At 44.3% G+C, this 223,583-nt stretch overlaps 9 protein-coding genes and 1 pseudogene across 21 annotated transcripts; 6 read left to right on the top strand and 4 right to left on the bottom strand.

Annotated features, from left to right (window-relative positions):
• The first annotated feature begins 12,721 nt into the window (after positions 1–12,721).
• Positions 12,722–31,357, top strand: CNOT9 (CCR4-NOT transcription complex subunit 9). The gene is made up of 8 exons (XM_036758025.1): positions 12,722–13,122; positions 17,549–17,728; positions 19,091–19,206; positions 21,737–21,846; positions 24,099–24,208; positions 27,612–27,710; positions 27,880–27,971; positions 29,114–31,357. The coding sequence occupies exons 1-8, from the start codon at positions 13,099–13,101 to the stop codon at positions 29,280–29,282; spliced, it is 900 nt and encodes a 299-aa protein (XP_036613920.1). The 5' UTR covers positions 12,722–13,098; the 3' UTR covers positions 29,283–31,357.
• Positions 31,358–34,769: 3,412 nt separating this feature from the next.
• Positions 34,770–63,387, top strand: PLCD4 (phospholipase C delta 4). 3 transcript variants are annotated; one of them, XM_036755315.1, is made up of 17 exons: positions 34,770–34,934; positions 45,077–45,135; positions 45,291–45,449; positions 47,290–47,518; positions 49,286–49,415; positions 50,835–51,066; positions 54,283–54,484; positions 55,231–55,375; positions 56,087–56,239; positions 56,806–57,006; positions 58,381–58,537; positions 58,898–59,014; positions 59,203–59,369; positions 59,663–59,798; positions 59,913–60,062; positions 60,216–60,344; positions 63,000–63,387. In XM_036755315.1, exons 2-16 carry the CDS (start codon positions 45,111–45,113, stop codon positions 60,320–60,322), a joined length of 2,310 nt encoding a protein of 769 aa, XP_036611210.1. In that variant the 5' UTR covers positions 34,770–34,934; positions 45,077–45,110; the 3' UTR covers positions 60,323–60,344; positions 63,000–63,387. The 3 variants fall into 3 exon arrangements, with proteins under 3 accessions (XP_036611210.1, XP_036611208.1, XP_036611209.1); XM_036755313.1 differs by having other exon boundaries at positions 34,855–34,934; positions 59,913–60,344; positions 63,000–63,330; XM_036755314.1 differs by lacking the exon at positions 63,000–63,387 and adding an exon at positions 60,470–60,539 and having other exon boundaries at positions 34,855–34,934; positions 59,913–60,344.
• On the bottom strand, positions 60,737–77,983 carry ZNF142 (zinc finger protein 142). 4 transcript variants are annotated; one of them, XR_005010204.1, is made up of 9 exons: positions 77,847–77,983; positions 74,487–74,804; positions 71,561–71,770; positions 68,563–69,375; positions 67,493–67,670; positions 64,149–67,089; positions 63,624–63,729; positions 61,813–62,405; positions 60,737–61,262 (listed from the first exon to the last, which is right to left on the bottom strand). XR_005010204.1 is itself a non-coding variant. In XM_036755312.1 (9 exons), the coding sequence occupies exons 2-9, from the start codon at positions 74,755–74,757 to the stop codon at positions 61,948–61,950; spliced, it is 5,580 nt and encodes a 1,859-aa protein (XP_036611207.1). In that variant the 5' UTR covers positions 74,758–74,804; positions 77,847–77,983; the 3' UTR covers positions 60,737–61,947. The 4 variants fall into 4 exon arrangements, 2 of the variants coding, with proteins under 2 accessions (XP_036611207.1, XP_036611206.1); XR_005010205.1 differs by having other exon boundaries at positions 61,888–62,405; XM_036755312.1 differs by adding an exon at positions 72,650–73,252 and having other exon boundaries at positions 60,737–62,405.
• Positions 77,984–78,045: 62 nt separating this feature from the next.
• Positions 78,046–81,232, top strand: LOC118846599 (mitochondrial chaperone BCS1). 3 transcript variants are annotated; one of them, XM_036755318.1, is made up of 8 exons: positions 78,051–78,181; positions 78,727–79,087; positions 79,181–79,320; positions 79,501–79,695; positions 79,944–80,007; positions 80,232–80,401; positions 80,588–80,705; positions 80,915–81,232. In XM_036755318.1, the coding sequence occupies exons 2-8, from the start codon at positions 78,768–78,770 to the stop codon at positions 81,192–81,194; spliced, it is 1,287 nt and encodes a 428-aa protein (XP_036611213.1). In that variant the 5' UTR covers positions 78,051–78,181; positions 78,727–78,767; the 3' UTR covers positions 81,195–81,232. The 3 variants fall into 3 exon arrangements, with proteins under 3 accessions (XP_036611214.1, XP_036611213.1, XP_036611212.1); XM_036755317.1 differs by having other exon boundaries at positions 78,052–78,414; XM_036755319.1 differs by lacking the exon at positions 79,944–80,007 and having other exon boundaries at positions 78,046–78,414; positions 80,237–80,401.
• A 121-nt stretch (positions 81,233–81,353) lies between these two features.
• RNF25 (ring finger protein 25) lies at positions 81,354–92,155 on the bottom strand. Its single transcript, XM_036755715.1, has 12 exons — positions 92,049–92,155; positions 91,671–91,761; positions 91,303–91,589; positions 89,647–89,721; positions 89,309–89,411; positions 89,150–89,217; positions 88,934–89,003; positions 86,687–86,758; positions 86,450–86,590; positions 86,005–86,094; positions 85,668–85,802; positions 81,354–82,171 (listed from the first exon to the last, which is right to left on the bottom strand). The coding sequence occupies exons 1-12, from the start codon at positions 92,153–92,155 to the stop codon at positions 81,617–81,619; spliced, it is 1,794 nt and encodes a 597-aa protein (XP_036611610.1). The 3' UTR covers positions 81,354–81,616.
• On the bottom strand, positions 84,222–85,446 carry LOC118846600 (annotated as a pseudogene).
• An 89-nt stretch (positions 92,156–92,244) lies between the features above and the next one.
• On the top strand, positions 92,245–109,910 carry STK36 (serine/threonine kinase 36). Of its 3 annotated transcripts, none has more exons than XM_036755310.1 (26): positions 92,245–92,365; positions 92,923–93,063; positions 93,200–93,277; positions 93,791–93,921; positions 94,277–94,526; positions 95,680–95,773; positions 95,979–96,148; positions 96,353–96,540; positions 97,141–97,234; positions 97,335–97,478; positions 97,755–97,934; positions 98,355–98,452; positions 99,220–99,325; positions 100,131–100,278; positions 100,393–100,520; positions 101,051–101,155; positions 101,483–101,581; positions 101,686–101,774; positions 103,128–103,191; positions 103,679–103,789; positions 104,842–104,916; positions 105,177–105,348; positions 106,050–106,197; positions 106,436–106,583; positions 107,524–108,267; positions 109,113–109,910. In XM_036755310.1, exons 1-26 carry the CDS (start codon positions 92,279–92,281, stop codon positions 109,260–109,262), a joined length of 3,942 nt encoding a protein of 1,313 aa, XP_036611205.1. In that variant the 5' UTR covers positions 92,245–92,278; the 3' UTR covers positions 109,263–109,910. The 3 variants fall into 3 exon arrangements, with proteins under 3 accessions (XP_036611205.1, XP_036611204.1, XP_036611203.1); XM_036755309.1 differs by having other exon boundaries at positions 92,264–92,365; positions 97,126–97,234; positions 98,358–98,452; XM_036755308.1 differs by having other exon boundaries at positions 92,264–92,365; positions 97,126–97,234.
• Positions 109,911–112,559: 2,649 nt separating this feature from the next.
• Positions 112,560–146,145, top strand: TTLL4 (tubulin tyrosine ligase like 4). 3 transcript variants are annotated; one of them, XM_036755905.1, is made up of 19 exons: positions 112,560–112,769; positions 132,561–134,139; positions 134,878–134,981; positions 135,427–135,490; positions 137,890–138,014; positions 138,537–138,647; positions 139,087–139,163; positions 139,842–140,033; positions 140,135–140,217; positions 140,484–140,612; positions 141,071–141,193; positions 141,696–141,794; positions 142,111–142,245; positions 142,965–143,102; positions 143,420–143,522; positions 144,313–144,523; positions 144,610–144,680; positions 144,996–145,078; positions 145,675–146,145. In XM_036755905.1, the coding sequence occupies exons 2-19, from the start codon at positions 132,650–132,652 to the stop codon at positions 145,838–145,840; spliced, it is 3,504 nt and encodes a 1,167-aa protein (XP_036611800.1). In that variant the 5' UTR covers positions 112,560–112,769; positions 132,561–132,649; the 3' UTR covers positions 145,841–146,145. The 3 variants fall into 3 exon arrangements, with proteins under 3 accessions (XP_036611800.1, XP_036611802.1, XP_036611801.1); XM_036755907.1 differs by lacking the exon at positions 112,560–112,769 and adding an exon at positions 115,077–115,234; XM_036755906.1 differs by lacking the exon at positions 112,560–112,769 and adding an exon at positions 123,352–123,477.
• An 18,285-nt stretch (positions 146,146–164,430) lies between these two features.
• LOC118847963 (sterol 26-hydroxylase, mitochondrial) lies at positions 164,431–201,308 on the top strand. The gene is made up of 9 exons (XM_036756666.1): positions 164,431–164,767; positions 187,514–187,704; positions 190,920–191,119; positions 191,256–191,453; positions 191,709–191,881; positions 198,779–198,945; positions 199,216–199,297; positions 199,925–200,137; positions 200,901–201,308. Exons 1-9 carry the CDS (start codon positions 164,486–164,488, stop codon positions 201,018–201,020), a joined length of 1,626 nt encoding a protein of 541 aa, XP_036612561.1. The 5' UTR covers positions 164,431–164,485; the 3' UTR covers positions 201,021–201,308.
• Positions 201,309–205,114: 3,806 nt separating this feature from the next.
• PRKAG3 (protein kinase AMP-activated non-catalytic subunit gamma 3) lies at positions 205,115–214,376 on the bottom strand. Of its 2 annotated transcripts, none has more exons than XM_036756063.1 (13): positions 214,220–214,376; positions 213,778–213,942; positions 213,002–213,390; positions 211,873–211,954; positions 211,069–211,127; positions 210,909–210,954; positions 210,692–210,746; positions 210,076–210,202; positions 209,563–209,728; positions 208,532–208,569; positions 208,166–208,312; positions 207,547–207,795; positions 205,115–206,247 (listed from the first exon to the last, which is right to left on the bottom strand). In XM_036756063.1, the coding sequence occupies exons 1-12, from the start codon at positions 214,242–214,244 to the stop codon at positions 207,679–207,681; spliced, it is 1,416 nt and encodes a 471-aa protein (XP_036611958.1). In that variant the 5' UTR covers positions 214,245–214,376; the 3' UTR covers positions 205,115–206,247; positions 207,547–207,678. The 2 variants fall into 2 exon arrangements, with proteins under 2 accessions (XP_036611958.1, XP_036611959.1); XM_036756064.1 differs by having other exon boundaries at positions 205,116–206,247; positions 213,002–213,387; positions 214,220–214,292.
• Between the last annotated feature and the right edge of the window lie 9,207 nt (positions 214,377–223,583).

The following is a 223,583-nucleotide window of genomic DNA, read 5'->3' as shown; positions in this document are numbered from 1 at the left end:
AAGTGATATTCTATTACAATTTGGATCAGTCTCTACTTTAACCATTAAAGAGCTGATTTCATTCTTTCTTTATGAACAGCAATAGATCTTAACTTTCAAACACCTACCAAAAAGAAATAGTGTTTCCACCAATCTGATTCCATTATTTGACTATTCAGCTGTTTATAACTCCTCTCAAAATAACAATGCATGTCCTCCAAGTGTCATTACTTCCAATAGTCTGCAGTATAAGCAAATATATATATATAATATATATGGAGATAATAAGAATAAATTTCTAATAATAAAGTTAGTCTAACATCTAGGATTATAGCAAATGGGGAAATGAACTCATTAGCAACACTGAACCTCCCCTCCCTCAAAAACAACCAAAATTTATTGAACATCTATCCCTGTGTTATCTCAGGGATATAGCATATATTATGTATATAGCATATATCTCTGCTATAGCTATAGAAAACAAATTATGTGACCTATTCTAGCTAGTAATAACACTTTGGGAACAGGGGACTAAATTTCTAATGAAGTAGTACATTTTCTAGTCAACTATTTTTAATTTTATTATTCAGAGATGGCCTTTTCACTTTTAAAATCCTTAACAAATATTCAGATTTCTATTAATGTACTTCTGTTTACTGTAATTATTGGAAATACATAATACTTTTCAAAGTAAATTTTCAAATGTCACAAGTAAACACAGTCAAGCTAATACCAGAAATCAAAATACAAAATGTTACCCAAAATGTCTAAACAAAAAAAGCAATGGTGGGGGGTGAAGACAAAATGGCAGATGGAAAGCAGGGACTTGCCTAAGCTCTCCCCCAGGTCCCTTCAAACAGCTATAAAAAATGGCACTGAACAAATTCTAGAACTGCAGAACCCACGAAATAACAGAGGGAAGCAGGGCTCCAGGCCAGGAAAGCCTCAATGGTCACTGGGTGAGGTCTATTGCAAAGAGCTGGGAGCAGAGCACAGCCCAGCCTGGGCTGCACCAGGACCAACCAGACCAGGAGCTGGGCAGAACAGGGCCTAGCACCCTGAATCGGTGAGCTGTGGCAGTCACCAGACTTCTCAACCCACAAACACCAAAGACAACAGAGAAGGTTAGTGGATAGAACTGCTAGAAGGGAGTGAAAGGAGTGCGTGGTCGGCCTGGCCCCAGCCCTAGGGGCCCAGAAGTGGTGCAGCTCTGCGGCTGCTTCCAGCTGCAGTTGCTTTTGGCCCCAGGCCCACCTAGTGGGAGGAATTAAGCGGTGGATCAGAGCAGCAGTGCAGAGCCTGCTCGGATCTGAGTCACAGTCCAGCCTGGCGGTTCTTGGGGAAGGAGGAGCTGCTTGCCGTGTAGAAGTAGCTCTGAAAACAGCAGCACAAGGCCCCTAAAGCTTGGGACAAAGTACTCTCTACTCTACAAGCAGTCACACCTTTACAAAAAGCTCAAGGGTCAAGTAGTTGGCTGGAAACATGAACAGGCAGCGAAAATTGTCTCAGATTCAGACTCAGACTTTGGAATCTTTCTTTGGTGACCAAAAAGACCAAAACATACAGCCAGAAGAAGTCAACAAAGTCAAAGAGCCTACATCGAAAGCCTCCGAGAAAAATGTGAATTGGTTTCAGGTCATGGAAGAGCTCAAAAAGGATTTGGAAAAGCAAGAGAAGTAGAGGAAAAATTGGGAAGAGAAATGAGAGTGATGTAAAAAAAACCATGAAAAACAAGTCAATGACTTGCTAAAGGAGACCCAAAAAAATACTGAATAACACCTTAAAAAATAGACTAACTCAAATGGCAAAAGAGCTCCAAAAAGCCAATGAGGAGAAGAATGCCTTGAAAGGCAGAATTAGCCAAATGGAAAAGGAGGTCCAAAAGACCACGGAAGAAAAATTAGATTGGAGCAAGTAGAAGCTAGTGACTTTATGAAAAATCAAGATATTATAAAACAGAACCAAAGGAGTGAAAAAATGGAAGACAATGTGAATGGGAAAAACCACTGACCTGGAAAATAGATCCAGGAGAGGTAATTTAAAAATTATTGGACTACCTGAAAGCCATGATCAAAAAAAGGGCCTAGAAACCATCTTTCAAGAAATTATCAAGGAAATTGCCCTGATATTCTAGAGCCAGAGGGTAAAATAGAAATTGAAAGAATCCACCAATTGCCTCTTGAAAAAGATCCCAAAAAGAAAACCCTAGGAATATTGTCGCCAAATTCCAGAGTTCCCAGGTCAAGGAGAAAATACTATAAGCAGCCAGAAAGAAACAATTTGAGTATTGTGGAAACACAACCAGGATAACACAAGATCTAGCAGCTTCCACATTAAGGGATCAAAGGGCTTGGAATATGATATTCTGGAGGTCAAAGGAGTTGGGAGTGAAACCAAGAATTACCTACCCAGCAAAACTGAGTATAATGCTCCAAGGCAATATATGGACTTTCAATAAAATAGAGGACTTTCAAGCTTTCTCAGTGAAAAGACCAGAGCTGAATAGAAAATTTGACTTTCAAACACAAGAATCAAGAGAAGCATGAAAAGGTAAACAAGAAAGAGAAATCATAAGGGACTTACTAAAGTTGAACCGTTTTGCTTACATTCTTACGCGGAAAGAGGATGCATGTAATTCATGAGACCTTTCTCAGTATTAGGGTAGTTGAAGGGAATATACATATACATAGACAGAGAGCACAGGATGAGTTGAATATGAAGGGATGATATCTAAAAAAAAATAACAAAATTAAGGAATATATTGAGAGAGGGAGAAAGAGTGAGACAGAATGGGGAAAATCATCTCACATAAAAGTGGCAAGAAAAAGCAGTTTTGGAAGGGAAGAGGGGGCAGGTGAAGGGGAATGAGTGAATCTTGCTCTCATTGGATTTGACTTGAAGAGGGAACAACATACACACTCAATTGGGTATCTTACCCCACATGAAAGTAGGGGGAGGGGGATAAAAAAGAGGGACAATAGACGGGAGGGCAGATAGGGGAAAGAAGTAATCAAAAGCAAACACTTTTGAAAACAGAGTCAAGGGAGAAAATTGAATAAAAGGGACAGGATAGGATGGAGGGAAATACAGTTTTTCACAACATGACTATTTATTGGAGTGTTTTGCATAATGATACATGTGTGGCCTATGTTGAATTGCTTGCCTTCTTAGGGAGAGTAGGTGGGGAGGGAAGAGGGCAGAGAATTTGGAACTCAAAGTTTTAAAAGCAGATACTCAAAAAAAAAAAAAGGATGTTTTTGCATTCAACGGGGAAATAAGATATACAGGCAATGGGGCACAGAAATCTATCTTGCCCTACAAGAAAGGAAGGGGAAAAGGGATGGGGGGGGGGTTGATAGAAGGGAGGGCTGACTGGGGAATGAGGCAATCAGAATATATGCCATCTTGGAGTTGGGGGCAGGGGCAGAAATGGGGAGAAAATTTGTAACTCAAAATCTTGTGGAAATCAATGCCGAAAACTGAAAATATCAAATAAAAAATTTAAAAAAAGGAATGGTGATTCAGTTTTTTTATTTTCATGTATCACTATAATACTAGCTTGAAAATGGTTTCAGTTTTCAATCAAAACCAAAAAAAAAAAAATTGGTAAACGTTCACCAAAGTAGCCCAAATAGTTTCATGTGTTGCTAAGCCACTGAATAGTTCATCTTTTTTTCTGATTAATGTGAATCACCTGGGTAGCAATGCAGTGCAGAAAAAAGGGGCACAGGACTGGTAGTTCAGGAAAACTGTGCTAGTCCTGCCTCTGCTATCGATTAGCTGTGTTCCTTTAAGCAAGCCACAAAGTAAAGTCTCTTTTCCTCAATTTCTTCCTTTGTAAAATGGAACTAATACTGCAACAGCCTACTTATTGGGAGTGGACATCAACTATCTAGAGCAGGGGCAACACTCCCAAGTTTGTAAGGCACAACCAGATTAAAGTAACTGTCAAATATTTAACAACGTTAATAAATATAACAAAACTGATATCATTACATTTAAAAACTAAGTCAATCTGTGGCTTTTATGTATGGTTAGAGGCCCCCATTCCTACTGTAGTTTGACCCCAGTGCTCTAGGGCACAACCACTACATAAAAACAGGAAATATCTTGAGTAGGAAATAGCTGCCAACAAGCCCATTTATTCTCACCCCATGAAATAGGTAGAAGTATTTGGGTCCCTGTGTATAAATAAGATCAAACACGTAGTAGGGAATAAACCTTAAAAAGTTATTGACATGTGAGTCATTAGTGTACTGATGACAATCAGACAGGAGGCCATAGGAGTGCAAGTCAGAGCCAACAGCTGAGAAAAGAAACAAAAGAACTATCAACAGCATGCTCGCCCCTTTTACTTTTTTCTTGTTTTCAAGCACAGCATTCTAGGGCTATTTTGTGTAGGGCCAGACAGTTCTCTATATCTCATTAATCCCTGAAGGCATTAATATGTTAGAGCATAGTTGAATAACTGAAGTCTATGATGACCCTAAGTCATCAAGAAAAGATTAAATTACGTTATGGATATTCTCTTTAAGAAAGCAGGGAAGCATGTAATACATTATAGAAAAACTATCCTTAAGATAAATTTGCAACTTCAAAAGGAATAAACTTCAGTTATCTAGGATTTTCATTGGAACACTTCCTTCCAATGACCAGAGAAATGAGGCATCACTGTTCCCTGCCTTACCTACCACATACAATTACGAGAAGAAAATAAAACAACGAAAAAGAAGTTGAACAGCATTACACAAAATTATAACTTTTCTCTATATTATAAGATCTAAGTAGCAATGCAATTTTCTGGGCACAGGAAGCTACCACTGAACACCAGTCTATCAAAATCATCATCTTCTTAGGTAAGATGACACTTTTGCTCAAACTAGTAACTGTCCAAATTTCATGTCAGCAATAGGTTTGCTACTGTTATTTTCTAAACACTGACACTGTTACATTGCTTCATTGTGTCCTTGAAGCATTTTTCCCCTAATAACTGTCACATATAACTGACTTCCTTTAGTATACTGACTAAGTATAAAAGTACACAAAGGCACATACCGAAATGATAAACCCTCATTATATGGCCAATTCAGTGTTATGTTCACCAAATATCTAAAAAAAGGCCCCACTATTCACTACAATGTGTATACCTCATCTTTCAGTACAAACCTGGACTCTCTCAAGGTACATGCTGAAATTTCCCACACAGCAAAGATTTGACTTCATTCCTTACTGATGAAAACTCACTAGAACATAGATCATTTATGAAGTGACTATATCAGGAAGAACACAAGAGATTTATTGTGTAGTAATTGGGTGAGCTCTTAAAACAAAGATGTTTAGTAAATATCCCCAAAACAATGGTCTATGTAATTTATAGCTACACAGAATTAAAAGTTAGACCACTTGTTATACTTCTCCTACACCTTTCCTTAAGCATTTTTAAGACTCAGGCTCCCAAATTCAAAAGAAGAAAAAAAAATCATGTTTCCTCCATGTTTTTCCTGAGGTACCAAGTGACATCAGTAGACACTAGAACCTTCTCAACAGAAGAAATCACATTTTTTAAAAAAAGGCTACTTAATGAAGTATAAAGCTATATGGATCCAGGTTTACTAAAGTACATGAACAATGACAGGTGAATCATTGGTTACGTTATCTTTCTGCCCTCTGCATTCTTTGTGAAGCACTACATGACTCTTTTATGTCCCTCCCTTGAATAGCATCGCAGAATTCAGTGAGTTGGGCAGGGGCAGTAGAGACTGCCTACTCTGAACCCCTCTCTTTCCAACTAAGACCCAGAGTAGTGAAATCACCTGTACAAGGGGGCAAGAATTAAGGGCAGGACCAGGATTTGAATGCTAGTCTTTGGATTACAAAGACAGGGCTCATTCTACAGGGTAACACCTTTTTAATTAGTTAACATTTTGCTTCTTTTGAATACTTGATAAATTATTTCTACTGATTAACACCTCTTTCCCTCAAGGAGGAAAAAAAAGTGCAGTTCAATAAATTGGAAGATGTGATTAAATGATACTCAAATGAAGATGACCATCTCTGTGGACAGTGCCCATTTGGGCTTTGAAGGAATTACACATTTTTACCCATCCATACTCATTCCCTTCAGTTGGGGCCTGATCCTTTTTAGCATGTAACCATGGAGTGGGAGCAGTTACACCTAATGTGACCTTATAGGACAAGATTATTTGGATTGCATAATGCTAATTTTCTTATCATGGCAATACTAGTATTGATTAAGCTTAGAAATTATAAATTAGGCAGCTCACTAAGATAGGAAGTTGTAGAGGTGTTAACTTACAAAGGTAGTGAATTTTCTCATCAAGGAATTCCCTACACCAATTAAATCCCAGGTCCTGTTAATATCCTTAACTACTTATTACTTTTTTCAGATGTGCAGAGTCCTTTTTGCCCTAAATGTCATCCCATTTTAAAAATTGTGATTTGATTTTGGGCATTCTAAAATGTAGCCAAATATGTTGGCAATAATGTTCCTGTTCCTTTATTTCCTGTATTTGAGGGTTCATATTTTAGGCTAGGCATAGAAGAGATCACCTTGAAGAGGACCCTCTTTTGTGTAAAATAGCATGTGTAAATCTAAAAGGTCAAAATATATTAGTTTCTAATACAGCACTGAAAATGCTGTCAGTTCTTGCCAATTTCCAAATATGTACGAATATAAACACAGTAATGAAAATTTTACTTACATTTCAGTGATTTCTATTTTTTAATGAAAGCTAATTAATATCAATTCACCTTTATTTTGATGCTTGTGCCATAGGTAAAGAACTCTTCTTGAGGAACTACCCATATTGTGCAGCTATTCCAGTCCTCCCGAAGACATCAACTCAAGCTAAAGAAAATACAGGTGTGCTTGCTTTAAGAAAATCCAATATATGAAAATTCAAACAAAAAAAAGTCTGATCATTGGCATAACAAAAGATTATTTTTTATTATTTTTAGTAGCATGACTCCTCCCCCCAAGTTCTTAAATATGATTCCACAAAAAAACTGGTTGGCAGAAATTTTCAGGAACATTGTGCAAAATGAGGTACATCAGGGCTCTGCTAAGTCAAGATGTACTTTGATAATAAGACTGTGGGTTTATTCGTCCCTGCTACATTTTGAAATTAAGACTGCAGTAAAGAGAGTACATTCTTTGTTGATGTCTTTAAAAACATTGCTACATAATATTGCCTTTAGTTTAAAAAAAAAAAAAAGACAACAAAAGCCAAAAATGTCCATGCACATACCTCCACCCCTCCAAAACATTTCACTGTAGTATTGATACAACCTGACAAAAGATAGGCAAATTCCAAGCTCTGGCAAATTTATGTTTCAGTCCTGAACTCTCACCAAAACTTTAATATTATAGCTCCAACTGTATAATACCCTTCCACTTAGATATTCTATCATCATTTCTCCCTTTCTCCTCTTGCATTACACTACTTTTACCAATTGATGGTGCCTTTTCGAGTCAGCAGTATCCTTCAATTTCTATAAGCAGTTTAGTCTTCCTTTGAAAGGCCACTGAAATCCTCCCCTTGTCACTTTTATCATACCTTTAATCTCCTCGCTGCAAAAACTTATTAACTGGTCTCCTTGCTTCTTGTATCTTGCTTTGCCTCCAATACATTTTGCACACTGTCATAACATCAACTTTCAAAGACCCCTATTTTTATGATGGTTCTAGAAGCCCAAGAATATGCTGCTTAGTATCTACAGTAAACTCCTGAAAAAAGGATGCTGGATTTGACCTCAGAAAACCCAGGGTTCAATCCTGGCTCTGCCACCTGTGATCTTCAACAAGTCACTTAAGTTTTGTCTTCAGTTGCCTCATCCATATAAATAAGACAATGGAGACAGATAACCTCTAAAGCTATGATCCTATGATAAGAAAGCATTTCTCATACTTCTTTTATACCCTGCAAACCAGTAGACTCAAAGAAGATAGCTAATATTTGTAAACTGAGAGAAGCCACTTTCCTGCTCAAAAGCCTTCAAAAACTTCCCATTTCATAGAGTCAAATCCATATTCCTCTACCTGACACACAAGGGCTCCCCACAATCTAAATCTACTCTACTCACACATTCTTATCCATTATTTGAACACATACCATGTCCGCAAAAACAAAACAACCCCCCCCAAACCTAACAAAACTTTCTCCCCCTCTATGTCCACAAATAAAATGTATCTAAAAGTAGATGTTACTGGGGCAGCTAGGTGGTACAGTAAGTAGAGCACTGGCCAACCCCCCCCCCCCGCAAAAGTAGATATTACTTTAAAAGAAAAAAACTCAATACAATCTCATCCTCACTAGTCTCACTGTTGATATTCACTCAAAAACCGACTGCTCTTACAAGGAAACCATTTCCCAAGAAAGAGATAAGGACTAGTACTATGATTTCATTTAGTATAGTATGAGAAACTCTCATGTGAATGAAACTCCCTCTACCAGTGCAGGTTCGCACCTTTATCTACAACTTACGGTCTTACAGTTTTTTAGAGCGATGGTGTCAAACTCAAATAGAAAAGGGGGAGGGGGGAGAGGAAGAGAAGAGCCACCGAGCTGTACATAAGGATCCCTGCAGGCCACATACTGAGTTTCAAAATATAGCATTATCTATTTTATTGTATTTTTATTTGTGTTATTAAATAGTTCCCCATTACATTTTAATCTGGTTCTGGCCACATTGAGTGTTGTGGTGTTTGACACCTCTGGTCTAGAGCACCAAGAGGTCAACTAACTTTTCTAGGGTCCCACACAGTATATGTGTGAGGCAGAATTTGAAGCCATATCTTCCTGGGTTCCAAAAAAACTCAAGAGGGCTGCAGCTCCCATTTATATGAAAGCACTTCTTTTCTCTCAATAACCCTGTGGAGTAGATAGTGCAAGTCTTATTTTGCTCATTTTACAGATGTTGACACCAAGAGCTCAGAGAATGTGTCCCAGTCACAAATAAGTGCTGGAGTTGTAACTGGAATGTCAGCCTCCTGACTCCAAGGTCAGCATTCTTCCCATTCCCCCTGCAATCCTAAACAAACACACAATAATCAAATCAACACCCCTGATGCACACTGGCTGGGGGATCCTGAGAAAGGGAATCGAAGTACTCTAAGCAACTAAGACAACATAAGTAGCATGGAATGCCTCAACCTGCATTGGTAAAAGGAATGTCCTCACCAGAGAGTTCCCTGTACCAGAGGCATAGTAGATGGAATGCCAGGCCTGTGCTCAGGAAGACCACAGTTCAAATTCAGCCTCAGACACCAGTGTTGTGTCCATGGACAAGTTCCCTCAAATGTAAAATGGGGATAATGATAGCACCTACTTCAGAGAGTTGTTGTGGAGACAAAATGAGATATTTGTAAAGTGCTTAACATATAGGAAACACTATATAAATGCTTATCACTTCCCCGTGCCCTTTTCCTGAAATCAATGATCCAGTTTCTAGTCCTATAAATAATCTTTCCCAAGTTTTCTCTTCACTGTACAGAAGGGAAAGGATAAAAAAAATAACAATCCACATTTATATAGCACTTTAAGTTTTGGAAACTGCCTTTCTCAGAACCCTGTGAGGTAGGTAGGGAATCAAAGGCAATAAACATTTATACAACACCTACTATGTGCCAGGCACTTTACAATCATTATTTCATTTGCTCCTCACAACAACACTGCAAGGCAAGTGCTATTATTATCCCTACTTTATAGTTGAGGATATTGAGACAAACACAGGTTAAGTGACTTGCTCAAGGTCATACAGCTAGTAAGTGTCTGAGGTTGGATTTAAACTCAGGTTTTCCTGATTCCAGGCTCAGTGCTCTATCCACTGAGCCACCAGCTGAAAATATCGAATTATGGGGAAACTGAGGCACTAACAGGGGAGGGATACAGACTAGGTACAACCTCTTAGATACCTTCCAACTCTAATGTTAACACCTTATATTTGCACAACACTCTAAAATTTTCCTAAGCGTAGCAAGTAATCTTATAGGAAGAGTGGGTGAAGTGAGTTTTGGAATCCAAAACCCACAGCCCATAGGGTTGCCACGAAGAAGGGAAAAGTACTTGCCATTATATAGCAAATTACTAGTGAGCTGATGCTTCTAAGATATTTAATCGTACCTAGAACACTGTCCAGTCTAAATTATCACACAGTTTCTACTGCTTGAGGTGGATGGATAACAGGGGAAAAGTAGCTCTTTTCCTAATGAGATCCTATTTGGTATCCCTTCAACACTAAACTTATTCTTGCATCAGAGGCAGGATACCATTTCCCCACAAACAAAGCCAACCCAGAAATGTAAAAAACATTACCAACTGAAGTGGGCAGGCCTGGGAATCCTAGCTGGAAGGAAATACAAAGTCAGAATCATCTACAAAGTTTTTCCTGAGATAATGAAAATAAAAGAGTTCAGAGGACATAAATTTTACCTCAGAACAGCAAGCAATTCAAATACCAAAGAAAGAAAAACCATAAAAAGTAAAAACCAAGAAAAATAGCCAAACAATGATTTCTGAAGCCTCTTGGAATCCTTAGTTTTCCTCCAAAGCTAAAATGCCACTGCCTACATGAGGTCTCTCCTGATCTCCTCCCACCTACTGCCTACCCTCTTCCCTCAAATTATTATTTTGTACTTACTTATATGTATGTGTATATACCCTGGCTACATTGTAAGCCTCTTGAAGGGAGGCACAGCTTCATTTCTGTCTTTGGATGTTCAGTGCCTATCATTTCCTGGTACTTAGTAAATGCTTGCTGATTAACTCTTTTTAAAGAGATCACGCCAAGGTCTGAGGCAGAATTCTGGGCTGTATGAACCATGGGTCTAGCCCAGTGTGGTAATTCTCTTGTAACCTCTTAGATTAAAAGTAGTTTCTTCTTGTTCCCTCTCTTCAAAGAATTGAACAATTAGGCATTCAATTTAAAAAACAAACAAAACGCCTTATATTAAGGGGGTTCTATAAATGTAAACCAACTTATTACCAAAAATGAATACTATTCAAATATAAGAACAGCTTGTAAACTTAACTCTCCTTTAACACACACCCCCTTCTCTCTAAAAAACTTCCTAAGAGCAGGAGCCAAACTTGGATGCATAAACATACAGCGAATAATTTTGAAAAACAGAGCACTCTACATTGGGCATCTTTTTTCTGATTACCCTATACTTCAATGCTGGTTTTTCATTCAACATCCTCAAACTAAATGCTACAAAGTAGGAAGAGAGTTTCAGTATCTCCACCATTTAATATAGTATACAATGAATCTTCCTGGGGCTTTTATTTCCTGCTGTTAAGAAAATAAGAAATCTGCCTCAACATCAACAAAGGGGTCTGTTTTTCTCACACTCAGATACTTGTCAGTCACTGTATGAAGTTACCAAACAAAAATAGTGGATAGCCCCTTTACACCGAATCATTCTCCTGGCAATTCTCGCATCTCAGAAACTAGGGAAGCAGCTACAAAGCTATTCCGGTAGAGACTTTATCACTTCTGACCGTCTCCCAGGTCCGTGCGGTTGGCTATGCACCCAGGGGTCAGGAACGGGAACCCACCCTATTCGCTCGTCCCTTTTTGGGTCGGTACAGTTCTTGCCCCCCCCCCCCACCTGAAACATGCTTTACAGCTCCTCGCTGCCCGCAACAGGTGTGCGCAGCGCTGACTAGGTCCCGTCCCTTTAATACGCTGGAAGGTCCAAGAAGGCAAAGGACTGGGACTCTGCGTCTAGGGCTGGAGAACAGTTGAGTGCGGAATGAATGAATGGGGTGTGTGTGTGGGGCGGGGGGGCTAGATGGGAAAGCTGCACAGAGGACCAGACCCTTCCTCCAAACTCTGGGAGGGGGAGGGTCAGTAGGCCGGGCTCGGAGGCGGGGGAGGGGGGCGATAGACGGAGAGAAAAAAGAAAACGCCAGAGTCACAGGGTTCCAGATGAAGTGGAAGTTAAAGTTGGGTCCAGAAAGAAGTCTGGCGGGCGAGGAGCCTCCAAAGGGGGCGGGGACGCGGTTCTCACCCGAGCTCCCAGGAGCGGGGGACCTGCTTTCTTTCCCGTGGGGAGGGGGCTCGAAGCCCACCTCCGGGGGAGGGGGCCGACAGGGGTGCCCGGGGTGGGGGGGCGCCGGGGCTCACAGGGGCAGAAGGCCTGAGCCGGGGCTCGAGGGTCTCTCGAGGAAGAGCGGCCAAGGAGAGGGCCCAGGTGGGCGGGGAGCTGGGGCCCGGAACGCCGCAAGCGTCCCGGACCGGGCGGCTGGAGGGGGGCGGGCCGGGGGCGGGAAGCGAGCGGCTTCGAGAGGAGGCGGGGCAGCCGGGCCAACCCTTACCTGCAGCGGCAGCTCCGGGAGCCCCCCACGGAGCGGGGCCGGGGCGCGGGAGGGGGGAGGGGGAAAGGGGGACGTCGGGTGCAGAGAAGCTGGCGCGCTCTGCCCCCCGTCAGGGCCGGCGGCTGATGGCGGGAACCGGGACCGCACGCACACGCACGCACTCGGCGCGCAAAGCCGAGCCAGGCCGGACGGACGCAGTGCGTGCGTGCGTACGCACAACCTCCCGCCCCGCCCCTCCTCGCCCCGCCCCCTGCCACCGCCCCTCTCCTTGGCTCCTCCCGAGAGACGCTAAGCAGCTGCAGCCCGCCTCCCGCCACGCCTGCGCAGCCCAACCCTAGCCCCCTCCGCCTTCCTCCCGTGACTCATTTTCTACCCAGCAGCTCCCCGGTGCTCCTTACGCATGCGCTCTCCTCGCCCATTGGGCGCGGGGGTGAGGGCAAGGTATCTAGCTCCTATTTTTTTCCCGCCCTTCTCCTGCCTCTCTAGGCGGGGCAGGGCCTATACCCGGCTCTAGACTGTGAAGGGCCGTTAGGAGTTAAAAGGGGAGGGGACTCGGACCTAGCTCCGGACTGCTGACCCTCGCCGAGCACTAGAGCCGGACGTGGGCGGGGGCCGAGGCCGCCCGAGTGTGGGGGCGGGGTTAAAGGTCAGAGGGCGGTGAAAGGGGCGGAGCCAGCGGCGGGCTGATGGAGGTGGCCGCGGCTTCTCGTCCCGGGTGCTGAAGTGGGAACGCGGGACCTGGGCCCTCGGCGGCGGCAAGCGAGTAGGGGCCGCTCCCAAGATGCACAGCCTGGCGACGGCCGCGGTAAGTGGCGACGGGGATGGCCTCCGTCGCTCCCCGGGGTCCCCGGGCCCAGGCTCGGCCTCCGCCCCGGCGCCTCTCCCCTCCTCGTGCCCGCCGCGCTGTCCATGCCGGGGATCCTGCTCTCCTGCGCCCCCGGCACCATCTCGCGGCCCTCCGCAAAACTTATTTCCTTCCTCCGCCCCCCTCGCCCCCCACCCAATTTGTCTCCGCCTCTTGGCCTCCCATTGGGTGCATCCGGGCCCGACTCCCCCCCGAAGACTCCCTCCCATTAGCTCTTTCCGAGGATCGGTAGACCTGTCGTCTCTCCCGTTAGAATGTGCGCTCCTTGAGGGCAGGGACCGCCTGGTGCCGGGCACGGCCCCGGTAAGCGCTTCGTAAACGCGGGCTGATGGGCCGAGAGCCTCCCTGCCTGTGTCAGAGCCTTTTGTTTTCCGCACCTTCTTTATAGCTTGGTCCAACCTTCTGGCGTGGGGTACGGAAGAGACCGGAATGATCGGGGTTAATTTTATTAAGTACTTCATCTGTCGAACCCCATCTCCTCCCTTGGTTTTCATGACTCCGATCCCCCAGTCTCGGCCTGCGCGTCCCTTCCGAGTCATCAGCCTCATTTCGACCCTGGCTGGACCTCAGGGCTGTGTCCTAGATCCCGCTGGTCTTCCACTTGCCCAGGTGGGCCACCTCCCAGTCATCTTCGGCTCTTCACTCCTCCTCCTCCCCTCCCCACCCACACCTGTCTGGCCACTCCCACGCCCACCCTTCGCACCCACGTGCCGCCACCTGAGTGCGGGGCTTCTTACCAGGAGAATTGCCATAGCCTTTTAAAGGTCACGCACTCTACATCCAGTCTCTTTCCTTTCATCCGTTTTCCACACATGGAATAGGTATTATTAATAAGAGAGATGGGAACCTGTCATCCGACCCCGCCCCTCTTTCCTCTTTATCCTGATCTCTTCTGGGAGGGAGACCAGTGAGCAGACTTCGGATTTTAAGGCCTGTGTCCCAGCCTAGCTCCAGCCTGTCTTTCCAGACTTATTTTAAAGTACTCCCCTCACCTTCATTCCACTGGGAACTAAACGGGTTTGCTTGCTGTATATGACATTCCATGTACTGCTTCTGCACCTTTGCAACCGCTTTTTTCCCTTTCCTAGAACATATGCTCATCTTAAAACTCCTAGTTCCCATGAAGGCTCAGCTCAGATCTTTTCCCCCTCCTCTCCACCCAGGAACCTTTTGCTGATCCTTTCCCTCATATTACTTTGTATTCATTTGGAATTCTCTCTTAGGGGGAGCCTAAAACCCCCTGATGACAGGGACTGTTTGCTTGTTGTTTCAGGCCTGTCAACTATCCCTTGACCTCATTTGGGGTTTTCTTGGCAAAAATCTTGGAATGGCTTACCATTTCCTTCTCCAGCTCATTTTACAGATAGGAAAACTGAGGAAAATGGGGTTAAGTGACTTGCCCAGGCACACAGCTAGTAAGTGTCTGAGGACAGATTTGAACTCTGGAAAATGAGTCTTCCTGACTCAGTCCTGCTGCTCTAGCTGCCCTTCCTTGCACATAGTTGTTGCTTAATAAATACCTGGTGAATTACTACCATTTTACAGATTAGGCTCAGAAAGATTAAGTGGTGTGTCTGAGATCGTAAAGCAAGTTAAAGGCAGAACTCCCATTTTTCTAGACGTGGGATTTCAGTAGAATGGTTATGATACTGTGCAAATAAAGACCCCTCCAAACCTTAGTAGGCAGTCTGAATGCATTACTGTAGGGAGAAAAGAGTTCATCACTAGGTAGACAGTTGTGGTAAATTCCTGGCCCCTTCTCTCCCAGGAAAATTACAGTAATGGAAAACATTAGTTTGTTTAAAAGTATGCTGTACTTTTTCCCTGAGATATGGCTTGTATGATGCTCAAGTGTAGCCTATAATTGGTGTTATTTTCCCAAGGGAAAGCCCTCCCCCCTTTTGGGAAACAATACTTCTGTAGAAATATACCATGTTCAAATTTAGCTCTTTTGTTGATTTCCCTTAAGAGCTTAGGCAAGTTGCTTAACCTCTTTGATTGTTCCTCTAAATAACTTTTTAGAATAGGAGTAATAATCCATGTTTGTTACTACCTAAGGTAGTACGGTGATAAATGGTCAAACTCTTTTTCCACACTGGTATTTCTTAGAAGAATTGTGTTCTATAAATCCGAGGTATCATTGTTTGGTTGCTACCCAAGTCCATATTTTATAGGCTGGGAAAGAGTACCAGAATATTCTCACTTGGTTCCATGCTTTCTTTAACTACAAATTTGTATTTATTGGAAAACAAAACCACCGACTTTATGTATCCAGCTGTATACATACAGTTTTATGGTGATAGTTGATTACTTTGTGATTACAGAATCAAGAAACACTTATTCTGAAACTTTATTTAAGAATGTTGATAAGCTGCTTTTGCTCATGATCCATTTCTGGGTAAATGAGTTTTCTTTCATTTACAAAATGAATCTGTTGCTCCTTAGCAGTGTTTTTGTAATAGCAAAGAAGAGCAAAGATAATTTGATTAGAAGCAGCCAGGAGGACCAATGCGTCTTAGTACAGGTAGCAATGGGACCTACCTGGGGCTTCTTGAATTCTACTCAGTATGTGGGAGATTCCTTAGAGTTACACTTCCTTGCCACACAAAGGTCCAGTGTGCTACTTATTGCTGTCTTTGAGTCTTCTGCTGAGGATTCATTGAGTCCTTTTTATAGATACACACTGATTCTTGGGCTTTTTCCAAGATTTGGAGCCAGTAATCTACCAAGATTACCGAATTTTCCTCTTTTTATTTTTCTTTCCGTGAAAGCTGAAAACTTTATTTGGCTCATAGATCCAAAGCAAACTTGTCATCTTTGGTCTGGAAGACAGTAGCTCTCCTATTTCCTTGTCCCTAACTAAAAACTATACCGTAACATACAAGGTACATTGTTTCTGTCATATTCTTTAACCATTCATCAATTGAATCTAGGTTGAGTGATTGATGTAATTGAAATCCTAGATTAAGTTTTCTGTTATAGGGCAAAATGGTCTAATTAGATCAAGCAACCAACCATATTCACCAGTCTATCACAGGCTAGACTATTATGGAAAAAAGAAAGTGGTGCAATATTTGAATTGTAAATCCTTAAGGTAATCTTTTTTAAAATAGAAAAATACTCCTTTCTACTCAATACCACAAAACCCTTCTCTTCTTCCCCTCTCCCCTATAGTACTGAAAGTGATTTGGGGCACCCAAGCTTTGTTAAGTTTGAAAAATACTACCAAGTAATGGACCTATATTTCTTTATGTGCAGAAAAATGAATCATCTAAATCTGTGTTTGTGAAAGGTATAATAATTAAAAATCACCTTCATGTAATTTTTTACAGCTTAGAAAAATAGGGATGCAAAAGCACAGTAAAGCAGGTTTTAAATTTCTATTCCTTCGAAGCATGAGGTGTTTTCTTGGGTTGTGCTTTGAGATTCTGTATTAATATGGCAAGGACCTAGATTAATGATTTCATTTTTCTTCTATTTTTAACATAAAGCTAAAGATTGAAGTGAAAGTTTTTACTTGAAATCCTAACTCATTTCTCTTCTGAGCTTTTAAGCTGATGGAATACTCTAAATCAGTTTCCACATTATCCCCATAATGGGGAGCAATTCTCTAAAAATAACTTTTTAAATCGTCTTTTGCTCTTGAGTTCAGGGCCTGTCTATGGTGGTGTAAAAAGGACAAGTACTTTTATTAGCTGTTGGAAAAAGAACAGGCCTACTTCCCCAGGGTTGTTTGCTTTAGGAGTTGGTAATTCCATGAGGATCATCACTGGTCACAGTGTATCAGTTATAAGATGTAGTCCATGTCAAAGCACTTAAAGAAGCAAGAGTTGGAGCTCCCTGATGTTTCAGTCCATTTAGCAGAGCACTTTATGGTTCCTTTGGCAAAAGCCTATGAAATGATATTGAGCTTCCTATTTCTATCCAGGGTATCTATTTATAAAAGTTGCTCATGTTGGGGGAAGGAGTCGATGGGAGTCTAAAAGTTTATCTTTTCAAAGTCTGTTGCTGACTTAATTTTGCTTCAGGATAAATCAGTTTCATTCTTCAGTTCTATGATTGCACATCAATAAAATGGTGTCAGTAGCCTACCTCTGGTGGATATAGGTATCAGAAGTAGCTTAGAATGGTATAGCTAGATGGCACCTTAGAAATCATTTTTTCCAATCTCACATTCCCCCATTTCGCAGATGAGGACTCTGAGAAGTGACTTTGCCAAGGTCACACTGCTGCTCTAACAATTATGATTCAGGCTAGCCAGTTGATACCTTCAACTCAAGTATTAAATCACATGCATCTAAGTTTGTTTCCTACGAACAGTTGGGCATTAATGAAACTTCATTTCTGTTTGCTCTTGCCCTTTAAGCCTGTGCCTACAGCGTTGGCCCAAGTGGATAGAGAGAAGATCTATCAGTGGATCAATGAGCTGTCCAGTCCAGAAACCAGGGAAAATGCTCTCCTGGAGCTGAGTAAAAAGCGTGAATCCGTTCCTGACCTTGCCCCCATGTTGTGGCACTCTTTTGGTACTATTGCAGCTCTCTTACAGGTAGGTGTATATGGGACGGTAGCAATTTAATCTTATTCACACCTGTGTCTCAGCATTTCCTAAATGAATAGGGAGAGTGTCTGCCGTGACTCACCAGCTGATCTTTCATGGCAACTGGAAGAGGGTTGGTAGTAAGAAAGAGATAGATGCATTCTTACAGCTAAGAACAAGAGTGCATTTATATGCTAGTAGAAGCAAGAGTTGAGACCTGAGGAAGTTATTAATGCAGAATGAAAGGAAAGCAAACTCGTGTATTTTAAAATGGTGATCTAATGCCAGAGGGATCCTTGTTGAGAAATATCATATGGGGAAAGCTTTTAAAATAGGATAGGACACAAGTAGTAAGGGAGAATGTGGAGTTTTCTCTATGCTTAATTTTTTCCAAATTAGCTTTCCTTCCCTTAAAATGTTGCATGATGTTCCTGATCATTTATCTTCAGATTTTCAAATCCATCAGGTAGATTATTTTCCTACACCAAATAATCCTCAAAGCATTCTTTGTTATTGTTCCCCCTATTCTGGACTTTCAGTTATTGGGGTAATTAAATCATCAGCGTAGTAGTGAGTATTTCCAGATGTACACGTGCGCATCTGTATTTCATCTTAGCCCTTTTTGTTTGTAGCCTAGAGTAGATTTTTTTATGCCTAAATTTAAAATAATGGCAAGAAGTACTGTGGTTGACTATGCTACCAGTTCCTGCATGTAGATTAGTGATGAAAACATTTAAAAATTTTACATTTAAAAAGTAGTCTATTCATTAATCTCAAACTCATTTAGCATTTTAAAGTTAGCACTAAATGATCTAAATCTTGGGGGGGGGGGGGTCCAAAACCTGTTAATTATGTATTCCTCTAAATAAAGAGACAAAGGGCATGGTAATTTAAGTTGAGGATTAAAGATCTGGGGATTGTAAGGATTCTAGAAGCCATCTGGTCCAGTCTACTTCTTTGATGGATTAGGCTGTTTCAGTGACTTGCCTGAGGTCTTACAGGTAGTATATATTAGATACCATTTGTAAGGGAGTTTGGAACCCCTGTCATCTGACTTCTCCCACTCTTTCCACTTTACCATGCTTCCTTCTATAGGGGAAAGGCACGGACTCCAGGTGTTAAGGGCTGTGGCCTAGCTGAGAGCTGTGGGGTGAAAGTAAAGTGGAGAGGAATGGAGAGGGGAGGGCAAGGCTTTGACAGAATTTGCTGTCTGGCTCTGTAAATCTGAGCAGCTCAAGGTGCTGGGATTTCTGCCGGTGAGTAGACTGTAATAGGGCAAAGGTAACCAGGACTTTTCTTCAGAGCTTCTGAACCATACACTTAAGGTGTAACCAAGCATTTCCTGTTGACCTAGCGCTATTTCGTTTTTAGGAAATTGTAAATATTTACCCATCTATCAATCCACCTACCTTGACTGCACATCAGTCTAACAGAGTTTGCAATGCTTTGGCACTGTTGCAGTGTGTGGCATCACACCCAGAAACCAGGTAAGTGCTTTGGATGGAATGGGATTCAAATTATGCTTAATTTGGGAGTGAGGATTGATTTGCATGGGCAGGTTTTTTAAATTGATGTCCCAGAAGAAGTAATAATAATAACAACTAGTTATTAGGTTGGTTAGTACTATTATCCCCATTTTACATTTGAGGGAACTGAGGCAGACAAAGGTTAAGTGACTTGCCTGGATCATGTAGCCAGTAAGTGTCTGAAGACAGATTTGAACTCTTCTTTCCAACTCTAGGCCCAGCACCCTATCTACTGTACCACTTAACTGCCTGATGATGAGAAAATAAACCTCCCTTTGCAAAGGTTAAGGTCATATACCGTCAGACTCTCTTGATGTGTTGGTTTAACTTGCCAGATTGCTTTTATTTCTTTTTGTGTTGGGTTGGTTTTTTGGGGGGAGGGGGGTACAGTTTACAAGAGGTGAGCAAAGGAAAGAAGAAAGGGATATATTCAGAAATGAAGATAATATTTTTAAAATCCATAAAACATTTTAAATTAAAAATTTTTTTAAAGTTGACATTGCTTACAGTTCCACATTTGGGAAAAAGCAGGGCAGGGGGTGGGAGAGGATGACTATGTGATTTAGGTACATTCTGCCATATTGATTCTAAGGATGCTATGGGCATTCAGCATTAACTTTATTCAGGATTCCTTCCTTTCTCCCTTTGCAATTTCTATATCTACAAAATCAGAAAATTGTATTGATAATAACCTTTGTGTGTTATATAAAAAAACTAAATTATTTCAGAGCTCTTGTATGTTTGCCAATCTTAGGAACTGGCTCTAGTATTTCCATTCATGGAAAATTCCATTTTAGCCACCTTGTTTATACCTAAGCATTTGTTGCATTACTCAATTGCAAATTAAAATAAATTCAGCAAACCTTTATTAAGTGCCTTCTACCTTTGCTAATCCTAGACATACAAAGAATTTTTTTTAAATAGTACCTTCAAGGACCTTAAATTAGAGGAGTAGGATGAACAGTAATCTCTATGCTATAATGTAGAACATAAAGACAAAATAGACAATATTTTTACTTGGGGAGAGCAAGGAAGGCTTCATGGAGAAAATGGCACCATAGTATAAGCCCTAAAGGAATGGGCAGTGATGAGGAATACCTTTCAGGCATGGACAGTAAGCCTGCACAAATTCTGGGAGGGGACAAGGAACTGTTCAGAATGCTATTTCACTGATTAGAGAGTAGAAAGAAGAGTGTGAAATGTGGAAAACTGTACATTGAAGCCAGATTGTTGGAGAGTCTTATATAGCAGACTAAGAACTATGTATTTTATCCTGTGGTCGTTAGGGAGTCACTTGGAATATTATTGTGGCAGCTATCTGAAGGAAGTATTGGAAAGGAAAGAGATTAGTTGAGAGACTATTAAAATAGTATAAGCAAGAGGTGATAAGACCTACAGTGGTGGCGGCAGAAAGTTAAGAAATCAGGTACATTTTTAATATATGTGTATATGTGCTCATATAGCATTACCATGGATGACTCAGAAAAATGTTAATGTAAATAATTAATAAAACATTTTAAATTAAACTTTACCACCTTTATGACTTCGGGCAAATGTGTGTTTATATGTATACATATATCTATATATATGAATGAAGGTAAAAAAGAAGAAAAGAATAAAGAATTATTCAAGTTTCATGATTGGGAGGATAATGTCAGCATAAATAGGGAAAATAAGAGGAGAACCATGCCAGGTATGGAAGGAAGGTGGCTTCAGTTTTAGACATGTTGAATTTGATATGGCGGTGGAATGTCTAGGTAGAAGTCCTCCTACAGGCTATTAGAAATACAGGACTAGAGCTCAAGTGAGAGATCAGGGCTGTGTGTATGTATCTTCATAGAGGCAATGTCTAAAGCAATTAGAGTGGATGATAGCTCTAAGAAAATGTAGGGCGAAGAGAGATGAAGACATAGCCTTGGGGAATACTCACAGTTCACAGAGGGCACCAAGAACTGATTCTCTCTATCCAAGATAAAGAACCAAAAGAGAGCACAAAAGGCAAGGATATTAAAGAATGTTAAGAATATCTGAACAGTTCTTAGAAGGAATCAAGAAGGAATTTGCACAGAAGTGTGTAGCAAATAAACCTGGAAAGAACAGGCTTATTGCTTTACTCTGGTTTGAAAGACTTTACCTGACTATACTTAAAAGTATTTATCATAATCTGAGGAGGGGAGAACATCAGTGAGAATCTTCTGACTGTTTAATAGTCTTTTATGACCTAAAAAAGGTTAAAACTAACAGCCTTGAAATATTACTTAAAATTGATCATTTTCTAAAGTTTGGTTACATGTGCTGTTAACAGCATGAAGTTTGCATTCACTAAGCCATTGGGTCAACCTAATAAAAGGTGAAACTGAGATTTGTCACCTAAAAAAACTGTTCATACAACAATCATAGGCTAATGCTTAGTAGAAAGAATTACTTGGTCATCTACAAAAAATTAGAAATCAACAACATGAACTCTGAATATCATTGTTTTCTTTCCAAGGTCAGCATTTCTTGCAGCCCATATCCCCCTCTTCTTGTATCCCTTTTTGCACACGGTCAGCAAGACTCGTCCCTTTGAATATCTTCGTCTCACCAGCCTTGGAGTTATTGGTAAGTTATTAGGCTTCTTTTGCAAGACTAAGACCATCATTCTCAATAGGTGGTATGAGTTCTTTTCTGCCTCTTATTGCTTATTCACTCAGTATTTATTTCAGTCTTATAGATTATGTCTATTTCTGGCAATAAACAAAGGGGAAAATCATATGGGCCATTTATCATGCACCATTCTGAGAAACTAGAACTTGCTATTATATATGCTTAGGAAAGACTAAAAATGATTAAATTTAAGATGTAGCCACAAGGCTATACCTTTCCAAGTATTAGCAAGAGAGATTGTCGTGTAGGAGTGCAATCAGCACATGGGTGAAGAAGAAAACTCTCAACTTTGGGGACTAGGGAGAAGGGTTGTGCAAAAGGATTCAACATAGTGATCAAAGATAATCTTTGGGAATATAGTTTCTTTTGTTCTCCCTTCTACACACACACACATACACCCTTTCTCTCTAAATTTGGGGCTGATTTCTCCTATTTATCTAGCCAAATGCTCACAATACTCAAGTTAATGTATCTGGACTTCTCCTTACTGTTTTATAGGAGGGAAATTACTAGAGAATTCATTGAATGCTTTTGTCTCCACCAGAAAATAAGATAAGCCATTTCTGTTCCAAACTCTAGGTAGTAAAAGGATTTCTGTGATTTCTGTGGCTCTCTCCAACATGATTTCTTTTTCCTTTCTTGGTGTCATTTGTGACATCTGTAACGTTCTTAGCTGATGTTAGACAAGAAAATTGACTGTAGAAGCCTTCTTTTGTTGGGGATATTTTCATTCAGATATCTCTATTATGGGACTATGAGGCCAGCTTAACTACTGACTGGGGAGAATTTGTTAGAAGAGAGGAATAAACCAATATTAAAATGAGTGATGAAAGAGCCTATAACTTTAGAAATATGAATACCTTACTTTCTAGAACTCAAGTTTCAAAAACATGGCAGCCCTTTTTACCCTTCTAAGCCATGACTATTCGTTGATTCATACACTATTAGTAAATGTTGGTTTGTATGAGATTTCCGTACTCCGATGTTATACGAGTTGAAAATACTTTCCAAATCAAGCACTTCTGCTTCCAAGCTATAAAAACTACTTAATTTAGCCTTTTAAATGACCACATGTCTCCTGGACAAAAATTCACTAATCATCTGTACTTTGCTTCTTTCTCAACCTGTTCCAGTGTAATGATGCTTTCATGAAAGGTTAGAAGGAGAAGAGCATTCAAAGCAGCACTATTAGACTGATTCCTTCCCCTGTCATAAATGTTTTCAAAGAAACTGAGCTTGCTAGATCACTCAAAGAAGTAATGTCTGAAGGGTCCATCTTTCATGGCTTAGGAGTCATAGAGGTGGAGTGTTGAATTCAATTATGATTATAATCTGTTGTGGAATTTAATGTGAAAATGTAGTCATTGGTAGTGGTGGTCTTTGCCAACTTCTGGTTTTGGTTCCAATAAATGATAACTCCCTATGAATTTTTGTTTTAGGGAGAAAAAATGTATGGCCTTAGACATACGGTCCACCATTTTGTTGTTGTTGTATTGCCTGAGGCAAGGTGCTTGCCTTCCAGGGTTCAGATTCCTTATGTAGAATATTAGGACAATATCACTGACCTCTTGTGCTTTTCAGGCCAGAAGTCCAAAGAACCTTTAGGGATTGTCTTATGCATAATGGTCACAGTTATTAATAACAAACTTCAGGTAGTACTTTTTCTGCTATCTCACATTGCCTTAAAAAGGTGATTTCCTTAGTAGAGTTCAGCTAAATAAATAGTTGTTGTATCCAAAGAAACTCATGCCTGCTGAAGGACTAATTTCAGAATGGCCTCTCTGGTTTTTCAACCAGATACATCCTAGGGCTATAGAGCAGCATTTCCCTTTCTTAACTGCAACTCATAAGAAATTCCAGGGAAAGTTAGGTCACTGCTCTCTTTTTAAGGTCTGATTTAGTTGACAACCAAGTGATGGGCCAGTGCCATGGAGACACTGGCAATATAAAGTGTTCCCAGGAGCCTCACCTTTGATTTGTCAGGCGACTAACAGCCTACTCTTTTTTCCCCCCTATTTAATAATCATTAGGAGGGTAGGAATCTAATTTCCACTTAGATACAAACCACAGCCACTGAAATTTTGACCCTGATTCTGTTTGATGGCTTCTCTACTCCCCCAACCAACTGGGAAAACAATTCAGGGTGGTTTTTAAGTGGAAACACTCTCCGAAAATAAAGTGCATTTGTCCATAATTCTTTTCTTTAGGGGCCCTGGTCAAAACAGATGAACAAGAAGTAATCAACTTCTTATTGACGACAGAAATTATCCCTTTATGTTTGCGCATTATGGAATCTGGAAGTGAACTTTCCAAAACGGTATGTGCTTTTAGTTTAATTAGATTCTCATTATTTTGGTTCTTGGGCATTAAGACCCTTGTTCATTATGTCTGTGTCTTTTTATTCTAAGTGGTTCAGAGTTTTGGGACCTTTTATGAAATATCTATAAACTTAGCCTTTTGCAACTTTGAAAGAAAACCTTTTTTTTTCTTCTTTGGTATATTATTAATTTAAGTAAAATACATGCTTTGATTCATGATAGATAACTCCAAAGAATAACACCCTTTTATCCTTGCCTAATTATTACTGTTATTAAGTTCCCTTCCTTATTGAATTTGAATGAGGAATTATTGTAAGCGCCTTTTCCCTTACTCTGAATAGCTGGAGTTGGTACCTCATACCTTCCCGGGATCCATTTGGAAAAGGCCATGCTGAAGTTCAGATCTTTGTCTAAATGTTAGTATGAAATAACTTAGAGTTAAAAAGCAGTAACACTTCATTGTGGAATTTTTCCAGGTATATGTCCCACTTGGGTTTGAGAAAGGATATACAATTCTAACCGTCTTATAGTAGGTGGTTGTTTTTCAAGAATTTTTTAATTTATATTGCAGTTTATCATAGTATGGCCCTTTAAATCTCTTGTACTTTACCACCTTTATGACTTTGGGCAAATGACTGCCTCCTTGAGCCACCATTTCCTCATTTTTTTAATGGGAAGGCTGAACTAGATTCTCTCTAGGGTTTCTTCCAATTCTAAATCCCTGTGAATTGGAACAGGTTAAAAGGGGAATGGTGAGAATAATTCATGCTAGAAAATAGACCTTTAAAGGATGCTTAAAGGCATTAAAGTATTTAAATTGAATGAAAAGACTAAAAGGGAGAATGGATCAGTGACATACTTTCTGTGAAGTTGTGTATAATCATTAGTTTTTTATAATAATTATGATACCAGTTCAGTTACATGATACTTCAAAGATTATAAAGCATTTTCTTCACAACACTGTGAGATATAGTGCTAGTATTATCCCCATTTTGCAGATGAAGTAATTAAAGCTCAAAGAGATTGTAACTTGCCAAGTAAATGCCAGAATTCAATTTTTTTTTTATTCCCGGGAATAGTAGTGCCTTTTCCATTATATCACACTGCCTTCTCTTTTACTACTGAACACCTTGGAGGTGTTCGCTCTAATTCACCAAGTATTTCGGTGCTGACTGCTTATGTGACAGTAGTTCCTAGCTTCTTCCTAGCTTGTCCTCCCCTTTCATCAAGCTTTCTGGAACCCTCCTTGTACCATTGACTTGCTCTCACACGCTTCTGCACCTGGCTGCCATCTCCAATACCAATTCATCTCCACCTGTCTCCTTTGGGAGCTTACCCCTTCATCATTTGTCTTCAGTCATGCCTCATCTGTCATCTCCTTCCTTGCTGCCTAGAAACATATTTCATTCTCTCCTTTCCTAAAACTCAACTTTGACCTTTCCACTTCCTCAAGCTTTTGCCCCATATCTCTCCTTTATTTTACAGTCAAAATCTAAAGGGAGAAAAATTATGTATACTTATTGGCTTCACTTCCTGATCTCAGCTCACTGCAGTCTGGCTTTACCAACCCGCTTGGCTAAAATCACTCTTTCTGAGATTTACCTGCAGTCTGTTAATTGTTAAGTCTGGTCTTTATCAGGACACATTCTTGACTTCTGCAGTTTTTGACATCGATGACTATCCTTTTCTCTTGGATCTTTCTTCATCCAACTTTTGTACCACTGCTTTCTTGGTAGTTTTTCTACTGGTGCTACACACTCCACTTCAGTGTCTCTGGCCCAATCATTATCCATGTCTTCCCAATTAAGGGTTTATCATAGGTCTTCTCTCTATAGACCCTCTTTCTTGGTGGAGTTGTTGGCTCCCTTGAGTTCAGTTATCATTCTAGCTCTTTATATGCACTTTCATCTCTCCTGAGAGAAGCCACATTAGAAGGAGAAAGGTCTTGAGTTCCATCCTGTCTTTGATATATACTGCCTATGTAACCATTGTCAAGCTTAACCTCCCAGTCCCCTAACCAACTTCCTCTGGCTAGAGTTGAAGATAAGTTGTTGTTCTGCATTGGTAGAAAAGAGTTTCCATGCCCGTAGTTCCCCTTACTGATGAAATCACAGTTCTGGATTGTCCCTCATCTATCTCGAGCTCCAGTTCCATATCATCGGTTGCCTACAGTACATATCTACCTGGATGACCTCAGGCATGTCACACTCATCATGTCAAAGTTGACACATCATCTTCAGTCCTAAATACCTCTTTCCTAAAACTCCCGATTTCTATCAAAGGAACTACCTTCTTCCTACTTACCCAGATCTGAAACCTTGGAGTTGATTACCCTTGACTCTTTCTCCTTCATGCCTGCCCCAGTCAGTCACCAGTTCTTATTAATTATATGATGTCACTCACCTCCACATCCCTCTCTCCTATGGCTTCTAGCCTAGATCAGGCTTTGGTGAACTCTTCCAGTCTTTTTCCTCTCCAGTTCAACCTCCACATCGGTCACTCTACCAAATTCTCTTCAGTGGCTCCCTGTTATCTCAAGGATAAAGTACAAACTTCCCCACTTGGCATTTAAAGCCTTCCTTTCTACAACTCCCTTTTGTGCACTTTGGGCTGCTGGCTGCATCCTGTGCATGACATTACATATCTCCTCTCTCTGCCTTTGCACAAGTTACGCTGAATAACTGGAAGACAGTCTGTTCCCATCTCTGTTGCTAAGTTTGTTTGACTTCCTTCAGAACCAATTCAGGTGCCACTTCCTACAGGAAGTCTCTCGTGATATTCCTGGTTGCCGCTGTTCTCTCTTCCCTCTAGTCATGTTGTGTTATCTCTTTGAATGTCCTATCACTCTCCCCACCCAAAAAATAAAAGTGCATTGGGGTGGAGACGATATTCTTGTATTTTCTTTGTATCCCCACCATGTAATAGACTCTTAATAAATGCTTATTGAATTGAGTTGCATAACTGTTGATGAGCTTATTAATCTGAGACAGGAAGAATTTGGACTTGATTTAACTTGACAGGAATTTGATTTCCTGAAGATCTTTAAGAATGTAAAAATATTCATGTTCTCCCAAATGCTCATCTAGACATGATCACTGGGACCAAATTTCTTCAAACCAGAGTAATTACTTCTAGAAAACAAACCTAGTAGGTTCCATGATGATTGTATAAAACTACTTCTTCAGGTCAGCTCTCTGTTTGGTATCCTTGAATAGCCTCTGTTAACTTGCCATGTATTTAGCATCAGCTCTCTCAATTGGATATGTATCTTCTTTGCTCCCACTTGAAATACGGAGCCCTAAGTTCTCCATCTGATCACTTTGGACTCTCAGAGGGAGTGGAAGTGTTAGAAGACATTTGACATCCCGAAAAGCTAGACTTGTTCAATTTGTTTTACACCAGGTTGCCACATTCATTCTGCAGAAGATTCTCCTGGATGACACTGGATTGGCCTATATATGCCAGACGTATGAGCGGTTCTCCCATGTCGCCATGATCTTGGTGAGGTCCTTTGCCTATCATCCCTTTTACTTAAATTCTGTTGAGTACAGTTTAGTCCTCTTCTTATTGGGTCTAAACAATATAAGGCCTCCATTTGGAAGTAGCAGTTTGGAAACTTTGAGTTGTAGAATGCATTTACTATATTTTGTTTTTAATTTGGGGGAAATAGGGTAAGATGGTCCTGCAGCTGTCCAAGGAACCTTCTGCCCGTCTGCTGAAGCATGTGGTCAGATGTTACCTTCGCCTTTCAGATAATCCCAGGTAAACATTTATAACATATGTGAGGAATTAAGGGAAGAACCAGCAAAATTCTTGCCCCACACTAGTAAATAGTGGCTTCCCTGTGTCTCAGAGTGAAACCAGAATGGATGTAGTTGTACTTTAGTCTTCTAAGTTCAGAGCTTTCAGAGTAATTTTTAAAATATGAGATACTGATTTTAAAGCCCATGACATCTGTGCCTAAATGCTTCCTTCAGTCCACATCTGAAATGGTAGATGATCAGCATCCAGCCTTTCCTTGACTTAATTGGGTTTGGAGTTCTCGTTGCCTCCCAGAAGGTTGAGAAAGACATTGATTTAGAAGGACCAACTTGGCTGGTGTCTTCGTGAGCCATTTCTTAGTTGTGTCCCACATCTCTTCAGGGATCCTAGAAGCAGTACTTCACCTCACTGTGCTTCAGAGTCTTTCTTGGATCCAAATAAACCACTTTGCAGATAATGTTTATATTAGAAATGTTGACCAGCAAGTTCTGATACTTTTGTTAAGTCCATCAGTCATGATGAAGACCTTGCCTAAATGGTCAGACATTCTCAGGCCAGTTGACAGGGTCATTTGCGTGTCTCTGGAAGTTGGGACTCCAGTTCAATTCTTAATTCAACCCCTAGTCAGTGGTGTAGGAACATAGTGAGCCTGGCCATTTCTCCAAAGGTTTGTTTCTTTGGAAGATCATCAACTGAGTCTTCCCTATTTAAGCCAGAGTTTGAAAAGCTAGTAACTTTTAGTTCCACATTTACATAGCCAAACCAAGTACCGAAAGGCCATAGGTGATTCAATCTAAATCAGAATAATACATGATGTCTTCCGTAATTTAATAGCTTTCTGTTGAAATACCTCAATTCAGAAGTCAGCAGAATTAGAGCAAACTCAGATCTTTTGTTTATTTTTTTCTCCTTTGAACTCGATGGGGGTGTTTTGAATTCTAAGCTAGAAGGATGGGGGGAGCAGGCAGGTGGCACAGGTGAGCTCCAGGATCAGCGGGTATGGTGCAGGGGCAGTTGGTTTTGTTGCCAATTGGAGCTAACTGTAGATAGTCTAGACCCTGTGTGTGCTGGGCAAGGCCACATCTCTGCCCTATAAGTGTGGCCTCATTTGGGGTTCTCTTGGTTGTTGTTCTCCAATGTAGGGCTCGTGAAGCACTCAGGCAGTGCTTGCCTGACCAGCTGAAAGATACCACCTTTGCTCAGGTGCTCAAAGATGACACCACCACCAAGCGCTGGCTCGCACAGCTGGTGAAAAACCTGCAGGAAGGCCAGGTTACCGACCCCCGCGGCATCCCCCTGCCCCCTCAGTGACCTTCCCTATTCCCTCCCGCTGTCCCCCAGCCTGGGGAAAAGGGAGGGAGAACCATCGAGGAAAGCAGCTCAGGTTTTACCGCTGACCTCAACGCCAAACCGCACTGGAGAAAAGGGACAAACCCCACTGAGGCATATGGGTGCCATCCTGGACCACCCTGAAGATCTGGCCTCATTCTGCTGCTCCAAGGAATGGGTTCCCCTCCCAGCACCCCTCACAGCCCAGGGGGGTTGTGACACCAGCAAATGCAGTATACAGCATGCCCAAGACCACCCTCCTCCCCTACATTCTCCTGTTCTCTGACAGGGAGGGGACACAGTAACAGCAGCTGCAGCATAGGGCATGGTGGATGCCTGGGACCAAGCCATGTGGCATTTCCCATTTTTGCCTTTCTGTAAGACTTGAGACATGTCTCTTCATTCTCTCTCAGTGGTGTTTTTTGTTCTTTTTTCCCTCAAGGAGAGAGGTGTACATAGTGGGCACAGACTGAGGTGTTCAGCACAACATTGTCACTTGGTACTGTTTACAAGTCTTTTAGCGGCACAAGCTAAATTAAAAAGTTGGTCCTGACACTAATTACATCCCCTTTGGCAAGCCAGTTATAAGCTGCTTTGAGCCGTTTAGAGGTAGGAGAAGAGTGGGAGAGGGTGAAAAGGGAAAAGCCAGAGGACAGTAGAAGCCCACCACCATTATTACTCCCTAACCCTAAACTTGAGTGCTGCTGCCTGCCCGCCCCACCCTCTCCTCCCACTGCCTCCTCCTGTTACAAGGAACTTCCCCTCCAGTGATAGGCTTTGTTTCTGGCTTCAGCTGCTGTGTCTTGTCACATCCCTCTCACTTTCTGTTCCCCTCCTGTAAGAGACTCCTGGAACTGAAGGGTGTGGAGAAGGTACCCTGGCCCACATTCTCAAGGTTTTCTTGGATTTTTCCCCTGTAAGAGGGTGAGGATTGAGTTGGAGGCACCCAGCCCCAGGACCCCATCCTTGGCTCTAGGGTACATTTCTGTAGCTCCCGTTGCCTCATTGGTCTACTTGAATCAGTATTAGCTAGCTGAGTCTGCTTTATACATATATCAAGGGCAGGGCCCCATATGCTTGATCCTTTGTCCCCCTTGGCACATTCCCCTTTTGTCTGAGAATTACAGGGTTGCCATTAAAAGATTATTTTCCTATTCATACAGTGAAAAAAAACAAACCCCTTTCCCTCTCTGCCTCTTGTGCCCACGTGGCTGTGCTTCCACTTTGGTGGTAAGTTTGAAGCCTCAACCTAATCCCCAGACAGGTGAAGGGCCCCTCCATGTTCCTGTCTAATTTAGGGTTGATAATATCCCCTAACCCTATAGAGGGAGGGACTGCTTCTTTTTCCCATTTGAGATAGCTTGAAGTATCTGTGCAAGTTTGTGGGGTGGAAGAATCACAAGGGCCAGGCTCACAAAGTGTTTCAGAGGCAATTTTGCCAACATAAGGGCTCTTTAAGGCCGACTTTCACAAAGGGAGCCGGCCTCATTGGTTGGCCTCTGCCTCTTCAGAACCAACATAGCCACCACTGTCAGATTGTAGGCTGGTTAGACATTATACCAGATCCAGAGCCGGATTCTGTCCACTCAGTAACTCAGCTACCTTCCAGCTTTGTATAATCCAAACCCAAGGAAGGGTTTGAGAAAGCCAAAGGCATCATGTGCTCCATGAGCTGTCTGACTCCATTTGGCCTGTCATCTACAAGGAGAGGAGGCCCATGAGGGGAACCCTGATCCCTGCCAACTTTACTCTTGCTGAGCCAAAGGTTTTCCACTCCCCCTCTGCTGGGGAAGCAATTGAAGCCCAGGGCTTCCTTCCTGGGAAATTGTCTTCTCTCCTGTCTTTTGGTGCATTGGCCATGTTACTGTGCCAATAGTGTCTTAACTCTTGCCCCATTTTCCCTCCCCAACCAGCCTTGGAATCCCATATAGGAGGCAGGGAAAAGATGGGTATTATTCCTTGCAAGTTGGTTGATTTCATGTATGTAAAAAATACCCCATTTTGTGTTTTTTCATCCCAACAGGATTGAAATAAAACATGCTTCTGTTTTGTAATAATTTTTTATTTGGAGATTTTATCCGTGTATTTGTGGGATGCCTAGGAGCTCTGGTCGGATGACCTGACCTCCAGAGGGAATTAGTATTTCACTTCATGCTGCATGTGGGCTGCCCTGGGAAGAGGTAGGATGTCTACCTGAAGAATAAGGGCCATGTAGAGCCAGAGAAGGTGCCTGTATCTGCCTGACCCCTATCTATACTCTAGGGACAGACAGCCCCTTGGTGTGACTACATTCAGGGACACCACCCAGCCTGCTTCATCCCTGATTTTGATCATCCCATATCTGTACCAGTGAAACACTGGACTTTGCAGCTGATGTGAACATTGAATCATTCTGTGCTGTGCTTCTGCTTTCATCTCTCTTGGGAGACTTGAGTCTTGGTGCCCTCCTTCAGCGTTGTTTGCATGCCTTGTACGTACTTTTCTAGCCCTTGGAGGGCTGCCTGGTTCTTTGTGGGGCAGTCAGCTTTGCTGCCAGTGGGTTTGTTGCTCTCTGCAGTGGCCTAAAATGACTTTCAACTAAGGAATCGATGGTGTTGGGAGGAGGGGGTTGCCACAGCCTCACAATTTCCAGAATAATTCATTCTATTTGTCCTTTTTGGAACACGTCAGCCCCACCCTCAGAATGAAATAGGGCTGGTTGAAAAGATTCAAAATTGTTATTTAATGCTGAGTGGAGCCGAAATGAAGTCTAGATATTTACCATGGTTTTTAATAGGATTTTGAAAACATTTTAAAGAAATTATCTGGGGAGTGGAATGCTAAGAACAGAAAAAGGGGGAGAGATGCTAATAGGCCTTCTGAGTTGTTAAAGCAGTGACCCTGGGAAATGAGGACATGGATGGGTGGGCACTCCATCAGGAAGTTTCAAGGACTTAACTCCAGGTGACAAGGTGAGACTGCATTAAAATGACAAGACCCTAGAAAGTCTTAGGGTTACTTGAGAACCAAAATACATTCTGACCTCATGCCCCATGACTCCCAGTTAAAGAGACATACATACTTGAGTCAGGTTATAGCAAGGTGGAAAATGGGACCTTAAGAATCCATTTTCTCATCAGGCCCGATAAAGATTCAAAAATTGGGCTGATACCAAGGAAGCTGGGGGTACAGGGTGGTGGTAGTGGAGCTTTCTGCCAACTAATGCTAGGCCTAGGGCCTTTCACAAGACCTCTCCTGGGCACAATTCCCAGAAGATCCCTGCGCTACTGCTGTCCTGCTCAAGTTTCTGGCCCTTTTAATAATAGACAACAATGGGGGAAGGGAAAAGAACAAGACCCTGGGCCCTGTTAGGACCTTTAATCGGATGAATATAGTTGCTGAGTCCTCAGGGTCCTGTTTATCTTCCCGTTTTCTGCAGCTGACATGGTTTCCCTAACATTCCCTCTAAGATTACACTAAAGAAGGCCATGGAATGTAGCTGAAAGATCACTGGTTCTCATCATTCCCCTGTTACTAGCTGGGTGACCTTGGCTAAATCAATTACTTATTCCCTCTAAACTTCCATTTCCTCATACATAAAATGGACATTGGACAGGATGACATCTGAGATTCCATTTCTAAAATAATTTTATTTGAGGGTGCCTCAGAATCTTTTCTAATTATCCAGAAGGGAAGGATTCCAGTGCAACACAAGGAGAATGGAGGCTCAGAGAGAGGTGAATTTAGCCAGACTGGGATTATATATGGATCTGGGGCAGATTCCCGGAGGAGCGACAAGGACAGTAAATTAAGCATGGAGACATAGGAAGGGAGATGCTGGTCAGGACCGGAGCTCAGGGAATAAGACTATCCTGAGAGAGGGTTGTGAAGTAGGTGGCCTCCAGCGTCCCTCTGGGCCCCTTTTCACCATTGATAGCACCTCCTTCATTTCCCTTAGTTCCTCTGGGCTTTTTCTCTACTACCCATGTCCAAGCAGGATCTTAGGAATCTAATAAATTTAAGTGACAAATACAACTTGGGGGTGGGGGTCCACACCTGTGATTTTATTGATTTGGGGAACTCTCAGTAAAGAAACACCAGATTGACTATTGTCCTAAAACTTATATAGTCTTAAGTATATATCATATAAACTCTCCCCATGGCACTTGTGTGTTTTAATAGGGTTTGTGTCTTTAGCTGGAGGAATGAGGTTCTAACAGCGAAAGTTCAAGAATATTGAAGATAATTGTGGGGAACATATTTGAGGGTTAGGAGATGTTTTTTATCACCTCTAAAATCATGCCATATAGATGATGACCTGTTAAGTCTACGGTGAAGGCCAGCTTTTCTGGGAAGTTTTCTTGAAGCCTTTTGCAGGTTTCTTATAGACAAGAAGGAATGTGGGTGGGTGGGTGCTCATTGTGCCCTTAGCTACTAGGTCCCGAGGCAACCTCTAGCTTGAACATCAGGACCTTCTCATATGTTCGTCAAATGATCTGATCTTCATCAGGCATGGGGGCTGTCTGGCCTAGTGGGTTTAGGAGTGGGGACGTTGAGAGAGATTTGCAGAGTTCTAGACCTAGACAGAATCACAGAAGCTGGGTAGATCCCAATTCAGGTCACTGGTGAGATTTCAAGGAACAGAGCCAAGTTTGACTCAGCTATTGACATCAGGATAGTTTGCTCCTCTCTAAGGCTCAGAGTCAGTTTCATCCTTTGGAAAATGTCACAGCAAAACACTTCTCACAATCCCTCTGGTGGGGGCTGAGAAGGGGTGCAGATGGAGCTCCTTTCCTCTGTACCTCCTTAGGGTTTCTTTCCACCTGCTCCCACCCCACCCCCAAATTGGACTTCCTCTCTGGATTTATCCCTACTCTCCCCTCATTATCAGAACATTATACTATTTCCCTTTCCACATTCCCAATCCTTTTCCCAACCTCTCAAATTCCTCCTATAGAGACCTTGCCATTCACCCATCCATTTATCCATCAGTCCGACAAGTAATTACTAGGCACCTACTATATTAAAGGCACTACAAAGTCCCTGGATAATCTGGAATTATCACCATCCTTCCGCCTCTTCCTCCTGCCACGATGCTGGGCTGGATGCTGTAGAAAGCAGGTCAGACGGACCGGGTACCTGACCAGTTGAAACAGAAACTTGAAGAGACAGCCGAGGCACAAAAGATAGGAGAGATCGGAGAAATACACACAGGAAAACTACCAGAGTAAAAAGCAGTGATTCACCAAATGGTACAGGCTCCAGATACTCCTTAGATTTCACTCTGAGAGCTACCGAACACTTAGGGTCAGGGCTAGAATCAAGACGGGGGCAGCCAATGCCCTTTTTCAGAAGAGAGGTGGTAACCCTTCACTCACACCCCTCCTCCTTTGTCAGATTCGCTGCCCAGCCCAGTGTCCTGGACCTTTAAGAGTCTGATAGGCAGTCCTGAGCAAAACGCTCACCTCCGCCCGCAACCCCCTTCTCTTTGCTGTAACTCAGCCAGTCGCAGTGGCTGGAGGAGCTGCAGCCGAAGAAGGAGGGGAGCGGAGGGGAAGGGAGGGAAGCGAAGGAGGGGAGACAATAAAGCAAGGAGAGAAGAAACTGCTGCACAAAGGAATTCCAGCACCGGGACCCGGGATTATCCTGGCCACGGTAAGAGGACTTGGCGGATTTGCTCAGTTTTACCCAACCTGTGCCTCCCTCGATTCTCCCGAACCTCTGACTCCTACCTACTCTTCTATCCCTTCCCACCCGTAACCCAGATCTGTCCCGTGTGTGACCCATCGCTCTGGCTCATCCCCAGAACTCTCTCCCCCAGGGACAGCACTGCACAGCCAGCCCCCAGTCTATCTCTAGCTTATGCGCTATGCTTTCCATTTTTTTGCCTGTTCTATACTAGTACTCAACAATCTCTTAGCTTCTCTCCTTCTCTGTCTCTCTGTCTCTGTCTCTGTCTCTCTCTGTCTCTGTGTCTCTGTCTCTCTCTCTCTGTCTCTCTCTCTCTCTCACTCTCTCTCTCTCTCATTCTCTCTCCTTGAAAGATGGATGTGTCCTGTCATTAACAACAATAAATTCAAACTTCTTTACCGGCCAAGGGCTGTGGTCATTTACCCTAAGGTTAAACTGAGAAGAAAATTCCTAAACTTCTGAAAGAGCAAGGCTTTGAGTTCGGAACCCTTGGTTCTTAGTCTGAAAACAGGGTCAACGGAGAGTTCTCAGAACATGGAATATGGTATGGTATAGAGGACAGGGAAATCAAACATTTGTGAGGATCTACTATGTACAAGATACTGTGTTAGGCACTGTGAAATTATACAAAAATGCTATGTCCATAACTAAGCTTCCTCAAAGGGAGTCCAAGACTAACCTACCTTTTCCCAAATTCTACCATTCGTCACTTAATTCCAATTTGAACACCGCTGGTATAATTAATTCTCCTGACTCACAATTCTTTTCTTATTTTGAAGCTAAAAGCATCTACAGTGAGCACAAAATCACATCTTTTAAAACTTAAAATTGACTTTATGCAAAGGTCTCCTAAGCCTGTAAGTAGTAAGGAGTAGCAGTGCATTTAACCAAGATATTCAAGCCTCAGACTACTGTGTGGTGTTCAATTCCTGGCCACCAGTATACTACAGAGGTATCTTTCTCTAAAAGAAAACAGCCCAGAACAGGAAGTGTGGAAATATTCTGAGGAAGTGAAGCTTTGCAATGGAATATTTTTGTAGATGCTGGCTAACTTGTGAAGCCAAAATGATTTATTTTTACTAGTAGATATTTTGAGAGCAGTTGATCAAGGTGAGGCGAGCTGAGGAAATGCTGTTCGCAGATTCGCCATCCTAATGAGGCCATAATCCTTTTCCTAATTACCCTTTATCCAGATTAGCCAGAAATCTCTGAAGTCCCTTGGTACTTTATTTGTACTTCTCTTTTGTCTTTTTACCCCCTACTTGGTGTGTGAGAGTAGCATGAAGTCCATCTCTCCAAAGATCAACCTCTTTATGTGTATTCATCCCTTTGGGTGCTTCTCCCCTAGCATCTAGAAGCTCTTGGAGCATGGATTCTTGAGGTTCAAGGCCCTTCTGAAGAGATTTCAGGGTGGGGGGTGGTATAAAGAACTCAGGCAGGAAAAAGTTGTATCTTTATTTCCACTAACTTTTAACTGAAATTTAACATTTCCTTCAATTATTGAAAAACATTCTGAGAAGGGGTCCTTGGGCTTCACCAGACTTCCAAGAAGGTCTGAGACCCAAAAAAGGTTAGGAATCTTGATGATTGTTCTGGAGCCAACTGTCAAGCAGATAATGAAATTATCAATATGAGCTTTTACATCTAGGAAATCAGAGCAGCAAAGGCTTGATTTGTTGTTTTGTTGAATTGTCTATAGTCGACTTAAGAAAGTAAGTTAAAATGTCAATAATGCATATTAAATTTAAAAGTATGTCATGAATACTTTTTTTGGAGAACCAGTTGTTAAACATTTAATATCATAGGCTATCCCTTATGCCTGAACTACACTCTCCCATCTTCTTTGCTTTCTGTTTTTCTCTTCCTTAAAACCCACCTACTTGGGCAGAAGACACAGGTTCACATCTTGACTCTGCATCTTACTATTTGTTTAACCATCATCTCTCTGGGCATTAATTTTCTAATCTGTAAAATGAGGGCATTGGACTACTCTAAACCCATGACTTCATCCTGTCCTAAATAACCCAAATCTTACGTGTGTTTGTATCTTGAAGTGCCCAACACTGAATCTTGTATATAGTAGGCAGTCAATAGCCAATATGGCAGAGGGGAGAGAACATTAGACCCAGATTCAAGTCCTGCCATGACATGTGACCCTGGGCATGTCATTTTACCTCTGAGCACCCTCAGACAATTCCCTATGGCTAGAAGTTGCAGAGAAGGTGTGGGACTGCTGTTGATGGAGGGAGCTGCCTCACCAGCAAACGCCCTGTATGTGCTAATGAAATCACAAGTCTCTAAAGAATGGAAAATGTTACTATGGGAAGCAAAATGAGACTCTAAAATGGAACTTCTTCATTTTCATTTTTTTCTTTTAAAAAAAGGATTATAAACGATATTATGCACAACACATCTAATTAACCTTGCTTCACAACTATTTACATTTAAATCCATTTCAATGCATAAAATGTTATAACCACCTTCCAGTCACATTCCCCAAGTCTCTCTCAAGAATCTTTGTCCCTGAATTCTCATTCTCTTTTCCTCTTTTGTGATGGTTAATGGTTGAGGTTAGTGCATACCCTCTTCTAGTTAATTCTGCTTTTTTTGAATGTGTGCTATTTCATAAAGGTCTTCCCAGACTTTAGGTTTCCTCATTGTCTCCATTCCCTTATATGTAAAAGTGGAAAGTTGAACTCAATAAACCATCTCTGACCTCCTTTCCTGATCTAACATTCCATGGTTCTATGATCTTGACCCATGTCCACTTCATTCTCCCTTTTCTTCTGAACCAGGTCAGCTGTAGCCCTTCCTGGAAGGGAACATGACTTAAATATTTCTCCTTCGACTCTCTTGGAGACACTGTCCTTCCACCCTGCCCCCAGGACCCCTGGGATCCCTGCCAGAATCACTACTATCTAAAGGTTGCTGTCAGTCACTCTAGGGCAGTCATTTTCCAAGAATTAGATCAAAGCTATGTGGTCTGTGCATGTCAGAGCTTGAATCGTGACCCTGCAACTCTGGACCAAGAGTCTTCCCTATCTATGCCTCATGTTTCCCAGTTCTAGCATGAAAGATCATTGGCTCTGCTCCCCAGGGTCTAGTGAGGAGGGAGGTAGAGCAGAATAAGGCATGAAGATGGGATGCATTATTGATACTATAGTGCTTCTTTGTCTCTATCCACTGCCTTCATCTTGGCATGCTGGCTTTTCTGGGAATCCAAACTCCCTCACCCCATTATCCAAATATGTTCCTACTTCACTTTAGTCCCAAGAGTTTTTTGACCCCCACCTCTCACCCCACCAATCTCCCTAAACCTGTCACTAAACCCTCAGTCCTTCACTAGCTACTGCTTTTACCCATCTGTTCCAATCCTACCTTGGGCACTAGAAAACTGGCTGGCAGGTAGCATATTTGGGTTCCAACTCCAGTTCTCTTATGAAGAATGTTTTTAAATCCTCTCTCTTGGTAGGAAATGGGGAGATATTGAAGCCACGATGGGAAGTCCTACCCTGGGGACAGAGCCTAAACATTTTGTCTTCTAGCTTGGAAATGCCTGGAATTGAGACAGTCTCAGAGGGTATAGGAATAGGTCTGAAAATAAAAGGGAAGAAGTAGAGGAGGTGATAAGAAGAAGGGACAAGGGACAAAGGTGTGAAAGGAACTGAGTTTTGAGAATAGAGAAAAGGAAGAGGGAGTAGGCACTGAAGTGACAAAATGATGAGGAGAAAGAATGATAGAAGAGGGAAAAGAGGATGAGAGGAAGAGATTAGGGACAGGAAGAGAAAAAGAGAAAAAGAAAAAATATGCAAAGATATGAGGAGACAGGATATATACATATATATATATATATGTACATATACACACATATATTTAGGGTTCCCCCCAAAAGTTTTAGTTCAGCTCTAAACTATTAAGCTTTAATATGTATGTATATATACATATATGTATACATACATATGTGTATGTATACATATATAATGTGTGTATTATATCTATATATTCTCACAACAATGCTGAGAGATAGATGCTATTATTATCCCCATTTAACAGACGAGGAAACTAAAGTCGAGGTTAAGTGACTTGCCCAGGGTCATATAGCTAGTCAAAATCTAAGCAGGACTTGAATTCAGGTCTTCCTGACTCCAAGTCTAATACCTTAACCACTGAGCCATCCAGCTACCCCAAAATGAATCATTTGTTAAACTAGGAGGGTCACCACCTACTGACTCCTTCTTCCTGGCTTCCTCTACCCTGCATTTAGGATGAGCTCACACACACACACACACACACACACACACACACACACACACACGCGCGCGCGCGCGCGCACTCGCGTGCGTGCGTGCGCATGCACGCGCACACACACAAATGCACATGCACACATGCTTTACTATGGTCTGGAGTCTGCCCAGAGGGTAATTTATACTAAAATGTTTACTTAAAAGTCCTTTTTTTGTGCCGTTTGCCCAAGGTCTGCTTCCCCTGAACCCAAAACAATGCCTAGTTATGGCTCTAGGTAATAGATAGAGTTAGAAGAATATAGGAGGATGGAGGCAGGGAGCAGATAGTTGGGAGATGTTAAGGGAAGATGGGCGGCATGAGAACCACGTGTGGGGTGACTTAGCTCTTCAAGACAGAGACAAGAGTAGAGTTGCAGAGAGAGTGAAATGACCATCACCATACGAGGAATGACAAGACAGGAAATGAGACAGTGGGCCAGGAATGTAGGGTCAGGGAGCAGGCCTGTGTGTTCACCCCATAGTAATAATAACACCACCACACCACCTAACATTTATATAGTGCTTACTACGTTCCAGGCAGCGTGCCCAGGGTTTTACAAGTATCGTCTCTCTTAAGACTCACAATAACCCTTAGAGGTAGGTGCCTTTATTACTGAGTAAACTGAGGCAAACAGCAGTTAAGTACCATAGCTGTGACTGCTTTTGATGCACTGGAAAGGATTATGTGTGAATTGGATGGGGCTAAGAAAGGGAGGAAAGGGAGGTTGGAATTGGAGAGGGCGGGTGTCCATTTGGTGAGGGGAGATAGTGGTGATGGCCTAGATCTGCTCCCTCATCTTCAGCAGCTTGCCAGTTCTGAGAGCCACAGAGAAAACCCAGAGAAATGCAGCTCTCAGGGGATGTGGTGGCTCCCCAGGGGTGAAGGCAATGAAGGCCCCTCACTCCTGGAAAGAACAGTCCTGGGTCTGTCTCATGGGCCCTCCAGTGAGGGAAGGCCCATTCTGGGCTTGAGACACAGACTTTGCTGAGAAGAGGACCAACCTATTTCTTAAGACCAACCTATTTCTTAAGACCAACCCCTTCCTCTGTCTTGACCTTCTACTCATCAAAGCCCTCTTCTCGATGAAATCAATGCCACAGATGATCATATCTTATTTGAACACAGGTAAAACCCTGATGTGGAGATAGAGGGAGGAGTGGATAGGGAAGTTTTGACAAGGGAGATCAAAGCTATTTCCTCCAACTGTCAAACAGTAGAGATACGGTGACCTGTTCTTACTGTCTCCATTTCATGGTCCTTTGTGAGGCGCCAGTGTCTGTGAACAATCCAAGGTTGAATAAAGTGGGTCCCACCTTTCAGACACAAACAACAGCTCTATCTCTTGTGCCTCAGAAAGTGAAATCAAAGGACTGAGAAGTGATGTGGTCAATGCCCAGCCCTCAGGATAAGATGTCTGGCAGGGGTGATAAGGGAAGGAGCGGTCACACTCCAGCTTTGGAGAGAGGGCTCTGGCCAGTTCAGGAATCTTTAAAAAAAAAAAGAGAGAAATCTGTTTTTCTGAGGGCTGGGCCAGTTGCATTACCCTTCAATTTCTAGACTATTTACAGAGGAAATCAAAGGGGACTATCCTTTCTACAGAATGCTCTGAGTCCCAGCCCTAGGTACTATGTGCAAGACCCTGGGAATTCAAATAAAAAAAAAATGGAATAAATCCTACTCAAAGGATCTACATTCCCATAAGTATATAGAATAAATACCTAAGTATTTTAGTACATAATATTTAATAAATATTAAATACATAGAATAAGTATATAGAATAAATACAAAATAAAGTCAAGCCAGTTAAATTTAAGGTAGTTAGGGAGGGAGGGAACTAGCAATTTGGGGAAAGGAGGGGAGAAATCAGAAAAACAACTTTCTGTAGGTGCTGGTTCCTGAGATGTGTGTCTGAAGGAAGAGAGAGATTCTAAGAGGTAGAAGTCAGGAGGGAGTACATTTCAGGTGAGGGCTAGTTTGACTGGTTCTCAGAGGACAGGAGGGGGAATATATGTGCAGTGAGGTTTGAAAGGTAGGCAGGGGTCAGGATGTGAAGGCTGACTAATGTTTTTTCACCCCATCACACTAGCTCAAATTATTTCTGGGTCCCAGATTCCTCATCTGCTCAATGAGGTGGTTGTATTAGATCACCTGAGGAATGAGGTTCCAGCTCCAACATTCTGTGATTCTCTATGACCAGAAAGCTGAGAAGAAACAGACAAGCCTGAAAAATGAGTCTCACGAGGGAGCTAAGCGAGAAAATGCTAGAGGGGAAGATTTCAAGATTCTGAAAGGTGTTTACAGTGATGGGGTTACCTTGCTGTTCTCCATCCCCACTAAGGCAGGGCAAGAGGAGCAAAGTCTGGCTGGAGGATGTATGGCTATCATAGGATGTTTGGGTGTAAGGAGGCATAGAACACAGAATGGATCTACTCTGACGACTGGTTCCTAGACCTAATTTGGTTCCTTTTCTTTTAAAACAGTAAAATTTAGGCAAATGTAAAATCTTTCTTAAGAATAGTTCTTCTTACCCAAAGTTTTAAAAAATGAATGTTAAAAATTGTTTTTACATGTAACTGAGGAAAAATAAAATACTAAATAAAAATTTTAAAAAGAATAGTTCTTTTAAAATGGTATTTTAAAAGGTGATATAGCTTCCTTCTCTCTCCACCCTGGATTACTCCAGCCTTCATCCTGGACAATATAGAAGAACATAGGTTAAAGAGGTGTTTGATGAGCAGGCTTGGGTCAAAGATAAGAAAATGTCTGTCTGTCTGTCTGTCTCTCCTAGGTGGCTTAGTGGATAAAGTGCCAGGCCTGGAGTCAGGAACACTCATCTTCCTGAGTTCAAATCCAGCCCCAGACATTTACTAGGTGACTCTGGGCAAATCACTCCACTCTGTTTGCCTCAGTTTCCTCATCTGTAAAAAATGATCTGGAGAAGGAAATGGCAAATCACTCCAGTATTTTTGCCAAGGAAACCTCAAATGGGGTCATGACTGAACAAAAACAACAACCCAACAACCTTTCTTTCCTTTGCAGAGCTGGGATATTATAGGTGTGGAACTACCTATCCTGTCCAATTCAGCTGACCACAGGGTCATAGAGTTAGAGCTGAAAAGGACTTTAGAGAGGGCTGCACCCTCTCATTTTATAGATGAGGAAAATTGGGGACTTAAAAAGTGACTTGACCAATATCACACAGGTAGTAAGTCAAACCAGGTCCTCTGATTCCAAACCTGGTGCTTTTCCTACTACACCCATGTACTAGTTACTTTTACTAAACTTCTTTTCCTTTTTCTTTATTATTCTTTCTTGTAAGGCATGGGCAGCGGGCTGAGTAGAGGAAGGGGAAGGATATATTCAGAAATAAACATGATATAAAAACAAGCTGTAGCAATAGAATTTTTTTTAACAAACAACAACAGATATTTGAAGCCTAAAATAAAGGAACACCTAGATTCTCAATGATTCACGTCTCTAGGTGTGGATGAATTAGATTCCAGATGACCGAAGAAACTTTAGGCAGGGGAGATGTTCTGGTGGTCTCTGAGACATAGTAGACAGATATCAAAACACCAGAGATAGGAGAAAGCCCTGATTTTTAGAAAGTGGAGCCTGCAAAGGATCTCTCAGTGAGCTTGACATTAATCCCCAGGCTGTTTTAGAACGGCTTATTACACAGATGAATTGTGAACACATAGAAATGGTAGTATGGATTACTAGGAATTAGTATGGCTTACTAAAAATAAAAATGAATTATACCAGATTAACTTTATTTCCTTTTTAAAATAGCATCAGTAAACTGGTCTGTCAAGAGATCTGCGTCTATTTCAGAAAGCAGGACAAGGTAGAGATTGGACCAGGACTCAGGAGAACTGGGTTCTGTTTCCTGTTCTCTCACTGCTTTGCTATGTGACGTTGGGCAAGTACTGTTAACCACCCTGGGTCTCTGTTTTCTTAGCAGTAAAATGAGGGCGTTGGACTTACGGAAGAAAACCTTAGCCAAGAGTTCTCAGAGACGATTTATGATTAGGCATGCATTCCTGCTATGAGAGAGGTCCAAATTGGCAAAGTTCCTAGGGCCGATCAAAATTCTCTACCACCCGGGTAATTTCCACTTACATTCTATAGATTCAGTTCAATCATTTTTCAGTTGTGTCTGACTCTCCGTGACCCCATTTAGGGTTTTCTTGGCAAAGATACTGGAGGGGTTTGCCATTTCCTTCTCCAGCCCATTTTATAGATGAGGAAACCGAGGCAAACAGGATTAAGTGACTTGCCCAGGATCACCCAGCTAGTAAGTTTCTGAAGTCAGATTTGAACTCATGAAGATGAGTCATGACTCCAGGTCTGACACTCTATCCATTGTGCTACCTAGTTGCCCCACATTCCTACAGACATACAAAAGACACTTCCACATCAAAATAAACCAAAGGTAAGGGGGTTAAATGTAAGGTTTTTTGATTTACTGAAACAAGAGTAAAGTAATATTATTGCTGGTTCACTCAGAAAAAAATAACTTCTAAAATCAATCATTCCTTCAGCTACTCCCCTTTTAATTTAGTCAAAGGTGAACAAAGAGATATTTCTCCTAATATAATTAAAGACATTTCTACTCTTCTTTGATAGAGATAAACAAGACCAAGTCTCCTAATTTCGGGAAATAAAGATTCCTTCCTGAAACTGATAAAATCTTCTCTTCAAAGAATACAAATTAGTTTTTGATTAAGTCCAAGGACTTTGGATTAAGCCATTCATGATATTTTTTCTTTTTAAAATTAAATTAAAATAGTTTTTTAATAATTTAAATTTAAATTTAATTACATTTCAAATTCCAAACTCTCTCTCCCTCCCTCTCTATCTCTCTCTAGAGAAAGCCACCATTTGACACACACACACATATATACACACATATAGTATAGCTATGTATATATGTATAGATATATCTTATATATAGATATAGCTATGTATATATATTTATATATGTATCTCTCTTTCTGTGTGTGTGTGTGTGTGTGTGTGTGTGTGTATAAAACCATACTATGCACACTTCTACTTACCAGTTCTTTCTCTGCAGGTAGGTAGCATCTTCCTTTATAGGTCCTTTGTATTTGACTTGAGTATTTACGACACTCAGAATAACTTATTCACTCAAAGTCATCCTTAAAACAATATTGCTGTTACTGTATACAATGTTCTCTTGATTCTGCTCATTTCACTCTTCATTATTTCATGCAAGTCTTTCCTTGTTTTTTCCAAAATCAACTTGTTCATTATTTCTTACAGTATTTCTTGCAGTACTTACGGTAGTACTCCACATCTTTCTTTATAATGATAGCTAGCATTTATATATTGTGTTTTTTTTAAGGTTTGCAAAGTGCTTTACAACAATTATCTCATTTTGCCTTTACAGCTCTCCTGTGAGGTAGGTGCTATTATTATCTGTATTTTACAGATGAGGAAACTGAGGCATCAGTGAACTTGCCAAGGGCCACATAGCTAGCTAGCAAGTGTCTGAGGCCAGATTTGAATTCTGGTCTTCCTGAAGTCTTAGTGTTATATATGCTTCTATAGATTTAATAATTCCTAAGGATCATTCCAGCCCTAACAGTCTACAAATGCATGTAGATTTGCAGTTTGATTATTTCACAGAGTCTGTCATCATATCTTCACATGTCTTCATGATATCCACTTGTTGGGAGTGTTATGGAGTAAATTCTTAATCCAGAACAGATTAGACTCAGTGTCCTTTGGGGTCCTTTCCGTAAGATTATCTGCTTCAATGTAACCCCAATATCTGACATTCCCTCTTGCCCCAGCAGGTGCCTTCTGTGAAGTCTGGGAGCTGTGAGGGTCATGGCGTCACCCTTGCATAGCATTCGTGAGTATCAATCGGAAGAAAGGAGGATGGGGGGAGGCAGGAGGCAGTGTTGGAGGTGGTGACCAAGATGACTTGGATGAAGTTCTAGAACTGTCTACATGGTCTCTTCCGATCCTCTAATCAGCTTTCTGTCACATTGCCTTCCCTACCTGCAGGGCTGCCTCTGGATGACGATCTGCTGTTGATGCAGAATGGTTCTATGCTTCGCAAGGTCAAATCCCGAAGTTGGAAGAAACAGAGATACTATAGGCTACAGGATGATGGAATGACCGTTTGGTATGCCCGGCAGGCTGGTGGAAGAACCAAACCCAGCTGTGAGTGACTGTGGAGAAAGGGATGATGGGGAAAGGGAGAAAAGACACCGAGAGGCAGTACCAGCCTGGGGATTACATGCTGGGGACAGATAACAGGAACTACAAAAGTATCCAGGAGCAAGATGACTATATTTGTGCCTGTGTGTCCCCTGTGGGACTCAGACACAATAGTTGTATTTCTAGCAGGAGCTGGGTTTGGGGAAGGTATTATGATTTCTTATTTGCTTCTAAAAATTCTACCTGAAATCAATGCCAACATTTCATAAACACCATTAGCCAAGTCCATTTTAACAGTTCTAAAACCTCATGATCTGATCACTCTAAGAGTGCCATCTTTTGACCCATAGCCTAGAATGCTTTATAACAATAGATCTATTATATCATTAATATGGATATTCCCTCTAGCAGTACAGACAGCAACCCAGCATGCCTTCTTATCCTACATCATTCTTATTTACATTCTTTCATAAATTCTCCATGGTCAATTTGCTCATCAAGCTGAAGGCCTTCTAGGTCTCTTAAAATGCAAAGGCCAAAATAAGATCTAATCTCAGGTGTCTTCAGAAGAGTTAAATAATTTGGTTCCCTGGTGGACAGGAAAAGCTAATGATTAATTTTCTCCCTCGCAGAGCTGGAATCAGAAATTAGGTTCAATAAGAATTTCTAAACTGTAGCATATTTACTTTTCATGAGTTTTCACACATTGAGCAGCTAGGTCGCACAGTGGATGGAATACTGGGCCTAGAATCAGGAAGACTCATCTTCCTAAGTTCAAATCTGGCCTCAGACACTTACTAGTTGTGTGACCCTAGGTAGGTCACTTAACCCTGTTTGCCTCAGTTTCCTCATCGGGAAAAGGAAATGGCAAACCACTCCAGTATCTTTGCCAAGAAAACCCCAAATAGGGTCACAAAGAGTTTCCAGGCCCAACTCTCTATTCATTGTACCACCTAGCTGCCCTCCTTTATAATAATACTAAGACATTATTTGCTTATTAAAATACTCTTCCTTTTACTAACTAAACCGTGTGAGGCCACATTTTCTTCATCTATTTCAACCAAAACAACATCTCACAACAGAGTGAATGCAGAAGCAGACATGAGAATCTAGCTGTCTTTTATTGTCACACTTGACAATAAAATAAATATGATAAATAAAATAAAGAGATATGCAAAAATATATAAAACAATGCCACTCTAATCATTTAAAAGAAAACATAGTCATTTTTCATAAAAAATGTTATTTATTTTAACATGTAATGGTTTATCATTTTTAATGAATTAATACATATTTTAAAATGTTATCCATTTGAATGTCTATTTTATAGTGATAGTTCTAAAAATGGTGTGCTGGAGCTGGCTCATATCAGCTCAAGAGAGCCAATTGTTAAATTTTCAGTGTGAATATTTATACCTCTGAAATTGGCAAATTACAACTTAGGACTTGATTTGTTGTTTTATTGATTATCTAGACTTAAAAGTGTTGGAGAAAATGTTGATTATTCATGTAAAACTTAAAAGTGTGACATGGGTATATTTTTCTCCCTGGAGAGGCAATTGTTAAACATTTACCAGCACACTTCTGGATATAACCCACATAAACCAAAGCTCTTTGGGGCACTCAATAATTTTAGCATGAAGGGGTCTTAAGACAATAAGTTTAAAGACCACTGGGCTAGATGGTCTTTGAGGTCCCTTCCATTTTTGAGATTCTCCGAGACCTCACAACAAAGTCATTGACTTTAAAAGCCTAAGAACTAAAAAACAAAACAAAACAAAACAAAATCCTGACTCTTCTTCCTTCTCTTTCCTTTGTCTTGCTCTTTCCTCTCCATTTTTAGTCTCCATTTCAGATGTGGAGACAGTGCGAGAGGGCCATGAATCAGAACTGCTGCGAAGCCTAGCAGATGAAATCCCCCTAGAGCATGGCTTCACAGTTGTTTTCCATGGGCGCCGCCCCAACCTGGACCTAGTGGCAGGCAGCATTGAGGAGGCACAGAGCTGGGTGCAAGGGCTTCGGCGCCTGCTGGAGATCATCACCAGCATGGACCAGCAAGAGAAGATGGACCAGTATCCTTCCAGTGAGGAAACTGGTTGTATACATGGGAGGAGTCCTGAGATATCAGTGATAGGAACAGAGGAATGATGGGACATCAAGGACCAGGATTATGATGTGATTGGGCTGAGGTGGGGGTGAGGACAGGGGCTTAGAAGGTAATCACAAAGCGTATGTAGTGTAGCTCAGTGCTCAGCACATTACCTGTCACATAGTAATTCATGTTATATCTTATCCACGCATCTATCCAACTATCTATCCACCATCTATCTATTTCTTTCATCTGTCTATCCATCCATCCATCCATCCATTTATCTATCTATCTATCTCTTCTATCCATCCATCCATCTATCTATCCATCTATCATCTGTCTGTCTCTTCTATCTGTCTACCCATCCATCTCTCTCTCTCCCTCTCTCTCTCTCTCTCTCTCTCTCTCTCTCTCTCTCTCTCTCCACTCATCCATTCCCCTCTCCCCTGCAAGGGCTTTTAACCTGGGGTAGGTGAATTTAAAAAAATACTTTGATAACTATATTTAATATATTTGATTTCCTTTGTAATCTTATGCATTTAAAAACATTATTCTGAAAAAAGCAGTTCACAGGCTTCACCAGCCTACCAAAGGAGTCCATGTGTAATAACAGTCTGCTAGCAGCTACTGTGGCTGTGTAAAACCAACAACAACCAGCACACAGAAGGCCACTAACACAGGTTCCTTTGATCTGCTTTACTAAGGAAAGTGACTTTAAGGGTTACAATCTCACTTTAATCCAACATAAATATCATTCACTTAGTTCAGGAGGAAAAGCCAGCACCCTGAACTTCAGAGCAAATACAAACAAATTACAAATATACGTTATAAGCAGATTAAATACAAACCAACATCTGGGTTAGCAAAGCTGGGGTGGGGGGGCAGTTACAATGGCTTGCCCGGAGTCCCTCACCACTCTTCGAGTGAGTAAGAGCCCCAAGGAAAAACGCCAACCTCTTGAGTTTATATATTCTGTTCAGGGTCAAAGGGTGTCTCAACATGCAACTCACCCACGTGACCTAAAAGCATCACAAACATGCGACTTAAATCCACATGGCCTGACTTAAACCCAGGTGGCTTAAAAGCTTCTGGTGTCACAAATATGTGAGTCAAACCCATGTAAACTAGACTTTCTCTTGAGGCAAGGAGGTCATCAAAGACTCCTGATTTAATCAAAGAAACAAAGACCAGACTCTTCAAGGGCACTTGATTAAATAAGTGCTAAAAGAGAAAACAGTAAAAGAAAGTACCACATTAATTACTGATACACCGTGTCACAAAGAAATGGTTAAGACCTCTGAACTAAAGGAAGCCACAGAGATGGAGCAAGGGAATGGACTTTGGGCAGCAAAAGGGAGAATGACTTTGGCCCAGTATGGCGATGCCCTGTGATATATAAATAACAGAGATGGGCCCAAGAGCATAGCATGATAGGACCCCAGGGGTGAATGACAAGAGAAAGGGGCAACAGGAGATGTCTTACGCTCAGGACAGGAAGACGAAAAGGGAGGAAGCAGAGACAGGGACAAAGAAGCCAAATAAGGACCTGATGTGCTAAGGATCCTGGGTAGAATTAGGGTATTTGTGATGAGAAATTATTGTACTTTGATGGGTCAAAAGGTATGGAATCATTTCAGGTTTCTCGGATCATCTATCCTTCATACTAACACACAACCCCCTCAAAAAAACAAAACAAAACAAAACAAAAACCCCAAACCCAGCCTAGGGGTTTTCCTTCACCCTGATGCAGATGGCTGAGTGATTGGTTTCAGCAGGGGGACAAAGACCAGGATGGGAGAATGAGTTTCCGGGAGGTGCAGCGATTACTACGGCTGATGAACGTAGACATGGACCCTGAGCATGCTCTCCAGCTCTTCCAGGTATGCATCCCAGTGGGGAGGGATGAAAAGGTCCAGTTAACCTCATTGCTCAAGCCACCCCTTGATATCAATTAGTTGTTCAATCAATTAATACTTTATTAAATCTCTATCTGCTTAGCTAGGCACTGTGGGGGAAGGGCATCCAAAGTACCACCTAGACTTGGTCTAGATCAATGGTTCCCAAACTTTTTGGGTATGAGGATTCATTTTTGGGGGGGGATGGCAGGGTAATTGGGGTTAAGTGACTTGCCCAAGGTCACACAGCTAGTAAGTGTATCAAGTGTCTGAGGTCATATTTGAACTCAGGTCCTCCTGACTCCTGGGCTGGTGCGCTACTCACTGCACCACCTAGCTTCCCCTGAGGATTCATTTTTGATGATAAAATATTTCACAGACTACCTCCCCATATGATAGTACTGGTTGTAGTGAATATTCATTAGTTGGGAAAATACAGAATAACTAAAAATTACTATTAATCTTGTGATGCTTTAAAATTAGTTTATAAATTATTAACCAAAAAAGCATCTGCATACATTTGAAAAAAAAGCCATACACATATGTTCCATATGGGTGTGAGGCATCTAGGGGGCATGGTAGAGCTCTATCTTTGAGTCAGGAAGACCTAAATTCAAGTCCTGTCTCAGAAACTTACTAAATCTGTGCAAATCGCTTAAACTTTCTCAGTCTTAGTTTACTCACCTGTAAAATGGGGATAATGAAGTGCCTGCTTCCCAGAGTTGTTATGAGGATTGAAATTTTGTGTATATATATAAAATACATATATATACATACACACACATATACAAATATATACATACACACATATATGTATGTATGTACATATGTTTTGTAAACTGTAAAATGCTTTATGAATGCTAGCTATTATCTTTTATTATCATCATCATAATTTTTATTCAATCTACTGAAGTTATGTTTGCTTATTTATGTATTTGCACATGGATTCCCAGAATCCTTTCAATAACCCCACAGCTGCCATGGTGGGCTGCAAAGGTGAATCTTTTGGCCAGATGGTCTGTAAGTTTCTTTTTAGCTCTAAATTTTATGATCTATTTTAAGTCTAAGATATAATTCCTGCCCTTAAAGAGTTTGTAATATCATATTGGATTATCATTAAATTGTGAGCATCTCGAGGGCAGGGACTGTCTTTTGTCTGTTTTTCTGTGCATCCCCAATGCCTGGAGCATAGTAAATGCTTAATAAATGACTAATTGGCCGATTGACATTGGAGACAAGATGTATATTTATCTTGTCTCATGAGAGATGAGACACATGAGAAGTTAAATGACAAAGAGTTTGTTTCCTCACAACTTCTTTGCATGGATGGTGTCTGGTGTTGAGGGGTTGAGTGCATGGAGAATGGGGTCCCTGAAAACCCTGTCCCCACAACTTCCCTCGCAGGCTGCGGACAAGTCAGAGTCGGGGATGTTGGAAGGAGAGGAATTTGTGGAGTTCTATCGGGCCCTGACCCAGCGCTCGGAGATCCTGGAGCTGTTTGAAATCCTCTCAGGGGATGGCCAGAAGTTGACGCTGCTGGAGTTTTCAGATTTCCTTCGTGAAGAGCAGAAAGAGGGAGACCATGCTTCCGATCTTGCCTTGGAACTGATTGCTCGCTATGAACCATCAGACAGTGGTACATGTGTTTGGGAGTGGGGGTGGGGAAGAGAGAAAGAAAGGGAACAGGATGATGGTGTGGGATGCTAAAGAGTGAAGTACAGATTCACGAGGAGCCCTTTATCTAACCCAGGACTGGCTAGAAATCCCTCTTCTTGCCCCTGATCGTGGCATCTTATCTCTGGGAACCAAGGTTCATGACACTGACTAAATCTTCAGGGAAGAAGTGATTGCCGCAGTAACTATTAGTGGAAACACAGATTTAGGTCTAGAAAAGAGCTCCTCATTGTCAGTCATTTTCAGCTGTGTCTGACTCTTCCTGACCCTATTTGGGGTTTTCTTGGCAGATGAGTGGTTTGCCATTTCCTTCTCCAGCTCATTTTACACATGAGGAAACTGAGGAAAACAGGGTAACATTTCTTGCCTAGGGTCACAGGCTAGTCTGAGGCCGTATTTGAACTCAGGTCTTCCTGACTCCAGGTCCAGCATTCTATCCACTGTGGAAAAAAATCACCTAGACCAATCCCCACATTTTGCAGATGAGGAAATTAAGGCCCCCTAGAGATGCAGAGACTTGTCCAACGTCACACAAGGTAGTAAGTGGAGAGCAGCGTTTCCAACCCAAGTCCTCTGACGAATGCCAAGCACCTGTTCTCATCCTTCACTGTGAAGAGATTCTGGCGTCTAACTTTGATCTAGCTGCAGGTTCAGTCTGTGCCCCGCAGAGAGGGAGGATAGCTTGCTTATCGACCTCCTGACCTCCCATCTTCTCTCTCAGTATATTTTTTTTTAATTTAAATTTTGGACCAAACCTGTCATTTCATCAGCATAGGGAACTGCCCAATGAGGAGACATTCCACCAAAGCAGATCAGCAACTCTTCTACAATTTATAGTCTTAGAGAGCCGCCTGGGGCTCACATAGTCAGAATAAATAATAATGATAATACCAACACTGATAACAATAATGATGAGGATGAGGATGATATTTAGTGTCTATGTAGTATAAAGCACTCCACAATTATCTCATTTGATCCTCACTGCGGCTCTGGTGGGGTAGGCACTATTATTATCCCATTTTACAGATGGGGAAACTGAGGTAGAGGTTAAGTGACTTGGCCTAAGTCACATAGAGAGCAACTGCCTTGGACTGAATTTGAACTCAGGTCTTCTTCACTCCAGTCCCCGCACTACATGGTTGTACTCAGACGAGTTGCTTCTGCTCTTCTGGCATACTTTTGAGAACCTAGGGTCATCTCTAAGTAGAGGAATACAAAATAGAAAGAATGAAATGAGGTGAATGGCGCCATACTTTCTACTGTTAAAATCTAGGACTTCCAACTCTGCACTTTGTCCACTGTGCACCCTAGCGGCCAGGTTGATGATCTCTAAATTCCCTCTAGTTCTAAATCTATGATCTGACTTGGGAGAAGTGTAGACAACAGAGTGAGTCAGAAACGAGGCGGGTGAGGGCTGGACACTAGACCTAGGTGGCCTGGCTCCCAATCTTCTCCCTCCCTTCTAGCAGAGGAGAATTATACATCTCTATTACAAGTTTAGGGTATGAAAGAAATAATGGTGGAACAGTAAGTAACAGAAATGTGTCAGATTGCGAGCTCCTTGAGGGAAGGGACTGTCTTTCCCCTCTTTTTGTATCCCCAGCACATAGCACATGGTAGGTGCTTAATAAATATGTATTGATGGAAAGACTGAGAGTAAATACCAGTGCCCCTCAGGATGCAAAATATATCAGTTCCATTCATGCTGTCCTATGTGTGTCACATGCCCACAGTAGGACACTGAATACATATTTGTTGAATGAATGTCACTGACATAAATGGGAGATAGGCAGACATGCCATCATTTCAATCCACTGGGCACAGGCTCCTCGCTTCATGTAGCTATTTGAGGAGGAAGAGAAATATAGAATGACATGTGGTCCCTGTTTGCTATGGGGAGAGACAAAACAGATATTCATAAAAAAACCCAAAGTAATACGAGTGATCAGAAGACATATTATTTCATATGGATAATGGGGCTAGGAATCAGGAGACCTAGGTCCCGCTAACTTCGTTCTACCGCTATGCTGTATGACCCTGAAACTCAGCCTTAGTTTATTTACCTGTAAAATGACAGGGTCAGTACCTCTAAGGTACCTATTATGTAGGGTTCATAGGATTGACAGCTGGAAAAGACTTTAGAAATTATCTAGCCCCGCACCCCTATTTTATTGCAAATAAAGACCCTGAGGGCCAGAAAGAAGAAATAATTTGTCAAAGATCATAGTTGTAGAAAGGAACCAGAATTTGAACCCAGGTCCCCACTGACTTCAAATCTAGTTCTCCTGCTGTCATTGCTGATCCCTATGCTACATAACCTTACCATGCTATATGAACATGAATTAATGTTAGGATCATCATCATCCTATTCGTAAGTTCTAGAGGTCAGAGTTTTGACATGAAAATGACTGAAGGACGGGTAGTACTAGACAGGAAAGGCCTCGTAGAGAGGGGGCATTTCTTGATCAGGATTTGGGAGCTGGAATGGAACATGGTTTGTAAAATAGATGGGGTAGGGGTTTCCAAGTGAGGGGGGAGGATAAATATGATGGGACATATACTTGGAGATACTAATTCCATGGTCCCATTTTCATCCCTCCCTCAGATCTTAGAATTGGAAGGAACTGAATTCATCTAGTCCCATCCAAGGGTTCTTAACCTGGGGTCCATGAGCCTGTTTCTAAAATATTTTGATAATTGTATTTCAATATAATTGGTTTCTTTTCCCTTGTAAAAAAATATGTATTTTGTTTTTATATATTTAAAAACATGATTTTGAGAAGGGGTCCCGAGGCTCTAGCAGACTACCCAAGGGGGCTATGACACAAAAAGGTAAATTAATCCCTAAACCAGAGGCTCCTTTGGCTCTGCCTTAATCTATATTACTTATATGGTTGTCTTATGACAACCACCTGGACTTTCAGGGGATGCAGGCAGCAGTCACCTGCCCAAGGGTAGTCTCTCACTGCCATGGTTACTTCCCAGACATTGAGCTTCTCGTCCTCACATATTTCCTTCTTTGCTTATGGCTGAACTTAAAGCCTTAGCTAGGGTGTCTAGGATTGATTGGATGGGGTGGGTTGGGGTGGTGAATACTGTGGCAGGGGGCATAGCTGTATTTTCAGGTCAGACATTGACAGGATATTCCTGTCTACCACCCCTGCCTTTTTTCCTACAGCCAAATTGCGGCATGTACTGACCATAGATGGTTTCCTTGCTTACCTCTGTTCCCCGGATGGAGATATCTTCTCTCCAGCTTGCCGACCCGTTTACCAGGACATGAGCTATCCGCTGAATCACTACTTCATTCACTCCTCACATAACACTTACCTGCTGGGGGACCAGCTTCGAGGACAGAGCAGCGTGGAAGGCTACATACGGTGTGAAGCAGGGGATCTAGTGGAGCAGGGGAGGGAGGTGTCATTTAGGACCGCAGAGGGAGATGGAATGAGGGTTAACATATCCAGAGACGTGGAGAGATTGAGGGAACTGGGGAGACCAGAGAGTTTATGGGATATTGGTAGAGTTCCTATGGGTGGTTGAGTTCCTTTCCTCACCATCATGGACTTAATTGAACTTCATGACATGGTCATGGAATTTGGAAGGTCTTAGTAAGGGGGGGAGGTCTGTTTGGAGTCACAGAAGATTTGGGTTTGAATCCCAGCTCTTCCACTTACTAGCAGTGTGACTTTGGATAAATCACTTAACGTCTTGGAACACCAGTCTTTAAAATTAGAGGATTGGACTAGATATCTCCAAGTATTTCTAAAACACTATGATCCTGTGATTCATTCATTCATTTGTTTAACAATGTTTAAGCAAATGTTTAACAAACATTTTTAGCCCAGAACATGACTAAGAAACTGAAGACCTGGGTTTGAATCTTAGCTCTGCTACTTATAGATTTTGGGAGTCACTTAAATGTCATGTAACCTCTAAAACATAACTAAAAAAAAAAAATCCCTGCTCTGCCGACCTCACATCATAGTTGTTAGGATCAAGAGAGATAATGGGAAGGAAAGCTTTTTGCATGCTACAAAGCCCTAATACAAATGTGAGAGATAAGTATTATGAGGAAGGCTGTGTCTGACCCTTCATGCCCTTTGGGGTTGGAGGGGTCCTGCAGGGCTCTGAAGCGGGGATGTCGCTGTGTGGAAGTGGATGTATGGGATGGACCCAGTGGGGAACCAATTGTTTACCATGGACACACTCTGACTTCTCGGATCCCCTTCCAAGATGTCGTGGCTACAATTGCCCAGTATGCCTTCCAGGTGTGGACCCTGGGACTGGGGAACAAGTGAGGCAGGAGGGTCTTAGCAAAGAGTGGCTGGGGTTGCGGAGATAAAGAGATGGGACTGTGGAGTCTAAGCGGCCAGGAGGGAGGGAGCAGATTAGAGGGAAGAAGAATTGAGTACTGGGGAGAGGGAGGGCTAGAGGCCTGAAGGACTAGGGAGATGGAGACTTTGGAGTTTAAGAGATTGCCCTGGCCAATGAATTAATCACCTAGCAGCCAACCTACCCTGGCGGGCCCCTTCTCTGTACTTAGCAAGCAGACCCAATCTGTGGCTGAGATTGTACACAGACCAGTTGCTTCTGCTCTTCTGTCATACTTTTGAGAACCTAGGGTCATCTCTAGGTAGAGGAATATAAAATAGAAAGAATGAAATGAGGCGAATGGCACCATACTTTCTACCGTTAAAATCTAGGACTTCCAGCCCAGCCCCAAAGGCCCCAAAGAGTCTTTATCAATCATGGCCCAAGAATATTATCTCCTAGAGAGTGGTCTTTGGGATTTAGACTGAGACCTAGCTTGGTATTCTAAGGGGTGTCAAGACCAACTACATTCAAGGGCTAAGGATACCTGGAGGAACCCCTGCTTGAACTAGAGACCTCAGGGTTAGCAAATGTTAGGGGAGGGTGGGAGATGTCATTTCAAAGGTCTGGAACCAGTATCTGAAACCAATACTGCCTCCCGGATCCAGACATCAGACTTCCCGGTGATTGTGTCCCTGGAGAATCACTGCAGCTGGGAGCAGCAAGAGGTCATTGCCCAGCACCTGACAGAGATCCTGGGAGAGCGACTGCTCAATACCACCTTGGATGGGCTCCTGCCCACCCAACTGCCATCCCCAGAGGTATGGATATCCTTATTCCCCCACCCTCTGCCAGGCACCATCTTTTCTTTGACCTAGCTCCCACAGATTTTTAGATTTTTGGGTCACAGACCAAGGGTTCTTCAACTCTGTGTGTGTATGTGTGTGTGTGACAGAAGCTTTTGGTAGTCTGGAAAAGTCTATCAGCCCCTTTTCAGAATAATGTTTTTGAGTGCATAAAGTATATAGAATGAATGAAACAGGAAACCCAGAGTTAGGGAAAATAAAGATGTAACTTTCCTCCTAAGCTCACAGATCCCCCTGAAATCTATGCACAGGTTAAGAATCCCTAAATTAGATTAAAGTCTTCTGACTCCAAATCAGCGCCTTTTTCCCCCTGCTTAGACATCGTCATCCTAAGGTGGCCCAGGCCCTTGCTCCCTGCTCGGCTTCAGTAGCCAGTCTCCCTCTGTGGGGTGATCTGAAGATTCATGCACCCTTGACTTCTTGGGCTTGGAGGAGCTTCAGTGGGAGCAATTCAGGTCGGTTCCATAGTAGAAAGCTCTGGAACCTCTCCTGCCTCATTTCCCTTCCTCTTATACTGTCAGGAGCTTCGAGGCAAGATTCTCCTGAAGGGGAAGAAGATGGGGACGCTTGAGGAAGAGCTCGGGGAGGCTCCAGGGGATCCCGAGGAGCTTGAAGAGCCTGAAGAAGAGGAGGAGCCAGAGCCAGAAATGGAGCCTGACGTGCTAGACTTCGATGAGACAGCCCGAAATGAGGACAAGAGGAAAAAGAAGACGGGGCTTGAGGTAGTTTTAACCTGGCTGCAGGGTCCCTTGGATTTGTGTAAGACACCATCACTGAACAACTGTGCAACAATTGATGGTGGAGATTCAGAGAAGTAATGGGCAAAATCTGTGCCCTTGAAGGGGCTTACAATCTCTCTTTTTTTGGGCGGGGTTAGAAGGGAAGGCAATGGGGGTTAAGTGACTTGCCCAAGGTCACGCAGCTAGTAAATGTGCCAAGTGTCTGAGGCCAAATTTGAATTCAGGTCCTCCTGACTCCAAGGCTGGTGCTCTACTCACTGAGCCACCTAGCTGCCCCAGGGGCTTACAATCTAATTGTGTGTGTGTATGTTCGTATTGTGGGGAAGATAGTATACTTAGGAAATCAACAGGTGTGGAGTGCCATTTATATGTACATATGTGCATGAGAGAGAACACTGAGATACTTCTGCTGTGAGTGGGTAATTGGAATTATGTTGTCCAAGGAAGTGTTTTCTGGAGGCAAGTTCTGAGCAAAATGTAGAGGAAGAGAAGAAAAACAGTTGGGCAGAAAAGAAGAGGGCAAGCCTCCCAGTATGGGAAGGTGGTGGCTGGGTGTGTAAACTAGAGAGACAGGTTGCTCAGGTGGGGAAGGGAAGTCAAAAAAGACATGCAAGATGGGCAATTGCTGGAAACCTCTAAGGTTCATGATTAGAAGTTTAGATCTGGGTCTGTCTGTGGTATCTATATATCGCCTTTGTTCCTCATTGTTTGTGTTTGACATAAATGGGAATTCTAGAAAGCATACCAAAGGCATCATTCTGGAATCCCCAGGGCTAGAAAGCAAAGCGTTAACTTTACTCATGCACTTAGAAAAGGGCTTTTTAAAATCAACAAACATTTATTAAGTACCTACTAGATGCAGAACATTGCTAGGCACTGGCTGGGTGGGGAGATACAAAGTTTAGATTTGTTCATAGATTTTAAAAGAAATACTCCCCATTGCTTTTCAGTCCCTGCCCTCTCCCCCACCTCCCAATTCTAACTCTTAATTGTAAGAGAGCTGATGCATAATAAGTGCGCACAGGCAGACCATCTATACTCAGAGCACATGGTGGGTTCCAATGACATCATTAGGGTATCCAGGCTGCGTTTATTCCCGTTCCCACCCCCAGGTTGTGTCCTGTCGGCTGTTGTGTCCGTCTGTGTGTTGTCAGACTGGGCCCCAGGCCCTTGGTCCCATGTCTGGGTCCCCTCTCCTGCCCAAGCAGGTGAGGTGGGGAGGGAAGGGTTGGGAGGAGAATCCTGGTGGTGGTGGTGGGGAGGGCCTTAGCATGAGGGGCATGGTTCAATCTCAGGTCAGGGTTTTCTCTCTTCTTTCTGGCCCATTTCCACTACCACCAGCTTTCTTCTCTCTAGAAATCCAAGCCCACCCTGTGCCCAGCGCTATCGGCCCTGGTTGTTTATATGAAGAGTGTTCCATTTCGAAGTTTTGCACACTCGAAGGCTCACTACCGCCTCTATGAGACGTCGTCCTTCTCTGAGGCAAAGGCCCGGCGCCTGGTCAAGGAAGCCGGTTAGGATGAGGAGAGAGTGAAAGTGAGAGGAGGAGGGATATAGGCTGGGTGTGGTGCCCCGGGGCACCAATGTACAGGGAAGCTGCCAAAGACAGAGAGGGAGTGAGTGATGGGGGTGGGAGTATAGGGACAGGAGGGAAAAGCAGAGTTATGGGGAGCAGGTGGCCAAACAGAAGAGAGCTGAAGGATACAAAGTAAAGGAGGCGGGGGTCAAGTTTGAGCAGTTGGGGAGACTGAGTAACTCAGAGAGGTCCTATGCAGACAAGTCCTGGGGGAGGAGCAGAGTGGATATGGTGGGGCTCTGGCACCACTGGAGATCGGAGAGCTCAACTGCTCCTCCCTCCCAACTCCTTTTGCAGGGAATGAATTTGTGCAACACAATGCATGGCAGCTGAGTCGAGTGTATCCCAGTGGCCTGAGGACAGACTCCTCCAATTATAGCCCTCAAGAGCTCTGGAATGCAGGCTGCCAGATGGGTGAGAAGCTCCGGGGCACAGACTGAAAAGGGGAAAAGCCTGCGGACACCCAAGTGCAGAGACACTCTGGGGGTGGGAGATGGGGCAGTCTAAGCCTGGGGGAGAGGCCAGAGTGGGGTGGGGTGGGGTCACTGGGCCATAGGCCACAATCTGAATTGTTCCCACCCCCTTTCCTCTGGCCTGCCAAGTGGCCCTCAACATTCAGACTGCAGGGCTGGAGATGGACCTTTGTGATGGGCTTTTTGGTCAGAATGGTGGTTGTGGCTACGTGCTGAAGCCGGCTTTTCTGTGTGACCCCCAAAGCTCTTTTCACCCTGAGAGACCATCCAGTCCCAGTCTGACTCTTCTCATTCAGGTGTGGCACTGGGAGTAAATAGGGTGTGAGTGTGTGTGAAGGAGGTGGGGCAGGATGGTGAGGATTAAGGACTGAACATGTAGAAGCCACATTAAATATGTGTCTAAATCTTATTGTTCTGTTTGGGAGTGTTTGAAACTGCAAAGTACCTAGGTGGAAAGAAACTTGAAGTCTAACAAACTCCATCTTAGATATCCTAGGGCTAGACTGAACTGGAACTAAGGTGGTATTCAGAGTGGCTGGGCTGGCCGAGGGAGCTCTGTGGGCAGCTCTGGGTCACTGTCTACTTGCAGGTCATCAGTGGGCAGCAGCTACCTAAAGTGGCCAATAGCAAAGAGGGCTCTATTGTGGATCCCCTGGTGCGGGTAGAAATCTATGGAGTGCCAGGAGACACAGCCCGGCAGGAGACCAGCTATGTGGAGAACAATGGTGAGGAAGACTGGCCCCAGGAAGCACCCTACTGGGTGGGGGAAGGTGTCGCCACATCCCCCTTCCCTCTTTATAGCCCTTTACTGTAGTCAATGCTATCTCCTGGCCCACCAGGTTTTAACCCCTACTGGGGGCAGACACTGCAGTTCCGGGTACGAGTGCCAGAGCTTGCCCTCCTACGATTTGTGGTGGAAGATTATGACAGGGCATCGAGAAATGACTTTGTTGGTCAGTACACACTGCCTTGGACCTGTGTCCAACAAGGTGAGCCTGTTTGTCTAAGCTTTCAGTCCTATCCTATCCAAGCCTGTGTCTCTCAGCAGGCTGACCCTGACCCAAGCCTAGCTAAGGGACAGGGTGCTTCATGTACCATTCTCTACCGCACCTTGCCTACATGGGGCTTTATTCCTCACTCAGGTTACCGTCACATACATCTTCTCTCAAAGGATGGTACGAGTCTCCATCCTGCTTCCATTTTTGTGTACATCCAGATCCGGGAAGAGCTAGATGAGGATGGAGACTGAGTGAGAAGCATCAGCAATTTAGGTGGGTGGATCTTTCCTTTCTTAGCAGGTGTCAAGGAAGGCTACCAGATTAGATGGAATTTCTCCTTGCATCCCTGGGCCTTGCCCAGCTCTGGGAAAGGAGGCCTCACCCCCTCCCTCCCTTAGGTCTCAGCTTCCTCGGGCCTCCTGCATCTTTCCCGTCTTCTGCCAGGCCAGCAGAATCCCCATCCTCTCGCTGTCCCTGGAAGCTGCTCCTTTTGTTGTAGTCCACCCTAGTCCAGTTCTAGGATTTTCACCCCCACACTGAGGCAAAGGCTGTTGCAGCACAGAGATGAAGAGGGAGCCTGGGTGAGGAACCCAGAAGTGGTACCCGGAATTTCAAGGCAGGGCCCCACATCCTCTGCCATAAATGGTAAGGAAAAGAAGAAGCCAGGGTCCCTGGGGCAGAGGCTGTGGGACAATCAGGTCACTGCACCCTGGACAGCACCGTATCTGACCTCTGAAGAGTAACACTCAATGCCTCTCTCAGATCTCTAGCTGGCCTTCTTCCTAGGCCTGCCTGCACAAAATACAGCTCTTTCCCCTAATTCAGTCTAGAGTGTGGCTTGTTCTTCTTTTAGAGTAGGGAGAGTAGGAAAAGGTAGAAAAAGGCCCCGACAGTGAAGAAGGGCAGGGGTCAGCTTTGTTGAGAGGTGGGGAGAGAAGGAAAAGCAAAGGGAACAAGGTGCTGAGCAAGAAATGGGAAAGCACCCTGGTGGGGTGGATAACACAGAAGGGAAGTCAGGAAAGAAAGATGCAAAAGGCCTGAAGCCGGATCTCACCTAAGGCTCCTGGATCATGGAGGAAGGCCCTGGGCGGGCCATCACCTCCAGAGCTCTCTTTCCCCAACAGGGTCTTTGCCCTTCAGCTCCTGAAAGCTGCTGGTCAGCTTCTGGGTGTGTCTCAGGGCTGGGGATTCCTATGGAAAAAGAGGAAATACAATGTGTTTATCTGCTCCAGGCCTCCCCTCTTGCTAAAACCTCTTTTCCCCAAGCCTTTCTCAGAGCTGGGGTGAGGGGCATGAGTAAAGTTGGGGACAGGGATCAGGAGCAAGAACAAGAGGGAAAGCTTGCATCAGTCTTGTCTCTGACATTAAACTCCTACATTTCAATGGGGATGGAAAAGATTCAGAGAACAGTCTGAGAGGGAAGGGCAGAATAAAGTGCCAGCTTAGTGAAGATGTGTTACAAAAAAGACAGACATGAATCTGAAGCTAGAGATCACATCCTGTTTAAGTTACTTTGTACAAAGTATATGCCATTAGATGCTTAATAAAGATGTTTGGGTGATGATGAACTAGTGAAAGACACGACAAGTAAGAAAAGGCCTTTAAAGAATTGCTAAAATCCAAGCCCCTGAATTTAGGATTTCTAGAGGACAATCTTAGGGATCCGGAGGACTAACACCCTATGTGTGCTAAGTCAAGCTCTGATCCAGTCACTTTTACACAGCGGTGCATTTTATAGTACCCTATGCACAGTCCTAGGAGGGCTCCAGCCTCCCAGATGTGACAAAGCTGGAGATTCCTCGCCCCTCTTCAGTACCAGTATCTGGTTCTGGTCCGAGCCCTTGTCCCTTGAAGCATGACTTCTTAGAAGTCTGGCTCAGCCTTCAGGTGCAGCAGGAGCTAGGGAAATAGGATCCTCAAGTTGCACGTCATGAAGATGCACTGTTGGGGTGGTGGGGTCTTTGCCCACACTCTGGCTGGGGTCAGTCTGATCAGGATGGTGCCTCCTGACATGCTTAACCACCTGAAACTTCTGCTTAGCCTTGTAGCTGCAGAGGCGGCAGAAGAAAGGGTGGCGGTCAGTGTGGGTGAGGGCGTGATGGCGTAGGCCAGCAGCCCAGCGGAAAGCTCGGTGGCACACGTTGCACACGTATGGTTTATCCTCACTGTGCTTCCGAAGGTGGGTGCGTAGCAGAAACCTTGTCTTGAAGGCCTTGCCGCATTGCTCACACATGAAGGCCCGGGCCTCCTGATGCCGAGTCTCCTGGTGCACCCGGAGTGCATCTGCTCGGTTTGTACAATACTCACACTCAGGACACTGGTATGGCTTCAGTCCTGCCAGGGGAGAGAGAAAAGGGAAGAGAGGCTCAGTGCCTGGTCCCAAGTGACTGCAAGCAGCACGACAAGCAAATGGCTTGTAAGGGACCCAGCTATATTACTGCCATGAGACGAGCATTTTAGCCACAAGGTGTGTCCTCTAAAAGTGTCAACTCCTGGCCTGGGAGTTAGCCACAGTATAGGCATGAGACCAAGGCCCCTGACCTTTGGCTCACAGCTTAACCTGCACTTGTGGCTTCTCACTAGAATAGTCAGGGAGGTAAAGCCAGGAGCTGGTGTGCAAAGAGAAGAGAAGATCTCAAACAAGGGGGAAAGGGCTTTGTTCAGAGCCTGCATGCTTGTTGTGTTTCCTTTTTTTAGCCCTCCTCAAGGAAGCTTTCAAAACCTGACACACTAGCTGTCACCACTCATACCACTCCAACCCTTAGAACCCTATTCTGGAGATTTCTTGTTTTTTCTGCTGCCTTCGCCATTGGACTGTAAATCCTTCAAAGGCAGGGACCACATCTGCTCTTTTCTTTTCTACTCCACGCCTTTCACAAGGGCATTGAATATACATCACTGACTGACCCCTAAAATGTCACCTTTCAGGACAGGAAGAAGCAACAGCTGTGTAGAAAGAGTCCAAAAAGGGCGAGGAAAGAAGTGGCCAAGGGACTCACCATTTGTCAAGAGGTTCCAGAGTCTCTCTTTTTTTTAAAGAAACAAATAATAAACACTAATCCAAGTCAAGGGAAAGACAGGTAAAAGAGGATGGCTGGGAAGACTGGACTGGGGAGACATAAACAATTTTGACAAAATCCTAGAAGTCTTGAAAATTCATCTTATTTGTCTAAGAGTGCTATGCTGGGCAAATGGCCATCTACTGTATGAAACCAACTGATCAATACACGTTTATTAAGTGCTTACTATGAGCTAGAAAGTGGAGATACAAAGATTAAAAAATAAAACAATCTCTGTTCTCAAAGTGCTCATATTCTATCTGGGGCGAGAAAGACTCACCTATTTGCCTTTTCATTTCTCCTGACTCAGAATAACTCACACCACCTCCATGCAGGAGCCAAGCAGCCCTGTCCTGAGCCACTCCAGTCATGGCAGGACTTACAAACTCTTGAGGGTCAGAGAGAGATCATCTCTACACCTGCTGCCTCAGTGAGGCTGAGTGAACCGTGGGGGACCCTGAACACACCTCCATCCCACAAAACCCAGACTCACCTGTGTGCTTAGTCATGTGATATTTGAGCTGGTTTACCCACTTGCATTTGTAGCCACACTCAGGACACAAATATTTACGCTCCTCTTTGTGGATTCGCATGTGGTACTGGAGATGGGGAGAGAAGCAGCAAACAGAATGGATGAGGTGCACTCTTATGCCCCACCCCTCTACCCCGTTCTCAATCATGGACCCTGGGAGCTGGGAAGGATAGCTAAAATGCTGCTTCTCCATTTAGCCCTTTGTCTCTGACACCATATCTTAGCATGCAGACTCTGGGGTCCAGAATTAGCCCCACCCTCACTACTTTTCAGATGAGGACACCTTGGGTCTGGGGAGGATCCAGGATAAGGAGTTTCCCCTTTCAGCCTTGGTCTTTAGATTTCCAGGTTCAGCTGAGCTCATCAATGGGCCATCGAGGGCTGAGCAGAGAACACTATCATCCTGCCCTTCAGCCAGGCAATACTCATGATGCATCCATCAGCGGTGTCCCCTTAACCTCTCAGGACCCTGCCCCAGCCCCTCACCTTGAGGCGGGAGGGGTCGGCACAAGCATACGGACAGAGATGACAGTGGTACGGCTTCTCCCCAGTGTGGATACGGCTGTGCCAAGTGATCTTCTGCCTGTTTTTGGTGCTGTACGCGCAGTCGGTGCACTTGTACAACCGCGTTCCCCCGTGCCCCTTCACGTGGTGATCTAGCACCAGCTGGTGTTGGCAGCTAAAGTCACAGAAGGGGCAGTGCAGGAGGGGCCCCCCAGCTCCGCTGTCCCCTGCGGCCGCCTTCTCATGCTGCTCCAGATAGTGCCTCACAAGCCCTGCCCGCTCCCGAGCTGCGAAACTGCACAGGTGGCACCGATGGCTGAAGTGCTGCTGCCTCCGGTGCTCCTCCAAGGCCCCACGATTGGAGAAGGCCTCTTGGCACGCACTGCACTCCAGTCTGGGGTGCTGTTTGCGAGTGTGGCATCGCAGGCTGGCAGGGCTGGGGCAAGAGAGGCCACAGTGAGGACAGTGGAGAGGGCCTTCAGAGGCCTCAGCAGGCGAGCCTGGGGCTGGAGGGGCAGGGTCTGGGTGTCGCCTCAGCGTGTGCTGCTTCAGTGCTGTCTCCGAACTGAAGTGGGCTTCACACTGGGGACAGGCAAAGGCCGGCGTGCCCTGGTGGCAGCTGTTAACGTGTCGGGTGATATCATGCTGCAAGTAGCCGCTATAGTCGCAGAGTGGGCAAAAATGGGTGGGTGTCTTGTCGTGGACCCTCAGCCTGTGCAAGCGCAGCTTGGAGTTGGTACCAAAAGTCTGGGGGCAGGACCCACATGGGATGCGGCCCACTCCTGTGTGCCGAGACTGGTGCGCTTCCAGGCGGTAGCGCCTTGTGGTGGAGAACTCACAGAAGGGGCACTGGTGGGGCTTCACCCCTTCGTGCTTCAGCCGCCGATGCTGTTGCAGGCAGCGGCTCTGCTTGCAGGTGAAGCTGCAATCCTGGCACTGCAACAGGGGGCGGGGTCCACGGGTGACCGGCAGTGTGGGAGAAGGTGCAGGGGCTGCCCGGTGTCGCCGCTTCTGGTGGAGCCGCAGAGCGGCTGGAGCTCGAGCGGTGAAGGGGCAGAGGCCGCAGCGCAGTTCTCGGAGCTCGACGCCGGGGCAGCCCCGGGCCTGGTGTGTCCTTAGAGCCCGCTCCTGCCTGCAGCTAAAAGGGCAGGTGGGGCAGGAGAATCGAGGCCCCTTCTGGGGCCCCGGGGCATGATCTTCCCCAACCGGGCCTGGCTCGTCCTGGTCATTTCTTGGCACACTCTTCTCCCTGTTGCCTGGGCCTGGCTCAGTCTGACAGGTACCACGTTTGCTGCCCCAGCTCTGGCCCCGGCAGCCCTCAGTTACATGGGAAGTAATGGATGAGAGACGGGAACACAGGAATGGGCAGGCGTGACAATGGAACTTCCCCTGCTCAAAGTGGAATTTCTCAGGGGATGCCATGGGTGTGGAAAGTTCTTCTGCTGGGGATAGTGAGTCAGAGGGGACACCGCTGGTCCCGCTGCCTCCCTTGGGTGACAGGGGAGGCTCAGCAGGGGGATCTTCAGCAGGCACCAGCTTAATTTCCCAGGTCTCAGGGTGGGGCATTTCCTCACTTAAATTCGCCAAGGCAACAGAAACAACAGGCTGAGGGTCCAGAAGGGCAGGAGAACTGGGTTTGAGCGAAGGCTTATTCTTTTTGAGCAGGACAGGGCACTTCTTGAGGAGGTGGGTGTTAAGCCCACGCTGTTGCTTGAAGCTGGCTCCACATTCCGAACAAAGGAGGGGCTCCCGGCGGCCCTGGCACCCAGTCTTGGTGTGGAGTCCCAGAGCCTTCTCACGGCGGGTGACAAAAGGGCAGTGCGGACAGCGGAAGGCCCGTCCCTCCCCCTGCACCACCAGCATCTGCACCCGCCCCTCCAGCACCAGGGTCTCTGCCTGTTCTTTGTCCCGTCTCCTTAGTGCTTTGAGCGCTGATTCTGACTGCGGGAGCGGGGACAGGGCTGTTGTCCCAGGTGATGGAGGTGGCTTAAAGGGTCCCTTTAAGTTATCAGGGGGGTCATCTGAGGATAAGGGGCTTCTTGGGGAATCAGGGGCTGGCTTCTCTAGCACAGGTTCTCCCACAGCCCCCAAGTCAGACTGCCCACCATTCCGGAGCCCTGGCTCTTCCTCAAAGTCAGGCAGAGCCTCCAATGTGCCCTCTGGCTCCTCCGGCCCCAAGGCTTCTGAGGTGCCCAGATGCCCGTATTCCATAGGGGATGTCTCTGTAATTTCACCGCAGGGAGGCCCAGCAGCAGGCTCCAACTCAACACTCAGTGCCTCCAGGTGCAGGGTACAGCCGTCCTCATCTACCTCTGCAGGACTGGGAGCCGGCCCCACAAAGTTAGCCCCAGGGGGGACACTATTTTCTCTTTCTTTTCCCTCTACCTTCTCCATGCAAATCTCTGACAATGCTTGGTTAAAATTGGACTCGACTGACTCCACAGGCGGTGGGCACTGTCCCTCTTCCTGGGTAGAAGACTGGCTTGAGACCTGTGGAGCTGGCAGGGGAGCTGGGCATCGTTCAGTACCCTCTTGCTCTCGGCTGGTGGGTTGGTGCGGCCAGGCCCGGTCCCCTGGCACGTAGCCATGGGCCTTCCGTTTGTGGAAGAAGAGAGTGGTGTTACTAAAAGTCCGGTAGTCACAGAGGGCACAGCGGAATTCTCTCAAGCGCGTGTGCTTACAGTTCTCATGGCTCAGCAGGGCCTGCTTGTGGCGGCTCTGGTAGCTGCAGTAGCGACAAGGGTACAGCGGGGCCGGGGCTCCCGGGCGGTGCTGGGAGGCCATGTGCTTCTGCAGCTCGTACTTGCGCTTGCAGGCAAATGCACACACTTCACACATCAGGGACTTGCCCTGGTGGCGCAACTTGTGACTGCTCAGCTGGTCAGCGCGGTGGCAGCGATAGGAGCACTGACTGCACTGGTACCTGGGAAGGAAGAAGAGAGGAGGGACAGTTTGGACCTGGCCTGGCTGCCGCTGTCGGACTCTGCTGTGCCCATGGAAGGCGTCCATGTGGGGTCTCTGCTGAGTCTGAGAGGAAGAAGGATGGGCTCTGGATGGGAGAGAGGGTGCGTGTGTGTGTGCAGGGGGCCTGGGCACACAAGGAGCATTTCCTGACCTAGGTCCAGGAAGGGTGAGGGGATCACATAATGCTACCTTGCTCTAATACGTGGAAGTCGTCAAGAGCAAATGGAGGGAAGGACGAGAGGAGCCACGGCTAGGGGACGGCAGGGAGGAGGCGGGGTGTGAAGCAGGGTGGCTGGGGGATGGCAAGGAGGAGGCGGTGTGCGAAGCAGGGCTGACGCTGCAGAAGGGCGCCCGGTACGCACCTGAGGTCGCCAGCATGCTTGCGCATGTGCACGCTGAGGTAGTGTTTCCATTTGGTGACGTAGCCACACTCAGTGCACATGTAATCCTTGGTGTTTGAGTGGGTCAGCATGTGTTTGGACAGGTAGCTCACATCTCGGCAGGTGAAGTCACACAGTTCACACTTGTGGGGCTTCTCTCCTGGGGCAAAAATGGAAAAGGGGAAGAAAGCAAGGGTGAGAAGGGGCTCTGTGCTGCCTCCCTCACTGCCCATGTGCAGGGTTCCTCTAAAAGGCAGCTTCGCCTGGTAACCACTGGGATGCTGGACGGGGTCCGGGTGCCTCCTGGTGTCTGACAGAGAGACCTAGGCCTCAGACACAGTCACATTTCCCAAGGCTGCCTTTTGTTTTTAGCCACCCTCTTTTCCGATTTCTATGGGCCAACGTCAGGGACCCATAGAACCCCACAATCTATCAGAGACAAGCACAACAAAGACAAAAGAGCCGTACACAAAAGGGAAGAAAGTAAACGTGGGATAATTTGGATTGGCGTTAGGGCCTTCTGTTCAGTTTCTGTTACTATCAGTCAGCATGGAGGCTCTGCAAACTTTGGTCAGAATCTCAAACTCATCAATTCTTAGGTCTGAATGGAGGATGCAGGAGCCCAGGAGATCAATTCTAGCACCTTCCGGATGCCTGGGCCCAGGATGAAAAGTCTTAGGCCTAGGAGATTATGTAAAGGAAGGGTTTTTAGATAGTTAATAAACTCAGGTTGCCCAAATATTATACTCCTAAACCAAGTTCGGCACATTGATGTATTTGCAAATAGATCACAAATCGGGGTTTGTATTTTCCACTGAGCTGGCTAAGAAACTGGGCATTCCCAGAAGCTGAGCCCTGCGTGACGCGGTGTGGAAGGCAGTGAGACAGAACCGCAGCTTCCAGGTCATTGGCACCTTATTTGCAGCCTCTTTCAGAAGGAACCTCTAGTGACCCAAAAGGAGATGGTCTTCTACCCCCTTTCCTCCCCCAACCATGCTTAGGAGACTACCCTAAAATTGAGTGGGAAAAACAGGGAGGAGGAGGAGCCTCACCCGTGTGAAGCAGTGTGTGGCGGATGAGCACCCTCTTGTGGGCAGTAGCAAAACTGCACTCGGGACACTGGTGGATCTTTTCGTGGGCATGCATCTTGCCCACGTGGTCTTGGTAGGCCACAGGGTTGAAGGTGGCGAAGGGACAGAATGCACAGCGTAGTTCTTCATTGCCGGGGTGCCCCTGCTTCTTATGCTTGCGGAATAGGTGCTTGTTGGAGCAGGCAAAGTCACAGTGTGGGCAATGGAACGCGTAGTGGCTCTTACGGTGGGCCTCCATTGCTTCGGCCGTGGCAAAGAGCATGGGGCAGGCATGGTGCCGGCACTCCACGGCTCGCATCCCGTGGGCTTCCCGGAGGTGCCGGACGAAGGCCTTCCGGTCAGGGGCAGCGTGGCTGCAGCCCTCCTGAAAGCAGTGGAGACGTGTGGGCTCGGCGGCGTGGCTCTTCAGGTGCTCCTTGAGAGCCTGGCTGAGGCGGAACTCCTCGCGGCACACAGGGCACGTGTAAACATCCGAGTAGAAATTGGAGATGTTCTCATGCATGCTTGCCATGTGCCGGTTCAGAGCGTTCTTCTCCACGGCCCGGTAGTGACACAGGGGGCAGCGGTGGGCCTTCTCACCCAGCTCCCGAAGCAAGTGAATTTTGAGCTTGCTCTTACTGGTGAAGAATTTCTGGCAGTTGGGACACTGGAGGCTGGGATCTGGGAAGTGCAGGTGGAGATGCTCCACCAGGTGGGTCCGCTTCTTGAAGCAACGCTTGCATTCTGGGCACATGTGGGTCTTGAACAAGGATTCAGAGCCAGCAGCCACATCTCCTGGGAGGGGAGGGAGACAGAGAGAGTTAGGTGCAGTTCAAAGGCAGGGTTGGGGGCAGAGTGGGTTCTGAGATTCAGAGGGGAAAGGGCAGACAGACACAAAAATAACTAAACTGCCAGTACACCCTCCAAGAAATAAACACAATTAACCCTTGATAATGTTAAGGAACATAAGCCACAGAAAATCTTCAGACTTGTTACCCTCTAAATCAATCAATCAAATAATAAACAAATTATAGTTTTGTCCTTGTCCATCCCATTGCTTTAAAAACTTTTCCTAGAACCACCCAGAAGAAACAGAATTTCAGACATAAAATGGATCTTAGAGGCCATACAGTCCAACCCACACTTAAAAAAGGGCTCTCTCTACAACCTGTCTGACACATGGCCCCCCCGCTTTGCTTGACGACCACCAGTGAACAAGAACTCATAACGTCCCCCAGAGCCTGTTCCACTTATTGGTAGATCTAATCGTTGGGGTGTTTTTCTTCCCATGAAGTCTAAGTCTGCACCTCTGTCGCCCACTGCTCCTAATTCTGCCTTTTGGGGATAGGCCCAACAAGCTTTCTCTTTTTAACCACATTTCAAATATTTGCAGACTATCGTGTCTCTCCCTTGCCCAAGCCGAAGCTTCTCTTGCCCAGTTTAACCATCCTGAGTGTCTTTGAGCGGCCCTCCTAGGGCATGAAGATAATGCTCTTCACTACTCAGGTGGCCCTGCTCTGAGATCTGTCCTGAAATTGTCCAGAACTGAACATGATGCTCCCAGCGTGGTCCAATCAGGAGAGCAGACAGAGAAGCCATCACACCTCCTCACTCCTACAACACGACGCCTCTCCCAGTGCAGCCTGAGATGACAGGAGCTTTCTTGGTCGTCATATCACATTACGATCCATCCTTGGCTTGCAGTCCACTAAAACCCCCAGTTCTTTTTCAGGTGAATTGCTATCTAGCCGTACCTCCATTTCATATATGTGGGGGCAGGTTTTTTGGGGGAATCCAAACTAGATTTTATCTTTTTAGATTTGGCCCAGGTTCTACCCCATTAAGATCTTTTTGAAACCTGATTCTGTCATGTGTTAGCAATCCCTCTGAGCTTGGAGTTATCTGCTAATTTGATAGGCCAGTCACGTATGCCTTTAAGCCACTGGAAAAAATGTTCAACAGCACTGTTGTTATTCAGTCATTTCAGTCACGTCCAACTCCGTGACCCCATCTGGAGTTTTCTTGGCAAACATACTGGAGGGGCTTCTATTCCCTTCGTGACTGGATCCAGCGGATCCATTTTGTCAGGGGACCGGAGTCACACAGGAAGTGTCTGAGTCTGGATTTGAACCCAGGTCTTCCTGATTCCAGGCCCAATGCTCTTTCCACTGAACCACCAGCTGCCTCACATTAAACAGCATAAAGACAACGATGGAAGAGGTGTTGGTGAAAAAGAAAATAAGCCTAAAGCAGGAAGCCGGGAGTAAAGGGCGCGGATGATCCTTATTCTGTAAAAGGGAGAGGAGGTTGTACACTATATAGTATTTCTGGTATTTGCCCATCATCCAGGATAGGCTCCCCGAACAGCAGCTTTTAAATGCTGCTGTTCTGAATTGGAAAAGAGAAAAAAATGGAGCTGGGGCCAGGAGAAAGAGCCCAGCCCAGACAACACAGGGCGGTTTGATCACAGCGCTTGAAGACTGTTCTGACACAGAGCAACTTTCCCCACTTAGGCGGCAGCCTTTTTACTGGCAGGAAACCAGCCCAAAATAAACAGTCTAATTTAATCTAGTTTCCACAGCCACTGTATACCCTTTCAGAGAAGACAGAGCATGCTGGAGAAGAATATCACACCATGATGGTGTTTAGCCCGGCTCTGGTCTGAAACAAAACCCAGCTCAGATGCCACAAAGCCCCTTGCCATTAAACTTACTCAAATAAAGTCTGGGGACCCTGGATTCCACCCTGGAGCAGCTTAGGTGACACAACGGATTGGACTTGGAATCAAGAAGACCCGAGTTCAAATTGTGTCTTTGATACTTACCAGCTGAGTGGCCCTGAGAAATTTAACCTTTCTTTGCCTCAGTTTCCTTATCTGCAAAATCTGACAATAGTAATACCTACCTCCCAGGGTTGTAGTGTAGAAAACTCTGGAGATAACACATTATTTTGTAAAGAGTTCCAGGCCTAACAAAATTACCTTTGAATTGCCGGGCCCCTTTCCGTGTCTTTTGGACTTTCTTGCTGCTCCCACCCTTGGCTTCACTCCCATCTTTTTTCTTCTCTTCAGGAGAGAGAAGGTCCCATCCATTTTCTTCTTTCTCCTCTTCCACTTCCACTGATTTCCAGCCAGGCAGGGAGCTCCCTGCTCCTTCGGGAGGTTTCCCTTCACCAGAGGACTGCTCAGTTGCTGCAAACAAATTGAACCTGGTAAAGTCATACAGAAGTTAAACGGTGCCGCCTGTGTCTCTCCATTTGCCCTTCTTATGAACACTTGCTATGGAATAAGAGGACATGGGCTTTCATCCCAGGGCTGTTTCTCAAGACCTGAGAGACACTGACAAAGTCACTTCTCCTTTCTGTGCCTCATTTTCCCATATGTATAATGGGGGGTCAGACCTCAGCCTCCTTATAGCTCCAGGTCCAAGGGTAGAGAGACCTTTCCCTTTCTCCCCTGGTCCAGGGATCCCAAGGTGGCTGAGATCACAACGCTGGCCTGTAATCCCTCCTATTCAGGCATTTTCACTCGGAAACCCTAATCCGATTTTAGCCCAAGACCAGGCTTTCAATTTTAAACCTGTTTGTCTCATCACCTTTCAGGTGCAAGAAAGTAGTGACCACCAGAACAAGGTGGTCACTCTCTCTGTAGCCTATGCACTGAGAAGACATGGTCAGTGACAGATGAGGAAACTCATCATTTTGAATTCTGTTCCTTCTCCCTACCTTCCAGGTTCCTGTCACCTCCAAGCTCAAGAAATTTCTGTGCTACCCACCCAACCGTGTCAAACACATTCTTCCTCTGGCAGTTCTGAAAAGGAATTAATGTTTGGGTTTTCTTTTTCCTGAAGACCTTGGATTCTCCTGCCCTGATGCGCTGTTCAATATCTCATCCCTAAATTACTCCCCTATTTCAAGAGTGAACCCCTTTGCCCTGCTCTTGATAAGATCTATTAACTAAAAGGGGGAAGGAACCCAGCACCTATCTTTCCTGCTGGAAATTAGAACCAAAGGCCACGAAGCTAACCTCCTTCAAATCAGCGTGGGGAAGCTCTGACCTCTTGCCCCATACCTGGCTGCATCTCCTGAGAAGAGGGGTCATGACTAGGAGCTGGCTCTCTGTGAGCCCCAGGTAGATGGCTCCGCTGGTGCTGACAGAACAGCTTGGCATTAGAGCCCATGTAGCTGCAGTGGCTGCACTGGAAGGGGTAGTGGGAGCGGCGGTGAAGCTCCATGCCCTGCTGGCTCCCAAAGAGCAAGGGGCAAGCACGAAAGGAGCAGGGCACTGGGACCAAACTGTGGGCCTGGTGTAGGTGGTCCTGTAGCTCCTTGCGTTCTCTAGTCAAGAATTCGCATTGTGGCTCGGAGCAGGAGAAGGCCTCAGGAGTGGCCTGATGGCTCTTGAAGTGGCTTTTCAGGGCCTGTGGCTGGGCAAATTCTTGCCCACACACTGGGCATGGCAGGGGATTCCCACCTGGTGGGCTGTGTCCCTGTGGGGGGTTGGGAAGGCTGGAATCCCCAGGATTCAGTTCTGCAGACTGCTGGGGACTAGAGAGGCTGCCCTTGGATTGTAATAGGGTCTTGGGACAATGGTGCAGGGCCAGCAGTGTGGGCTCAGGAAAGCTCTGCTCACAGCCTTCACAAAAGTACAGCTTCACCACCTTCACCAGAACACCTGTAGACAGGATGGCACAGAGACAGAAATTCAGGAAGAGAAAGTGAGGAGACAAAAAGCCTCAAGCATAGTGAGCATGGCTGAAAGACAGTTCTTGAGCCTGTGATACAGAATCATTCAGTTGACAAAACATTTACTGAGGAGCTGGCTGAAAGTCCAGCATGATGTTACACACTGAGGGGGAATACAGAAGGCATAGACCAGGTGGTCCCATCTTCACAGGTAGAGAGAACTAAAAAGCCATTTTTCCCCTCTCCTCAGTCAGACCTCAGAACTTGTCTGGAATCCCAAGTCCAGTTCTGAGGTTCATAATTGAAGAGGGACATATGAAATGTGGGGAGAAAAAAGGAGAATATATAGAAATGACAATAACTAAAAAACATGATCCCATGAGGTGAGGGGAAAGACAGATGAGAATTGAGAAAGCTGAGGGGAAAAAGAGATGGATCACAAGACTTAAAGTCACAGTAATACCTAAGCAGAGGATACTCATCGTCTCCACAGAAACAACTAAGAAAAAGAAATGAAAGTTCTAGCACAAGGTATTGCAGTTATATGCCAGAAAGAATGAGCAGTATGATCAATATGGAGGTGGCAGCTAAGGGAAACACTAACTCAGGATACATGTCAGCTCCCACCTTTCAACAATCTGTCTAGGCTGAGTTTGGTGCAGGACTGCCCAAGAACCTGGGTCAGGGGGTCGGAGTTGGGGTACACAGCTAGGTTACTTCTGGAAAAGTCTGCCTACCTAGGAAAGCTTAGCTAGCATAAGGGAAAGTTCATCTGAGAAGTACAGGCGTAGGCACATGTCTCTGAACAGTTTCCCTCTCATCCACTCCTTCCTGGACAATGGTTCCAGATAGGAACCATCATCTCATCCAAATGGGAGCAGAAGAAAACTCCAAGAAAACGGATTGTGCTTAGAAGCGTCTACAAAGCTAGGAATTAAGACATTCCCCAATCAACACTTACTGACTAAAAGCCATTTTCTCCCCGCTCCTCCACCAAGATAGCTATTTCTTGAAACATTTTTACAAACATGGCTAACAAATGTAGGGCAGCTAGGTGGCACAGTGAGTAGAGCACTGGCCCTGGAGTCAGGAGGACCTGAGTTCAAATCCAGCCTCAGACATGTACTAGCTGTGTGACCTTGGGCAAGTCACTTAACCCCAATTGCCCTGCCCCCCCCCGAAAAAAACCAAAAAAAAAATCCATAAAATAACAATGTTTATACCTGGGGTCTCTCCAGGGGCACTCTGGGACAAGTCTCCTGTGACAGCTTCTACGAAGATTTCCATGCTTCCTGTACTATCCTCTGTTGCCGTGGCTTCCACAAGCAAGCAGTTTGGGTTGGTAGGCAGAGGTGGGAGGCTCTCAGAGCAGGAAGGGCTCTGAACTGGCCCTGGGACACCACGGTCAGGGAGGGGCAGGGGCAGTAGTAATAGCTGAGGGCACGGTCCATCCATTTCCTCGCTGCTATTCCCTTGTTGTATAGTATCAGTCATAACTTAACATAAAGTTGCTCCGTTTCCCTGGGATGCTAGTAAGCCAACTGAGACAAAAAGCAAAAGATATCGAGTTAGTTTCCTCCCTGGGTCCCCATCAACTTCAGTAGCTCCCCATAAGCCAAATGAGCTATCTAGTCTGGAGATGGCAAATTTGGAAGAGTCCGGTGGTTGCCCGTTTGGGTGTCACCATGTATTCATGGTACCATCTAACATGAATAATCCAGAAAAGCATTCTCTTGTTCATTATAACTAGTTGTAAATCGCAAAAATTATTTTTAAAAGCCACACACAATAGGTCTATTAATGGGGAATCAATGGAGTGGGAAAAATACCAGATTTAGTCGGAGGCCTAAAGTCAGGGTCTCTCACTCACTACCTGTGTGACCTTGAACAAGTCATTTAACTTCTCAGGTTCTTGGTTTTCTCATCTGCAAAATAAAGTAGGTTGAACTAAATCAGTGGTGCCAAACTCAGATAGAAACAGGGCCACTCATCTGTTCATAAGGATCCCTGAGGGCCACACGTTGACTTAGTTTTAAAAGCTAATGTCACCTACATTTATTGTATTTTTACGTATTTTGTTAAATATTTCCCAATTACATTTTTGTCTGGTCAGGCCCATACTCTGGGTTGGCTGAGTGTTTGACACCCTTGAAATAGAACCTTAGAGATTTCTGAGGTTCTTTCCAGCTTAAAGTCTATCAATCCAATATCATATGTAAGCTTATATACAATAGAATCCTATATAACGCTATAAGAATATAGAATCCCTATCAGAATAAAGTCAAGATAACAAACACCAAAACATCTTCACCAGACTAGATGTTCTGTAGCTTGACAAACAGAACAAAGCAGCGATCCTTCTTGATAATGACGTTTCATTGACAGAAACTACTAACAATTTTTGAATCCAAAATAAGCAGGCATGTAGTTCCGTGAAGAAATGTGGGCACATTGGGGCAGCTAGGTGGTGCAGTGGATAGAGTGCTGGGCCTGGAGTCAGAAGACCTGAGTTCAAATCCAGGTTCAGACACTTATCAGCTGTGTGACCCCGGGCAAGCCACTTAACCCCAAATGCCTCCCAAAAAAATTGGGGGACAGAAATACAAAAGCAATTGTTAGTTGAGGTGATTCTTCACATCCAAATCGAACGTCACAAGGAACTTCAATCTCATTACAGGATGCCATCAAATTAAAAGACTGGCATTCAAGTAAGAGTGTAAAGGCTAAAGTACAGATGGCTGTAATGACGGCAGGAGTTCAGTTTACCTAAGTAATCTAAATAACTCGGGAGGTTAGAGGCTGAGGAAGCCCTGGGTAGGGGGCTTCCGCTAGCCACACCCTGGGGAGTTACCCTGCCATTTACTGTCTTAGAGAGCTGTGAAGAGTAACTTGCCAGTCTGTGTCTGAAGGGAGGATTCGAACCTAGGTGGGGCCGGTCCTGAGGCCAACTCTCTATCCATTATGATGGGCTGCCCCTTTAAAATAGTGTCTAAAAGAAATAAAGCTGGAAAATAAGCATATAGACGGTAGGGATCAGAAATGAACTACCCAGAGCACAAAGGCCTAGGTGGGGCTAAAAACAAGAGTTTGTGGGTGAGAAGACCAAGCACGTGAATGATACCCCACCTTGGCAGCCTGGTTCCGGCTTTCTCCAGGGTGGTCAAGTTTGCATCCCTGAGAGAGAAATTAGGGGCAAGTCTATGGTTGGAGGCAGGCTGTTGGCCCTGAGCCTGCTCATTATACCCTACTTCTGTTTTGGGGCTCTCACCTGGGAGGGGCAGGTTGGAGGGGGGATGGGGGCATCCCAAGGTGTGTGTGGAGGAATCCTCATCCAGGTTATATGGGGGATAAGGGTCTCTGCTGGGGTGGGGAACATGGGGGGAGATAAGGGTCTCACACAGATGGGCTGGGGATATGGGGGTCTCACATAGGCAGGCTGCACTGGGGGGATATGAGGGTCTCACACAGGCAGGCTGCCCTGGGGGGGGTGTCACATAGAGAACTAGGCTGGGAGGGATGGGGAGGAGTCTCACATGGGCAGGCTGCACTGGGGATGCGGGAGGTCTCACATAGGGGGCTGGGCTGGGGAATGGGGGTCTCACACAGTGGGCTGGGCTGGGGGAGGTGGGGGGAGTCTCACATAGGCAGGCTGTGCTGGGAGGGGTGCAGGAGATCTCACATAGGGGGCTGGGCTGGGGGGGATGGGGAGGAGTCTCACATAGGGGGCTGGGCAGGGGGGGATGGGGAGGAGTCTCACATAGGGGGCTGGGCAGGGGGGATGGGGGGTCTCTCATAGGGAACTAGGATAGGGGGATGGAGATCTCACATAGAGGGCTGGGCTGGGGGGCATGGGGGTCTCACATAGGCAGGCTGCCCTGGGGGGGGTGGTATGTCACATAGAGAACTAGGCTGGGGGGGATGGGGAGGAGTCTCACATGGGCAGGCTGCACTGGGGATGCGGGAGGTCTCACATCGGGGGCTGGGCTGGGGGGAACGGGGGGAAGTCTCACACAGGCAGGCTGTGCCGGGAGGGGTGCAGGAGATCTCACGTACCGGGCTAGGCTGGGGGGGATGAGGGGAGTCTCGTATAGGGGGCTGGGCAGGGGGGGAATGGGGGTTCTCTCATAGGGAACTAGGATAGGGGGATGGAGATCTCACAGAGGGCTGGGCTGGGGGGAATGGGGGTATCACATAGGCAGGCTGCACTGCGGCGGATGGGGGGTGTGTGTCCCACATGGGGGGCTCGGCTGGGGGGGGTTCCTCACCTGGAGGGCGGGGCTTGGGGCGGGGCGGAGCCCTGCCGCGGGAGGCAGGTGTGTGGTGGTGAGGGAACTTGGGGGTTGGGGTAACCTTGCAGGGAGTTACTGGCAGTGCACCTCTCAGGCCCGGCCGGGACACCCCTGATCCTTCCTTCCACGCCGGGGAAGGCGAGCGAACCGGGGCCCCGTTCTCAGCGCCCCCTTTCCGGGCCCTCCTCATGGCGATCGGGAGGACGCAGGGCGGTCTTCCCTCCGGGCCTGCGCCCAGGCCCTCTCTCCTCCGCTACCTCCCTGTCCACCTCCCTTCCCTCCTCGGTCACCCACCTCAGGGCCTGGCCGGCCGGAGCCGCAGCTCTATGGTCAGTGGAAGGCAGGAGCGGCCCCGTCAGGCCTACCTTTGGGCGACCGCCTCCGGCCCAGCGGGCTCTGGGGCTCCGGGTGGAAGAAGGCCTCTCTTTCTCGCTCCGCCAGCCGGGGGCGGTGCGTACTCGATGGTTCCTCCCTTCGGTCCCTGCTGGAGAGGAGGGGAGGAGGAGGGAGGGAAGCACCATCGAGACAGCGGGCCAGAGCGGCCAGGCGCCCGAACCTAGAGCATGACGGGAAGCGGCCAGAGGGCGCCTCTGGGAGTAAGAGCGTGCAGACCCAAGGCCCTAAACAAGGTAAAAGCCAGGCCGCTCCGGGGAGGCCCGGGAGGCGGCAGCTAGTACTCCCCTGGATCTCTCCTGGCACCGGGCTCGGCCGCGGCGCCTGCATTCAGCAGCCCCTGAGGGGGAAGCCGCGCGCGACACATTCCCGCGCCGGGGGCTCAGTTCCCCCAGCCGTAGAACGGAGGGGCTGGCCTCGGCGCCCTCGATCTTGCAATACCCCCTCTGTGATTCCCGATAGAGCCCAGGTAGGAGTTCTGCACAGGAGTGACACTGCAGCTCCCGGGGATGGGGAGAAGGGGTCCAGTACGAGTGTGACCTTACATTTTGGAGGGAGGAGCAGGGGTTCTGCACAGGTGTGACTTTGTATGGGGGGAAGAGCAGTGGTCCTGCACAGGTGTGACCTTGTATGGGGGGGAGAGCAGGGGTCCTGCACAGGTTTGACCTTGTATGGGAGGGGGAGGAGCAGGGATCCTGCACAGGTGTGATCTCTCATCTTGGAGGGTGCAGGAGTCCCTGTCTCCCCACCCCTGCCACGGATATGTCTTCTCCGCACCCAGGTTCGGCAATGCTGAAGGCCCGGTGAGGGGAGGCCCCCACTATGCCGCTGTCCGACTTCGTGCTGGCCCTGAAGGACAATCCGTACTTCGGGGCTGGCTTTGGGCTGGTGGGCGTGGGCACTGCCTTGGCCCTGGTCCGCAAGGGTGCCCAGTTGGGCCTGGTGGCTTTCCGCCGTTACTACATGATCACCCTGGAGGTCCCAGGCAGGGACCGCAGCTACACGTGGCTGCTGAGCTGGCTGGCCCGGCATGGCTCCCGCACCCAACACCTGAGCGTGGAGACCTCGTACCTGCAGCATGAGAGTGGCCACATAACCACCAAGTTCGACTTTGTCCCCAGCCCAGGAAACCACTTCATTTGGTGAGGGGGAGTGGGCAAAAGTGGCATTGGGGAGACTTGGTCCATGTGGAGCAGAGAGGGGCCTTTATTCAGGGTCCTGCATCCCTCTTTTAGGTACCAGGGCAAATGGATCCGGGTAGAGCGAAACCGGGAGAAACAAATGATTGACCTGCAGACGGGGACTCCGTGGGAGTCGGTCACTTTCACCGCTCTTGGCACAGATCGCAAAATTTTCTGTAGTATCCTGAAAGAAGGTATGGAATAGTACTGTCCGTCTTTTCAGATTTTATGTGGGAGAGGGATTGGGTCTGGAGGAGGCACTGGGAAAGGGAGCGGAGGGAGCAAGAATTAAAAGAAGCTGCCCACTTAACCCAAGAAACCAAGTATCCAAGGAAAGGAACTGTTTTCCAAGTTTCTTTTCCCTCCTTTGTTAGCCCGAGAGCTGGCCCTGCAGCAACAAGAAGGGAAGACAGTAATGTACACGGCCATGGGCTCAGAGTGGAGACCGTTCGGTCATCCTAGACGCCGCAGGCCCCTAAAATCCGTGGTGCTGGATAAGGGCTTGGCTGAGCGCATCATCCAAGATATCCAAGAGTTCATCAATAACCCCAAGTGGTACAGTGATAGAGGTGAGGGCTTAAGGGATTGACCAGGCATTAGGGTAGGCGCCGCAGCTATTTTCCTGCATCATTTGTGGTCAGGTTCTGGGAGGTATGATGATGCTGGCATTGCTCCAAGGCTGAGGGCTGACAGGGTGGGGACACATTTTTGGGGGGTAGTCAAACCATTTGGCCATCATTCCTCAGAATGTCCAAATCTTGGAAGTTGTACAACTGGTTTTAGGTCCTGACCCTGCTGCCCCGGACTGTATTCCCAGGCATTCCCTACCGGCGTGGCTACTTGTTGTATGGGCCCCCTGGCTGTGGAAAGAGCAGCTTTATGTGAGTAGATTGTAGATTTCTATCCTCCTCAATCTCCTTATCCCTGGCTTGTGATGAGTATGTTTAGAAAAGGAACTGAAAGGGACCCAAGATGATTAGAGACCCCAGGAATGTTAACTAGGGCTTGGTAATGGGAAGTAGGAGAGAGCTGACAGGAGGCAAGGGCGTAAGGAAAAGTGGTGGATCATAATCTGTGGCTTCATACTTCTTCCTGTCTTCCATAGCACAGCTCTGGCTGGGGAACTGGAGCACAGCATCTGTCTGCTTAGCCTTACTGACTCAAGTCTCTCTGATGACCGGCTGAACCATTTGCTGAGTGTGGTCCCACAGCAGAGCCTGGTGCTACTGGAGGATGTAGATGCAGCCTTCCTCAGCCGGGACTTGGCCAAAGAAAGTCAGTGCTAGACCATGGGGCTGGGGGTAGGGAGGACCAGGGATTGATGCCTTACTCCCTCTAGTTATTGCCTCCTATGGACTGACTGGATGTTCAAGTCAGGTTCTTACCTACTTCGTAGTTTATCCGTCTCCCCTCCCCCTTCAAATGACAACAATCCTTTAACGATTCTTTGTTTTGCTTTAGACCCAGCAAAGTACCAAGGACTTGGACGTCTGACCTTCAGTGGGCTGCTTAATGCCCTGGATGGTGTGGCCTCCACTGAAGCAAGAATTGTCTTCATGACTACCAATTATGTTGACAGGTAAAGGAGGGGAAAAATGCCTTTAATGTAGTAGAAGGTGATGAGATTAAGGTGGAAAGAGATCTACACTAAATAGTGAGAATGTGGCAAATGAGAAATTTGACTTTTTCTACCCTTTTCAGATTAGTAAGGGGGAGAAACAGGAAACCAGCCCCTTGCTCAAATCAGAATGACACCATGTCTGTCCATTCTCTGCTTCTTACCTCTAGGCTGGACCCTGCTCTGGTACGTCCAGGTCGTGTGGACTTGAAGGAATATGTTGGCTATTGTTCACACTGGCAGCTGTCCCAGATGTTTCAGAGATTCTACCCAGAAGAGCCTACCTCTATAGCTGAATCCTTTGCAGAGCGAGCCCTGTTGGCCCAGGGCCAGCTCAGTGCTGCTCAGATACAAGGCCACTTCATGCTCTTTAAGAATGACCCGGCAGGGGCTCTGAAGCATGCTGAGGCGCTTGCTGTGACCACACCAGGCTTAACATCAAACCAATAAATGCCATTCAGAGCACCATGCTTCTCTGGTTAATTTTCCTGCTAGTATTTAAGAATGGGGGAAGAGGGAGAAGGAAAGAAGCTGGGTTGTCTGAATATTGTTACTAATTAGGGACTCCCACTTGCTTCTATAGAAATAGCCACAGTTGAGGAGACAGAACAAGTTTAGGGGTGCATTCCTTTTTCTAGCATTCACGGTCTTCACAACTTCCATACACATACAGGATTTATGGAATTAACCTGCCAACTTGGCTGAATATTCCAAGGCATCTTTCTTCTATCACAAATTTGGCAGGGATACAGCTCCTAAAGACTAGATCCTTTACTTCCAGAGGCACCAGCAAGCAGAGAGTTAGCTGAGCTGGGCCAATACTCTTTATTGCTTCCCTCCCACCCATTATTCCCTGCCCCCCAACATTCCTGCTAGGAACCCTCCTCTGGTTCCAGGCCAGGAGGTTCCCTCCGAGCACTGGGCCGGTAAGCTCCCCGACCACGAGGCACGCGGGGGTAAGAAGAGCCAGGCGTCCGACCTTTGGAACGTTCCCAGCGACCACATTCCCAGTTCCTGCGGTTTGGGGGCCCCTGCCAGCTGCCAGCCCCCTTCTCCTTGGTGGGGCCTTCAACCCTTTGACTCTGAGGCTCTGGCTTCAGGTCCATGGGCTCTTTGAATGGCCCATCAGGAGGAGGCAGTTCTTGTGTACAACTGGAGCCTTTGGGGGCAGAGTTCCCACTTCCCTGAAGGTCTCTCTGCTCTGACTGCTGCCCAGGGGCCCGGCATGCCCTGGAGGTATCTCTTTCAGCTCTCTGGAGCTCATTCAGCCCTTGTTGGCTTGGCCCAGCCCCTGAGATCCTTTCTCTTGTATGCTGTGGGGCAATGGGCAGGATGTCTTGTGGAGTGGGCAACGCTGTGGCAGGGGCACCTGGTGGCTGAGATCCCTTGGAGGCATCCAGGGCTACCTCAGGTTCCACAGGGGAAGGCTAGAAAAAGGAAAGTGAGGTAGAGTGAGGACAGGGGCCTTGAGTACAGGGTTCCAACTTGAGATAACCCATCTTCCCCCCTTTATTTTTGCTTCTTATAGTAAATGTATTATTTCATTTAACTTCAAGTAACATTTCCCCCAACAAATGCTGATACATGAAACTAACAGGGTTAAATTCTCTATTTCCACTTTATCTGTATAAAGTCAACAAAATAAAATGACTAAAGTAATAAATGTAGAATGGTGGCCCCCTCCTTACTCCTCCCTACAAATTCATACCATATCCAGTTCAATTTCAAAGATGACACAGAATGAAATAAAACAAAAATGTTAGAAGTTACATTCACTTAACTGGCACTTCCTCTAATTCCCATGATAGCCTCTTAAAAAACAGATTCAGCAGCAACATTGGCCTGCATCGATTTTTCTATTTGTGATGAACATTTTTACTCCTTTTGACTCAGAGGAAGTCACAGAATACACAATACATAAATCCCACAAACATATTTTTTGAAATTTAAAGGAACCATCAGTTGGCTCCTAGACTTCACATTTCTAATAACCCGTGTAACAATGATTAGAGTTTACAAATTTAAAAAATTAAGTATCACAGTTATTTTTTCAAAGTAGCAGATTTTAAACCTCAAAAGGAAAACACTGCAACTAAGCTTATAGCTAAATATTCATTGACAAATAATGGTTTCTCAGGTTTAACTACACATGAACATGGTTGTGCTTATTCTTTCCAAGTGCAGCCTGTCCATAAAAAGGGTTTAAGACACACTCTTCATTCAAGCATAAACTGCATTCAGTAGAAAAAAAAAATCAAAGAAAATTAGCATGTGACTCTCACCATCACCAAACTAAAATATAAAATTAAAGGATAAAAAAGTAAAAAATAATCACAACTATGAAAAAGATGTGACCTATGAAACAATTAATTATAATAAAGGTAAAGGAACTTTTATTTTCAAAAGTAAACTTTTATAAGTTACTGCAAGCTATTGTAAAGAGAATGTATGCTCAGTACAGCAAATGTGTCACGTTTTTTCCAAGTTGGGGAAGCAGGAAAAACAAAAACTGAATCCATGCTCCCCCAGACTCTCCCCCAAACCCCCCCAAAATATTCGAGAATGGCCTAGAATTTATGAGACAGGTCTCAAAAGAATAATCACATCCTAAAATTGATGTACTTCCCAATCCCAAAGAGACTTTCTCTTAAAAGATGTTTTCTCTACATTCCTCACAAAAAGTAATCGTACCACTAGACTGAGAATGTCGAATGTACTCTTTCAATTGTGGCTGCTAAGAACTCATCCTGTAAAATTATTTGAACAACTTGTAACTGGAGGGGGAAAATTCAAAAGAAGCCATACTAATGAATTCTAACTAAAACCCCATTCACTTCTGAGCCCCCACAAAACACTTTAATAAAGTGCCAAGATCTACTCCAGAACAAAGAGTGCAAGGACATCAGGCAATCAGATTCACGTCAGATCTCTCAGCATGTGAAGACAAAGGCATTTCCATGGAAATGAGAAGCCAGTATTTGGCAGTTATAAAAGTGACTTAGGGTTAGATTCTTCTGTAGTAATTTGGCATCTTCCGCTGAAGGTGAATTGCTTTTGTGGCTTATCTCTCCCTGGGGAGGTAGAAGTAGGATACTGATAGTTTCCACAGATAGGTAAGACCTATCAACAAATCATCGAATATGAAAACACATTGTGTTCTTATGAATGTTGTCAGTGTTCCTAAACCAGATTCTCTATTTTAAAATCAAGCCAAGACAAAAACATAACCTGTGTGAACCAAAAAAGCATGGACTTATGAAGTTGAAATCACTTGGTCTAATGTACACTGTTTAACCAAAAAGGTCACCTGGTTCTCCCCTGCCCCATAAAATACATGTATGATAAATGGGAGTGACAGGGACAGGAATTACAGGAGTTCAGATTATATATGCTTCAACCCTGTCACCCAGGTACCACATACATTTAGTCCCCATTTCTGTCAGGTGGATAAGTTTAGCTCTATGGTGATGGCTGGACTATTTACAAGCATCTTATTTACAGTACTTCTGTAGATTGCAGGCCAATTTTCTCTTCTTCCACTTCTAGTCAATCTGAGCTTGGTTTTCTTAATGAAAAGTGCAGAATCTTAAAGTGGTTACTCAACTGGTTTACCACTTGTATTCCATAATGGACATGTGCCAAAGTAAAAATAATGCTTGGTAAGTACAGAAGAATGGGTTCCACATGAGGGGGTAATTGTAAGCACACCAAAAGAATGACAAGGGCCAATGGTACAAGGAACAAATTCAAACTTTGGCATCTTGTGTTGCTCATCTGACACATGATAAGGTGACATGTGATGTTGGCAAAAGCTGTTCCAACCATGTAGTAGAAGAGTCTAGGACATCTCTCTAAAATATCTGATGGTGACCAGAGGACCCAACTTGTACTCAGAAAGAAAAGCAAACACGGAGAAACAAAGGGCAGCATTGTTTCATAGACGGAACTGTGCTTCAAGGTGTTATTTTTGTAGGCCTTGAAAAAGTTATATAAGCTCATTGGCAGAGTCACACGTGCTGCACATCCAATAATCATTGCAGTGAATAGGTCTCTATATAAGAAATTAAACAGGAAAGGTTCATACCAGGCCTCAACTCCCACAATCGCAGTCACTATGTAGACAACAGAAATAGTCACCTGGCTAATGTCATATACCCAAGAGAACTCCTGTATTATACTTTTCCCAATGGGACAGGATGAAAGAAAACAAGACTATCCATAAGAGGTTATATAAAACAACAACACCAACACCCACTGTTCCCCGTCCAAAGATGGAATACATAGTCACTACAAAGTAAGCGCATGACCAACTATCTAGTCCATGATCAAATAATTCTCCTAAAGGGGTGCTGGAGTTGGTTCTACGAGCCTGCTTTCCATCAATACCATCTAGAGTGTAAGCAACGAAGTTAAGGATGCCCACTACAGTCCAAACCCAGCCAGATACATGCTTCTGACTTGGTGCTGATACAAAAAAGTCAGGATCAAAGTAGGCCCTAAGTAAGAAACTGAATATAAGCAACAGAAACCCTGATAGGGTTATCAAATTCAGAGCCAGCCATGTAGGAAAAATCTTTACTATAGTATTCCAAAATGGGTGCATAACATACAAAGAAAGCAGATTGGTATGCACGGCCCTGTACTTGTATTTATCGAAGCTGGCCAGCTGCTCGAGAGTCACATACTCGTAAATGAAGGCCATGATGACAGTGAGGGAGAAGAGGAGGAGGACGAGGCACCGACAGCCGCTGAGGCTGCCTCAGAGGCGGGTAGAACCCAGCACCAGATCAGGTTCAATGTGAGTACTAAAGGCTGAGGGAATCACCCATCCTCTCCTTGACACTACATAGCCTCCTCACTAAAAACAGCACATGACAATGCACACCTGAGGTGTATGGTGGGGTTAGGAGCCCACTTCCTCACCTGTTGGAGGCTGATGAAGTACCGGTTCCGTTCGGCTTCCGGATCTATGATTCCCCCACGCTGCTGCTGCCTCTCATAAAGCCGCTGGCGTTCCTCCCGCTGTCTCAAGCTCTCTGCGTCCGGCTGGTATGGCTCCTGGAGGGAAAAAGGGTGAACTGACTCCTGCCTCCCCAGGACTGTTTCTCATCAGTGTCTAGTCATCAGAACCAGCCTTCCATTTCTAAGCCTGGTCTTTCAGAAGCAGGTGAAGCACTATTTTGGAGAAGCCACCTTTTTGAAATCCCTCAGTGAGTTCATGCCTTCACTCCTAATTCAAGAGTAAGTGGGGCCTTCTTACCAGAGGATGTTGAGGTGGGGGAGCTGCCTGTAGCGTGGCAAGGTCATATACCAGGAGCTCTCTGCAGACCGGACACTGGACACCAACACCCTACCAGACAAAATGGCTGGTGAAAATCTGTCCCCAAAGAAAAATTATAAGACGGTGTCTTTCTCCCTTCTTTGTGGAACACTAGAGATGTCCTGTTTTTTCAATATGTATTAGTTTTGCTGAACTGTTTTTCCCCTTTTTTGCTACAAGGGATAACTGGGAAGAGAAAGAAAAGGGAAAAGGCATATTTTGGAAATGCAGGTTATGTAAAAACAGAAACCATACCCATACCCCAGTGTGCTCCCGAAGGGGGCTCTTTCTGAAGTTACGGTCCTGAGGATAGGGCTTAGGAAGCATGGATCTACTATCTGCTCAGGCATGGTAACAAGGAAGCAGGGCCCAATGCAATCTCTACCTGCTCAACTGGAGAACCTGGATGTTGCTGCTGTTCCTCTTTCTGAGCTAAAAGTTCTTGTTCCATGTGCTGGATGTAGCGAGCAAGGCAATGGCAGTGGAAGTAGTGGTAACAGGGGGTCTTAGTGAAAGCTTCCTTCTCCTAGGAAGAATGAAGCCCACCAACCATGGTGTCTGGGCCAAGGTCCCCAGATGTCCCTTTCCTCCTCCCTAGCCCCTACTTCCTAGGAGCACTGACCTGGAAGCCGTAGAGACAGATGACACACTGGCCATGCGGAATGTTGTTGTCTGTGAGGATCTCCTTCCCCTTCTAGAAAGAGAAGCGGGTGGGGGAGAGGGGAGAAAGAAGACTCAGCTTGCTCATGAACTCTATGGTCTGGTCAAAGGTTGAGGCCGGGGGATACACTACAGCGGTCTTCCATTTAGGAATCTCTACTCTGGATAGATTCTCCACTTCCGTTATTAACATTCTTGCCATTTATGTGCACTCACTGCTTAGGGCACAGCCTCAGCCTCCTGGAATCCCCAGGGAATAAATTATTCTCAATGTTTTCCAGATAGCAAAGAATTTTAAGCATTTTATTTTTTAAAAAATATCATTTAGGATGCAAAAACTTTCTAAAATGCACTCTACTTCTCTCTTCTCCAAGCTATAAGACAAATAACTTTCTTGCTAGTTTGTCATCATTAATTTACATTAATTACTGTACTGAGGTATATTCTAGAGAGGCCCTGAGACCTTATTAACAAATAATTCCAAGATTCTTGTGATTTTAGGTTTTCTTACCTGCTTTTTAATAGTTTTTTCCTCTTATTGCCAGGCTTTCAAGCTGTTCCTTCTCATTGTTGTCAGGGGGTCTGCCTGTAGCAGCCCTTCCCTTTAATTTGTACTTCTAATCTGCAGTAACCAAGCTCATTAAAATTGTTTCTATAATGAGAACCAGTACTGAGTGAAGGTCTGAGGGATTCTTCTGTCTAAGTGCACAAGTTTTAGCACGTGAATTTTCTGACATCTATTCTGAGGAAGGCACTTTGGCTTCCTTGGCTCTTTAAGATTCTAAACACAAGTACTTCGTGGCTAGCGCCTTGCCTGTTTAAAGACCAATCCATGTTCTCTGCCTGCTTTCCCAAAAAGCTTTTGTGACTAATCCCAGCCGACGAGTTCCCTACTTGGCATCAATGCTGCCACTGGAGGGTTAGTCTATTGCACTGCTGACTCTGGACTCAGGGACTGTGCTAGAAGTATGGTTAATCCCAAAGGCCAATAACTTGAAAGTCCTATTTTGTCTCTGAAATGTTTTAGTGTTTGTACACAAAACAATAACCCCTATTTATATTGGTGCTTTAAGATTACAAAGCACCTTCACACACACTTTAAATTTTCCCAAAATTCCTGAGGCAGCTAGTACAGAGGTATGATTATCCCCATTTGAATGAAGCACTTAATTGCTTAAATTTCATTTCAAAGTGGAAAGCCACATTATAAGGTCTTGACTCAGGAGGGAAGTAGAAGCCTAATTTACTCATCCTCCCAAATACTGCCTATTTTTCATCCTTCTCAGATTGATGCAAGGTTTGCCTTCTCTCACAGCCTTCTCCATGGAACTTAAGGTGACTGGGTTGGGATTCTTAAGAGGTTTTTGGTTTCCTACCCATGAAAAGTAGCTAGAACTGAGATATTAAAAAACCATAAAGAGCGGTGATATTTTTAATTTGCCCTTATTCATGTTGCTAAGGTATGGTATGTGGCAGTGCTGTCTGGAGGAAAGGCAATCTCTTCCAGTCTCTCTCCCGCCCTCTTATGGTGAGGGAAGACCCTGGTAAACATTAAAATGCTAATATAAACGTAAGGTGTGGCTTTGTGGGTGTTCTGTATGCTGGACTGGAAGTTAAGTTTTGAGTATAGGGACTGTCTTCTGTTTTCTTTCTATCTCCAGTAGCATCAGTGCACACACTATCTTAAACTGAAGTCTCAGACATAAAGATGATCCATACATTCAGCTACTTTTCTCTTACCACTGAGAAAAAATAGGAAATGAATAAAGTGCTATTAGACAAAAAAACTATTCTTTTAGACTTGTCAGGTTTCAAGATACTGGAGCAACTAAATGAAGAAGCCTGTAAAACCTTGACCTTTGGAGGGCTTTTAAAACAGGACTTTCATCTATTTGGACCAGTTTTACCGAAGGGGAGGGAAAGGGGTTAGGAGAAATGGATGGTTCTAGACCAAGAGTGGGGAACCTTCAGCCGTGAGGACAAATGTAGCTTTCTAGGTCCTTGGGTGTGGCTTTTTGACTGAGTGTGAGTTTTACAAAACAAATCCTTTTATTGAAGGGGTTTGTTCTGTGAAGTTTGGGTTCAGACCAAGAGCCGCACTTGGCCACATGTGGCCTGGAGGCCATAGATTCCCCGCCCCTGTTCTAAATCCAGGGCTAGAACCTGCTCTGTCATGAAAGGAGGGAGGTCTCCCTAGGGCCCAGCTCACCTCAATGAGTTCATAGAGCACAGCAGTGCCCAAGCCAGCCTCAGCCACACGACTCAGTGCCTGTGAGATCCTGGAAAAGAAAACCCAACCCCAATGTTAGGACAGTTCCTTTCCACCTCTTGAAAAAGAGATACCTTAAGTTAGTACCCTAAGGTACCCTTAACCTATGTGAGATATGCCCTACTTCTACTCTATATTGGTCAATGCATCACTTACTTGTGAATCTGTTCATCTGAGAGCCCCCGGGGGTTACGGATAGAGATCTTTGGCACCTCATTGGGATACTGGAAAAGAGAGACCGGATCGGTACGGAGTGCTCTCTCTCCCTATCCCAGCATTTCTCCTCCATTTGTGGTCACCCAATAGGCATCTTACCTGTGCAGGGACCAGCAACACCAAGGTAAAGCAGACAAATTGTGAATCCTGGTCTTCAGCTGTGGCAGGGTGCAGAGTGATGCAGATTTCCCATGGTGAAGACCTGTGGGGGGGGAATGAGTGAGAACTGGGGGTGAGGAGTGGGGTGAGTTAAGAATTCCCTCCCTAGAGAAATGAGAATGGAATCTGTCCTATGGTAAGTTAAAGGTATCACCCTTCTTTCTTTGAGGGACAGTTTCCTTCACTTCTCACAACCTTTAGGACTAGATGATGGTCTGAGTAAAGATCATTCCCTTATTGCTATCATAAGCTCTTCTTGGTCTCAGATGGTTACTCACCTTCCATTTCCTTGAACCACCTGTAATTCATCCAGGTAGATAGACTCCAACACCTCCACTTCAGAGGGCAGAACCCTGGGGAAAGAGATGGCTGATGTACCATATCCTTTCTTACTGTAGTCCCATGAGGAAGGATGCTTGTCCCAGAGGGTACTGGAGAGGAGGGTTGGTAGTAAGGTCTGGTTTAGGGTTCTAGGCCATTTTCAGTCTTCCTTTTTTACAGCTGGGGTTCATTTTTCATGGCTATTCCAGGCTTGGGGATTTTTATAACTATATAGAAAAAACACATTTGTAGCTGTCTTTCTGTAAGCTTCCTGAAAATGGAGAAACATCAGGAGACCCTCCTTTTCCCAAAGAGGGACCTAATCAGGGCCCAAGGAACACAGGAGCCCTAAAGGAGAGACCTTGCTGTTCTGAGAAGCATAGTAGTTCAAGCACATCTCTTAGGTCCCAGGTCATTCCTTTTCCATACCTACTTCAAGATGGGAGGAAACAAGAGTGAGAGATAATAGCAAAAACAGAATTGTAGAGCATGAAGGGGCCTCAAAATCCAATTCTTTCATCTTATAAATGAGAAAGCAGAGGCCCAGAAAAACTGTGACTTGCCCAAGGTCACAAAGTTGATAAGAGGCAAAGCTAGCATGAGAATCCAGGCCTTCAGATACCCAAACAGCTGGCCTTTTATTTGGGTAGAGAGATAACAGGCTCAAATCTAAGCTGTGTCATTTATCATCTGGGTAATCTTAGGGCAAGTAAACTTATTTTTTATACGAGGGGATTGGATTACATGGCTTCTAGAGCTAAGTCTGTGATTCTACCACCTCATCATTGCTCTAAACCAGAAGCATGAATGCTGTAGCACGTCACCAGTATAATTACCAGTTACCCAAGAAACTACACAGATTCTTAAGGTGTTTAAAAATGAAACAGTCACAGGCTTTTTTGCGTATCCCGCCCCTCCCCCCATAGGACTTCCCTCCCTCTAAAATAAGGAGGGGGAGGGGAGAGTTGGTTAGCGAAACACTTTAGATGCAGGTATGGCCCTATTCCTGACTGACTGTGGTTCAGCCTCTACAGATCAGGCCCGAAGCTTCACAAGACAAGGATATTTAATAATAGCAGCAAGGTCCCCGATGGTTAGTTTGGATGTGCCTACAACTCCTCCACCCATGCTAGAATCCCATGACTAAGCCCCATCGCTTGGCTTCGGGGGCGCTTGCATCCCCACCAACATCAATGCCTACCAACGTGAAACGCGGTGGAAGGGTGGGAGTGGGGGATGGCAGGGACCCTCCCTAGTCCTCTGCCCTACCAGGGCCCCTGAGCTTTGGGTCTCCTGGACGGGCCGGGAGCCGCCCTCGCCACTGCCCGGCCCTGGGTCCCGCTGCTGCAGGAGGTCGTTGGGGCGGAGAGGCCGGCGCTCGGCTGGGGTCGCGGGGGGCCTGGCCGGCTCCCGCGGGGCTGGGGGCCACCAGGAGGCGGACACCCAGGTGGACGAGGCTGGGGGCGTGGGCCGAACCCCGGGGTGTCCCCGCCTTCAAGTTCCGCCCCCCCAAAACACGGCCTCCACCCCGGGCCTCCAGGAGGCGGCCGTGGGCCCGCCCCGCCCAAGGCCAGGAGCGGCCACCAGCCAGATCCCGCGTCCCCGGCAGTTACCAGTCCTCTTCCCCGGCTGCCGCCCCAGCCGCCGCCGCCGCCGCCGCCGCCGCCATCTCCTCCTGCTGCCTGCGCCGGAACCGGAAGTACCTTCCCGCAGGCCGGGAGATGCAGAGGCCGAGGGGCCGGCGGCCAGCCGTCGTTGCTAGGCGACCGTAGACGCCGGGGTCCTCGGTGGGGCCTGAGGCGGCGGGGTGACGGTTCGGAGCTGCCTGCAGAAGTGCCTCCATGGAGCGGGCCGTCCAGCCTTCTCTCCGCGTCGCCCGGGCCCGGGGGCCTCCTCCCACCTCTGAGGGAGGGAGATGGAGGAGAAAGGGCCCTTCGGGGAGGCCGCCTGCTGGCGCTGCGGACTAACTCGGTCAGGCAACCTGGGGGCCTGCCCGGGGTCCGGGGGCGGAGCCCGGCCCGGGTCCCGCGGCCTGGGGAGCGCTAGCTCCAAGGCTGGGGGTGACCGAGGGGCTGGTGAGGCCCAGGGGCCCGGGGTCAGGGGGACCAGGAGGGCCCGGGGTCAAGGGTCAGAGCTGGTGAGGGAGGGAGCCGATCTATTTTGTTTCAGGGCTGGAGAGGTTGGGGCTGGGGGGAGGTCTGAGACGGACCCCGGGGTCAGGACCGCCGAGGCGGTAGGGGGTCAAGGGTCAGGGCTCATGAGACTGGGGTCGGGGGCTGAGGTCAGGGTCCAAGCTGAGGAGGGTGGGAGGCAGGGGCAGGGCTGGTGATCTCTGGGTTCAGCGTCAGATGATGCTCACGGATCACAGTAATGAGGCTGAAGAGGGAGGGTCTGGGATTGGGGGTCAGGGTCAGGACAGGTGGGGGCAGAGGTAAGAGAGGAAATATGGCTGATCCCCGCCCCCATTTCGTCTTATTTGACTTTTGTGTTGTCCCTCACTCCCAGATTCCCAATTATGTGGAATTGCCATAGGTGCCACGTACCTTAATCCGTTCTTTCTCCCCTAGACTCAGAGATCCTGGAGCCTTGATGATGGAGAAGTACCATGTGCTAGAAATGATTGGCGAGGGCTCCTTTGGAAGAGTGTACAAGGGTCGGAAAAAATACAGTGCCCAGGTACTTGGGAGAGAGGGAGGGGCTGTTTTCTGAAAGGAAGAAAACAGAGAATCTGGACTAGTTAGGGGGACCAAAATTTGGCCTGGATTATCTAAGGATCTCTCAGCATCCCTTTTTGTTGGGTCTTGGTCTTCAATGGGAGAAGTCATCTTCCTGAGAGTTTTTAGTAGAGCTCAGAGACGCAGGATAGAAAGAGATGCCAATGTCACTTCTCTTTCTTCTCTTTCTCCTTCCCTTCTTCCTCTCCCTCCATCCTCCAACTAACTTCTGCTAAGACTTGAACAATTGCTGGACAATCTTATCTTTATGACCCCAGGGTGGGCACAGAGCAATCAGGAGGCTTGTTTCAGGGAGATATTGCCTTTTGAGGAGTGGGTTTAGGGAAGCCTGGCTAAAGCCCATGGGATTGTGGAGAGAAGGAAGGCAGGAAACTGGCATAAAAGTTGGATTTTGGAGTACTGAAGGTGATATTGAAGAAAGAGCCACACAAGGCAAAAATGAAGTGAAAAGCTTCCTTCAGGGAAGGCCCTGAATTCCTCTCCCCTTGCCTTGGGAAGGTGGTGGCTCTGAAGTTCATTCCAAAGCTGGGACGCTCAGAAAAGGAACTGAGAAACCTACAACGGGAAATTGAAATCATGCGGGGTCTGAGGCATCCCAACATTGTGCAGATGCTTGACAGCTTTGAAACGGACAAGGAGGTAAGTGAAGGTTAGTCCTTTCCTCACCTCCAAACCCTGCCGTGGTGGGGGGGGGGTCCCAGGATCTGTTATATAGGGGAGAATTTTCACATCTCTTGATGACTTGAAATAACTTGTATTTATGTTCTCCCTGCAGGTAGTAGTAGTAACAGACTATGCTGAAGGGGAGCTCTTTCAGATCTTAGAAGATGATGGAAAGCTGCCTGAGGACCAGGTATCCCTGATTAGTTAGTACCTTTCTCTTCTGCCTAGCCTCCCTACTGGTCAGGACTAGTAGACAGGGTTAGGAGCACTGAGAATCTAACATTTGGAGGGTTGAAAGCAGTTATAGTATCTTAAGTATCCTTAGAGACATGCTGGTCTGGAGGGAGTTGCTGATGTCTTAAGAAGACTGAGAGGGAAGAGTCAGGTGGAATTCCTACCCTATCACCTCCAGGTTGCTAGGACTATGACTTGCCTGAGTTTTCATCTTTAACCCTTCTAATTCCTGAGTTTCTCTGTGATCTGGCTTAGTGAATATTGTCCCGGGAACCTATGCAGTAAGGGATCTTAGCAGAGCTAGGCTCCTGGGGAGTGAGGGAGCTTCAAGGGGAACAGAAAATATAGGTTTGAGAAAGCTGGTAAAGGAGCCCCTCGGCCTAGCCATTTGGAGTAGCAGTAGCATTGCTCAGATTGGCTTCTTCCCTTTTCTTGTTTCTTTTCTTCTTCCTGACTGGTCAATCTTTAGGTTCAGGCCATCGCAGCTCAGTTGGTGTCAGCCCTATATTATCTGCACTCCCACCGTATCCTGCATCGTGACATGAAGCCCCAGAATATTCTTCTAGCCAAGGGTGGTGGCATCAAGCTCTGTGACTTTGGGTGGGGATCCCAGACACCCTATTGCTACTCTGGGGGAGGAAGACAGGGTCCTCAATGGATGGCTAGGCTAGACTAGATAAAGGGTTTGATTTGAGAAACTAGTTTCAGGACTGGGGGTGGTGGGAGGAGGGATTCTTCTGGACCCTAAAGAGCCAAATTGAGGGAGATTCTCTTTAGCTAGATTGGGAGAACAATTTGGCTGAATGGGAGTGAGAAAGGGTTAGGGTTACAGACATTTTCTTGGTCTGGTTTGTAATGGGTATGTATGAAACCAGATTTGAATTTTTTTTGTATAACTTCTCACCTTATGCCATTAACCCCCTTCCCTCCCCTTCCCCCACTCTCTCTCTTCCAGTTTTGCCCGTGCCATGAGTACAAATACAATGGTATTGACATCCATCAAAGGCACACCACTGTACATGTCCCCAGAGCTGGTGGAGGAGCGCCCATATGACCACACTGCTGACTTGTGGTCAGTGGGCTGCATCCTTTATGAACTGGCTGTGGGTACACCACCTTTCTACACTACCAGCATCTTCCAGCTCGTTAGCCTCATCTTAAAGGACCCAGTGCGATGGCCTCCAACAATAAGCCAAAGGTTTAAGGTGGGGAATGTGGATAAGATGGTGGGGAGGGGGGAAGCTAGGACAAGGGGACAAAGGGTGTTTTCCTGGAAATCCATTTCTCTTTCCCAATGCCCTCTTCCGGGTTTGTGGCAGAATTTGAAAAAAAATATCGTTTGTCATTGAAGGACTGTTGAATATGGATGGGAACTGCAGGTGCTGTTCTGAGGGTTGTTACTATCTCAGAGATGGTCTCTCTGCTTCTGTCCTGGGGCTGAGCTTTTAGTGTGACTTGGAAACCAGTGTGCTGCCATCTACACCTTGGCCACTTTGGCCCTCACTTCAGCCTCTAACATTTTGATTTTACTTTAAATTGCTCTCTTTTGCTCCAGAATTGCATGCTGATTAATTGAATGTAGGAATAGATGAGCTGTAGGGGGTGTCCTTCAAGGATCCTGACTGGTAGAAATGCCAGTGCTGTTGAAATTTCTCTCCATCATTTTCTTTAATCAATTAATTGATTGATCAGTTATGGAGAATTTATCAAGTGCTGACTGTGTCCGGTAACGAGTGCCAGGTACTGGGGAAATAAAGACCGAAGAGAAGCACCCCTGCCCTCAAGGAACTGGAAGCTCACCTTCCAACAAGGGAAGCGATGTGTATATACACAGGTGCTCATTTCTTCTGAGACTGGTAGAATCGAGGCTCCTCTTTCTACTTCCTGGGCTCCTGACATTCATATATCAAGACCCAGGGGGTCTTTTCTGTCTTCTGACAACAGAAACAAAGTTCATTGAGAACAGATGGCAGGGATGTGACCAAGACCAGCCCAGCTTCTCAGGAAATAATCAGTCTAGAATTTATTGAGCCCTCACTTTGTGCGGTGAGGCAGAGACAGAAGTGAGACCATCCCTGTGCTCAGGGAATGTATAATGGGAATGAAAATATGTACACCCAAAACAAGTCTAAGTCAGATAGGAAATAGCCTTGGAGGAGATGGCACAAGCAGCCAGTAGGGTGGCCAGAAAAAAAATGCCCGTATTGAAGGTAGCCCTTCACCTGAAAGGAAACCAGAAATCCTAGGAATCAGAAGGGAATAGCCTTCCAAGCAAGAGGAGAGGACGGTGTATTCCTTGGTTTGGGGAGAGGTCTGCTGAAGGCAGAAGGGAAGAGTAATGGAGTACTTTCCCTGCAGAGTTTCCTGCAGGGTCTGCTCACCAAGGATCCCTGTCAGCGGCTGGCTTGGCCTGAGCTCCTGTACCATCCGTTCATTGCTGGCCAAGTCACTGGTGAGTTCTAGTCTATCTCCAGGATCTTGTTTCGCCTCCATCCCCTGGATTCCATCACTCAATGATCACAGAATCTCAGAGTTGGAAGGGAACCCTTTGATTTTGTACCCCTGTCTACCTCAAACCTTTTTAGGCTAGGGCTTTAGCCACCATTTTGCTCTCCTTGAATTCCAACATGGCATTCTCTCTAACTTTCCCTCTGCAGTGATCTCTGAACCAATGGCTTCTGATGTGGGAACCCCATTCACCAGCCGACTACCCCTTAAGCTTCAGGTTCTAAAGGAAGAACAGGCACACTGGCTGGCTCCCAAGTCTGGTCAGTCCCGTATTTTGCGCCAAGCCTGCAAGCGCATGGCTGAGGAAGCTAGGCAGAAGGTATTTGGGACAGAGGTGAAACCCAGGTCACTTTCTTGGGCAGGGAAGTAATTTGTGGTAGAGAGGGCCAGAGAGGTGACTGGACTAGTGATGGGAAATTGGAGAAGGAATAAAAACTTATAGAATTTGGAAAAGTCTTAGGATAAGATCCAGGTTATCCTGTGGTGACCAAGTCTTTGCGATCTAATCCTTGCCCCCCAATAGAAACATCTAAACCCTGAAGTTTCCCCTGAGCAAGTGGACAAAGCAAGCAAGATGGTTCCTGTTACAGCCTTGTTGCCCAGACTGAGAGCCACTTCTCAGGATCTTGACCACTCCTCTAGAACTCCTTCTCCAGAAGACAAGAATGAGTGGGCAGAATGGGGAGCAAGTGAGCCTCCTCCTCCTACAGGGTAAGGAGGCAGGTGTGGCCACACACAGGGGAAGCGGTTCAGATACCCAGAGTGGGCTTGGCCCTGGTCAGACAAAGCACAGTGTGGTCACCAGCTCTTAGGACTAATCTTGTAAAGGAAATTCTTGTGGTTCAGGATTCCCAATTGAAGGGAAGAAAATTATCTCCATTATAAAATTAACTACAGTTAAGTGTTTTTTGTGTTGTCTCCTGGCCTTTGTGTATCAACTATGGCTTCTGCAAAACTCCCTAAAAGTTACCATTTAATTTCTAGTGCTGACCCCTGATATATAGAAACCATGATGAGCAAAGTTGCAATGTGGAAGGGAGAACTGTGTATCCATTGAAACCCTTAGATGCAAGATGCTAGAGAATGCTTGAGTTGATGGGTGGGTAGGCTGGCAGGGTTATGCTCGAGGGGACCTCTTCCATTATGGTATGATTTCTTATCTTGATCAGATCTTACAAGAAGACATTTCCACATACATAGCTTTACATGACCTTTTCCACTTCCCATTTGGGAGTTTGGGGGAGGGGATGGTTCATGTACCCTGAGCCTCCCAGAACTGGAACTCAATTTCTTCAGCATCTTCCCTGACAGGGAGCCCCAGGTCCCTCAGGAATATGATCAGGAGTCCCCAGAACTAAAGCAAGAAGCTGAGGAAAACATGAATGCCATGACCTCGGAGACTGAGGTGAGATGCTGGTCACTGACTCCTTGCCTGGGAAGTCCCCGTCTGGTGCTCCCTCAGGCTCTCAGCTCCCTTCACACCCCTTCCCTTCTCCCTGGGCCAGGAGCCAGATAGTGACAGTGAGTGGCAGCGCCTGCTGGAGCCCACAGCACCTTCAGACTTCCAGCTAAAAGCACCCCTCACCCTGCTCTGCAACCCTGACTTCTGCCAACGTGTCCAGAACCAGCTCCATGGGGCTGGCGGTCAGGTAAGGTACAGGTCAGCTGGGAGAGGCCAGGGCAGGACAACAGAGGATCCAGGAGAAGCTGAAGGGATGGATAAGAGAGGGAGCTGGAGGGGAGGAGGGGGTATGGCTAAATGTGATCCCCATCTGGGTCAACCCCCAGTGCTCCACACCTATGATTCAAAGGTCTGAGGGAAACGAGTAACTCTTTGGTCTATCCCCATTTCTCCTTTGGGGTACTTGGAGTCCTTCCTCCTTTTATTACAGATCTAATACCTGTTTTCCCCCAACATTTCCTAGGTCCTAGAGGGCATCCTTGATGGGGCGTCCCGCCTGCTTCCCGCCCTCCGGGTCGTAAAGAGCCTCCTGGATACCTGCAGTGACTCAGCCCTGCTGTATGCCTTCTGCCGGGAGGCCGGCCTGCCGGGCCTCCTGCTGAACCTCCTCAGACACAGTCAGAGCAACGTTAGCATCCAGCAGGTGAATGCCGGCTCAGAGAAGGGCCATCAGCTGCCCAGGCCCTCTGCTCCCAGGCCCCTTCTTTGACTGTGCTCGTGGCCTGGCTCTCCATCTGACTGCCTCTTGCTCTGCCCTTATGTTCTTTTCTACCCCTTACTCTGTCTTTGGCCAAGTAAGGTATAGGATGGAAAAGAGCACAGAGGACCTGGGTTTGAATCTCTGCTCTGACACTATCTTCACGACCTGGGGCAAGTCTTTACCTTCTCTGACCCTCAGTTTCCTTTTCTGTAAAATGAGAGAGTGTGAGAGAAGATGATTTCTGAGGTCCTATGTAGCTTCCAGCCTACAATCCTATGAAACTGTCCTCTCTCCCTCTCCCTCTAGGCCTGTCTGTTTCTTCCTACTCTCTGTCTCTACTTTAATCCTTCTCTTCCCTGGCAGCAGCCCTGGTGTGGAATTTTCTTGAGGGACCTGGTAGCTACAATCCAGGCCTACTTTGCCAGCAGCTTCAACCTGGAGAGGAGCCAAACAGGTGACAGGTAGGTTGAAGGGATAGGGATGAAAAAGTGAGAAGCATCGAGCTCCCTCCATACTCTCACTGCTCCTTCAGCTTGGTTCCCCTCCCTGCCTCTCCCCAGTGGAACCGTAGGAGAAAGCACGGGGAAAGACATGGCAGCTGTCAGAAAACTTAGGAATCTGGTGCACAACATCTCTGGGATGTCAGCTGGAAATCCCCACTGTTGTCCAAACCTTTGCAGACCACAGCCGGTACCAAAGAGATCACAGCACCTAGAGATTCCCAGTAACTAGAGCGCTAGATGGGGTGGAGCAAGAGCGCTGGGCTTGGAGTCAGGAAGACCTGAGTTCAGATCCAGCCACAGGCACTGACTAGCTGGGTGATCGTGGGCAAGCCACTTAGCTGCTGTCTGTCTCAGTTTCCTCATCTATAAAATGGGATAATAATAGCATCTAACTTCCAGGGTGGTTGTGAGGATCCAGTGAGATAATCATTGTAAAGTACCTTGCAAACCTTAATGCACTGTATGCCCTCTAGCTGTTATTATGTTGGGGGCAGAGGAACACATTAATGTGTCCAGAGCAGGATGATCCTAGGGTTTCCTCCAGAACTACCTGTAGCATCTGAGGGGATGTCTTTTCTAACTCCTTATTAGGGAATCCTGGGGAAACAAGATGTGTGGTAGCTTGAGAGAAATGGGTAGAAGGTACATGGGAGGACTGGAGCCTCCAGTGCCCTCAGGATGACGACAGACGCTGCCCTCAGGTAACTGAGGCTTATTTCTTCTAGCCTCCAGGTATTTCAGGAGGCAGCCAACCTTTTCCTGAACCTTTTGGGAAAGCTGCTGGCCCAGCCTGATGATGCTGAGCAGACCCTGCGGAGGGATAGTCTCATGGTAATCTTGCCCCCTGGACTATTATCATTTTCTGCTCTCCTGCCCAGTCCTCTTTGAGGTTTTTTCAACTCTGTTTCTTTTTGGCTATATAAGATCCGACCCAAAATTCCTTCTTCTAGCAGAAGATACTTCAAAGGGGTATCTAAATAATTTTCTTTTCTCTAGCTAGCTCTTTATTCAAATGATCCTAGCTAGGAAGCTCTTCTTAAAGATCACAAGGAAGGAGGTGCCAGGGCTTCCTTGTGAATCTCTCGTGCCTGAAAGTCTAACACTTCTTCATGTATAACCTAAATTCTCTTGCTGTAAATTGAAGCTTGCTAGAGTCTTGAAAACTTGGAACCAGAGTCAAGTGAGAGCCTTGACAGTCTGTTATCTGTGGTATCTATGGCCTGCCTTCTTTTGTAAGAACCTGCATTATTAAAATGTGATAAATTACAAGTCATATAAATAACTTTAATGATGTCTGTTATAAGAAAACAAACATTTGAACTTTTCAATATCCATTCAGTTTTTCCATTGTAAACTTCTTTTCTTCCCCCTGACCAGATCTGGCTTTTTTGTCCCAGGGACAGGTGCTGAAGGCCCCAAACTCAGTGCTGTCTCTTTGCTGGTAGCATGATGTCTGCAGTGTGACTTATGCTCTGGCCTCTTAGTCATCAGCACCCATTGTCGCCTGGGCAGGAGGGACTGCACAGCTGGGATCCCCACAGACAGCATTTTGTGATCTGGGTCAGCAATGCCTGGTATTAATCAGCTACTTTAAATGGGACTCCTCTAAAACTAGGCCAACTCTCCTTTCCTCCAGTGCTTCACCGATCTGTGCAAGACCATGGACGGCAGCAGCCTCGCCATCTCCGAGTCCTTCTACTCCAGCCTTTTGACCACTCACAGGCCTGTGCTGGATGGCCTCCTTCATGGGATGGCACTCCCACAACTCCTTCACACGCCACCAGGTAACCAGAGGGAGTGGGGGATGGTCACTTTTCCATCCAGCTTGCCACTTCTACCAGTCTCTGGGGGATGAGTGTGCCAGCCCCTCTGTACTTTTCTTTCTCTGACTTCTGAAGGTGCTCCACAAGTTAGCCAGCCACTGAGGGAGCAGGATGAAGATCTGCCCAGGGCTTTTGCAACAGCACTTGCTGCCATCTGCACTCTCCCAGTGGGACTGCCTGGCTGCTGGGAGGCCAAAGAACAGGTGGGAGCTTTGGTTGTCGCCTTGCCTCCCTAATGGAGGGCCCTGGTCCAACTCCCCAAGAGTTCTGGCACCAACCTCCCCCACCTACCTTGGACTGGGTCCTCAGGCTCACTTAATGCCTTTGCTATGGAGCCATCTGTGGGACATGAGACATTGATTCTTCAGGATTCCACTTAGCCCAGTTATCTTCGACCAGCTGAGAGGGGAGATTCAAAGTGGCCAGAGTTCAGTGATAGCTCTTATCCTGTAAGCCACATAGGCTCATAGAGCTCCCAAATGATTTATTTCCCTGGGGCTTCAGAGTACATGCTCCATGTTGGGCTTTTTTTCTCCCATCTTGTCAGTGGCACCTTCCCCTATGGCCCATCCTTGGGTGGGGAAGAACTGGGTTGTGGTCTTCAGCTTCCTATATCTGGTGAAGTACGGTGCTGGGAGAGAGAAGAGGGGCTAAAGCAGATGTGGATCCAGGTGAGTGTGCTTGTGTACATAAGGTACGGAGTTCAAGCTAAGGGTGGCAATGTCACCTTCAGGTCTCCAAGTATTTGGCAGATCAGTTGACAGAAGACAGCAGTCAGCTCCGGCCATACCTTTTCTCCAGCCTGCAGCATCCCACCCTTTCCCTGCACCTGCTTAAGGTATTGGCCAGCTTCTCTACTATTGAAAATTGCCTAGTCCCATTACAATACCACCTGAGACCCATATGAAAAACAAATCCTTAAAGGAATCCTATTTTAAAATGTGTTTGCCAAACAGATATCCTCTACTGGACCTTAAATAGAATTCCTCTATCCGCCCCCACACTCCCCCCACCCTCCCAGCATACTTCCCACATGAGCCTATACTGTCAGCTGTGGGGCCAATACTAGGAGCCTGGAAGATGGAACAGGTAGAAGAGGGTAGGACTGGTTGATTCTTTGGCTTACGTGTCCTCTTTTTTTGTATGCAATGCGTTATCTCTCTAGGTGCTATATGCCTGTTGTCACATCAGTGAAAATCTCTGCAGGCGTTTAGACCAAGAGCCCTTGGCCTTAGAGTCACTACTTTTGCTGGTGCAGGGTAAGGTAGGTGGCACCAAGATGGGAGGGCACCAAAGTCCTGCTGTCCCCTTGGGAGCCTAGGCTTCTTGATGTAGGAGGTTGTTCTGAGTTGCTGCTCTCTTTTGCAGGTAGATGTGATGGATCCAGAAGAGGCTGCTGAGGCTACACTTCACCTCCTTTCCCTCTTGGTCCTCCGGCTTCAGGTCTTACCTCCTGGGTAAGTTATAGTATGTGGAGTTTAATCTGAGAGACCCTCCTGCCCAGCTCTGCCATAGTGAGCAGCGTAAGCATGGAGACCCTCCTGCCCAGCTCTGTCATGGTGAGCAGCGTTAGCATAGAGACCTTCATGCCCAGGAGTTTATGGGGTTTATGACATGGGCTCTTCATCCCCCAACAATGAGAAGGGCATGGAACAGAGGCTGCCAGTACTTCTTTTCCATAGTATGAGTGGAGTGACTCTTAGCACTTATCAACCCTGTCTTAGAAGTCAATGGCCTCAAATATATAAGGAACCAAGCTAAATTTATAAAAATAAGAGCCATTCTCTAATTGATAAATGGTATGAACAAGCAATTTTCAGAAGAAAAAAATCAAAGCTACCAATACTCCTATGAAAAAAATCACTAATAATTAGAGAATTATAAATTAAAACATCTCTGAGGTACCATCCCCCCACCTCTCAGATTGGCTAACATGACAGAAAAGGAAAATGAAAGATGCTGGAGGGGATGTGGAAAAATAGGGACATTAATGCACTGTTAGTGGAGCTGTGGATAGTCCAACCATTCTGGAGAACAATTTGGAACTACGCCCTAAGGGCAATAAAACTGTGCATACCCTTTGATCCAGCAATACTACTACTAGGTCTGTATCCCAAGGAGATTAAAAAAAAAGGGAAAGGACCTATATGTAAAAAATTATATATTTAGAGCATTTCTTTTTGTGGTGGCAAAGAATTGGAAATTGAGAGGATGCCCATCAATTAGGGAATGGTTGAACAAGTTATTGTATATGATTATGATGGAATATTATCATACCGTAAGACATGATGAACAGGATGGTTTTAGAAAAATCTGGAAAGACTTACAAGAACTGATGCGAAGTGAAATGAGCAGAACTAGGAGAACACTGTACACAGCAACAAGAATATTGTACAATGAATGACTCTGAATGACTTACCTGTTCTCATCAATACAATGAACCAAGACAATTCCAAAGGACCCATGATGAAAAGCACTATCTGCCTCCAGAGAGAGAGAACTGATCGAAGCATACTTTTTTTACTTTTTTGATGTTTCTTGCTTTTTATTGCTTTTTAAAATATGACTAATAAGGAAATTTATTTTGTGTGACTTCATATGTATAATGGTATCATTGCTTGTCTTCTCAGTAGATGAGGGAGGGGCTGAAGGAGGGAGAGAATTTGGAACTCAAAATGAAAAAAATGTAAAAAAAATGAGTGGAAAGTACAAATGGAGAATTTCATCAGGACCAGGGAAAAGTCTTGGTTCCTCCTTTATGTAATCCATAATAATCCTGTTGTGTCCTTTTCTATATCCTCTTCTTCCAGGGTGAAGAAGATAGGGAATGAGCTTGCTGTTCTTTTTGTCCATTCACCTGTTGTCTCTCTTGTGGTAAGTCTAATCTAGCTCCTTCCTATACCCCTCATGAAGCTGTAGGAGAGATGGAACAACTATCCCAGTTTTAGCTGTTTCTGGAGGAGAGTCTGCTGTTCCTCTCCTCATCTGACCCCACGGCCATTCACATCCTAATAGCTAGCATTCATGCATTTATAGAAGTGTTTCTATTAAGCACATGGTCTGAATGTTCATCAGACTGGATTACATTGGATACAGCACTTAAAAGGCTTGCAAAGCACATTACCAATATCTCATTTGATCCTCATAACAACTCTGTGAGGTAGATGCTATTATTATCCCCATTTTACAGAAAACTGAGGCAGACAGATCCAGTGACTTGCCCAAGGTCACACAGCTAGGAAGTGTCTGAGGCCATATTTGAGTTTGTCTTCCTGAGTCCAGGTCCAGTGCTCTATCCACTGCACCGCCTTGCTTCCTAGGGCCTCTCCTTCTCCTTTTACCCCCTTGGTCTTCTTCTCAGAGTGCAGTGGCTGGTCTGCTGTCACAACTCAGCCAGCAGGGTGTGGCCTTCAACCTCCAGCCCAAGGAGTGGATAGCTGCAGCAGCACATGCCTTGTCGGCTCCTGCAGAGGTAAGAGGCTCTCAGGGGAAGCTGTAACTTTATCTTATACTGTTTGGATCTTTGAGCTCAGTAGGATAGACTTCAATGCCACCAGACCTAGACCAACATGTTCTCACACAACTGTCCATCTGGCAGTCTGGAAGCAAGAAGATGACCTCTGGAGGAACAAAATGACTCCTCCCCACCCAGAGAGGCCAGGGTCTCTTTCCTAGTCTCCTGCTCTAGATCCCGGTCACTGTTGAAAAATTATTCCTGGTGTTGGAACTTCATCACTCCTGCCACCCACCCTCTCCCATTCTGTTCCCTGTGGAGATGGAGAATGGTCACTGTCTCTGTTAACTCTTCAGAGCCCACACTCAATCCCATCGCCTTCCCAAGGATGGACAAGCTCAGGGCCTTTTCCTTTTCCTTTTATTTTAGATTCCAGGGTTTCTCACGTCCCTCTCACTTTGTGTAATCAGTGTTAATACTTCATTGCACTCAGTTGCTTCATTTCGCCTCTTAGCTAAAAGAAAACAAGCATTTCAGCCTTCTCATGGTGACTGCTTTCCATCAGTTACATTTCCATAGAAAACAGTGATAACAGAAGTCAATATCTTTGCTTTTTCCTATTTCCCTTTTTGTGTGTGCCAGTAGTTCCTTTAATAGGTTAGGTTGAAACTACTGTGATTTCATGGAGGGACTTCTCATTTCCTCTCATTTGGTTCTGATTTTGACCCTTGCTTTGACTAGTCAGTGGCAAAATGCCCTCGTCGAGAGACACATAGTCGGCCCTAAGGTGGTCACTGTTAGCACCAAGCCAACTAAGCTAGAGGTTACACTCCTTTCTGTTAAGACTTGATAAATATTTGGGGGAACATACTTTTTAGGTGTTTGTTGGGAAATATCTGTTGTGTTAAAAACAAAATCAATAATTATTTTTTAAAGGAAAGTATTATGTATAGTGTGAGATTTCTTATGGAATCAAGGATGAGATATAAATGTTCCACTCCGGTAGACAGGCCACAATGAGGGGGTGTAGCTTCTGTCCACACTTGACCTTCTTCCCTCCTTTCTTACAGTTGCGTTGTACTCCACCTGGTGGTTCTGGATTCTATGATGGCCTCTTGTTTCTTCTTCTGCAGCTCATCACTCAGGTATCTGTGCAACCCAGGACACGCAGGAAATAGGGACAAGGGAACTAGGCCACCCTGCTGTCTAGGACACAAGAAGAATTTCAGCTTTCCCTCTCTTTTTAATTTGCCATGCCTGCCTAGAGAACTAAGCCAGTTTGGACACCGTGAAGAATTGGGGATGGTTTTTAGGGTGCCTTTTCCCTCTACATCAGGGGCAGGGAAGAATAGCTGGGAGCTTGGCACCTGAGCCCCAGCCATCACCTGGATGCTTTCTCTCTCAGGGTGGGGCTGAGATAGTGCAGGATGTGGCCACCTCAGAACTGTGGACCATTTTGTGGCACCGATTCTTCATGACACTGAGACTGCCTAAGGCGGTACCCACCTCAGAGGATGAGATGTCCCTACCTAGCCAACCCATCCCAGAGCCTGAATGGACTCTCATCTCTCCCCAAGGTAGAATTCCCAGAGTTTTTATGTCTCATTCGTTGACTTCTCCAAGGTCAGTGGGGTGTGGGCTCTTTTGACTTCCAACCTTTGACATCCAATGGCCCTAGCCCTCCCTCGGTTCCTGTCCAGTCCCAGCCTTTGTGTCATCCCCATTTTAAGGCCAGTTTGGTTCACCCCTGGTTTGGGGTCAGCTGACTGTGACCTTAATGTCCCAAGGCCTCTGTTTCCCTATCTGTAAAATGAAGGGGTTGCACTAGATGGCCTCTGAGATCCCTTCTAGCACTGCATCCAACAACCTATGACGCATCCTGTTTGCTACTTCGAATATCTTGGTAGGCAAAGGTGACTCCTGTTGCTAATGCCACCAGGGTATTTCAAGGGAAAGAAAGGGTGGTAGGACCAGGGATAGAGCTGCTGTAGAATTACCTTCCTAGTTATTCAGGGAGTAGAGGTGGTGTAGTGCAGCGGAGGGAACTCTGAATCTGGAGTCAAAGGACATCCTCCCTCTTGGGTGAGTCCCTTCACCACCTTGGCTGAGCAGGGATTGCACTAAATGACCTCTTGGGTCTCTCCCAATACTAGCACTATGGTTCCGTGAGCCTGTGAGAAGCCCTTGGCCACAGGAGTCATCGGGCAGAGGTGTAACTCGGTTCTCTTCCTCGCCCTCATGGGCTGTTTCCCCACCCTCCCACACTTTGTGTTCACAGGCATTACTGCTGTGCTCAATCTTGCCCTGGCAGTCTTCACCCAGGAGCCCCACCTTTGCCTGTCCCACTTGATTCAGCATGGCAGCATCCTGATGTCCACTCTGAAGCACCTGCTGTCCCCTAGCTTCCTGCAGCAGCTCGGACAGGCGTGAGTGTGGAATTTAGCTGGTGGAAGGGCCAAGAATGGGGCTATTGAAAGAGAAGAACCAGATGCCTGGGGGATGTGGGAGACGAGGAGCTGGGGTTGGGGAGCTCGACCAGAGCCCTAGTGAGAGGGGATGCAGTCCAATGGGAGGAGCCAGTCAGTGGTCTGGGAACTGGGAGGACATGGTGCCAAGTAGTGGGTGAGAGGGACCAAGAGTATTTGCTCTATCTGCACTCCCTAGACAACATGGGTCTGAGCTGCTTCCGGCTGTGGTGCTCCCTGTCTGCCAACTTCTCTGCTTCCCTTTCGCCATGGATGTAGATGTTGACATTCTTCTAAGTATTCTGGCAGACCTCAGGGATTCAGAAGTGCCAGCCCATCTGCTGCAGGTGTGTGGGCGGTGCTTCAACCTTGGAGGAGCTGGCAGGGGACGTATTTTCTATGAAAGATTGCTGTAAGAAGACTGAGGCGGGCTGCAACAAAACGTATCTCCTCACCAACCATGGGACAGGATTTGATTACTTCTGCCTTCCTCTAAGTCCTGTCTCTTCCCTAGTTCAGAACTGTCTTGCAGAGATCATTTTCAGTCAATTCACCTGGTTCTAGTAGGGGCATTCACTCCAGCAACCTCCCATCAAAAGCTACTAGTTATTCATAATTGTTTCTGTGTTTTCTATTGTAATCTCACCCTTTAAGGCCAAAGACAGTGTCTGACCAGGCCTGGCAAAGGGAAGGGAGGTCAAAGAGGAGTTGGTGTTGGTGCTCAGGCTGGGATGCAGACCACTGGTGGGGAGTTAGTCTGTGCCTTCTCTTCCCCATCAACTCCATATCCAAGCCCTGCTAAAAGTGCAAAGGGAGCATTTCCCCAGGTTGGACCTTTGGCCAGGAATCTCCTTGATATCATTTTGAAAAATTATATTGATATCTTGTTTTTACATTCCCCAAATCCCTTCCCCTTTTCAGAGCCATCCCATATAGCAAATAAAATTTTTAAAGATTTTTTTTAAAGAAAAAAATTGTCAGCAAAAACCAGCCAATACATTGAAAAAGCATGAAAACAGATGCAATGTTCCATCCCTGTGGGGCACGTTAGGTCTCACATCCCTTTTAGGTCCTCTCCCTTCTTTGATTAGGAGTTCCTCAGGGAGATGGATTGAATAGGGTGTGGCCTCTGGGAGGGTTGTCCATCTGTGTTCCTTGTTTGTGGAATGGAGGCTGTGATATGCTGAACTTCCTCTTCTCTGGCTCTTCCCCAGGACTTGGCTCCTTGTCCTGAGAGATTCAAGGACACCCATTGCTTGTCTCATCTGCTCACCTTTATTCTCCCAGGTCTGTTGCCGCTATCTCCTGCTACCACAGGCTGAACTGCCTGTCAGCCTTCTCACCCGACTGGCCCTCACAGATTCTACCACCCTCAACCAGTTTGTAGCTGCTGTGACCTCCTCACCTAACACCATCACCTTCCTGTCAGCCGCCTTGCTGGGTGACCAGCCCCTTCTGACCTCTGACATCCTTTCTCTCTTAGCCCATGCAGCCAGAGTCTGGCCTCCCACTCACTTGCTTTTCCTCCAGGACCTCTTAGCTGGGCCTGATGAGTCCTACTGGCCCTTGCGCTGCCTCCTGGGCCACCCGGAGAATCCAGTCCGTGCCCGAGCCTATGGCCTCTTGGGCCACTTGCTACATCACAGCACTGCCCTTCGGGGGGCCCTCCAGAGCCAGGCAGGACTGCTAAGTTTGCTTTTGGTTGGGCTGAAGGACAAGGACCCTGCTGTTCGCCGTAGTGCCAGCTTTGCTGTTGGAAATGCAGCCTACCAGGCTGGGCCCCTGGCACCAGCTCTAGTGCCTGCAGTGCCCAGGGTAACACAGCTGCTAGGTGATCCTCAGACTGGGACCCGGCGTAATGCGGCTTCTGCTTTGGGCAACCTGGGCCCTGAAGGGCTAGGGGAGGAACTGCTTCGGTGTCAGGTGCCCCATCGACTCCTGGAAACTGCTTGTGGAGATCCTCAGCCCACAGTGAGAGAAGCCGCTCTCATTGCTCTTCGAAGCCTCAGACAAGAGCCCTGCATCCACCAGGTGTGTCCTCAGGGACCCGTCAGTGAAAACTCAACTCCTGTGTTGGCCATATGACCTCACAAACAGCCACTGGGAAGGGAAATCTAGGTCTGGAAACCTAGCTTGTGCTTGGCTATAGAAAAACAAAAATAAGGCTACAGATCAGGAAGGAATTGACAAGAAAATGCAGCTTCACAGTCTTCTCTTCTGTCTCTTGCCCTGAGGGAGGGAAGAGTCCTAGAAAGTGAGAACATTAGGTAGAGATGCATCTCGGGCATGGAAGTCAGGGAGAACTTGGGGCATAAAGCAGCACACTGGGGCATAAAGCAGCACACTGGGTCACTGCCACTGCTGGCTCTCCTTTTTAACTTGTGGAGAAAGTATAACTACTTTAGTGCCTCAGTGTCTCTATTTTATAGCACAAGGGAGAACAGGTCCCTCTTCCCTCCTGGCCTCTTAAGAATGAATTCAAACTCTAGAGTTCTTCCTCCTCTTCCAAGCCTCGCCATTCCTTAAGGACCCATTCCGTATCTCCATTTATGGGATAGAACGCACCAGAGTGAGCCAAGATTTGCCAAGCAACCCCCATCTTTGTTATGTCACCAGGCACAGCTGCAGTGACATTACATGAGTAATCAGGCTTCCTTGATTGGTCTCTCAGTTAAGATGTTCCATTCTATCTGTGATGGAGGAGTAGGAGTGTAGGGCCCAACCCACCTTTCAGGGGAGTGAGGCATCATCCTGACATTCCAGAGTCACCAGTAAAACAACAAAGCAGGGATAGAGAAAAAGGAAGGGTTGCTATGAAGGCCAGCTAGAGGTGGTGCTACCTGACAGCTTGTTCTTTCTGTCTGTTCTACTTGTAGGCGTTGGTGTCCTTGGATGCCGGTGAGAAATTAGCATCACTCTCTTCGTCCGGCCTACTCCCTCCTCTCGGCAGTGATAGTCCTCGACCTTCTTCTGCCAGGCACTGCAAGAAACTCATCCACCTCCTGAGACCAGCTCACAGCACCTGAGCCTGAAATCCTGGGGCCCAAGCCACCTGCCTCTTCACACACCTATGAGATCCTTCCCTTCCCACAAACCACCAATTTACCAAGAGGCCAGAAGAGGGAGATATGGGCCTTTGATGATCACAGATCTACAGTGATCCCAATGAGAAAAGTCTTATCTTCCTTAAGCCACAGGGAGATTTCTACCTTCTCAGGACAAAATCAGACTTCTTAGGCTCCATGCTTCTTCCAATCTTGGCAGCTCTGTTGCTTCCACAGAACACTTACTTCTTTTCCATATCTTGGATATATTCTCCCCAGTAAAGTACCTTTAATCCCAAGAGCTAATTTCATGGACTCAAGGGAACCCACCTTCTAATTGGAGCTCCAAACTCATCTCTCTTTTGGAGGGTCTTCATGCTAGCTCCAATAGGGTTCTGCTTTTGGTGTGCCAGATCCCACGTCATGAGCTGGGAGCAGGGTTTATTGGGGCATGTTTATAAAAACCTGTGTGTCTCCCGGTCCTTGGGGGCCATCTTAGAGTTTCCACTTTCCACTCTGACACCCAGCCCCTGTTTTGTATTCAAGTTTCCATCTACGGTTGAGGGGTATTATATCAATTTTTTGTAGCCTTGTTTGTAAAGTCTTTTAATAAAAAAGTGCTTCTCATCCCTCCTATGAAATTCCTTAAGTTTTCCTGAGTTCATATTTCTCTCTCTGGTTTTTCAAAAAATACAATTAACTAGCACTTAAATAATTATGACTAGTGCTGGTGGTAATGTATGTGGGGGAGGGTAGTAGAAGGTGTTACTGGAGTGATTGCTATATAGCAGGTGAAATGACCAGCCATGACTTCTAATGTACCTGCTTTAAGTAGTACAAGAAAAGGGCTTATAGGAAAGTAAATTTGAAGTGAAGATGATGTAAGGTTTCCACAGATGCAGCTGGCTGGTTTTGGTCTACTTTGGTTTCTATAGTGGATTCTAACTCTCCCAGATCTCTCCTCAACATTCTTCATCTATTTCCTAGATCCCCTTGTTTAGTCCCATCACTTCTCCAGCTGTATCTTTGCACGAAACCTTTGGCAGTCTGGTGAAGCTTATGGACCCCTTCTCAGGATGATGTTGCAAAATGCAGGAAATACATAACAAAGGAAACCAATTCTATTGAAATAGTTACAAAAATGTTTTCAAAAGCAAATTCTGGAGCCCCAGGTTAAGATCCTGCTTCAACAATCCAACTAGCAGCTTCTGTGGGGGTGTAAGATCCACCCACAGCCAGCACCCAGAAAGTTGCCAACAGCACAGGTTCTTCTGATCTGCTTAACTAAGGAAAGCAAGGTGAAGGGGTTGACAAGCTAACTTTAATTCAGCATACAAATATCATTCACTTAGTTCAGAGGAAAAAGCCAGCACCCTGAACTTCAGAACAAAATACAAACAAATTACAAACATCAACAGACAGACCTTGTCTGATTCAAATCCCAATACGTAGTTACCAGAGTTCAACAAAGTCTCAGCATCTGGGTTTACAAGCTGGAGGGCTCCTTAGCTACAGCTGCCCAGAGTCTCCTCATCAACACCATCTCGAGAGCCCTTCAGCAAATGGCTCTGTTCTCTCTTCTTATAAGGCTCCAGATGTCATCAAACATCATCTGAATGACCAGAACTTAGGCTGCTATGATTGGCTCTTGAGTTAGCCCTTCCCCTTAGGACCCTGGGAGGTTCACATCCACATAGGTTAGCTTAACACCTAATAGGGGTCTGCACCTGGGGCTTAGCACCTAGTAAGGCTCAATGAAATACATTGAATTACTCAAAGGAAACAAAGCCAAACTCTTCAAGGGCACTTGGGTGAACTAAGTGCTAAGGAGCCCATTTTGCTTGCCAACACAGATCCCTTGCCTTAGCTCTCTACAAGTCCCATCTGGTCAGAGACACATCAGTCCAACTGAATAAATAAATAGTCTGGGCTCCTTAAGAACTGGGGAATCAGTGTACCTAAGGTTCAAATGCAGGACCTAGGGAGAGGGAGGCTGTAGCTGTACCTTACGGACAGAGGGGCTGGGCAAGCCTTTCCACACTTTGGTTCATGAATGAACCCCAAAAGTTTTCCTGGAAGCTGGCACAATAATAATTGCAGTCACGACAATAGCATTTATGTCATCCATTAAGGTTTGCAAAGCACTTTATATATATTTTAACGTATACTGCATGATATATGCATATGTAATAACTATCATAAACTACATGTAATATACAAATAATGTTATATAAAAGATCAAGTATATAACATGACATAATTAGAATATATAACGTAACATTATATATTGATATATAATTGTATATTCGTTGTTCAGGCATTTCAGTCACACCCCATTCTTTATGACCCCATTTGGGGTTTTCTCAGCAAAGATGCTGGAGTGGTTTGCCATTTCCTTCTCCAGCTCATTTTTACAGATGAAGAAACTGAGGCAAACAGGGTTAAGTGACTTGCTCAGGGTCACACAGCTAGTAAGTGTCTGAGACCAAATCTGAACTCAGGAAGATGAATCTTCTTAATTCCAGGCCTGGCACTCTTAGAATAATATAGAATAAATATATTCTATATTATGGTTTATAATAAACATACCAAAGCAATATAATAATATATTATAAATATAACAAATAATACAATTTATAAATAATAGATACAATTACATATGATATACAGGGTGTCCATAAAGTCCATGTGCAATTTAAAATAGTTGTAATGTTGTAACTATATGTGATAGAATCTGTAAAAAGCAAAAGAAAAAAACACTTAATTTTTTTTATTGTTCTTGTTAATTTTCAACCTATCCACCATCATTACTAATACAAAGGGTAATACAATTTTGTAGTTCGTGGAAAACATTTTCAAGCTGATTTTCAGTAATCCCAGCAATTTCTAAAAATAAAAATAAAATAAAATTTCTAGATTCTTTCTATCACATATAGTTACAAAGTTACAACTATTTTAAATTGCACACGGACTTTATGGATACCACGTATATTGACTCATTTGATCTGTTCATCTAGTTCATCAAAGGGGAAAGGGAAGGTCCTTGGAACTCGCTTACAAAGACAGCTGACCTTTGGGAAGTCCTAGAAGAGAGCCCCCGTGTGGTTACGGTGTACTTACTCTTGTCTTTATATTTGACTACAATTCCCAGAGTACACCGCTCCAAAGTTAGCTCGCATTGCCTCTTGGGAGCAGTGCATGGCCTTCGCGCACGCGCAGATCGCAGGGAGAGGACTTTTTTTCCTCTCCCTCCCCCTCCCCCCTCTCCCCTCTTCCTCCGATTTAACTTTTCTCGCCTTGTCCCGCGTTCATTTGTTTTCACGTCCGTCTGTCGGGGGCGCGCACGTGGTGCGTGGCCGGCGGCGCAGTGAGCGCGGGTCGCGTGGCGGTGCGTGGTTGCTAAGGGCGCCGAGGCCGCCCGCCTGGCAGGCCAGGGAGGAGCAGCGCGGAAGCAGGCACCGAAGCCGGGACGTAGCAGGGGCCAGCAAGGTGAGTGAGGCGGGAGCAGCGGCGAGGGCTGCCCCGGGAACGGACGCTCTCCATCCTGCTCGCCCTCCCTCGCGTCCTCCCTCTCTGCTTCCGCTACTTTCCCTCCTGGACCATCGATCCCGGCTCCCTTTCCCGCCAGTCCAGACCCCAGGGCGTGTGCCGAGTCTCCCGCCCCGCCCCCAGCGTCAGCCTCCTGTGCCCTTCCCCCCTTCCTCCCCTGCGAGGCCCCCCCCCCGCCTTGCCCCTCAGCCTCGGCCGCTTACCCCTGCCCCGACATTCCTCCGGCCACCTGCCTGGCCTGCTCGGCCTTGCAGCCCCTGCCTCTTCTGCGCCAGGGGTCCCCCCGCCCCCACCTCGCCGAGCCTCTATGGCCGCTCCAGATCCGGCGTCTGTGTCAGCGCGGGGTTCCCCCTTCTTTTCCCCCCGCTTCCTCTCGCCAAGTGCCTGCCCGGTGCGAGGACTGTGCCTCGTAAGAGCCACAGGATCGCGGGACAACTAACAGTCCAGGAGCCGCTGAGAAGTGTTGGGCAGGGGTGCTCCCCCCACTTCCGCAGAAAAAAGTAAAGCTAGGAAAGGGATCGGAAGGTTTCTAGATGTGCACCCCCTGGAGCCCCGCCTTCCCATTCTACTTTGGCAACTTCCCGCCCCCACCCCTCATAACCCACGCTTTCAATTTGCCCATCCCTGGCCTCTCCCAGGGCCCTCGGTTTCCGATCTGGCAACTTTAGCCTAAACCAGAAGAGCAGAAGGACCCCCTTTCTTCCACATCCCCACATCCTTGGACAGGGTTCCTTGTACTCTCTATTTAATGCATTGAAAGTCTGGGCTTACAAAATAACTGCGAGGAGATTAGCAAAGTTTTGTCTTTCCGATTCCTATAAGGAAGAGTAAGAAGATACACCTGGCTCCTTGGATTTCAGCTCAGAGTTAATTTTTTCTTCCTGCTGCTCAGAGCCGGTTTGCTGATGAAATGTATCCCCTTTTTCATTTCTACCTACTAATTGTAAGAGTGCTAGTAGGAAGGGTATCTTCCATTGCTGTTCCGCAACTCCGGGCACAGAAAAGATTTAACGCCTGGAGCACCTTGTGTAAGGGGAGTTTAAGAATCTAGCTTATTATCATGTGTGTTTTTTAGTTCCTTTTTTTTTTTAATCGGAAAGGGACCTGAGATCTAGTTCAGCTGCTTCGTTTTGTTAGGTTAAATGGCTTGTTCACGATGCACAAGTAGATTTGAGCCTGGATCTTCTGAATACTCAGCACACTTTCCACTCCGATGGATACTTATGTAATGGTGCCAGCTTTCGAGTATTGGGCAATAAGGCATGCTGAATTTAAGGGAGTTTGTCAGTTTGTAAGATTGGGATTCTGGGACACTGGTAACTTAACATGCATTTTATTTAGCTCATGTAAAGTACTATAGATATACTATTTTTAATGTAGAATACTTTTATGAGAAAGGGGAGGTTACTGACATACCTCATGGACTTAAAAGAGTAATAATAGAATACATAAAGATATTTCTGAACTGTCTGAATAACGCAGAAGCAGAGGGGTGGAGTGGAGTGTGACCTACTTTTTTTTAATCACCCCAGAACCTTGACAAATTGGGTTTTTCAGTCAGCCCTTTTTTAGCCAGCTCTAATAGGGGTTCTTTGGATCTTTTGGGATTGTTCACCTGGTTCCAAGTGCTCATTGTTTGAGAATTATGCTAGTGATGTTTTGAACCATCCTTCCTTTCTAAGGGGACATCTATTCAGAACTCCTAAGATATAGATATGTCTGTGACCTTTGTGTAGGAATCATTTATTTCCTGAAGAGGAACAATGAGAGTAGACCTATGTACTAAAGGTTTTCATTTTCCTTAGGGTCATAACCTCAAGTTAGGTTTCATTTCACAATTATCTCATGGCCTTGGAAGTTTCCCATAATTGCTTTGGTGACACATGATCAGCTGTTTTGGTCAATTAGCAAAATGCTAAGTAAAAGGGGTTTTCTCCATTGCTTTGAACTTTTTACTTTCTGTTCTTGGCATGAATGGCACTTTGCCTATTGCCTGCCCTCACCTACTCTAAGTTCCAGACAAGGGCTAGGAGTCAGAGATGAGGCTGGGGAGAGGCCATCTCACCCCTGAGGTAGTTCAGGGTTAGGATCAGGAAAGCAATTCACCTTCTGATATCTAACTTTGGCTATTTCCTTTTCAGTAATTTAGAGATTTACCTCCTACAGCTCTGTGCCTTAGTTTATTCCCTTTTTCTAGATTTGATGACTCATTTGAAATCAGATAGTGTATTTTCTCCTGATGTCCCTGACCCACCTTCCCCATTTGGGCATCTAGAAGCTAATTGCATTTTTTTTTACTACATGTACTTTCTAATTGGAGGAGAACCCTGGGAATTATCTCTCAAATAAAAATAGGACCTCATTCTCTTCCCTCTCTTCCTCCACTTGACTCTCATCACCTCCAGGTAAGTCAATTCTCCCTTTACTATAAATACTAAACATTTTCCAGAGAGCTTATGGATTGCAGATTTTTTTTTCTTTTTTTTGTGTCCAGAGTTCCCCTGGTGACCTAGGAAAATACCTAGACATAAGGGAAAGGAAATTTCAGATCCCAAGAGCCACACTCTCCAGTAATGTAGCAGAGAGATTTAATCAGTGGGTAATTACTCTCTAGAAAGAATATCTGGTCCCAGCTAGGCTGGACCTGGCCCCTGGAGACCAGCTCTTATAAGGAAACTGTGATAGATACTCTGTCTTAGACTGCTGAGCACTCACTTTGACTCAAGTAGGAAACTTGAGTAATTTTCAGGACACTACACCCTTCATGGCCCAGAAAGGACTGGAGGATAAGGAATGTGTAGGAATTAACATGGGGTTAACATGGTTGTACAGACTCCTGAAGCTGATTTTATACTCCAGATATTAATCTCATTCCTCTTTCACGTGCTTCTTTATTTTCCTTCATTATCCCCTACTTCATTCAGTCAGCACATATTTATTGAATGCCTGGTATGTGGAAAGTTCTGATGTACAGGGGAGTACCTGAGGAGAGTGTTCGTACTAGTGCTTGCTGTCAATCCTAACTAACTGTACGGTAATGTTTCTATGAAAAAAATCTATTTATTGTTCCAACTTTTAAGTTGACAGAAACACATTTCTTCCCACTGTCTGTAGTAGGAGTAGAGAACTTTTCTCCTCTCCCTGCCTGGCAGTGCAGAAAAAGCCTGGAAAAGGAGAAACAAGTGGGAGATGGGTATCTAGAGTGAGGGATGGAAATGAAGAGCAGACTTAGACTGTCATGAGCACTTCCTTGTAGAAGGATGATGCATGGAAGTGCATCATGGAACTTGAGAGCTCATCTAGTCTAACCTCTCCAGGGCATGGGTGAGAAATCTAGGTCCAGGAAGGTCTAGTGATTTGTCCAAGAGCATGGAAGTAGCATGCGTCAAAGCCAGGACGTGAGATTGGTGCTTAGACTAGGGATTTGGCAGTGGTGGTGTTCGGAGCAACCTCTAAACTTTTTCTTCCCCTTACCCTGGCTACTGGTACCCTTAAGGCTCCCTTGAATAGCTTGAGGTAAAAAGCCAGAAATTTGAGAGGAGGGAAACCCTGAGTTTAGTCCAGAATGGAGAAAGGGAATTCCTGTGGCCACTGGGTTATCTAAGGGGATAGCTATTCTAGGGTGGCCATGTGAAAGGACAAAGGTAAGTCAGGACTGCTCATACATGGGAAAATTTGACTGTATAATGCATCAGGTGAAAAGTGGTAGATAAATGGTATAGGCAGTAAGTCCTCTTAAGTTCAGAGATCATGATGGGCTCCAGCTCAGGAAAGACCTCATGGAAGAAGAGGAATTTGAGCAGGATCTTCCCGAATGAGTAGGTGTTGAGGGGGAAGGTGGCCTTCCTCAAGTCTGTCTTTAGTCATCTTCCTGACAGCTTTTTTAAAATGAATTTCTGAAAGCTTGGCTCTGACTATGTCACTCCTCTGCTCAATAAACAACAATGGCTCCTTTTTGACTGAGATTCAGTTTAAAAAATATTTATCTTACCCTTCTAAAATGTCTGTTTTTGTGTATTTTATGATATACAGTAGTACTTGTGTATAATCTATAAATAAGTAAGCATACATACTTCGGCTTGCATCTTCAAAAACTTTTTAGTGATCAGGGTGTATGATCCAAGAAGTCTGGAGACCATTGCTTTAGATGCTTTCCTTCCTTCCATGCTCAGCCCCTACCTCCAGCACTTTGGCCTAGGCTGATAGGACAGAATACTTTTACTTTTTTCCCTGAAGCTGTGTAGGGTCACAGTGGATTCTGTGTTGTGCTCTCCTGGCAGTAGTAGCTCTGGAAGTATAGGCTTAGAATCCAAGTTATAGTCACCAGAAATAAGGCCTAGACAAAATGGTACTTTCTGAGGAACGGCTGACATCTGAAGGAGGAAAATGAATGCCTCTGGGAATTGGTTGAAGCACATGGTTTTCAGGCATGTGGTTACCAGGAATCCATCATGTGCATTTTCCCTACTGTCAGAGCAATTGGTGAGCATGGAGTGTGTGGCCACTAGGTATCATATCCTGAGCAAGGTAAGGGTAGACCTTTTCCCTCCCTCTGTACTGATACTGAGCACGTTCCTCCCCCTCTCCCCACCTCAGTTCTTTTCCAAGTCTTTTTTTTTGGCACAGTGATAGTAGATATTAAACTTTCTTATTTATGGACCAGGTTGTAGGTACTCCAGGCATTCAGAAACATGTCTGTAAACTGTGACACTCCACAGCTTCCTGGAGGACCTCCAAGAGCATTTGATCTTGTACCTCCTCTACTTTTTATTTTAAAAAGCAGCAGCAGCAGTCTAGGGAACTGAGGCTCTTCCTTGACTAGATAACTTTCAATAACCAAATTTTTTGAGACTGAGGATGCAACTCCATCCCTCTCCACCCACCTTCTCATGCACAAACTGCTTGATCAGCTGGACCAGGCAGTATTTTTTTAACTGATCTTGACATCAAGAGGCATAGGTGGTATTTCTGCAATTTTTCCAAGATCTGTAACCATTGTCACAGAATTTCAGAGTTGAGAAGCACCTCAGTCCAATATGTAGCCTAGTCTAGCCTGACTGAGGATCCCCTTTACAACATAAGATAGTCATTCAGCCTCTGCTTGAAGACCTCCAGAGAAGGGAACACAGAGAAGGGAGGCACTCTACTTTTGCATGGCTTTGTTGGGAAGGTTTTCTTTATACCAAACCTACAATTGCTGATTTTCATCTTCCACACATTAGTCCTAGTTTTGCTTCTAGGATTGAGTAGAACAAGTTCAATTCCTCCTCCATGAGAGAGCCCTTCAAATACTTAATGATAGACACCATATCTCTCCTTCGGTTTTCTCTTCATTAGACCAAATAACCCATTCCTTCAGTTCAGTACTCATGGGAAGATGTTAGCCACTCACCATCCTGGTTGTTTTCCTTTGGATGCTCTCCAGTTTATTAACGAATGTCCTTGTTGAAATGTGGTAGCCAGAAATGAAAACAGGATTCCAGGCATGGTTTGGCTAGGGTATAATATTGTGGGATTATCACCTAGCTATCCCTGTATGTTTGTGTCGCTTTAATGCAGCTAAAGGTGACATTAGCTTTCTTAGTTTCCATGTCATACTGTTAACTCATTGGATTTACAGTCTACTAAAGCTCCCAGATCTTTTTGACAAACTGGAGAAGTGCCAGCTTGGTCAGGAAGAGAGAATTCCCAAGACATAGTATAGATTGGCAGAGAATTCAAGGGAAGACTATACTTCAGTGGAGGACCAACTCCTACTACAACCAAATGCCTACAGCAGTTGCCCAGTTTTGTATAATGCTACTGTGGTTTCATCCCACCACTCCCCACTTCTTGTCAATACCCCTTAGTATCCAGAGGCTTCCCTTGGATTCCTGTGACAGAAGCCACCAATAGCAAGTTTAAGCCAAGTTTCACTTGTGCCTGGTATATTTAGTCACCTTCACAAAAACATTTGTGTACTGAAAGCCAACATAGGTAGTATCTCTTAACCCTGAATGCAGTGGCCCCTGCAGTTGTAGTTGATGACTACTTTTAAAAAAATCATTTTTTTATTTTGAGTTCCAAATTTTCTCCTTCCATCCCCTCTCCCACCCATTTAGAAGGCAATCAATATGATATCCATTATATATGTGAAGTTTCTATATTGGCTTTGATGGCTACTTTGGGAAACTGTATCCCATTTAAGATTAATCTTCAGACTGCCAAAGTTGCTTATAAACGGGAGAGTCAGCTATCATTGGACTCTTAGAGAGCCCTTCAGGTCCCTAAAACTGTCCAGCCAGGCTATACAGGTCTTTTTCTAGTTATACAGTCTTTAAAGTCCTGTGGCCTAATTATTAGAGCTGATATTTCACTCTGTATCAGCAGTTATCTCATGTATATTGTGGTCATTGTGTATACTGTCTTCCTGGTTCTGTTTACTTTGCATATTAAGTTCTTGTGTCTTCCAGTGATTCTCTGTATTGGTCATAATTTTTTCTTATGGCACTGTAATATTGTCACATTCATGTACTGTAGTACAACTTGTTTAGCAGTCTCCCAATTGATAGGCATCTACTTTGTTTCCAGTTTTTTTGCAACTATAAATATTTTGTGTATGTAGTGCCTCTCTGTTATTTACTTCCTTGGAATATATGACAAGCAGTGGAATCTCTGGGTCAAAGGGTATAGACATTTCAGATATTTTCTCCAAATAGTTCCTAACTGATTTCCAAAATGGTTGGACCAATCCACAGCTCTACTAGCAATGTGCTTATCACCACCCTTCTCAACATTGTCTATTCTGACTTTTTGTCATCTTTGCCAATATGCTGAGTGTGGTGAAACCTCAGGGTTCTAAAAAAAAAAGTTTTCTTATGAGCTAGAAATCATCAGCAAACACGAACATTTTGATGAAGAAAGAGAGTCAGAAAAAGAGGTTTGTGTATGAAACCATGGATCTGTATAAGTAGCTTATTTGTTTAATATGATCAGTCTTTCGAGTTGGTTATTGTATGGGTCAGAATTCAAGTCTTTCTTAGTTGTAATTTGCAATCTTGTATTATACAATCATGTATTATTCTCTGCCTTAGTTCATATAAATTGCCTTATCTTCTTTACATCCATGATTCTTCCCAAGTCCTTTCCCTTTAGTTTAGATGGATTTCTTGGCATATTGACTATGTTCTGGAACTGGCAAATGTTTTAGCATTTAATCACAATGTAATCCTATAGCCCAGTCTTAGATTGATTCTTCATAAACTAAGTACTTCATAACTAGGTACTCAGTGGGTACCAGACCTCTTCTAACATCCTTGGCATTAATTGATGACATTATTTACCTTGTTTTTGACCCATTTTGTAACTTTCGTTTCAAGTTCCAAAACTCATTGTAGCCTTAAAGGACTCTTGGACTTCTTTCCATTTGGTTTCAACTCTCGTTCCCACCCACTGGACCAATGGAACAAGATAGAGAAGGAGATGCTGGAAGAGACAAAAAGTAAGAGGAAGAGCCAGAAAGGAACTAATGGACTGGATGAAGAGCAAATGAGTGGGTTCAGAACATATAGGAAAGTAGAGAGGTGGCCAGAGAGAAGGAATAGAAAGTTTGTAGTTTGGGAGATTTGTGCTGGTTATTGGTTAATATGGGCTCGAGACAAAAGGTCAGTGAAGTTCAGTAGAGTGACCAACTGTAAGGACAGGGATGTTAAACATACAGAAATGATACGGCTTCTTGGTCCTGTGCTGATAAAAGCATCTCAGACCTCCCTAGTCACCCATTGTATAGACTTACTCTCTTTGGTGTCAGGGAATTTTTACTGGTACTTGAAGCTTATATGGTTTTAGACCATTTCCTCTTGCTCCTTCCCTAAAGCATTATAGTTGTTAAGGGAGGAGAAAGCTTTATCTGATGATGTCTTTACCTGGCATCATCAGATAGCTTGAATTTCAGGGCTATTTTCAGGTGTTAGAGCCAGGTTAGCCAGTTAGTGCAATTCTTTGCCCTATTCCCTCAATCTCTTGGGATTAACAAACTAAAGTCTGGCAAAACTATTTTTGCTTAATTGCAAAAGGATTAAAAAAGATTATATTCCCTCCTATAACTGCTTTGGCTACAGAGTAGCCAGGAAGGCTAAAAGTTTCCCAGGGCCTCTTTTATGTTTCACTGGAAGCCAGCAGACCCTCATGGAAACCTTAGTTCCTATTTACTTTCTTTCTTTGCTTTGTGGGCCTATGTATTATCTTCTCACCTGAAGGCAAAAGAAGAGCCTGTCTTCTGACCTGGCATCAATAACCTCTTATAGAACTGGTTATAAAGTTAACCTTCCAAGTGACATTGAAGATAAAGTTGAAACAGCCTCTTCTCTGAGATGAGGTTATCTTCTTACTCACGTTGTGCATCCTGCTTCTGTGCTAAGGTTCCCAGAGAAAGTGTCCAGCTGCTCTCAAATCTGCCAACCTATGACTCTTACTATGTCCACCATTCTTCTTGAGTTAGAGATTCTGCAAATTAAATGTCAGAATAGAATACTGTGTGGTGGGGTCCTTGGGCTACGGATTTAAGTCTGGTCAGTCAGTAATCATTAAGTGCCCTTCTGTGTGCCAGGTATTGTGCCAAGTTTAATAAAGGTAGCTAAGCTAAGTGATGCAGGGCATAGAGTGCTGGGCCTGGAGTCAGGAAGACCGCTGTCCAAATTAGGCCTCAGTCAACTTCATAGCCGTGTGATCCCAGGCAAATCACTAAAATGCTGCCTGCCTCAGTTTCCTTAATTGTAATATGGGGATAAATAATATCACCTACTGAGGATTATTGCGAGGATCAAATGAGATAATATTTGTAAAACACTTGGTGCCTGGCACGAAATAGGAGCTTAATAAATTCTTTTTTTCCTTCCTTCCTAAGCACTAGGGGATGCAAAGAAGGACAAAAGATAGTCCCTACTGTCAAGGAACTCAGTCTAACGGGAGAGACAACATGCAAACAACTGCAGGATAAATTGGGGATAATCAACCAAGGTCAAGGCCATTAGAAGCTGAACTTTGCATAGTTTAGGGGCATATGGATACCAGTGGTCTCTTAGGCCAGATGGCATCATTTCTTATGTAACTGTGCCCCTTACTTGGATCTCTTCTAGACTTTTCTTTCTCTTTTCCTATAACCTTGTTCCTACAGTATCTGAGACATTCTCAGACTACTTATCTGGAGAATTTCATTGGCTTGGGTCTTTTACAGGTTAAAATCACAGAATCTTAAGAGGTGGATGGGAACCTAAACTCTGTTAGTTACAACTGTTACTTGGTAGTGAATCTTCTCTCAGAGACCCCATCTTCTTGGGAGAGAGTTGAAGTAGATAATTTCCTAAGCCCTTTCTCACTCTTGTATTCTGTGACCCGTCCGGTGGCAAAGCCAGAACTCCTCTTCATTCCACTAGAGCTGCCTCTTTAGAGTGATGTAGGAAGTAGGTGAAGAACTTTTTATCACTGTGTATAGTCCCAGTTTTTCTGCTGCAGTTGTACTGAGGGAAGATATATTCCTGGCTCTTCCCTGTTGGAACTCTGAACACACTGTTCTACAGAAACATTGTTACCCAACATGCTCAGGTTCTGTGGAGCTGTCTGTACATAACATTCTGGCCTGGGGACTGAACCCCTGCTGGTCACATGACTTTTTATTATTTTTTTTAAAGAAAAGGGATCAGTGTAACAATTATTTCCAGTTGTTGGCCCATAGATAGTATTTGACTCATCTGGTTACAATGAATTCTATGTAAGTCTTTGGCCACTCTGTATCACGAAGGATTTCTGGACTGTATGTTTTATAAGCAGAAAGAGAATTTACCCAAGAGAAGACCTTTATTTCTTTGGTCCTGCTATTAAGTAGCAATTACCTTTCAATTCCTTTAATTTACTCCCACTTCCAGCATTCCAACTACAAACCCCACAAAAATAGTACCTTACTACAACCCAGGAAGGCAGATAGTACGAGTATAATCAGTATACATTTTATAGAAGAGAAAATGGATCCTCTGAGAGGCTGTGTTTGCCTGGGATCACACCATTAGTATCAGAACCAGCATTCACAACCCAGATCCCAGAAGCGAGAAAAAGGGAGAAGGTTGGCATGGTAGTAAATAGGGAGTTTGGTTTCTGGTAATGTATTTAAAATTTTTTTTTCTTCCTATCTTTTGTTTTTATATGGCCTTCATTTCCAGATATATCCATTGAGAATCCAGAAAGCCACCCCCTGGGACACAGAATGTATATTTTAAAACAAATTTCCATGAAAACAAAATAGTTGGAGATAGACATCATACAGGATTTTATCTGTAGTTCTAGGAAAAACTTTGTTGTGTAATCATTATTGGGCCTCTCTTTCAGCTTCCCTCCTTTATCTGAGGTTAATGGACTGGATGCTAGGTTACAGAGGGTGAATGGGGAAAAGTTGACTCCCTGAACAGGGTCTTTTTATCACTTATTCAGTGGGAGCTAAGATAGTGAAGGGCTTTAATTATTACTTGGCCTGCTATTTTACTACCCCAAGGGACGACTTTTGGGCTTGCAGTGCAAGGGGTGGAGACCACCAGTGCAACTTGACTGGAAGAAATATCAGGAACCAGGGACTGGACAGGGGATTCATCAATATAGAAAACTCCATCTACCAATTCAGGTGGGCCCATTCTCTTCAGCTTTCTTAGGTTTAGATGTTAGCCTACTGCACTGCTTAAGTGACTTGGCCACAGTTTACACAGCTAGCTACTTAGGTCATCCTGATTCCCAGATCAGCTCTCTATCCACTATATGATGCCAAATAAGTGAACAAAGATCCAGCCCAGATGTTTTACTTTCATCTAGCCTTTGCCCCTTATAAATAAGAATTTTCCCTCTTTTAGCTTGGAGCGGAGAACCAAGTCACAGAAGGCTCAAGGAAGATGTTTGTCATGTTCATGGCTCTAAAAGATGACATATTGAATTAAAAAATGCTATTTGGGTAATATCAATTAGTTTCTGAAACAAATACCATAAAGGCTACTCACAGGAAGCATGGGTGTAGGGAATATTTCATTATGAATCATTTGGATTGCCCCAGGAAGTGATTATAAGTATGGCTTACTTTAAGCAATGAAAATCAGTTCATATATACTATGTGTCAGTAGTGTGCCAGCTCCTAGTGATACAAGGTAAAAAATGAGACTGTTACTGTCCTGTTGGAATTTTCATTGTATTGGGGTGATGCAACATATAGACAGATAAATAAATACAAGAGAAATACAAAATAAATGCAAAGCCTTCCTGAAAAGTTGTATGGAAATTGGATTTTTGTAAACTGAATATTTTAAGTGCAATGGATAACTTGCAGGTAGGTAATGATTTTCATATGTCTAAACACAAATTTTCCATTTGAGGAAATTAAAACTGAGGACAGTTCAGTGACTTGCTTCAGGTTACCCAGGTAGAACATGGTAGAGATGGCATTTGAACTTGGCTCCTCTGACTCAAGAGCCCAATGCTCTTTGCACTGTACTACATTACGACTGTGCTGGGCACTAAGGGTCTCCTCCCTTCAAGGAGCTTACATTCTCCTGAGGAGAAATATCTTATTTACACAGAAAAGTAAATAATATATATACACACACACATATATACATACATACACACACACACACATATACATATATACATATATATATATATATATATATATATATATATATACACACACATCACACCTAGGGAGATCAGGAAAAGTCTTTTGTAGGTTTTACTTGAGCTGAGCGAGGCAGAGGTCAAGAGCAGATGTGTTTGGGGGGAAGGCAGGGGTCTTTGCTCAGTAGAGGGGTATGGCAGTATGTGTCAAAGCAGAGCCAGGATGGGCAGAGGCCCGGTGCTCTATCCATTGTACCACCTAGCTACCCAGCTAGGAGATGAAATGTTGCATGTGAGAAGAATGACTGGCAAGTCTGACTAGAATGTAGTGTGTATGAAGAAGGGTAATTATTTGAGGAACATGAAAAGAAAGGCTGGATCTAGATTGGGAAGGGCTTTAAAAGCCGGAGGAGTTTGTAATTTATCCTAGTGGCAATAAGGAATCATGAGAGCTTCTTAAGCAGGGGAGTGACGTGGTAGGAGTTATACTTTAAGGCATGGACTAGAGGCAGAAAGATCAGTTAGGGGCTATTGTAATAGTCCATGTGAGATGTGATTAGGACTTCACCTAAAGTGATGGGTGCTTGAGGGGAAAGAAGGGATGAGATGCCAGAGATGTCATGGAATCATTGGAAAACGAACTTCCAATTGTGTATTGTTTCTGGAATCCCTGAACTTATGTGTAGGCCTGTGATTTTATGCCAAGAAAATTGCCCTCCTTTTCCCTCCACTTCTTAAGTTTTAGACCCTTTACTTGCTCGGATATGGGAATTGACATTCAAGGGAAACGCTGCATACAGCCTCTGGAGGTGGAGGAAGTAGAACTACTCTCCTTGGACCAGGGTGCAGACAGGTGCTGCTGAGGACAGCCATGGGAAGAAGGTGACTGGGGAAGAGAGGGGCCAGTTTGGAGTCTGGACACCAGGCCTCAGTTAATCCCTCTGTGAAATGAAGAGAAGAGTCTTCTCCTTGTATGGTGGCCCGGACAGAGTTAGACCCTTATCAGAAATCTTTGCCTGGGGAAAACGGGACCTTTGTTAGCTACCCCTGAGCTCTTGAGAACAGAGAGCAATGAAACTGGGTTGAAGGAATCACCTCTGATCGAGGTGACTGACATAGTCCCCTCCCTTAAGCTTTTCTTTAGCCCATTTGGCATCCAGAGAACCTTCATGTTTGGCTCTCAGGTCTTTGTTAGGACAGCTCGCTCACCTCTTCATATCATGGAATTTTAGAATGAGAAGGGCCCTTGGCAGCCACGTAGTTCAACTGGTACCTGAAGAAGAAATCCCTCCCATAAATATGATTACCAAGTGCTCGTTCAGCCTTTGCTTGGAGACATCTCAAGGCAGCTTATTCCCCTTTTGGATGGTCTAGTGGTCAGGAAGCTTCTCATGACATCAGACCTCATTTTGCTTTTTGGCAACTCCCACATATCACTTTTAGTTCTTTCCTCTGGGGCCAAAAAAAAAAAATCTGATCCTCTTCCACTGGAGCACTCTTCAGAGACTGGAGCGTAGTTGCCAGGAGCCCCTTGAGTTCTCTCTTCTTGAGGCTAAAAAGCTCCATTTCTATCAATCAATCTTCATAGGACATGAAGTTAAGGCCTCTTACCATCCTTTTGCTCCCTTTGGAAAAAGTGTTGAGTGCCCTGAATTGAAGACAATAATTTTGCCTCCCCATATCTATAAAGTCACTGCGCAGGTAGAGTGTTGCTGAGATATCCTCACACCATCTGCTTGGTGCTCCTTCCCTGGACATGTTCTCCTGGGAAGGCCGATAACCTTTATCCCCATCCCTCCATCCCCTGTACCTTCTTAAGGCATGAAAAAATAGGACAAATTAAGGCTAGGTGGGAGGATCCTTTGTTAGACGGAAAGACTTCTTCTGTATGGTCTCCTACAAGAGTTTCTTCCTGCCCTCTATAGCTCAAGTATCAAGCTTAGATCCAAGCCCCTTCTGTATCTTCCCTTTATTTACTCTGGATTTTTAGATGAGAATTTCCTTCATCTACGTCCAAGGCAACTATTTAATTTTCCTCTTTCCCTAGTTATTTCTTAATTTTCATTAACTAATTTTTATTTTTACCTCACATTGATTTCCTGATATATCCTTCCTTTCTCCCCCATCAGCAAGCTTATCTTAAAAAAAAATGATTCTTAAATAGAGTATATTTACATCACCTAGACATCCTTCTATATTCCTTCTCCTCCTCTCCCCCTCCCAACTGTTATAACAAAGAACTTTTAAAAGAAAGGAAAAAAATCATTCCCCAGAACCTAATCAATACATTAAAAAAAAAATGACATTGAGTACAATGTTCCAGACCCATGAGTCACCTCTCCACTCACTTTCTGCAAAAGGCTGGAAGGAGGTGTTGTCATACGTCTTTTGGGGGCCCATGACTGTTCTTTATAATTGTGCTTACTAAGTTTTGATTATTTTATGATGGTTCTTTCCATTTACATTGTTGTCATTGTGTATGTTGTTTTCTGGGATTCTGTGTATTTCTATTATAGTAAAAATCAAGGTAAACTGAGGTAAAGAGTTCTGCACACGTTCACTTTATTGGTAAAGCTGTCAATTACCAATGAAAGGGGTCTTTAGCTCCTCAGCAAGCAAAAAGACTTAGAATGAAGACACATCATTTTTGAAGACACAAGGAGGAGAATCTAAAATCTGGAAGGCGGTATCAAAGATGGGAAAAACAATATGATTGGATGGAAGTCTGGAATGCAGGTCTAGCAGCAGCCCCTTCTTCTGTCTTGTCACTATGAAAAGTTCATTGGTAGTGTCCACCTTCATGGGTAGTTAGTGATAACAGATCAGACTTTCTTGAAGGACAGCCAGTGTGCATAGATAACAGACCAGACTCCCTGGCATCTACCCACAAGGATAACAGATTTCTTTGACATAAGGATAGAACAGTGATTAGCAACATAACCGAACTTCTAAACTTAATTAATTTGGAGAGGAAAGCTGAACTTCTGAACTTAGAGACAAAGAAATGTGACTTAGGCAGCATACAGAATGTTGGTGGTGATGCTGAATAGAATCAGTTACAAAAAGGGAGACAATATCAATTTGATTTTCTGATTTCATTTTGCATTAGTTCGTGTCTTTTCATACTTCTCTGAATTCATAATTTTTGTAATTTCTCATATCACAGTTGTCATTTAGCCATGTCCAACTTCTTGTGACCTCATTTGGGGTTTTCTTGGCAAAGGTACTGAAGTGGTCTGCCATTTCCTTCTCCAGCTCATTTTACAGATGAGGAAACTGAGGTGAACAGGGTTAAGTGACTTGCCCAGGGTCACACAACTAGTAAGTGTCTGAGGCTGGGATTTAAACTCAGGTCCACTATGCCATATAGCTGCTCCTTATATCACAGTATTATTCCATTACATTAGTCTTTTTAATTGGCAGACATCTACCTTGTTTCCAATTTTTTGCTACTCCCAGAAGCCCTGCTCTAAGTATTTTGGTGTTATGTGGAGCCTTTCTTTTTGTCAACCACCTTCTTAAGGGTATATGCCTAAGTAGCATCTCTGGGTTAAAATGTATGAGACCTTTTAGCCACTTGATTGGCATCATTCCAAATGGTTTTCCAGAACAGTTGTACAAGTTCCCAGCTCCACCGCAATGCGTTATTGTGCCTTTTTTTTTTGGTAGCATGTTTTATTTATTTAGATTCTTTATTTTAGTTTACAACACTCAGTTCCACAAGTTTTTGAGTTCCAAATTTTCTTCCCTTCCCTCCCCTCTCCCCTCCCCCCAAGACAGCATGGAATCTGATATATGTTCTACATATACCTTTGCATTAAACTTATTTACGCAGTAGTCAAGTTGTAAAGAAGAATTATGACCACTGGAATGAATCATGAGAAAGAAGAATCAAAACCAAAAAAGAGAGAGCAAATAGTTTGCCTCATTCTGCATTCAAACCCCGTAATTCTTTCTCTGGATGTAGATAGCTCTTTCCATCATGAGTTCTTTGGAGTTGTCTTTGAACCTTGTATTGCTGAGAGGAGCCACTATTGTGCCTTTCTTACCACAACCCCTCCAGCATCAACTATTCCCATCTTCTGTCATTTTTGCCAGTTTTTTGGAGGTGAAGTGAAACTTCAAGGTTGTTTTGATTTGCAGTTCTCTTATCATTAGTGATTTGAAACATTCTCTCATATGGTTGGTAAAATTGTCAGATTCTTTGAGGACTGTTTGTTCATGTCCTTTGACCACACCTCTCTTCATTCAATTTACATTGTTGTTATTGTTTTGTTCTCCTAGTTCTGTGTACTCTGCCTCAGTGTATATGTCTTTCTGTGCTTGTGAGTTTGTTTGTATTCATGGTTTCTTAAGACATATGGTTTTTTATCTACATTCATGTTTCACAGTTTGTTAAGCCATCCCTCAAATCAGTGGACATCTTCTTTCTTTCCTGTTCCTTGTTACCACAAAAATTTTTGCTAGTTATTTTGGTTTTTATAGGTTTTTATATTTTTGTCTGTGACCTCCTTAGGCTACGTACCTCACCATTTCTCCCTTCAGTTATTTCTAAAAAAATCGGATTTTTCTTCACTTGAGTCAGATATTGCTAGGGCTGGATTGCATAAAGACGGTTGGATCTAGAAGGGCAAAACATAAACAGTATGTGTTCGGAAGCAGTCCAGTTAGTCACCTGCCTTCTCTTCATCCCAGCTCAAGCTTTGGCACTTAAGTTTATTTCTGATCCATCACAGCTAATAAGATTTTTGTGGTCTAGGGAGGAGTTAGTTATCTGTCCTTAGTTTTCTTTCCTTAAGGGGGTAAAATTGTAGAACACGTTATAAGCCTTATTTATTTATTCATTAATTTTAAAAAATTCAGTTCCCAATTCTCTCCTTTTCTCTAGCCCCTTCCCCACCCATTGAGGAGGTAAGCAATACAATAATACCTATTATACATGTGAAGTTATGGAAAATATATTTCCCTATTAGTCATGTTGCAAAAAAAAAAAGACAAGAAAAAGAAAGTGAAAGAAATGTTTCAGTCTGCCCTCAGAGCTCATCAGTTCTGTATGGAAGTGGATAGGATTTTTCATCATGAGGCCTTTGGAGCTATTGTGTATCACTGTATTGGTCGGTGTAGCTAAGTCTCTCCCAGTTGATTATTGTTATACTATTGCTGTTACTATGTACAATTGAATACATTATGAGTTTTAGAAATGTGTGTGTGTGTGTGTGTGTGAACATTTCTTGCCTGGCCTGTGTCCTGGGCCACAGAAGCTATGAAGGGTCAGGGACTAAGTGTATTGATTTTATATCTGTTTTCCATACTCGTCCCATGTTCCTGCATTTGCATATATCTCACAGAAACCATGGTGTGTGAATATGGCATGGCCAACAGCAGGTTGGGTGAGCTAAAAATATGTACCTCTTTATCACTCTGTCTTAGAACTTTTTTTTTTTGAGGCAATCAGGGTTTAAGTGACTTACTCAGAGTCATACAACTATTAAATGGCTGAGGTCACATTTGAACTCAGGTCTTCCTGACTGCAGGGCCCGTGCTCTACTTACTGCATCACCTAGCTGCCCTTTTCTCTTAGAACTTGGGAACACAGGAAATATCATTTCAGGGTTTATAGAATGCTATTATTGACAGTTGTGAAAAGCCTAAAAGGTTTTTAGGGCAGTTATGCCAGATATAGAAGACAGAGTGGGACTAGGATAAATTGTGGTTAAAGTGACCCAAATTCTCTTTCAGCCTGACTGCATAAATAAGTATTCTCTGTGTTAGTTAAACCAATTTAAAAGGGTTGTTTAGAGGGCAGGTGGAGAAAGCAAAATTAAATCCATTGTGCCAGTTATTCTGGATGAAGGGCTTAGAAAGTCAGAGTTGTTTGAGTCCAGTGGACCAGTTAAAGTTATTTTGGAGGTGGGCGCAAACATCTTCACTGGCCTGCTCCAAATCTCTCTGTGTCTAGTTGTTACCTGCCACATGAAGTCCAGACTTTTTGATTTTAAGACTCGCCATAATCTGGCCCCCACTTATGTTCAAGACCGATGTCATACTTCTACATTGTATATCCACCTGAATTACTTGATGCTCTCTGAACAAGCCGTACTTTGCTACTTCCCTGCCTTTGCTGGTATTAATAGATTTAGACCTGGAAGAGACCTAGGATATTGAATCTCCTTAGGCTTAGAATGCCCTCCCCACCTTTTCCGTCCTTGCCTCTTGAAATGTTAACCTGTTCTTCTAGGCCTAGTTCAAGTGCCACCTCTACCAGGAAGCCTTCCTCTCCTACCCTTCTAGCCAAAAGTAATTCCTTTGAACTCACAAACACTTGATGAATACATTTCCTTCTCCCAGTTAAACTAAAACTTAGATAAATTGCTCTCTGGTAATTCCTTCTCTCCAGACCAAGATGAGAACACTTTGATTGTTTACCTGTCTTACTCATATGCTTGTCAACTTGGCTGGATTGAATGGTGTTCTCAGAATCTTCCAAGATCCTCCTGACTGCCAGGTGGAAGTGTTGTCCTTTTTGATGACAGGAGTTTAGCAGTTAGGGACAGGCTGGGGAAACTGTGTTCTACATTGTCTCCACGTTCCTTCCCTTCTCAATTGTAAAAGGCTGAGACTCCTCTGAATTACAGTGTCAAAGATAATTGCCAGTGCTGAGTCGCTTGTCAATACCTTTGAGCTCCCTTAATACAGAGCCACCTGGAGTGAAAAGCATCCTCCATCCTGGATCTAAATTCCTTTGTATCAGGGAACACTGTTGAATCAGGAAAAATGGGACTATGGATGGGTCCCCATCTCGGTTCTGCTGTAACTATTAGGTTCAGCCTGGGACTTAAAGAAGAAGAGTGAGGGGTAAACTTAGTTCATCTTTTCCTAGTGCCTGCTGGCTCTACTTGCCTGTTCTGTATTGGCTGTTTGACAATATGATCACTCAGTCAACAACTTTGCCCCATGTTCTCTTCCCCCCTCCACCCCAAATCTTGGAAATTAGATTATTCATATCTGGAAATCCTGAATTAAAAATGGTTCAGGGGACTAGCAATAATCAGTCCATTTCTTAAACTTGCTATGCTTGGTCAAGGAAATCAACAACCTGACCATTCCTACTTTCAGTGGCATAGCTTTGTACCCTAGCCATAGGCATTTGGGAGTTGTTTGGGGGAGCACTTAGAGAATGAACACCTTCTCAAGTGATCTTTGACTCTTTCAGAGTAGCTTAGGAGGAGAAATGATCTGCTGCTTTCTCTGCTATCCTCATACTTGTCCTAGTTCCAGCTGAACCTGTGTTGAGATGAGGTAGAGGACCACATGGATAAGGTCTTTGGAAGTAGAAGTATCTTCAAATATGAGCCATTTTTTGGAAGGAAGGAAGGAGTTTCCATATGCAGGAATGTGAGCAAGTACATGTGTCCTTTTTTCCCATTTAATAAATGTTTTTATATATATTTTATTTTTCCCCAATTACATGTTAAAACAATTTTTATCATTTTTTAAAAAAAGTTTTGAGGTCCAAATTCCATCCTCCCTTCTCTACCCACCCTGAGATGGTAAGCAGATATAGGTTACATGTGTGCAATCATGTAAAACATTTCCATATTAGTCATTTTGTACAAGAAGACTCAAACTAAAAAGAAAGAAAGTGAAAAATAACATGCTTCAGTCAGTATTCAAACTGTATCAGTTCTTTCTCTAGGGTGGATAGTATGCTTCATCATGAATCCTCTGGGATTGTCTTGGTTCATAGTATTATTGAAAATAGCCAAGTCATTCACAGTTCTTCATCTTACAAGGTTGCTATTATTGTGTAAAATGTTCTCCTGGTTCTGCTCACTTCACAAGTACGTGTGTCTTAAAAAGCTCCATTCTTCTAGGAAATCTGCTCTGGTTGAGTGGTGACGGGAGGGAAACAGGCTTAACCTTATTGAGAGCCGTGTTTCCCTGGACACCAGTGAAATGTGGGTCAAGTCTTATCCCCTGAGCCAAGAAAATCAGAAGTATGGCCACACGTGCTCCTTCTCCCCTCTATACAATGGTGGCATCTCTGTGTCCCCTCAGTTTTTCTTTGTGGACTCTGGCTCACCTCGCTCTTTCTTCCTTTTTCAGGCTGACAGATCCCAAGGATGCTGCTGCTGCCTGAGGCGCAGGGCACCGTGCATGAGCCAGGCCCTATGTGGCTGTGAAATGGCTCCCTCATGGCCTCTGCAGGGACAGAGCATTATAGTCTTGGCCTCCGCCGGGGAAACAGCTTCAAGCAGGGTGGTCCCCCGGGCACAGCGCCGACTCCACCAGCTGAGAAACCCTCTGAGGGCAAAACCTGGTACCAGGCACAGCAGCAGGTGAAGCCAATCTGGAGACTGGAGAAGAAGCACGTGGGGACCCTTTCATCAGGGCGGGGCCCCGGAGCCCTGGGGATCACTTCCCAGCCAGCGTACTTTTTTTACCCCAACACCCTGTGTCACTCTGGGACCGCAGCTGTCATCGCAGGCCACGGCAACTCCCCCTGTCATCTGCACTCCCTTCCGGACCTTTTCAGCAGCACTTTGCTGTACCGGCGCTCCAACTACAGACACAAACCTTACCAGCAGCTTGAGTCTTTCTGTTTACGGTCAAACACATCGGACAAAAGACCCTTTACTCTCTCCAGAAGGAGCCTCCCTGTAGGTCTCCCTGCCCCTAAGGTCATCACCCCAGGCTCAGGTTCCACCCTTCCTGGGGCTATGGCTTCCTCTGCGACAGACCCATGTCTCCCACTGAGAGCTGCTGGGGAGCACTCTTCAGGGAAGAGCGTGACCCCAGCCATCTCAGGAAAGAACCCTTCCTCCCTTTCTCCCTCTTCCTACAAGCCTGTGCTCAACAACAATTCCTTTCTGAGGCCAAATAGCACTAAAGTGCCTTCACAGCAGGCCTCAGAGGGCCTGAAGCCAGTACCCCCACCCAAGATCCCAATGCCTGTCTCTTGGCATCATTCGGGGGGCACTGGAGACTGTTCCCCCCTGCACCTTGACCACAGGGTATCCAAGAGCAATGGCACTATCCCTGACCATGCCACTGCCCATAACAGCACCCCTCCCACCCATAACACCCTAACCACAACCACCACCAGCCCCCCCGCCAGAGGTGCCTCTCCCACCTATAACCAGAATGTCTCATCCCCAAGGGCAGAGCGGCCTTCCTGGACCTTAGAGGCTAAGGACAATTCCCGGGCCTTTTCCAGGGAGATCCGATTGACTGAGGCTGTGAGAAAGTTGACAGGGAGGGGCTTTGCCAAGATGGGGCAAGGCTACCGGCTTGAACGGTCCTGTCTCATGAACCCCAGCTTCCACTGGAATCTCCTTAATGGGAATGGACGGTGGCAGCCCCCTGTGGTGAGCCCTCGGTTTGCCCGAGAAGATTCGGTTTTGGAGACTAGACCCGTCCCTGATGGCTCTGACAACGTGGGGTTGGACAGCACTGTCTTCTGTACGAAGCGCATCAGCATTCACCTTCTTGCCTCACATCCCAACCCTTCCAACAACGAACCTGCTGGTGGGATTGGGACGAGTACCACTGGAGAAAAACCCCCAGGTCTCAGTGTGGTGGATGTAACCAACCGAATGTCCTCCATTCATCTGAGTCAGCCAGCTAAAGGACAGAAAGAAGGCAAGCAACAGCAGCAGCAGAACTCATCTGCTAGGAGCTTCAAGTGAGTTACAGAGTATCCTGCTCAGGGTCTTTCCGGAGAGGGATTCCTAAACTGGTGAAGTCTATGGACTCCTTCCCAGAAGAATATTTTTAAATGCATAAAAATAAAATACATAGGACCACAAAGGAAACCAATAATACTGAAATAGTTAACAAAATACTTTCTAAAAGTTTGTGGGTCCCAGGTTGGGAGACCCCTTGTTCTACAGGGTAGAGATGAATGCCATAGGATCTTAATGAAGTGGGTATTCTTGGTGCTGTACCTCTGGTGGTTGATTTAGTCATGGGGCGGAGCTAGAATTTGATTTCTCTAGTGATGAGCAAGGGTCAGGGTGGATTCAAGAAGTTTCTCAGGTTAGAAGGGCAGGTTCCTTTCCATCTTTGGACAAGCCATTGAATGGATGGTTAGCCCATACGTACCCAGCCTTGGCCCTTCTCCGCCATGCAGGTTTGTGTCCTACAGTTCTCAGAGAAGGATCTGTCAAGTTCTAGGAGCCAGTCAGCAACCATTTGAATGTCTTCTGTGGGTAGACTGCTGTACTAGGTACTCTGAAAGAGTAAAGAAAGAGAAGACAGGATCCCTGCCAAAGGAGGGATCATGGATTGTGCATAGTCTTTGGGAGCACTTGGAGCAAGATGGGAGGTCCAACATGGGGAACAAAGATGGAATGGAAGGGGGACCAATGGCTGGAGAGCAAGGAGGTGTGACAACCAAGTGTGTGGTATCACTTCTTTGTAGTTCAAATACTGACATGTTCCGTGGTGAGGCTGAGGATGTAGAAGAGGAGCTGGGAGATGGTCTAGAAGACTGTTGTAGCCAAGATGAGGATGAAGAGGAAGACGGTAAGTAGCTGATTCTGCTGCCCTTCCTTGCTTGCTGTTTGTCCTTCATTCTTGAAGAAGACCATGACATGAAGCAGGTGATGCCATGACATGCAAACGAATTGGATTTCAGTGAGGGAGAGCTGTGCAAAGTCACCAGCCTCATTTTCTCCTCTAGTCACTGGGTCCAGTGACTAGATAGGGATCAGGAGTCTGGAGATGGCCCAGGATGAAGTGGGAGGCCTTGGCCTTTTTTCAAGCTAAGGTCTTTAACAGATCTCAGTTTGACTGAGGCAACACCCATTCAGTGATTAAGGCTTAATAAAACATGGCAAAGAATGGCTACCCTAAGGACACCAGGATGGCTGCTTTCTAGTGGCTGATCCCTATGCTAATCCCTAAGTCCCTTTCCTTCCTGCCATTTGTTCCCTTGCTTGCATCACTGCTTTCTCTTTTTTCCCATTAGAGGACTCCGAGTGTTCTTCAGTCAGCGGTGTCTCAGCAAGTGAATCAGTTGCAGTGATCTCTCGGTGAGTGACTGGGAAACCCAGAGCCTGCACATCAATTAGGCTGCTCTGTCTTCCAGATTATGGAGAATTCAGTCACCTAAGCATGTGGGGCCTTGGGAATACCTACCACAGAGTGTCCTGCTTTCAATTCATTTCAGGACCCAGTAGAGAGGGAAGGGGTCCACAGAAGACTTCAGACCCTGAATCCATCGTCCCCTTGTCCTATTGCCACTCCTCCTCTTCCAAAGCCTCCGACCAAACCTGGATTCTTCATTGTGGCTTGCATGCTTCTGAATACTGCTGAGGGAAGTCACATAACCCTAAGCAGAGGTCCTCTACAAATCTTTGTACTCTGATCACACACCCTTCCTGCTGCACTGTGATCCTTTTACTCTTCCCTGATTGACTCTCTGTCCCACTTTCTGCAGTGGCTATTCCAGACCCCTTCAGCAACTGTCTGTACCAACCCTTTGCTTTTGGTAGGGGACCTTGTTTCATATTTTACTGAAAAAAATCTGCCTTCTCTCTTTCCCAGTTCTACACTTCAGATCAATTCAGCATCATCATCCATTTTTTCTTCCTTTGCTTCCTCCATTCTCTGAGAATGAGATGGCCTTTCTCCTGCCAATTCTAACTTGTTTTTCTGTGCCCCCAACTCCCTCCCATCTCTTCTGGGAACTTGCCTTTTTGATCATCCTCTCGCCCTAATTTTCTTTTTATTGCAAGCTTTTGTTTAGACATCATATTCATTTCTGAAAATATACCTTCCCTACTCAGTGAACCTTTCTTTGTAACCGTGGCTTAAGAATAAAAGAGAAAAACCAGTTCAACAAAAGTAACCAATGCATTAACTATATCTGACAATATATGTGTTATTCCATCTCCATGGTCCCCTGCCTAATTTTTAATCTCTCCTTTTCTGCTGGATCCTTCCTTGCTGCTTAAAAAACATGCTTGGCTCTCCTCCATCCTTTAAAAAAAAACCCTTTCAAACTGTCATCATGTATCTCTCTTTTTATAGCCAAACTCCCAGAAAAAGCTATTTACATTCATTGCTTTCACTTCTGTTTTCTGCTTACTTCTGCCCCCATCACTCAAATGAAATGATGTTCTCTTGGGATCACCTGTGATCTCTCTGTGGGTAAATCTAGTGCCCTTTCTCGGTCCTCACAGGTCTGGACTACACTATTGACCACCCTTTCCTTCTGTTCCCTCCTTGCTGGTTTTTATGACACCACTGTGTCTTTACCTGTATAACTGATCTCAGTTTCTAGCAGGATCATCTTCATCCATGTCCCACCCTCTTTGAGTTGGGTATACCTTGGGACTCTTTGCTGGGCCCTCTGCTCTCCTCTTCCTTTGCTCTCTTCCTCTTGATAATCTTGTCAGCTTTCCTGGATTCGTCCTATCTGTGCAGATGATTCCCAAATATACATACCTAAAATTTATCTCTTTCCTGAGGTCCAGTCCCTTTTCTCTCATTACATTCTGGATATTTCTACATAGATGTCTCATAGACTTCTCAAATCTAACACGTCTAAAACTGAGCTCATTATCTTTACCCCCAAAACCCATCGAGAACCCCATCATTCTTTCAGTCACCCATGTTTACAACTTAGAGGTCATATTCAACTTTTCATAGTCGCTCAGGCAGTTGTCAAGTCTTTTCAACCTTACTGTCTTACCATCTCTACTCTCTATGCACTCCAGTCACCCTGTTTCAGACTCTCATCACCTCTTTCCTGGACTATTGTAATAGCCTGTTGCAAACCTCCAGTACATCTTCCACACAGCTGCTAAATCCATCCTCATAGTGTACAGATGTGATTCTGCCATTCTCTTGCTCAGTAGACTTCAGTGGTTGTGTGGGGAATAGGGCAAGCTCCCTTGTCATTTAAAGTCCTTCTTGGTACCTCTCTCTACTTCTTAACAGAGATGGGGAAGCTATGAGTGTGAAGCCCTGAGCAAATTGTCAGACTTCCCTGATATGGAAGGGTGTTAACCTAGAGCTAGAAGGGTCTGTAGGGACAGTCTAACCTGACTCCTTCATTTTACACATGAAGAACCTGGAGCTTGGGGAATGAAGTGATTAGCCCAAGGTTACCCTGGAAACAAATAGCACAGCTGGGCTCAAGAGTCAAGTGATGTTCAGACTCCCTGCTCCAAACCTAGTGTACTTCCTGCTGCACCATAGATCTCTGAAGGTGTATCCCAGAATAAAGAGGATTAAGAACATTTTCTGAAAATGGCAATGACCTTGAAATCACACCCTACATGTTCATACGTAGGAATTTGTTGATGAGCATCTCTCCATTCTGGGGAGCAGGGATTTGTACCCTCCCCCCCCTACTGAAGAAACATATTTCTGATACCAGCAAGTCTCCTTAATCTTCTGCCATGTTTCCGTCTTCTCATTTTAGGAACTGCATGGAAGTTCTGGCCAAACCGCTTGCCAACCATGAGAAAGTTGTGCGGCAACCCCTTATCTACAGCCTCTTTCCTAATGTACCCCCTACCATCTACTTTGGTACAAGGGATGAGAGAGGTAAACCTGCAGAAGCATTTCAAATGACAAGAGCCAGTGGGAAAAAAAATTGAGTATTTTGGGAGAGGAGAAGAGGTCTTATTATAGAAGGCTAATCCATTGGGGAGGGTGGGAATGGGGGATGTGGATGGACTTCTTAGCCTCCAGGAGTCAAGTGTATGGAATATACCATTTATCAAACTCTGTGTATCAAACCACTGTTCTCATAGGCAGACCATAGCTTTTAACCCTGGCCTAGATTTCCTTCTTAGGTTCTTACTCTTTTCCCTCTATTGTCCCGCCTTCCTAACTAATCCTGCTCCTTTATGCTCTAAGTCTTTCCTCTAGTTTTTGTTCCATGTTCCTTCCTGCCTTTCTCCCTCTTGACTTCAATTATAAAAGTATCTTGCCCACGAGCACCTCTCAGTTTATTGTAGGAAGTGCTGAGCCAGAAAAATCCCAGAGGCTCATTTGGCCATGGGTGGAGTTATTGGTATTATTGGTATTATTGGTATTATTCTACTACCCCTAACCTTGCTCTAGTGGAGAAGTTACCTTGGGAACAGAGGAAGCTACTTCGCTGGAAAATGAGTACAGTGACTCCCAACATTGTCAAACAGACCATTGGACGCTCCCACTTCAAAGTCAGCAAGAGTGAGTTTCAGCTTGTTCTGCCTCATTTACCAGGACTAGTGTTGCCAGAGTGTTCTGACCTCGCTGTGGGATGTGAGCCTTTGTGTCCAGAGCACTTCCTGCTTTCTGGGGGAGGTGCTAAGGGATTAGGACTCAACACAGATGTTTTTGGAGAAGAGTCCGTTAATGAATGGCTTGTGGAAGAGAAAAGGAGGCCCTGAGTTCCTGTCCTTCCATGCAGTGTGTAGGATGAGGGCTCTGAAGATAGAGAAATAGTGTTCCAACTGTGGCTCTCAGCTGCTCTCTTGCAGAGCTAAATGACCACTCTTGGTCGTCTGACGTGGGCACAGTGCTGTAGTCTGAGCGACCTCCTTGGGCGTGTGTGGGGTTTTAGAGCCTTTTCCTGCCACAAAGGAGGAAAACTACAAAAGAGACTGACTCTTTAAAATGTCTTCCATAGAAAACGATGATTGGCTGGGCTGCTGGGGTCACCACATGAAATCTCCCAGCTTCAAAACAATTCGGGAGCATCAAAAGGTAGGAGCCATCCCTGAGAGGCTGAACCAAGTTGTTGGGAAGGGAATTTAAAATCAGATAGATGGGAAAAGGTGCGGAACACCCAGAGGCTTTCAGATAGCCATGGAAAAGAGGCTACCAGATTAGAATCAGCTGCAGACTCCTGGTCCCCAATCCAGTCAAGTCATAGAGTATCCGAGAGTCACTCAGTTATTTAGCAACAACTGTGTCCCAGACACTGTGCTGGTTGCTGGTTATAGAAAGGCAGAAAAGAAACCAACTGGTTTAGTCCTGGCCTTTCTAGATGCCAGCCAGTCTTAACTGCCATACAGTTTGTCCATTCATTTCACCAGGCCGGTCATTTTTGTAAAACACAGGGGCTTGTGGTCCCTTGTTGGAACAGACTCGGTTTCTTGTGACCAGGCTTGCTAGGGGCTAAGTACATCTCCTACCCTTGTCTCAGACTTTGGGGAAAAGCCACAAGGGTCCAGATCCCATAGAGAGGTGTTAACAGGGCTCTTTCATGAGCAAAATCTCTCTCCAAATTGCCGTGGTCTAAGTGGTTCCCGAAGCTGCTGAGCTGGCCTAGACAGCTGGACTGGATGGCATCTCCTTTCTAGCTGCTTCTTCCTTTCTTTGCTGCCTTAGCTGCTCTCAACATTTCTCATTTCTCCTCCTTTCTCCCTCTCCTCCTCATAGCTGAACCACTTCCCAGGCTCATTCCAGATTGGACGGAAGGACCGGCTATGGCGTAACCTGTCACGCATGCAGAGCCGCTTTGGTAAGAAGGAATTCAGCTTCTTCCCCCAGTCATTCATTCTCCCACAAGATGCCAAACTTCTTCGAAAGGCCTGGGAGAGTAGCAGCCGTCAGAAGTGGATAGTGAAGCCGGTAAGGGGTCTGCAGGAGGTGGTGAGCCAGACCTGGGAGGGAGCAAGAACAGAGAAGGGAAGGGTCTGTGAACTGACCCAGTTTCCTCTCTTGCTCTCTAGCCAGCATCAGCCCGAGGCATTGGCATTCAGGTCATCCATAAATGGAGCCAGCTACCTAAGCGAAGACCACTTCTAGTGCAGAGGTGAGCCAGCCTCTTTCCTCTCAGCCCTGGGGATTCCCCCCACCATCTCCCAATCTTCCCAGCCACCCCCAGACACTTCCACATTTCTTCCTTCCTGTCTCCTTTTCAGACGTGGCTTTCTTAGGACCAAGCAACCTTTTGTTTTTGCTTTGAGGTACTGTGGGCTTAGCCCTCGAACTGGTCCTTCCTCCCTCTCCCATCTCTTGAGTCCATTCTTGTACCTTATTCTGCTACTGTTGTTGGTTCCTTTCTTCTCTCTTGTGAAGGTATCTGCATAAACCCTACCTCATCAGTGGGAGCAAGTTCGACCTTCGGATCTACGTCTATGTCACCTCATATGATCCTCTTCGGATCTACCTCTTCACGGATGGACTCGTCCGCTTTGCTAGTTGCAAGTAAGTGGTGGATATCATCTCGTAGTATATGAATCTGTTTAGTAGGAACTAAAGCAGATCAAATAGATGAAAAAAATTTTTTTCCTTTACCTTTTTTTGGGGGATGGGGTGGGCAGGAAACATGGATGGAGGTGATTGGAAAGGGTAGGGAGGGACTCTTCTCTGCAGGACTGCTTCTGGGAAGGCTGCTTGGAGGAGCACTTAGAAAAGAGAGAGGAGAAAGGGTTCAGCTTGAGTATGCTGGGGTTCTGCCCTCACTTCCCCAGTCACTGCTATGCCTGAGAATGCCACTTTGCTGTTCCTCAGGCCTGGGGGAAGCACTGGAGAGCCTGAATTCTGATCTGGCAGTGCAGGGGGAGTAGTAAGAATGGATTAATTTGTATCACTTACGCCTTCTGGAGCCAGGAGAGTCTTGATGCACTTTCTTACTTGTTCTCCTCTGTCCTGCTGACTCCTAGATACTCCTCTTCTATGAAGAGCCTCGGCAACAAGTTCATCCATCTGACTAATTACAGCATCAATAAGAAGAATGCCGAGTACCAGGCCAATGCCGATGAGAATGCTTGCCAGGGCCATAAGTGGTACTGTCTGAGGGCACGGGGCTAGAGGAGGGTGACCTTCCAGAATAGAGGGCACGTGTGAGTGCAGTGAGTGAGGCAAGATCCAGGGCACTCGTGGTCAGCAGCTCTGAGCAGAGCTTGGTCAGGAAATGTAGGAGTCTCTGGAATTTTAGAATCGATTTCCTTTGTAATTCCATGTATTTTATTTTATACATTTTGAAACATTACCCCAAGAAAAGAGTCCATTCTCTTCAGACTGCTGAAGGAGTCCATAACACACAAAGTTATGAACCCCTGGCTTAGGGCCTGAATCATCAGATACACATCTGACATCCAGGGCTGGTCTGTTTACATCCATATTCACCTTTTTATCCCTGAAATGTCACAGGGTCCAGGAAAAGAGAAGATAGCTCTAGACAGAGGTTCTTGGTCCCAAATCCTTCCTCACCACCTCTAAAAGGTCCTTGCCTGGAAACATGATGCTGAATGGACACTCCTTTTCTGTTTTTTTTTTTTTTTCCAGGGCACTGAAGGCCCTGTGGAACTATCTGAGCCAAAAAGGAATCAACAGTGATGCCATCTGGGAAAAGATTAAGGATGTTGTCGTCAAAACCATCATTGCGTGAGTCATAGGAGACTCTAGCTTTTGGTGAATTAGCCTCTATGGTGCGGTGCTTAGGGCCTCCTTGGGCCTTCCCAACTGAACCCACTTGGACATTTTTAGGGATGAAGGAATAAGAGTTAATGTGTGTGAGTTGGGTTTTGTTTCCCTGTTCTTCCCCCAAATTCTCTGTGAGGTCTCAGCAGAAGCTGGCTCGAGGTCGGTGGCGATCTGCCATGGCCTGGTGCTTCCCCTCCTAGGGCTAGTTCAGTTTGCAAGGTAGTTCTGCCTGGGCCTTGGGAGGAAGCCCATGCTGTACCATCCTCCCCATCACCAGGTCAGAGCCGTATGTGACCAGTTTGCTCAAGATGTATGTGCGCCGGCCCTACAGCTGCCATGAGCTCTTTGGTTTCGACATCATGCTAGACGAAAATCTGAAGCCCTGGGTCCTTGAAGTCAACATCTCTCCAAGGTGAGTGGTATCCTTGAGGGGACTCACCAAAGACACCCCTCCCTGCGATCTGCAGCCTCATTTGCCTTCTCTCCTGAATTTTGGCCCCATTCCAGTCCTAATTTTGCTAAGTTTGGCAGAGCCCTTTCCTACTTTAGACCTCAGTTTCGCCTCTTTGTTAAATGGATAAAATGCTGCCTGATCATCCTTCTCTCCCCACCCCTATCATCTAATGGGGCTTGAAAATGAGGGAAGAGAGTGGGTGGAAGTGGTTCTCTGAGTCTGGTGTCCAGCCCAGGTCACCCTTAGGAGGAAAGTTCCTAAGAAAGTTTCCATTTCTGACTCCTGGGCCAAGGAGACCTTTGCAATGAAACTGTTGCTTTAGAAATCAGCACTGGGCAATGTGCTAGAAAGAGCCCTGGGTTGGATTCCTGAGACCTCTCTGAATTCTGAGCTTTAACACTGAATGGCCCTAAGATAGCAGTAAAAGAACTAACTTTTTTGTTTCTCTTGCCTCATCTTTAAGAACTAGTTACACCAACTCCCCCACAGGGTGGTGGTTGGAAAAGCACTGTATAAATGTAAGCCGTTATTACAGGGATCCCAAGCCCACTGAATTCTGCAGGAGCAGGCAAGGGGAATGAGCAGAATTAGGGTCAAATTGTAATTCCGGTCAAGAAAGGTTTGGGGAATAAACAAATTGTTGCTTCGATTACACTGTGTCTGCTTCCCTTCTGCAGCCTTCACTCCAACTCACCACTAGACATCAGCATCAAAGGCCAGATGATTCGAGACCTCCTGAACCTGGCAGGCTTCGTTCTCCCCCATGCAGAAGACATCAACTCCAGCTGTGGCAGCTCGAGCAGCTCCACCATCAGGTTGGTCCTCTCACCAGCCAGCCATCCCCCTGCCCCATTGTAGCCCCTGGAGAGTCACGGCCACAGGTCCCAGCCAGGCTGCCCAGGTGCCTCCGGCTAGCTTTCTGCTGGATCCAGGCAGGCCTGGCAAGGTTGCTTACCTTGCCGTTGGGAGCTGTAGAGAGGTGTAGTATCTGAACCCTGGCCTTTAGACAACCGCCTGATTGGAAGCATAGATCCCAACCTTATTCTATCCCCTTCTCTCTCCCTGGGAAGGGGCCTCATTTTCAGTGCTGTTGACCCTGACTTAACCCCTCCTTCTCTTTGATCTAACTTAGTCTTAGCAGTTCCACAAAGGAGAAGAGTAGGCTGGCTCCAGAGTACTTTACAGCAGAGAAAATGAAGAAAGCCTATTACCTGACACAGAAACTGCCTGATCAGGTGGGATGCCAAGCCTGCCCCTGCTCCTTTAGGAACAGAGCTGGGCCCCTCCCACTTCTCCTGAAAGCTGCCTTCCCCATGGCCAGACTGTGCTTGTTCTCAGATGGTTCAGTTTTCACTCAGTGTTAGTTCTCTGACAGGGTTGGGCTTAGAGGGCAGCAGCAGTTAGGAGTCTAAGGAAAGACAGACCAGCTAGTGAGATGGGCAAAGGAGTAGGCCAACAGCCTGGAACTCTGGGTTCTCCCTTGACTCCATCCATTTTGCTGTCTGACCCTTGGACAAATCATTCAGTTTCTCTGCATGGGCTTCCCCTACCTCCCAAGACTGCAGAGCATCGTCTGATATACCCCATAGAAATGAGAGGAAGGAAAGCGGGCCAGATCAGCGGTGGCTTCCTAGCATCCCATCCTCCCCTGCCCTTTCCTGGGTAGGCTAAGCATGATGAAGTGACAGTTGCTGGATGCCTGCTCCAGAGTTGAGGGCACAGGAACTTTTCCTCCAGTCCCCAGCCCCCTAACCCCACTTTAACCTCCTCCTGCCTCCCCCCAAACAGAGTCAGATTTAGCATTCTCTGTCCCCCCAATATGAGGCTCTGTGTGCTCTGTCCCCCTCACATCAGGCTTAGTGTGCTGTGTCCCCCTAATGCCAGGCGTAATGTGCGCTGTCACCACCATATCAGGCTCTGTGTTCTCTGTCCTCCCCATGCCTGGCTCTGTTCCCTGTCCTCCGTCCCTCTCTCCCCATCTGCAGTTGCTGATGCTTATCTCTCTTCTCACACTGGGGACACCAGGATTTCTATGCGTCGGTGCTGGACATCCTGACGCCAGATGACGTTCGAGTCCTCGTGGAGATGGAGGATGAGTTCTCACGCCGGGGCCAGTTTGAGAGGGTCTTCCCCTCTCGAGTCTCTGCCCGCTATCTCCGTTTCTTTGAGCAACCACGTTATTTTAATATCCTGACCACGCAGTGGGAACAGAAGTATCATAGCAACAAGCTGAAAGGTGTGTGTGCCGCCTTCTTGTCTGGGGGGCAGGTAGGAGAGTTTGCAGAGTGGCCTGCATTGTTCTCTCTTTGCTCTTTGCTCCAGGAGTGGACCTGCTCCGGAGCTGGTGCTATAAAGGCTTTCACACTGGAACCATCTCTGACTCTGCTCCCATGGTGAGTGAGGCTGTGCTCTTCTAGAGTGCAGTGTAGACCCAGGGGTGGGTAGGAGTGGCCATACCCCCTTTACCTCCAGAATCTGTCCCATGGCTAATGTCTCTCCTCTTTGAAGGCAAGAATAGCCTCTAGGCTTCTCTAAGCCTTTTTAAAACCACCTAAATGCTTACTGCTCAGGCTTGGCCTTTGTCTCGATAAGTAGGAAGGGAACATCCCTGCTCTACTGCCCCGTAGTCAGTGGGGGACCAGTGTGTGTGGAATGTCCCTGCCAGCTCTAAGTTTGGAGACCTCACATTTTTTTTTTTTTGTTTCTAGTGGTCCCTGCCGAGATCACATATTGTCATGAAGGGTGACATCCTCCTCAATGCCTTCTGTAAAACAGACCTGAATAAGCTGGGGTAAAAGCTGCTGAAGGGCAGAATCTGGGCAGAACTTGGGGAAGAGGGGATGGGAGTTGGTTGAGTTCTAAGGGATCAGAAATTTGGGAATGGTGATAGAAGTAAACCAGTGGCCAGGCTTGACAGAAGTAGGGACAGGGTGGAATTCGGAGAGTAGAGGAGGCTCTTAGTAATGAAAACCTTCCCCTCTCTGGCCCCTATTGGCACAAAACCAAGCCATCGAATGTGGCTGATGATGGTGGGAGGTGCTGCCACAATCTCCTTCCTGTGAGTCATCAGCTTTTCCAGCACATACCGGAACTGCGATGGCACCTCCTGGTTGTACATGCCTCTCAGGCATGTACCTTCACTCTTCCAGTGCTTGTAGACCTGACTGTCCTTTTCAGATTTTGGGGGAAAGGTAGTTCCTTTCCAGAAAAAAGATTGGAAACTGACTCCAGGACTAGGAGATTTTAGAAGACTTTGATCAAATTGTCAGTTACTTAGAGTCACAGCTGTGAGGGTCCTTTGAGGGGAGCAGAACCATCTTATGAAGGGAGAAGCCACCATCTTCATGAAGTCTCATACTTGTCTTCTCCCTTTTCTCTTTCTCCCAGGAAAACCCCCCATTCTACAAAGGACAATGAGGATACCACCCAAGACTCTAGCCCCTGTCCTCCAGTGTTACCTATGCTCAAGTATTCAGGGCAAGCTCAGAGACTCCCTGTTTCGCCCACATCCCCTAAAGCCAGCAACAACCTTGTTGCCTCTGTGAACCCCTGATCAGCTTCCTTCTATTAACCCCACTCCCTCCCCAGGAGCACCAGCGATAGCTACCTCATGGGAACCGGCCTGCCGGCCAGCCTGGAACCCCAACCCTGTCCACCCTGCCCCTGGTCAGAGTATTTTTGGAAAAGGTTGAATTCCAGAGAGGGGGTTTCTATGGGGCTTAGAGGGATGGGGGGGTTGGGGAGAAGGTAAGGAGGGGGCTACGCCCCACTCTCCTGCCTGCTTTCCCAGCCCCTGCCATCTCAGTTGAGAAGCAAACAGTGGCCATTGCAGCCTTATAAAGCAGGGTTTGATTTCTACCCTCAGAGCCATGTGTGATTTTTTGTTTTCTGATCTAACAACTGAACTCTTTTCCCTCATTCGTGCTTTGGGCCAGAAACCTCCTTGTTTCTTCTCCTTCCTGCCCCCAGATGGAGGTTTGCAGATCCACATCAGCTTTTATCCAGTCGAGCATGTTGAGGCATGAGGATGGGACATTTGGAGGTCAGAAGGGAGAACAACAGCAAGAACACAGCTTGCTTGGTTTTTGCCATCTATCCTCTCCTCATTTTTCTCCCTTTCTTTGTATCTTGCGGGTCTCCTGATCCCAGCACATACATGTCTAACATAGCCCTCGCCATGCCTTCCCTTGAGAGAACCACTGTTCCTCTTTGTCAGACAATAGCTGGCTTAGGAGCATCAGATTGGACATTTCTTCTGTCTTTAGCGAGGCAGGATCTCCGGTAAATCCCAGCTCTTCTTTCTAAGACTAGAGGGTAGAGCTTAGTGAGGCTGACACTGCAGTCCTTTCCCCTTTCTGTTCCTTTTCTGAGGAATATACCCAAGCAGTCCCTCCCTCTGTCTCCTGCTTTGTGGGAAGGTCTCTTGGTACCTACAACCATGGAAGCAGGTTTCTTGCCCCACACTCTGCCCTTCTTAATTCTCTCCTCCAGGGCCAAACTGGAAAACACAATAGGTTCTACAATAGGCCAGTTGGCTCAACTGTCACATGCCAGAAACCTCTGAGGTATTCCACTCCACAGGACTGGCCAGGGAGGGATGACCTACTTCATTCAGATGGACATAGTGTCTAAATCTTCATACACATGACCATTGCAGCTCTCCCCTTCTCAGACTCTTCCATCCAATCCACACCTCGACACCCATTCCACTTCTTCTCTGCCCATTGTCATGTTGATAATATGACCTTAGAACTGGTTCCTTCTTGAAATTGATACCATCACCCATCACCTTCTGACTCATCCGCTACTGAATCTGTAGAGGTCAAGAGATTTCCATGAGGTTCAATAACTGGAAGAGGGGCCCTCAGTTGGGAACTATTATCCAGTTTTGACCATAGGTCTTGGATTCAAGATCTAGTGTTGGAGTCCAGAGAGCTTCTCTTCCCTCACCAGAGCCACAGAATTTCTGAGTTGGAAGGGACTTTGGCAGCCACATAGTCCAACCTATACCTGAAAAAGAGAATCCCACTTGCTTTTACTTTATGAACTCAATTGAGGGGAAACCCAGTACTTCCCCAGATGACCCACTCCACTTTGGGATAGCTCTAGTAGTTTGAGCTCTGTTTCCTTACATCAAGTATAAATCTGCCTCTGAAACTTGTACCCACATTTCCCAATGGCTGCCTTCTGCAACCATGAAGTACAAGTTTAAACCTTTTTCCATATATGTGACCTACTTTTGTATGCCTGATGACAGCTGTCATGTCCCCCAAAGCCTTTTTTTAAAAAAAGAATGTTTTATTGAAACATTTTTTTTAAAAAAAATGGCATCTTTTCCTAATACTATGCCCCACTACTACCCAGTTTTGTAACATAGAGTTACAGAACAAACCTACCCCCTTGACCAGGTCAGACGAAGTGTACCCCATCCATAGCTGTTGTTTGCCACCTCTAGACCAAGAGGAAAGAGGTAGGACTCGTCATCAGCCCTCTGGAGTCAAGATCATTGGTCAGTAGTGTTTAAATTACTGTGGCTGTTGTGTATATATTTTTCTGGGTTCTGCGTAATGATAATAACTGACATATAGCTTGCAAATGACATGCTTTGTCTCTTTTGAAACTCAAAACAACTTTATGAGGTAAGTACTACTAGAGTTATTCCTATTTTACAGATGAGGGAACCCTGGCTCAGAAATTAAGAGACTTGCCCGTGGTCACAATTAGTAAACATCAGAGGTGGAATTGAAACCCAAGCTTTTCTAACAATAAACATCGCATTGCTAATTTTGCTCTGTGTATTCATCCAAATCGTTCTACTTTTTGGAAGTATTTCTGAATTTTTCACATCTGGTGCTGCTTCCTGTGAAAGGATATTCCATTGCATTTCTGTGACAACCATTAGTTCATTCTATCAGCAGACACTTACCTTGTTTTCAGTTTCTTACTAATAGAGACCTGTTATGAATATTTTGCTATATATGGAACCTTTCTGTCTTGGATGCCCTTGGGATATGTGCCCAAGGGTGGGATCTAAGTGTAAACACTCTCAGTTCCTTCAGTTTCATTCATTCTAAGGAATGGTCTAATGCTTCCCACCTCCTTATTGGACTTTTTCTGGATGAATCCAGATTTTTGGTGCCTTTACTAAATGTGGTATTTAGAGTTAAACGCAGCCCTCTAGAAGTGGTCTAAGGCAGAATATGGTGGGGTTATCACCTTCCTTAAGTTGGACGCTATGCCTCTCCTAATTCAACATTAGCAGCCAGGTGTGATGGATGATAGAGTGCTGGGCCTGGAGTCCAGAAGACCCGAGTTCAAATTCAGCCTCAGCTGTGTGACTGGGCAAGTCACTTAAACCTGTTTGCCTCAGTTTCTTCATCTGTAAAATGAGCCAGAGAAGGGAATGGCGAACCACTCTAGTATCTTTGCCAAGGAAACCCCATACGGGGGGTTGGACACAACTGAAATGACTCAACAACAATTTGACGTTGCTTTTCTGCCTTCTGTAATAGTCTGTTACCTTACATTGAGCTTTTATTTTAGCCTTTTGAGATCTGATAAGTCCTTACTCTGTTATTCAATGTATTTGTTATACTTTATAGTTTTATGTTATCCAGAAATTTAATAACCATACCTTTCGTATTTTTATTCAAGGTCTTAGTAAGAGCAGCATAGAAATGTGTGGAAATTTAGGCTCAGAAAGTAAATGATTTGCCCAGGGTCACACAGCTAGTAAAAAGTCTGTGGGGCAGATGTCCTGTTGCCTCTAGTTTAAAATACTCCTTAACCTGATGTCTAAGGCAGTCTACCTCCAGCATGCTATTACTTTTCACGTAGATGCTAATGTTGCAGCCATGCTGTGTCATGAGTTGTCCCCCAGTCTTGACCTGCCATCATCCACCCGCCCTACATTGTAGAGATGATACATCACGAGTGCTGAAAGTGTACTCCCTCACCGATGCTAGCTCTGGTCTTCTCTCAGAGTTCAGCTCAGGTGCTGTCCCTTCAATGAAATCACTGCCGATAGCCTCACCTCTTTGATATCCTCTTCCTCTTGATAATTTCCTAGAACACTTTGAAATATTTCTTGTGTATAAGAAGCTATTATTCTCAATTTTGTATTGTACTGACTTGAATATATGTCATTCCCCACCCCTCAAAAAGCTATAGATTCCTTGAGGGCTTGTGCATAGGAAGCATTTGACATATCTGTTAAATCATTCAGTAAATGTCAAAAGAAGAGTCCGGTGGGGTGATTGGCGGCTGGCTCCCTGTTAAGGGGTACTGAGAGAGCTACAAGAGCTTGGGCTGGGTATCTACACTCAGATGGAGAACCTCCTATGTTGTCAGAACTGACAACTGCTCTTCCACTTTGGGTCATTCTTGTGGGACTCTAATACATTGTGAAAGATGAAAAATGGGTTGCTTCTTGGTCGTTTTCATCACCGCTGCTGATTGAAGTCCAGGGCAGAGTGGGAGGAGCATTTGATAATGTATGTAAAGAGTTTACAAACCTCTAAGGGCTACTCTTGCTGCTGCTGTCTTTGCTCAAACAAATCTTCCCAAGTTCTCCGAATTCCTCACATTCCTTACCGAGCAATAATATTCCATCATATCCCTATACCACCATTTGTTCAGCCACTTTGTTTCCAGCATTTTAATATCACAAAAGGGTTGCTCTGAATATTTTGCTATATATTGGGTCTTTCCTTATGTCTTTGACTTCCTTTGGGCTCATGCCCAATAGTGGGAGTGTTGGGTCAAAGAGTCTGAACAATTGAGTAATTTTTTTCTCAATAATTCCAAACTTTTCCAGAAAGATTGAACCAATTCACAGCCTCTCCAAAAGTATATTAATGTACTTGCTGTCCTTAGCGCCCCCCCCCACCCCATATTGACTAATTCTTCTGTCTTTGCCAGATTTTCTTTTTTAAAAACAGTTATTGATATCTCTGTGTGTGTGTGTGTGTGTGTGTGTGTGTGTGTGTGGTTTTTTTTTTTTTGCATCATCTCAATTTCCTAGTGATTCCTCCCTACTTCCAGAGAGCTATCCCTTATAACAGAATTAGAGAGGAAAAAGCAGTTTAACAAAACACAATGTTGAAAAAAATTGATATTTTATGCAGCGTTGCACGTTCATGAACTCCTGCCTTTATGAAGAGAAGCCAATTTGTGGGAATTTCTAACTGAGCTAACATTGCCATTCCCTTTCAACAACAACAACCAACCTACTAATCCAGGAATTTCTTGCTGGATTACATAACACTACTGCTCCCTCTCATTTTCACCCACAACACACTAACCCAGGTCATAAGCAAATGACTGGCTTTGAAGTTAAGTCCAGCTTTGAAGGCCAGTTCAGCTCTGAAAGCCATTAAAAAAAAAAGGTAGCCAGAGGTCTGAGCACAAATCAACAAAACAGGGTTAAAGTTCTGAAGAAGCTGGCGCCAACTATTTGTAATATAATTTCCTCTTTGTAGAAAATGAAGCAAAATGAGACAGTTTTGCCTAGGCGAAGTCATTTTTGAAGTTACTGATCATGAAGGGCAACCTAAAAGGGGAAAAGAAGGCATGGAGGGAGAGATGACCAAACCCACGTTCTTTGCTTCAGCATTGGTGAAAGACTGACCATACTACAGACTTGAAAGATAAGAGAACCCTGCCCTCAAGTAATCTCATAGCATGGTAAAGAGATAAGATATCAACACACATAGTTATAAATCAAATAATTGGTGATTATCAGAAAATGTTAACACTTGGTGTACTTGGTATACCCTGGGAAGCTAGTGGACAACAGATTTCCTTTGCTTTACTCACCCCAATAGCTTAGCCCCCTAAATGAAACAGTAGGGTTTGCTTTCCAGAGAGGGGCCTCTTTTGGCAGTTCTATTGCCCACTGTACCTTCTAAGTCAAGTTTAAACAGATGAGATTCCCCTTTTCCAATGATAAGGAAGGAAATAAGTTGAGTGTTAAGACTTTGGGTTCTCCAAGGGCAATACCTAATAATAAAAGATCTCATACTTGCTACTTGTAACCTGATGTTCCTCCAAAGAGTCTGGACTCCCATGTCAGGTACCAGCCTGTAAAAGATAATTTTTTTCCGCCTTATGGAATTTATTCCAGGGATGTCTAAAAAATGTAGGACATAGGAATAGCTTGCATCTATGTTTTCTCACAGCTTCCACATGAGTATTTCATGTAATTATCAGTATTGGGAATAGGACAGCCTTTATTTCACCCCACAGAAGGTTTAGGACATAAAAAGGACCCAGAAGAGCCTGTAAGAAGATAACAGAAAACACATGAAGCCCCCATAACAATTCATAAGCTTTATTTGAAAGGGAACTAAATTGGGAGTTGCCAGTGGGGCAACTTGTTGACACAGCCAAACCTTCCCTAGATCTCCCAAATCCGTAATACCAGGTGGAAGAGACTCCCATTCAAATTGATGCTAAGCATCTTTGTGGCTTGGGGATTCCTATTTCACTGGCCTCTATCTCCATTCCCAATGCTGTTTCTAAGGAAATCAGCCTCACAATGTAACAACTCTGCATTCCCCTTGAGTGCACGTATCACTACTACATCAATGTCAGTCAATAAGCATTTATTAAGTGCTGCCTGTGTGCTAGGCATCATGCTAGGTGCTAGGAATAGGAAGAAAGGCAAAAGCCGGTCCCCGCCCTCAAAGAGCTCGAGTTTTAATGGGAGAGAACACATGAATAACAGTATATGCTACATATATAGAGTAGGTGGAAGGCAGTCTGAAAGAGGTAGGCATTCACCAGTAGGGTGTCTGGAAAGGCTTCCTTTAGAAATTGGGCTTAGAACTGAAGCTAAGACATGAAGGTGAAGAGGGAAAGCACACATTCATTGGATGTGCACAGAGTAGATGGAAGGTAAATGTAAGGAAAGACACTGGCTCACCAGCATGTCTGTTGGCTGTGTCCTTCTATGGCAATAACATCTGGTCCCTTGGCTTCTCTGAGTGGAATATTTCTGTTTGGTGACATAATCTCTCAGAAGATGATATGTAGATTCTTGCCCTTAAGTCTGGGTGACCACAGGTAGCCTTTGGCTTAGTTTCTGCAGCCACACATGGGAAAATGTCATGGAGCTAGGCTGAGCTTAATTTTCCCAAGTTTGATCATTCTTTGCAACTTAGGGATTAATTATAAAGTTGCTTGCCCTGTCCAGCAACTGATAACATTTGTCAACTTTTGTTTCATGCATAAGACCAATTAGATATAGTTTCAGCTCTCAGGAGTACAGTATGTGCCCTGGCATGCTTCCTTCAGTCTAATTGCATTTGCTTCCTAAAATTTTATTCATCTATCTATAGTATCTGTAATTGACTGTCTGCTGGAGTCACATATCTGAAGGGGCTTTCCCCCTTTCCACTGAATGGTATCCTAATAATAACTAGAATTTATATAGCCCTTACTATGTGCCAGGCACTGTGTTAAGTGCTTTACAAATATCTCGTTTGATCCTCGGCAACAACTCTTCAAGGTAGGTGCCATTATGATCCCAATTTTGCAGTTGAGAAAACTGAGGCAAACAGGATGAATGATTTGCCCAGGAACACATAGCTAGTATCTGAGCTGGATTCCTGACTCTACGCCCAGGTCTCTATCCACTGGGCCACCTAGCTGCCGCCAGATGAATATCCTTCTTGTGGTGTCCTATCACTACCATACTGCCTTTCTAAGTCTCTACAAGCATCTTTGCCACATGACTTCAGGTTGTGAAATCTGAGGACTTTACACAGTGTCTTGACTTTCTAGAAGTATACCTTTTTTTTTTTAAATACTTTGGATGTCTGCTGATGCTGTAGTACTTTGATCAGTGTTCCTGATCCAGATATTCCATGTTTCCAGAGGGATATGAGTCCTTTCCTGAGAAAAGCTTTAACCTAGGAATATGGGCCTAATATAGTGCCATACAATGTGCTATGGAGTGTGGAGATGTATTGGCAAATATGGATGTTCTTGGCAATTCAGGCATCTCTCTTTTATAGGTTAGTGCTAATGATTTGTTTTCAGACACTCCTTATTTGCTCAACAGAGGCTTAAAGCTATGCAGTATCTTCTCATCTTCTACAATAGATCTGGCATCAAACCCCCATTTTAGACAAACAAAGTTAGGGTGTGTGTGGTCACCGTTTTAATTTCCCTCAAGTTGGCTTGACATGCATTGCATGGGAATTATAGTCCAGAACTAGGCCCCACATAAAGGGGCCAGTCCAGAACTGGCTCAATTTGGGATTGGGGGTACAGGGTTATATGCCCTTTGGAGAGTAGGTGTTCCCAAGGGGTGCTGTTAGAAACATACTTACATTGTCTAGGAATAAACAATACTTGTTGAAGCCAGGAACATTTTAATTATAGTTTACATTTATTGCTCCTGAATAAATGGGTACCCCTGAACAGAGTACAGGAAAAAGTACAAAGGACTCAGATGGACGCCAATCCTTTTATAGACCCTCCGTTTGAATCTCCTGCCAGGCTCTTCATTGGCCCAATACAACCCCCTGACTGCCTACGTCATGCCCTCCTCAAATGACTTGTTTAAGCATGCCTACAAGCCTCTGACCTTTCACCCAACCCATCTGAGGCCTGGTTTCTGCTAGATCAGAGCTCTGACTTACATTCTGCTAAAGCTGGAGGAAAGGTGGAGGAAGAGGAATGTTTTCAACTCTGTGGAAAAAAAATTTCTCCCCCCATCTCTTACAATCCTCCCTCTTTTATTCAAATTTTTGTTTCTACATCTTTAATACTCCCTTACTCTCTTTCTCATCTGAATTTTTCCTTTTAACCATCACCCCTTTAAGTAAATATGGAAAGAGGTAAAGATTGATCGACACATTGACAAATCAAAGAGGGCAATCCCCTTTATAAATACAGATACAGAGACCCAAAAGAAAACAATGCAGTTGTCCCTTTAAGATTCAAAAGTCTCTTCCCATACAGCTGTTTGGCAGGGAATATCATCAGTGAAGTCATCTGGTCCTTGGTATTTGTTCCAGCCATCTGCAGCACAGCATCCTAGCATCATAATCTTCTTGTCTTTTTGTAGGAACCAGCTTTCTTTCCATTTTCCTACAAAAGTTACCTTAGCACAATTTTAAGTTACCATTTCTAATCCTTATAGCCTGGTAATTTTTTTTTTACAAATTCAAAATTGGAACCTTGACCAATTGTCATGTTTAAGAAATTCACATCAGAACCTAGTTTCTTATATTTTACTTTAACCCATTATTAATTTCCTCAACAGGAGGGTGAGATTTCACTAAGGAATTAACAGCAGGCTCCAGTACATACATAAATACATTGAATAACCAATTTTTAACACGGTACATATAAAATCTTAATCTTTTAGTCATGCCATGTTTCTTTGATGGCATTTACAAAATAAACCACAAGCCATTTTTCTTTTAACATTACTAATTGTAACAAAGCTTTAGACAAGCATGATATTAAAAATATTCTCACAAGCCCTTGACCTAATTGCCTCCATACCATTACCAAGGAAAAAAACCTCGTAACTTATATAAGACCCTATATAAGGCCCTTATAAACTACCCTAACTTATACAGGACCACACACAGGAACACTAGTCCCAATCCTATAGTAATCTAAAATGTCCCATAATCAATTATTTTTAATAGATTTGTTTCCATACTTACAAAACCTTATGATTATAGAAATTTGGCAGTAAGAGATAAGGGACTTATAGTAAGGGGGTGGTAGTTTCCCAGCTTCCTGTCAACTCCAGGCAGAAGTTATGTCAAACTGCAAGCTGCTTTGAGCCAGGTTTGAAGTCTGCCAGGTTTCAGTTAAGCGATCAGGTCCAGAGGGTCCCACCTCAGCACATGCAGAACAGTTGCCCTCTTAACTTTCCCATGAAATCATACCTGCAGTTCACCTCTAATCTCCCCACTCCACCCCCCCCCCCCACAGGGTTGCTGGCATCATGGGTCAGCCTTCCTTGATATTCACACCTGGAGTTAGACTCGGAAAAACAGTCAGTTAACAGTCTCATTAAGACTTTGAATAGCAAGTTCCAGTAATCAGGTTAAGATATCACTATAATCTCACATTGCTTAGGGAACATCCTTAAAGTGAGCTCTATGTAGCTTGCATGCATTTCCTCCCTTGTTCATAAAATCTTCCCATTAAGGTCATAAGTTATTGCTCTAACACATTTGCATCAGTTTCCCAGGCTTTTTCTATTCTCCTCTAATTATGCCTGATCTGAAAGAATGAGATATTCTTCAAGAATTGAAGCATATAAATGTGATAGGTTCAAACAGGTTTACGTTTTAGACCATGGAATGAATTAAAATTCAAACACCCACATTTTACTTTTCCCATCAATGTAGAAGTATTCTACAACTTATCTCTCTTAAAGAGACTTACACATTGAAATTCTTTTCCCCAAACTGGAAATGTCTGATTTAGTTCCAGTAATTAATCACACCATTTGTATTACTACTCAGTTGCTCTTACAGCACCTTAAAACATTTAAGGACCTTATTCCACATAGATACAGAGTAACTTTAAATCCCAGCCTTAATGATTCAACCTTACATTTGTATTTTTATTTCACAAACTTCTTTTTCCTTTTGTCCAATTATTCCCATTAATATTTAGAAAGAATTTCATCTTTCGCATGACTATACAGGAGTACCAATTTACCCAATCATTTGATTAAAAACAGCAAGATTTAACGTATTTGCATTAATCAAGTTTTCCATTTCTCCCCATAAAACCTTCTAGGTCTTCAGGTACCACAACTTCAAAATAGTAACAGATTCTGACAGATACCCTTCCTTTTATCACTAACTACTTATTTTTGATACAGAGACCTGCCATAAAAAGGCAGCATCATATCATCTCCCCCAGAGGGTGGGTTCTTTTACCTCAGATGGCAAATTTTGATACTTTACCCAAGATCCACATCTCAAAATCTAATCTTATCCTAAATCAATTCTGCTGACTTTAAAAAGTCAGGTTTGGAGGTGGGCTGGCTTCTGACCCCTGCTGTTCTCTTTCCTTCAGTAAAACCTAAATCCCACTAACTGCTGCCCCTCCCCCTTCCTTCCCTTCTACAAAAGAGTAGGTGTTCCCAAGGATTCCAGAAAAATACTCCCGGGAAATTAGCAGTCTGAAGAACGAAATTTGCATCTGCAGATAACTAGGGCCCACTGCAAAACATTGGGGGTGCCACCCATTCTCTGCATGAAATATGTCTTTCTTCTGATGCTATATTGATGCCGGATGAGCCCCCAACTGTTAGAAACATACTTACATTGTCTAGGAATAAACAATACTTGTTGGGAAGCCAGGAACGTTTTAATTATAGTTTACATTTATTCCTCCTGAATAAATGTGTACCCCTGAACAGAGTACAGGAGAAAGTACAAAGGACTCAGATGGATGCCAATCCTTTTATAGACCCTCCCTTTGAATCTCCTGCCAGGCTCTTCATTGGCCTGATACAACCCCCTGACTGCCTACGTCATGCCCTCCTCAAATGACTTGTTTAAGCATGCCTACAAGCCTCTGACCTTTCACCCAAACCATCTGAGGCCTGGTTTCTGCTAGATCAGAGCTCTGATTGGAAATAATTCCAATCAGTCACTTGACTTACATTCTGCTAAAGCTGGGGGAAAGAGGGAGGAAAAGGAATGTTTTCAACTCTGTGGACACAAAACTACTCCCCCATCTCTTACAGTGCCGATCAACTCTGATTGGTCAACACACTGGGATGTAGGCTATATTAAAATGAGGTCTTGAGTACATGACTTAGATCACTTAATCTTGATCAACAGAGGCTGATATCATCCCACTATCTTATTCTGTCTTATTCTATAAGAATCTATTTCCATGTAAGCCTGAGTAGGAGGATAAAATCAATTTAGGCCTAGGTCAGATTTGACCGAAATAACAAGATTTAATGCAATCTCATCAGTAATGTCCTTCTGAAGAACTTTGGAGTAGAAAGAGGCTGGGGTGGGGTGGAGCTCTGAGTCTAGAAATCATTTTTCACACTGGTTTCCAAGTACTTTCTGAAGCTCCTATCTTACCAGGAATTTTAAAAGGATGCCAATGCCCTATTCACTACACCATCTATTCCTTACTTGTTAATCCTTCCTGATTCAGAGATAGATAATTTCCCTTAGTGAAGGAATCCAGCTTTATTTGTTGTTTTTAGTTCAGTTACTCTTCCCAGACTTCTGTAGGAATTTTTGCAGATGGCTGAGGACAAAGATTTTGAAGTGGCCTGTGCCTGGAGGCAAGTTCGTTTCCTCCCTAGACTCTTCTTATTCATTCCAGCTGTTAGATCCTCTCTAAGGTGTAGAATATTTCCTTTGTAGATGAAAGGCCTTCCCTTTACATTTGTTTTTTAAAATTTGATTATTTTTGTTTTTCAATTAACAAGCATTTATTTATTGAGAAAACTCTCCCCTCCTTCCCCTTTTGAAAAAGACCAAAAAAAAAAAAAAAACCCAAACCGAACCAAAACACCAACTCAAAACAAACCATGTAAGAAATATGCATAGTCAGTCAAAACAAATACCCACATTGGGCCCATTAAAAAAATGTGTGTCTCATTCTGCATCTTTAGTCTATCATCTCTTTGTCAACAGATGGGGAGGGTACTTCACCATTGGTCTTCTAGTGTGATTGGTCATTTTGGTGATCAGAATTCTAAGTCTTTCAAAGTTGTTTGTCTTTACAATGTTATTTGTGTTGTATAAATTGTTCTGCTTCTGGCATACCTCACTCTAGTTCAGTTCATACAAATCTTCCCAGTTTTGTCTTAATTCATCCCCTTTGCCATTTCTTATGATGCTTTATGTACTATTCTCTTATATTCCATTACATTCATATAACATAATTGGTTCAGCCATTCCCAAACTGATGGGTACCTTCTTAGTTTCCATTTCTTTGCCTCTACAAAAAGAGCTGCTATAAATATTTTTGTACATATAGGTCCTTTTTCTCTTTCTTTGATCTCTTTGAGATACAGGCCTAGCAGTGGTATTGTGTCAAAGAGCATATGGAATTTAGTAACTTTGAGGTCAATTGCTCTCCAGAATGGCTGAACCATTAATGTATCTATTTTCCTGTAGCCCCTACAACATTAGTAATTTTCTGTTTTTGTCAATTTTGCCCTCTGAGGGGCTTGTTATGAAACTTCTGAGTTATTTTAATGTGCAATTGTGTAACTATTAATGATTTAGAGCATTTTTAATATGACTATTGATAACTAGAACACAAAGTGAATAGAGTGCTGGGCATAGAGTCAGGAAGACTTATCTTCTTGAGTTCAAATATGATCTCAGACATTTGCTAGCTATGTGACTCTGGGCAAGTCACATAACCCTGTTTGCCTCAGTTTTCTCATCTGTAAAATGAGTCAGAGAAGGAAATAGCAAACCACTCCAGTATCTTTGCTAAGAAAACTCCTTAATGGGGTCACAAAGAGTTGGACATGATTAAAAATGACCTAATAACAATAACTTGGATTTCTTTCTTTGAAAACTGCCTGTTCATATCTTTTGACCATTTATCAATTGAGAAACAGCTCTTATTCTTATACATATGAGTCAGTTCCTCATTTGTCTTGGAAATGAGACCCTTTATCAAAGAAGCTTTCTGTAAATATTCTTTCCTAGTTACCTGTTTCCCATCCAATCTTAACTACATTCAAACTCTCTTTTCTTAAGTTTTTTTTTCAATTAACAATCATCATTTTGATAGGGTACAGGCCCAAGCCAAGATCTTTGCCCTTACCTGAAAAGAATTTGGGGTTCCATTTGTCTACAGGCCCTGAAAACCCCATGTTGAACTCTCATTGAATTTTCATACTTGATCAAGTCTCTGGCATTCACCTGAGGCATTGACCCTTCCCAGTTAATTGACTGGCCTTTCATTGTAGCCTGTGCCCAATCTCCCAATTCTCTGTTGCCCAGCCCTCCATGTCTGTTACCTCTGGATTACCAGCCCCATTTCCCACCCTTGATCCTATCTAGATCCCATTCTCCCTTGGTCAAGTTGTCCAGGTCCCTGGGTTCCCAACCCTTCTCTGTTACCTCCCAGTCACCTCAGCCACTCCCCTCCGGATCTTGCCTAGACCCCTTCTCAGGGATCTTTTTCCTATAAAAAGTTAGTCTTGTCTACCAATGGGCAGATTTTTAGACTCATGCCCACTTTCTATCATGTTCTAATAAACCTTGTCTTTGGTTAAAAGAAGGCTTGGGTCGAATTCATTTAGGCAGGACCCACAAGTCACTATTCCAGGTCCCAGCACCCCTAAACATCTCAACAATTCTTTTCCTCCCACCTATCTCTTCCCATTGAAAAAGAAGGAAAATAAAAACTCTTGAACGAAATATGCAAAGTTTAGCAAAACAAATTCCTGTATTAGCCACATCAAAAAAAATATCTTAATCTTTACCATGAGTCCATCATATCTCCATCTGGAGTTGGGGTAGCAGGTAGCATGTTTCATCATGAGTGTCCTGGAATCAAGGTTGGTCATTACATTGATGATGAGAGAGGAATGTGCTCTGGATCTGATAATCTGCTTCTGCTCCCCTGCCTTTCTTCTATTTCCTGAAACCAAAGGTTCTTAGCCTTCCTTTCTTTCTTTTCTTTGAAACCTTCTTCATATCGTACTCATAATAATTAGTTTGTTTTGCTTAGGACTACTCACTCCTTTAATCTATCCTTGTTTTTATTCCCCACCTCCCACCACCTTTCTCTTCTTAACTTTCTTTTCTGTTTTCCTGTTGAGTGTGTGTGTGTGTGTGTGTGTGTGTGTGTGTGTGTTCCCTCTCCTTTATAGGATTATCTGTGATTTTCTCCAATTTTTACTGTACTTATTTTGTTTTAACATAGTTTGCAGTTTGTCTCCCCCATTAAACTGTCAGCATCTTGAGAGCATGAACTATTTTTTGTTTGTTTTGTTTTTGCTTTCTTTATATTCCCAGCACTTAGCACAGTGCCTGGCACATAGGAAGCACTTGATAAATGCTTGGTGACTTGAGTTGTTAATTTAATTTTACTGTTTTTAAAATTAATTTTTAATTTATTTTCAAGCAAAGATCAGTTTTCTCTCCCTTCCACTTCCCTTCCCTTTGCCCTCTATTGAGAAAGAAAAACAAAATCCTTGTTACAGTCATGTTTAGTTAAGCAAAACAAATGTTTGCATTGCCTAGGTCCAAAAAAAGTCTCAATCTGTGCTTGGAATCCATCACCTCTCTACTAGAAAGTGGGCACCTTGGTTCATCATGAGTCCTCAGGAATTGTGATTCTTCATTGTGTTGATTAGAATTCTCAAGTTTAGTTCTTTGTTTTATTCAGCCAACATCCACTTTCTCACCCTGTACCCCAAACTCCCCACCGAGGACACAAGAAAAATCAAAACCATTACAAACATGTATAGTCAATCAAAACAAATTTCCATATTGGCCATGGCATAAAATAATGTTTGGCTTATTCTGAGTCTCTCACCTCTCTATCAGGAAGTAGGCAGCATGTTTCATCATTAGTCCTCTGGAATTATTCTTGGTTGTTATGATGATAAGAGTTCAACTCTTTTATTGACTTTGTTTTAATATTTTTTATTTCTTAAATGAAGACATTAATTTCTATTTGGTACATTCTAATTTTTAAGGAGTCTGTTGACTGAGTGAGATTTTGTACCTCTTGTGTCAAGCTGTTAATTCTCTTTTCAATTCTTTCTTCCATAGCTCTTGTTTCTTTTCCTATTGTTTCTTCTAGCTTTCATTTCACTTATAAAATCAACTATAGTTCTTAAAAAAAACACACACACACACACAACAACTTTTGCTTTATCTTTTCCTGGAATACTAGTTGAACTTATGCCCAAGCTGTGTTTTTATTGCTGATTTGCTTGTAGATGTTTTGAATTTATTCTCTTCTTCTGAGTTTGTGTTTTGAGTGTTCCTGTCACCATATTTTGATTCCCTTTTGTTTATTTTTCTAGCCTTGCTTCCTGACTTCTTTGTGATAGGGCCAGTCTCTTTGCACTTCTGGAATGAACAGCTGGCCCTGCTTGGTCTTATTTTATGTTCTCTTGGGTCCTGCTGCTTTCTTATGTCATTGAGTGTTGTGTTATGCCAGGATCTCAAGGAAAGATCAGGTCAAGCACCTTTAAGCTTTCAGTATGTCCAAAGTTGTCTCATTCAGGGGAAAGTCTGATTATTGTCTTCTTGGTCTTATTTCCACTAGGTTTGGGTGCGATCAACACAATTGTAGATTTGCCTCCTGGTTGGAGCTCCAGTCAACTTTTTTTTTCATGCCTGTTTTCATGCCACCATCTTGGCTCTGTCCCACTCCAGTCAACTGTTGATGGACTCCTACACTGTTAACCATCTGGGAAATTCTGAGGACTCCCCTTTGATTTTGGCTTCTTGCTCTCATTATTTCACTACAAGTTTTCACTATAGTCGCTAAACTAGAGGATGGAAAAGAGACCCTACTATTCTACTCCCAAGGTCAGAGCCCCATAGCTTCTGCTTGCTTCCATATTTGCTCCTTGATTAAAACACAGATTGGTGACTACTCCTTGCTGTGGACCATCACCCCTAGGTCCAAGTCCCCTCCTCTGCCTTCACTGGATCTATACCCAGTAGGGAGTGACAGAGCTGCCAGTAGACACTTATTTCTGCTTGCTGCACAAAAGCCCTTCTGTGTGGGTCTGGGACTTCTTTTTGCCCTGAGATATCACCTCAGGCAGCCCCTTATTCAGTCCCTGCACTGAAATGCTCTAGTGCACTACCATTTCTGTCCCAAGTTTCTGCAGACCTCTCTGTCTCCCAGTGCTGACTTGGATTGGAAAAATGATTCACTGTGATTTTTTTCCCCTCAGATTTCACAATTAAGACAATATGGTGCATTTTCTAGATCTTTGTGGGAGGAAAGGAGGGCTGCATTGCTTCCTTCTACTTTATCTTGGCTCATGTTTCCCTCTTTAAATCTGAATGTCTGTTTTTGCCTAGAGCCTCTAACTTTGCTAAGTCTCAAGTGGACACTACCAATGAACTTTCCATAGCTGCAAGATGGAATGAGGGGTTGTTGGTAGCCCTGCATTCCAAATTTCCAGCCAATCATATTGTTCTTCACATATATGATGCTGCAGGTTTTGTATCCAAATTGTTTTTTTTTATCTGTGATGCTGCCTTCTAGTTTTTGAATGCTCCTCCTTTTGTCTATGAAAATGATCTATCAGCCTTCATTCAGAGTCTTAGGTAGCTGAGGAGGCTGAGACCCTGTTTATTGGCAGATTTGTACTTTGCTAATATATTGATTGTGCTCAGAGCTTTGTGCCTCAGTTTACCTTATTTTCACTTTGGACAATTCTTTGGCATTAGGGCCAATTTGTTTTATTAAAATACAAATATCTCTGGTATTACCAAGCAGGTATTAGCTACTTGTGTTTATATGAGGACTAAGGTGGAAGGAAACTCATACCAAGTATTTTATTTAAACACTAAAAAATGCTTCCAGAATGCTATAGGAATGAGTTCCAAAGATTAGTGAGACCCAAATTCTAGACATCAACAGTTGTGTTCATGATAAAATTGCCGATAGCTGTGACCTTGGAAGCAAGTTAATAGGCAACCAGATTATCAATTGGGAACAGAGAGTACTTGTCAGATAAAGTCCTTCCTCTAAGTTTAGTTTGTCATGATTTCATAAGCGCATAAGCTTTAGAGCTGGAAAGGACCTCAGAGACTATGTAGTCTACTCCCCCCTACTTTTAAATTAAATTTTGTGGGTTTTTTCAATTATCAGTCATTTGTTTTTTTCCTCCTCCCACACTGGGCAGGGGAAAGTAAAACAGAACCCTTGGAAAAAATAAGTAGAGCCAAGAAAAAAATTCTCACAATGGCATATCAGAGGTGGTTAGCATGCATTATCATTAGTCAGCTAGAATCATGGTTAATCATTTTGATGATCAGAGTTCCTTAATCTTTCAGAATTGGTTATCTTTACAACAACTTATTCCCTAGTTCTGCTCACTTCACTCTGCATCAGTTCTTACAAGACTTTCCCAGGTTTCTCAGAAACTATCTCTTCTTTCCTTACAGCACAATAATATTCCATGACATTCATATACCACAACTTGTTCAGCCATTCCCCAATGATGACATACCCTCTGGTTTGGTTTTTTTTTTTTTTTTTTTGGCCTGCAATAAAAGACCTGCTATAAACATTTTTGTTTCTATAGGGACTTTTCTTCTGTCTTCCATCTCTGTGGCAACATAGGTCACGTTAAAGGGTATGAACAATTTATTAGCTTTTTTGGAAATAGTTTCAAATTGCTCCCCAAATCCCCCTTTTATAGATGAGGAAAGTGAGGCATAAAACCCTGAGTCACATGGGTTGTCACACAAGGCTGATGATTGCAATCAACAGGGAGCTGTGTTTTTTGCTTAGCCCTGCATCCAGACTCCTTGAGTTATCAGTCAACTCCTAGAACAGGAAGAGGGTTTCTAGCTCAGACACAGAAAGAGCTTGCCAATGGAGCATTAGGACTGGAGGGCGACCAGGAGCTGTACCAGGAACAGGCATAGATTTCAGAGATATACTCTGTCTTTATTTATTCTAACCCAGGCCCTCATGCCTCTGTAGATATGGGACAGCTAGGGGACTTTCTGCCCCTAGAAATAAAGATATAAGATACTCTCCTTCCCAACCCCTGACTTGGATGTTGTGGAAGAGACAGTGTAGGGAGGAATGGGCAAGGAACTGTTGTAACTTGAAGGAACTAGGAGTCTAGAACACAGACCTACAGGTCCCTCTGCCCTAGGCCCTCCCTCAAGCACGCACCCTCTTCATCCCTCTGCCCATAATCCCCTAGAGGAGGTCAAAGGCAGCATCACCCCACGCTCCTCAAATGTGGGGAGAGGTCTTAACTTTCCTACAGTGCCAGACCCCCTCAGATGCCGTATGGGAGGTGGGAAGGTGGGTCGTTAGGTAAGACTCTGGATATGTGACAGTGGGTGGAAAGGGGAGGCATTTCAGGGATCTGGGAACAGAAACAATGTGTCTTTTTTGCTCCGGGACTCCGCCCCTCGCCCTGGTCTCTACAGCCCCGCCCGGGAGTCTGGTTCAGTAGCTAGTTCCAGGTACTTGGCGCCGGAGGTCAGTGCCTGGCATGCAGAACATCGGGTCCCTGGTGATGCGAGGTCGCTTGGTGCGCCTGCTGGCGCCTCTGCGAAGGGCCCCAGCTAGCTGTCCCCTCGGGGCGAGGGCCAAGGCAACGGACCCAGCTGCTCTGGCTACAGAGCTGACTACGGCACCCGGCACCGTGTACTCCTCCGCGGGGCCCGGCGACCGGCAGCTGCGCAGTCCAGAAGAGCTTCCAGGGCCTGGCCAGTTGCGCAGTTTTTTCCAACTGTTTGTGCAAGGCTATGTCTTTCACATGCACGAGCTTCAGGTACCCAGGGGAGAGGGTGGGAGGGCGCTCCTGGGCTGGCTTCTGTTGCGCCGGATAGGGAGGCTTTGGTTGAGAAAGGGTTGCCGGAACTCATGTGACTAATGGTCCAGGAGGGTTCCCGGGGCTCTGGAGCTGGAAGGGGTCTCAGAGCCATCGAGGAAACTGCAGTCCAACGTTATAGAGGTATTGGGCCTGTGGAATTTGAACCCAGGGCCTCTGACGCCAGTCATGTTCTGAAGTGATTTCCCAACACTCAGCTGAGGAGAATGATGAAAGGCTTTAGGGAGGAGCTGAAAAGTGAAGATTAGAAGTCAGGGGAAAGGGCAGCAAGTGCAAACAAACATAGGGAACTGCAATAAACATTCTTCGGTTCTCTGACCATGCCTTCCTTCATCCATAGTAATAAATCCACCAACCCTTCATTATGTTATATATGTACACATGTATATACATATGTACACGTGTCAGCTTACATGTTACGTATATACATATGAGAATGCATTTCATGAACATAAACATATACAACTTAATGAAGAGTTAATGAAAGAGAGAGAGAGAGAGAGAGAGAGAGAGAGAGAGAGAGAGAGAAAAGGAAGAGAAGAGAGAGGAGGGAGGAAGAGAGACAACATGAAGACACTTAACAAAAGGAAAAAGCTGTAAGTCACATGTGGTAGCACCTTCAAGGCTTATAAAGTGCTTTCTTCACAAATAACCCCTAGAGTTTTGTAGCAAGGATTATACTATTTTCACTGGACAGATGAGGAAGCAGGCCAAAGGAGGTCAGGTGGCCTGCCCATTTGCAGTAGCTAGTAGTTAGTGTCAGAGGTAAAATCTGAACACAGGAGCTTTGCTCCAAGTCCAGTGATTTTTCCACTACAATTCCTTGTTATATAGACTGGGTGTCCAAACACATACAAGGCAGAGATGGAGGCTTTCATATCTAAGGGACTTTGTACATGGTGCACACTCACGTTCCTCAGGAAGGCCTTTGAAACAATGGATGCTTGGCCAGATGAAGCATCCATCCCGTGAAGAGGCTGATGAACCACTTTCAGTCTGCTTGGAGAGGAAATGGTGAATTTTGGTGTGATTAAATTTAACTCAGCAAATATTTTTACCATGTATACACATATATACGTGCATGTCCATATCCATTTACCCATATATACTCATATATACCCATATCTATATAACTCTCTTTCAAGGCATAAAAACAGAATGGTTCTGCCCTCAAGGGTCTTCTATACTTTTAGTTTATATTTATAAAGGTGAGTAAACAGTGTATGGATAGCTATGTGGTGCAGTGGATAGAGTGCTGTACCTGGAGTCAGGAAGACTCATCTTCCTGAGTTCAAATCCTGCCTCAGACACTTACTAGCTTATGACCTGGGCAAGTCATTTAATCCTGTTTGCCTCAGTTTCTTCATCTGTAAAATGAACTGGAGAAGGAAATGACAAATCTCTCCAATATCTTTGCCAAGAAAACCCCAAATAGGATCATGAAAAATTGGACATGACTGAAATGCCTGAATAATAACAAAACACAGTGTATAGGCAAAGTGATTTAAGGAGGGAGACAGAGGTAACTGGGGAACAGGAACAGTAAATGGAGGAGGTAGCATCTGGACTATATATTGGATGGAAGCTAGAGATTGGACGGAAGCTAGTGAAAAAGGCATAGAATAGAGGTAGGAGAGAGGACAACACTGTGCTTTAATTATTAATCAAATATCAAGTACTTTTTGAGTTTATACTATTGAGGAGCTGGACCTAGGGTGGGATGTTGATTTCTCAAGAGACAAACCAGTTGAGAACCCGAAAAACTCAACCTGTCATTTAAAAAAAAATCAGTTTTATTTTCTTTTCAGTTTCGAGTTCTCTCCCTCCCATCTCCCCTTTCCCCATCCATAAGGAAGGGGAAAAAAACAAAATTCTTTACAATATATATAGTCAATCAAACAAAATTCCTACATTAGCCATGTCCAAAAAAAAAGTGAAGCAAAGCTGCTTCATTGTGTTCTTTGAGTCCATTAGCTCTCTATCTGGAGCTGGATATAATGTGTCATCATGAGACTGGACTGGAGTGTACCTGGCATTTCAGCAACCATTTACCATGTGCAAAGTACAGTGTTTAGCCTTGGGAGACATACACACATTTATAGATAAGTTGGGGATATTGCCCTTATGTAGCTTAGAGCAGTGAGAGCAAATAAACATGCAAAGGACTATAATAAAAATAATGAGGGATAGTTCCATTAAGACTATAGACTGTTTGAGCTGGGGAGGGCCTTAGCTGAGTTTGGGGAGATGGGCATTGATGGAGAGATTTGAAGGCCAGACTAAAATGCAGGTATATGTAGTAGGAGGAAGAGTGAAGCAGGGATCAGGAGATCTGGCTTCTAGTTCCTACTTTGCTGCTAACTCTGATTCATGACATTGAACAAGTCTCTTATCCTCTCTTGCCTTGTCTCGCTTGCCTTGTCTGTAAAATTAGGAGGTTGGGCTAGGTCAGGTTCCTGGCATCTCAAAATGGTCTGTGATTCTCAGGTTAGACCTGCTGAGGTAGACAATGAAGGGCGCACTGTTGGTTACTGGGTAAGGGAAAGAAATAAGCATTTGTAGTACCTACTATGTGCTAGGCACTCTTTACAAATATTATCTCCTGTGATCCTCATGACAACTCAGTGGAGGAAACTGAGGCAAATGGAAGCCAGGTGACTTGCCCAGGGTCATACAGTATCTGAAGCTAGATTTGAACTCAAGGTCTTCCTTGTTCCAGGCCCTGAGCTCTATCTACTTCACCACCTAGCTAGGCATGACACGATCAAAGTAACGTTTCAGGAGACCTGGAGTCAAGTAGGGGGGTAGTGTGGGTGTAGTTGAAAGAGCCCTGAACTTGGACTCAGATCAATAAAAAGAACCACCTTTGTCACCTATTAGTCCCTGGCTTCCTGTACCCAACGCTTCAGTGCCCTTTTCTGCAGAGTAGCCAGTGAGGACACTTGTACCCACCTCATAGTTGGTAGTGAGGGCAATGCTATTCAAATAGGAATTGTTATTCTTTATAGTAGTGGTATCTCGGATGGATGATAGAGGGAAGGCTAGAAGGAGGGAGGCTAAGCCAGGAGGTTTAGCTAGGAGATGAAGGCCTCTATTAGGGTCAATGGCAGGGGGCCTAAGAGGAAAAGGCGATTTGGAGAAACGCTTCAAAAGGACTGGCAGGAATTGGTAACAGATTGAATGCGGGGCATTTGAGAGCATCGGCCACCTTAGGGACAGTACCCAGGCTCCAGATGGAAGGTTCTTCCCCTTCCTCACTCTCAGTTATGTGCATTTTTATGTGCCCTATAGTCAGTGGCATGCTAGTTAATGTTTAAACAACCAGCTCTCCCCTGCAATATACACATGACAAACTTTTAAGTTTAATATGCATTCACTTTATCAACTCTAGACAATCAACAAAAAAAATAAATCAAGGCCTGATTTGTAGCATTTGCTGATTTCTGAGGGGTAAATGCTCACATTGGAGATTTAGCAGTCAGTTCTTAAAGCCTGTTTGATCTGGGGTCCAGCAAACCCCTGCTTTTAACTATGTATGGGGGCACTATTAGTATAAAATTCCTGCCTCCAGCCTGGAAGCCAGGGGTGAAATGAAAAGTGGAATTGAAAATGATCCTAGGCATCCAGGCATGGGGAAGTGGGGATTGTGATTGTGTCTTCTCATATTGTGCCTTCCCACAGGGTACCTACCCCCTCTGTCATCTGCTCTGAATCTCCACCTTGCCTCTATCCAGTTCACAATTTTCCATGGTTACATGGCACTCGGTACCTGAGAGACTGATTAATCGAAAAATCATTCCCTCACTCTCTCATTGCAGAAATAACTTCCTAAGTGCGGAGTAACCCAAGTCTCTTAAACCCTCATCTGCTCCATTTAACTTCCAGAAATATGAGAAGCCTAATGAATGCCTGAAGTATGGTGGGAAACAGGAGAGCACATTCTAGATTGCAGAGCCGTTCTGCTGAGAGATTTTCCTCAAGCAGCTGTACAGATGAAAATCACTGTATGGGAGAGAGCATGGGAACTGAGAGTTAGGAAAGCAATTTCTCATAAATCTTCAGGGTGGGAATAGCTAATCTACTTAGAAACTTGGCAAGAATGCTGACATAAGCACAAGAACACAATATCAGGACTAGGACCTAGCAGGCTTAGAATCCTGATTTCACAACATTCTTTGTGGTGTTAGGGAAGGCACGGCCTCTCTGGGCCTCTGGGCCTTCATCTGTTGAACTGGAATAATGATACCTGCTTTAATTGTCTCTCTGAGTAATTGTTGTGAGGATTTTTCAATTAAATAAATATACATTGAGTGGCTACGCTCTCCACAAAGATGAATACTTGCATAGTCTCTGCCCTTAAGAAGTTAACAGTCTAGAAGCAGGGAGGAGACGTTCAATCTCTCATTTATTCATTTAATGAATTACATTAATATATATGTATATGTATGCAAATGTATAGGGCATCAAGCTACATATTGAGGATATAAAAATGATACAGTCCATACCTTTAAGGAATTTAATATTCCATTGGGGGCTGGAGGGTGGAGGAAATAGCTCTAGAATTATGTCTCTATGTAGATATATACAAGATCGGGAGGAATGGGAGCAGTGGAGTGATGCAGACAAAGCACTCTAGGAAATTTTAGGAACAAGAAAACACTCAGTAGGAAGAATCAAAGAAGACTCATGAGAAGAGGACTCTTGGATTCAACTTTTAAGGAAGATAAGCAATATGAACAGAGGAGATGAAGAGACTATGCCTTCTAAGCATGGTGGACAGCATGGAGGATGAGAGATGAATTAGGGGGAAAATCACATTGCTTTCCTACTTCCTTGTGAAACTTAGTCACCTCCAAAGTAAGTTACAAATAACAATTGTCTTGTTAATTGACACCTCTGTCAATGCTGTATGATTTATGACGATTTTGCTTGTTTAGAATACCAGCCAATCTATGAATGTTTATTAAGCATTGACTGTGCCAGACACATGCAAGGCAATGAGGATACATGTTCAGAGAATGAAATAAAATATTCCAGGCACTCTGCTAATACAAATATAAGCTCGAAAGATAGTGACCCGCAAAGAGTTTACATTCCCCTGTGGGAAGACAGCACAAAAAAGGGAACTATAAAGAGAAGGGAGGGTTTGAAGGAAGCATGGAAGGGTACATGAAGACAAAGAGGAAAAGCCCAGAGAGTAGTCAGCATGGATGACCTAAATACTTCTTGAAATGGTAGTCTCAGGGAGGAAGTCACCAATCAGAGAAGGGGACTGGGAAAGTGAAGGCATGTTCAGGGTGAGAAGGCTTCTGGGGTGAAAGTGGAGTTTGTGTTTTATCCTAGAGGTGAGGGGAATGACTTGGTTATATCTATGCTTAAGGAAAATCATTTTGGCAGCTGTATGTAAGATGGACTGTCAGGTCAGAGATTTGAGTCAGGGAGACCAGTTAGAAGGTTATTGCAATTATTTAGGTAAGAGATGATGCAGGCCTGATTAAAGTGGTAGCTGTGTCAGTAGAGAGAAGGGACTGGAGAGGAAGGATGTGAAGATAGAAAGGGGCAAGGATTTGGCAACTGATCGATTGCATATGGTAAGAGGGTAAGGAGCTGAGGATAAAGCCAAGGTTATCTTACTAGGAGACTGGAAGGATGGCATTATCTTCAACAGGAGTAAGGAAGGATTTGAGGAAAAGACAGTTCAGTTTTGAGCATGTTGAGTTTGAGATGTCTCCAAGACCTCTAGTTTGAAATGTCAAGTTGGCAATTGGTAGTGTGGAGTGAAGCCCAGGGGGAAGGATGGGAGCTGAATATGTAGATTTGTGACTTATCATCATAAAGATGATAATTAAATCCATGAGAGCTAATGAAGTCACTAAGAGTGTGTAGAGAAAGAAAGGGAACTTAGAACAGAACCTTCATGATCACCTGAAGTTGGGATGTATAATGTAGGGATGATGAGCCAGCAGAAGGAGTAATTAGGTAGGAGGAGAACCCAGAGAATAGTGTCACAAAAACCCAGAGAAAAGAGAGTATTCAGGAGCAGAAAGTGTTCACCATTGTCAGATGCAGCAGATAGGTTAAGAAGGATGAGGCCTGAGAAGAGTCCTTAAAAATCTGACAACTAAGAAGTTACTGGTAACTTTGGAGCAATTTCAGTTGAACCATAAAACCAGATTGCAAAAAGTTGAGGAGTGAAGTGAGAGAGGAAGTGAAAGCAGCAAGTGTAAATAACTCTTTTTTAGGAGTTTAGCTTAGAAAAGGGGAAGAGAGATGATGGCTTGAGGGTGGGATCTAGTGAAGATTTTTTTAGGGGTGGGAAGGGTTTGGGCATGTTTGAAGGCAGTAAGAAAGCAACCAATAGAGTGGGAGTGGTTGAAGATTCCAGAAAAGGAGGGGAGACGATTGAGATTGCAATCTGCTAAAGATGGGACGGATGACTTGTTACAAGAATAGACATGACCGGGGTTCATCTTCAGAGGAGGATATTGAAGTAAAGAAACCCCCAAAGTCACTTTTGGTCACTTGCCCAAAAAGAATTTTTAGAAGATCTCTAAAAAGACTTTAAAAGTCAAGTGAGATGGAGGAAAAACTAAAAAAAAAATCCAAGAAAAACAAGGGTATGAAAGGAAAATCAACCAATAAGAAAAGGAGATCCAGAATCTCAAGGAGGAAAATGACACCTTGAAATTAGAATTGGGCAAAGACAAGCCACTGAATTTATAAGAGATCAAGAAATAATTAAACAAAACATGAATAATGAAAAAATAGAAGAGAAAGTGAAACATCTTATAAGGAAAACAACAGATTTAGAGAATAGATCAAGAAGAGAAAATATAAAAATAATTGGAGTAACTGAAAGTCATGATCAAAAAAAGAATCTTGATACAATAATACAGGAAATAGTTAAAGAAAATTGTCCTGAAGCATTAGAACAAGGCAGGGAAGTAGAAATAGAAAAAAATCCATCACACACCATTTAAAAGAGATCCTATGAGGAAAACTCATAGGAATATCACAGTCAAATTCCGGAACCCCCACTCAAGGATAAAATATTAAAAGCATCAAGATTAAAACAATTTAATGTGATGGTGCCACAATTAGAATTACACAAGACCTAGGAGCAGAGACATTAAAGGACTGCAGGTCTTGGAACACAATATATCGAAGAACAAAAGACCTGGGGCTCCGGTCGAAAGTATCATACCCTTCAAATTTCAGTATCATCTTGAATGGAAAAAAATGGACATTTGACAAACCCTCAGACTTCAAGACTTTGTTAAAAAAAATCCTCAACTTAATAGAAGATTTGACATACTGGAACCAGGAGAAACATAAGGTATACACCAAAGACTGACTATAAGGGATTCATAAGAACAGATTGCTTACCTTTTATATAACATAAAATGTAAAATGTATGTCTAACCTTATTAATAATTGTTGAGCTCACAAGAACGAGGGGGATAAACCTGACTTTGATATGAATTTAAAAAGTAAAACCATTTAGAAACAACTAAAAACAGTAACTATTTTATGCAAAAGAGGTGCAAGAAGAAGAAAGGATACAGAGCATTTAGATGGGGAGGAGGGCTGGTTGTTCTGGTAATCTACTTTCATCGGGAATGGGGTTTAAGAGGGAACAATACATATATATTTAGAAGAGTATAAAAGTCTTCTAAATTTAGAAGAAATAAAATGGTAGGGGTTTAGTGAGGGGGGAGAGGACAAGGGAGGGATTAGGACAAGGAAGGGATTTTTAGAGGGGAGGATGAGGGAATAGGTAAAGGGAGTTTAGATTAATGGGAATGGGTTGGGGGAGGGATCCTTAGAGGGGGGAAGGCAAGTAATAGGAGGGCAGGGTGATTGGTGGAGGAGGGGAGTAGGCAAGTGATAGGAAGGCGACAGAGGAGGCAGGAATGATAGGAAACAAAAGATATGTACAAACATAAAAAACAAGATCAGGAGTAGATTATGTTTGGAAAGTATATGCATGTATATGTGTGTAAGTGTAGGTATATATTTCTCTGTCTCTGTAAATTATATTGTAGCCTTCTGGGGGTGGGGGGAGGGGGGAAAAAGAACAAAGTTAAAAAGTGCACAGCCGAGAACAAAAGACAACACAAGAAAGCAAAGAAAAGATGCACAATTCTCAACACAAGGTGTATTATTTATCATACAGGCTTTCTTGAAATGAAAATTTATTGTTACATATTTTGAATTCTCTCCTATGTTCTGCTATGCACGTGGCATGCTTTTTTTTCTTTTTTACTTTTTTTTAAGTTTCAATATTTAAGTTTATGATATGTTTTTGTTTCTTTTCTCTATTTTGTATTTGTGTTCCGGTAAAATAAAAAACTGTTTAAAAGAAAAGATGGGAGGGTTGGGTTCAAAGGCACAAGTGGAGAGGATGGCCTTGGCTAGGAGAAGGGCCATCTCACTGTCAGAAAATAAGGGAAGAGAGGATAGAGGAAACGATACTAAGAGACTTTGCTATGAAGAGAAGGGGGAAAGAGGGAGGTCACATTGAATGGCCTCACTTTTCTCAGTAAAATAAGAGATGAGGTCCTTAACTCATCTCCCTGCAATCCCAGAGGATTTTATCATTTAATTATTGCATTATATTGTTTACTTCATTGGTGAGTACCCTGTCAGGATCATAGGCAACATGATCTCTCCATGACTCAGTAAATCATCTACTGAATTACTGAGACCAGAAAAAAAATTAGCACCTGTCGACCAGCACTCTGGTGGTGAGCCTGTCCAAGTCTGGTTAGTTTGTCCTCAAGCAATCAGACACACAATTCACTGTTGGGTCATGGATAGCAGAGCTGGAAAGAGGCTTTGAGACCTTCTTGTCTAACCCAGTCATTACTGAGGCCCATAGCAAGAAAATGATTTGTTCAACAAGACCACGATTGACAGAGCCAACTTTTGAATTAAGGTCTTCTGATTCTTAATCCTTTCTAGTTTGAAAGGCCTGCCAGAATTTTTGCCTCAGTGACCTACCTTTAACATGCCAGTGGCATCCACGCCCCAGTGAAGCATCTGAGGACTTTAGTGGAGGATTCTTAATATTCTTCTCCCAACTCTTAACTGGCTCTGTGATCTCTTCAGCTCAGGAGCTCCCTCCCATCCATGCCTGTCCATTCTGTGCAGCTCTTTTTTGGGAGGGGGTTTAAATGACTTGCCCAAGGTCACACAGCTAGTAAGGGTCAAGTGTCTGAGATCAGATTGGAACTCAGGTCATCCTGATTCCAGGGCCAGTGCTCTATTCACTACCTATTCTGTGCATCTCTTAATATCTTCCCAGTAAGCTTATCACAGTGGTCCACCCAATATGCTGGAGGCCTTCCTGTCATTGTGAGAGTGTCAGAGGAACTTTCTGGCCATTTGCTGGCCTTCCTTCCTTCTTACCATGTCGATAATGTCTTTTACTCCTGTTCCTTGTTGGTTTTGTGTTGTAGTCTGCCTCTCCATTGCCTTCTGAGTGATACTTATTTTTATGTCTTTCATCTCTCTGCTTTATCACAACATGGTAGAATGATAGTATTGAAAAGATGGGCCTTTGCTTTCATGAGAAGATTGAAATCTGCATTGTTCTGGGGCCTCAGGGAATAAGTACATCATCATGTGTAAAAAAAAAAAAAAAAGAGGAGCACCTGGAGGACCTTACCATCCACAGGGTCTGCCAGCTTATTATTATAATTATTATTACTGTTGTTTGCTTGGTTTAACTTATCCTTAGGCTTCTCCCATGTTAAACTGTGACCAGCTTAGTAACAGGACCTATTCAAGTGGGAACTGAGATGGAAAATTCCAGGAGAGTGGGCATTAGTAATCACAGCTGTTTCTAGTTTTCTTACTCTGGGGTTTCCCCTTCACTGTTGTTGCCAGCTCCATGGGCCTTACAAAATCTGGAGCTAAGATCCTGCTGCTGCAGTGGTTACTGTCACCAACACCATTCCTGACCTTTTGGGACTTCTTAAGGTGGTCTCATCCCCTTGCCTTTCCTGGATTGTTGTTCAGTTGTTCAGTCATGTCCGACTCTTCATGACCCCATGTTTGTGGTTTGCTATTTCCTTCTCCAGTGTGTCCCTATTTTGCAGATGAGGAATTGAAGCAAATTGGGGTTAAGTGACTTACACAGGGTCACACAGCTAGTAAGTGTCTGAGGCTGGATTTGAACTCAGATCTTCCTGACTCCAGGTCCAGTGAGCTATCTATTGCACCACCTAGCTGCCCCTAATCTCCTAGATTAGGTGTATACAAATCCATTTTCCCCCTTAATTCAGCTAAGACAGAATTGACTTGTTCTAAAAGTGGAATGCCTTGGGGTGGGGGTGGGGGTGGGCGGGTGGAAACCTCACATGCGTCAGACTAAGAGAAAAAGGTTATAGTGGAAAAACCCTGGCATGGGACTGAAGAGACCTGGATTCAACCCCCTCCCCCCCCCCCCCCCCCCCCACCATTCTGTCATCTCTGATTTGCAGATTAAACAAACCTGGGAGGGACAGCTGATACTGGACAATGGAGTCAGGATCCAAGTGATCAGCACAGGCTAGAACATTTGGACATGTCTAATAAGATGAAATATAATGGAGTAAATGTAAAATCTTAGAAAGTAATCTTTACAAGTGCAAGCTGGAGGAGATAACACCAAAGTGTCGAGGGCTCCACCATCTTTCCAGACAAACAGATTTACAACCAGAAGTCATTATCAGCTTTTCATTCTTCCCTACCTCCTCCAATATTCAGTCACTTGCCAAGTTCTGTTGATTCTGCCTCCACAACATTTCTCACGTCTGTCCCCTTCTCTCCATTCACAGTCACAATCTTAGACTCTTACAATAACCTCCTAGTTGGCCCGTCTATATCCCATTTCTCCCCACTCCAGTTCCTAGTATGTGGCTTGTTTCCTCATAGAGGGAGGGAGTTTATCATCTCTTTTAGCTTGTAGACCTCCATTGGAATGGAAGCTCCTCGAGGATGAGAACTATCTTAATAAATGCTCCCTCTGTCTCTCTTTCCCTCTCTAATCTATCTACCTAGCAGCTATCCCAGGCTTCTTTATGATTCAAATCAAGACAATTAACACATTCTTAAGGCATTAATTTGGCCTTTTGGGATCTTTTGAACCTGAGTTTGAGTATGTATATACTGTTGAATATACTGTTTCCATCATTAACTATAGCTTTGACATATGTGTTAGCCTGTCATTTAATAGGAAGAAAAGAGCAGGCTGGGTTGTATTTGGGAATTGTACAAGGCTTTTGAAGACACTGTGAAACACAATAACATTCTTCTACACCAATATTCTTTTGGTGATACTTGGGAATCATAGAATACCACTGTGTCCAAAGCATCCACATTGACTCCTCAGAGGGCACTAGAGGGATCATGGCAGACAGAAATAGGCTGACGTATTTTATAAACATAAATCATGACATTTGACTCAGCCTGAACTAGGCTGAGGTCATTCATAGCATTAAAACAAGAAGTAGAGCCTTGGGGAAGCTGTTAACTATTTATTTAGCACCTCTGGTTCATGTAGGAATGTGGATTACCCTGATGGGGGAGAAATGAACCTAAAAGGGACTCTTTTGATGAGACTTTCACAGTAGAGGGCTTTGGGCATCTCAACTGGGCTTCCTTCTCCCCTTACAAAGTAATACCTGTCAGCATAAAATTGTATCTGTCTCAAGGCGTGTCTTCTAAACCTAGTGGTTTATTGATTTATCTGAAGGCTATTCTCCCAGCCAAGGACTACTTTTTGAAGATGACAAAATTACATTCAGGGCTTATGTTACCAGGGTTAATTATTGGGTGATTTGATATTATTTTGATGTGCTCTGAGCTCATAAGGAGGAGGTAGGTGAGTGGTATGGAGAAGGAAGTATGGGAGGTGAGGAACAACTATCAGTTAAATAAATTGTTAGGTTTTGAGAGTAGGAATGTGTTGCACATGTTTGTGTTACTTAATGGTGTTGAATTTGCAAGGCATGTCTCCTAGAAGCTGGTTAATCCTCTTAGGCACCTTGCCCAAAATTTATGCAACTACTATACTGGATCATATCTTGGATGGTTACACATAAACTATTTTCACTTAAGTATGGCCAAGTGAGATAAGTATAAAGGGCCAGCTACTTAATTTTGCCCTTACTATAAAAATAGAATTTATTTCAAGTCAAGTCAACAGCCATTTATTAAGTATTTATTCTGAGCCCAGCAAAGTGCTAAGCATTGGGAATACACATGTAAACAGAAAGAAGGCTGTCCCTGCCCTCAGAGAGGTTATATTCCGATGGTGGAAGACAACATATAAAAGGAAGATGAAAAAGGAAGAGATGAAGGTACCCAGATAGGCTTTGTAAAGAAAGTCTGGGAGAGTCAGGAGAGCAGCCTGGAGAAGAACAGAGACATGACTGGCCTGGGTACCTTCCTTAAAATGGAGGCTCTTGGAGGAACCGGCCAGTCAGAGGAGAAACTGAAAGGGGAGAAGGAACTTCCAATGTGTGAAGTCCAGGAGAGTCTCTGTCTCTGTCTGTCTGTTTCTGTCTCTCTTCCTCCCTCCCTCCCTTTTCTCCTCTCTTTCTTTCCTTCCTTCCTTCCTTCCTCCCTCCCTCCCTCCCTTCCTCCCTCCCTCCCTTCCTTCCTCCCTTCCTCCCTCCCTTCCTCCCTCCCTCCCTCCCACCCTTCCTCCCTTCCTTCCTCCCTCCCTCCCTCCCACCCTTCCTCCCTTCCTTCCTCACTCCCTCCCTCCCACCCTTCCTCCCTTCCTCCCTTTCTTCCTTCCCTCCCTCCTCCCTCCCTTCCTTCCTTCTTTCCTTCCTTCCTTCCTTCCTTCCTTCCTTCCTTCCTTCCTTCCTTCCTTCCTTCCTTCTTATCCTTTCTCAATCCTTCTATACCTCCCAAACTTCCCTTTCTCAGTTGAGTGTGTTGCTTCCCTGCTTTACTGAAACTACTGATAGATCTATCATGCAATCTCTCAGCTACCTAAAAATCACTCGACATCTTTGCCCATCTGTCTTCTGTTTCTAAAGAAATGGTCTTCTTGCCAAGGCCAATCTCTCTACCTGTGTCCTGGTGTGCATTCTCTCTCATCTTCTCCAGCAGCTTGCCCTGTTGGTCATTCCCTATTTCTCTTTCATCTTTAATATTATGGTCCTCTCCCCATTGCCTACAAAAATACTCAGACACACCCTATCCTTTAAAAACATTCACTTGACTTGTAAGCAGTCATATCATAGTTTTACTTCCTTTCACTGCAAAAGTCCTGGAAAGCAATTGCCTCCACTTTCTCATTACTGACTCACTTCTTGCTTCTTCTGGCTTCCAACTGCACCTCTAAAAATGCTCACAATCTCTTAATTGCTTTTATCTGTTGGACCTTTTTTTTTTTTTTTTTTGCTTTACATCCTACTTGGTGTCTCTGCAACTTTTGGTGCTGAACACTTTCTTCCATCCAGAAACTCTCTCTTCCCTTGTCTTCCATGGTACTGCTCAATCATGGTTCTCTTTCTGCCTGTCTGAGCACTCTTTCTCAGACTCCTTTGTTAGATCATCATCCATATTCCAGCCTCTAAACTTTTGTGTCTCCAAAGATTCTGTCTTGGACTATTTTCACTTTCTCTTTATCCCTTCTTTCTTTCTCATTTGCTCCCATGGGTTCAATTATCAGCTCCAGCAGGATGACTCCCAAATCTATATATCCAGCCTAAATTTCTCTGCTGAACTCCAATATTGCATTACCATCTGTTTCCTAGACATCTTCCTTAGGACATGGTATAGGCATCTCAAACCCTAAGGGGCTGGAGTTTCTAGCACAGTGGTCCATGAGCTCTGATCCAGTGTGTTCCTCATTGTTAGTCAAACAGTAGAACTTTATTAGCATCAGGAAGAGAGTATTTGCTGAGAAACCATGCCAAAAACAGTAGTTACAATACATTTTCTCTAACCCAAGAGCATCCACACACAATGTCCCTGGGGAGAATGCACTCAATTACTCAAAGTAATTGGCATAAAAGAATCCAGCCAAAATCTGGGATATACTTCTACAGAAATACAAAAAGAGTTTGTGGGGGAAAGATGGGCACCCCCTTGAAGAACCATAGTGATGAAGTATGTGTATAAACATATGTGGCCTAGGGTTACCTCCTGACTCTGGGCCCAGGAGGTCCTTTTCTTCCTTAGCAGAGTCCTTGTGAAGTCATCCTTAGCTTTACCCCTGTACTAGGGAGAATTGGTACCTTTTTAGAGTCCACAGACAGCATTTTGCTTTATCACAAGGACTCTCTGAAGCTTCTACTTCTTTGAGGGATTGTCTTTCTCCCTCTCTCAGTAGATGCTTTCTCTGTTGTCAGGCAGTACCATTCTGGTAAAATTTGCTGTTGACTCTGGTTGCCAGTGGGATCTCTGATGGCTCCAATGAATCTGCTAAGTTCATCAGTCACTTGACACTTCTATCTCACAGTATTCATTCACTTAAGATCAGGAAAAAATAAATGCATAGGAAATAGAGACACTGTATGTTCAGAGATCCAAGGTGTCCAGATGTGGGGAGGAAAGCAGCTAGCTTCACTCTGCTATCATATGGCTCAAAGTAGTATTCCTCACTTAAAAGCTGCCAGGGAAGAAAATGAGAGATCCTTGATTTATTTGAACCTTTGGAAGAACACGCAGTTCTCGCTTATCAACTAATGATTGTCAGTCTTTCCAGTTTCTCAGTGTACCAGAAGACTCTTCGTCTGCATTAAGTGCCAGTTGCTCAGTCACTCATTGCCAGAAGCAGGCTTACCAAGCCTCCATGTTGGATTAGAACTGAGCAGGGAATATCTGGCTATATTTTGTATAATGCACTAATAAGGAAATCTGAATGTATTCTAAGGGCTGTTAAACTCAATTAATTGGAAAGATACTAATTGTTCGTGGTTGGACCATGCTAATATAATTAATAATTCTACTAAATTAATTTACAGATTTAGTGCCATTCCAAACTATTAAAGGATTATTTATAGTACTAAACAAAATAATAAGAAAATCCATTTGGAGGAGTAAAAGGTCAAGAATCTCAAGGGAAATAATTTTTAAAGGGAGAAAGGAAGAGGACCTAGCAATACTAGATCTCAAACTATACTGTTTAGTGTTGTTTAAAAAGTAGGAACCTTGATCAATGAACAGATTAGGTAAACAACTCAGAAGCAGCTGAGTAATAGCATAGTATTTGATAAATCCAAGGAAACCAACTACTTGGGAAAGTATCCTGACAGAAATTAGGTTTGAAGCAACATCTGATATCATATGCCACAGCAAACTCCAAATGGAAGCTTCACCTAAGAAGAAAAGGTGATATCTTAAAAGAATGGGGTGGGGGGAGAAAAAGATACTTTTCATAACTGTGTCTAGAGGGAGAATTCTCACCTAAACAAGGTATAGGCATGACTATAAAAGATAAAATGACAATTTTGATTACATAAAATTGAAAATCTTCTGCCCAAGCAAAATATACACAATTAGAAAGGAAACAATAGGGTAGATATTTACAGCAAATTTCTCTGATAAGGGTATGATACCCAAACCCAAATTTGATACAAATATACAAGAACAAGGACCATTCCCCCACTAGATAAGTGGCCAAAAGATATCAACAGGCAGTTTTCCAATGAAGAAATTATATAAACATGCTACTAATCTCCAATATTGATAGAAATTCAAATTAAAACAACTGGGTGGTTCTACCTTCCATCCATTTGATTGGGGAAGAAAATGACAAAAGAGGAAAATAGCAATTGCTGGAGGAAGAGAGACAGCTATGTAGTACAGTGGATAGAACACTGGACCTGGAGTCAGAAAGACATGAGTTCGAATTTAGTTTCAGACACTATCTCTGTGACCTTGGCAAATCATTTAACCTCTGCCTGCCTCAATTTCCTTGTCTGTAATATGAGGATAATTAATAGAATTTTCCTCTCAGGGCTGTTGAGAGGATCAAGTGAGACAATAAGTCTTTACCAGCCTCAACGTGCTTTACAGATGTTAGCTGTTACTGTTAATGCAATGTCGGCAGAGCTATGAATTGGTTTAACCATGTTGGAACTCTTCCCCCAAAGTCACTAAAACATACTTATAGCTTAAAGATTCATATGTATAATAAGAATATGGATAGCAGCACTTATTTTGGTATAGCAAAGAAATAGAAACTTCAGGAAGGCCTGAACAAATTATGGCATATACATGTAATAGAATATCATTGTACCATGAGAAATATGGTGAATATGTTGGATTCAGGGAACTACAGAAAGAGTTGTATGAAATAAATAGAACCAAAAGAAAAATGGACATGAGAACACAGTGATGATATGAAGGGAAACAACTTTGAAAGACCTCAGCACTGAAGAAAGACTGATGATGAAATCTGCCTCCCACTTTGGGGCAGAAATGTAATCAATTTGAGGTATAGAGAAGATTCAGTCTTAGATGTGGCCATAGTGTTCATCTGTGTCGCTTGACTGCACATATTTGTCACAAGGTACGGTCAAGACGCCCGGGTAGGTTAGAGCATAATAATAGACACGGAAAAAAACATCGATGAGACTTTTTAAAGTGCTCTTCAGAAAATGAAAAAAATGTGCAAAAGAAGACAGAACTGAAGCGATTTTGTTACGACCTTGTTAAACTTAATAAATATATTGCTTTAGAAATTTGTAACAAATTTGTATACTTTCTTATATATACCTACTTCCTTTTCATTGTATGATGAAATGTTTGTTTTTGTTGATAATTGGCAATAAAAAATTAGCACTAAATGGATTGTAGCATATTACTAACAATGAGTCATATACCAAAAGTGGCATAAAAGATATCATTGAAGAGATATATGACTGGAGAAAGAGAAGGTCCATTTTGGTAGAGAGAATGAGGGGTAAAAGATGGCTGCTCTGTATCCTTGTGTACATGTAATGTCAAGAGACCTAGAGTAAGGCTCCCAAAATGTTTCATGGACTCGCAGTGGATGACTTATGGAAGTTGATGGAAGGACCACAGAAGTTGATATTTCTTCAGGGGTTTATGATCTGCCCAGTTGGAAGGAGTATTCTCATTCAGCACACACCCACTGAGGTGCTGAAGTAAGTGAAAGTGTCCGGGACGGAGTGGAAAATTCATGGGTCTCAGAAACTAGCTATATAACACTATATAACAGAGCTCTCACCCTGGCCTCCAGTGCACCTTTTTCTCAAGATCCTACTCAATTTGCTTGATTTATTGTTTGTTGATTGCTTCTCCTTCCCCTAAAAAAAAAGCATTTGGCACAGTAGAGCAAAATGTAGCATAAAAAACTCTCCTCCACCAAGTTGTCTCCTGTGCTTAAGTTAAGATCACACAAGACTCCTTGACAGTTATATCCACAGAGATAGCTTAGTTCAGCAATATTTATTATCACAAATCATCCAGAGCATAAAACAAGCAGACACGTGGAAGATTTTGTTGAAAGAAGTCGGATGGAAGACAGATTTTCTTTAGGTGATGAAGTACTTTGGGTCCAAGCCACTCTTCTGGACTTCATTTTCCTAAGTGCCATTTCAGCTTCTTCATAAAGCACACTGGGTATTAGGCCTCTCCACTATTTTTTTTGTATGTGCGTGATGTAACACCATTTATACTCTTAGTATTATAGAATCACAGATTTAGACCTGAAAAGGAACTTAGATGACATCTAATCCAACACCATCGTTTTCTAGATTAGGAAAGTGGAGTCAACAGTAGTTGACCTAGGTTACGTGGGATGGAACTGGCAGTGCTCTGGAATTTAAACCTAGGTAGGACCTCTGACTCCAATTCTAGCGATCTTATCAATATGCCATTTTGCTGCTTCTGCTGTCCTACACTATATTATTTATATTAAAATTTATATATATGCGTAAATATGTGCATATATATAATAACCGTATATGCTGAGTACAGTGCCTAGCACGTAGAAAGTGCTTGATAATATTTATTGTCTGCCTGCATACACACGAACACATACACATACACACACATGAGAAAGAGAGTAAAAAAGAGATTAGACAGATGCTTTTTAAAAAAAAAACAGCAGTTAAATTGCTTCCTTGAAACAAAGAAAAGCAATTAAAACCTAAGGACAAAGCATCTGACTGTATATGCAACATTCTATACCTGTAGTCTCCTAAGAGGAGAAATGTGTTTCATCCTTACTCTCCATAACCGAGATTGTTGTTGGTGGTTTTTTTTTTTTGCAATGAATATTAGTTCAGCTATCTTTTAGTGTTATTTTCATTTGCATTATTGTGGTCATTGTGTTCTCTTGGTCCTGTTTTCATTGCTTTGCATCACTCCATACCAGTCTTCATATTTTTCTGAATTCTTCATACTGATTATTTCTGGTGCGATAATATCCAATTATGTTAACATTCCACAGTTTATTCAGTCATTCTCCAACCAGTGACTACCCACTTTGTTTCCAGGGTTTTGCTATAATGAAGAGTGCTTCTATGAATAGTCCAGTGTTTTTCTATCTAATATTTAGATGAATTCATCTAAGTTAAAATAGGTCACAGAATCATAGATTTTCAGAATCTCAGAGTTCAGAATCTCATCTTAACCAGTAACTGAATAAAAAAACTCCAGTATGATAGACCTAAGGAGGAAGAAAACAACATATACTCCATATTTTAGCTAAAAAGTCTGTTGGAAGCACATTTATTATTTTATAAGCATTTTGCTTTAAAGAGAGTTTTGGTTCAATAGAGTTCCCGTAGCTACGCAGAGCGTTTCTCTGACTCAAAGAATTTTCAACCCACATTTTTGTATCAACAAACGAAAGATGAAGAAGTTCTACAGAAAGAAAAGGAGCAAAAGGCCTATAACTTGGGGCTCAAGCCTAGGCATTTGCAATAGATTGTCCTTATTAGTAGAGAGAATGATTACTCAATATTCCATGCATTGGGGTGCAGTAGGCGGAACTTGGAAGGTAGAACTTTTTTTTTTCTTACCTCTGGCTTTTAGAGAGGACTCCTGCAGTCCCAGGCTGTGTTCAGGGAGAGGTCTTTGGAGGGAGAGAAAGCCACTGGGAAGAAACCTAACTGTAGAGAGCCAGAGCCCTGAGAATGTCCCTATTTCCAGCACTAGAAATTTCAGGGAATTTTCCCTCTGAGTATGAATGGGGACTCTGTCTCTTGGTTGAGCTGAGATAATTCGTTACCCATGGGAGAGCTCATTCTCTCTGTGTATTGGCTAGTATTGTCAAATTTGTATAATTTCTCTGATTTCTCTTTGCAATTGGGTTGTTTAAATGGGTTTATTTGCTATTCACTGTTGTAATGTTATTTGCATAACTGGAATTTGGTGGGGAGTCAGTCCTTCAGGTATAGCTTGGAACATCTTTTCCCTCTTAAGACATAATGACCAGGAAGAAATTGCTTGAACCTAAAAAATAATTTCTCCTAAACCAGTATTTAGAGTGGTAGATATATTTTTAACTTGATATCCCCTCTTTAAGAGGGAAGAGGGGCCAGTTTTGTGGCCCCAACATCTTCTCCCTTGATGCAGGAATCACATTTTTCCTTGGAGAGGGTTGAGCGAGATTCCACAGATATTTATTCGTGCCTTCCTTTGAACTGTATTTGACAACCCGTGTGGACATACATATAACCAACATGGGCAACCCATGCTTTTTTCATTCAATTATGAATCTGACTGATTTACCAAAGGGACCAATGATAATATGGGTGCGCTCTTGGGGAAGATTTGCCTTCTCTGAAAACTCCCTCTTTTGAACTGGTTAGTGGTTCTGACTTCACTGGGAATTAAGAAATTTCCTAAATTCTAAGCTGGTCAGTGATTCAAGAGAGAGAATCAGATCAAGAATGTTGTTACTGAACTAATTCTTGGAGGTCTTAGTACTAGAGGCTTCCATACCAACACATGATTGTCAGACTTTTGTTTGAACACCCCTAGTGAAGGAGAATCCATTTTCTTTAGTCTCAATTCATCAACTTTTGGGCATATTGAACTGGATGTTCCATAGGCATCTCAAACTCGACGTGATCAAAATAGAACTCCATGTCTTTCCTCCCCAAACCCTTCTCTCTTCCCAATTTTCCTATTTCTATTGAGGAAACCATCTTTCTCCTAGATGCCCAAGTTCTAAACCCATCATCCTTAACTTCTTACTCACACTCACTCCACAAGTGACAAGTCTTGTAATTTCTAATATGTCCCCTCTTCTCCATTCACACTGCTGCCACTGTGGTACAGCTCTCATCTGCGGACTATCTCAATAGCCTGCAGGTTGGTCTCCCTGTTTTAAATTCTCCTTCTACTTCAATCCATTATCCATTCAACCATCAAAGTGATTTCCCTAAAGTGAATGTCTGATGATGTGACTCCTCTATTAAATAAACATCAATGACTCCCTATTACCTCTAACATCAAATATAAAATGCCATACTTGGCTTTTAGAGACCTTCATAACCTAACCACTTCATGTATTTCTAGTCTCCTTACACTTTTCCCCTCCATGTATTCTTTGACCCAGGTGCATTAGGCCACAACACTCCATCTCCTGACTGTCTGGAATGCTCTCTCTTTTCAGCTCTGCCTTCTCACTTCCTTGGTTTCTTTCAAGACGCAGCTCAAATCTCACATTCTGCTGGAGTACTTTATTGGTCCTTCACAATACTAGAACCTTCGCTCGGAGATTATCTTTCGTTTACATTGTATTTATCAAGTTATTTGCATTTTATTTCCCCTATAAGAACATTAACTCCTTGAGGGCAGGAAATAGGTTTTTGTTTTTCTTTTCATCATCAGGGCTTACCATAGTTCCTTTACATGGTAAGTGCCTAATGAATGTTTGTAGACCGATGACTGATTTGTGAGGAAGCCCATTTCCTTTTTGGATAGCTCTAATAGCTAAGAGGACATCTAGTGAACTCTAGTGAACAGAGTTCTGGGCCTGGAGTCAAGTAAGCCTCCCCTGAATTAAAATTTGGCTTCTGACACTGACTAGCTGTGTGACCCTAGGCACATCATGTAACCTTGTTTGCCTCAGGTTCCTCATCTGTAAAATGAGCTGGAGAAGGAAATGGCAAACCATCCCAGTATCTCTGCCAAGAAAATCCCAAATGGGGTCACAGAGAGTCAGATGCGACTGAAATGGACTGAACAACAGAAAAAGGGAGAAATCCTGTGAATCTTTGTCCTCCTATGGATTACTAAAGCAATGATCATTTATTTATTCCGGGCAGCTACGTGGCACAGTGGATAGAGTTCTGGGCCTAAGTCAGGAAGACTCATTTTCCTGAGTTCAAATCTGGCCTCAGACTCTTACCAGCAGTGTGACTCTGGGCCAGTTACCTAACCCTGCTTGCCTCGGTTTCCTCATCTGTAAAAATGAGCTGGAAAAGGAAATGGCAAACTACTCCAGCATCTTGGCCAAGAACACCCCAAATGGGGTCATGAAGAGTTGAACACAATTGAAATAATTCAACAACAGCAAGAAAACCTAGGAAGTTTTCTCTAAAACCAAGCATAGATCTGCTCTTTTTGCAACTTGTACCCAAAGTGCTCCTCACTGCGCCCTCTGGTGCCAGGCAGACCACATCTAATCCTTTCTCCATGAGTCAGTCCTTCATACACTTGAAGACAGCTACCATCTTTGCCTGATTCTTCTCTACTCCAGACTAAACATCTTTGACTCATTCAACCTGTCCTCCGATGGTATGATCCGAGGCCCTTCACCATGCTTTTCTCTGGATGCTCTCCAAACTTATCAATATCATCCCACAATTTGGTTTCCAGAATTGTACACAGTACTCTGTATTTTATCTGACCAGGACAGAATACAGTTGTGCTATTCCTTCACTAATCCTCATACTCCGCCTTTCTTAATGCAGCCTGGGATAGACACAATGAATTTTTTTGGTTGTCATATCAGATTATTGACTCATGTTGATCTTACAGTTCATTGAAATTCAAAGTTTCTTTCCATTAAATTAACGTCTAATGAAACGCTTTCTTATCTTGTACTTGTGAAATTAATTTTTGAATCTAGCTGCAAGACTTTAAATATTTGTTATTAAATTGTATCTCTTTAGTATTGATATAACATTCTAGCCTTTTGGGATACTCTTGGATCCTGATTCTCTTTTTTAGTCTGTTAACCGTTACCCTCCTAGCTTTGGGTCATGTTAAAATTTGACAAGTGTTACATCTGTGCTTGTAAATATTCTTATCCTTATTCTGTGGCTGGGCAAATTGAGGTATGGACAAGAGAGGTTTGCTTACTGGAGATCACACTCCCTGGATCCTGGCTAGTATTCAAACCTGACTTTCCTGACTCCAAAGATAGTATTCTTTCTAGTACATCACTGCAGGGCCCAAGGAACCCCCAAACATATACCCTGGGCTCTGGGCTACAGAGTCTAAGATTACTTTAGACTAGATACTGCTATAGCCCATAGATAGTATTTCAAAAATGTCTAGCAAAGTGCCTGGCATATAAAAGGTATTTAATAAATCTTTCCTTCCTTTCTTCCTTCCTTCCTTCCTTCCTTCCTTCCTTCCTTCCCCTCTCCCAACTTTCTTCTCTAGCCCTACCCCCCGCCCCCTGCCCAAACCCAGTTTCTGCTTTTTTCAGGCCCCTAGTTACCCAGCCTTGGTTGTTCCCTACAGGTGGCTTCAAAGGCCCAGTATGGGCCGATATGGAAGACAGTTATAGGCCCTTATGTCAACGTGAATCTGGCCAGTCCATCATTGATGGAGCAGCTGATGAGGCAGGAGGGGAAGTACCCTATGCGCGATGACATGACTATCTGGAAGGAGCACCGAGATATTCGAGGACTGACCTATGGGCCCTTTACCATGTGAGCCTGGGGACACAGGAATGGGAGGGGGCTTGGTCACTTGGTCACTGATGGCTTTAGTGAGCAGTAACCAACTAAGGGTACATTGGGAGTGGATGAATGAATGAATGAATGAAGCTTGTATTAAACACTTACTGTGTGCAGAGCACTGTGCTATGAGAAAAGTAAGACAGTTCCTGCTCTCTAGGCAGGTTTTAGCTGCAGGTCAGATGGTAAAGTCCCATAGTCCTTAGGTTGCAAAAGCAAAACAAATTGCCGAAGTCTCTGATGTCATTTCCACTGATAAAATTGTATCGGTTTCTGATGTTAAACCATTTGATGGCACCATGTAGTCTCAATGTAGTGGGACCAGGCATGTGGCCATTGGGCCTGATACTGAGCCAAGACAGGAATGTTTAAGTTCCCATTAGCAGAGGCTTGGAAGCCTCTGAGTATTCTGAGATCACAGACTTGGACCTGGAAATGACCTTAGAGGTCATGTAACCCAATCTCATTTTATAGATAGGAAAGCTAACAGAAGTGGGACAGTTTGTCTGATGTCACATCCAGAGCCAGAATTGAAACCTCTGGCATTGAATTTAGCATTTTTTCACTGTACCTTGCTGATTCCCCTAGACAGGGTGTTTGTTTGACTGAAAACATACATTTCAAGTTATTGTTGAAATCATGATTTAACATATCTGACTAAGACTATTAAAGTGTAATATCACTTTAAGTCACTAGTCAGTCATCAATTTTAATAAAAAAGAAAAAGAAACTTTTACAGAAAGCCTATTCTTGTTAATTAATAACAACTCAAATTTACGTAGGACTTTGCAACTAAATGGTGTAGTGGATAGAGCACCAGGCCTGGAGTCAGGAAGATTCATCTTTGTGAGTTCAAATCTGGCCTTGGACACTTCCTGGCTGTGTGACCCTGGGCAAGTCACTTAACTCTGTTTGCCTCAGTTTCTTCATCTGTAAGATGAAATGGAGAGGGAAATGGCGAACCACTCCAGTATCTCAGCCAAGAAAACCCCAAATGGGGTCATGAAGGGTCAGACACAACTGAACAACAGCAACAGCTTTCAAGTGGCTTTCCTCACAATAGCCCAGTAAGGTACATCATGCGTTCCCATTTTACAGATGCAGAAACAGAGAAGCCAGTCTCATAACTAATAAGCAGAAGAGCTCAAACCCGCCTCATTAGATTTCTAGTCTAGTTAGCTCTCTGCAACACCGTGTTGCTGGCTGTCATTGGCTTAGGTTTAACTGTTTAGACTTAGAAGATACACTCACAGGTACCATTTCAGATGAGTTTGAAAGCTGTGCCAAAAGAATTATATTCCATTTGGGTTATTTTGTATATCAGTAGCTGACGGAAATAGAACATAAGGAATCTAGGTCTAGATCTAGTAGGGACCTCGGAAGCCAAAGATACTCATAAAATTGTGGGGAAGGAGACCAGTGAATTTCCACTTCATAGGAAAGCAGTCAGATATCTGAGGCATCATTTGACCAACAGGATTAAGAAGTTACCCTAAAAACAGTTGTTTTATTTACATTTCCATCCTCTTCAAGTCTCAGTCAGGAATAAAGGATCTCTTCTAATACTGACAAGTGAGACTACTAAGTTACAAGGAACTCTTCCCATCATGTTAAAATGCCTTTGTCCTTGCATGGCTGTTGTTAAAACTGTTGCTCAAATCCTTCCGTGTTTCAGCAGCATCAGAAGCAAGACTGATTTTTTACCTTGTATTGGAGGGAATAGTCTTTGGATTGCCACATACAGGTTGTACAGTTTTCTTTAACCCGATCTGGAGAGTCTCAGGTGGGAGAAGCATAACTTGGTTCAGAAAAGCCCTCCAATTAGGCCAGCTAGGTGACACAGGGGATAGAGTACTGAGCCTGGAAACAGGAAGATCTGAATTCAAATCTAATCTCATACGTCTGCTTCTTGTGTGATCCTGGCTTAGCCTTTGTAAAATGGGAATGATGATCATACTTACCTCCTAGTGTTATTGTGAGGACAAAATGAGATGAAAGTTGCAAAGCACTTTGTAAACCTCCAAGTGCCAGCTATTGTCATCATTATTATTATCTTTGGCTGGGCACAGCGTAGTAAGTGCCTGCTCCATGAATGAATGGGAAATCATGAAATTGAGCTCCTGATCTAGTTCATGGCTTGCTATGACCTACTTAGAAAGGTTTTCTTCCAAGTTACCATGAACACATTGTCTCTCAGAGTGGGAAGGAACCTTGATAATCATGATTTCCCTCATTTTACATGTCTCAAACATATGAATTACTAAAGAAGAATCTCTATCCCACAGTGAGATTTTAAGCAAAAACTATATTTAGATAGGGAGTTTTTTTTTTAAAAGAGAAAGCATTTTAACAAAAAATTATTTTGATTTAAAAATTTTAGACTTGCTCTCCCACTCACTCCCTTCCCTTATCCTGATAGAGTGGGAGTTAGGGTATCAAGTCCTGGGTGTCTTCCTGTTGAGAATGGATACTTCAGTAGGTAGCTGGGTGGTGCAGTGGATAGAGCTTAGAACTTGGAGTCAGGAAGCCCTGAGTTCAAATATGACCTCAGACACTTACTAGCTGTGTGATTCTAGGCAAGTCATTTAACCTTGTTTGCCTCAGTTTCCTCATCCATAAGACGGATTGGAGAAGGAATGGACAACCACTCTATTATCTCTGCCAGAAAAACCCCAAATGGGGTCACGAAGAATCAGGCATAGTTGAAAATGACTGAACAACACTTCAGTACACACGGTCTTTTGGAGCTTGATCTCCCTGAGTAGATGGGGATATGTGGAGGCCGACAGAGTGGATGGTTGATGGTGGGCCTTGGGAAGGATGTCTCCTGGATATGCCCCCTTCTCTTCCCTCCTTCTACCCCTGCATATTAAGATGACATTAATGCTCATGGCCTTTCAGTTTCTGAACCTGGGTAATGAGTGTTTTAGATTACATTGCTTCTATAAAGTCTTTTCTACCTTTAATTGCTCTGGGAACTAAGACCTCAAGCCCCATCTCTATTTGTCCCTTAAATCAAATCCATGCTATTCATGCCAGTCCTCTAACCCCCATGCCACATACGTGTGCCATTGTCCATTCTCCCTCATACCACATACCTGTTCCATTCTCCATTCCCATGCAGGCTCCTATGATCCTCTCACACCCTCTACCTCTCCCCCTCTGCCCCATACCTGTGCCACCCGCAGGCAAGGGGAGCAATGGCACAAGCTTCGTCAGGCTCTGAACCCTCGGATGCTGAAGCCGTCTGATGCTGCCCTGTATACAGATTCCCTGAATGGTGTGGTAGGGGACATGCTGGTTCGACTAGATGACGTGAAGGCAAAGAGCCCCACGGGGGACCAGGTGCCTGATGTTGCTAAGTTCTTCTACCTCTTTGCCTTGGAAGGTATTTGGGCATAGAGGAGCAGGGGGAGGAGAAGAAGGCTGAGATTCAAGGGGAGGGGTGTAACACCACCTTCTATTATGGGAGTTCCTTGTGCCCACTTGTGTACCCTTTCCTACTTCTCTTCTGATAATTCTAGCTATTTCATACATCCTGTTCGAGAAGCGAATTGGATGCTTGAAGCCATCCGTTCTGCCTGATACAGAGATCTTCGTAAGGTCTGTGGAGCTCATGTTCAAGAACTCTATCTTTGCTACTTTCCTGCCAGTGTGGACCCGTTCCTTCCTTCCTTTTTGGGATCGTTATTTGGAAGGCTGGGACAATATCTTCTCTTTCGGTGAGGGGGCAGGGACTGGGGCTGGGGTTTGGAACCAGACTGACCATTATGGGAAGGGTGGCAGGGAAGCTTTAGGTGCCAGTCCATCCCTCTCTTGCATATTTCCATCAGGACAAGCTCCCTGGGAGTCCCTGACTAGTCCCATGGACCAAAGGGAAGTCATCTGCAGTGGATTTGATTTGAGATCATGGCCTTGGTCCCTGGAAGCTACACACCCTTAACTACTTCTTTGTTACTACTCTATGGTCTTTGTAGGGAAGAAGATGATTGAAGAAAAACTCAAGGAGCTGGAGGCTGAGCTGAAGGATGGGAATTCTGAGAAGGTTCGGGTATCTGGCTACCTGCATTTTCTGCTCTCTTCTGGACAGCTCAGTCCTGATGAGGCCATGGGCAGCTTGGCTGAACTGCTCTTAGCTGGAGTGGACACGGTGGGTCTGAGGGCCTGTATGGGAAACTAGGAAACCTAAATCACAAATTGGATGAGCTCTTCTATCCTCTGCCTACCAATCCCTTAAGGTGCTTTAGTTCCTTGTATAACCTAGAACCATAGCTTTGCAAGAGAACCTTGATAGGTCTTTTGGTCCAATCTTTTCCTAACTATGGGGAGGTCAGCACCAAAACCATCCAAAATTAGTTTACTTTGGTTTTTAAACTATTCTTACTATGCAGTGAAAAAAGCATTGGACCACAAGTCAAGAGACCTGGGCTCATATCTTTTTAAAAATTTTATTTCTAATTTATTTTTAACATTTTTTCTTTCTAAATTTGAGTTCAGAATTCTCTCTCTCCCACATTCCTTCTCCCGCCCTCTGATAAGGCAAGCAAAATGACATCAGTTATACATGTGAAATCATGCAAAACATTTCCATATTGGCCACATCACAAAAAAGACATCTATAGGAAATTATTTTTCAGTATGCCCTCATAGGTCATCAGTTCTCTCTTTTGAGGTGGATAGTATATATTTTCGTCATGAGTCTTTTAGATTTGCCTTGGATCATTGTGTTGCGCAGAGTAGCCAAGTCTTTCACAATGCACAATGATCTAGTGGCTTTGCTCACTTTACTTTTCAGTCTGTATAGGTCTTGCTCTATTTTTTTCTGAAGCCACCCTCTTCATTTTATAGGACAATACTGTTCCATCACAATCAGATACCACAACTTGTTCAGCCATTCCCCAGTTGATGAGCATCTTCTCAATTTCTAATTCTTTGCCACCACCAAAAGAACTGCTATAAATATTTTTTGTATGTATAGGTCCTTTTCCTTTGATCTCTTTAGGGTACAGACTTTATAGTGGCATTGCTTGGTTAAAGGGTATGTACAAAGTTTTATAGCCTTTTGGTCATAGTTCCAAATTGTTCTCCAGAATGGTTGAACCAGTTCACAACTCCACCAACAGTGCTTTAGCCTATCCATTTTCCCTCATCCCCTCCAGCATTTGTCATTTCTGATACATGTGGTGGCACCTCAGAGTTGTTTTAATTTTCATTTCCCTAATAAAATAGTGCTTTAGAGCATTTTTTCCATATGACTAGAGATAGCTTTAATTTCCTCTACTGAACACTGCCCATTCATATCCCTTGACCATTTATCAATTGGGGAATGGTGCTTATTTTTATAAACTTGATTCAGTTCCCCCTATAGTTGAGAAATGAGGCCGTTATTAGACAAACTTGCTGTTAAATTTTTTATATTACTTCGCTGTTCATTGTAACTTTAGCAAAATGTAGTTTTCCTGATTATCACTTTTAATTGGGTCTTTTTCTGCTTTTGCTTTGTTGGAGATCACAATTGCTACCCCTGCCTTTTTTTTTTTTACTTCAGCTGAAGCATTACAGTTTCTGCTCTAGCCCTTTGCTTTAACTCTATGTGTGTCTTTCTATTTCAAGTATGTCTCCTGTAAACAATATATTGATGGATTCTGTTTTTAAATCTATTTTGTTTTCTGTTTCCATTTTATGACTGAGCTCATCCTATTCACAGTCATTGTTATGATTACTAATTGTGTATTTCTCTGCATCCTATTTTCTTTTATTTATCCTTCTCTCTCTTTTGATCCTGTCCCTCCTCAAAAGTCTGTTTTACTCCTTACTTTAGTCCTCCCTCCCTTTTGTCATCTCCCCATCCCCCCGCCCATATCTCTCATCTCTTTCCCCTCCTATTTCACTATTGGGTAAAGCAGATTTTGCAACTGAATGTGTATATATATTCTTCCCTCTTTGAACCAATTCCAATGAGAGTGGGGTTCAAGCATTTCCCACCTCCCTCATTTTTTTCTGCATTGTAAAAGCTCTTCCTTGCATGCCTCTTTTATGTGAGAAAATTTTCCCATTCCACCTCTCCCTTCCCCCTTCTCCCAGCGCATCCCTCTTTCTTACCCTTTCACTTTTTTTTGAGATCATCCCAACACAATTGACTCATACTCATGCCCTCTGTCTATGTAGACTCCTTCTAACTGCCTTAATAATGATAAAGTCCTTAGGGGTTGCCTTTCCATGTAGGAATATAAACAGTTTAATTTTATTGAGTCCCATATGATTACTCTTTCATGTTTACCTTTTTATGCTTCTCTTGAGTCTTGTGTTTGAATATCAAATTTTCTCTTCAGCTGTGGTCTTTTAATCAGGAATGCTTGAAAGTCCTCTATTTCATTAAATATCTACTTTTCCCCTGAAGGATCATACTCAGTTTTGCTGGGTAGGTTATTTTTGGTTGTAATCCCAGCTCCTTTACTTTTTGGAATATCATACTCCAAGCCCTTTGCTTCTTTAACACAGAAACTGTTATATCTTGTGTGATCCTGATTATGCCTCTGTCGTATTTGAGTTGTCTCTTTCTGGCTGTTTACAGTATTTCCTCCTTGACATTGGAGCTCTGGAACTGGGCTATCATAATCTTGGGAGTTTTCATTTTGAAATCTCTTTCTGGAGGTGATTGGTGGATTCTTTCAATTTCTATTTTACCCTCTGGTTCTAGGATATTGGGGCAGTTTTCTTTGACAATTTCTTGAAATATGTCTGGGATCTTTTTTTTATCATGGTTTTCACGTAGTCCAATAATTCTTAAATGATCTCTCCTGATTTGTTTTCTAGGTCAGTTGTTTTTCTAATGAGATATTTTACATTTTCTTCTATATTTTTTCATTCTTTTGACTTTGTTTTGTTGTTTCTTGATGTCCCATGGAGTCATTAGTGTCCACTTGTCTAATTCTAGTTTTTATGAATTATTTTCTTTAGTGAGCTTTTGCACCTCTTTTTCCACTTGACTAATTCTAGTTCTTAAGGAGTTCTTTTCTTCAGTTAATTTCTGTGCGTCTTTTACCATTAGGCCAAGTCTGTTTTGAAGGTATTTTCTTCAGTACTTTTTGTGCCTCTCTTACCAAGCTATTAATTCTCTTTTCATAATATTCTTGCATCACTCTCATTTTTCCCTCAACCCCTCTTATCTTTCTTTAACTCTTCCAGGAATTCTTGTTGGGCTTGGATCCAATTAGCACTTTTCTTTGAGGCTTTGCTTGTAGCTGTTTTCACATAGTTGTCTTCTGAGATTGAGTCTTGGTCTTGCCTACCTGTATCAGCAAGGCAATAATTACAATATAGATGATAATTGTCAAAATGCCTTGGTAGTAGCTTTTTATGGTCAAGTTCCTTTTTTTGTTATTGTTTGCTCACTTTTCCAGCCTATTTCTTAAATTTGAACTTTATGGTAAAGTTGGGCTCTGCTCACCTGGGATTGGGGAGACACTGTCTCAAGCTTTATCCTTTTTCATGTTGCTGTTTTCAGAGCTAGTTCTTGGGGTCTGTAAATTTTTGATGTTTCTAAGGTGGTATGATCTGGAGAGAGGTGTGGTCCCTGCTCTCCTGGTCTCTGCTCTATCTTTACCCAGGACAGCACCCACTCCTCTGCAGCCACAAGCTTTAGTGCTCCTTTCTGACCTGAAATTTCAACCAGGGCCCATGCTTTTTGGGACTGACCACAATTATTCCTTTCTGTTCTACTGTAACTCAGAACTACTTATGGGCAACAGAATTGTCAATCAGCACCAACTGCACCTAATGCCAGCAAAGGGTCTCCTGTAGTTTCTTTCTGACGACTTGTCTGACCCCTTAACTCTCTATGGACTGAGAGCCCCTGAAGCTGCTGTTGAAGCCCCCTCTAAGGCCTACTTGCTAGTGCTCTGGCTCTCATCCTGGTGTCACAGACCTCTCTTGTTGACCTCCTAAGTTGTTTTAGGCTGGAAAAATGTCTCACTCTGATCTTTTGTTACTCCAAAAATTCTATTTGAAGCATTACCTTTTTTTTTGGAGGGGGGAGGTGAGGCAATCAGGGTTAAGTGACTTGCCCAAGGTCACACAGCTAGTAAGTGTCAAGTGTCTGAGGCTGAATTTGAACTCAGGTCCTCCTGACTCCAGGGGCAGTGCTGTACTTGCTGCGCCACCTATCTACCCCTCGAAGCATTATTTGAAAATTGTTGGGAGGGGAATGTTGGGAGAATTTGACTAGTTTGCTGCCTATAATCTGCAATTTTGACCCTGCCTCCAAGTTCATGTCTTGATCCTACAACTAACTCATTGTGTATGACCTTAGCCAAGTCACTTGTCCTCTTCAGGCCTCAGTTTCCTCATCTATAAAATAAAGGACTTGATGCTCATTAAGATTCCTCAGAGCCCTAGTTTTCTGATACTGTTGTTAAAGACACCTCTCTCCCCCACCCACAGCCACGTAATAAAGTGGCCACAACCTCCTTCAATTATTGCTCTAGGGTTTACTTTTCCCAGCAATCAGGAAATTCTTTCTGAGTCTGATAAGATTCTTTCTGGTTAAAAATTAAGTGTATTCCTTCTTGGTCAGTCCTGTGCTGAGTCAGTGGGCAACTATTCAGTTGGCGCTATCCTCAGGACAGCTGTTCATAGATTCAGTCCTTCTTTGCCACCTTTTATGAGGCAGCATGGAGTGGTAGAAGGACGGTCAGACCTGGAGTCAGAAGACCTGAGTTCCAGTCTCCTTTCTGATACTAGCTGGATGACCATAGGAAAGCGACCTCTCTGAATCTTGGCTTACTCATTGGTAAAGCATAGATGATAAAAATGCCTTCAGCACTTGCCTCAGTGGTCATCTGATGAGATGGAGTTCTGTTAAAATGGCAGCTGTATACACCCTGTTCTTTAAGCAAGGCAAAACCAGCTCCTTCAACTGTTCAACACAGGACTATTCCTTTAGACACTTTGTCAACTGTTTTCTGGACTTTCTCTTCAGTTTCTCCCTTTGTTTATGCACACACACACATATACATACACATACACACATACATATATATACACACACATATACACATACATCTACATATACACACATACACATATACACACATCTACATCTACGTACATATATACACATACACACATTTATACATACATACACACATATACATACACATACACACATACATATATACACACATCTACGTATACATGCACATACAAATACATACACACATTTATACATATATACACACACATACATACACATACATACACGCATCTACATATACATGCATATACATATACACATACACACACATTTATACATATATACACACATATACATATACATACACACATATCTACATATAGATACACACCTACATGTATGCACACATATGTAGCTACATCTGCATACACACATACATATATACATGTACACATATACACACTTATATCTACATATACACAATACATATCTACATACATATATACACACATACATATATACGCACACATATTTATACATATATACACATATATACACACATGCATATATACACATATACACAGATGCATATACGCACATATATCTACATATACATACACACATACATTTATACACATGCACACATACGTATACACACATATCCGCACACACACATAACACATTTACATACACAATATATCTGCACACACATATACACATACACACACACACACATATGGTTCCAAAAGTCTTAGGGCACCTTTAAGGTTTAGTGGCTTAAAATTGCATATACACACATATATGCAGTTTTACAGCTATGTGTATATGTGTGTATGTATGTATATACATATTTGTATTGATATCTATTTATATAATCTGAATATATATTTATATATGTTTAATATTCTGAATATATCCTGCCCCCATCCAGTGAGTCATACCTCATAACAAAGAAAAAAAATAGCAGTTCAGCAAAACCAACCAAAACATCACCTTGTCTGATGGTATATATAATATTCTTCACCCATAGGTTCCCACCTCTGTAGAGATTTCTCCAGACTTTTCAAAGGGTAAAGATCAAATTGGATACCATAATCTAATAAGACTCTACCCCAGGGGTGGGGAACCTATGGCCTCAAGGCCACATGTGGCCTTCTAGATCCTCAAGTGTGGCCTTTTGACTGAATCTAAACTTCACAGAGCAAATCCCCTTAATAAAAGGATTTGTTCTGTAAAACTTGTACTCAGTCAAAAAGCCGCACCTGACGACCTAGAAGGCCAAATGTGGCCTCAAGGCCACAGGTTCCCTACCCCTGATCTAAGCAGTGTCCAGGTCATTAGAAAATGATTTTCTGACTCTTGCTCATGATACTTGTTTTAAAATCACTCTTCTCTTTGTGTGTGGTGGCACAGTTTGTAGAGTGCCAGGGACAGAGTCAAGAAGGCCTGAATTCAAATCCAACTTCCTAACTGTGTGACCCTAGGCAAGTCACCTGAGCTTTGTTGGTCTTGGTTTCCTCATCTGTGAAATGGGGATGATAAAAGCACCTGTCTCCCACTGTTGTTATGAGGGTCCAATAAGATAATTATAAAGTATTTAGCACAGTGCCTGCTATATAGTAAGCGCTATATGAATGTTATTAATAAAAATGATTATTATTACTCATAAACATGAATAACTGAAGCTTCATCTTCAGGTTGTGGTCCTCTCTGACCTCTTGCATCTTTGTTTGCCATGCTAATGCATAGAAGCCATGAGGTCAGCATCTTGTAGCAATAAAGCGTTTTTTGGAGTATTGGATTCAGAAAATCTGAGGTTTAGGGCTGGCTCACCTATCAGCTGTGTAACCTGCTACTTGCAAGTCACTTAGACTCGGAGCCTCAGTTTCCTCACCTTTAAAATTGGGGAGTGTTAATAATATTTGCATTGCCTTCCTCCCAGGGGTTATGGGAGGAAAATTAGACTCTACCCGTTGCTCCAAATGACTTCAGCCGGCTAGCTCTCTCATTGGTCCCTCACTCTGTCTCGGACAGCCCTTTCATGTCATCTTCCTTGTCTCTGCTTCCTCCTAGACTTCCAACACGTTGACTTGGGCCCTTTACCACCTGGCTCAGGATCCAGAGACTCAGGAAGCCCTGTACAAGGAGGTGGTGGGGGTGGTGCCTCCTGGAGAGATACCCCAATACAAGGACTTCTCCCACATGCCCCTGCTCAAAGCAGTGCTTAAGGAGACTCTTCGGTATGATTCTCAGGCTTTGAAGTGGAGTAGGGCCTAAGAAAGACCAGAATGGAGGGGATAGAAGGGAAGGGCTAAGTAAAGATGGGTACGGCAGTAGGAGCCTGGACTTGAGGAAAAGGGCCCTGATTGGGAAGAAGGAGGTGGGAGGGAAGAGAAGGGGCAATGGGAAACTGATTCTGAGGAAGTCAGGGGAGTGGGGGGTGACGAAGAGCATTTCCCTGCTTCTTTCCCAAGTCATGCCCCTGACTCCCTTCTCCCCTATACCCATAGCCTCTATCCTGTTGTCCCCATAAACTCGAGAATCAACACAGACAAAGAAGTCATCATAGGAGACTATCTCTTTCCCAAGAATGTGAGTGGGGCTGGAGGATCATGGGAGGTGGACAAATTGAGAAGATTGGGAAGTGGGTACCTGGGGTGGGGATGCTAGAATTAAGAAGAGCAGTGCCTATAAGTTTGATGTGTTTCTGGGCTGCATGGATGCCTTTGACTCATCAGATGCAGAGCTGGAAGGTACTTCAGAGGTCATATAAAGGCAGTTGGGGGGTACAATGAATTTGGAGTCAGGAAGCCCTGAGTTCACACCCTGCCTTAGCTTTGTGACCCTGGGCGAATGGTTTAGCCTTTCTCAGCTTGTCTTCTCATCTATAAAGTGGGGGTAACAGTAGCAGGATTGTTGTGAGAGTCAAGTGAGGTAATGTGTGTACAGCAGCTTTTTGAAACTTCAAGTGCTGTATAAATATTATCATTATCGTTGTGATGGTTGTTAGTGGAGTAGTTATAATCTAGTCCATCCCTCTGCCTTCTTTTCTCCCCTGCCCCTACTTTACTGATGAGAAATTCTAGGCCAAGAGACTTGTAGCTTGCCCAAGTTTGCCCAGGGAGTAATAGAGCTGGCTTCTAAGCTAGGTTATATGACCCCCCAATACAGCCCTCTTTCTACTACACCTCATTGTCTTCTTGTCCTATTCTTCTGCAGACCCAGTTTGTGTTGTGTCACTTTGTAATGTCCCGGGACCCTGACACCTTCCCATCTCCTGAGAAGTTTCTGCCACGGCGATGGCTCCAGAGAAGCCGGACCGGGTCTGTGGGAGGCAACCATGCCTTTGGCACCATACCCTTTGGTTTTGGGGTCCGATCCTGTCTGGGCCGGAGAATTGCTGAGCTTGAGATGAATTTGGTGCTGTCAAGGGTAAGGCATGGGGGACGCTGGTGGAGGGAGTAACAGGAAAAGCCTCCTGTGCCTGATGGAGGGGAGAATCAAGGACAGAAGAGGGTTGGGCAGGTCTAACGGAAGAGAGTCGGGATACAGGAGAGGAATAGGAGGGATCAATGGAGGGAGGAACTGGGGACGGGGGAGAGATAGGTACTGGTTAATAGAAGGGAAACCATTGGCCAGAGGGATGGAGAGGGTTAATGGGAAATGTCGGATAAAGGTGGAAGAAGGGGTGGGTAATGGAAGAGGGAACCAGAAATGAGGATGGCTAGAGAGTGGATAAAAGGGGAACTTTGGAGAGGGCAGAATGAGGACAGCTGATATAGGAGAGAGGAATGGGAGCATTAATTGATGGGGGAGCCAGGGACAGGGGAGGAACTGGTAAGGATTAATAGAGAAGGGATTAAGAGACAGTGGAGAAATGAGGGTAGTAGTGGTGCTGCTAATAGAAAGAGAATTTATAATAAATCAGTAAAGGAAGTGGGTGGGTATTCATGGAGGTGGGAGCTAGAGGCTAGAGGTAGGTGGGATTTGGAATAGGGTTGTTGGAAAATGGACTGATTTTGAGAGGAACATTGAAAGTGGCCACAGGGCGAAAGTGCTGAGGTGAATCCAGAGGGATTACAATGGTTTAAGCCGGGGAAGGAAGGCTTTATGGGAGGCACTGGGTGGAGTAGGCAAAGGAAAGTAGGTTGAAGTCACTAATAACTTCTTCCCCCTCCCCTCATTTGTTCCTCAGATTATACAACAATACAAGGTGTCTCTAGCTCCTGGAATGCAGAAAGTGTACCCTTTGGCACGAATCGTCTTGGTGCCTGACAAGCTAGTTAGCCTGTGCTTCCAGAGGAGGCACCCCTGAGTCATGGGATGCCTTCTTGTTCTTAACTAGCCAGATTCCTTTCTCTGCCATGAGACAAGTTCAGACCTTAGCTCCCACTGTGTATTATTATCATGCTTTGCCAGTCCTAATTGTAATGGACTCCTACCCAAAAGATGCAGGATGAGCTCAGGGTACCTCCTGAAGATCTGGAAGACCAAACCCTTGGGTCCTACCACCTTTGTTGGTGCCTGCTCATATCTCCCTTCTTTGATGTCCTTGGTCCATGGAAACACAACTAATAAAAATTGACTTTCAGTGATGCTGGAATCTGTCTGCTTATAATGTCTCGATTTTCCCCCTTCTGCTTTCCCTCTCCTCATCTCCATAGGTCTGGTGATGATAATAACGATGTCTGTAGATTTACTTTGTAGCATTTACTTTTTGGCTTTACTCTCCCAGAGTAAAACCAGTTACATATCTTCCTCAGGGTTCTAGGGATACTATTGAGGGGTTGAGATATCTCTTCTCTACTGCTATGAGCATCAATACCCATTCCAGGTATGTTCTTTCCACTGTAACAACCAATGACAAAGCACAGTTTGTGTAACAAGTTAGGATCAATCAGCTTTTGCAACGGGATATTTACTTCAAAGATTTATCAAGATCAGAAATACAACCATTTCACCCCCAGCCCCATCCCAACACTAGAGGGACCCACTCTTCCTTATACCACTTCAGTCTCTGGAGAGAATGGGTTCAGACAATGGAGTTTCTGTGTAGTATGGACCCTACTCATCTATCATTCAAATTCAGCATCAGTTCTGGATGAGTATTCATCTCAGCTGCCCCTAGGCTGGGCTCTGGAGTCCCTAAGAGTCCTCTTCAGGCCTAAAGCATGACCGATCTCAAAACCCAGGATGGACTCAACATTGGGATTCATGGACCTAAGGTGGCTCACCTTCCCGACCTGTCAAGAAAGTCAGTTGTAACCTTCAAATGAATCCTAACGTTTGCCTAACATGAAGGAACAAACACCAAGGCAAAAAACCAAGGACTATTCAGTGTCGATGTGTTGGCCTTCAATAGGGAGGATCCAAGGCCTCTCCCCTGCTGGCATTGTCTCTATCCTCTCACCAGAACACCATGAGCAGGAAGGAGTCAGCTGAAAGGAAGAAGGATGAGGCTGAGTAGTGCCATGTGAATGCCCCCCAGGTCTGGCTATGCAGCTGTAGCCAATCATAGGGGCTCCTCATCACAATAGGGTTAGAAGATAGGAACCAATTATAGAACTTCCACATGGAGCATTGCCCCAACAACACTCTTTGCAGACTCATAAAGACTGGGCTCAGTGTACAATTCTGTGTTACTGTTTTAAGTTTGGCAAAACATTTAATGTTTTTTTTTTTTTACTTAGAAACATACAATTTTAGAGCTAGAAAGGATCCTAGATTAGTAACATTTCCTTTGTACATCTCCCAATACTGTAAGGTTGACTCACCAGAGAGATGACTGTTCCCTCAAGTTCAAGGGGCAACAATTTGGGTGACTACTCCTAATTCTGTAGTTCATGAGCCGCCAAAGGAGCACTTCTCATTAATAATCAGACAATAGACTTAATTATCTCTTAGAAAAGGCATTTACTCAAATGGCATTGCAAAAACAGCAGTTGCAAAGTATTCCCTCCAGAACCTGAGATAATGCTCTCCCACAAATAGTCTATAGTCTGGTGAAGAGTGGGTATAAACCTATATTACAATGATAATGAGACACTCACATAAGGGAACATGTGGCCAAGGTAGCTCATAACTCTGGAACTACAAGGTCTTGATATCCTTTCTTCTATAAAGAATCCTTACAGAATTCACTGTTAGGCACAGGATCAGTGTTGTACAAGTTACTTTGATGACTCCTCAAAGGGTACAACATGTCATTTGGGTAAGTGACTCACCTAACTCTTCATAGGGTGTGGATGGGCATATCAGTGCTGGCCTGGGTCAAACAGATCACTTAGCTGCTGAACTGGCTCCTCACCAGATTCAACTGACTCTTTACAGGGCAGGATGTCTTTACAGGTTTATGTGCAGGACTTCCTGGGCTTGCCAATTCCAGCTTCTGGCTTGGGTGATTAGTACTATACTCTTTCTGCTGAAGTATTACAGCCCTCTTTTCAAATGGAGTACTATTACACTCTTCAGAAGCCCTTATTCTAAAAATGGTAGAAGCCTTCCTTCTTTGACTCCCTTAGAGCCTTAGCCCTGAGATTTGTTACCTCCCTAGGTCAGAGCAGGATTCCTTTAGTGAAGGACCCTACTCTCACTTATGGCGACCAGTCAGTTCTATTTCCCAGGGTACTGCTGGGGTCTTATATAGTTGAGTGGCTGGAGACAAAGGTATTGAGGCAATATGTGCTCTGAGGCAAGTTCATTATCTTTGCTGACCTTTTCATATTCATTTAAGCTATTCAAAGTTTCATAGCCCTTTCAAGGGGCAGAATGCTTTGTTTACTGCTAGGTTGTGCAATGGATAGAGCATTGAGTATACAGTTAGTTCAAATTTGACTTCAGACACCTGCTAGATATGTGACCCTGGGAAAGTCACTTAACCTCTGCCTCAGTTTCCTCATCTGTAAAATGAGGTTAATAATAGTATCTACCTCTCAGGATTGTTAACGAAGATCAAATGAGATTATAACTGTAAAAGTGCCCAGAACAGTGCCTGGCATGAAGGGAGTGCTATATAAATGTTACCTGTTATTATTATTTACACTTGAAAGGGCTTCACCTTTCCATTTCCTTATTTCTTTGCCCTTTGACCTTCATGATCTTAAACTTAAACATCTTTACAGATTAATCCTCGTAATAATAATGTTTTAAGGGAGGTAGGACAGGCATTATTTCTCTCATTTTACAGATTAAATCTTAAAGAAGTAATAAAGAATGAAATATGGCATGATGGTGGATAAGATCATAGGACCTTGGTGCTTTGTCCTGGCACTGTGATTGACTTGCTGTGTGGCCCTGGGCAAGCCTTTTCAGTTTTCTGGGCTTTAGTTTCCTCATTCATAAAATGAGGTTTGCCTAGATGATTTTGAAGGCCCTTCCAGTTCTTAAATTCTAAACAGCTGAAGGGACAGAGTGGTCAAGTGACTTGTCTAAGGCCTTAAAACAGTAGCATTTCTTTAACTAGAATCCAGGTCTCTTGACTCCCAAATCTAGGGTTTTTCCCCTTTCTGGAATACTAGCCTGCCTTTTTTTCCTTTCTACCCCAAACAGCTTTCTCCCTGTGTTGCAAACACACACACACACACACACACACACACATGCATGCACGCACGCACGCACGCACCACAGAGAGGGAGAGGGGGAGGGAGGGAGGGTGGGAGAAGAGGGGATAAATTTCACACAAAGAGAGGAGATTTTAATGTTTTTGTCCCACTTATAAGAATTCTGAGTAACAAATTGGGGTATGAGCTGAATAGATTGAGAGAGGAGGAAGATTTCCAATCTCCAGTGCTAAAACATGAATCTGAATAGTCTCTGCCCCCTCCACTGAGAACAAGAAGGAATGACCAGAGACTGTGCCAGGGAGAAATTCCTGAATGTTGGAGGTTGTAAATGGAGGAGCCAGGAAGACCCTGGGAATTTCTCCATCTTTTAAAATGAGGATGATAATTTTGCACCATCTGGCCTTTAGGTGTGTTGTGATGAAAAAGCTTTGTAAACCTAGTGGTGCTATAGAAATTTGTATTCCTTCCCTGGAGGCTTAGTAAGTACCATGGTGTGAGAAGAATGGAATTGGAAACCTTAGCTCTGTTACTTAATACACATGTGGCCTTGGGTAAGTCATCTACAATAACTTCTGTGGGCTTCTGTTCCCTCAACCATTAAATGAGAGAGTTGGATAAGATGTCTTTCGAGGCCCATTTCATCCCCAGTTTCTAAATCTGTGATTTTAAGTCTCAGGTCACTCCTATCTCTAAATGTACTGATACAAGGGAGAAAGAGCTGGCCTACCTGGAGGCAAGAGGTTAGAGGACTTGGATAGCATCTGGCAAGAAGATGGTCTTGCTCTCTCTAACTGTGTATATATGCAGCAAAGGTACTAAACATGTGACTCAAACACCTTTTTTTTTTAAACTTTTAATCTTTGTGGAAGAAGTTACCTCTCCACATGGATTGACCCATCCTCTCCCCTCAGGTTTATATTTGGTTGTGGAACCTAGAAAAGGAAGACAGCTGGAGTAGAGAGAAAGCACCCAGGACAGTTCTAGGAAATGAGGAGGCCTTGGGCAAGAGGAGTAAATAGGAGTTCCCATAGAAAGGTCCATGAGGCTGAATTTCTAGGTCTCCAGGATGCTTAGAGAAGGAACAGTAGAGGCACACAGAAGAATCATACTGTCTTCCTTCCAAATGTCCATTTGAACCAGTGCCCTGGATCCTCTTATTCATTCATCCTGCTGCTCAAGAAGAAAATACAGTCCAAAAATAACAGTGTCTGATAATTCACTTCTCATGACAGACTCCTACATGAAAGTCAATCCCAACAGAAAAGACGGGGCTTCCCTGGACTTCCCTGGACTTTGCCTGGAGACTCTCCAGGCCTTTCATAGATCTAACTCTTTTACCCACTCTTTTAGCCTAAGAATGGGAGAGCATGAGAATAGTTCAGGCCCTTCTCTTGTTCCTGAGAAGTAATAGCAGGACCAAACGGGAGCAGGAACTGGCCCAGCGTCCTACCGAGAGTTGATGGTGGAGGCCAGACTCAGACCCAGTTATCAGAATTCTAGATCTTTCCCTGGGTCTAGCCAGATTAGATGGTCAGCCACCTATAGAGATCTGAGGCTCCACAACTGTGGTTCCATAGTATACCCAGCTCCTACTATACCAAAGGGAAAGGGGAAGAATTAAGGGGACGATGGGAAAGATCGTGGGGAAAGACATTAGGGAATAACAGTGAAAGACTGAGAGCCAGTCCAGAAACCAAAGGAGTTGGGTCCCTGTCTCATGTCCCAACACTACAGTGTATGGGCTCTCAAACCCCATAGCCAGCCCCACCCTGGGGACTATTGAAGATGGAAGGAAGGGGATTAAGGATATGGGGCATGCATGGGGCTAAGAATATTCTCCAATGATCCCAGTGCCCGAAGGTCAGGGAATGCTCATCCTGACCTCCACCATCCTGTGAAGCATAGGCCTTTCTCAGAGGCTTATGGGAATAGAGCTTTGTTTGTGTTAAGGAAGTAGAACTGGGGATGAAGATGCAGAACCTGTGAGGGAGGGAAAAAAGGTAAAATTGTAAAGAAGATAAAGTTGTCTCCTTCTGGCCACTACTGCCCTCACCCTTGGGCTCTCTACTCCAAATCAGGTTTTTAGTATGCATTTCCCAGATCATTGCCTCTAGAGTAAGAAGACCCGGATTTGAGTTCTGCATTCTCTTGGTGACCTTGGGTGATACCTCTTTGGATCTCGGTTGTCTCACTTATAATAAAATGAAGCTATTGGTGATTGGGGCAGCTAGGTGGCACAGTGAGTAGAGCACGGGACCTGGAGTCAGGAGGACCTGAGTTCAAATCCGACCTCAGACACTTGACACACTAACTGTGTGGTGTTGGGCAAGTCACTTAACTGCAATTACCCTGCCTTCCCCCCTGAAAAGAAGGTGAAGGTATTGGAGGAGATAGTCTCCAACGGCCCATCTAGTTCTAAATCTATGATCCTATAACCAGGCAGTGCCGAAAGGGTCTGATTTGCAGCTCAGATTCACTCAAGAATGAATTTGTCATGTGTTCCTTTTCCCAAGAGGATTTGCATTTTAAGCCTCATCTCTAATTGTCTAAAAGGAAGGATTTATCCTGTGGGTAAAGGGATTTCAGGGAGCAGATGTCAGACTTGTTTTGGGAGGTATGGACAAAGGAACTTTCCCAGGGCCCTGAAACTATAATTTGAGGCTTTGCTCCTCTGCTTCAATTCCTGACCTCCCCAGCTTCCTTTAAGGCCCAACTAAAATCTTCCCTTCTGTAGGATGCCTTTTTTAACCCCTCCTCATTCCAGGGCTTTCCATCTTTTAATTATATCCTATTTATCCTATATGTAGTTTGCTTTGTATATATTTGGTTGCATGTTGTCTCCCCCATCGGATTGTAAGCTCCCTGAGGCCAGGGACTGTCTTTGTACCCTCAGTGCTTAGCACAATGCCTGACACATAGTTGATGCTTGATAAATATTGAATGAATTGAATAGCTATTGTATTAATGCCTCAGCTACTCCTGTTTCTGGTACCTCCGTGAAGCCAGCATAGACCAATTTTAATGTGGTTACTCGGAGTGGGGGGAGAGGAACTCCAAATCCCTGCATCAAGTACTCCTTCCAGCCCAGGGCAGCCTTGTTGGAGCAGTGAGTGGTAAGCTTCATGGTTTTCATGGACCTACTTGTCAAAGAGCAGGGCTGTTCGTCTCCCCAGTGAACTCCAGGAAAGAGGTCTGGGAACAGGGCAAACCTGAGAGGGCCGGTGTTGGAATTAATAAACAAGGGGGCAAGAGAGAGGTGAGGAGAAGAGTGGAACATACCTGAGCAGGAGAGGATTTGGCTGAGATCGAGTGAGTGAAGGGAGCAAGCTCCCCTCCTCCTTCCATCTGTTTGGTGGGGTGCGGTGTTGAGATTTGGAGCAATGCGCAAGACACAAGGGGGCACTGGGATTCTCAGGCACCAAGGGCATCAATACCAGCGGGACTGAGCACCAAGGCTTGGAGGATGTCAGACAGGGAAACGACACCTAACAAATGCTGCGATTCATCCACCATAACCAGCCGATGAACCTGTGGGTACAAGGGGCTGGGATTAGCAGGACGTGGCTGTGGCCCAATCGTGGCCGCATCATTATGTGACCACATAAGTGTAGCTCTGAAGGAAAAGTCATCATCTCTGGGCAGTTCAGCTAGTGAACAGGCAAAGGCAAGATAGGAATGAATAAGCACTGAGGGATAGGCATCTGACAGGTACACATTAAGGCTCTTTGACCTGGGAGAGTTGTGGATACCATGTATGTAGTGATGGGATGGTTGAAAGTGGCCAGGCCCTGTCCTGAGGTCAGGGTGGGCATGTCAAGGGTTCAGGGTCTCCCTGAGGGTGATGAAGCTCTGTGTGAATGGGGTTCGGGGGCAGGAGAGGACATGGTGGCATGGTCACCTGTTCACGGGCGATTCGGTCAATAACATCACCCAGGCTTTCGTGAGGCAGGCAGGAAATGATGCCCTCCAGACAGAGGGACCGCTGCCTCAATGCTTCACCAACACTCATATCCAGGTGGTTGTAGGTCTTTTGGGCAGCCAGGTGCTAGAGAAGAGAGAGAGAGAAAGTAGGAAGGGGGCAGGGATTATCAACACTCCCACCCTCTGGATTTCCTTCAGCTGCACAGAGGGTCCAGCTTCTACAGATTTCCACCTAGCTAACTCCAGTCTCAGACCTCCGCCTTTCCAACTCCCAACAAACATCTCCATTTTCCACCCTCAGCTTCTCCACGCTATTCCAAGCTACTTTAAGTAGGATACTTACTATGACATCAAATCGGGAATAGAGGCCCACAACCCGTCCTGGATTGGAGGAAGACAGAAAGGAAGGAATCAGAACTCTAAGGAGTACCTGTAATGAGAGCTTAGCACCAACTATTTCTTTGGCCCATTAGGTGGTGCCATAGTGCATAGAGTGTTGGGCCTGGAGGAATATAAAGACTCATATTCCCGAGTTCAAATCTGGCCTCAGACACTTACTAGTTGTGTGACCCTGGGCAAGTCACTTAACCTTGCTTGTCTCAGTTTCTTCATCTATAAAATGAGCTGGAGAAGGAAATGGCAAACTACTCCGGTATCTCTGCCAAGAAAACCCCAAATGGGGTCATGAAGAGTCAGATACAACTGAACAACTTATTTTGTTGGTGAGAGCTTTTAACTTAGAAAAGCATTTCCTTAGACTCACAGAATTTTGAAGTTGCAAAAAAGCTTAGCGATCATCCACAATGGATCTTTAGTCTTAGAGATGAGGCCCTAGAGCCCAAGATCACAAGGCAGTTAGCAGCAGAGCTTCTTTCTACTCAACACACAGATATTACCATATTGGATCCCCAAACCTCACTGGATCCTCAAAACTGCCTCATATGAGTAAGTTAGTTATTATTTCTCCTATTTTACCAGTGAGAGAACCTGAGGCACAGAGAGTTTATGTGGCTGATGAAGTCACATGAACTTGAACCGGTCTCTTGACTCTTGCTATAATATGATGCCTGGATCAGGGGATTCTTAACCTGAGGTCTATGAACTTAAAAAAAATTTTAATGACTATATTTCAACATAATTGGTTTCACTTATAATCTGATATATTTTATTTTATGCATTTAAAAACATTATTCTGAGGAGTGGACTACTAGACTGCCAGAGGAGTCCATGACACACACACACAAAAGTGAAGAACTCTATTTCTAAGCTGATTTTACAATTACTCTCTGACCTCATCATGAAGGTCTAAACTAAAAATCTGTCCACCCTCCCCAGAAGTATCTTTTCATAGCCCCCTCCCCTTGGCAAAAATACCAGACTCATTGACTACAGGTAGCGCAGAGACTCGGCGGTCTACGAAAATGTCCAGTGCAGACAGGATTGGGGCTGTGTCCAGCACCACAGCCAAGTCTCGGAATGTGCCAATGCCCAAGTCTTGGATAGATCGGGAAAGAAACTGTGGTCTGGGCAGCAGTGCACCCTGGGTATAAGAGTGGGTTAGGGGTTAGGGGTGGAAGAAAAGGATAAAGATCAGGAAAGAGGCCAGAGCTCCTTCCCCGGGAACACCAACCCAGATGTCACAGTGGGCCCAAAGCCTCTCTGCATTCCCTCCCAAGATCTCAGTCAATGATGCTGTACTGAGAGTATTGGAAATGTTGGGCAAATGCAAATCTATATAACTCGAGGTAAGGGTGGCACTGGGGGCAGCTGGGGGCCATAGGAGCCCAAATTGGGCAATGTTCTCCATAATGTTCCAGTGGGCTTAGAACCTCCCCTCCCCCCTTCCAGAGGCTCTCTGGACTTTTCCAGGTCTGAGTAGGGTCTTACAAAGATATGCAGGAACTTGAGCAGTCTCTTGTGTGTGAGGATGTGAAGCACATTGCCGGAGGCAGGATCCAGAACGGGCAGGCGGTGAATCCGGTTCTTGATCAGAGAATAAACGGCCTCAAACAGGCTGGGGAGGAGTGGCCGATGAGATGGAAGGAGTGAAAGGTGGGGGAAAGGGGGGGTTTAATTTAGAGACAGATCCCTGGGCATTGAAAAATGTTGGCATATTCTTCTCTTTCCTTGCCTCTACCCAGTGAGGCAAGCAGGGGAGGGTTGGTTTTTTTTAAATTTTATAATTTTTCATTATTTAATAGTATTTTATTTTTTTCTAATTACATGTAGAGAAAATTTTCAACACTCATTTTTTGAAATATTTTGAGTTCTATATTTTTCTCCCTTCCTACATCCCTCCCTCCTTCCACCCTGGATGTACCTTACACACACACACACACACACACACACACACACACACACACACACACACACACTCATGGAGTCTAGGGGTCAGGGCCACTTGTCTTCTTTGCTTCTAGGAGCCCAGAATCAAGTGAGTCTTAAAGAGGGGGATGAGACCCAAAAAGGATATTTGAAGACAAGATTGGGAAGGGGGACCTACCTGTCGTTGGGTGAGATGGAAACCAGTGGCTTGAAAGAGCCTTGAAGGTAGATCTCTGCAGGAGAGGGAGGATCAAGTGCAGAGAGCTGTATTCTCCTCTCTGGGGACTCCCCCAGACCTCTTCCCCACTATTCCCCCAGTTTCCCTAGTCCCCTTCCTGTATTTCGATTCCTAAGCAGAGTTCCCTTTGTCCCTTCCCTTAGTGCCACCTGCTCACCCCTCCAGGTCTGGATCGTGTGTTCCTCAATTTCATAGATCTGAACCTAGAGACAGAGAGATAACCTCTTCCGATTAGGCTTGGTGAGTCACACTCAAGCTCCCCAGCTTTCCCCTCCCACCTTCCTTCAATCCAACTGAGCCATCTGTTCAGGACTCACCAAGGGTGACCTGTAGTAACGATGGAGTACCAGGATGAAATCTGTGATAGTCAGCATGCCTGAGAAGTGGGGGAGAGAGACAGATCTGGTCAGCCTGGAGGACCAGCCCCAGTCCTGGTGCCGCTGTGAAGGCGGGGGCTTTGTCTTGGTTATCTTTGCTGCTTCCTTTTCTACTAATTCAGTGCCTAGTCCAGTGCTTAATGCATATTTGATAAAAGAATAAATGAATGACTTGATGCCCCAAAAGAGACAAATCTGAGACTCAGGTAGATATCCCACAGCATGGGCGCTGCTGGCAAGTACTTATCGTCCTCACACCACTTCCTACCCTGAGGTCTCCTCTTTTTTCCTTTTTCACTTCTTTTCCTTTTTCTCTTTCCCTTCTCTTCTTCTACTCTTCTTTTCTTTTTCTTCTCCTTTTCCTTCTCTGCCTCACAGGAGAACTGAATGGTAGGGGTTTGCCCTCAGTGCAGCCCAGTGTTGGAGAGGCTGGTTGCTGAGCTGCTATATAACCATGGCGTCTATTCTATGCATACCATCAGAGGATTATAGGATTTGGAGTGGGAAGAGACCTTGGAGATCACTCATTCCAACCCCTTCATTTTGCAGATGAGGAAACTGAGACCCAGTGATGTGACTTGTCAATATGACCCAAATATTAAATGGCATAGCTAAGATTTGGGCCCCAGAGCTTCACAAAAGAGACCCTGAATGCTCCAGGTATCTCCCCACCTTGGCCTGTAGGGGTTTCCCTACATATCTTCACCAAGACCTTTTCCTTCCCATTCACAGTCTTTCACTCACCCACAAAGCTCTGCTTCTGGCTGTCCCACAAAGGGGCTGCCCGTACCCCATTAGCCACAAGAGCAAAGAAGGCCTTCTTGATCTGGGAAGAAAGAGGAGGAAATGAGGCCATCTCTGGGTCAGATGCTACTATCTTGAACTCTGCATTAATACTACTGCTCCATCTAGGGGTCAAGAATCTTGGCATTCATTCAAGGCCTTCAACCATGTAGCCTCAACCTAACTGTCTCATCATCCTATTCTCTTTTGTGGAGTCTATCCTGGACAAATTGGATGACATCCCCATTCTTGACCTGCCCCTCCTGCCTCTGCTTACCCTCTTCCTCATGCTTGGGAATGATCTCCATCTATTAATGACTCACTGTTCCTACAAGAACTCCTCCATGAAACCTTCCCTGACCTCAGCCCCCAAGTGACCCCTACTCAAAATGTAGCACAACTTCCCTTTATGTCAGTCTCATTCTTCTTTATATTGCTGTTTGGGTGCTCACTTGTCCTTGTCCCTACTAGATCATAAGCTCTTTGAGAGCAAAACCTTGTGCAGAGTAGGGGCTTAATACACCCTTGTTGAATTTAAGTCCTTTTTTGCAAGGTCCTCCTTGCACCTTTACAACTACTCATAAAGCCAACCTTCATCTCCACCTCAGTTCCTCCATCTGTACTTAGAGCTACTAGGGAAATTGGGGCAGGTATATATCATGGAGGAGAGGATGGGGCAGAGGGTCAAGGGAAAGTTTAGACCAGGAGTGGAGAACCTGCAGCCTTGAGGGTCTCAAGTGTGGCCCTTTGACTGAATCCAAGTTTTACAGAACAAATCCCCTTAATAAAAGGATTTGTTCTGTAAAACTTGGACTCAGTCAAAAGGCTGCACCCCAGGACCTAGAAGGCCACATGTGGCCTCAAGGCCGCAGATTCCCCACCACTTAGAGAGGAACCAAGGGAATTTGGTGAGGCTGTGCAGGGGAGCAACTATGGGCAAAAGTGGAAGGGGTATCTGACACACTCAGGGGGTCTGGAGATCTAGGAATGCTTTTGTTTGATTATAGATTTGGGGCTCCAGGGTCCCAGGGATCTAGGAAGACCTTTGAGTACAGGTTTGGAACCCCAGGGAGCATAGGGAGGCCCTCACCTCTAGCATGGTATCAAAGATGACAAGCTTTGAGCTGGTAGCCATGGCATCATAGCAGCTATGTTCCTGCATGAAGTGCATGTAGATCTGGGCTCCTGGGTGGAGCAGTTCTTCATCCCAGCCCAGTTTGGGCAGGAGGACCTGTGGTGATGGACTTCTGGTCACTCTCCCTGGAATCTCCCCTTCCTGCCCCACTGATAAAGTCTCCGGCTCCAGGGATATGTCCCCTGATGGTATAGATGTGAGCCCTGCACGCATAGGTGTGGAGTCCAAGTCTATGGCTTCTAGCCCCCAGCTAATGGAATCCGATCCTGGGAATGTGGCAGCTTGGCTCTGGGATACATCTTCTGAGGAGGTAGACACAGACTCAGGCCTTGCCAGGACACCTGCTAGGAAGATGATGATAACATCTTACATTTATCCAATGCTTTCTACTTTACCAGTGGCTCTCTTATTTTGTCCCCTCAGCAAACCCATGAAGCATTGGGTATTATCATTCCCATCTTACATATGAGAAAACTAAATTGCTAAGTTGTTGAGTAAATTGAGGTTTGGAGATATGAAGAGATTTGCCCTAGGTCATCCAGCAAGCTTGAAGAGGAATTGAGGCTAAAACTCAGGTCTTCTGACTTCCACTGAGCCAGTTTCCTTCCCAGAAGATGAAACTAAAGCATTGAGATCATGGCCAGGTCCTAGTCCTGGATTCTATAGGAAATCAGAGGCAGTCTAAACTCCAATTGTCCCTCCTCTCTCTCCCCAATGGGCCCATTCCTCACCCTGGGGGCTGTCTCCTTCCTCCAAGATAGGGGGGTCTCCTTCTTCCACAGCCTCTTGCCTCATCCACCTGGAGGCCTTGGCTCCCTGGTCATCACAGCTCTTCTCTGGGCTGGTATTCATGCAAGGAAGTGGCTTTGTAGGGCTGTCCCCTGAGTAGCTCACTTCTGTGTGAGGAAATAGAACTTGGGTAGTAGAGAAAGAGAGAGCCAGTGGGAGGGAGAGATAAGTGAAGAAGAGACAAGATGGAAGAAAGAGAAGGAAAAAGAGGAGGTAACAAAGATGAACAAAGAGGAAGAAGAGGAGACAGTGAAAAGGAGAGGAAAGGGAAGGAAAGATCATGGGATATGGGGATGAGGTCACAGGGATAGAGGGATTTCAGGCAAGGGAAGAGGAGGTAAGAGACGTGGGAAGTGAACATGAGGCCAAGCAGTTCCTACCCACCTGGTTGTTCCACCATATCCCACATGGTTGTTTCAAGACAAGGTCTGTGAGAAGAAGGCAAGGTGAAGGGTAGGAGAGGATGGCAACCCAAGCCTCAGCTCCCCTGAGCCCAAGGGACTGCAGCTGTACCCCACCCTCTGTCCCTTTAGACTCCCTCTATTCCCTCCCTGGGGCCCCTGTACCCAATGTAGGGTGTGTTCCTGCTCAGGCTGCATCCGGCCAGTGTCGTGCTGACTAAAGCTGTGGCAGAGACTATTCTGGGCCCCAGCTCTCTGGCTCCCTGCCCCCACCAGAGGATCAGTTTCTCTTTGGCTCAGTGTCAGACCAATGGGAGGGAGGGGCTCCTCCTAGCCCAGCTGCCCCAGGCCTGCCTGGTCCAGCAACCCTGTGGACACTTGCCAGCCTTGGAGACAGGGAGAAGCATACAGGTGCTTTTTTTGAGGGTGGGGGGAGAGAAACATCCAGATTATCTCTGGGACCCAAGAAACCTGCCTCCACAGACTGCCTAGCATTTCCTCTGAGAAAATTTAAAGAAGGGTACAAGGGTACAAGGGTAAATCAGTTCCCAATAGGAGGCTATGGGAACTGAAAGGTGGTAAGTAGTGTAGATAGTAGTGGGAGCAGATGAGAGCTATCTAGAGGTCTACCCCACTAAGCATAAGACTTTCCTTTCTTTGGTTAGCAGCTACCCTCAACCCCTAGAGGAAAGATGTCAATTTGGGGGTATAGATGAGGAGACTGAGTCAGAGGGAAATAGGGATTGGGAAGACAGGGAGGCATTTGTCTGGGGGTGGAGTGTAGGGTTAGTCTAGAGAAAATATTGGAAGAGGGGACTAGAAGGAAGACAGGGAATTACTGAAAGCAGCTGGCCTTCTAGGGCAGGAGGGAGTGGGGGATGAGGAACCTTCCTACAGGCAAATAGAAGGTAATAAAAAGCCTTAGAAGGGAGCAGAAAGGATACTTTTTAGCAGGGATATGGGCTCTAGTGCTTTGAGAGCCTTCGGGGCTCTCCAGTAGGTCTTGGGGGAGGTGAAAATTAGTTTTCCCACCCCAGCCCTCAGTCAGGAGAGGTATTTTGGAGTGTATTAGAAATAGGGCACTCCAGGGTCCAACTAGACTCCCCTTTTGCCTGTGAAGTCCTCACTGCTCTTTGTGCCAGCAGGCTAACAGCCCAGTTCTGGTATCTAACCTCCCTGTCCCACCCCTTGGCATGCCTGGAGCCTGAGTCACAATCCTAATGAGGAATGCTGACCATGCTCCCCTTGGTTCTCCCTCCTCACTCTGAGGCCTAACCTCCCTTCCTTCTGAGTTCTTTCCCATTATTACTTCAAGCTACCCCTCCTGACTTCTTTTTCTAGGGGGAAAAGTAGTGTGATGGGAAGAGCTCTGGAACTTAAGACCTGTGAACAATGCAATGTTCATAGACCTGGGCTCCAGAGGACCGTGATGAAGCATGCTTCCTAGACCTTGGCCCAGAGGGAAATGGACTAGAGGTGCAGAATGAGAAGGACATTTCCAGACATGGCCAATGTGGGGGATTCGTTTTGCTAGGCTATGATTATATATTGCAAGGGAGGGTTTAAAAAATTGGAGGGAGAGGGAGGAAGGGGGCAAATGATAATGATGCCAAGAGCCAACAAATCAACAAATATTTATTAAGCTCCAGCAATGATAGTAAGTGATGGGGACACAAAGAAAGGCAAAAGACAGCCCCTGCTCCCAAGGAGCTCACAGTCTAATTGGGAAGACAATAGGAAAACAACTATGTGCCAACAAGATATGTGTGTGTGTGTATATATATATATATATATATGTCTATACATATATTATATATAATGAATTGATATATACAGAATAAATAATCACCAGAAAATGCTAAGGGGGATCAGGACAGGCTTCTAGTAGAAGATAGGACTTTAGCTGGGAAGCCAGGGGATGGAGATGAAGAGGGAACAAATTCCAGGCATGGGTGCTCATTGAACCAGCAAAAATGCCAGGTGTCTGGAGAGAGAGTCAGTATCTTAGGCTTCTTGGAGAAAGATTTGAGCTGAGACTTCAAGGAAGCTAGGGAGCCTGGAAGCCGTGATAAAGAGGGAAAGAATTCCAGACCTGGGGAATAGCCAGTGAAAATACAGAGTTGAGAGATAGGAAGCTTCAAGATGGATCAGTGGATAGGGTGCTGGGCCTGAAGTCAGGAAATCCTGAGTTCAAACATGACCTCAGATGCTTACTAGCTGTGTAACTATGGCCAAGTGACTTGGACCTCTGTCTGTTTTCTCTTCTGTAGGATGGGAATAATGATAGCACCCACTCCCGGGGTTGTTGAAATGAGATAATGCTTGTAAAGCACTTAGAATGTATTTAATACCTTTATGTTTCCTAATGCTCCCCTTAGCACTCCATCTCATTGTGGAGGAACATAAAGGAGACCAGTGTCATAGGACTGTCAAGTACAGTGGGGCGGCCAGGTGGGATAGGGTGTAAGAAGACTGCAAAGGTAGGAAGAGGTCAGGTTTTGAAGAGCTTTAAAAGCCAAACATAGGATTTGGCTTCAAGGAAACAAAGTGGTGCTGCTGAATCTTTCAAAAATGCACAGAGGAAGTTCAGAGGAAGATGCAAACAAGATGGCTTTGAAACAAAGTATTGAATTTATTGTATACTTAAAGTTGCAACTTATGTAATAGAGATACACAGTTTCATAGACAATCATCTTTTCTGCTGTTTTGTGTCTAGACATGTTCGTGTTTGTTGGTGTTTGTTAAGTTCAGGGTAATAAAAAATAAGATTAAAAAAAAAGTTCTGGGCCAGAGCCAGGACACCTGGGTTTCAGTACTGATTCTGCCACTAACTTTCAAGACCCTAGGTCTCAGTTTCTCTTTCTGTAAAATGGAGATAAACAAGTTAAACAATTAATCAATAAACATTTATTAAGCACCTACAATGTGCTAGGCACTGTTCTAAGTGCTGGGGATGCAAAAAAAGGCAAAAGATACTCCCTGACCTCAAGGAGTTTATAATCTAAAGGGGAGACAACATGGAAACAAATATATAGAAGCAAGCTATATACAGGATAAACAGGAAATAATTAATAGAGGGAAGGCACTGGAATTAAAGAAGTGCTGGGAAAGGTTACCTGTAGAAGGTGAGATTTTCCTTGGGACTTAAAGGAAGCCAGGTTAGTCAGCAGGGTAGAGTTGAGCACTTCAGGCATGGGAGACAGCTGGAGAGAAGGCCTAGAGCTGAGAGATTGTCTTATTTGTGTAACAGCCAGACCAATGTCACTGGATTGAAGAGTATGTGTTGGAAGTAAGGTGTAAGAAGACTGGAAGGTAGGAGGGAGCTAGGTTAGGAAGGGCTTTGAATGTCAAAGAGAATTTTATATTTGATCCTGGAGGCAATGGAAAGCCATCGAAGTTTATTGAGTAAGGGAGTGATAAAGTTGAACCTTCACTTTTGGAAAATCCCTTTGGTAGCTGAATGGAAGGTGGATTGGAGTAGGGAGGCTATTGGGTGTGAGATAACGAGGGTCTGTTCTAGAGTGGTAGAAGTGTCAGAGGACATAAAGGGGCAAGCTTTCTGAAAATTTTTTAGTCCTATGAAAATGTAAGCTATGATTCCTTTTTTCTTTTTTTTTCTCCTGAGACAAATCCTCATACCCCTCCCCCTTCAACTCCCTACCTTGTAGGTCCATCTGGACATTAGATGCTGACTTCCAGATACCAAGGCAGATGGGTAAACGCCAGCTTGGCTTGCATAAAGATATAGAGCTCATATTCAGTAAATTTACCCCTCTACCCAGAGATCTGCTGGCAAATAACTGAAAATGCACCAAACTGTTAACTATAAACATAATTATTAAGTATAAATTTTCTCTATCACTTTCTTAAGTCTAGAGACTAGATTCAGGGCTAGACTAGGTCTAGACTCTAGACAATCAATGAAGCAATAAGTGAAAGACTGATTTGTAGACTTCCAAGGTGTAAATGCTTACACTGTAATTTTAACAATCAACTCTCACAAGGGGGTTTGAGCTGACTCCAGATCATCTCTGTCCCTGCCCCAAATGAGACACTTCTTTTCTATCAGATCCTGTCCTGAAATGTACCTTCCTAATCCTCTAGGCCTTTGAATACGAATTCTATCAATACAAATCCATATCTGTTCTGGTTAGTGAAAAGAGGCCTTGATTGAATGAGAGACAGGAAACCTGGGTTCTGATCCCGACTGCCATTATTTAGCCAAGGTGGTGTTGGTTAAGTCACTTTGCTGACCCAGGCCTCAGTTTCTTTATCTGCAAATAAGTGGGGAGAATAAACCCTGCTTATCTCTTAGAAGGGTTATGAGGATCAAATAACTATGTGAAGTAAGGCACTATCATTCTAATTTTTTCCTCCACATTAACATTACATAAATGAGATACCAGACTTGAATCTTGCCCTGTTGTTACCTACCAGGCCTGAGGTCTTTTCCTCTGTAGGGTAGCTTCCTATCTTAATGTACACATCCATTCAATGGACAATTTAATAGCACTACCAGGCAAACGTCCCTCACTCATCTGGCCTTTCCCCCTTCCGTCAGGGACATTCTTCTGCTACCTCAGCACTGTCTGAATTCCTGACCACCTGCTGCCCTTCTTTCTTCATTCTTTCACACCCTTTGAACTTGATTCTCCTACTTCATAGACTGTGTAGCTTCCTTGGTTGAGAAAAAAATGATGGTGGTTTCTTAGGGCCCAGCGTCCCCTGCTGGTCTTCTTTTTCCTATACAATTAAGGCAAAGAGGTTCCTGTTTTAGAGTTCCTAGAGAAGAGATTCACAGGATGCTAGAAGTGAGATACTTTTGGGGTCATCTGATCTATTCATTCCCCACCCCTGTTTTACATGGGAGGAAGCTGAGGCCCAGTGAGTCACTGGCAGAATGAGAAGGAGAACCCATGTCTCCTGAAGCCTAATCCAGGATTACGCTATTACTACTCCATGCCAACATAATCTTATGAAAGTCTGTCCCTGTCACTTTAGATCCCTCAGTGGCTGAAGCTCAAAGTTCTTTCTCCCACCTTCAATTTTCCCCAGGGCATTTTGCCTGAATTTCTTCTTTGTACTAATCACATTTTCCCTTGTTTTATAGTGATCTGGATGCATATTATAGACCAACTACTGGACTCTATGCCCCTTGAGGGCAGGGACTATATTGTTTTTTTTTCATCTTTGTTTCTTTCCTAGTACCTAGTGTAGCAAGGAGGTGTCTTGTGTGGCTCGAAGGGAGGCAGAATAAACATTTCAAGCATCTCCTCCACCCCAGGCTTCTCCAAGGGAAACTTCAATTCCTGCCAGGAAATGAAGCAGGAGATTGGGGCCAGAACCTGGCCACTCAACTTTTCCTCAGAGAGAGGGGCTACTGGGTTAGAAACATATCTATGTTCTCCCTGAAATATTCTTAGTCTAGGAGATGAAAGTTTTAGATTTAAGCTAAACTCCTGAATGCCAAACTTTATATCCTAGGTTTGATTCCCTTCCACAAAATGCCAGTATCGTGATAAGCATATAAAGCAAAAAGCAAAGACATCCATTTTTTTCAAGTTGATATAAAAACAGAAAACAGAGAAAGTATACACAAAAGAATATATACCAGATAACAGAGTGTGAAGGTGCTCTCCCATTGGGAGTGAGGTAACTCAGCCTGAGAGAGGGGGGGGCAGAGATAGAGAGACAGAGAGAGGGAGAGACACAGAGAGAGAGAGAGAGAGAGAGAGGCAGAGAGAGACAGAGAGAGAGAGAGAGGGAGAGAGAGAGACAGAGAGAGAGAGAGAGACAGAGAGAAACAGACAGAGAGAGGAAGACAGAGACAGAGACAGAGAGAGACAGAGAGGCAGCAGACAGAGATAGAGAGAGAAAAAAATAGAGAGAGAGGAAGAGAGACAGAGACAGACATAGAAAGGAAGAGAGAGACAGGGAGAGGCAGGCAGAAAGACAGACAGACAAACAGAGAAGAAAAGATAGAGAGGAAGAAAGAGAGACAGAGAGAGAAGAAAAGAGAGGGAGAGAAAGACAGAGACAGAGAGAGAAGAAAAGAGAGAGGAAAAGAGGTAAGAGAGAGGAAGACAGAGAGACAGAGACAGAGAGAGAAGAAAAGAGAGAGAGGAAGATAGAGACAAAGAGAAGGAAAGAGAGAGACAGGCAGACAGAGACAGAGAAGGAGGAGAAGGAAGAGAGAGAGAGAGAGAGAGAGAGAGAGAGAGAGAGAGAGAGAGAGAGAGAGAGAGAGAGAGAGATTCCCAGATCTCAGCCAAAGGGAAATTCTCTGAAGTCTCCAGAGTAACAAAGTGAGAATAAAGACATGATCAAAGTTCTACATGTTGGCTTCTCCCTAGAGACTTTCTCCCTTCATGGCCCTGAAGAGAGTCTGGAATCCCATATGTCTTCTCTCTCGACATTGATGTAAAGTAAGAGCAAAACCCAAAGAGGTTGAAGAGCCTTTCTCTTCTCTCTCACTTTGGTGTCTGAGATCCCAGAGAGTACACAGCCTGAAGAGGATTGAAGAAAAGAGCTCTTTCTGCTCTGGACAGCTAGAAGCAAGATCGTAGATAAGAGTTGGATCATCTAATCCAAATCATTCATTTTACAGATGACAGAATTTGTTCCCAAAGTGTTCACATCTTGTCCAAAGTCACATAGTCAGTTTCCTAATTCTCACTAGATTATGCTGCCCTTGAAGTTAGTCTAGGTTCAAGATATCAAATCCTAGGGTTCTCTTTCTCTTATAGTCCTCAGAAAATACCTAAAGGAGAAACTGAGGCACTGAAGAGGCATGGAACTTAAATTGGAGTCAAATGAGAGCAGGGACAGAACTAGGGATAGGATCTTGGGGTCTCAGTTCCCAGACCAGAGTTGTAAGGGAGCCCATTCTACTTTGGGGCTGCACTGTCAGGAAGATTTTTCCTAAACATCAAGCTCAGGTCTGCTTCTCTGCTTCTCCACTCCTTGCTCTTCACTCTGATCTCTGAGGCCATGCACAATCCCTTTTGCACATGACAGCCTTAGAAGTACTCCAAGGCCACTCTAAGGCTTCACTTCTTCAGTTTCTGGAATTCATCTTCTCATAGTATGACCTTAGCTTTCTTTACCATCCTGGTCACCTTCCTCTGAATGCTCTCCAGTTTGTCAGTTTTTTTTTCTGAAATGTGGTGCCCAGAATTAAACCCAAGGCTCTAGGTGGGGTCTGCCCAGAGCAGAGAACGATGGGACCTCATATCACAGCAAACTGCCAGATCACTCTTTATATTCATATCAAACTTTTTGTCCCTAACAATGGGACCCTTCCCTTTCTCCTCTTCTTTTCCCTGAATGTTTTTACTCAAATTATTATCTAGAGATACTTCTCCCATTCTGTACTTGGTCAGAGAATAAACAGCCTCAAATAGTCTGGGGCAGAGTGGCTGATGAGATGGAAGGATTAGAAGGTAGGAGGAAGGGGGGGTTAGTTTAGAGATGGATCCCTGGGCAAGACTTGAAAAATGATAGCATATTTTCAATTTAATAATTTAAAAGTTACTGGTACCTTCATTTCTGAACATATCTCTTTTCTTGCCTCTACCCAGTGAGGCAAGCAGGGGAGGGTTTTTTCATTATTTAATAGTATTTTATTTTTTTCCAATTACACGTAGATAAAATTTTCAACATTAATTCTTTGAAAGAGTTTGAGTTCCAAATTTTTCTCCCTTCCTAACTCTCTCCCCACTTCCACCCCAGGTGTGCCTTACACACACATACACACACACACACACAGAGTCTAGGGGGTCAGGGCCATTTGTATTCTTTGTTTCTAGGATTGGGATGAGCCCAGAATCAAGTAGATCTTAAGAGTGGGGATGAGACCCAGAAAGGATATTTGAAGACAAGATTGGGGAGGGAGACCTACCTGTCATTGGTGAGATGGAAACCAGTGGTTTGAAAGAGCCTAGAAGGCAGATTTCTGCAAGAGAGGGAGAATCAAGTCCAGAAAGTGGTATACTCCTCTCTGGGGACTCCCATAGACCTCTTAAGTTAACTTAATTAACTTAATTATTTCTCTGAGCCTTAGTTTCCACTTTTGTAAAACTAAAGGGTTGGATTATATGATGATGACCTTAGTATCTCCTGGAGGGAACCTCTGAACTGGGCTGATATGGAGTTGAGGGGACTGATATCATCTCTTTGGCACTGCCCAGTTCTGCCCTACATCTTCTTGCCTACTGGTGAACCACGTGGGGAGATGTGGCAGGCTTCAGATGCGCTGAAAGATTAAAAGGGATCCCTCACTCTTACTTAGAGACTGAACTGGAAGTTCAGCTCAGATCAGACAGACAACAACAAGCACAGCAAGATGAACAGAATGATTCAAGGCCAAAAAAGAGAATATAGGTTTTATCCTCCCAGGATTCTACTGCTACTGGGTCCCTCGATCCACTGCCCTGCTAGCCAAGTCATCGAGGAATGGCCAACTGGAGAATGTAGGATTTAAAAGCTGGAAGGGACCTTAGAGATAATTTCATTTTATAGATAAAAAGCATGTCAGAAGAGGTGAGTGTTTTGCTTAAGATCACATAGCAAGTAGATAGACTGGACTGGAAAACCCTCCTCCCAAAACATTGTCTTCTTGCTTGGCACCAGGACTCTCAGGTCCCGTTCATAGTTCTATTCAGAAAAATTGGGCAGTATGCTGAGAATCAAAGGAAAGTCCTTCTGCGAGCCAGTTTATCCTAGATTGGATCTGCCTTACACCTTTGAAGATTATAGCAAGAGAGAGTCTGCACCCCTCTTACTGTATTCTTTACTCCTCTTGAGTGTCTCTGTTGCTAGTTAGCCAGCCCGTCAATGAGCATTTATTAAGTACCTATTATGTGTCAGGCACTGTCAAAGAGAAAGATTGTCCCTGTCCTCGGGGAGCTTACAATCTAATGGAAGAAGACAAAACAGAAAAGGAAGATGAAAAGGGAGGTGGGAGGGAAAGACAGCGGCCCAGGAGAAGACTGGAAAAGTCCAAAGGAGTGCAGCCAGGTGGGAAGCGAAGAGATGGCTGACTTGGGGTGCTCCTTAAACAGAAGATCTAGGAGGAGCTATCTTCTCCACCCCAGTGGCAGAGGATACTGATGAGATATGAGTTCCAGGCCGATGTGATCATGCAGGATGAAGAGGCCCCTGGGCCTGATGGAAAATCCTCAAAATGACTAAGTGGTGTATCTACAGTCACATGGAAGAGGCAGAATTTGAACCCAGGTGCTCTGACTCCAAAACTAGCAATCTTTCCACTGCATCTTTTTTTTGTTTTGCTTAGTTTTTCTTTTTTTCCCCACTGCATCTTGCAGCCTTTTTGGCTGCCTGTTCCT

Source organism: Trichosurus vulpecula, chromosome 4 (genome assembly GCF_011100635.1).
Source record: "Trichosurus vulpecula isolate mTriVul1 chromosome 4, mTriVul1.pri, whole genome shotgun sequence".
Taxonomy (NCBI): domain Eukaryota; kingdom Metazoa; phylum Chordata; class Mammalia; order Diprotodontia; family Phalangeridae; genus Trichosurus; species Trichosurus vulpecula.
This window is presented reverse-complemented; position numbering and strand designations above follow the sequence as displayed.

Bases quoted from the DNA above. Each gene is read 5' to 3' on its own strand.
- CNOT9 (XM_036758025.1), top strand. From the start codon at position 13,099: ATGCACAGCCTGGCGACGGCCGCG. The intron at 21,847-24,098 runs GTAAGTTATTAG...TCTTTTCTTTAG, and splicing joins CACCAGCCTTGGAGTTATTG to GGGCCCTGGTCAAAACAGAT. The intron at 27,711-27,879 runs GTGAGGTCCTTT...TGGGGGAAATAG, and splicing joins CCCATGTCGCCATGATCTTG to GGTAAGATGGTCCTGCAGCT.
- TTLL4 (XM_036755905.1), top strand. From the start codon at position 132,650: ATGGCCTCTGCAGGGACAGAGCATTATAGTCTTGGCCTCCGCCGGGGA. The intron at 135,491-137,889 runs GTGAGTGACTGG...TTCTCATTTTAG, and splicing joins TCAGTTGCAGTGATCTCTCG to GAACTGCATGGAAGTTCTGG. The intron at 145,079-145,674 runs GTAAAAGCTGCT...TCTTTCTCCCAG, and splicing joins ACAGACCTGAATAAGCTGGG to GAAAACCCCCCATTCTACAA.
- ZNF142 (XM_036755312.1), bottom strand. From the start codon at position 74,757: ATGACTGATACTATACAACAAGGGAATAGCAGCGAGGAAATGGATGGA. The intron at 69,376-71,560 runs GTAATTTTGTTA...CTCCCCTCCCAG, and splicing joins AGGGGCCCGGCAATTCAAAG to GAGATGTGGCTGCTGGCTCT. The intron at 67,671-68,562 runs GTGAGGCTCCTC...TTTTTGCCCCAG, and splicing joins CCACACACTGCTTCACACGG to GAGAGAAGCCCCACAAGTGT.
- PRKAG3 (XM_036756063.1), bottom strand. From the start codon at position 214,244: ATGTGGGATATGGTGGAACAACCAG. The intron at 208,570-209,562 runs GTATTTTTGCCA...CCTCCAATCCAG, and splicing joins ACCTGTAGTCAATGAGTCTG to GACGGGTTGTGGGCCTCTAT. The intron at 207,796-208,165 runs GTGACCATGCCA...TTGTACCCACAG, and splicing joins ACCGAATCGCCCGTGAACAG to GTTCATCGGCTGGTTATGGT.
- LOC118846599 (XM_036755318.1), top strand. From the start codon at position 78,768: ATGCCGCTGTCCGACTTCGTGCTGGCCCTGAAGGACAATCCGTACTTC. The intron at 79,088-79,180 runs GTGAGGGGGAGT...TCCCTCTTTTAG, and splicing joins CCAGGAAACCACTTCATTTG to GTACCAGGGCAAATGGATCC. The intron at 80,402-80,587 runs GTCAGTGCTAGA...GTTTTGCTTTAG, and splicing joins CCGGGACTTGGCCAAAGAAA to ACCCAGCAAAGTACCAAGGA.
- LOC118847963 (XM_036756666.1), top strand. From the start codon at position 164,486: ATGCAGAACATCGGGTCCCTGGTGATGCGAGGTCGCTTGGTGCGCCTG. The intron at 191,120-191,255 runs GTATTTGGGCAT...TGATAATTCTAG, and splicing joins CTACCTCTTTGCCTTGGAAG to CTATTTCATACATCCTGTTC. The intron at 198,946-199,215 runs GTATGATTCTCA...CTATACCCATAG, and splicing joins GTGCTTAAGGAGACTCTTCG to CCTCTATCCTGTTGTCCCCA.
- PLCD4 (XM_036755313.1), top strand. From the start codon at position 45,111: ATGGCGTCACCCTTGCATAGCATTC. The intron at 49,416-50,834 runs GTATGCATCCCA...CTTCCCTCGCAG, and splicing joins ATGCTCTCCAGCTCTTCCAG to GCTGCGGACAAGTCAGAGTC. The intron at 58,538-58,897 runs GTTAGGATGAGG...CTCCTTTTGCAG, and splicing joins GCGCCTGGTCAAGGAAGCCG to GGAATGAATTTGTGCAACAC.
- RNF25 (XM_036755715.1), bottom strand. From the start codon at position 92,155: ATGGGGGCGGGGATCAGCCATATTTCCTCTCTTACCTCTGCCCCCACC. The intron at 86,759-88,933 runs GTGAGCTGGGCC...TTCTCTTTCTAG, and splicing joins TGCTCTATGAACTCATTGAG to AAGGGGAAGGAGATCCTCAC. The intron at 85,803-86,004 runs GTAAGAAGGCCC...TTTTCCCTCCAG, and splicing joins CCCCACCTCAACATCCTCTG to GAGCCATACCAGCCGGACGC.
- STK36 (XM_036755308.1), top strand. From the start codon at position 92,279: ATGATGGAGAAGTACCATGTGCTAGAAATGATTGGCGAGGGCTCCTTT. The intron at 97,479-97,754 runs GTAAGGTACAGG...AACATTTCCTAG, and splicing joins TCCATGGGGCTGGCGGTCAG to GTCCTAGAGGGCATCCTTGA. The intron at 101,156-101,482 runs GTATTGGCCAGC...TTATCTCTCTAG, and splicing joins TTTCCCTGCACCTGCTTAAG to GTGCTATATGCCTGTTGTCA.